Source organism: Cupressus sempervirens, chromosome 10, assembly GCF_028749045.1.
Source record: "Cupressus sempervirens isolate cs-2001-9-10 chromosome 10, ASM2874904v1, whole genome shotgun sequence".
In the NCBI taxonomy this organism is placed as follows: Eukaryota; Viridiplantae; Streptophyta; class Pinopsida; order Cupressales; family Cupressaceae; genus Cupressus; species Cupressus sempervirens.
The window spans coordinates 595,834,939-596,123,296 of record NC_143127.1 but is presented as its reverse complement, the minus strand read 5'-3'; positions in this window follow the sequence as shown (position 1 = coordinate 596,123,296).

Here is a 288,358-nt window from a genome sequence, read left to right as displayed (position 1 = left end):
TGCATGAGGTCAATGATAGGAATCCATAGTGTAATTCCTCTCTTGAAAAGAAAATATTTTTAAGGATCCACTCCAAGGTTCAGTATTTCTCTTGCGACGTACCAAAATTCACTCAGTAGAAGATAAATGTGAGTGTTCACGAGGAGGCCTTTGCTAGTTCTAAAAACTCTTTTACCTTGGAATTGAAGTAAAATCTGTTCGCTGTCTCAAAATGTCACACTAAAAGAACAATATTTTTGTATTTTGCATTTTTTGTTTTAATGAATGCAACTCTAACAATGTAGCTACTATGAGGTCCTATTCTAATAGGGGGTTAGCAAATCAAATAACAAAACTGAAAGAAAATAACATGAAATCAAATGACTTGAAATTGAAATTTCTAAACGGACATAAGCTATAGAACACAACACACTGCAAGTTAAACCTTCAAAGAAATCAGTAGGAAACCACTAAAAATAGGAGCAGCACTTCCTAGAATCCACTGATGCAATCGTCAGTGAGAATCTTTAACAAATCAAATGATGTTTCACTCTTCATCAAATTGCAAGGCCACGAAAAGTGCACTCATGCGAGACAAAAAACTATGTAGACACAATCGAGTGATCCCTTTTTAAGCTCGTTACATCAATGAAATTCATATATCTGTAGCAAACACCACAACTAAAAGATTGCACAACCAGAAACAACACAATAAACCTTTGGCTCAATCACAATCTCATGAATAAAATCCACAAAACAATGACACATTCAGGCAAGAATAAATACACTCTGAATGCTAGCACCAAAAGCATAACTTTATTGCATAATAACGGTGGCCCTTTTTACATTTTACAATGGGGTATTTATAAGAAATCATCTCCTCAATTATTTTTGAGAGTGAGTGATATCTTGATACAATAAAATACTTTTAAAACATTTAAACAAACTAAATATATACAAACTGATAATCTAACTAGTGGTTAGAGGGACTCCATCCATATTTTATTCATTAATTGGATGCATGAGCCCTTTACATGTGAAAAAAAATGAAAGAATGAGAGAGAAAGTAGGAGGAAGCCATCAGTCGAAGTAGAAGTGCATGGAGACACCAAAAATAGAAGCTAACCCTTCACTTGATGTGTGTCAGAGTTAACTTGCCATCAAAATGTGCTCCCAGTGCATGGAAAGTGCTATTTTTGGAATTGGCAGTCAACTGTCAGCACACCTTTGAATTGCAGACCTGCGGAGCTATGGACCTACGGACCTCGACTGGGTAAAAAATCTCAAAATTTTACTAAGTGTCAAAATTGAAATTCTAGCATTTGGGTTTTGCTCATCTTTATCCTAAAGATATGTTTGGATGTTTACCCTTGAATTCCTCTATAATCTCAGTAATCTTAGCAACATCGGGAAGATCCAAAGCCTCATACTTGTCTTTGACCTTCTATCTATAGTTGTCCACCTCAATTCAAGTTTCTACAAAATTTTTGAGTTTGGTGTCCAACTCTAACAATGCTTCCTCTATCCTAAAGGCTTGTCTGATGTCTTCATCACTGGATGCTTCCTCTAAAATATTTCTAAAATTTTCCACAACTACCTCAATTGGTAAAAGCTTCTCTCATTCTTCATCTTCAAAAATATCCAAGCATGCATCACTGTACAACTTTTCTACTTCCAAAATTTGCTCTCGGGCTTGGTCCTTGAGCCTATGTATCTGATCATGCAATGTTTCCATCACTTTATTACCATATGCAATCTTTTCTATCTAATCATCTATCATGTATAACTCTTCTCCAGTATATACATCAATCAGAATGCGGTACCTTTGCCCCTTTATGGCTTGTAGAGTTTGTAAATCCTTGCTCTAGAGTCCATACCCATACCTCATCCATAATATTAAAGTCCTACCTCAAAATTTCCATGATCTTATTAACATTCTCTTGTGTAGCATGAAATAACTTCAAACTTCTTATGATTATAGTAACACCCCTATCCTCAAGGCTGTCTCGCCAATCCTGACAAGCTCTAAAAAATGGAATAAGTTATACACCTTCTCCTTCTCTAAGAATGGTATTCAAAGTCTCCTCAGGGCATTTAGAATCAAGAGGACCAATAACTTTAGCTAAATATCCTTTTAAGATCTCAACTTTCCTTTGAAGTGTTCTAATTTCAATCTCATCCTGTTCCATATGGCTGAGAACCTCCTTGATTCCCATAGTCATCATCTGTCGGGAAGTATCCTGTGTAGGCTTTCCTAACATGATATCCTTCACTTCATAGTCCTGAAGGCTAAAAAATTCTTCATCTGTACCTTTCAAAGGGTGATCCACTTGTGCCAATAAGTCTTGGTTTCAAGTAGTAGTAGTAAATGCAAATGGTGTTGCATCATGTAGTGGAGAGTCAGGCTTGTTCAAAATCTCTGCAATGTCACAAATATCATCCTCTGAAGAAAGGAATTGATGTTTAGGATTTCTCATTATCTCTTTCTAAAACCATCTTGGAATATGTCTTTCTATAACCTTGGCTTTGGATGATGGAGGGATGTGTTCAACTACCTCCTTCCCTCTATCACTCTTTCTTGGAGTCTCCTATTGTGAGGGTTCTTCTTCTGTAGTCTCAATTTCTGTAGATCTCGTAGTTTGATCCTCAACTTCCTGAGAAGGTTGTTTTATGCATTCTACTACTTGTGCCTCTTTTGATGGCTCATCAATAACCCTTGGTTTTGGTTCTCCCTATAATAACAATTCCTTCTAAACATGTTCTTCTAAACTCGGAGGTGGAGGTGTCACTGAAACCTTATCTACCATCATAACTTGAGGTGAAGATGGGGGAGTTGGATGAGGACCTTGTGACTTGGGTGGCATCTGTGTCCAATCTTGCTATTGAAGTTCACCTGTAGGAGTATCTCTAATCTTATCTCCAACCAATTTTGTACCCACTGGTATGAAATCAAAATTTGGGATGGAGAGAACATCATCACCTAGCTCCCTTTTCTCATTCACCCATTGTTGTACTTTGTCTTCCGAAGAAGAGAGTTCTACCATTTCAGCTTGGGTGGGTGGTGGGGTATTTGTGATACTCTTCCTCCTTTCCAATTCTGTGGCTTTGGCCAGTCGAGTTCTCCTTTGTAGAGGCACCTACTCCTCCTCCTCATCTGACTCTATTTCCCCTTCATCTAATTCTTCCTCGGGAATGGTTTCAGGAACAAATGGATTAGGCACTAGTCTTTTATGAACTCTTTGCCTCTTGTTCATTCTAACCTTGATCCTCTTTTTCTTCTATGGAACCATAGGAGAAATGGGCTCTTCATGCACCGAATGAATGGATGTCTCTAGAATTTCTTCCTCTTCTTGTTGACTTGACAAAACAGGAGGCAACGGAAAATCAACCTAAATATGATAAATTCTAGAGTCTTGGGGCTCCTGGTGAGTAGATTCCTGTCATTGTGAATGGGCCTATTCTTCAACATGCTCTACCTGAATCATCTGAGGAGAGGCTCTCTTCCTCTTTTCCTTCTTTTTCTCTAAAGGATGGTAGTATCCCACTGGACGATTAAGCTGGTAGACTGTTTTTGACCTGATAAGAGATTGGAGCGCAAAGATAGGAACTGTGACTTTCTTCCTCTTTACCCTTTTTGGGTGAGCATGTGCATGGAATATCACTATATCCATAATTGGATCAAGTGGAAAGGGTTTCTTGATCCAACTCTTTGTTATTCTGATGACATGTCTCACTTGATGATTAATATCATCTCCTTCCTCTCTATCAATTTCTGCATTCAAGATGGGCCTCTCACCAATTTTATCTGTATTGAATAAGGGATCCAGTAGCTCCTATGAGTCCTGTAGCCTTATCTCATTCAGGATGGTCAAATGGAGAGCCTTCTTTGCTAAATACAAAGTCATTCTACAATAGTTTCTAATATGAACATCATAGTCATTTATGGCATTCATCCAATGATCTTCAATGGCGTCCTTGTGGTAGAACTCTTTTGCTGCCAGGTTTTCCACTTTACCAACATTGTCAAAGAATGGTTAGGGAGACTTATATTCTTCAAGAGGATAATTCTCCCATTCCCACTTGAAAGTCGGGATATCTTACTTTCTCTTTACCTAGTATGCTCCTATTACAAAAGGCCAATCCCAACAAGGCCTTCGTTGTTTTTTGATCCTCTCATAAGCTGACTCAATTTGCCAAGAAATTTCCATTAGAACCAACTTGTCAGTTGGGTACCTTGGGAGTTTCTTTGGATTGATGGATGCACCACCAACCTGAATGTATGTGAATGTTTGGAATTGGATGAAATATGTATCGAGAACTATGATTTGCGTCTTGGCTTCATCGAACAACCTCTTCCCATAATCCCCTTTGATGAATTGAATGATGGTAAAGATGAAGGCATCATTCATAATTTTGTACTCCTTGCCCTACAGTGAGAGCTTCTTCTTAACTAGATGAGGATCAACTATATACGGTCATGCATTAGGATTCTGCATACTACCCTTCTTGTACAACCTGGGATAGTCGGTGGCCCTTGCCACAAGTAGATATACCACATAAGAAGTCATGTAGAACTTCTTCTTGTCCTTTACTGTCCGTAACCGGTCACACAAGTTCTCACTAAGTGTGGTGGCCCAATCCAATGGCATATTTGCATGTCTGATGGTCTCAATGAAGTTGACCATGAATGGAGCGAGATGACCTGCTGCAGCCAATCCCATAACTCTGCTCAAGAGAATGATTGAATATCCAATGTCATCCTTCATGTATCCTCGATTCATGTCCATTTTTCTGATTGTCTTCCCCCGAGGTGGTTTCTCAATGAAGTATGAGGAATATATGATGTCGATGGCCTCCTGGTAATGATCCTTATGCCACCTCTCAGCTGCTTCATATGAAAGCCTGATGAATTGATCGATTCTAGGTAGATGAAAAACCCTCTCGATATTATCAGGTCATAGATCCAAGACCACTTCCCTAGTGATGCTCTTTACCACCCTTTCATCAGGATCAAAATGTCGAGATAGGGTCATAATAAATTTAGCTGACTGCACGGTCCTAGGATGTGATGCTGCATTTACTAATCCATAATGGATTAAGGCAGATCTCAAGGATGATCTCTCAGTTGGATTGTTACAAACTCTCAAGAACTCTCCCAAGTCTGTGTGTCCATGTTCTGGATCTTTAATCTTAGAGTATTCATCATACAACCATGATTTCAGGGTTACACCTTGGAACTTGTACACAACTGGTTTTGCTGTTGATCTAGATGTGGATGCCATTTATATTACCTCTCCCTCCTTGCTTCTTGATCAAAAAATGAATAAGGAAGAAGGGAAGGGAGGGTTTTTATAACCCTCTCACCCTTTTGCAAGCACACTGCGCTAGATGATATATATATATATATATATATATATATATATATATATATATATATATATATATATATATATATATATATATATATATATATGTATGTATTTTTTAATACTCTAAAATTCTAACTTCTAACCAAATTTTCTTCTCTCGACTCCCAAACTATGAGTCTAGGAGTCAAAAAAAGTAGGGGGACCCCATTCCTAGTAAGGAATGGGGCATGTGTTGTGGAGAGCACAACAAGATCCCAATTAAGCCAAGTTACATTTGAACTAGATATTATCAAGATTGAACATGTGGAATTAGAAAAGTACAATATCATTGTGAAAGGAGAATTGAAACAAGCTAAACAAAAACTAGAGAAACTTTATTCTAGTAGTGAGAAGATAGAAAAAAAAAATATTTCACCAAAGTCCTTCTTCTAACAAGACAAGAATTGGATATCTTATTGGAGAGAAATCAGCCAAGAAAAATTAGAAGAGAACCTGATCCAGTTAGTGAATCCCCTAAGGAATCTAATTTGAGTGAGGTAGAATCAAGTACTTCTACTAAAGTATCAAAGGAAGTTGAATTAATTGATTTGTCAGTGAAACATGATGAACCTAAGAAAATAGAGCAAGTTGATAAATGTAAGCAAGAAGAACCACCCAAGGAAGTAAGATGCAAGTTCAGAGGTAGATGCTTCATATGCAATGAAGTTGGATGTATGAAAAGAGATTGCACAAGTAAGTCTTTTAAACCCATGACTAATATCTATTGTTATAATTGTCATGGTTATGGATATAAAGCAGTAGAATGTAAGAAACCTAAATTTGATTGTAATAATGCAAATAGTAGAATGTTTAGGAATGCTAACCCTATAGGTGATGGAAGAGGGAGATCATAGAGGAAATCCAATGATGGAGAGAAATTTAATGTAGAAAAGAACCAGTTTGTGTGTTACAAGTGTAACAATCCTAGATACATTGCAAGGAATTGTAGAGAACCTAAGAATTAGAATGGGACAAATTAGAGAAGAAATGCACCTATTTTTCAGTTATGTAATAACTTTAGACATAACGAGATATTTCAAAATGGATAAAAGGAACTTTAACATTAACCCTAATTACAGAAGGAACAATAACATAAATGATAGAATGAATGATAATGGTAGTGACAACAGTCAAAAGGAAGCAATTAAGGAACATGTTGATGAATTCAAAGAATCATTTGTAATAGCTAAGTATCCAGAAAACTCTTATATAGTTTTGGAGGAACAATATTTCAGTGCATCTGATGTGAAATTAAAGTTACAAATTGTTTGTGACTCGTCCTACTTGAATTAAGCTATTTTAGAAGAGGCAGTGCTTTAGTTGGTTAGAACTAATGTTAGAGAGAGAGTTGGAGGTTGCATGGTTAAAAAAGGTAAATGACATAGAGAGAAATATATGGTCAAGTGCACAAGTCTAGATGTGATCTCAGTGAGCAAGAATTTAGAAAACAAGCTTATTAGTAAACAGAGACAATATTTTAATTTATGGTAGATACACAATTAATGCGTAGTCTGATTTGAAATGATTTAAGGATCACAAACAAGATTGTGTGTACCATTTGTTTATGTGAAGTATCTTGAGTGAATTGAAGAGTGATTTGACAATGAATTGAAGTACAAAGAGAAGTTTGTGAAGTGCAAAGTTGCAGAAGCCCTAAGATGTCATTTTAACATATTTTACAGAGCTAAAGATAAGTTTTTTAGTGAATACAATAGAATTGAAATGACTAGCCAGACCATCTATGATGTAAGTAATAGACCATGGTACATGTTCAAGAAACATCCATTTATTTCACTTTTGGATTCCCGTTGGGCATATTTTTGCAAGTTCTGGAGAATGTGCTTCATGTTGAGGATATTAGAAGCTATATCCACTTGTAAGATTGAGAGCATAGGAGATGAATATATTCACAAAGATTTGGGAACCATGTGTAACAATTATTTATCCCTGAATTCTGAGTATGCGTACTTGAGCAAGTTGAGTTTAGTAAAATATATGTTTTATCTAGAGTTTGATAATCATGATTGGACCCAAATTATTTTGAGTAGGGTACACAATGATTTGTTATGGCTAGATGATGTACAAATAATTATTGAAAATGACCTAATTTATAAGGTCACAAGTTTGAGCAATGAGGGATGCAATCCCATAAATGAGAAGAATGTAAGAAAAATGGTTGAGACAAACATAAATTGTAGGTTTGATGGAAGAAACATGAAGGTAGACTCCATTCAAGACAAATGAGTAAATTTATTAAGCAATATATTAGGGTACAAGTTCAACCATGGATCAAGGGTTAGCTCAGTATCAACTGGATTTTTACATGCATCTTATGTGATGGTAGTTCAAGGGAGAAAATTTAATCTATGTGAGATTATCAGATTGCAATTATTGGATAACATTGCCAAAGTGAAGAAATCAAAGATCACAATTTTAAGATTTGAGTCCCTAATGACTCATTTAGTTTTCTATGCTACAAGGAAGTTTCTCAGAGCAAAAAGTTGGGAGAGAAATGAGTGTGCAATGAAGATGGTGATTCAATGCTGTAGATCTAAGTTGAAGAATGTTAGAGATGATGACATTGACAAAATGATGAAAAGCTTCTAGTTAGAAATGAAATAGATGTATAGAATACTTCCCTCAATGGTAGAAAAGTACAAGGAAGATATATGCTTCATGGTGGAAATAGCTGGTACCAAGGGTTAAGGTTATAGAACCCATGGGAAATGAGATGAGCGCAAAGCTCATGGAAGGGTATGCGCAAATCATACTCCAACTAGAGAAGGACACATACTTCCTTAGATAGGGAACCTATGAGGAGAAAATGACAATAGTTTACTATGAACTTCATAGCAAGGAAAGCAAGAAGAAAGTGGAAAAGGTGATAGATTCCATCCTAAAGGAATCGAGCATGAACAGATAGAAATTTAATGAAGTTAAAGTTATCACACTGGAAATGAAAGTATGTAGACAATTTGAAGTGATAACAATAACTCCTATTGTTATTACAAGACCTTCAAAAGGTGTGACAATAGCACAACCATGTGTGTAGGCCCCCATTGCACCATATACAATAGTTGTATAAGTGCAACCTTTGAGAACAAGAAGTGATCAACTTAAGAGGCAACCGAAGGTTGAAGCACCTACAACGTAGAGGAAATATGTGAGATTAGTAAAGGTTAATCAAGAACTTACATCATCTACCAAGGAAAAGGTCAAGTAGACCACCAATGAAATAGGTAAGAAAATGAAAATGATGCAACTAAGTGAATTTGAAATTTTTGAGGATGAAGCTAGAGATAGATGAGTAGTGCGAGATGCGCAAGAAAGAAAAACAACATTTGGAAAGAGAACATGGAAACCAAAAGTAGAGAGCCTAAACATGCAAATAATTAATGATGACAATTTTGTACAATTAAACAAGTATTATAATCTATATAGAAATATGGATAGAAGGCAACTAGAAAATTCCATTGTAAGAAATATGATTTTGAGAAATAAGAAGTTTGAGAATATTAAGAGTAAGATACCTAAAGACCTATATAATGGGATAATAAATAGGAAGAAGAGCCTATTAGAAGAAGATCTAAATTTGAGGATCACAATGATAAATAAATTGTGTGAAGTTAACTCTAAGGAGGACTCAAACAAAGTTTTGAAGGGTATTGAGCCCTTTCTTGGGAACAAAAGAAGATAAATTCTTCTAATGACAGACAATTATGAGGACACCGAGAAGGAGACAGAGGATGAAAATGTACAATTCATGACTTCCATGCCTAAGGTAAGTGTGTAGTCAAAGCCCAATAGCCTAGTGTATGTGGAAGCACACACACCATCTAGTGATGAGGGAGAAGAAGAAGAGAAAAAAAATGCATCCTCACCACCACATATTGTTATGGGTACTAAATCCATGCAAGTGGACAATATGCACATAATTGTAGATGAAAAGGAGAATCCTTTTGCAGGATATGGAGCAAATATTGTTGGCAATATCAGCAATATAACAACATACTCTAGCTTTGATGAAGATGAGGTATAAGAAAAGAAAAGAAAATCTGAGGAGAAGAAGATAGAGGAAGAGAAGAAAAAGGAAGAGGAGGAGAAGAAAAGGAAGGAAGAAGAAGACATAAAAAATGAAGAAGAAGAGGAGAAAAGGAAAGAAGCAAAAATATTGGAAGAAGAAAGTTGAGGAAGAGAAGAAGGTAGAACTGAAAGTAGTTACACCTATTCCTACAGTAACTCCAATTGTAGCAGCAACAACAATATTAGTGCCATCTGATGGTGATGATGATCAAAAGGGATTAAGGAGCTCATTGAGAAAGTTATTTGAAAAGATTAAATTAATAAATTCTTTGGAGAAGACACTCACTAAAGTCTTCGATAGAATGTAGAAGACAATCAACAAAACTGTAGCTAATCTAGACTTACTAGTAAAGGCCAAGGAGTTGGTGAAGATCTTTGATGAAGATTTCACAACTCTAGCAAAAGTAGTTTCAGTGAAAGCACATGCAAAGCATGATGCATCACTATTTGATACAATATGCACTAATGTGAGAAATGACCTGAAAGCACTTGATGGAAGCATCAAGGAACTCATAAAATACATTGATGAAGGGAAGGAATTGTATGAATAGTGCACACTATCATACAAATACCTGATTGACTTTGAGAGTCAAATTATGGGTAAGATGAGTGAAATTTAATCACTCACTATAAAATTACAACTCCCAGAGACCAATATTGAAGATTGTGGAACATAAGTGGAGAAGATCCATAGTGTGATCAGAGGCTTGGAATCTGACAAATACAAGGCAGCAAAGAGATTCTATAGTCTTAGATAAATTTTGTCACCTAAGATAAGTACTTTGTATAGGCAGCTGGAGAAATGTCTTGTAGCAAAGACTTCCCATAATAAGTTTTCAAATACTAACTTGAGTGCAGTTGAAGTGACATCTTATGCACTATGCACACTAATCAATATTTTTGATTCTGTAAAGGAAAAATGGAAGAAAGAAGTGAATAGGCTAAAACTTCTTTATGTAGATTATTTCTCAATGTATCATCTTAAAATGGAAGCACTTCCATGTTAAGAATGTTTAGCCCTCTGAATAAGTGGTTTGGGGTCATGTCAAGTGCCTTGAATGGGTTTTTTCATGGATCTGGCTATTTTCCCTCTATTATACTTCTCTCTCTCTATTTCTAGCCTATTTTTGACAAATTGCTCTATGAAATTAAGGACTTTGGCCTTTGGGTCAAGGAAAACCTTTTGGGTCAAGGTTGACTGCGGCCCTGACCTAGGTCAAGGATGATCTTGACCCTGACCTAGGGCAAGTCAACCTCCTCCCTAATGTCAGGTCCCATTTTCAATTTCTAGGAGTTTCAAGATCTTGGGCTTCGAAAAGTTTCTTTTACCGCTTCTGAGTGGGTTGTTTTGGGTTTTAAAATGGTAGAATCTAAATTAAATTTAATCTAGTTCCATTTCTAGGGGTTAAGGTTAACTGGGATTTAATGATCCTATTTTAGCCTTCTTTAGGAGTTTGTGCCCTAGATCTCTATATAAGGAAGTCATCTTCCCTCATTTTGACATCTATTGATCCATCCACCTATTATGAAGTTTACACACACAAAATATATTGAATGAGCATCCACCTACATGAAGTAAAGATCTACTATCCACCAAGCATTCAAGCATTCAAGTGTTCAAGCATCCAATTCATCAAGGAGGTCCATTGTTAGCCATTGAAGGATTCAATCTCTATAGAACCCTCTTGTTGAAGATTTCTCTATCCATATTCATCCAAGCCTTCTTGTATGAAAAGATACATTCAAGATTGGTGTTGAAGATATAATGACATTGATTAGAGACATCCTACATACATTTCTACATTCATTTGGAGCATCCATACTTTTGGATTCAAGGATTCGAATCCTCCACGAGGATTTCCACATAAGCAAGGTGAATTGTTCCATATAATTTGTTTATGCATATTACAATTTCAATTATATTTCAAGGTTAATTCCAAATTGGGGTTTGACTAAGGCAAATCCCCCATCCAAAAAATAAACCATTTTTCTTGCAGATATAGGTGTGGAATAATGAATTGGAGAGTAGATTTGGATACCCTTCTCATTGAACTTGTGAGCTTCACAAATAGAAATTTTGTGAGAGTAGTGCAGGTCAAGGTCAATTTTTCAAGGTACAATTGTGCCCTAGGGTAAGATTGTGCCCTGCCAATAGGGTCAAGGTCAACCTCCCTTCAAAAAGACAAAATAATTTTGGGTTTTCTCCATCTCAACATTTCTAGTCTAGAACAAGTTGCAAAATTCCCCAAAATTGTACACAAACATCAGAAATAAGAATTTTCTAGATTTAAGGTATTTTTCTTTTATCTATTTAGGATTTAAGTATATACTCCCTTCAAGAAAGAAGACCAATTGAACCTCTTTTCACCATTTTTCTTCATCACTTGATCCATTTTTGCATTGAAAAATTTCTTGTGCTTAATCAATTTGGATCATTCCTTTTGGAAATTACGGTTGAGAAGAGGTTTCCATTTTCTTCCTATTCATTTTGGTGAACCCGACATGCTTACCCCTTATATTTTGTGGAATTAGATTCCCTATTGTTCTTTGTGGTGTTATATTTCCTTTCATTTCATTAGGTCTTTTCTTGCATTAAGATTAGATTTAGTTTATACTCTTGCACTTTAAATTCAAAAATACAAAAAAAATGCAAAAATATTTTTGTTTTATGGTTTTCTAGTTTATTTATTTTTCCTTGCATTGGTTTATGAGCTTTATTACTTCTAGTTCTACTTCTAATCTTAAGGTTAGACACAGTCATATACTTATGGGTACCTTTGAGCTTGAGTCTTCTTCTCCTTTCCTTAGGGTTCTAGATGAAACTTTGATTCTTCCTAATTCTAATCCTCTTATGGAGTAAAACTCTTCTCACTCATCTCATGATGAGGATGATGCTTTAAGAGTTCTTCCTGAACAAGTCCAAAAACTTTCAAATGAACTTGATAAAATAGGTAATTGGCTTCTTCAAGAAAATCATAATAAAGATTCTATTCAAGCTATAGAGGCTCTTAAGAAAGTTCTTCATGATAGTGACTAATGTGTTAATCTCTTGTGTGGTATTACTCACCTTGTGCATTCCAATGTTAAACCTTTAGCTCAAGAAGCTCAAGGTTTAGGGTTGACTCCTCTTGTCACTAGTGTAGAACCTTCTTTTGTTCCTTTCCCTAGTGTTCCTACCTATACTCCTTCTTTGGTGACTAAGATGGTTCCCTCTATTCCTATGAGTGTTCCTCCTATGTCCTTTCCTTCTTCAAAACCTTCTTATCATAATGTTCCTTTTACTTATTCTAATCCTATGCCAACTGTAGTTCGTAGTGTTCCTCCAGTTGTTTCTTTAATTCTTTTAGCTTCATACACTTTACCTAGTGTTTCTAATGTTGCTAGTTCTCCTATTTCTTCTCATGATTCAACAATTACTAGTTTGGCTCAAACTGTGTCATCTTTACAAAAACAACTTATATCCTTTACTCAAAAAAAGTTTAGTATCCATTTTTGTGACATGGGAAGTCCTTTGTCTTAGGATATTATTCATACTCCCATTCCTCAACAAGCCGATATGCCTCATCTTAAGAATTATAATTGTAAGGGAGACCCTGTTCACCATGTTAAAATATTTCAAATCCTTTGTAGTGATTATGCTCATGATCATAGGATTTTAGCAAAGTTGTTTGCTCAAACATTTAATGACAAAGCCTTACAATGGTTTTGGTCTTTGACTCCTTATTCTATTCATTCATTTCTTCAACTTGCTAATGCTTTTATTCAACAATTTCAAAACAAAATTGGCCTATAAGTGTCTTTTATTGATTTGATGCATTGTAAACAAAATTCTAAGGAAAAATTGACTGAATTTATTGGTAGATTTAAGCATTTTCATCCTCAAATTTCCTATCCTATTCCTAATATTGATATTCAATGTATGTTTATTTCAAATTTGCAAAAGGATATTAGAGATAAGATTCTACTTACTGAATTTACTTCTTCTCAACAAATTTGTGCAACGCTTCATCATTATCAATTACAAGTGAGTCAATTTGAGAGGACCACTTCAATGGCTCTTGTTCCTGTTGATAAAAGTGATGCTGCTCGTAATCTAAATAAAATCCAAAAATTCAACAACCATGTCAAGATAAATAAACAAGCAGATGCAGTTATTGATCAAGTTGTTGTTGCATTTCATAATGCCACTTCTGCATCCACTTCTTTTTGATCAAATTGTATGTTTACTCCTCTCTCTGAATATTTACATTCTATTATGAATAGGTTGTTAACTACTAATATGATTACTTTACCTCCTAGTTTTCCTATTTTACCTACTACAATGGCAGCTAAATCTTTTGATTTGAAAGCTTTTTGTCAATATCATCATCAGAATGGTCATGATACTGAGAAATGTTATTCTTTAAAACATAAGGTTTAGGACTTAATTGATTCTAATGCTTTATCTATTGATAATTTTGACACTAGTGGGAATAAATTTATTTCTCCTCCTAATCAAAATTTGCAAATTTATACGAATCCTTTACCTACATAGGATACTAATACTATTGTTCAACCATCTTCTATGGATATTGTGTATGATTCGAAGATGGACAATCTTAATCATGTTGTTAATCAAGTAGAGCATGTGGTTCCATCTATATCTTGACCTCAATCTCAACCTCTGCTTCAATCTCAAGTTTTAGCTCCCCCTCAGTTGAAACCTAATCCTATATTGAAGCATCAACCTAAACTTGAAACTTAAGCCTAAATTGAAGCATCAACCTAAACCTCGACAACAACCTAAGGAAAACTGACCTTGGGAACTTTTGGTTACCTTTGATGATTCTGAGATTATTAAAGCTTCTGATGGTCCCCTTTATACTTATGCTAAGGTTGTTGAGATTCCTACTCATGGTTGTCTTGTTGATTCTACCTCCTTTGTCAATGTTATTATAAAAGAAAATATTTTTATGAAAATTTTGTTACATGATTTTTTTGATAAATCATATGTATGGATTCAAACCTATAATGATTTTCTTTATCCATCATTTGGTTCTATTGACTTACCGGTTGAACTTTGTGCAAATATTGTGAACACCACCTTTGTTGTTGTTCCTACTTCTGATCAACTTCAAGTTAAGCTTGGTTTACCATGGTTAAATGCCATGCATGTTGTTGCTTCACCTATTCATAAATGTCTTAAATTTTTTATGATGATGAAGTAAAGAAAATTAGTCATAGCTTATACCATACTTCTAGGCCTAAGGATGCTACTACCATTGACTTCTTTTTGCCTTCATTACCTAATTCATGTCCTACTTGACCTGATCATCTTTTCTATTCATATCAAGTCTATAAGTAGTACAAGATTCTTGAGTTAAGCTTATCTCATATGGATCTTAACTGTGGTCTTTTTCCTACACCTTCTATACCTTTTTTATCTATGGCTTCTACATATATTAATCAAGCTCCTCTTGTTTCTTTTTAGTCTCCTATTAATCCTATGAACCCTCCTATAAAACTTGTAAAGGATTCAATAAACATTCCTCCTACTTCTCAACACATTTCAAGTAAGGAAAAATGTAACCAATCTGCTAACAAAAACCGTAAGAAACATCATACTCAAGCTAAATCTCATAATTCTATTATTCAAAAATCTTTATCTTCTCTTACAACTATGCATGATGTGTTAGAATAAGTTTTTACTAATAATGATGTTAAGTTACTTGATTAATGATTCTATTCGGATCTTAGATCCTATTTTGATTAATCTAGATGATGAGGATACTCTTGATGATACTAATGATGTTAATGATGAGTATGAAACTATTGACATTGAAGTTGATTTACCTAATATGCTTTCCTTACAATTAATACTTACACCTCGTGTTGAACATTATGATTCTCAAGAGGATCCTTGTTTGGAACTAGCTCTTATTCCTAGTATGTTAGACATAGTCCCTTTCATGAGTTACCCACCTTCTCTAAATGATATAAAGCGAGATAGGGAAAGTAGATGACATGATTGATTGGCTTGTCTTTCATGGTAGTCTTATTTGTGTGTTTTTCTATTGTACTATGTTTCTCCCATGATGTGTTTAAATATTGTTAGATTCTTTTATATGATCTTTGTTGCTTCATTGGTGCAAGGTGATAAAAGAATCAAACCTATTGTATTATTCCTCTATATGTATCTTCATTCTTCCATATGTTGTTTCATGTTATGTTTTACTTGTGCTATTGTTCCTACAAGTTTCCTTACATAATCTTCTTGGATCTATGGCTTAGTAGCACTAATTCTTTTTGATCTCTTGGTCATGGTTCGAAAAGATTCTTCTTTGTATTTCTTATGTGATCTTTCCTCCTTTGTGATTGTAGTTCTACTTTCTTTAGGGAATGATGTAAATTCATTTGCAATACTATTATATATATTATCTTACAATCGTACTGACCCCACAATAGGTAGATCCCTTCTATTTTCTTTGTAAGTTTATGCGGCATTTCCCTTGATTTGTCTTTGTATGGGGCATCTCATAGTGGAAATGTAATTAGTGGAGTTGTTTATGTTTCCATCAAAGTCATTTCTCTTGTTAAAGTGTTAGAAATGAATTTAATATGGGGGCATATGCTCTACTCACTTATTGAACATAAAATTTTCAATACTCATATTTTATTTTTCAAGATAAATTCTCTTCCTTTTTAGATTAGTGACTAATCCTTAAAGCATGGATTTATATTTTGGGATCTCTTCATCCCTCCAGTTTCAAATATTTTTGATCCCTTAAGGTTGAAGGTGTCCTTAAGATTGGTTCTCTTTTTCTTTTTGGTTTTACTCTTATAGAATAGAATATTCTTGAGGGTGAATCCTTGATGGGTTGACTGGTGAGTAGCCACATTCACTAGGTAGTTCAATTCCATCTTTCCAATTGCATAGTTTCCTTGTATGGTTCACAATGGGACATAAGTTATCATTAGGCAAGATAATCACACTATTTTCCCCTTTCTCTCTTTTCTAGAGATGTCTCTCTTATTGTGATCTTGGAGTTGATGAAGACTTGAGTCTTTGGGAGCTTATGGATTTCTTTTTCTCTTTGATTTTAATAAGATTATCTTTTCATTATGATCTAATTTACCAAGAGTTTGCATCAAGTCCATACTCTTGCTAAAGTGCGAGCATAATGTATCATCTTAAAATGGAAGCACTTCCATGTTAAGAGTGTTTAGCCCTTTGAGCAAGTTGTCTAGGGTCATGTCAAGCACCTTGAATGAGTTTTTTCATGGATTTGGTTATTTTCCCATTGTTATACTTCTCTCTCTATTTCTAGCCTATTTTTGACAAACTACTCTGCAAAACTAAGGATTTTGGTCTCTGGGTCAAGAATGATCTTTTGGCTCAAGGTCAACCTCGACCCTAACCTAGGTTAGGGATGACCTCTACCTTAACCTAGGGTAGGGTCGACCTCATCCCTGACCCCAAGTCTCATTTTCAATTTCTAGGAGTTTCAGGATCTCGGGCTTCAGAAAGTTTCTTTTCCTGCTTGTATGTTGGCTATTTCAGGTTTTAGAATGGTAGACTCTTAAATTACATTTAATCTAGGTCTATTCCAAGGGGTTAAGGTTAAATGGGATTTAATGCTCCTGTGTTAGTCTTCTCTAGGAGTTTGTGCCCTAGATCTCTATATAAGGAAGCCTTCTTGCCTCATTTTGACATCTATTGATCCATCCACCTATTATGAAGTTTACACACACAAGAGATATTGAAAAAGAATCCACCTACATGAAGTGGAGATCTAATATCCACCAAGCATTCAAGCATTCAAGTGTTCAAGCATCCAATTTAGCAAGGAGGTCCATTGTTAGCCATTGAAGGATTCAATCTCTATGGAACCCTCTTGTTGAAAATTTCTCTATCCATATTCATCCAATCCTTCTTGTATGCAAAGATACATTCAAGATTAGTTTTGAAGATCTAATGATTTTGATTTGAGGTATTATACATACATTTCTACATTCATTTGGAGCACCCGCACTTGTGGATTCAAGGATTCAAATCCTCCACAAGGATTTCTACATAAGCAAGGTGAATTGTTCCATTTACATTGTTTATGCATATTAAAATTTCAATTATATTTCAAGGTTAATTCCAAACTAGAGTTTGACTAAGGAAAACCACCATCCAACAAAAACACTATTTTTCTTGTAGGTACAAGTCTAGAACAATGAATTGCAGAGTAGATTTGGATACCCTTTTCGTTCAACTTGCGATATTCGCAAAGAAAAATTTCATTAGAGTAGTATAGGTCAAGATTGACTCTTCAAGGTATAATTGTGCCTTAGGATAAGATTGTGCCTCGCCAACAGGGTCAAGGTTGACCTCCCTTCAAAAAGACAAGAGATTTCTAGGTTTTCTCCATCTTGACATTTCCAGTCCAGAACAGGTTGCAAAATTCTCCAAAACTATACATAGACATGATAAATCAACATTTTCCAGATTCAAGGTTAGTATTTTTCTTTTATCTATTTTAGGATTTAAGCACATACTCCCCTCAAAATAGAAAGAAGAATAATTGAACTTCTTTTCACCCTTTTTCTTCATCACTTGATCTATTTCTACATTGAACACTTTCTTGAGCTTAATCAATTTTGATAATTCCTTTTGGAAATTAGGGTTGAGAAGAGGTTTCCATTTTCTTTCTATTCACTCCAAAATGACAAGTTGATCATCAATAGACTGCTTAGTTTTGGATACAGTTTTTGACACCTTTGCCATTGATGTCAAAGGAGTAATATGTAGAAGGAAAATTGTATCTATTGTATATGTAAGGGGGAGTAGACTTATGTATCTATGTATCAATGTAAAGGAGTGATAAGGAATGTAATGATCCATCAAAACATGAATAAAATTGTTATGTTTTGAAGGAAACTTTTGTGTAGTTACTTCTATTTGTTTTTTTCATGTATGACATCATTTTGAGACTTAGTAAATTTTTCCAAATGTTTCCATCAATGCCAAAGGGGGAGATTGTTGGAAATATAGTCAAATAGATGTTTTGATAGCTGCCATTTATGGAAACATGTATTCAACATTTCATTTATGTATTTAGAGATAGACAATTGTCTAAGTGTTAGCTTGCAACAACATAAAGAGCATATGTGATGTGTAAGTATGACTCATTGAGAGTTAGCTTATGTGTAGTTAAGGAAAGTTCTATGATAGTACCATGATGACATATACTAGTGCGCATGTGTGTACAAACAATATGACACAAGTTATGATTAAAATACTAGTATGGGTATTAAACAAGGTAGGACAAATAATAGTAGAGAATTGGATTATACAACTTGAGGAATTATTTTGGTGACAAACTAATTACTAAGTCATGATAAGCCAACTATGTGGATATTATTCCATAAGTTATTTTAAGTTATGCCAAGCGTGTAAAAGCATGAAGGTTGACTAAGCAGTGAATTATGAATATGAGAGGTATAAGTAAAGATCTTATCTTGCAAAGATAAGTGTGCCACATGTATGATCTATGCAATATTTTTGATTGATGTAAATTCAATGATATGATATGTGAACTACATCTGATGTATGAATAGAGCAAGTATGAACTACAATAGATAGAAATTATTGCATGTATTTCTATTATTGTGAAGAACTAAATTGTATTATTGCATGTGAGGGTAGTGGTCTCTTCTTACATATGTTATATTTGATCCATCAACTCATAACAAGGTTGAAGAAACTCCTAACATGGTGGAGGCTTCTAACAAGGCCTAGTCCTCTAATAAGGACTCAAGACACTATATGTACTTCATAGACTCCTAACAAGACCAATATCCTTAACAAGATCCTATTGTTTAGTGAATTATCTAGTGGGTATCATCCCCACCAGGTTTTTCCCTTGGCCATGGTTTCCCTAGTTGAGAAATAATGGTGTTATGAGTTCTCTATATGTATGGTTATATTTAGTATTAAGCATTGTTGGTTTACTTTCATATGCAAGTTATAAAGTTCTTAACAATATTCAATTGTGGGCAAAATCTTGTAGAATACTGATTCACCCCTCCCCCTCTCAGTATTATCTATTTCTAACATAACTAATTCTTGAATTTTTTATGAATTAATTTCTCTTCCATCTTTATCTTTTTCCCCAATGAACTTTTTCATTTTAAAATTTTTTTCTCCACCTCTTTTAATATTTCCTTCCTTTCTCTTGGACTTAATAACTTTATAAATATTTAAAGTTTATAATGTTATCACTTTATAAATTATGAATGTTTATAATAAGATTGGAGAGGTGGAATTTAAATGATGTCACATGTAACTAAAAATACTCCAGGTGTCAATCTAAATGGGAGAATTCTTCTTCCTTGAAAGATCTCTATCTCAATTTCCTTCATGTGATGGTCTTTTAATGGATCATTTTCTAGGAAGCACCAATTAGATATACAAAATGTATAGAGCATTTAAAGTTAGAATACAAGTCAATGCATGGGGAGGGGCTTCATTTGTGATAATTTATCTACCAATAGACTTTATGCCAACTGAAATTAGTGTTTTTCCTAATATAAATTGGGTCTCCATGCGGGTGCCATAAAGTTTTATTCCACAATTGGAACAAGCTGAGTTTTGGATATGTTGTTCCAATCCCATATTTCTATATTTTGAATGGAGTGATTGACAAAATAATGACTCAATCAAAATATAGTTTCTACTAAGTGTGGGTCTATATGATTGTTATAAAATTAAAATTGACAAAATGAAGTTTCTAACCAGTTTCACATCCTCTGTAACCATACATGTGGGCCTCTTTAATGTATCACATCTTGTTATTGTCTTGACATCACAATAATTATATGAGTTGTGTTGATCTCTTTATTTCTTTCATATATTAGTGTCAAACACTTAGTCATATAGAAGGCAAAGTTGGTTGGTCATCACTGCGACTGAGTCACTCTATAGGAGTCGAGAAAGTCTATGGTCTCTGAGTATCTCTATGGATGTCAAGTTATCTAGTGTACATTGAATTCCAAGTAAAGAAGAGTGAATATGTGTTGAGTCATATAAAAGGAGTCCCACTAATAGATTCTAAGCATCATCAAGTAGAATAAGTTATGACCAAGAATTAGAAATGATGTGTGCTGAGTAATATTGTTTGAGAAAGAATGTTTGGAATTGCACAAAATATGAGGTAAACCATTTTTGGAAGACATGTAAATGACATTTAATAAGCTTAGAGTTTGTTACAGAGTTTTTCACACATTTTAGCATGGATCACTGATCACTATGAAGGAAAGTTAGCCAATTAGATTAAAAGGCAAAGAGGGAAGCATCTAGATTGTTGATTATGTTCTGGAAGACTCTATAGATATATATTTAAGGGAATATCCAAACCCTATTTTACATAATGTGAAGTGTGGTGAATGAATATGCAAAGATATTGTGTTTTTGGTGTAGCAAGCAAAGTTTTTGAAGAAAAATAGTGTAGCAACTAAGAGGAGTAGTGGAGACAAGATAAGAGATATATCAGATAAGAGATTATATCAAAGAGTGCAAAGAGAAGATCTATAATCAACATTGTGAGTGCAAATCAAAGGATTAGGTACTGATAGATTCTAGTAATTGAATCAAGGTAAATCTCTTAACAAAGTGATCCTAACAAGCCTAGTTAAATCTCCTAATAGAGTGCCCACTTTGTTGTAAGTTTTAAATCATTTAATAAAGGTAGACCTAATAGTCTTGTAAGCTCCTATAGAGAAGACCCATCACAAGGTAGACTATCAAAAGTAATCACATTTGTAGCCCTAACAAGAAAACTTTACTATTGCAATAGTGAAGATTTGTGGGTGTCATCCCCACCCCAGTTTTACCTTCAATTTGGAGGGCTTCTAGGTAACCAAAATGTTTTGTGTTATGCATTTACATTTAATCTTATGGATGTGATGCATAATTAGATTTATTTCAACATTTCAAGTTCAAGGTGATATTGGTTCATGATTTAGCTCTAAGATGGATTAATGGTGAATGTAGTTAAGTTGTTATTTGTTTTGAAAGATAAAAGTTTAAGTGATCTTGACTCACCCCCACCCCCGCCTCTTAGTATCTCACTTTCCCAATAAACTTCCAATAATTGGTATCATATCTTTGTCCTCTTAGAAGATGTTTAACCACTTGAGAGTTGAGATCTTGGAGATGGAGGCTTATAAATTGTGAAAGATCATTGAAAATAATATGGTTGACATTCAAATCATATTGCAGTAGCTTGAAGTAGCAAGAGGGGAATTGAAAAAGTCCTTAAAGAAAAGAAAAGAGATGGCTATTTAGAAAAATGACACACTTTGTCAAGAAGTGGACACTAAAGGAATGTTTGAAAATGGAACACCTATTAGAGAAGAATAGAATTATAAATGAAGAAGTTAGAGGATTGAAGAGAGAACATGAAATCCAATCAGTAAGGCTATGTGAAGTGACTAAACAGGAAAAGAAAGATAAAGAAGACAAAGTCATGGTAGAAGAAGACAAGAGACAAATGACTACTAAACTTGATAAAGGAACATCTAATGTGCACAATATCACAAAAAATCATTTGGACATGATGAATCAATTGCTACTTACAAATTAGTAACTAAATAGAAAGGACATAGAGATTGCAAATATGAAATCACAAAGTTATCAACTGGGAAATAAGTTAAGATCTGAGAAGGAACTAATGGAGAGGATGAATAAAACTAGTGAAGCCATAGGATACTTTGAAGAACTGATGAGATCACCAAGAAAACCTAGTGATACCTCTAGACTAGGATATACCAAGCATCCTTAATTCACTAAGAAGGAGAATCATCTAAGAGTGGAGAATAAAGAAAATCAAAAGGAAAACCTACATGCTATCATTGTGGCAAACTAGGACACAAAAAAAACATTTGCAAGAGCAATATTGATAGGGAAAATCCTAAGCCCAAATTTAAAGGATATTGTTTTAATTGCAAGAAACAAGGACACCAAGCACATTAATGGAGGAAAAAGGTTAGAAATATACCTATTGTACCTAGATTCTAAGGACATTGCTACAATTGCCAAAAGTATGGTCATAGAGCACAAGAATGCAGATCTAAGGAAAAGTTTGATTGGACATCTAAGAAGCAAGGGCATGGACCTAAGAAAGGTAATACTCATAATTGGGATTATAACACATGGTATAGTTGTTATTAAATTGGAGAATATGGCCAAATTCCAAAAAATTACTTTACGACACATTTCAAAGATAATTACGAGACATGGTTGAATGGAAACCTAGTTTGTTCTATTTGTCAATGGATTGGACATGTGAGTAAGAATTGTAGGACTCAAGCACGAACACCAAGAAATGAACACATCAAAGGAAAAGGCAAAGTTGATGAGATGAATCAAACTTGGAAGACGAAGGTAGAAGGTAGAAGCAATAGAACAAGTGAAGTCAAGATCACCCAATCCAATGGAGAAGGTGATCACACTACCCAAAACTAATCAAGAAAGGTATGTAAGGAAATATATATTTGAATGCCATATCATACATCATTTTCTAACATAAAATATGCATAAGTTCATATTTTCATAAGATAAGATGCATTAGGACATATTTGTGGAAAGAAACAAGAAAAAGAAATCAAATACACTATTGGTGCCAAACATCAGTAATATTATCTATATTGATCAAGCATTGCAATATGGGTTGAGTGCCTATAATGACCAAGATGATGTGTTGGCCAAGTTAAAGGAAGATAGTATTGACCGAGTCTTTGTAGTTAAGACTGAGGGTGAAGTAACAACCAAGTTGATGTGACAACTGGATTCCACCTAAATAGGTGCACATCATTTATGAGTGCCCTAGTTAGAATGAATGAAGGTATATAGTAGAAATTTGAACACATTTTTCACAACTTGCAAAGCTACAAAGCAATGTTAGATCTTAAGATCATATAGGTAAAAAGGAAAGCTTCTAATGCTACAAGATCAGTTTCTAACTATGTTTGTAAGGTTGTAAAGAAAATAATGCAAAGACACAATTTTATGATATCTTTGAGACTATAACATCATAGAAGTTTAAAAGGTAACTACTAAATAAATGAGACCTAGCATCAGACCATGATCATAGGATTGTGAGATGGCTCTAGCAAGGATAAGATACTATGACAAGGTTTGTAAGCCATTTCATGAGATCATAAGGGGCTTAAGGGCAAGTTCCAAAGGAACGATATATACTGTGTTGTTGTATTATTATGGAAGTATTTCTAGGCTTACAATGGTAGGATAAGAGGTTTAGTTTTGAATGATCTTGAGATCATAGAGCTAGTTTTTTGCTCCTAAGATGATACGAAGAACCCTTTTCTTCAGGGTGTCATAAGATCTCAAAGCCCTTATCTGACACAAAAGGGAACCTTTTTGTTTTCTTCTGAGCTAGAATAATGAGAAGAGACCCTGACCAATAAAAATTGAGTAAAGTACAAAGATTTCCTAGCTGGACAACTATATGGATGCTCTATCTAAGGTGACAAACAACACTGAATTTAAGATTCAAGCATGCAAAATATCAATGCATAGAATGGGTTGATGAGGGTACACTCAAAACAAAACATTCCATGATCTAGTACTTAGTTACCATTTGTAGAGATTAGAGTTTTTAGAGAAATTATAGAGCTTCCATGTCAACAGATTGCTATCTTTAGAACTAGTTGTAGAAGCTTGCCATTATTTACATTCTATCTTGCAAGATGTCTGACAAGGGGGTAGAAGATATACCAGCATCAAAAATGGAAATCACAAAAACTTCAACCTCAAAAGGAGGAAAAACAAGACAAAAGAAAGTAAGTATGTTTTGTGGAAGAGTCAATAAAGTTATTCCCATGATCCTCTAATATCGTTTCTATAGATGACCATTTGTTCATGGACCTGTATGCCCTATGTAGATACGCTACAAGTCTAGGAGTCTCTGGCTATAAGCTTTTTAGATATTTCTACAACAATAAAGAGAAGAAGATCCCTATTTACAATCCATGTAAAAAGAACCTGGAAAAGTTAATAACTCCAAAGGTTTTTGTGGACATTGATTTGGTAAAGCCCTTTGAAGAGATGGGACTATTCAATGTACACCAGACAAGGCTTCTTTCATTGAAGCATTCAGATTGGATGGTGCCATGAGTGAACTAGTGGAATTGATTGAATTATAAAGAAAAAATTGAAAGGAATACTAAGGCATATACTGGGAAGTCAATGCTACAACATATTCCCATGGACTAGAAGCAAGTCAGAGACTATCCAAAGAAAGTGGACAAGAAGATGCCACTAGACAAATTTAAGAATTATTTTGTGAAAATAGTATATGGTGTCCACAAGGTGGTTTGCAAGGACAGAACTGATGTGGTATACGAATTAGAGTTTATTATTGCTAGAGATGTGCAAGAATCTTACCAAGGAGTAGAATATGATTATGTTGAATTCATTCTAGCAAAGATGAAGGAAAATATTGGACTCACCCATAGTTGAGAAATGAAGAATTTTAGTTTCCTACATTACTCACTATTGATGCACCTAATCCTATATAAGAATGTGGAATATATAAGTCCAAGTTTCATTGATCATACAACTATTGCTAATGGAGAGCTTCCAATCCAATTGTGAACATGGGTATGGGATACTTCTTACCATTATTCCAATTTTGTCTCATTTTTTGATAACTTTAGTACTATCATAATAAAAATGCTAAACCTAGGTTACTTTAGGGAACCTGAGATCTTGAAGGGTCTTTTGAGACCAACCCTCCTCCCATAAAGAAAAATATTAGACCACAATTGGGGGGATATCTTCCTATTTCTGGCTTTTTCTTTGATGAGGGTTTATGGTTTTCCCCAACCCCCATATATTTTGCCAAAATTTGTTCCTCCTAGACTATCCATTATTGAATTTATGTGGCAATTGTTTATGGTTAATAGGAAGTATCAAGGGCCTAAGGTACATAGAGGTACATTCCTATGTAGATGTTTCAAGGTGGGGGATTTTTCAATTGGAGAAGAGGCCCTAGATCAAATTCATTCTTTCCTCCACCACTACAATATGTCAATGGGTCCATATAGAATGTATAACCTTGATAATTGGATGAGGATCACCATAAAAGAAATTATAAACTATGTATTTCTTGCTACCAAAGAATTACCCCATGAAGATGTTATTCTTGATACTATTGTAGAGGGGGAGATAATTGAAAAGCTAGCCAAGCTTGATGATGTTTTGAGGGTAGAAAGGTAAATGAAGATAGTAGATCCAAATTTCAAGGGATTTTATATGGATATCCCCTATTCTCATAGGATAAGGAAGATGGTCACTAACCATGCTAAAATTATGGCCCAAATTCTAGAGGGACCCATTGGATAAGAAGAGAGGGTATGCCCTGATAGCCCTAAACCTAATGTGACTCTAGAAATAGAGGAAGAAGAGCCTATTGAGACATCATGGGTCACCAAGGGGAATAAGAGGAAAAAGGTTGTCCATATGCCTATAGATTTTAAACAAAGGACACTGCAAATCCTACTTGGTAAGAGTTAATACTTTTCTAACTTGAGACGAAGCTATATCTAAGACAGGCTCACTACAACTAAGAACACACTGACTCATTTAGAGTTGACATTAGCAAGGTTGGATGATATGATCATTTGAGCCTACCAGTTTATTGAGGATGACCAATTCATCAAATCAAAAGAGTTCAAGAGCTTCTTATACAAGGTAAAACAAAGTGAGTTGGTGCTAAATATGAAACCAGGAGAATCAAATAAATAGAAGCTAGAACTAGTTGAGAAATTTCATGCATATGATCATGAGAGTGAATTCATTACTTTGGAGGAGGCACACAACCTTGTATAGAGGAGTGGGATGCTATTGGTGCCCGTGTGGGATTTGGAGCAAGCATTTATGCTTGATCATATTAGAAGATAGGAAAATGCCATCTCATATGAGGCATATGGTGCTGGTGGACTATAGAGAGGAACTAGATTTAACATTGACACTAAATCTCTAGTAGTATGGAGCATGGCTCCTTCATCAAACAAACCTAAGTTGATGAATGTGCAGTTCACATAACAAGGTAACATGGTTGTGTGGACTTTGCAAAGTACTTTAGATATAAAAATTTCAAAGGCCTTGAAGCATTTCTCATTCATGAATGAGACTAAGGTAGAGGAGAATGAGACAAGATTAACCAAGTCTATACATTATTACATTGATGACAGGAATCTCTATGAGGGTGAGCTCAGGAGGAGCCATGTTTACAAATAAAGGATTGAAGAGCTTGAGGCTAAGGTCCATGGTTTTAAACATGAAGTTGTATCTCTTAGAGAGAAATTGTCAAATGTAGAGCAAGTGGCTACTATAGAATAGAATAGAGAACATGACAGTCAAGAGCAACCATCCAAGGTCATAGTAGAGACACAAATATAGATAGATGAGATGGAGGCATAGGATACAAAAAACCTAGAAGAATGAGTGTGGATGCTCCACCAATAGAACAAGGTTATAAGGCAAGGACAACTATACTTAGAGGTATGATTAGCCATATGGTTAAAACTCTAAAGAGTATATCACAATAGGCTCATACATTATACATTTCTTTACAAGATGCTGAGAAATTTTGTGATGAAGCACTTTCATGGTTGTTACCCATATTCAATCTTTGGGGGCCACATATTCAGTTCTTAAAGAGGCTTATTATTTTAATGGCTAAAACGCTAGATTTTCTTGACAAGTTTATTACAGTGAAGGAGGGCATAGAAATGGTAAAAGAATTAATTGGTTTCTTCACTAGTAAGTTATAGATAATACAAGGAAAGATGAAAGTACTATTTTAGGGAATTGAGCCCTACATACCACAAATTTTGGATAATAACAACAGGTTCAGAGAATGACATGAATGGTCTGATGCATTCATTGTAGTTTTGACTCAAGAGATCACATTGACAATTTTTGAAGACAACAATGATGCCCCTTTCAATAATTTTTTTGACTCCCTATTTAGAGATGAAATAGATTTGAATAAATTCTTAGTGGAGTCTAAAGAAATAACAAATGCCAAGTGGACTAAAGCCACAAAGGACCTAGAAGAGGTTAAAACCATAGAGTGGCCCACCAAGTGAGAATTCTATGTTTTGGAAGTGGTGGGAGAAATAATGGCTCTACTAGCAACGGGTAGCTAAAAAATTACTTGATTAAAGACAACAAGAGATTAAGGATAAGATTAGATACAATGAGTAGTTCATCAGAAGGATAAATCTCTCATAAATATTCCTATCAAATTTTGAGACTTTTGATGAAACAAAAGGCCAAAGAAGAAAAAGAGGATTAAAGTTGAAATTGTTTTAGTAAAGTGCCACCTGCTGACTTTTCAACTACCTTCACAATTTGGATCAAGCAAAGAAGAATGTTTTGTATATATCTTGCTTTTTTCTCTTCCACTAAGGTGTTGACATGTGTCCTCCTCCCATCTATAGCTTGTTGCAATCCTTTATAAAGATTTCCAAGATGTGGAGTAGAGGTCAGAAGTCTATATATCTTTTTAGTTTTATGTTCAAGCTTGAAAATTTAAAGGAAAAATGAATATGAATGACCAAATTTCCAAGTTTTGAGATATACTATGATTCTATATCAAGTGTAGTATGTATTTTCAAAGGAAATTAATACAAAAGGAAAATTTTCATATCTTTGTATTTGGGTTTTGTCTCCTTCCTTGCATATCTATGATTTTGAGATTGAAGTGAGCAATGTTCTTTTAGTTTAATACAATTTAGATAAATTGTATATATTTTATTGATTTCTTTTAGTTCAAATAATTAATTACTTTTAGTAAGTGGCAGGGTTTTGTGTACGTAAGGGGGATATGATAAGAATGAGATTTTGAGTTCACTGTTGACAAATTTGATTGCAAGTCAGTTAAATAGGTCTAAGATTGTTGTTTTTGACTCCATAAAAAAATGGATAAGGCACTGATCAATTCATTTCAGTTACAAGTTGATGATTTATATAGTTGCAAAATGTATACATCAATCAAAATCTATGTAATGAAGAACTAAAATTGCTGGTCAACCCTTATTTGTAATAACTTTTCTCTTGATTATAAGTAGCTATTGTGATCAAGAAGTTTACTACAAATCTAAGAAGAAATTGTGACCAATATCTGCTAAAAGGGATAGGATTGAAGGAAAATGTATTAATAAGTAAGTATCTTAAGAGAGGATACAAATAATCAAATCACCTTCATATCCTTAAGGGTCACCCACCTTGTCCTTGTAGAGCTTAAAGAGTAGGGAGTACCCTGTACTCTGTTGAAGTTGGTCCACAAATAAGACTGATCAAACTAAATATAGGATTTGGCTAATCCTTAGGTTTATTTGTATCTTATGCATCCTAGTATTGGGTTTAAATCACCTAGTAGTCCAAAAAACAACCAACATGGTACTAGACCAATCCTAGAAGATTGTAATGAAAGATGATGAGTATGATCTTGTTGAGCTCCAATGGTTACAACTAGCAGAGAATCTTCTATCAATCATGAGAGAAAATAATTCTATGTGTAAGTTAAAATCCTTGATAATGTGTATTTTTTTTATGTCCAAAATTCCTTTCCTACTATTGGTAATGTTGTTTGGGAGAATGAGAAACTTGTTACTAGACAAATAAGTGAATATATTGCAAATTTGGTAGACAGTTTTGAAAATGTCTTGGATGGATATTTTGATAAGTTCAAGAAGAAGATGAGAAGAAGAATGAGGATTCCTACATCCTTAGTAGAGAAGTATTTCAATGATGTGTATTTTCTAGTGGACACTATTAATACATATGTTCAAGTGATTAAGCCGAGGGTAGCTCGGCTTGAGCTATTTTCTTATAAAATTGATATTGATGATGTGAGTATAGAAATCACGACATTTCTTGTAGAGGAGATTGATACAAAGGTTGATCCCTTTACAAAATATGACAAAGGAAAGGAAAGGATAATAATAAATGTCAGGATTTCTTCATCTGATGGAAAGAGGAAGAAGATGATAAAATATCTAGAAGAGAAACTAGGTACAAAAGCTAAAGGTGAAGAAACACCTAATGATAACCCAAGGTCTTGGAGAGGATGGAGATAGTGATGATGATGATGTAGAGGAAGAGGGAGAGAGTGCAGAGAAGAAGGGTAAAGACCTAGCACTTATTTCACCACTGGAGAAGAAAGATAGGAAAGTCACAATTATTGATCCCAAGGTGAAGAAATTTGTGAAGAAAGTTATATCTAAACCCCTCTCTCCTCCTACACCAATTAGATTGAGAACCAGAGCTGCTATAGTAGCAAGTGTTAAGTCACCTTTGAGAAAAGGAGTTGAAAAAACTACAAAACCAAGTGAAGGTTCAAGTGGCACAAGTGGTACACAAATAAAATTATCAGTCACTAAGGGTCAACCTCAATAGAGGAGAAGAAAATTCATTGCACAAAAAGATGATGATGAGGAAGATGTAGAAAATATAGAATTAGACGAACAAAGTCACTACCAAGTAGTAGTGCACAAAAAGCCCAAATTAGTTGATGAAGTATGTGACAACATTAGGAATTATGTATGCTTATCTAGTTTTACTATTATAAAGTTTGGGAGACTCAGTGCAATAGATACGACCAAGGTAGATGAAGCCAAGTTAGATAGGATGGATAAGTTTAAACTACACTTATAGAGATATGTAATACCACTCCTAATGAGTTGTATAACAAGATTGATGCCAAATGGAAACATGCAATTAATATTGAAAGGAAAATTAGGGAAGGAGAACTTGCAAACATAATGCTTGAGTTAAAAAATATGAAGATTATAACTTTTTTGGAGAAGTATAGGAATAGATCTATTCCAAAGTATATTACATTTTAGGTTTCACAACATAAGATTGAGGATGTTGTAAAATAGAATGGATTAATATGGAAGATTATTTTTGGATTAACTATTGAAAAGGAAACTAACAAGGATGATAAAGGTGCTATTGGAGAAGATGAACTGGTCATTGAACAAGATGTGTATAATGACCTAGACACACTTAAAGAAACTATCAAATAGAAGGTCAAAGAGACTAAGAAAGACACCATCACAATAGAACATGTTCATACATATGAAGTAGACATAGGTGTGTTGAGCTCTCAAGAGCAGGGTAATGTATCACTTATTCATTTAACCACACCTAACACTCTAGTCTTGAAACAAATAAAGGACTATCCTAAGATAGGTAAGGCACTAGTTCAATTTGTTGACTATACTACATAGGTCAAACAACCATCTTAGGCACAATCATTGAACATAGGTACCAAGGAGACAAAGAAGGTAAAAGAATCCACCAAGGTACAAGAAGAAAAGAAAGACAAAGACAAAGAGTCTAAGGTAGATCATTCTACTACAAGTTAGCAAGGACCACAAGTCTCAAGACCTCTATCAAAGGGAAAATAAGGAGATTGAGACAAAAGAGAAGGAGAAGGAAGTGAATAAAGATGCTACATTACAAGTAGAGTCAAGTGTGGGACCTCATAGTCAACCCCTGACTATTTCAGATTCTACATCTACACAAGGTGCAAGTTCCTCAAATACAAATCTTGTCAAGCACTATTGTTGCTCCATGTGGCATCGATATACAAGATAGACTAAGTGGTGAAACCCCTTCACACACTCAAACCTTAGTTGTTCAAGAAGAAACACACCCAAGAAGAGTAAAGGGAAGAAGAAAAATTTGAGCTCTCTAGGTAAATCTATTACCTTCGATGAAGTAATTGAACTACCTAATTAGGATATGAAGAATCTTTCTTTTGAGTGAATTGTTATATTGCAAGATATGTTGGCTAGAAAGAAAAAGCAGGCAGAAATGAGGAGAGAGAAACAACAGAGGAAAGTGTTGCATTATATAAATGATATTTGTTTTATGCATTTGACATTCATCATATTGATGAACAAGCTCCTATTATTTCTTAGCTAGTGAAAATTGTTGAAAAGGTAAACAGTAAGGATATATAGACCTTGAAAAAATAATGGCATAGTCAAAAATAAGTTTGAGAAGAAAGTACTTGAGAAGGTCTCTACTGTAATTGCATCGAGGGAAGTTGAATTTTCAGCACTTGTATAGAATCTAGAAGACCTTGTGAAGAAAATCCAAGATCTGTATAATACTCCTTGTAATGTACCCAGATTCACAAGTGAATTTTAGGCTAATAATCAGAAGATTGAGGGAAACTTAAAATCTTCAAGTAACACTACTTCTTAATCTGTTGGATTCAGTTTAATGCATTACAACATATTATTGTTTGTGCAAGAGAGGTTAGCCGAGATACATACATTAGATAGACAAATAAGGGGCAAACTTGTTTCCATGTAGTCTATGTTAATACCTCATTAGGAGGTAATACAATGTCAGTTAGCTTCAACAAAGGATATAGTGCAATAAGATCATATTATTTATATTGCTAACAACCTCATTGACTTGGTTGCAAAGATGTAGATCAAGATTCAAATTTTAGAATTAGTTAGAACCACATGGGATTGTGCCCTTGCCATGATCATCCAAATTCACAAGCCATTTATTGACAAGTATGGTTTGATTCCATCCTCCCAACACAAAAGCACACATGAGTAAAAAAAAAAGGGGAAAGAAGAAGAATTGAAAGAAGAAAGACAAAAAATGATGAACATGAAGGAATTTGGATGTGCAATAGCAGACAAATGAAAAATGAAAGGTATGATAAATTTAGCATCAAGAAATTTTAAGTCATGTAATAAATGTAATTGTTGGCCAAAAATGCCCTCCCACTAAAAGATTAAATTCAAATATTTAAACCCACCCAATAGTCATAAGATTAAAAGATCCAAAATTTGAACAATGCATAGGTGCACATTATAACCTTACATCATCTTTTACCCTAAGTTTAGATCCATTTCATGTTATATTTTAATTCCTAGAGCTACGATAAGACAATACGGTCTTGATCTTATGATAACCCTTGTATCGAAGGATCATCAGGTGAATCATGTAGTGGTGAGATGCTATGAGGTTCCTATTGGTCAAGTGGTCAGATTATCATAACATCTCAAATGGTCAAAGGATCATAAGCCAAGGAAAAGTCTTACCTAATGTTATGACAATCAAAATGGTGAGATCATAGGCACAAGGATGTCTTCTGAGGATATGAAGTAAAGGATTGGTGTAGCATCAGGTTGTCATGACATTAGAGGTTCTGTAAGATCATAAGTTGAAGAAATATGTGTTTTGATGCCATGAAAGTTTAGTGATCATAGGATCACAGGGTTGACTTCTCAGGTTGTCGATGCTATGAAGGGGAAGGTTAGTCATATGATTTTAGAGTTGTAAGATTGTAAGGTAAGAAGGGGTGGAGGCCAATTTTAGATGCTCAAACATGGTGTTCTAATCTTACAATATTCCTCTTTCATAGTGTCGCAAGTGAAAATTAGGAGACTACCAAAGTCACGAAAAAAGGATAGTTAAGCATGATCATAAGTTCATAAGGGTTATTGCTATAGCTACTGATGTTACAATAGATTGCAATCATAGGATCGTGAAGGTCAAATAAACCAAACCTATAATATTGAAGGGACATTGACGGTACCACAACCTTACGCCAAGAATGTTATCATGCCATCATTCTACCATAAGATCATAGGTTTTGTTGCTATCAAAGGATTGTAAGGAGAATGAAGGATGGGCTTGATGCTATGAGGTATAGGTGATCGTAAGATCATAGAGGTCAGGGTTATGAACAATAGGTGACATGAAGGGTTTTGACCAAAGTTGATGATCATAGGATCATGAGTTCTAGTATTGACTAAAATATAAGGAGCTTCATTTGCCAAGCTAGAAAGAAAGGATTCCTTGACCAATTAGGTAGTGGGAAAGGTAACAAGTGATAGTTGACTATGGTTGACTTGTATTTTTATCTGACTTGGCATGCTGGTGATAAGGAATAGGAAGCTCTCTGATGGAAAATCTGATCTTTTGATCTCCTACAACCTTTTTTCATCATTCCCTAGGCCTAATAAGTATGAGGAACACTTCATCGCCACCTATTGATCTATCTACTTAGTTAGAAGATTAATGGCCTTTGTTCCTATCCTCTCAAAGATTTTTTTGGCAAACAAGTGATCTTCCTTCATTTGGATTTATGCTATGATCAAATCTTTTTAGGTTTTGTAGTAAATATTCTTTGCAAATTTGAATGCAGTTGTTGAGTTTTATCTTAGAGTGGAAGCTATTTGAGTTATGCTTACACTATAAAAGAAAATTCTGTAATCTTTCTTAAGATTGCATCTTCTCTGTTTCTTTGGTATTGTTGTAGCATACTCTTGTAAATCCCCTTTTGCCTTTGAATTATATGACAATCTATCTTATCTCTTTTAGCCATTGGTGTATTATGTAAGCTTTATTTTTCTCTCTTCGATGTACTATGGATATCTCTAACCTACATGTCTATATCTCTTTTGGCCTATGAATGATATAAAATGAATCTCTTCTTCCTTGTCTCACTCATTTGGTTGTTTGATCCACACATGGCTATTGGATTAGAACAAGTCTAAATCTGTATATCTTTGGATTGTTATGATAGTTTTACGATGCATATATTGGTAGAGATTGGTCTAAACACTCTATTTTGGTGCATCACCTCCTTAGAATAGATTAGGTAGTTGATTTTATGCATTCCTCCTCCCTTTTTCTCTCCAAGTGTAGTCTTGATGCATCCTAATAGCAAAAGAAACCAGCCTTCTCCAAAAACTCAACCTCATTGTTCAGGTCCCACAACTTGGAGGTTGTTTCCATGTTTTACAAGGTAGTCCTTCGGTAATAACTTTGGACTAGGATGCAAAATTTTGTGACAACAGTTTTTGGCATGCCTAGTGGGACTCTCATATTAAACATTCTAAGTTCACTGGCATCAAAGAAAGATTTCATGTTCATGTTGAGGAGATAGGACTACTTTTAGTATTAAAGCCTTCCAGAGGCTCATTTGTTCAAGTACTTGGTGACTCCAAGCTTCAAACATATTTGGTTTCCAGACCAAAGTTGTTGTGTTTCATGCCCAAAACACACATAAAGGAATCTTCTAGAGGTAATTTCTAGTATTCAGAGCTCTCATTTCCAAATCCTAGATGAAAGAAGGGAAGATTGTCTTTATCACCAGTTAGGAGCACAAAGGAAGTCAATACACCCACAAGATCGTGCTTATAGATCTCAACCTAGGATACCATCTGCTTATATCAATAGGTCACTTGTTTATATGGCTAGAGCACATGCTTTTTCCACCTTCAATGGTGGAAGTCCTCTCCTTTTGGCTCAAACACATGATATTCTAGTGGTAGCCCTCCAAAGTATACCTAAGTTTATTGGTGAAACCTCCATTTCCCCTATAGAGCATATTTAAGAGGTGTATAATGTCTACAATATTCATGGCATCACAAAAGACAATGTAGCAGTTAGGCTTCTAGTCTCATTCTTAAAAGGAAAAATGCTACAACGGTATAGAGGATTAGCCCATAACTCTATAACTGATTGGAATGGGTTAGGAGTGGCTCTATGCAAGAATTTTGAGGACAAAAGTGATCACCTATCACTCTTAGAGCAACTAACAACTATCAAGAGGGTACCCCATGAATGTATGGCCGATTTTAATTATAGGTTTCAAAAGACATGAGATAGAATACCTACTATAGTAAAACCCTCCCATGGTAATGCATTCTTGTATTACCTCAGAGCCTTCAACAGTGATACTGCTACCACTTTGTAGGCTATGGGAGGGGATACTTTACCAAACACATATCAGGTAGCTATAAGGGTAGAAAATATCTTGATATAGGGAGGGAAGTTAGCTCCAAGGACCTCAATGCCTTTCTTTCCTGACATGCCCAATCATCAATTTGTGATAGCCGCTATCCCTACTTCCTCTGCAAGTTAGCCCCTTGTTGTTCTCCCAATAGCCTCCACATCCTCTAATGGAGTTGATAGGATTGAGGCCATGATGTAGACACTGATGTAGAATATGGATAAGAAGTCATAGGATCAAGAAAAAAAGATGGAGGACAATAATGTAGTGATGCAAAAGATGGGTAATGAGTTGGTGACTATGAAGAGGCAACAAGCTCAAAATAATAGCCCCCCCTAACTTCAATATCAAGCTCCCATTCATAATAGATCCCCACACTAGAGTCATACCCCTTACAATCAGAATAGACCAATCGACACTTCCCATACTAAAAATACCAACCTAAATGGGGGTTACAATTATAATAGACCTATCGATAACACCCCCATGCTATGAATACCGATCTAAAAAGGGCTTTAGTCCCTTAGAACAATCTTGCTCAAGATCAAGATTTTTTCCCTTCTTGTAACTACTCGTATGGATATTGTATGTGTTAGAAGGTAGAATCTTACTTGGCATTAACTATACTAGAGAAAGCAGTTGACCAACAACACAATGCTAATCAACCTATTGGTGTTTCTCTATAAGGTAGTTGCTCTTTCATGAACCATCAAGTTGAAGAGCCTTGTAATGTAAATCAAGATTCTTGTGCTTAAAATAATAGGAGAAAAAGAAGAGCCACAGAAGATGCTACCCCTCATCCTCCTAATTAGGCCTCAACATCAAGTGTAATACCTCATGTACAAGTAGTTAACCAGTAACACAATGCTACTCAACCTGTTAATGCTTCTCAATAGCAAAGGAAAAATGATAGCATGAGAGATGTGGATATTCCTCAAGCCATTCCATCTCAACCTTCTACACATGTAGTCACCAAGGTTTCAAGAAACCTACAATTTGGTCAAAATTTTGAAGAGAAAAATAGCAATGAACCTAGGTCAAAATTTTGACCAACATTGGTTGAAAATTGGGTCCAAATTTACTAGTGATCATTTAGTATGGTAGATAAATGAAGAAGACCAATGTGAAAATTTCTATGTGGGATGTTGTTGCTACCATACTATCACAGAAGAGGCTACTGTAGCAAGATTTGGAAAGCATTGAACTTAGAGATCAACTACCTAGAGAAGAAAGTGCAACAAGCCAGTTGCAACCAAGAAAAGAAGGAGAAACAAGTAAGAAAACTAGACCTCCTCCTTTCTATGTCTCTTTAATCATAGGAGATAAACTAGTCCACAATTGCATGATAGATTCAAGGGCTAGTAATTCAATGATGCCTAAGTGTGTTATTGATATCCTAGGAATGAAATATGAGCCCATTATTTAGGATGTATTGCAGCTAGATGGTAGTACTATCAAGACTATAGGAATCCTTAGGAATGTTGAAATGGCCGTACATGCATTCCTTGGTTGTTCTATAATTTAGGATATATCAGTTGCTAAGGTCAAACCAAGCTTTTCTATCTATCTTTCTAAAGACTTTACGGCCCAAATAGGTGGCTATATCTCCTCGAATTGGTCATATATGTTTTTTAGAACAAGATATGGAACTAAAGCTTCGGTCAGAGTTGAGCCTCTAGCCCTCCATCATACTGAGCCCTATACCCCTAGTCCCATCAATATGAATTGCATCATTTATGAAGAAGACAAGGGAGACATAGAAGATGAGTCCACTACTTCCCTAACAGAGATACCTGACTTCCTCTTAGATGAATGGGCTAGTGCATATTAGTTAGGTCCTATATCAAAAGTAATTGGAATAGGCCTTGACACATATTGTATATAAAAAAGGATGCTCTTGTTTTTGATCTAATGAAAATCAAAGAAGATACTAGTGGACAATGGAGCATGTACTTTGATGGGTCAAGGAATAAGAATGGATCAAGGGTTGGTGTGATGTTGGTCTCCCCTGCACTAGAAAGGTATTACTTCTCATTTAGGCTTCAATTTAGTTGCATAAACAATATAGCAAAGTATGAAGTCTTGATTCAAGGTCTCTTACTTGCTCAAAAAAGTGGGATTTAGGCCCTAAGTGTGTATGGAGAGAGTGAGTTGATTTTCCATTAGGTAAGTAATTAGAATGCCATTAAAAATAGTTTGCTCAAGTCTTATAAACATAGAGTGTGGGATTTTCTTGAAAGTTTCAATGTCTTTAATATTCAAAGCATTATTAGGAAGGGAAATAGACATGCTGATAGACTTGCAATATTTGGTTCATCTTATGATGTGCCAAGTAGTGTCGAAGATGAAAAGAGGTAGTAGATTAGGATGGTGGTTAGGCCTACTATTCCTGATAACAATGTCAATTGGTAGGTGTTTGAGTCTGATGCACAAATTGTAAGTTTCTTACCTAATGAAGAAAAGTTCTCAGAGAGAAATCAGTCAAAACCACATGATTAGTTTGGAGATCAAATTATCAATCTCACTTCCAACAAGTTGCCTAAAGGTCTGATCACCTTAGAGAGTGCTTTCACTCCTGATGATCAACCAAGAAATAAAGGAATGAAATTTACTATAAGAAAGGATGATTATATTCCTATCATTGTTGCTAATGGGAGAACTATTAAAATGGGAAAGGTATGTTCTAAAATTGAGCAAGAGATTTTTTTTCATCTATGTCAATAATTTGATGATATATTTGCTTGGACATATGATGATTTAAAGGGTTTTGACCCAAGTTTTTTTTAACATACCATATATTTAGTTGATGATGTTAAACTAGTTAGGCAAAAATAGAGACCAATTATTCTCAAGATTGAGCCATTAATGAGAAAAGAGCTATCCAAATTGATTAAGGTCAATATCATTTTCCCTATCAAGCATTCATCATGGGTAGCTAACCTCATCCCTATTAGGAAGAAGAGTGGAGAAATTAGACTATATGTAGACTTTAGGGATCTTAACCAAGCCTCCCTTAAGGATCATCACCCTCTCCCTTCCATGGAACATATATTGTCTAAAGTTAGTGGTTTAGAGAGATTATCTTTCTTGGATGGATTCTCTAGTTACAATCAGGTGCTGGTCAAAGAGTCTGATTAATATAAAACTACATTCACCACCAAGTGGGGCACTTATGCCTATAGTAAAATGCCTTTTGGACTAATAAATGCAGGTGTCACATTTCAAAAAGCAATGGAGATGGCCTTCAAGAACATGATTGAAAGGTTTTTTTTGGTCTACCTTGATGATATCACCGTGTATTCAAAAAATGTAGCAAATTATTTTGGCCATCTTAGATAAGTGTTTATCAGATGTAGGGAGTATGGAGTGTCACTACATCCAAGCAAATGCCTCTTTGTCACTAACCAAGGAAAATTGTTGGGATACATTGTGTCAAAAAATGGTCTAAACATTGATCTAGAGAGGACAAAAGCAATACCTACTCTCTCTCTTCCTAGTCGCAAGAAGGGGCTACAAAGTTTCCTTGGCAGGATTGGTTTTTTAGGAAGATTTATTCCTAATCTTGCTACCATGGTGAAACCTCTTACAACTATACTTGAAAAGAATACAGTCTTTGCATGGACCAAGGAAGGGAAAGCAAGTTTTGAAGTAATCAAAGTAGCCATAGCCTTAGTCCCCACTCTCATTAATCCAAATTTCAAGAAAGACTTCATTGTTTACACCTTGGGAGGTGAGTCAAGAATTTCTTTTTTGACTCAATTGAATGATAAAAATGAGGAACAACCCATTACCTTTTTTAGTGAAGGGCTTAAGGAGTATGAAGAAAAGTATAGCTATGTGGAAAATTAGGCCCTTGCATTCATAAGATCTTTGAAGAAATTTAGACATCTTTTGTTCAATAATAATATTTATTTGCTACTACCTCACACAAGCATCAAGGACTTCCTTTTTAGAAAAGACATCAATGAGAAAAGAGCTGGTTGGATCACTAAAGTGATGAAGTATGATGTGGACATCTAGATCACCAAGTTGGTAAGAGGGAAAGGATTGTGCAAGAAGATGATCTCATCCCAAGAATCAAAAGAGGAGGTTGCCTTAGTATCAATAGAACAAAAAGAAGTACAAGATAATAATCCTAGAAATTAGATAGATGACATGAATATTTTCTTATTAGGTGATGGATACCCTCAAGGTTTCAATAGAGCAAAAAGAAAGTAGTTCAAATTGTAGTCAATCCTCTATGTGATAGTCAATGGTATTCTCTTTAGAAGGGATTTAAACTGGGCATTGTTTAGATGTATTGATGCAAATTAGGCTGAAAGGATGATTAAGGAGCTTCATGATGGTCTTGATGGTGGCCACTTTTCAGCAAGAACCTATGCCATAGAAATAATGAGAGCTAGTTACTATTGGCCATCCTTGTTCTATGATTGCCACAGACATGTAAGGAAGTGTGAAAAGTGTGCTTTCTTTTCAGGTAAGCAAAGAATTGTAGCCCTTCCACTTCATAGGTTAGATTTCATAGGTCTGATTAATCCACCTTCTAGCTTTGGTCATAGGTGGATCTTGGCTACACTAGATTACTTTACATGGTGGACAAATGTAGTAGCCTTGAAAGATTCCATAGAGACTTTAGTAGTGGAATTCCTTAATGAGATTGTTACTAGGTTTGGTGCTCCTTCCACCATAATATTAGATAATGCCAAGTCATTTATAGGAGCTCAGATATGTGCATGTGTAGTAGATCATGGTATTTACTTAAGCACATCTTCTAATTACTACCCCCAAGGTAATGGTTTGGCTAAGTCCTCCAACAAAAAGTTGATCAGAATCATCAAGAGGACTATTGAAGATAATCAAAGGTGTCGGTAGCAAAAATTGAGAACAACTCTATGGGCTGATAGAATAAAGCCTAAGAGGGCTATTGAAAATTCTCCATTCATGTTAGTGTATGGAAGGGAAGATAGACTTCCTATTTCATTGAAATTTTCGTCCCTAGAACTAGCTAATCAGTTGGAATTAATTAAAAATGGTGCTATGTCTCTAAGAATAGAAAATTTGATGGAGCTAGAGGAGAAAAGAGATTAGGCCATGTAGACCTTGGAGACACGTCAACAATAGATGAAGAGGAGCTTTGATAAGAAGGCTAAGGTTAGAAATTTCAAAGAAGGTGATCTTGTTCTCAATTAGGACATAGATAAAGCAAAGGCAGGGAGACACTCAAAATTTGATGGCTTGTGGAGTTGCCTCTATGTGATTATCAATTGTAAATAAACCAATACTTTCCAATTAAGCAAGCCTGACGAAAAAATTATGCATATTCCAGTAAATGGAATATATCTTAAACCTTGTTTCTTAGAAAGATGTTGTTTCATGTATATAGTTACAATAGTTTTCTTTTAGCTCCTTCCTATTTTCTAAGAAGTATAGGGTGCACATTATGTTGTACCTCTAAAATGATAGTTTTGAGGAGTTTTGCAGAGTTTCAGAGGTGGAATGGAGTTATTTTGTAGATCATAATACAATAAAGGTGATGAGATAGATAAGTTTTCATGGTTATAGAGACTCCATAGATCAATAGATTTTTTAATGGTCATTGGTCATATGCCAAGTAGGCTTGCATTTCCCTTGAGTCGCAAAAAATGTTGGCCAAAAGTGCCCTCCTACCAAAAGATTGAATTCACATATTTAAACCCACCCAATGGTCACAAGATTCAAAGATCTAACATTTAAATAATGCACAAGTGCACATTATAACCTTAGGTTATCTTTTACCCTAAGTTCTAAGCCATTTAATGTTATATTTTAAGTCCTAGAGCTGCAACAAGATAATATGGTCCCCATCTTATGATAAACCTTGTATTGGAGGATCATCAGGTGAATTAAGTAGTGGTGAGATATTATGAGGCTCCTATTGGTCTAGTGGTTAGATTTTCATAATATCAAAAATGTTCAAAGGATTGTAAGCCAAGGAAAATTTTTGCCTAATGTTATGATAGTCAACAATTATGAGATCATAGGGGCAAAAAGGATGTCTTCGATGATACGAAGTAAACAATTGGCATAGCATTAGGTTGTCATTAGATTGGAGGTTTCATAAGATTGTGAGTCGAAGGAATTGTTAATCTCAAATTGGTTTTGACAAGTGAGTGTCTATAAACTTAAGTCATTTACTTAGTTCATGCCAAATAAGTAACATATGCTGAGTACAACATATAAGTTAGAGCATGCTGAATAAACAATGAGTGCCATGTCAATTAAGTGCGAAGTAGATAGTATGTGTCTAGTGATTCAGGAGCCAAGCAAGCAGTGCATGCTAAGTCATTCAAATGCCAAGTGACAACATTGAACTCATAGTATGTGCCAAGCACAAGGAACTTCAGATGTTGAGTAACATAGTTTTGTCATAGTTTTTTGTATTGGCACAAACTACTATGTAAACCATTTTTAGGGCTGACTTAAGGATTGAATTATGATATTTTGTTGACAAGGATGAATCTTAATTGGGAATCCCTATGTATTTACATGCACTTAATTAGGTAAAGGGAAGGTTTAAGTGGAAGTATGGATGAATCATAGCCATTGATTCATACCTAACCCTAAATCACCTACGTCTTCTTAAGGAGGAAAAACCCTAAATTTCTTATGAGAAGAGAGGGAATGAATGAATGATCAAGGAGAGTTTTGAATGTGCAAACTAGGACATTCATGGTGACCAAGGCATTATGATTTGAATTGAATTGTATAATTAGTTAAAGGATAATAGAGGAAGGAAATGGTGAACAACAAAGAGACATCTAATCAAGAAGGATCAAGTACACAACAAAATAGAGGCGATCTATCATCAAGCATCAGAGTGCTAATCACAGGATCATTGCTAAGACATTCTAATAGGTGAATCAGTTAAATCTATTAAAAAAGTAGTCCTAATAGGTTGTATTGAAATCCTCTAACAAGGTACTTACTTACTTATGAGTTATTAGGCATGTTGGTGTTTTAAAAAGTACTAAAACTACTAAGCGACAAAAATGCTTAATACCAGAATGACAGTACATACACAATCTAAAGACTAGCCTATTCTTATTAACAATTGCGTATGTAAGGTATTTGGACCCAACTTCAACAAAACCATAGATGGTTTTCTACTCTTTTGGCTCTGCAAAACCAGGGTGGGTATACCCAGGGATGGTTCAAAACTGAAACAACTATATGAGGATTATTCTTAGTTCCATTCTGATTCTCATTTCAAAATCCTCAAAAACATATACATAATTCATACTATCTTGATAAACACATCCCATAAACAGATATGGCCAAGAATTCTTCTATAGATTTGCAGATGTTTTCAAGAACAATGGCTAACTGAAGCTAAAACATTCCTTGCAGACAAGTGATGGCCAACTTTGAAGATCTACAGGAAATAAAAGTAAAATGTGATTTGATGATGCATTTGAATAGCCATTTATAATATATTTCTCCTTAAGCTGAAATAACTTGATCAGTGCCTAATCCATTGGGGTTCAGAGTCTACAACAGATTCTTAGATCTAATTTGTTGCTTTACAACAAATTCTATCAGCAATTCTTATCAGAATCTATCATTCAAAATCCTTTTCAATACTTAAGAAATCTCATCACATTCATCAAAGCCTTTATTTAATCCATTGAATTAACAACAATGATAAATGGATATACAACTTAACTAGATTGCATTCAATTGCACAAGTTTTTACTCATACAACACCAAGGTAGCTAAGTATTTAAAAGGAGACACAATTCAGAAAGAACTGATATGGGGACAGTTCATAATTTGTATTCATTTCCTTTGAAAATGGTATATCCTTTACAGTAGACTCAGAATGGCCTTCAGAAAGAAACACAACTCATTCTATATTCATGTATTCTCAGAGAATTTGACCAAAAAATACATTACAAACTTTCTTGCAAAATTTGGACCAAAAACTAGACTAAGCACAATACTTAGAAGAAATAGAATTCGGACCCTTCTTTGGCCTTGGGATCTCACTTAAATAGTGTGAGATGCAACAAGCTTCAGGCTAAAGACAAATGATAGGTGTCCTTTTAAAAGGAACTCACATACACTTTTGTCAAAAAGATAAGAACAAAATAACAGAAAGGCTTATTACATCAAACAAATCTTTGGTGGGTTCCTTTCTGTTATGCTTCTCAGTTGTTGAAGCAAGAGAATATGATCTAATCTTACAATCATTCTTCATCCTCGGAGTACATAGCCATGAGGTCTAAAAGTGATGTATCATCTTCAGTTACCAGCAAACTCACTTTAACTTGGGGATCTTCCATATCTTCATTGCTAACTACAAGGGTAACTGTTACTTTTGCATCTTTCTCCTCATCGTCTCCTGACTTCTGTTCCAAAAACTAATTTTTCCATTTATTAAAAGCATCATCATTTGGCCAATCAAAACTTAGAGCTTCTCTTTGTATCTTTATTAAAGAATTTGCACTTTCTTCTAAATCATCAAATTCTTTTCTCATAGCAGTATAAAATAACTGTATTCTTACTAGCTCTTCATTTGTCTTTGCCCCAGAACCAGTGGCTAGTCTCACTCATGATGTTTATTATTCTTTCATTAAATAACTCGTCCAATTCCCTTTTCCACTTTTGCTTTTCCTTTATTGTATCAACAGATTCTAAAGCACAAGGAAATAAAGTGAATTTTTCAGCCATATACTGGGAAAAACAGAGTGTTAATCTTCTTTGTAAAGAATCTCTTTCATCATCAAAATTCTCTAATTTATTTAATAAATCAAAAATCTTCTCAACTTGATGATAAGGCATTTGGACTGCAGATATACATATGATTGTAATATCATTATTTCTCTCCCTCCATTTCTGTGCAAGAAGAGTCAACGTATCCCTATCTCTGTTCAACTCATCCATGAGGGTTACAATTCTTGTCAATTGATCATAAAAAGCTGACCAAATGTTGTATTTTATCCCTCAAATATACCACACCCTGCTTCAATTTTTCTTCCTGTTGATTTCTAAATTCTATCTGCAACTCATGTAATTTGGTTTTTTCTGCTTCAAAGTCCTCTGCAGTATAGAATTGGGGCCTTTCAGGGGTGTCAGGTATTTCAATGATAGGGGTTGATCCAACAAATGACTATGGAGGGTATGCAATTCTAAGTGTACTGGATTCTCCCACCTTTCTTTTCCCCAGTATCTTCTCCAATTGAGATACCTTGTTTTCTAGATCAATTGTCTTTTTTACTTCTTGATTGTAGGCATCCACCACCATTTCATACTTACTCTGCAGATTAGTCATTTCCTTTTCTTCTCTTTCTGTAGTGGCCAAGGAAAATTTAGAATAATCCACATTCATGTGGGCTACCTGTACATGTGAAGTATCTACGACCCTCCTCACAATGATGCTCCCTGTTAGTCCTGAATCATCAGGCTGTAATGGAATAGTCCTGGATCCTCTTCTTAGTGACCACATAACAAGGGCAGCTTGATCATTACTGAATGTTGTTCCCAAGAATTCCTCTTTATCTGGATCCTGTAATCCTAAATTATTTGACACAGAATTAAAAATTAATGCACTAGTAATATCCCAATTGGGCAATAATAAAATATTTGCATCTTTCACCATCTGTCTACCCTGTTCAAGGGTTATATTTTGGAACTCTTGTATCATTTGTTCCTTTATTTGATTTTGAATGGAGGCTTCATCCATTTTTGGATGCTCTGTTTTCATATTCCTACATCTTTGTTCAAAAATGTGCATGTTTGCCCTCCATGCAAACTGATGGAAAGCCCTAGATTTTACAAAATTGTTATCAGACAAAAATTTCTAACTGGCTTGTTCCAAAATAGGGTCTAATTCCCTTCCTCTGAAATCTACTATAGTTAATTCAAAACTTGGCACAGGAGGCTCCTGGGGGTTCCCTTCATCAATTTCTACTTGAGTAACAAAGACTCCTCCTTGTGACCCCATTTGTTCAATTTTCTCATTGGTGAGCTGCTCTTCCTCAATTCTAATTGGAGTCTGGGAAGGTGAGTAATCTTCATCATGGGATTCCTCTTCCCTTATTATTTTTCTTCTCTTGGGAGAAGGTTCAGGGGGCCTTTCTTCAAGGACAGTACTAGTAGATTCAATTATCTACTTTTCTTTATTTACAATGGGCATCTGATCCTGAATAACAGTATATCCTATCCTCTTTCGCACAACCAGTGGACCTGCCCCTATGTTAGGGGTGAAACCCAATTTCTTCATAACTTCTCTGGCTTTATCTGGAAAAGAATCAATAAAATGTTGTTTCTTCTCATTCATTACCTCCATTATTATCAAGAATGTACTCATGAGCTTATTTATTCTATCTACATTAGTTGCAGCATTACTAAGAGGACTGTAATCTTTATCAAAACAATTAATAAACTCCAAATTTTTTGAATAGACTCTCCATTTCTCTTTCTTTGTTTCTTGCTCCTGGAGAGAATATTCATTCCTTATTATATCTTCAGGGAAATAGAATTAATGCTGACTTGGACGAAGCTTGATCCTATGTCTAAGAGCAGAATTAAAGAAACCTTCTGTGTCACAAAAATAAGCATGAGATACTGCCATCTTATACTGATCCAAAATTTTTTAGAGGAAGACCCACCCTTATTTAGTTATTATAAACTGGTGGGCTATAGTGCAAGTAGGAAAAATTGATCCTGTTCCCCTTTTGTGCAAAAAGGTCTCCTCTACTCCTCCCAATTGCCATAAAAATTCAGCTACTCCTACCTTTAAAGGCACCTGATAGGGTAGTACATGGGGTGTCCCTTTGAATCCATAAATCCTAATGACAGTTGAGACTGGATATGGGATGATATCTCCCCAATTGTGTGAAACTTTTAGAGAATGGGGTCTATCCATAGGCCTAACAAGGTGCATTAGTGCCTTAGGAATTCTGGGATTGTCACTTAATATGAGACATCTTAGTTTAGAAGCAAAGTGCTTATCAAATCTAACAAAACTAGCATTTTATGCTTCCCAAGTCATGTCTGCACTCCATAATTGAATTGGTAGTGCTTCCCCCTCCTGTTCCCTATTTAAAACCATTTCTTTACCGAAATATGTAACCCCTTTGAAAAGAAACATATGCATCAATAGGGAGTACTGACCCCAAACCTTTTCCACCTTTTCCTTTGCAATTCCCACTAATCCATTGTGAATCTCATTAGCCAGGTACGATTCAAAATCAAAAATTATTTCTACACCAAAAGATGAGATTTGGGTGATCATATACATGAAGCTTACAGGAATAAAATCTTCTTCACCCTCTCCGAAGTCTCTGCACAAGGTCCTGTATATCTCTACTACCCTGGCATTGAAGCATGATTTCTTAAAAGGTTCTTTAGAAGATGATGTTATTGCTGGTAGGTTTCCAATTCTGCCTATGTGGGCCTTCAGTGCACCTTGTCTAACTACATCCCTTTTGGACATATATTCTTTTTCTAACTCTATCAAATCAATGGGCACATGATACCTAGTGAGAGGTCCCAGACTGAAAACTTCCCTAATTTCTTTTGGACTAATGGTAATTAAAACCTCACCATCCATTCTTCTCACTACCTTAGTGGCCTGATCATAACTTTTTGCTACAGCTTCAAGGAGGTCATAATCCATAAACACAGTAGGAACAACTAGTTTTCCTAAATCAAAGTTCCATATATTGGCATGAGGGGCATATAATTTTCTCTCTGCAAACCACTTTTTGAACAAACTCAAACCAGTTTGAGAAGTTTGAGCATCTTGGACCCAATTGCCCTTATCATACAATCCATCAGCTATCCTTAGCCTAGGGTTCAGAGAGGTTAACCTTTTAACTTGCACTGTCTCTACTGTAGACTCAGGGAGCAACTCAAGAAAATCATCATGCACATTTCTATCCAAATAGTTTGTTTGACCTAAAAATTCCTTCTTCGGAGGCATCTTGGACTATTTTTTTATTTACAGAACTGAAAAAACCTACGAAGATTATGGTAGTACTACTTACTTGAATTTTGTCTCTATTTTCCTCTGTATTTCTGCAAACTTTTCGCAAACAGACAACTTCACAATTTCTACCAGACTTCGGCACACTTTCCTTTAGTAATTTGCTTCTGCACAAGAATGGCTCCAAATCTTTGCTCGCGTAAGATGAAACTGATGAAATCTCTCCGTATTATACTCTATTTTTTCTCATAGACAATGCTTTCATATCTAATTAATACAGAGAGTGGCACTACATTCTATGTTTAAAACTGCACCGTCGATTTTCAAAGATCCTATGATCATGTGATACGGAGAGAACAACTAGGAGTTGTATTTGACATGTCGGTCAATTCACCCAATGAGAACTTACCACGTATATAATTCTTTCCTTGATGGTGCTTATATTCGGACCCACTGACAACTGAGGAAACATGTCAGCATGTTGCTACTTCGTTATGCATAAAGAACAAGAACCTTTCCATAGCGAAGCAACGACAACCGTTGATCTAATCCCAAATTAGTCAGATGATACGTTACTGGGCCTGCTCAGAAAGAAGGTGGTGGGCCCTATTCGCTATGTCGCTATGACTATCTCCCTTGCAACTCTTCATAGTGAGATGACGACGGCCGTTGATCATATGTTTAATCAAGGGTGAGGAAACTACACGTATTCTTCTGATTCATACTCGCTATGTTGCACAGCTTAAAGAGCATGACTCTATTCAAAATGAGGTAGCAAGGACGGTTGATTCAGTTCCAATATGACGCTCAGGATTTCTATGTACATTTGATCAGAAAAGCATTGATGGAATACAAATTTCTGCATAGTTGGTGCCTTTCAAGACTTTACTGTAGTCTTAAATATCATCCCACGTCACCAAAGATCCCATCGACTCTACAATTTCATGGGGCCTTGCTAGTTCGCTAATGGTGAAGTGTCTGATTTTTCCGATAGCAAGATAGCGAAACTCTGGCACTTTAATGAATTTCGGCATCGTGAAATGCAAGGGGCATCAGATAATTATTTATTTTATTTAAACTGCTTATGACAATGGCATTTATTACTTGTCACGCCACCTGGTGTAGTCACAGTACCGAAAAAATGCAATGTCACTGGCTCTTGATTTCACGGGACCTCGCTATTTTGCTAACGGCGAAGTGGATAAATTTTTTGACAGCGAGATAGTGAAGCGTCAAAAAAATAATCATTCCGGCTCTGATTTCAGACATTCTGCTAGGTCCCCTTTCCTGTTTTGATGGTAATCTCAATGTGTACCTGCATAATAAATCAGTCAGAAAACAAAGCTCCAACTATCGTATCTTCATTTCGCGATCCTGTTTAGTAGATTATTCAGCACTTCGCTACCTCGCCATACATAAAAAGTGTCCATGTTTGCATAGCGAGGTAACGACATCGGTAGATCTACTTAGATCAGATGGCTAGGGAAATATGAGAGGAAAGGTATCTCAGGGGTGAAAAAGATTAAAGGCGACAAAATATTCGCCTTATTTGAAAATTCAAATTCTCGCGCCCGACAATTTATGAATAGGGAGAACATAGGGTTTTCATAAGTTTAAAAAAAAAAAAAAAAAAGCTAGCCAATGGATGGATTATCTAGAAACCCTATGTTTCATTATAGAAATAAAAATCTGACTTTTCTACAATTGAACAAAAGACTTCTGTTACACAAAAAGTTAGACCAACATGGCACACTTCTAATAGGGTGTTGAAATCCTTTAACAGGGTGAGAGCTAACAATCTTTGTAAGCCTTTCACAAGGTAGACCTTTTTACAGGGTAGATCATGTTTCATGATCAAAAATTGTAACCTTCATTAGATACAATTTATTATTGTAGTAGTGAAGATTTGTGGGTGTTATCCCCACCCCAAATTTACCTTCTCATTAGAGGGTTTCTAGGTAATCATATCTTGTGTCATGTATGTGTGAATGCTTACTTGTTTACATACTTTAGATGTATATGCTTTATATAGTATTTCAATTTACTTATTGAATATATGAGATGGATGTGTGGTGAATATTATTATGGGTTAAAGTTTAGAGTACTGATTCACCCCCCTTGAGATTTTATGTTTCTTATTGTAATTCCAAAAATTGGTATCAAAGCCTTGTTCTTTAGAAGTGAAGCCTAACAAATTTGGGGAAAGATCTTGGAAATGGAAGTCTACAAGTTGGGAAAAGTTATTGAGAACTAGGATATTGAAATACAACTTATTCTACATTAGTCGAATGAAGCAAGAGACGATCTAAAGAAATCATTGAGAAGAAGGAAGGAAATTGCTATTGAGAAGAATGACACACAATACCAAGAGATGGATACTGCTAAGCTATTTGCAAATGGAAACTCCAATGAATTTGATGCAGTAGTTGCAAATCTAATAGAAAAGAATAGAATCCTAGCTGAAGAGATTAGAAATCTTAAAATAGAGCAAGAATGACAAGCCATATTACTATGTGAGGTGACCAAACAAAAAAAGAAAGCTATGGAAGAAAAAGTCATGCTTGAATATGAAAAAAGAGTTTTGATGAGTAGACTGGAGGAGAAATCATCAAAAATAAATAGGATTTCTCACATGCAATTGGAAACAATGAATCAAGTCATGATTGCTACTCATGAAATAAATAGTAAAGACATTGAGATAACAACACTGAAGTTGTAGAATGAACAGTTTAGCAATGATCTAAAAAGGGAAAAGGAGTTTGCTAAAAATTTCAATAAACCAAATAAAACTATCAAGTACTTTGAACAACTAATGAGATCTTTTAGATCTAACAATGATACATCTGGACTGGGATACAAAAGTACTCAAGAAGGGGAATCATCCAAAAGTGTTGTAGAAAGAAGTAACAAAGGTAAGAACTCAAAACCTAATTATCATAATTATGGTAAGAAAGGACATACTACTAATGTGTGAAGGAGCAAGACTAAAAATTAGAATATTAAGTAGAAGAGCATGGGTCACTTCCATAAGTGCAATAAACAAGGTCATCAAGAACATGAATGTAGAACCAAGACCATGCACACTCAAAGATTTGAAGGATATTGTTGTAATTGTCAGAAGTATGGACATAGAGCTTTTGAGTGTAGATCCAAACCCAAGTGGTCATCAAACAAGTAAACAAAGGTAAAGAACAATGGAAACTCTTATAATTAGGATTATAATACAAGGTATAGTTGTCACTACTATCACGAGTATGGACATGTTCTTGAGAACTGTATTAGAATACACTTCATAAGTGACTAAAAAAGGTGGCTAATTGTGATGTAGGAGCATCCTGGGTTGCCTTGTTATCCTGCTCATTCTGTTCACCTAGTAGTCCTGCATGTGCCTAGAAATTTTTTCATGTGTCAAGTTACCCAGTGTATGCCGTGTGTTTCTTCATGTGCCGAGTTACTCAGTGCATGCCAATTGTTTCTTCATATGTCGAGTTACTCAGTGCATGCCAAGTGTTTCTTCATGTGCCAAGTTACTCAGTGTATGCCAAGTGTTTCTTCATGTGCCGAGTTACCCAGTGTATGCCAAGTATTTCTTCATGTACTGAGTTACTCAGTGCATGCTAAGTGTTTCTTTATGTGCCGAGTTACCCAATGTATGCTGAGTGCCTCTTCATGTGCTGAGTTACTCAGTATATGCCAAGTGTTTCTTCATGTGCCGAGTTACCCAGTGTATGCCGAGTATTTCTTCATGTGCTGAGTTACTTAGTGCATGCTGATTGTTTCTTCATGTGCAGAGTTACCTAGTGTATGCTGAGTGCCAGTTTTGGAAAGCTTTCTTTTTCTGAGTAATCTATGTTTGGTTCCTATTTGGGCTGACTTTGCTCACATTTAATTTTGGTATAGGTAGTTATATTTGTTGAGAGCCAACTTGTGGCTTCTCTATGTTATAGAATGTTTTGTAAGCCATTTTGGAAAGTATATATATAGAGTATTTAGGCTTAGATTTAGGCAAGTTTTTGGGAGAAGAAGTTTTTGGAAGAAGATTAGAGAGCAGAACTAAAAGTGTGAATTTGCAGTTGGATTTTTGAATGTGAATGTATTTGTAATTGGTCGTTACCCAAAAGGCCTTATAGTTGGGCATGTATGAAGATATCTTGATGAAACAATAAAAGTAATTCAGTCTTCTTCCTCCTTTGGTTTCTTTCCACTTGTGTTTGCTTCCATTGTGTTAACTCTTGCAGAGTGGTTTGGATAGCTGGGTGAGCCTTTGGCCCTAGTTATTCACCCTTTTGCCTGCATCAGTTGGTATCAGAGCTTGAGGTTCATCCTTGTGGAGATTGGATCATGTAGAACTCTAATTTGGATTTGGTCATAGGGTGGCAGATCTATAGATTTGACCTATAACTTGCAGAGGGTTACGATCTTATAGGAACCTGATTTGTAAAGATGGTTTATGGTAGAAGAAATAATGTTGATAATGCTATATTGGATCAATTGAGACAAATTGAAGCTAGATTAGATGCTGTGGAGATAGCCCAGAGGAGAGGAGCACATCTTGATGATGTAAGTGATGATGAAGTAGCAACACCAAACCATAATCCAAAACCTAAAGAAGATCAAGATGAAGAAAGAATGTTGAGAGTATTGGCTAGAGTGAATTCAAAGCCTATTGTAGAAGTTGTTCCTTATGATGAAAAATTGGACACCAATGCTATGTTGGATTGGATCTTTGATATGGAGAAATTATTTGAGTATGAAAACACTCCTAATAATAGAAAGTTGAAGATTTCAATCACTAGGCTGAAAGGTCATGCATCACTATGGTGGGAGCACTTGCAAACTAATAGACAAAGGAGAGGAAAGGAGAAGATTAGAACTTGGCCAAAGATGGTGAACAAGGTAAAGAAAAAATTAATTCCTACTAATTACCAAGTTAGCTTGTTGAGAAAGATGCAAAATTTGAAGCAAAAAGAAATGACTGTAAAATAATATACTGAGGAATTCTATAGACTAGATATCAGATCTAGACATGTGGATGATGATGTTGAGAAAATTGCAAGGTACATTAATGGATTGAGATCTGAAATACAAGATGAAATAATTTTTGTGAAGTTGGAGAGTGTAGAAGAAGCATATCAATATGCCTTGAAAGCTAAGGAGATCTTGACAAAGAAGCATGAACAAAGACAGAGAGGTAGAGGTGGTAGATTCCAGAAAGGCAGAGGTAGATCTTATGGAGAAAGTGGCAGATCTGACAGTTTTATGCAGGATAAAGGAAAATCTGAATGAAAGAATGATGACAAAGGAAGGACTAAATGGAAAAGTGGTAATTCTTACTGAGGAAGAGGTAATTCTTATTCTAGAGGTGGATTTCATGGTAATTGTTTTAGATGTGGCAAAGAAGGGCATAGATCCTTTGAATGTAGATCTTCTAAAGGTGAGCAAAATAATAGAAATGCTATGATTCAAGAAGATATTGAGATTTCACCAAGTGGACCTGAGGCTAGAAAAAATTTGATGGTGAGAAGAACCTTATGTAATAAGGGAGGTGATGAGGAACCTGTTTTAAGGAGAAGTCTTTTCAAGACAAGATGTGAGAAGACTTTGAAACAAAAGGTTGCTGAATTACCTATATTGGCTTTACCTAATTTCAAAAAAGTATTTCAAGTTGAATGTGATGCAAGTGGTAATGCAATAGGAGTTGTATTAAGTCAAGAAGGTAAGCTTGTTGCTTTCTTTAGTGAAAATTTGAATGATGCTAAAAGGAAATATTATGTGTATAATCAAGAATTTTATGCCATTGTTCAAGCATTGAAGAAATGGAGACATTATTTGATGCCTAAGGAGTTTGTGTTGTATACTGATCATAAAGCTTTACAATACTTGGGAAGTCAACATAAATTGAATCAAAGACATATGAAGTGGGTTGAGTACTTGCAGAGTTTTACATTCATGATCAAGTATAAGAGTGGAGTTACTAACAAGGTTGTTGATGCATTGAGTAGAAGATGTTCTTTGTTGACTAAAATGAAGGTTGAAGTTCTTGGTTTTGATGAAATGAAAGAATTGTATGATGCTGATCCTAATTTTTTTGATGTGTGGAGAGAGTGCAGAGCACCAAATCTGATAGATCACATAAGTAAGTATGATGAGTATTTCATTCAAGAAGGTATGTTATTCAAATGCATCCAGTTATGTATTCCTAGAAGTCCTATGAGGTTGAATTTGATTAAAGAAAAGCATAGTGGTGGATTAGCTAGACATTTTAGAATTGATAAGGCATTGAGTTTGCTAAAAGATAAGTATTATTGGCCAAAAATGTATAAGGATGTTCAAAAATTTGTAAAGAGTTGTGGAGTTTGTCAAGTTGCAAAAGGAGTGAGTCAAAATACTGGTTTGTATACACCTATTACTATTCCTGAAAAACCTTGGACTGACATTAGTATGGATTTTGTTCTTGGATTGCCTAAAACAGTGAAAGGGTATGATTCCATATTTGTTGTAGTGGAAAATTTTTCTAAGATGGCTCATTTTATACCATGTAAGAAGACATCAGATGTTGAGCATGTTGTTCAACTTTTCTTTAAAGAGATTGTGAGATTGATGGATTACCAAGAAACATTATTTCAGATAGAGATAGTAAGTTTGTTGGTTATTTTTGGAAGACTTTATGGAAAAAGATGGGTACTAAGATAAAGTTCAGTTCTACATTCCATCCACAAACAGATGGACAAACATAGGTTGTGAATAGAAGCTTGGGAAATTTGCTAAGATGTTTAGTTGGGAATAAGCTAAGTAATTGGGAGATGGTATTGGCACAATCTAAATTTGCATATAATAATTATGTGAATATGAGTATAGGGAAGACACCTTTTGAGATTGTTACTGAAATGCATCCTAGAGGTATATTAGATTTGACAGATGTTGATGGTGAAGAAAATAAAAGCATTGCAAGAGAAGAATTTGCTGATTTTATGGAGTCCTTGCATAAGGAAGTGAAGTTGAGGTTGGAATAAAGCAATCAGAAGTATAAGGAGAATGCTAATTAGTCTAGAAGACACCATGATTTTCAAGTTGATGATGAGATGATGGTTCATCTAAAGAAAGGAAGATTCCTACTTGGAACATACAGCAAGTTGAAGATGAAGAAATTTGGACCTTGTAAGATCTTGAAGAAGTTTGATAGTGGTAATGCTTATGAAGTTGAGTTACCTGATGACATGGATGTATCTCCTATATTTAATATCGCTGATTTGTATAAGTACCAGGAGTCAAGGGATGAAGTTGTTATACCAGATGATTATCCTAAGAAATAGATTGAGGAAGTTGAATAGATATTCGATCAGAGAGTTGGCAAGAGTACAAGATGAAAATATTACTATGAATATTTGGTGAAGTGGAAGAACAGACCTATTGAAGATGCTTCATGGATTTCTCAATTTGAGTTGGATTCAGCTCAGGTTGGGACATCTCAATGATTCAGGAGAATTATTTCTTTCAACCCCGGTTATCTGATGCAGGAGCATCCTGGGTTGCCTTGTTATCCTACTCATTTTGTTCACCTAGTAGTCCTTCATGTGCCTAGCAATTTCTTCATGTGCCGAGTTACCCAGTGTATGTCGAGTGTTTCTTCATGTGCTGAGTTACTCAGTGCATGCTGAGTGTTTCTTTATGTGCTGAGTTACTCAGTGCATGCCAAGTGTTTCTTCATGTGCTGAGTTACTCAATGTATGTCGAGTGTTTCTTCATGTGCCAAGTTACCCAGTGTATGCCGAGTATTTCTTCATGTGTCAAGTTACTCAATGCATGCCGAGTGTTTCTTTATGTGTTGAGTTACCCAGTGTATGCCAAGTGCCAGTTTTGGAAGTTACCCAGTGTATGCCGAGTGTTTCTTCTTGTGTTGAGTTACTCAGTGTATGCTGAGTGTTTTTTCATGTGCCAAGTTACCCAGTGTATGCCGAGTATTTCTTCATGTGCCGAGTTACTAAATGCATGCTGAGTGTTTCTTCATGTGCTAAGTTACCCAATGTATGTCGAGTGCCAATTTTTGAAAGCTTTTTTTTTGCTGAGTAATTTGTGTTTGGTTCCTATTTGCACCAACTTTTCTCACATTTAATTTTGGTATAGGTAGTTATATTTTCTAGAGCCGACTTGTGGCTTCTCTATGTTCTAGAATGTTTTATAAGCCATTTTGGCAAGTATATATATAGAGTATTTAGGCTTAGATTTAGGCAAGTTTTTGGGAGAAGAAGTTTTTGGAAGAAGATTAGAGAACAAAACTGAAAGTATGAATTTTTAGTTGGATCTTTGAATGTGAATGTATTTGTAATTGGCCGTTACCCAAAAGGTCTTATAGCTAGGCATGTATGAAGATATCTTGATGAATCAATAAAAGTAATTCACTCTTCTTCCTCCTTACGTTGTTGTCTACTTGTGTTTGCTTCCATTGTGTTAACTCTTGCAGGGTGGTTTGGATAGCTGGGTGAGCCTTTGGCCCTAGTTATTCACCCTTTTGCCTATGTCAAATTGAAACCACATGTTTTAGCTATTTTAAGACTAGGCACATCAGTCGATATTGTCCAACAAGGTCAATTAAGGCACCAAGTTGTGAGTTCAAAAAAGGAAAAGGCAAGGCATATATTGAAAATTTTAGAGATGAGATGAATAAGACATGGAGGAGAAAGGAGGATTGCAGCACATCAAGTGTAGATGGGATCACTTCAACCAATGGGTCAGGTGATCACACTTCATCAAACTAAGAAATCAAGAGGCATATAGGATTGATATTTAAAAGATATACCATACATCAATTCCAAGGATTTAGTTCTGAAAATATTACATATGCATGAATGAAGATGCAAAGTGTTATTATAAATCAAAGAAAAAATTTGTGAAGGAGTCGAGGAACAAGAAGTTGAGGAAACACCTATTCCTACTAAGAAGAAGAAAAGAAAAGAAAAGAAACAAGCAATGAAAAAACCAAAGAAGGTTGCAAAAATTATTTAGCCGAAACCAAAAACACCTACCATAAGGGCTAGTACAAGAGTCACTACACAAAAGGCTAAAGACATAGCCAAGTCTAAAGAATAGGAAGGTGGAGCAAAGAAAAGACCAAGAAGAAAGTATGTTTCTTAGGCTGAATCTGATGAGGAGGAGATTGAATCTGATGACAATAGCCAATTCCATATGGTGAGTCAAATTCCCTCCTCAGACCTAGATAATTTATGTGAGAACATTAGAAACAATGTTGATTTTTTAGGTTTCTCTCACATTGAATTCGATAAGCTTGGAAAGATTGAGAAGAATCAAGTAGAGGTAATATATGCCATGATGGCTACTTTTAAGAAAGCTCCTCTAGAAATTACCAACTCCATACATAAGAGTTTATATGAAAGAGTTGAGCAAAAATGGCATTATTGTTTGAAAATAGAAAGACAAATTAGGGTGACATCCCTTGCTCAAGTTATGTCAAAACTTAGTAAGGATGAAATGTCTAAAGCTATAAAGAAATATGTTGTGAGATTTTTACCTAAGCATAGGGCATTTAGCATATTATAGAATAGCATAGAGGATGTTGTCGATAAGTCCAAACAAATGTGGAATATTACATATGGACTAGCCATAGCCAAAGATATTGAGAAAAAACCTATTGAGGAGGAGATGATGAAGAAGATGATAAAGATCAAGGCATAGTTGAGGGAGGCACTGATATGAATATTGATGATTAGGTAATAGCTAAGGAAGAGCAAGAACTAGAACAGAGTGTATAAGATACACAAATTCCAAGTGTCATCCCTCCATAGGTGACAAGTATAACACTGAAACTATTAAAGTAAAGAATGTTTCTGATCTTACTAATTTGAATATCAATCCCCTAATAGAGGAATATTTGAAAAGGATACTTGTCCAATTTACACTGTATGCCACATTATGTGACAACCCTATATTGGTAAGTGCAGATGAAATTTAGAAGTCAAAGACTATGATTGTAGGGGAGGAAGTGAAAACACAAGAACTACCTACAATCACTCCTCAAGTCACAAGTGTACAACCTTCACAACCTTTAGTCATATATCAAAGGAAGGAGACATCAAGTTTCACTATTAGTGCACTCATGGAAGGTACTCTAGTCTTAGAAAATGTACAAGAACCTAAAAAAGACAAGGCTAACATAGTTGGAGAAGACAAGGTGGACATACTAGTCAATGATGGGACACAAAGACAAATAGGTTAGGTAGATGCACTTACACCTCCAACACAAGCTTAAGGTGCAACTAAAGTAAAAGAGGTAGAAAAGGACAAGTTTGAAGAGACAAACTTGATGGCCAAGCCAAAGGAGCTAGTGGCAATTCAAGCACTAGTGACATAACCAGAATCTAGAACTCCTTCCAGTCAAACTCTTTAAAGGCCGAGTATAGATGCAACATCATTGCAATTCTCAGTGTTGAGTCCTAGCTCATCTAAGGAAGAAGAGGTAATAACTTATGGAGATGTTATCCTAGATGAAGAAATTGTATTTTCCAAGTTTGATTATGCAACAATAACAATTGAGCAGATGGGTATTCTACAAGAGGCCCTAGCAAGGAAGAAGCATCAAGAACTACTCAGGAGGGAGCATAGGTAGAAGCAAGCTTTGATTGAGATCAAAGAAATTTTCTTAAATACATTCAATCTACCTACTCTAGATGAAACAAAGCTAATTATTGAACAATTGACCAATATAGTGGAAAGAGTAAGTGATACAGACCTAGATACTAATGTCAAACTATTAGAATGGTCTGAGAAGAAGTTTCAAAACAAAGTGAATGAGAAGATATCTAGTGATATTGCAATAACATAAGTTGCATTAGCAACTAAGATAGATAGTGTAAAGAAGGTAGGTACTAGAGAACATTTTCTCTCTATACACCAAATTATCTAATCCCACACTCTTGACATAGGAGATAAGGAATCACATTTTGAGTTTGGAGAATCTAATGTAGTCATCTAGTGTAAAATTTCTCATGACTCCAACTCAAAATGAGAAACAATTTAGGACCCTATTGTAAACCCAAAGTTAGTTAGAAACATTACAAGCAGATGAAGCCAACATAAGGGCTAAACTAATTAGCATTCAGTCTATATTGACTCCTCACATGGATATTTTACACAAGGAGCTAGGCTATGTAGAAACACTTATGAAGAAAGACCCCAATCTTTCTACATTATATGGCTTAGTACACTTTTCTGCCAAGTTGGCCATCCAAATTAAGTCTTTGGAGGTAGCTTGTGATAATTGGGATGTAGCTCTTAAAATTATACTTGAGGTCCATAAGTCATTTTTGGAAAAATGCACTATTAGTGTATAACCCATTGACATCAGTGTTAAAAAGGGGCAGTAAGAGCTAAGGGGGAGCAAGACTGAGGGAGTGAAAGCAAGCAAGCAAAGAAAGAGTATCAATTGATCCAAATCTACTCAGTAGGAGAAAGATTTTGATACATAGTATAGTTTATAGAATATAAAAAACAACTTGGGGGAGTTATGGGATTTTGAGGTATAAGATAAGCCATGTTGCAAAATTTTGATATTTTGAAATTTTGTATAGAAGCTGAATAGTCATTTATGTTATGCTCATTAGAATAAGAGTATTAATGTATGACCAAGTTTTTTTGACACTCATGTCAAAGGGGGAGATTGTTAATCTCAGATTGATTTTGACAAGTGAGTGTTTATACACTTAAGTCATTTACTTAGTTCATGCTGAACAAGTAACATATGCCAAGCACAACATATAAGTTAGAGCATGCCAAGTAAATAGTGAGTGCTAAGTCACTGAAGTGTTGAGTAGACAATATTTGCCAAGTGATTCAAGAGCCAAGAAAGCAATGCATGCTGAGTCATTCAGATGTTGAGTAACAACATTGAAGTCACAGTATGTGCTGAGTACTAGGGACTTTTGATGCTAAGTAACACAGTTTTGTCATAGTTGTTTGTATCAGCACAAACTACTATGTAAACCATTTTTTTGGGCCAACTTAAGGATTGAATTATGATATTTTGTTGATAAGGATGAATCTTAATTAGGAATCCCTATGTATTTACATGCACCCAATCAGGTAAAGGGAGGGTTTATGCAGCAATATGAATGAATCACAATAGTTGATTCTTACCTAACCCTAAGTCACCTAAGTCTTCTTAAGGAGGAAAACCCCTAAATTTCTTATGAGAAGAGAGGGAATGAATTAATGATCAAGGCAAGTTTTGTATGCACAAACTAAGACATTCATGGTGACCAAGGCATTATGATTTGAATTGAATTGCAAAATTAGTTAAAGGAGAACAAAGGAAGGAAACAATGAACAACAAAGAGACATATGATCAAGAAGTATCAAGTACACAATAGAATAGAAGTGATCTGTCATCAAGAATCATAGTGCTAATCATAAGATCATTGCTAAGACATTCTAACAGGTGAATTTTTTAAATCCCTTAACAGAGTAGTCCTAACAGGATGTATTGAAATCCTCTAACAAGGTTCTTACTTAATCGTGAGTTGAAGTCCTTTAATCAAACATACTTCTAGCAGGGTGTTGAAATCCTTTAATAGGGTCAAACCTAATAGTCTTTGTAATCCTTTAATAGGGCAGACCTTTTAGAGGGTAGGTCATGTCTCATGATCAAACATTGCAACCTTTATTTGATACAATTCACCACTATAGTAATGAAGATTTGTGGGTGTCATCCCCACCCTAGTTTTACCTTCTCATTGGAGGGTTTTTGGGTAATCATATCTTGTGTCATATATGTGTGAATGCTTACTTATTTACATACTTTAAATGTAATTGCTTTACACGATATTTCACTTTACTTATTGAATATGTGATGTGTGGTGAATATTATTATGGGTTAAAGTTTAAAGCACTGATTCACACCCACCCCCCCCCCCCACCCCCCACCCCCCCCAAGAGTTTACCTTTCCTATTATTCTAATGCTATGAAAGGTCAATGATCATAGGATCACGAGGTTGACTTCCTCGGTTGTCAATTCTAGGAAGGGGAAGTTTAGTTGTATGATCTTAGAGTTATAAGATCGCAAGGTAAGAAGTGGTGGAGGCCAATTTAGGACAGTCAAACAAGGTGTTATGATCTTATGATATTCCTTTATCATAGGGTCACAAGTGAAAATGAGGAGACCAATGAAGTCACAAAAAAATGATAGTTAACATTGATCATAAGATTGTAAGGGTTATTGTTGTAGTTGCTAATGTTATGATAGACTGTGATCATAAGATCATGCAGGTCAAATCAACAACACTCATAACATCACAAGGGGAGATTGATGGTACCGTGACCTTATGCCAACAATGTTATCATGCCAACAATGTTATCATGCCATCATTCTATCGTAAGATCATAGGTTTTGTTGCTATCGAAGGATCATAAGGAGAACAAAGGATGGGCTCAATGCTATGAGGTATTGGTGATCATAAGATTGTAGAGATCAAGGTTATGAACAAGAGGTGACATGAAGAGTTTTAACCATAGTTGATGATTGTAGGATTGCGAGTTCTAGTGTTGACCAAAATATAAGGAGCTTCACCTACCAAGCTAGAAAGAGAGGAGACCTCAACTAATTAGGTAGCAGGAAAGGTATAGAGTAAAAGTTGAATATAGTTGACCTACATTTTTATCTGACTTGGTGTGCTAGTGACAAGGAATAGGTAGCTCTCTAATGGCGAATTTGATCTTTTGATCTCCTACAACCACTTTCATCATTCCTGAGGCCTAATAAGCATAAGGAACACTCCATCACCACCCGTTGATCTATCTACTCAGTCAAAAGCTTAATGGCTACTATTCTTGTCCTCTAAAAGATTTTTTTGGTGAATAAGAGATCTTCATGTGTCTAGATTTGTGCTATGATTAGATCTTTTCCAGTTTTACAGTAATTATTATCTACAAATTTAATGCAGTTGTTGAGTTTTGTCTTAGAGTGGAAGCTATTTGAGTTATGGTTACACTACGCATATTTTGTAATCTTTCTTAGGGTCGCATCTTCTCTATTTCTTTGGTATTTCTCTGACATACTACTATAAATCCCCTTTTGCTTCTAAATTATATGACACTCTGTCTTATCTCTTTTAGCCATTGATGTACTATGAAAGCTTTATTTTCCTCTCTTTGATGTACTATGGATATCTGTAACCTACATGTCTATATCTCTTTTGGCCTATGAATGATATAAAGTGCATCTCTTATTCCTTGTGTCACTCATTTAGTTTTTTTCTCTGTATGTGGCTATTGGATTAAAAAAAGTTTGAACCTATATATCTTTAGATTGTTATGATAGTTGTACTGTGTATATGTGGGAAAAGATTGGTCTAAACACTCTATTTTGGTGCATCCTAATAACAAAGGAAGCCAACCTTCTTCGAAGACTTTACCTCATTGTTCAAGTCCCACAACTTGGAGGTTGTTTCCATGTTTTACAAGATTGTCCTTAGGTAAAAACTCTAGGGTGAATTTTTTTGTGAAAATAGTAATCTATAGGTGAGTATTATGTAAAAGTTTTGTAGTCCTATACGGATCGAGTCATAGCCATAGGGGAAGTACTATCATTTTTGTATTATATTGTAATGAGGTAATCATGAAAATATTTTTTTCTACTAATCTCAAAGGGGAAGATTGTTGATCTCTTTGGTTTTATTGTCTATTAGTGTCAAACACTTAGTCATATAGAAGGTAGAGTTGGTCAGTCATCATTATAACTGAGTCACTCTATAAGAGCCAAGTAAGTCTATGGTCATCTAGATCCCTATGTAATCCAAATTATCCAATGTACAATGAATGTTGAGTAAAGAAGAGTAAATATGAGCTGCTTCATACAGAATGAGTCAAGCTAGTAGAGGTCGAACATTAGCAGGAAGAATAAGTTACGAACAAGCATTATAAACCATGTGCAGACACAGTAACATAGGTTGAGAAAGAATGTTTGGAGTGGTAAAAAATATGGGGTAAATCATTTTTGGCCAACATGTAAATGAAATTTAATGATTGTAGAGTTTGTTACATGTTTTGGCATGGATTATTGATCTCCATAGAGGAAAGTTAGCCAAACAAATTAAGAGGGAAAAAGGGAAGCATCTAGATCATTTATTATGTTCTAGAAGACTCTATAGATGCCTATTTTGTGTAGGATTACCTACTATAGACTCATCAAATAAGGCACCTAAGAATCCTAAATTGTCTACTAAGGTTAGTTTGGCACATTAATCCAGTTGTATAGATGTAAGGCATGTATTAGTGATTCTAGAAGTTGGAGAATTGAATCTACTTCAGTTTGCAATAAGTCTCATGCTTTGATCTTTTATAGGTTGAGAGATATTGAATTTTCTTTCTTGCTTCCTAGAATTCAGCCTAGAAATCAGCATTTGCTTAGGGTTGGGTTGTTTTGGCACATTCCACCATGGGAAATTGATATCCATTGGTGGAATACAAGGAATACCAATATAATTTAATATTTTTCAATTTTTTTCTACCAAATGTAGAGGTTTGGATTTGCCACCATACCCTAGGTGTGCATCTCAATGTGTACACCATATAGCATTTAGGAAACTCTTTCCTATATTTTGATTGGGGATTCACTAGAGGTTGAAACCTTGGATATTTGGTTATTTTACTACCCACACATGTCTCCATAATTGGATTGAATTTTTCCATTGTAGAAAGTGTACTTGTAGTGTAAATGAAGCCCTAATTAGGCCCACCAAACGGGTCTAATGTTACAACAACAACAACCTCTATTCACTTCCATCCTTTGGTGCTCTGTCATGTTTCATAAAACCCAAAAGGATATTAGAATATCTAGTCAATTTACCATCTCTTTTGAGAAAATTCAAACTTATGTCCATTTTTCATTCTAGGAAGGGTTCTAAGCCAAAACCTTGGTTTCCAAAGCAACTTGATGTTATAAGTTGTCTTTGATGGAAAGAATCATCAATTCATTTTGAATAAGACCCAAATAGGTTAGAATGGTGATTATGGGCCACCCCTAGTCTTTGTATCCACTTGTTGAGGTTTGATCCCTCTTTTTGTTGATGAAATCCTATAGTGCTTTTGGTGTTTTGGTGCTTAGAACTTTGGTAAGCCTAGTGATTAGGTTACCTTGTCTTTAGGGGTTGTGATAAACTACCTTTAAGCCCTTTTCCATACCTATGATAGGTATTTGGCACTAGGAACCTCACCTTGGGTATTGAGGGATTTGGAAACTTTCATCGTTTCTTGTTGTTTAAGGCTTCCACTACCCACGACTACATCAAGTGGTATTAGAGCCATGTCTAATCTTGAGAGTGAGGGGATCCCTAGAAGGGTCACAAATAATGAGTTAGAAAAGATGGTGAGCGAAAAAAAAGGCTACAAGTAAGGCCTTACCTTAGAGGCTTCAAGAACTTGAGAAGAAGCTTAATAACAAAGACAAACAAAATGGGTCTGAAGATAAAGAAGGGAGTGATGAAGAGGAGGATGGCTCTGGAAAACTCATCCCTATAGACCAAAGGCCTCCCATTGATGCCTTGAAATCCATGGAAAGGAGAACCATGGAGGAGAAGATAGATTTGCCAATTTTCAATGGCAAGATGAATGCATATATAACCTTGGATTGGATAGAGGCTTTGACCACATTCTTTGAATGTGAGGACATCCCTGAAAAACAAAGGGTAAAGATGGAAAGATCCAAGTTGAAGGGGGCAGCTCTAGCTTGGTGGAACTTCATCCAAATAGAGAGGGTGAAGAATGGAAAGAGCATGATCATTTCATGGAATAGGACGATAGCTTTGATCAAAGAAACATATGTACCTAAGGATTATGGAATACAACTCCATAGGAGAAAGAAATGTTTGAAACAAAAGGACATGGATGTAGGCTCATACACTAAGGAGTTCCTAACACTATGTGTAAAGACCAATATGGTAGAAGATGAGGAAGAGAAATTGGCAAGATATATTAATGGCTTGAAGGTTCCAATTCAAGAGGAGCTAAGCCTACATTTCCCTACCATATTCAATAAGTGCTATCAAATGGAACTCAAGGTTAGAGGAAAAATGGAAGAGAAAGAAAGACTTTGGTAAGGGAAAGAGAAATGACAGTGGGAAGAATTTTAGAGGCAAGGGAAACTCTTGGAACAATGGACAAAGTAGTGGCAGAAATAACAAGACCTCTGACCAAGGAGACAAAGAAAATAGTGACTTTAATTCAAGGGGAAACTATAGAGGAAGAAGACTTTTTAATGGAGGAATGACAAATGTAGGAAGAGGTAATGGACCATTGAAATGTTTCAATTGTAATCAAATGGGACACAATGTAGGAAGATGCCCTGAGAAGAGGAATAACAACAACCAAGGTGAGAGGAGAGCAACATTTGTCCAATAAGATAAACCAAAAGACAATGTTGATGCTAGAGAATTGGAACTAGAGGAAGGATCATGCTTGATGATGAGGCAAGTCTTCCTTCAAGTACCACAAACCCAAGAATCTCCACAAAGGAAGAATCTCTTTAGGAAAAAGATCAAATTTCATGGAAAGGTATGAAATGTTCTTATAGATTTTGGTTCAACTAAAAATATTACATCTTGTGGTGTAGAAGTTAAATCTTCTTAAGAAGCCACACCCTTACCCCTATCATATTTCACGGTTAACCAAAGCCAAACAAACTCTAGTCATAGAACAAGCCTGGGTGGAGTTTTTTATCTTTGATTTTAAGGACAAAGTCCTTTGTGATGTGGTTGAAATGGATGCCTCACACATTCTTTTAGGTAGGCCTTGGAAATTTGATGTTGATGCCATACACCATTGTAGGAAGAACACCTACCCCATCACTAAAGATAGGAAGACCTTCACTATGAAGCCCCTGACTAATAACAAATCTAAAAGAAGCCTATTGTGATTATCGTAGGAGAAAAAGAGATGCTAAAAAGCTTGAAAGAATCTAATATGGAGTAATTTATCTTAATCTCAAAGCCCAAATATAACATTAGGTCTGATCAAAAGGAGCCCATACCAAATGAAGTTGTTAAATTGCTACAAAAATACAAATATGTCACTGCTAGTGACCTACCCACTAGCCTCCCTCTTATTAGGGATATTAGTCATCAAATAGACCTTATCCCTACCTAATAAGGAACCATATAAAATGACACCATTGCATCATGCAAAGATTGCAAAATAGGTCATTGAATTGTGGGAAAGAGGGCTCATCCAAAAGAGTTTCAGTCCTTGTGTTGTACCTTCAATTTTGGCCCCTAAAAAGGATGAAAAATGGAGGTTATGTATTGATAGTAGGGGTCTAAAAAAAATCACAATAAGGTATAGGTTCCCCATGCCAAGGATTGATGACCTATTGGATCAACTAGGAGGTACTTGCTACTTCACCAAGATAGACTTAAAGTCTGGTTACCATCAAATTAGAATAAAGCCAAGAGATGAATGGAAAATAGCATTCAAAACAACTAAAGGTTTTTTTGAATGGTTAGTAATGCCTTTTGGTTTAAGCAATGCACCTAGCACTTTTATAAGGCTTATGAATGAGATATTCATAGATTTTATTGGAAAATTTGTTGTAATTTACCTTGATGACATGCTAATATACAATCATAGCAAGGAAGAATATCTTAATCATGTGGAATAGGTACTAAGAAGACTCCATCAACACAAGTTGGTAATCAACTTGGAAAAATGTATGCTTATGAAGAAGGAACTTGTGTTCCTAGGTTTTGTAATTTCACAAGGTACCCTCAAGATGGATCTTGAGAAAGTAGATGCAAACATTAATTGGCCTCCACCAAAGAATCAAGGTGATATAAGAAGCTTTTATAAGATTTCAACTTTCTATAGGAAGTCTATTAAAAATTTAGGTCCTATGTGTGCACCAATGTTGAAACAATAAAAGGTGGGGAGAAAACCAAGTTTGCATAGACAAAGGAAGCAAATGATGCATTCCAATACTTGAAGAACATAGTCTCTCAATATCCTATCTTGGTTCTCCCTAATTTTACCAAAGTCTTCATTGTGGAGATATATGCAAGCAATTTGGCTATTGGTGCTATCCTAAGCTAAGAAAGAAAACCAATTGCTTTCTTTTTAGAGACATTGAATGAGGCTAAAAGAAAGTACTCTACATATGACCTAGAGCTTTATGCCATGGTCCAAGCCCTTAAGAAATGGAGGCACTATTTGATTCCAAAAGAATTTGTTGTCTACATAAAAAAATCATGCATAAAGCTTCCTAAATTCACAAGAAAAACTTTTAGTTAGGCATCTTAAATGGGTAGAACAATTGCAAGCCTTTATCTTCAATATTAAGCATAAAAAGGGTGTAGCAAACAAGGTTGTTGATGCTCTAAGTAGGAGGATTGGTATTGTTGAAGAAGTTCAGCTAAAAAGTGTTAGAATTGAGTCTCTCTAACACTTGTATCCAGATGACCCTAATTTTACAGAGATATATCATATTTACACAAAGGTGGAAGGTAGATATCATATTGATTATTCTAAATATCTAATTTAGAATGGGCTTCTATTTAAGGGAGCACAACTATGCATACCAAAGTGCTCAATAAGAGAAAATATAATTAGAGAAAAACATTTTGGTGGCCTAGGAGGTCACTTTGGCATTGAAAACCCAAAAAACATGGTGAAGAGAAGTTATTTTTGGCCCAAGATGAACATTGAAGTTAAGGAATTCATTAAATGTTGTACCATTTGCCAATAAGCTAAAGGGACGAGAACAAATCAAGGGCTCTACCAACCCTTACCAATCCCTTCATGACCTTGGGAATCAATATAAATGGATTTTGTCATGGGACTACCCAAAACTAAGTAAGGTTGTGATAATGTATTTGTCATAGTGGACAGATTCAACAAGATGGCCCACTTTGTGCCATGCAATAGCACAAATGATGCATCTCATATAGCCAATATCTTCTTTAAAGAAGTAGTTAGAATTCATGTCTTGCATCAAACAATTGTATCAGATAAAGATGTAAAATTTCAAGGGCACTTTTGGAGGACACTCTTCAAGAAGTTGGGTGCAAATCTCACCTATAGTTCTCCCTATCACCCACAGATAGATGGGAAAACTGAGGTAGTGAATAGGTCCTTAGGCAATCTCCTAAGATGCCTAACCAAGAAATACTCACAAAGTTGAGATATAATTCTATCTTAAGTAGAGTTTTCCTTCAATGACTCTATTAATAGGTCAATAGGCATGATCTAATTTCTAGGATCTAGGACTATTATGGAGAATGTTAACCAATTACATAAAGTTAATTTTAAAGCTTTAATAAAGCAAATTAATGTAATTGCAATTAAGAAAAACACAGAATGAAATGATAAAAAGAGAGATAGGGAGACAACACATTTGATTTTGAAGTTCGTCTGGTTAGGACTACATCTCCAGGTCCAACTCCAATAGGGGGACTGATCCGATTAACTCTAATAAATCAATACAAGTGATTTGTGATAATTCCCTTCAAGCACATGTAGCAAAATTCCTCTATGTGCAGGAAAAATCACTAAGTCTCCAGATACAAAAATTCTCTCTCATCCTTTGCATAATTTCTCCCTAATTTTCCATGCCTTCAAAAGGCCCCTAACCCCTCTTTTTATACAAAACAATGTCTAATAATAGGGCAAAATATATTTAGACCCTTACAACAGTCCCTCCTTGGAATGAGACTCATTTCTATTTTATAAATTTGTCCTTATTTACTAATTGCCCTTATTTAGGTAAAGGGGAATCAGATTTGTTTTAAGGTTAAATAAAAACCACGCATAACATTAGCAAAGCCACTCACGTGGCGTGATGGTAGCAAACTCTTTTATGATAATGGAGGTCGGTGGTTCCAACCCTCACACCGACCTCTTGTCTTTAACTCAAATTACCACCACCAAAACGTTAAGTAAAACATTCCTTAAATAGTTTGAAAAGGCCATCGGTGGTATAATGGCCACCAGCCAAATTTTAGGGGTCAGTGGTTGCGGGTTCCAGTCCTAGCACCTTCAACAATATCAATTATTATTTTTGTTTTTTTTTTTTTTAACTTCATCATTTCAAACTTCAATTGGACATATCTTTCGCATACGAGCTTCATTTTTGACGAAATGAATGCCGCTAGAAAGCTCTCGACGAGATCTTCAATTTGAAAACCATTGTTGACCACTTTTGAGATGATTATTTTTTTCACCTTTCGACAAGCTTTATACCTAGTTTGACCAAACTTTGACTGGCTATAACTTTTGCATACGATCTCCTTTTTTGCCCATTCTAGTTGCGTTGGGTGTAGAATTTTGAGGACTTAAAACTTATGCCATTTATTGGAGTTTTGGAGATACTTAAATTTTTGGTGAAAAATCCCCTGGATCAAGCCTCCCCACTGAGAAGCTTTTGGACCATCGAAAGTTTGGATTACTCAAAAAGAAGGTGAGGGTATTTCTCCCTCACTTTACCAATCTCCATCCATCTTGCCTTGCTTGGATGCATCCCCTTCAATCCTACTCAAAGGTATTCAACTGGTCCTCTTCGTGAAGTTCTGACATTCTTGTCTAGGATGACATCTTCTGGCAATTCTGTCATGTACTCTGGTGAAAGATCATCAACTGATGGAACCTGAACACTAATGTCCTCATCCAAGATCATTGGAGGCTCATACAACTTTAGATTCTCAACATTGACAACTGAGTAAATTTGCATGTATGGAGGAAGATTAAGGCAGAAGGCATTAGTACCAATCTTTTCCAAGATTTCAAAAGGACCATACCTAATAGGCTTGAGCTTCCTTCCTTCACCTTGCATTCTTTCCTTACTAATATGTAACCAAACTCTATCACCAACTTGGAACTGATGATCAATGCGATGCTTATCATGGGGAGCCTTGTATTTTGCTTGGCTCTGCTCCAATTGTGCTTCTACTACCTGATGGATTGCTTGGACCTTTTGGGTGAACTTCAAAGCCCTTTCTGCATCATGGCATCCATTGATGATGTCGTTCTTTCCAAAAGAAAAATCCATTGGTGTTTTTGGCAAATATCCAAAGCAAGTCTCAAAAGGAGACCTCTTTGTAGAAGAGTGTGCTACATGGTTGTAAGCGTTTTGCACATAGTGAAGACTTTCATCCCACAAATTAGGATGCTTGCTGCAGTAACCTCTAAGCAGATGCACAACTATCCTATTCACTACCTCTGTCTATCTGTCGATCTGTGGATGGAAGGTTGTACTCTTCTTTAGCTTGGTATCCATGAGTCCCCACAAAGATAACCAAAATTCCCCTAAGAATCAAGAATCTCAATCTGATACAATAGAAGTGGGTAACCCAAAATGAACCCCTATGTTTTGAAAGTACAAATGAGCAGTCTGTTCAGCAGTGACTTTCTTTTTAGAAGGCATTAAAATACACATTTTGTTGAACTGATCAACTACTACATACAAATAATGATGACCTTTCCTAGACATAGGTAAACCCCCCACAAAGTCAATAGACACACTTTCCCATAGACGGGATGGTATAGGTAAGGATGTGTACAAACCCAATTTTCTTTTACTCGATTTCCTGGTTGCACACATTACACATCCTTTTATATACTTGGTGACATTTTCTTGCATACGATGCCAGTAACAATATTTCTACAATTGAGCTAATGTCTTGCTTACCCCGAAATATCCTGCAATTAAAGAGGGGTGTGTTTCACAGATTACATGTGCTTGTTCATCTTTAGGAATGCATAGTTTTCCCAAGTGGTACAACAAATTATCCTGCACATAGTAATCTTTCTCTTCCACATGTTTACCCTGGATTAAAGCTGCATAGATATCCTTAAAGTCCTCATCATTAGCATATTGTTCCTAAAAACTTTCATGAACCATAGAACTATTTTGAAGAATTATCAAAGCATTCTTAACAGGAGGCCTAGAGAGCATATCTACTACTTTGTTATGGCAACCCTTTTTATACTTAATTACCAAACGAAACTATTGTAGAAAACCCATCCACCTAAAGTGCCTACTTTGTTGCAACTTAGATTGTGAGTGCAAATATTGTAGCAGCTAGTGATCAGTGCGGATTATAGTCTCCTTTCCCATTAAGTAGTGCTTCCATTTTTTAACACTCTGAACTAAAGCATAAAGTTCCTTGTCATAAGTAGGATAGTTACTTAATGATCCTAAAAAAGTTTTAGAGTGGTAGCAGACTGGTTTACCTCCTTGCATGAGTATAGCTCCCATGGCAAACCCGCTTGCATATGTCTCAATCTCAAATGGTTGATGTAAATTTGGTAAAGCCAGAACTGGTGCGGTGCTCAACTTTTCCTTCAAAGTGTCAAAAGCCTTCTGTTGTGGACCTCCCCACTAAAAAGTTTCCTTGGTATTGGTTAATGCATGCAACAACAATGCAATATAAGAGAAGTTTGCAATGAAATTTCTCTAGTACTAGACTGCACCTAAAAAGTTCCTAACTTCTGTAATTGTACTTGGCTTAGGCCATTTTACAATACATTTGACCTTCACAGGGTCTACTTTCAATTGATCATTTCCTACGACATAGCCTCAGTACACTAAGGATGTCTTTGCAAATTAACATTTTGACATCTTTACATAGAGTTTTTCTTTTCTCAATACATCAAGTACTTTTTAACATGAATTACATGATCATCCCAAGACTTACTGAATACAAGAATATCATCTAAATAGACAATGACAAAATCATCAATAAAAGGATGAAAGACATCATTCATGACTCTCATGAATGTAGCTGGTGCATTACAAAGCCTGAATGGCATAACCAACCACTCATAAAGTCCCTATTTTGTCTTAAAAGTAGTTTTCCAAATATCATTTTCTGCTATTCTTATCTGATGATATTCGCTACATAAGTCTAGCTTAGTGAAATAAATTGCACGTTTCAACTGATCAAGTAAATCATCAATTCTAGGAAGAGGGTACCTATTCTTTACCGTTATCTTGTTCAAAGCCCTATAGTCGATGCACATTCTCCAAGTCCCATCTTTCTTTGGAACCAACACAATAGGAGAACCACATGGAGAAGTACTAGGATGGATAACTCCTTTCTCCACAAGCTCTTGAACTTGCTTCTTGAATTCTTCATTCTGCAAGACTGATAAATGATACATGCCGATATTAGGAAGTGGTGCTTCTGGCTGCAACTAAATTTCATGTTGTATCTCTCTTTTAGGAGGCAATCCCTTCAATTCCTGAAACAAGTCATCGTAGGTGGAAACAACTTTGACCATTTTATCTTTATGTTTTGGATCACATCCCTTGAATGCCTTAGATGTTTCATCTTCTTTGGCTTTTATAATCATCAACATAAAATTCTTACTAGAGTTAACTAACCTTTTCATCTGACCAGCATTAACTAATGCCAGATTAGTCTTAACCTTATGTGCCCGTACAATGTATTCAATTTTATCTTTAAACAAATGATACTTATTTTCCCCCCTATAGAAGATAGCCTATCGATCATATCAATAGGGACTCCCAAGTACAAGACCACAAATATATAGCGGGACTACATTAGCTTCTACCTCATCTACAAAGTTTGCAGTGATAGAAAATCTTAACTTACATTGCTTGGTTACCTATAATTGTGCATCATTGCAAACCCATCCAAGAGGATATGGCTTTGGATGAGGTGTTTTAGTCAAAGTAATCTTCTTAACAATTTCCTCAGATATCAAGTTAACTTGAGAACCCATATCAAATAATGTATCAACCTTATTTTACTTGATGACAACTCGAATGTGAAATAATTCATTCCTTTTCTTATCATTCTTAGGAGAAGAATCTTCACTTGTACTTGCACTTATGCTAGAAGAACTGGTAGGTGATGAAAGAGAAATACCTTTTCCTTTACCTAGGATCTCGGTAGCAATGATCTTTGTTTCATCTCTAGAGTCAGATCCAAGATCTTGTTGAGCTACAGTAGCAGTCTTTTGTTTGCCTTTGTTTCCACCAAATCACTTTGGCCTCTTTTCAGGATGTAGCTTCCAACACTTAGAATCATCATGCCCTTCTTTCTTGCAATGTGAGCATGTGGGTTTCTCACCCTCTTTCTTTATTATAGCTTTCTTTTTACACTTCCGTTTGCCTTTGGACTTTTCCTTAGACTTAGATGACTTTTTATCAGACTTATCAATGAAGGTACCCTTACGTTTTGACTCTAAATGGGTTTCTTGGACACATACTTCATCCAAATTATAAGGATTCAGGATGAGAATAGAGTGCCTTAGGTAAGAATGAAGACCACCTATATACTTGAGTAAAGTCTCCTAGGTATACAATGGAAAATTTAATGATATAGCCCTTTTACGAAACTCATGGGTGTATTCTTAGACAGTTTGACCTTTCCCTTGTCTAAAATTTTGTGAGCTCATCATTAACTGCTACATATGGCCTAGGGGATAGAATTGCTTCTTTAAAGCACTAACAAATTTTGACCAAGACATATTTAACTTACCATGTCATGAAGTTTCATGCTGGGTCCTACTCTCCCACCAAGTTAGAGCTACACTGCCTAACCGAAGAGTGGCTAACTAAATTCTATCAACATCATTTACAAGGTTTTGGACTCTACAGTAGACTTCTACTCACTGAATCTAGTCATCTAATTTCTTAGCATTTAACTCTCCACAATATTTTGGCAAGTCAAAATTTACATCCAACTTAATTTGAGTCTTATGTCTACCTTTAAAAATATTAGAAGACTCAGAATGTGTAGAAGAGGGAGAAGAGGGAGGAGATGGAGAAGAAGGAGAAGAAGGAGGAGATGGAGGCTCATGATCAAGATCATGATCAGCGCTTTTCCTTTTCCCTTTGTCATCACGAGCTGCACGCCTTCACATCTTCTCTTCTCTTTCTTGTAACAAAACTTCTACCATTTTTTGCAAACTCTAGAGAGTCTTTTGGACATTTTGATCTTTTGAACCTTGTCCACCACCTTTATCTTCCATCTGGAATGGTGGATTAGTTCTTCATTTTTCAATCTTAGGACTATATTCTTCAAGATCACCTTCGCCTTGATTCAAGTTGGATCTTGTTAACATTCAAATCTGCAATACTAGTCCAACAAAGCTCTGATACCAAATTTGATCTGATTTCTAGGATCTAGGACTATTACAGAGAATGTTAACCAATTACATAAAGTTAATTTTGAAGCTTTAATAAAGAAAATTAACATAATTGCAATTAAGAAAAAAACAGAATGAAATTACAGAAAGAGAGATAGGGAGACAACACATTTGATTTCAGAGTTCATCTGGTTAGGACTACGTCTCTAGGTCCAGCTCCAATAGCGGGACCGATCCGATTAACTCCAATAAATCAATACAAGTGATTTTTGATAATTCCCTTCAAGCACATGCAGCAAAATTCCTCTATGTGTAGGAAAAATCACTAAGTCTTTAGATACAAAAATTCTCTCTCATCCTTTGCATAATTTCTCCCTAATTTTCCATGGCTTCAAAAGGCCCATAACCCCTCTTTTTATACAAACAATGTCTAATAATAGGGAAAAATATATTTAGACCCTTACAACAGTCCCTCCTCAGAATGAGACTCATTTCTATTTTATAAATTTGTCCTTATTTACTAATTGCCCTTATTTAGGTAAAGGGGAATTGGATTTGTTTTAAGGTTAAATAAAAACCACGCATAACATTAGCAAAGCCACTCACGTGACGTGATGGTAGTAGGCTCTTTTATGACAATGGAGGTCAATAGTTCCAACCCTCACACCAACCTTTTGTCTTTAACTCAAATTACCACTGCCAAAATGATAAGTAAAACATTCCTTAAATAGTTTGAAAAGGCCACCGGTGGTATAACGACCACCAGCTAGATTTTAGGGGCCGATGGTTGCGGGTTCCAATCCTAGCACCATCAACAATATTAATTATTATATTTAATTAATTAATTATTTTTTTAACTTCATCATTTCGAACTTCAATTAGACATATCTTTTGCATACGAGCTTCATTTTTGACGAAACGAATGCTGCTGGAAAGCTCTTGACGAAATCTTCAATTTGAAACCCATTATTGACCACTTTTGAGATGATTATTTTTTCACCTTTTGATGACCTTTGTACCTTGTTTGACCAAACTTTGACTGGCTATAAATTTTGCGTGCAATCTCCTTTTCCGCCCATTCGAGTTGCGTTGGGTGCAAAATTTTCAGGACTTAAAACTTATGCCATTTATTGGAGTTTTGGAGATACTTCAATTTTTGGTGAAAATATCCCTTGGATTAAGGCAAAACTCCATTATATGGTCTACACCCCAAGGGACCACTGGATTTGATGGAACTTCCCTCTAATTTTAAATTCAATGCTTAATACCAACAATTGGTAGAACTAATAACTAAGGTACAACAACAAGTGAGGGAAACATTGCAAAAATCTAGTTTGAAATACAAAGAAAATGTTGACAAAAGAAGAAGAGAGGTCCACTTCAAAATGGGAGATAGAGTTTGGGTTTTTCTAGGGAAGGAGAAACTACCTAAGGGAAGGTATTCCAAACTATAGATGAAGAAAGTAGGCCCCTACTACATACTCAACAAGATAGGTGAAAATTCCTATGAAATATCCCTTCCTCCAACTTTGCAAATCTCCCCCATATTTAATTTTGCAGACCTCACACCTTATAAGGCTGCTGTAGGTTCATCAAATCAACAAGATAAAGAGATCAATGATGAAGATTATGTCACCAATCTTCCACCAAGAAAACTAGTGGAGTTAGAATAAATCTTGGATACAAAGCTACTAAAGAAAACTAGAACTAAGAGTTACATGTAGTACTTAGTTAAATGGAAGGGACCCCCCAAACCAAGCTACTTGGCTAATAGAAGACCAAACCAAGCAACATGGCAGTTCAGTGGATTTTCTATCCTCAAGTAGGGACTTGAGCTCTAAAACTCAAGGGGAGTATGGTGTAGGAGAACCTACTCTAGACTCATTATATAAGAAACTTAAGAATCCTAAATAGTCTACTAAGGTCAGTTTGGCACATTGATCCAGTTGTAAGGCCTAGTTCTAGGATTAGGCATAATTATGAGCCTTGGGGTAACTAAGGTCAAAAATGGCCAATAAGCCTAAAAATAATAGGATTCTAGGTTTTCAATTTTTTTTTAATATTTTGATCCATGTTGGATCACTTGCATATGGTTTGGACCAAATTTGGTCACTAGTTTTGCATTTTTTGCAAATTTTGCAAAAGTTAGCAACTTTTGAGCAACTTTCCTAAAAAGTTGTCAAAAAATTCTAAACTATTCTCCCAATGGCTAGATATTTTTTACTATCCATGTAACCATTGGGAATTCCCTAAAAATCCTCATAGGCCGATGGTTGGAAGATATATTGTAATTTGGCAATTCAAATCAATAAAATTAGGATTTTTCTCTACAAAAACTATGTTCCAGGCCATTATATAGAGTTGTATAGATGTAAGGGCATGTGTGAGTGATTTTGGAAGTTGGAGAATTGAATATAATTTATTTTTCAGTAGGTCTCATACTTTGATCTTTTATATGTTGAGAGATATTGAATTTTCCTTCTCTCTACCTAGAATTCAACCTAGAAATCAGCATTTGCCTAGGGCTTGGTTGTTTTGGCACATTCCACCATGGGAAACTTATGCCTCTCAGTGGAATACAAGGCACACCAATTTAATTTAGGATTCTTCAATTTTTTTTCTACCAAATGCAAAGGGTTGGATTTGCCACCATACCCTAGGTGTGCATCTCAATGTGTACACCATACAACATTTAGGACAATCCTTCCTAGATTTTGATTGGGGATTCAATAGAGGTTGAAAAATTAGAGTCTTGGTTATTTTACATGCCCAAACATGTATCCATATTTGGATTGAATTTTTCCATTGTAGAAAGTGCACTTGTAGTGTAAATGGAGCCCTAATTAGGCCTACCAAATTGGTCTAATGTTGTAACAACATTAATCTTTGTTTGCTTCCATCTTTTGGTGCTCTGGCACATTTCATAAAATCCAAAAGGGTATCAAAATATCTAGTCAAGTTATCATATTTTTTGAGAACATTCAAATTTATGTCCATTTTTCATTCTAGGAAGGGCTACAAGCCAAATCCTTGGTTTTCAAAGCAACTTGATGTTATAAGTTGTCTTTAATGGAAAGAACCATTGATACATTGTGATTAAGACCTAAATAGGCTAGAATAGTGATTGTGGGCTACCCTTGGTCTTTGTATCAACTTTTTTGGGTTTTATCCCTCTTTTTGTTAAGGGAATCCTATAGTGCTTTTGGTATTTTGGTGCTTAGAACTTTGGTAATCCTAGTGATTAGGTTACCTTGTCTTGAGGGGTTGTGATAACCTACCTTTAAGGCCTTTTCCATATCTATGATAGGTATTTGGCACTAGGACCCTTCACCTTGGGTGTTGAAGGATTTGGAAACTTTCATCATTTCTTGCTATTTAAGGCTTCTACTGTCCATTGCTGCATCACTATTTAAGGGAAGATCCAAACTCTATTCCATATGATGCAAAGGGATTGTGTTTTGGGTGTTGTAAGAAATTTTTTTGAAGAAACAAAGTGTAGCAACCAAGAGGGCTGGTGAAGAGTAGAGAAGAGATATATCAAATAGGAGATTAGTTTAGAGAGTGGAAATAAAAGATTTGTAATTAACATTGTGAGTAAAAATTGAAGGATATTGTATTGATACATTCTAGAAAGTGAAATAGGATAAATCTATTAATAGAGTGGTCATAACAGGCCTAAGTAAATCTCCTAATAGAGTGTTTACTTCATTATAGTTTTTTAAATCCTTTAATAAAGGTAGACCTAATAGTATTTTAAGATCCCAATAGAGCAAACCCCTCACAGGGTAGATCATTAGAAGTGATCACATTTTCCCTAATAGGAAAATTTTGTTACCGAAGTAGTTAAGATTTATGGGTGTCATCCCCACCCCAGTTTTATCTTCACCTTGGAGGGTCTTTTGGTAACCAAAATATTTTGTGTTATGTTTTTACATTTATTCTTATGGATGTGATGCATTATTAGATTTATTTCAATATTTCAAGTTCTAGGTTAATATAGTTCATGATTTAGATATGAGATGGATTAGTGGTGAATGTAGTTCCCCCCTTAGTAACTCACTTCCCCAATAAACTTCCAACAAATTGGACAGAACAAAAGTAGTCACCATTCTCATTATATTTATATGACATGTCTACCCTTAAGAATGTTTCAATTGTTGCCATGGTTAGGTCAGCATCATGTCAAACACTTTACATGCATGTCTGCACTCTTCTCATAACTATAATGATCTCTCTGAAGTGTTGTCCATTGTTGTCAACATTGGAGTGTATTTTCATTATACAAGAAAACCTTCTCCACTAGAATGCTTTGCATTGCAATAGTAAAGGAACCTTGACCAACAACAAGATCAACAATGTGCTGAATATTTTCCTTTGAATCACCCCACTATTTTTCTATTTAATCTACTAGTTTTTTTCTATAATCTTTGTGGTTTGATTTGATTACTTTTAAAATAGCATGAATCTTCCCATTATCATGACTTAGCTCATGTTTTGGGTTTGTCAATTCTTATAGCAAGATGAATGGATGGAAATGAAACTTGGAGACACACCTATTAAAATAATTGATTAATTGTGTATTGTCTTTGATGTTACACAAAATATCATATCATTACCAGTCAATGTATGCCGAGCTCACTCAGGCATTGAAGAAAATTTTCTATGTCTACCGAAAATTCTAGAGTTTGCCTAGTTTAGAAGACAATATCTACTGAGTTTACTCGGGTGCCAAAGGAAAGTTTGTGGAAGTTGAGTGTTAACCGAGCTCACTCGGCTAATGAAGGAAATCTTGGATGGAATCAGTGTTAATAGGGCTCACTCAATTACCAAAGGAACATTGCAAGTATGTAGTGTTGACTGAGCTCACTTGGTTAACATAGAAAAATCATCTCTGAGTTAGTGTCTACTAAGTAGGGTTGGCTAACAAAGAATTTTCTTGTTTTGGCATATTAAGTTCAATTGAATTATCTGATGGTTCTAGTTGAGTGAGGAGATGAATATTATTTACTCTAAGTTATATTCTATCCAACTTGACAATATGAAAGATATAAATATAAGTTCAAGTTGAGATTTAGAAAGTGTGAATGCATGGAAGATAATTGAAGATTTGATGATGCTAAGAGGAAGCAAATTAGAAGGATAAGTAGAATATCCTTGTAGAGCTGAAAATATTTATTCGATCAAGAAGGATCAAGTATACAAGCTAGAATTAAGATCTATAATTAGCAATTTAGTTGCATACAAAATCAGGTCATCTCATTGTTACTCTCTAACCATTGTAGCAGTGATTTAAATCTCTTAATAGAGTTGGCTTAAAAACTATTTGTAAATACTCTAACAAGGTGACATTTATATTAAATTGTTCAAAGACCTCTAACAAGGCCACTCCTAACAGGGTGATTAAATCCTCTAATAGGGTAACACTTAATAGTGTGTTTTGTAACCTTTAATAGGATTGGCTCCTAATAGGGCTCACTTAAGAAGAGTGAAAATCAGTAACTAGTTGCAATTGGTGGTTTTTCTCAAATTGGGTTTCCACGTTAAATCTTTGTGTCAAATGTGTTCATGCTATTTCTCTTATGTGCTTGCAACTAAGTTAAAGTAATAGTAATCATAGATAAAATCTTAAGATTTTCATGTTAAGTATTTTCTGAGCATTTACTAAGTTACAACATTTTTCTATGTTTTTTTCGAACATCAACAGAGTTCAATTTTTAGAGTTTTATTTTGTACTAACATCTAAGGGATCTAGGATTTATTTTAGTGGTAACTGATTCACCCCTCCCCTCTTAGTTACTCCTCTTACATTTCCAACAACTAGTATTGGAGCTTTTGGTTCTTATAGAGAAGGTTTTAAGGACCTAAGCTAAAGATCAAGATGTCATACAAAAGAGAGATTTCTAGGTTGAACCAAGACAACTTTGTAGCATGGAAAGGACTTATGAGGTTACATCTGGAAACTATCAATGGTTCAGGTTGTAAGTATCTTGATACTAAATACAAGACTCTCACTAGAACATTATCAATTTGAAGATATTGCTGAAATTAAAAATCATAACATTATGATGATTGACATTGCATTTGCTCTTAATTATGCTGAATTTGATGAAGTCAAAATCTGTAATACAACTCATGAAATGTGGACCAAACTAAAAGACATCTATGGAGGAGATGACAATGTAAGAAGAACCAAAGCCAAAAGTCTTAGAGGACAATTTGATTAGATGAAGATGGGAGAAGATGAAAACATTGCACAATATGTTCAAAGAATCAAAGCAAGTGTGAGTGCAATCAAAGCATCTAGAGGAGACATTGATGACAAAATAGTTGTAAGCAAGGTACTTAGAACCCTTCTTCCTATCCATGCAATTACAGTGTCTTCTATTCAAGAGATGAGATGTGATCCAAATAGAAATATAACTTTGGATGCTTTAGTTGGAAGATTGACAAATTTTGAGTTGGATAACTATGAAAACTATGTTCCTTTTCCCAAAGGTATTGAGTCTACATTTGAAGCCAAACTCGCACTCAAGAAAAAGAGTAAGAAATCAAAAGCCAATCAATCAAGTAGTGAAGAAGAAGAAAAAAGTACTGATAGTGATCTTGAAGTTGTTGAAGCCTTGCTTGCAAGGAAATATTCCAAAGGCAGAGGAAAGTACAAAGGTAAGATTCCTCTAATATGCTTTTCTTGTGAAGAAGTTGGCTACATTACTGCAAGGTGCCCAAATAGAGAAAACAAGGATGAAAAGAAAAGTAATAAATACAAAGGCAAGAAGGAATTAAAAAAATACAAGGACTACAAGGACAAAGGTAAAAAATCTTATACTATGGCTAAAGATTTTGATAATAGTGAAGATGAAATGGTATATATTGCTGTAAAAGATGAATTTATTGATGAAGGAGACAAGATGACACTTATCTCTCATGTTAACAAAAATGATACATTAATTATTGATAGTGGCTGCTCACATAATATGACTAGAGACAAAACAAAGTTTGAGCACATGGAACATTATGATGGTGCTAGTGTGAGATTTGGAAACAACAAACCTTGTTGCATAAAAGGAAAAGGATGTATCTCATTAACCAATGAACTTAGATGTGACAATGCTTATTGGGTTGAAGGACTAAAGTACAATCTACTGAGTGTGGAACATTTGAATAAAATTGGATTCAAGGTAGAATTAATGAATGGGAAGGCCAAACTACTCGATGGAAAAGGAAATTTGGTTGGATCTAGAAAACAAACAAAAGGTAACCTATTCTATCTTGATCTCAGTGAAAGTTCATGTTTATTACTTAAGTAGAAGAAAGCTAGTTATGGAACAAAAGATTATATCATGTAAACTTTGATAACTAGTTAAGATAAGAAAACACAAAAGAGTAAGAGGTATTCCTAGCTTGAGGAAACTTGATATGGGTCTATGCAGAAATTGTCAAATTGGTAAAATGATAAAGGCTAGTTTCAAAAGAAAGAACTATCATTCTAAAGAAGTCTTAGAGCTTGTGCATATAGACTTATGTGGAACTATTGGAATAAACAGTTACAGTGGAGATAAGTTTTTCATTCTTTTTGTTAATGACTATTCTAGAATGATGACTGTAATGTATCTAAAAGAAAAATTTGAAGCTTTTCAACAATTCAAGTGGTATATGGCAAGAGTACAAAAAGAAACTAGAAAGGAGTTGAAAGTTTTAAGATCAGACATAGGTGGTGAATTCATCTCCAATGAATTCAATGAATTTTACATTGAAAAAGGAATTAAAAGACAAGTATTAGCCCTTGGTACACCTCTTGAGAATGGCATAGCTGAAAGAAGGAACAAATCTGTTATGGATTGTGCAAGATCACTAATGATGGAAAAGAATGTTGCAATCAAATACTGGAAGGAAGCAATTGACACTACACTACATACCTTGAAAAAACTATAGCCGAAGAAAGAGTCAAAAGAAAAATCCTTATGAACAATGGTATGGATACAAACCTAATGTATGTTGAAAGTATTTGGCAGAAAATGTTATATATTGAAAGAATCTAGGAAAGGAAAATTTGATGTCAAAGGTGATGAAGGTATATTCCTAGGATACTTTTGTAGAAGTAAAACATACAAGTGTTTGAATTTGTCTACTCAAAAAATCATAGAAAGTGCACATGTGAGAATTGCTAAGTTTTCAGAAAAGATTAAAGAAGAAAGCAACAAAGAGCTCAAGGATTACAAAAGATTTGTTTACTATGAACCTAATACCCTACCAAATCTATTTGGTAGAAAGGAGGCTTCACCTCTCGAGTCCCCAAAATATCCAACAACTACCAAGTTGTAGACAGTGCAACCTGAGTTATAGTCTAAAGGACTCAAGCCTCAATCAGAGCCTATCAGGCTACTACAAGAGAAAATCGATTCTAATGAACCCAAGTCACAGATAGTGGGACTCAAGATTAATACTAAAGTTAATGATAAAATTGATGAAATACTCCAAATCCAAAGAACCTATGTTAGCAAGATATGTCAGAAGGCATCATGCACCTGATCAGATTATTGGAGACAAATAAGATGGAACAATGACAAGAAACAAATTGAAAGGTACATGTTTATTTGCTAAATTTGAACCTAGAAATGTTAAAGATGCATTAGATAATGAAAGTTTTATTGAAGCAATGAATTAATAAATAGAATAGATAGAGAAGAACAAACTTGGACTTTTGTTCCTAGACCCAAGGATAAAAATGTAATTGGCATAAAGTGGGTATTCTGAAATAATCTAAATGAAGATGGAGAAGTTTGCAAAAATAAAGCAAGGTTAGTATGTAAAGGTTGTTCTCAAGAAGAAGGTGTTGATTATGGTGAAACTTTTTCTCCTGTTGCAAGATTAGAAGGTGTTAGAACCTTATTAGCATATGTAGCTCACAGAGGATTTAAAGTTTATCAAATGGATGTAAAATTTGCATTCTAGAATAGAATTCTTGATGAGGAAGTCTACATTGAACAACCTGAAGGTTTTGTAGATCCTAGCAAAAGAGACATGGTCTGCAAATTACACAAGGCATTATATGGTCTCAAGCAAGCTCCTAGATCTTGGTATGAAATACTTCATAACAACTTGATACTGATTGCTTTTCAAAGAACAAATGATAATAGTAGTATGTGTATCAAAGAAGGACTAGACAAAAAGATTGTGTTGGCAGAAATATTCATTGATGATACTTTATTCATAGGAAATGATGTCTTATGCAAGGCATTTTTAGAAGAAATGAGTAAATAATTTGTGATGTCCATGTTTTGAGAGATTAAATTCTTTGTTGGATTGTAGATCCAGTAGAAGAAAGATGGCATCCACATTACTCAATCTAAATATATCACGGAGATACAAAAAAAATTTGGAATGGAAGATTCAAGACCAGTTGGAACCCCTATGTGTACTGGACATAAAATTTCCAAAAATGATGATTCCAAAGAGGTAGCTCAAACCATATATAGATCAATGGTTGGAAAATTATAGCATGTAGTGCATACAAGGCCATATATTGCATTAGTGGTCGGTATGGTGGCAAGATTCTCAGAAAATCCCAAAGAAAATCACATGATGGAAATCAAAAGAATCGTCAAATATCTAAAAGGTACTAAAAAATATGGTTTATGGTACAAAATAGGAGGCAATTTGGATTTAAAAGTATTCAAAAATGCTGATTTTGTAGGAAGTATTGATGACAACAAAAGCACAAGTGGTGGAACATTCTTTCTTGATAAAAGACTAGTGTCTTGGACAAGCAAGAAATAGAATTGTATCTCTTAGTCCACAATAGAGGCATAATATGTGGCAGTAGTGGTCAATTGTTCTAATATTGTTTGGTTCAAACAACTATTGGTAGGTATGAAGATAGAGATCAAGGATCCAGTGGCTATATACTGTGATGACACCAATGCAATCAATATATCAAAGAGTCTAGTGATGGATACCAAAACAAAACACATTGCTATAAAATATCATTTCTTGATAGAATTGGTACAAGATAAAGAAGTAAGATTGGAATATGTGAATACAAAAGAACAAATTACATACATGTTCACCAAGCCATTACCTAAGGATGCATTTTTATATCTAAGAGGTAAGCTAGGGGTCATTCCCCTATCTGAAGCTCACTAAATGAAGTTTAGTGATGCATCAACTAGAGCATTTTCAAGATCAATTAGTTAGTGAAATATTGACAAGGGAATATTGCAAATGAATCAGTACTTGAGGTACATTGATATTTATTGAATATTTTCTTTGGAATGAGATGTCAAAGAGGGAGAAGTATGCTATCATATCTCATAGAAATTTTGTAAAAAAAGAGAGAAAGAGATGTCAAAAAGGGAGAATGAACTTGGTTTGATATCAAAGATAGAGTTTTACTATCAAAAGAAGTTGTAGCAAACATAAGTTTTTTGATAGCGGGAGAGACTAAAGGCAGAAAGAGTTCACACTGATCAAGGGAGCTCTCATGGATGAGAATTAGAATGAATCTAAGGATAATTCCTTACTTTATTCTTGCTCTTAAAATTTCATTGCACTATGACATGTTGTGTTGCCATCAATCCCAAAGAGGGAGATTGTTGAAACAATTGATTAATTGTGTATTTTCTTTGATGTTACACAAAATGTCATATCATTACTAGTAAGTATACACTGAGCTCACTTAGGCATTGAAGATGGTTTTCTATGTCTACCAAGCATTCTAGAGTTTGCCTAATTTAGAAGATAATATCTATCTACCAAGTTCCCTTAGGCACCAAAATAAGTTTGCAGAAGTTGAGTGTTAATCAAGCTCATTTAGTTAATGAAGGAAATGTTGGATGGAACCAGTGTTAACTAAGATCACTTAGTTACCAAAGGAACTTTGTGAGTATGCAGTGTTGACCAAGTTGACTTGGTTAACATAGGAAAATAATCTTTGAGTTAGTGTCTACCAAGTAGGGTTGGCTAACGAAGGATTTTCTTATTTTGGCATATTAAGTACAATTGAATTATCTGATCATTCTAGCCAACTAAGGAGATGAATTTTATTTATTCTAAGTTATATTCTAGTTGACTTGACAATATGAAAGATATAAATACAAGGTTAAGTTGAGATTTAGAAAGTGTTCATGCATGGAAGATAATTGATGATTTGATGATGCTAAGAGGAAGTGAATTAGAAGGATAAGAAGAATATCCTTTTGGAGTTGAAAAGATATATTTGATCAAGAAGGATCAAGTATACAAACCAAAATTGAGATCTATAATCAACAATTTAGTTGCATCTAGAATCAGGTCATTTCATTGTTACTCTCTAACCATTGTAATAGTGATCTAGATCTCTTAATAGAGTTGGCTTAACAACAATTTGTAAATCCTCTAACAAGGTGGCATTTCTATTGAGTTGTCCAAAGACCTCTAACAAGGCCACTCCTAATAGGCACTAGTGCATTTTACCCTAAATTTTGACAAAAAATTTCAACTAAGTCTTTTAAATTGGTTGGTTGGTCGATTTATAAAGAAAATTTTTTGTTTTTTTTAATAACATGCCTATGTTGGTTGCAATTATGACCAATTATTTTGGTCACAATTGCGACGCACACCGCAACATAAAACAAAAAGAAAAAGGGCAAAAATATCATATTTCATTTGGTGTCGAGGGTTCTAGAGTATTCGCGAAGTCAAAATATATGCGGGTTAAAAGTTCTGGCGATTGAAAGCTCTACTCTTGAGTGAGTTAATGGTATGTCTAGAGATTTGATATGGTTTCGCCTGCATCAATCCAAGGGCACTTCAACTCCTTCAATTCCTTCTACTCTATTGAGTGATAAAACCTTGCTCCCACTAGTTTCTTGGTAATGTGTAAAAACTTTGATGAGGACATATAAATCCTTTCCATTGTTCTTTAATATTCTTAAATTTAGAATAATATTATATAGCATCAAATTCACAATGTTTAGTACATATGTTTTTGCATTCCAACATTTCGCTTGCATGAGGGCATAGATTTTCAAGGGGTGTTTCCGAAGAGAGGACTTGACATTGTGTAGGGATGTAATAGGTAAAATTTTAGTGGATTATGTGTTTGTGTTTGATTTGAATGGAGATGGCATTGTTAAGAATATTTTGATTCTAGTGGGGAGGCAAGGTATATGGCACAAGACCTTGGGAATTTTATCCAAGTATCCATCCAGAGGTCTTCAGGATGCAGTAGAAGAGGCTGCGATAGGGTTTAGGGTTCAGGGATAGCCAAGAGAAAAATAAAAACTAAGATGGCTTAATAGCTCAAGACCATAAGAAACTAATTTTTATTGAAGATTCTAGGCACCTTAAGATTGGTTCATAGTGGAAGAGCTTGAAAAATTGTTCTCACTTCATGAGTTTAAGTAACTCAGATGGGTTTCTAATGGAAAATCTTAGACAACTGTTCTTTATTAAATATTTTACCCACCTCACATGTGTTTATAATGAAGAGCTTAAAAAAACTATTCTTTATCCAAGATTTTAAGCACCTTTACTCAAAAAGAACATGCTATTTGATTCCTTTCAATGCCTTTTCACTTGTATAGACAAAGAACACATATCCTTCAAGCTTTGTTTTCTACTTTGATAATAGAGCCATATCAAATCGCTGATAAAGGTGATTATCGAATGCTACAATGTCTTCATTGTTTATTTAAAGCATCTATTTTATCCAAGCTTGTCTTAGGTTACATGATGTATATTTAAAGTAACTTGCCTTTAGTTTCATTCTTGCATAGTGAGGCCATTTTTTATGCTAGAGTTTATATTATAAATAGCTTTGTTTTAGTATTCGATATTTGATTATAGATTATAATATTCTATATTGAACTCTTATTCTTGTATTAGAAGAAGTATTACATCAGTATGACAAGATGGAAGGTAGATGCCTAACTGATTACTTATTTCGAAGATAAACTTGAATGTGTTTATCTTACATTATTAAGGTCTTTCTTTAGAGTAGAATCATTCCTTACACTTGACTCAACCAAAAGTATAGTTTTTTTCTTCTCCCTTTTCCTTTGCTCATGCACAAATTCTTTATGTTTTTCTTTCTCAACACAAAGTAGCTTTTTGCAGATTCTTTTTCAAGACAAAATTCAGTAAAAATTCTTTTAGTTAAAAGGAATCGTTAAGGATAATTATTTATCTTTTAATTCTTTTCCCTGATTTTGAATGTTTATGAACAAGTTCACTTTAGGTTTAATCTCAACCAAATTATACCTATAAACCTCCATTTCACAAAACTCTCACTCAATTGATTGTTACTTCAAATATACTATTTGTATCATCAACTAAGATGTTAATTTTCCTTCATACTCTATACTTTGATTAAAGCAATAAGTGCTATTGTCAAGTTCAGAAGGCATAATCACCTGTAAAAAATTAATATGGTGTGCTAGTATTGGCTGTAGACAACAATTGGAGCAAGGTCTCCATAAAATTCCTTGATTCACCCACCAATGTGTCGACCGTGATTGGTAGGGTGAGTCCATTTTATGATATATTTGCATTAACCAAAGTTTCCCATGTTTACATTTTGATCTATTTAAACCATCTACAATGATGTTTTATTTCCATCTAAATGGGCCCTTAGTTTCATAGAATAATCAGATCAATGAAGAGACTGAACAATTAAGAGACTTTGGGTATCGATCTATTTACATTTGCCCCTTGGAATTCAGTCTAAACTATTCAAAAATTAATAAGATTCTCTGAATTGATGAAAGTATTTATTCTTATGATCAATGTCATATAGATGCTTATGTTGGAGACTTGATTCTATAAATTGATGAAAGTATTTCTTCTTATGATCAATGTCATATAGATGGTTATGTTAGAAACTTGGTGCTTAATAGCATGATTTTATCTTGAGTTTGACATTACATTACCACTTGAGCACATAGTCTTTGGGATTGTCTTATCACATTGATGGTACATGAACCTTGGTTATTGTTGCAAAAAAGGAACCAATACTCTATATCATAAGTCTTTGGAAGCACTTGATAGCTCTTGGCAAACATATAAATTTCAATCAACTATAGAAATAGTCTACACATGCTTAGAAGATAAATAGTTCATTAATTAGTGTGTAGTTTATAGGTAATCAACATAGATATATGGATAGAAAAAGGCAACGAATGAGAGAAATAAGAATGTTAAATGATTACTAAAGATCATAATGATGCAATAAAAAAAATGCAATGGCCTTTCACAATTTATACACTTAGTGTATTTATATATCTTTATATACAAGTATAGACCAAAACCTGATGCTCTCATGGGACTAGGCTATGGAAAGTAGGGGTTTCCCCTATAGTAACAAAAAGCAAGCTCTCTCTCTCTCTCTCTCTCTCTCTCTCTCTCTCTCTCTCTCTCTCTCTCTCTCTCTCTCTCTCTCACACACACACACACACACACACACACACACACACACACACAAAATTAGTTAGTTAGTTTCCAGCATCACGATGGATATATCTAGTTTCTTTCATCAAACAGTGGATGTTTAATATAGCCATTGACAATATACAGGTATGAATTAGTATAATAAAAGTGATGAATAAATATTGGAGAATATTATGATGAATAAAACAATTACAGTCACCTCTCATCAAACAATTTTCCTTGTCTAAGTGTACAAGCATGCACACTACACACACATGATGACACAATTTTGTGAGAGATGACTGTAGTTTGTTTTATGCATCATCGTGATCTTTAATGTTCAATCAAATTTTTATTGCATTCACAAATGTATTAATGCTTTTTTATTGTTGATAACTAAATTCTTATAACCAACCATTGTTTGGTAAACTGCTACATTTTTTAAAACATATTTAGGCAATAGGCATAGACTTTCTTGATAGAAGACTTTGCACATTACAGCGTTCTCATGTATTGATGAAAATTTCTTTCCTTAGACACATGTTGTAGGTTACATTGGTTATTAGTTTTATGTATTATACATATTTATGCATAATTGTTGGTAGTTTATATTACATATTTCATAATAAGTTATCAATTGTTGATAGTCTACAGATCTTATAAACCACTCATTGTTTGAGCCATTTCTCTTGCTGAAGCATTCTAAAGAAATAACAACAGGCTTTCTTGAGGCAAGACTTTGCATATTATAAAATTTTCTTTTGATCTTATAAATTTGAGCCTAAGGATTGATGACTTTTCTCTTCTAAGGTACATCAGACAAGTTTAATCAACTATTCTATTTATATGCACTTTTAAGGTGGTTTTGTAAACTTCAGCAACATAACAAGCATCTATAAAAGAAAAGTGAGGTTTTCAAGTCACTGATAAGAGAGATTCATGACATTGACTGCAATATCAAGAAGTATTGATGGCATCATTCTTAGAGTGACAACTAACACTAAAATAGAAAAGTGTATTTGAACCCTAATTGAATCTGAACACAAAAAATTTCAACAAAAATTATAAGAAGCCTAGGGCTACAATAGGGTTTGGTATCATCTCTTGAAGTTTTTATTGCTAATTGTGAAGGGTTTTATATTGTTGAATATTATTTCTATATTGTATCAATCAAATATAGAACTTTAAATCAATCTCAAAGTAATATTCTCATCACTATTTCTGATGTTCATCAATTTTGTGTATGTGATGATCCACTTTTTTATCCAAATGATGGCTTGATTTAATGGCTAGTCTGAAGTTTTTTATCACTATTTCTGATATTTAATCTCATTTCTTATGTGATGGTCTTGTTAAGATCATCCTCTCTGATGGAGGCTATATGCACATGCAATCTTTATTTCTTACCAATGGTGGATTACTTCCACCTTCCTTTGTTGATGTAAGGCTCTTGGAGTCCTCAGTATGCTACTAAAATAAGGTTTGATAACTAAGTCCAAATATTCATGTTACTTTGGGTTTCAATTTAAATGTTTCAAAAATTTCCAAGAATTAATGAAAGTTTCTAAATCCAATTTGTCTATGGTCATTTGACCATGTTCTATTTTATGTTAATATTAGGATTAAATGGAATTTATAGAAGCAAAAAGTACCATCTGACTTTGTGTTTCTTTGTTTGTTTTGAAGTGTAACTTAAATTTCTTGGAAGTGTTCCACAACATAGATCTCCTTCAACAAAATTATCTAGGCTGGGCAATTGGTAACTTCTTTTCTTTCTATGGAAAATTGTAATTGACAAAATTTAAGACCTTTATAAATACCATAATGAAGCTTTTAATGATATGATTGCTCATTAGATAAGTGGATTATTGAAACAAAAAGACCAAAATATTGTGTGTTTTCATTTGGGTGGCTTTGAAGATTAAATGTTATTTTAAAAGTAATAACCTTATTTCTTGACAAGAGTATGTATATAACCATTAAAAATATTTGGAACTATATTTTGGATTAGAACTAAAATTAACATTCACATCTTCTTCTATTTCAAAATTTCAAATCTATAATATATGATTTTGATATCCTTCACAATCAATGAATACCATAAATTTGTCTTCAACTCAATCTGGACTATTACTATACTTTCGTTCTACTTCTTTTTACATCAACTTATCATGGACATTATAATCAAATATTGATGGTATTCTTTTTATATAAATTGGATAAATGGCACTGGTGGAACTTAAATAATCAACAACTCTTTTATTTTCAAAATAGAGTTCAAGCTTCATTGCATCAAAGTCTACTTAAATAATAGGAGCTAAGAAACTGAAGATAGTACCTATGCCTTTTGAAGTCAATTTGCACTATAAAATTTGACATATAATACCAAATTGAGCATATTGATATTTTAACTAGTCACTATAATTCTTTGTATCAAAATGTGTCACAGAGATAGTAAGCATTCTATTTCTTTTAGAAAGTGAAATTCTCTTACCATATGCAACAAGACATCACCTTTGAATTGATTTCTCTAATAAATGGTCTTTAGAACCTTCTTGTTAAATTCAACCAAATCTAAGTTAAGTTTTTTGGGTATTCTACTATCTTCATTACTTTTGAAGAACAAATATTAGTTTTGTTCAAAGTTAAGTGAGCTTTATTTGTCTCCAAGTTTGTAAAATTATCATCCATGCCAAGTATGTGAAAAATACTTTGTTTGTGCTAGATGCTTCCCTATAATGTTTGGATTTTTAGGTTCTCTAAGCCATATCAAAGTGGTTGTTTGATGTTACAAGTGATTTTAGATCTCATATATTACTTAAAGCTCTGACTGTTGCATACACTCCTTTGGTTCTAACTGTTCCAACATAGTGACCTTCAAAATGACTTAAAAAACATGAGCTTACAAAGCAACTACACTCTATTTGTATCCTTATCACTCCAAATCATCAAAAGAGTCATGATCAATCTCATCTATGAAGCGTATTAAAAGCTAAAGATTTGGAGTGACTCTATCATTTCATTTTTTTCCACATCTTGTTCAAACCATATAATGCAATCTCATCTATGAAGTGTATTAAAATCTAAGGATTTGGAGTGACTCATATACAATTCATTTTTTGTCATTCATTATATGGTTTGAACAAGTGTGGAAAAAAATCAAATTTTTAATATGAATTTTCTATTCACCAATCTATGTTAAACTAATCAGCAAAGATTTGGTCCTCTGAGTTGCAGCAATTTTGAGAAAAAAAAACCTAACTTTTAATCAACATATCTTAAATGAATTTTCACATTGAGGTGATCTGAGTTTGATCAATTATTCTTGATACAAGTTGGTGTTGAGTTTCCTTTTTATTATTTTGCAGATCTGTTGCTATTTATTTAATGTGCAATTGTGGAGAACTTTGTAGATTATCAACTTTTGTGTTTCTAAGGTTTTCTTACAAGTAAGAAACATTACTTGATTAAAAAGTTCACAATGTCTTTTAGACTCTTGTGGGGCAGATGTTAGACATCCACACCCTGGAGAAGATTCTAGTCCATCAATAGTGGAAATAGGTTTTCAATATAGATAATTGTTTGTTGTTGTTCTGGTTCACACAATTCATATGAGAAATGCTTATCTTAATATTTGGAAATTTGGTGCAAATGTCAGGTGGTTGCATCCCAAGATTGGCCTGAAGTCACAAAGAATTAACTTGGGGAAAAATTTTACAACTTCACACACCATGGATTAGGGATGTGTTTTGAATTACTAAATGATGATGAGGAGAAAACTCTCTAGAGCATAATTTCTGCCTTGATCATTAGGAAATTTGAATGATTATTTCACTTTGATTCTTTGCAGGGAGGTACTGATTTCTTTTCATAGAGAAACAAGACAAAAGCCTCTACAAATCATATTTTATAGGTAATTTATTTCATTTTGATTGGTTTTTGTGGTGAGATTTAGTTTTTCATTTCTTATGTCTCCTTACTGACAGCTTTGGTATTTATTCAGAGATGGTGTAAGTGAAGGACAGTTTTACCAAGTTCTACTTTATGAATTGGATGCTATTCACAAGGTTAGTTTCCTAATACTCAATATAGTACTTGCTATTCAATTGAGATAGACATGGCTCATTAGTTAGTTTGTATTCTCTTTAGATTTTGTTAAAGAAGATAGCTAAATGCTATATAAACTAAAAGTTCTGTGGTGTCAACAGGCTTGTGCATCTCTTGAGCCAAATTACCAGCCCCTATGACATTTGTTGTTGTTCAAAAGTAGCACCATACTAGACTATTTGCAAACAACCATGCAGATAGGCATTCTATAGATAGACATGGGAACATCTTGCCAAGTCTTCAGTACATAATAAAGCAACTAAATTTCATAGATTTTTTTTTTGATAGTTGATATGTTTAAATATTGCCCATCAAAAATTACTTAGTACATCTCATCTTTTTTCTACACAGGATCTTGCAGTTCTGAAGAGTCTGATAGCGAAAAATCTAAAGAAGATATTGTAGCAAAGGTATATTTGGTGTTCATTTTAAAGTGAAAATGTGACTAGAAATTTTGTATATTGTCATATTTCACATGCAGAAAGGTCAAATTGTAAATAGAGGTGAAGCTATATGGATTTAAGTTTCTTCTTCATTATTTATAATGCTCTCGATTCCTCCTTTGTAGCTGTAAAATACTTGTTTATTTTCACCTTTCTAGATACCCTTTACTAGGTTCTTCAAGATTCCAAAATATCTTGGGTTGACCCCACTCCAGCATGTCCTAACTCCTACTTGGTTCATAGACCTAACTCCTTTCTATATGTGTCTTCGTCTTACTACTCCATCGGTAGGTTGCAAACAAATCATCCTTCTTCCACCAATGAGTCATTCCATTCAAGAAAGACCATGTCTAACAATATTAACGCACAAAAAAATAGGGAGACAATTGCTAGACTATGGTCTAACCTAAAAAGAAAAGGTGATGGAAAATGTTATTTTCCTTGCAGAATGTGTAAGGGCTTAAAGACTCAAAGATATCTAATCACAACAGCTTAGCAACATTGTAGGCAACATGGTCACATTGAAGGGGGAAATGAATATCACCGATTGGTATGTATTTTAATAGTTTATAAATTACATAAGGCATGATTTGATGATGACATCATGGTCATGGTTAATATAAGGTCATCATTTTCATATAGGTCAACGTCCCTAAGTGTCATGTTATGGACCATGACAATTTGAAGAATGCGGATTTCCAAACGAGGGAACATGGAGGTGTGAATATTGAAGTAGAAGGTAATGATACCATGGAAGAAGACTAGGATGATGAATATCATGATGATCAAAATGATCACGATGATCAAGATGATGATGATGATGATGTTGACATAGAGCTTGATGTACCTTTACTTGAGAAGGCACACTAGTCCTCTATGAAGGCTCCAAAACAACTCTTCTTGCTGCTATATTGTTGTTGGTGAACTTGAAGGTTATGAATGGTTTATCCAACGTAGCAATGACATACATGTTAAGATATGCCATCTTCTTTCATTATTTTACTCGTAGTTCCCTTACAATTAACATTGGGTTCGTGTAGCAATTAATATTCTTTAAATTAACAAATTATATTTTTGGTCGTAGGTTGATAGGTGAGTGTTTGTTACCACCATCAAACATTCTACCTCACTTGTACCGAGAATTATCTACCATCATGAAATATATTGGAATGGAGTATCAAACAATACATGTATGTCTAAATGATCATATTATATATCATAAACAACATGAATTTTCAACACAATGCCCTACTTGTCATATCAATAGATATCAATCAAATCGATTAACAAAAAAGGTTCCTTGCAAGGTTCTTCAGCATATTCCCATTATTCTACATTTGCAATGATTATTTAGGTGCAATAGGTTGGCACAATTTATGGATTACCATGCATGCAATAGAAGTCAAGATGACATTATGCGAATGCCTACATATGGTTTGAAATTTAAGAAAATAGAGGAAAAATGGCCACACTTTAAAGAAGGACCTCGTAATCTCAAGCTCTCATTGGCAACATATGGTGTCAATCCTTTTGGAGAGATGAGATCATTTTGGATGCAAAGGAGAAAGGGGAACCTCCAAAAGAAAGTACACCAGCAAATCCAAAAAGGTATGCAATAGTATTAACTACTAGTACATTAATGAGCAAATTTAGGGTTCAACTTTAGTATCAAAAATTTCAACTAGCTCAATTTAATCTATCTATTGATGAAAGATATGTAATTCATATGCTGACACAATTGCTTTCACCCTATTATGAATGCTCTCTAAAATTTGGGCATCTAATAAATTGTGGTGGTTGATTGCACATAGAATGCCCGTATACAACTGTATATATCTCAATCTGGGTATAAATCCTACATAAGATATAAATAGTGCACTTATAACTTCAAATATAGCTATATTATGTCTTGAAAATATAGTAATGCTCAACTGGATGTACCATAGTTGTATGTGTTAGCAGTATAGGTGATAAATGATATTCAGTTAGTGTAATGACAAGTACAATTTTTTTGAAAAACTTTGCAAGAATTTTACTAATGGTCACTCTCCTAAAAGTAATAAGCATCACGTTCAATGCCAGAAACACAAGTTAATGACAACTTAGCACTCTCCTGACAGTATGGTGTAGTTGAGTTATAGGATGCTAAACTGGTATTGTACCTATAGGTGTCTAAGATGTATTTTGTTTGGCTACACTGGTGCCTAATATCTACTAAGATGCATACTATCTGATTGATGGTCTACCAATCATATAGTTATGTGCAACAAAGATAAATAATGGGTGAGAGTTAATATCGAATTCGTGAAGTTTCCACAGTCCTTATGATTTCAAGATTTTTTTCCCTTTGTATTAGACCATCTAGATTTTTTGTTGCTGTAGGACTAGAAAAATGTGTTAAATGCATAACTCACTATGAGAAAATCACAAAACTCAATGATCATGTGTTAGCACCCACTAGTCTACCATGAAAGCCAAACTAAACAAAAGAAAGCAAACATAATCAAAAACTCCCTTTTTCGTTTGTAGCTCCCATGTCCTTCTTTCTTCTCCAAATGATTGTAGCTCCAAAGTTTCTTATAGTGCACACAAAATTGAAGCAAAAGCCTATGATAGTGATAATGCCATGAGAATACTTGAAGTGTGATTTTATGTGAGAGAGAGAATGCAAAATGCAAATTAGAGACTCAAGACTTCAGCATTCTAGGATTCAAGAGACTTCAGGACCAAAAATGAGAGGAAGAGTGTCCAATTTATAATTGACACGGAGGATGAGAGCATTGGATTTTTCACCCATAGATATGCGATGTGGCAAGAGATTCCTTTGAGAATCCATGACACATATGACAAAATATGCCAATTGTGAGATTCTATGACACATGCAAGTCAAACTTGGCTAAATGTGGAAGAGAATCTATGACGCATCATAAGATTCCTCAACCCACTTAAAGCCAAGAATCTATGACAAATAAGCCAAATAGGGACATGCATAAGAGGTAATAATAATTCCTATGACGCATATGATAGAATATTCCAAAAGTAAGATTCTATGACACACGAGAGTCAAATTTGGAAGAGAATCTATGATGCGTCATAAGATTCCTCAACCCACTTAAAGCCAAGAATCTATGACGAATAAGCCAAATAGGGACATGCGTAAGAGATAAGAATATTTGATTATGACAAATCTTAGCCAAGTGTCAAAGGAGAATCCACGAGGTGTCACATCCAAGTGTCATGATGATGAAATATTTTATGGAATATTTGAATTAAAAATCCTTTTATTCCACAAAATAAGAATTAGTAGAAAATGGAATTAATGATGGAAAATAGAACTTAGGAAATTGTAAATTTCCATGGTTTGCAGATAATGAATCAATTAATTAATAAAATTAATTAATTGAGGATGATAATCAGGAAGAATAATTAGTGAGAATAGGATTAAATTATGGGTTATTTAATCCTATAGAGAAAATTAGTAGATAATTGGCCAAATTGATTAAATGAATGTGACTGTATCCTTTGACGAAAATGTGACAATGATGGATATGGAATAAGATGATGAAAAGGTAGACCAAAGCCATGGTCAAATTGATTGATTGAAGTTGATAACATGCCAAGGACACATGACATGAATTGGTTGATATGTAACATTTAACCGACATTGTAAATGCTACAAGATCAAAATTGATTGATAAGGTTTGATCATAATAACATCGATGGACGCTGTCAATATTATTAAAATGGTTGATGATGCCATGATATGATATTGAAAGCCTCAACAATGTCAAAGATTGAATGACATGAATGATATTTTGACCTAGCACTGAAAGCCATGACAATACTAAGGTCAGATTGATAAGATTGATAAGTTGATAGGTTTCCAAGGCACTGAAAGCCACAACAATGCCTAGAAGCAGATAAATGATGATTGATTTGGGATGTTTGATACATTTCGGGTTGATTAGGACCAATTTCAATTTGTTTTGATATGATTTTGAGTTGATATGAAATTGATGTGAAAGGGGATACAAATGAAAAAATATGGTCAATCTGGCCAAAAGATCGAAGTTAGTAGAATGAGAAAATGGGACGAATTAGTATGAAGAAGTGATGAATTCATAGATGCGAACCATTTTTGAGCATCTACAGTTGCCTACATTTTGGATCAAATTCTATGATTCATCATTATGACAGATGGCAAGAGAAGAACTAACATTGTTTGTAATCCATATGGTGGCAAAAATGCTATTAGAAAATAACTGAATATGATTTTGGCATGAATGTTTTGGTTCACTTTTTTTGATCTAATATATTTATTATCAAGATGAGAAATGATATGTAGATGGTAGTTGTTAAATTTCTATTTATATGTTTGTTTAGTTTAGTATATGTTCTCATAAATCATACTGTAAAAACCCTTTGATGAATATTCCTTAATTCAATCAAAATATGTTTTACTCCCCAACCTCTTAGCCCTTCCTAGAAAAATGTACCACATACAAACATGTACATGTGGCACTAGCATCTCGCAAAAAATCTGCAATTGGGTTGAATGCTGAAACATTCCACTTTCAAGTGTTTTGGCATTGTAACACCTCTTTCAACCCTCCCAAGCATCACAGATGAATCCAAACCTACTATATTGATTGTAAAACCTCTATTTTTCTACTATTCAATCATTGATTGAGACTCTTTGAAGCTCCTTCACAATTGCTATAGCATTTATCTGCATTGTTTCTCCTCTCCCATATGTAGCAGCATATTAGAGTTCTTATTGCCACATTGAGATTATTGTTGAAGTTTTGAGATCGCCCTTTCTTTCTTGCAGCATTTCTGTGAAGGAAACTCTATCCTTGGACACTTGGTCTTCCTCTTCTAAAGGATTAGTAATTTGCACATTTGAAGCTTTCTTAGGTGATAATACCTTGCCTTTTATTTGGTATCTCCATCTATCTTCATTGTCCATGGATGTGGGAACACCAAAATGGTGATTTGACTACGGCAAGATCCTATTCAATAATCACAATACAAACAGAAACCTCCAAGACTTCCTAAATTGAACCATAATCTTATAATTAATTGAAATCCAACGATTGTGTTTCTGAGTGTATTGTAGGATTTGAGCTCTCAAAGATACTTATCCTTTGTAGTGGTTCACTTCCCACAATTTACAAGTCATGCAATTGCAAGAGATTGGATCAATTTTTTAAATTTGTTTACTATAGATTGTTCCAAAAATTATCCCCTATACATCATGAACTCCATGGATAAATAGCATGATTACACATGTCAATTAAAGGTATGATGCTATAATTTCTTCCCTTTTTTCATATTTTTGGTGGAACATGCTACTTTATCCTAACACCTTTATACCAATATATAATAATCCACTAATTAGTACTAATCTTTAGATCTATATCATCTAACATATTTCAAACTTTTCATAGGTTGCAAGACACGTCAAAGGCAACAAAGGCGAGGCTGGAAAAGGTTGGGCAACACAAACTTGGCTTTAGGGGATATTCGAAAATAAAGCACACGTTGTAAGTAACAATTAATCAATTGCAAAGAAAAATTATTTATAAAATGAAAATAATTTTGTTAATTAATAAAAAAAATGCAGGGCACTGATTTTAATCTGGAGGCCATGGAAGAACACAAAAAAATTGCCTTCAAGCAAGGCTATGCAGTAGTGGTTGAACGCCTATGGCAAGCTTCCATTGCCCCAACCGAATAGTCTCCTACATCATGTGCACAGGTAAATATGCCAAAAAATATATTATAAATTGAATACTTGAGCAACAATTTATTTGATAATAATATGCATGACATTGCAATGTAGCCTGTTAATCATGATACAGATCATACACAACATTATGAAGCCCTTGATGTGCATCGTAATATCGATGGAGGTGCTCATTTGTTATTTAAAACTAATTATGTAATTATTAATACAATTTAACATCTTTAATTGAACTTGGTGTAACCTTTTTGTGTTGAGGATATAGAATCATGTTGTGCTGAACGAGTGCTGGAGGATGTTCAGACTGATCAGCAGGTAGATCATGTTGCACATTCAAGTAAAGAAAATCTATGTTTTTTTCTTTTAAATTAATTTTTTGATTTATAGTTCTTTTACTTAAATAAAAAAATTTAATTCAGTAATATAAAATGGTGTGAATTTAACACATGAAGTGTTTGTTATTGCAGCGGACCCCCCTTTGGTGTAGCAGCTTCATGATGTTCCTGAATGGATGAGGAGGAGACATGTGTTAGAACCAGTAGAGGAGGGGGATGACGAGGACATTGATATTCCTCTTAGAAATTTTATGAAAAAGAGAAATGACAAGAAAGCAAAAAAGATATGATTATTCATGAATGACTTACTCTTGAATATTGTGTTAATGAATATTGTGTTTATGAATTTTATGTGTTAATGAATGTTATCATGTGATTATAATGATTGAATGTTATATTTCAAAAATGGATGAATTGAATGCTATTAAATGTTAATGGGGAATTTAGAGTGATGTTATGAGGGGGGGGGAGGGGCCAAATGAGCCTCCAACTTCACATGGTTGGCCCTGTTAAGTAAAGAATGTTTAACTATTCTCAAAACCAAGTGAAGCTCAAACCTTAAAGATAAGCTTATAGTTGATAGTGACAACCAATTAGCAAGTCGAAATGAAGTTCTTCGTTATAGGTACCTTTTTAGTTCTTAAAGCACGATGTCATGTTTTAATATTGTATAGTTTTTTTTCTTAAGTTAAAGTATTCTTTTACTATAAAAACATAATTTATGACCATTTTAGTAACTATTCTAACATCTCTTTATGACAAATCCCATTTTGGAAAAGATGGCAATAAGTGGTGCTGTCTGTTCCTTGGGAGATTGGATTGCACAGGTCTATATCTCAACATCATTTACATGTGGTAGAAATGCATACTTACAACCATTTTATTCTACATTTAAAAACATTGATGATAATATTGCATGTTTTAATTTATATTTTTGTCTATAGTCATTATAAACGTTGCAACCTTTGTCAACTTTTATAGGCTATGAAGAACATAGTTGAATACTACAATAATTTTGTGTTTAGGCAATGATAGCAATTCTTCTAAGCCAAAAGATGAGACGACTATGTTTCATCTTAAGATGGTAGTGGAGTTATTCATGTATGATTCCTTTCTTTAATGGTGATTTGGATGTTTGACTAGTTCTAAATATGTTGCTATAGTGCCTATTCAACCTTGTCTGTGTATACTAATTTTTTGTAGTGTAAAGTATATAATGAACATCTTTTTGCAGCTCAAATATTCATATAGGTTGGGAAATACTCTATTCACATGCATATTCCATAGCAGACTACCTTTGCTTATTTTTGGTAACCTTGGTTTCTTAGGCTTTTTGCTCTGGTCATGATCCTTCAAACTATTTGGTTATAAAAATATCTTGTGCCAAGATAAGTATTGCAAATCTGAAGGTAGTTTGACAATAACTCATAGCCATTTTTTTGAATAGGATTAGTTGATTTTGATTTTGATTTGAACTAAATAAATAACCATCTCTAGCATTTTTGGTCTGAAGCATGCTAACAGTTTTTTCTTTTCTATCCTATATTTTTAGTTTAGAAATTCTTGTTGGTCCTGATGATGAGCTTCCTAATAAGCTACGTAACTTGGAACCACATTTGATAGAGCATGTTAGCAATGAGATAATGGACCAAGATCCCAATGTTTAGCAAGATGATATTGGTAAATTTAATATGGCTAAATGAATTGATGATAATATTATTCAGATTTATTTCTACGTACCCATTAACATTAATATTTATTTTTCCAAAATTATACTAAAGCTGGGCTAGAGCATGCCAAAAAGTGTGTGACAGAAATGGTCATATCGCCTCTATTGTGACCTGACATCTTTCAAGGTTGTCGCTCTCCAGGCAAAGGGCTCCTCTTATTTGGCCCCTCCTATAAGTTAGTCTAATTTATTCTCTATTCTTTATATGTTGGAAATTCATTTTTGTTTACAATAAAGTACATTTAATTTGCTCTTAGGGTACTGGGAAAACAATGATTAGATAAGCTATGGCAGGAGAAGCCAAAGTTACTTTCTTTTATATTTATGCCAGTTCATTAACGAGTAAGTGGCTAAGTTCCTAATAAAATCATGCTTTCAAGTTCTTTTATTGTTTTTATTCTTGAATGTAGAAAGCCTTATATAATTGTTTTTCCAAGGAGGCATGTAGTGCCTACCCCTAGTTCGCATTTTTCTATCATTGTCGAACTCTTTTAGGGCTAGTTTTATGTTGATGGTTAGCAACATTATTTTGAGACTATTAGATATTGTGCTATGGATTTAGTTGATATGTGATGAGGTCACTTAGACTTTATATTTCATGTATGCATGATGATTATTTTCAGTGTTTGTAGTTATTAATGATGATTAGTAAGATGATTTATTATCATATATGTTTTCTTATGGATACTTACCCCATACTTGCATGTGTATGGTATGCATGTAGTTAAGGAAAGGAGTCGTAGTCACCTACTAGTCGGGATCTACACGATGCACCACTTCCTGCCATTGCCTATTTAGCTTAGCATATATATATATATATATATATATATATATATATATATATTGTATGTACATGCATGGTTTTTATGTAGGTTGCAAGTACCGGGTATCGACTTCCTTGAATTGCCAGGATGAGCGTACCCTATCACATTATCTCAATGGTAAGAGAGGGGAGATAAATTCTCAAGTCCAAATCCCAACCCTTTAAGCCATTTGTCCTAATTGAAAATTAAGACAAGTATCTGAGTTGAGTGCCCTCTAAATGCATTGGATGACGTAATTCGTGATATTAACCCTTGGTTTGATTTTGTATGTATTTTGGCTATGATGGGTTTTCGCATTTTACCTTGTGAGTCTTTGGAGTATTTTCTATTAATTAAGCCTAATTAAAAGATTTAATTAATGGTTTAATTTAATGGAAAATTAATATGGTATTTTAATATTTATTTTATTTAATTAATTAGGAAATTAATTAAATAAAATAATTAAATTTGAAGATAAAAGTTATAATTTTAAAGTTGGAATGAGATAATATTTATTTAAGTTAATAAATATTTTATCAATTAAGTCTCGAAAATAAATTTAAAAGTGGAAAAGATGTTAAAATTATTAAAAGATTCTAGATTTCATGTGATTAAAATATAAATATATTAAGATAAAATAAGTGGAGTTATTAAAGTTAGTGCATGAGATTTAAAATTTAATAAAATAATAAATAAATGAATAAAGTAAATATTACATTAATTAATGTGCATTATTTTAATATTTTCTCACATAGGAGTTTGCAAATTCTCGAGAGTTGTCATGTAGACAACACAAGAGTTTGCACTCTAAGAATGTACAAGTTGTCTACACTTAGGAGTTAGCATATTATTTGAGCACATGGTGTCTACAACCTTATGACTCAGCTAGAAGGTTGGAGAAGACTCATACTTAGTTGTCATGCTTATCTTCTAGTTCTTTCTAGACACATTCTAGATGCATCTTAGAGGCCTTTAAATAGAGGTTGTCCTAGTGTGTTTGGACAAGCTTCAAAGCTTACATGCATTCGAGAAGCTCATATGCTTCTACATTGCTTCTACATGCTCATATGTTTTTACATGCTCCTATGCTTCTTCAAGCACTTCTAGTCACATGGGAATTTCAGTTGGCTTGGATCTTGGAGGAATTATGAATGCTGGAAAAGGAAGGGATTTTTCTATGGACTTCTGAGGCATAGAAAATTAGCATCAGTGTCCAAGTGCACTCGTGATTTTTGCATATTCTATTTACACTCTTTCTCTTCCTATCTTCATCGTGTCTGTTATGTGTGTTTGAATATACTCCATGAATGAATCTTCAATTTTGAATTAGAATCTAGATATATATGTTAATTTTTATTTGAATGCGAAGAAAACAATAGAAAAAAATGTACCCATTTATATTTTCAATCTGCATACTTTGTACACACACACACACACACATATACATATATATTTATTGAGGTCGAATGTACTAAAAAATACAATGAAGGAAATATTTACAAATCTGAATCGCGCGTTGAAAGAAATGTTTAAGGAAAAATGTTTATAAAATTAAATTAAATTAACATTGGGGAGGGGCGAGATTACCCACCCCGTACCCCCATGATTTATAGCCTTGCGGCTTGCGGTCATCAGTACCGCTATCGCAGGCCCTACGACAGGATACAGGACCGCACGACCCTCCTTACTATGCATACGACGGGGTTTAAATTCATGTGCAGTATGATATGGGATTTACTAGTTATGTTTTGTTTTATAAATGTTTATGTGTATGAAATCATTTTCAAATTTATCAATTTTCATACTTTATGTTATTAAATATATATTATATATTATAAATTATTATATTTATTAATTATTATATAAATATAATAATTTATAATTATTAATTGATTGTTATGAAGTTTTAAAATAAATAAATAAATAAATATATATATATATATATTGATTTTAACAATTGTTATTTGTTAGATATAAATATCAATCTAATAATAATTTGTCAATTATTGTTAATCGAAAAGAGATATTGAATTATTAATTTGAATATTAAGGGATTAGAAAAAGGTTGACTTTCAATATTACTTTTATTTAATGTATATTAAATACTATTTAATATATATTAAATAACTAAGAGATGGTAATTTTATATTACGTTAATAATAGTTGTTTAATAAGGATTATTTTAAATTAAGAGACTTTAATGATAATGGATTAAGATTTAATTATCAAGGAGTCATTGTTATAGTATAACATTGTTATAACATTGCTACGATTTAAGTTATTATGTTATGTAGTAAATTGTTAATATACCTTAATTGTACTAAGAGTTAGTTAAATATTAACCAATGAAGTTTTTGTAAGGTTTCTCTAAGATCGATTATTTATAGTTGTGATGAGTTTATTATTTATTAATGTTTGTTGGGTCTAGCAAATTATTAATAAATAATAGTATAATGATCTAAATGATTATCGATAATACGGATTAATTAAGGAAACATTAGTATTCATAAAAGAATGACAAATGTGGTCATTATAGATTTATTAATAAGATTCTCAATATAGCTTGTTATTACATATTAACAAGTTATTATTATTGAACTATGAATATGAATATTTGTGTATTGGATTATGGTTGACTTTTAACGTACAAATTATGGTTAGTTATTAATCAACTGATATTTATTGGGTTGTTGGTATGGTTATGTAATTATTAATTAAATTAATTAATTAGAGTTAATTAAATTTAATTAATAACTAAGTTATGTAATAAAGTTTTAATTGATATGCTAATATTGATTCCTCTAGCGAAGTTGTGAAGTATTTACATCAAAGTTGACAAGTCGTACTCTCATGACTTGAATAATGACCTTAGATATTTTAATGGCGAGACTTAGTAATATTTAATTGAGAACTATTAGAATGTTAAAAAGATCATGGATTGTGTACCTATGTTAATTGATCATTTTAATAAAGTTATAATCTTCTTATTCGAAGATTGATAATTGGCTCTCTTATAATTTAACGAATAATGATCCTCTGATTATGTTGAAAAGTTGAAGCAACATTAAAGAAGAGTTAATCAATTAGAATATGGATCTTAGTTAAATAAAGAGAACAATTTAATTAAAGGTCAATGATGATCAGTTTAATGAGTAAAGTATTTACCCTTAAGTTATTCTTAGAATATTATTTTTAATTAATGGAAGGATAATGCTATCGGGGAACAAACGGGTTGACTTGTAGGTCAAATGATAAATCCTATACACTTGAAGTATATTGGTAAATAGAAACTGAAACTCCACAGATTATTTAGCTATGTGATTTTAGTAAACCAAAACATGTCTGCATTGTTTTTTCTCTATGCTTCTTGTTTTGAGTTTTTGGGTTGACTAGTGTTGACCAGTCTTAGGTTGTTACCAGAGGCTTGGAGGTTATGAGATGTGATGGCATGTTGATCTTATTTGGTCTCGATCTTTCTAAACCCAACCATGGTTATGTGATGGTATGCTCTATGAGATGTTTGTATTTACTGATTGTTATTGCTCATGAGTGGAGCTGAGATGTATTTGTATGAGACACTTGAACTAATCATTTTTGAGTCATCGATCAGATATCCTTGGATTATTTTCCAGTCATCATGATGAGACTGAAGCGTTGATTTATTTCTTGATGATGTCATGTTGTGACATGTTTGACTCGACCATTTTGGAGTCTTCGATCAGTATGTTCTTGAGATATATTTTGGTTATTGAGAACCAATGGATACTTTTGATTATCAGTGATACCTTCAGTTGCCAATAGAGAACTATTGTGGTCATGATTATTTATGGATGCTTTTTAGTTGCTCATGGAGATTTGATGTTTTTTATCATGGAGATTCGATGCTTTTATTATGGATATTTGATGATTCTTATTGTGGATTATCTTTTGGTATTTCTTTCTAGTCGCTCATATAGGACTGGGGTGATTTTATGATTCCATGAGCCTATAGTAGGTTATCTACTTGTAGTGTTGGCAAGTGGCTTGCAATGGGGGCCAGGGCCTTAAGTGGCTACCAAGGTAACTCATTGTAAGTTTTGTTAATAAGTGATAACATTTACACTAAATGAGGATTAAATGAACCTAAAAAGATAATTGTTTTGTTCTCACCCATGCCTCGAGTGCTTGTACATACTAGGATGGGAGTGGAAAGAAAGCTTGGTTGCGACCTTGCATTCCATAGTATGCCTTGTTAGTATGAGAGGATACTAGTGGCCACATGAGGATTAGTAGGGACCCGTGGAGTTTAGCTAACTGCCAGGGTAACTTCTAAATGATATATGTGATGACACTTTTCCACTTGCATAGTAGTTTCTTACATGTCTTTGTGTACCTCTGGGAATTATATGTCAGTTTTGTGATTGGAATCTTTGAGTTAGTATACTTTTAGGATTCTTGGACTTAGAGAGTATCTTTGCTATGTGATTTTTGATAGCCTATTTGGGACTTGAGATTATCTTCTTAGCACGGTGGGAGTGGACCACTTAGGTTCCACGTGGTCGGGTGGTAGTGCTTTATCACTCTTATCATTTGAGATCCGTCTGAGACACCATGGCTAGAGCATTCTTTGTTGGTATCTATCATCATTCTATCTTCATGGATTATGATGGTGGACATGTATCCTTACATTGATGATTTGCATATGTTAGATGATGCTTTACTTTGCATGTTAGATTACTTTCTGCATATGATGTAGTATGATTTAGGAGTGACATTCCTACTATGTTAATACCGATGATCTCTTCGGTGATTGGGAATGTTACGCATGGAGGGATGGCTAGGATCCACAATGGTCTAATGATGCTATTTATGGTTGGGAAGAACTGTGCATTTAGATTAGATGTATTTTATGATCATGGCTATCTTTTATGATGGATGTTTATATCTTTTGTGATGATGTATCATGTATGATATGTGGTTTCATTTAATTTAATTGCATCATGGATTAATATTGGATGATGATGTACTTTATTTACACAGATGTTTATTCTTTTAAGCCTTTTTATACCCTGTGACATGTACAGTGGATGATTGATCAATCTAAAATGTAATTACTAAAAGGACACTTGTATATGGTTTAAGAATGTTGGATGTATCATTGTTATTTCATAAGGATGTGATGTTAGATGAATAGTTAATTTAGATGTGATTCAATGTTAAGGGATCTTTGAAGAATGTAACCTGTTATGTATGTTATGTTTAATTTTATTCGAATTGTTTCTATTGCTTCCATTACTATGTATAAGTTGTGAATGGTTTATTTTTCATGTATTAAAAAAAAAATTTGTTTGGCAAACTTAGTGAAATTTTAGATTAATTCTTTGGATCCCTTAGCAAGGCATTACAAGGCACTTGTGCTTAACAAAAGTCTTACATATTAAAGATAACATCAAAAAATATAACAAATGGTTTCTGTTTGTGAGAAATTAGACACATATAAGGATTGCATGTGTAGGTGCAATTTCTAAAGCATATAACATGGTAGGAGTTAATGACCAACAAATTTCAATAACAAAAAAAACATTTTCCTATGATTGATTGCTAGAATTAAATATTGATTTAAGGGATGAGCGCAAATTGAAAGAGGGTATTGGGCATATGTTATCATTTAATTTTTTGTTTTGGGTGACAATACAATACTGTTAGATTAGGGTAGTGGGCATTTGTTATCATCATATTAGAACATGGTAAATGGTGTGAAATTACACTTTCCTTAGTCATGGTTGCATACCTACTGCACTCTTTCATTTGAAAAATGAATAGAAATACCATATCTAGTAGCTTCTCTATGTTGTATTCATTTACTGGTAATGATTCAATTTCATGCCATTTGATGGTAGCTTCTAGAGTTTCATTTAGTTGTAAGGTGTGTCTTATCTTTTCAAGTTTGTACACTCCATTTGGTAGTTTGGTATTAATTGATGATGTCTAGGAACTTCTACCTTCACTGTAGTCTTCATCATCATCCAACTTTTTGTTTGGTATTTTCCATGTTATCCTCTATTTCCATGGTCTTCAACATGGTTGTGTATTTTATCTATCTAGTTCAAAGACTCTATGCACCTAAGGTGAAGCCATTTAGAACCAACATTTGGAGAGATCGTGTTTCCCCTCGTAAAACTAGAAAATGTCACGATTTTAAGGTCAAGAAGTAAGAACTCATAACATTTTGAGTAGCAAAATATGCTTAAAGATACCTATTTAGTTGATTCTTTGGTGAAGTTTCTTATTTCAATTCAATTGATTTTGGTTGTCAACCAAATTCCTAACTCCAATATATATTGTATTTCAGTGCGACATTTTCAAAGGGATCTAAGTAAAATGACAAATGAGTATTATTTATATTTGAGAATTTGCGTTGTGCCTTACTATGATATTACTTAAAACTTATATCATTCAGATATATAATGGTTTCACAATTTATTATTGTTTTATATATGCTTGTTGTATCTATTGGCACATTATATCAACATTACTTATTGTTATAATTATTGTAATATCCAACAATAACTTCATGAAAGAAGGATTTAGCATACTAATTTTTCTATAAGCTAGCATTTGTTAGAGAAAATAAACATATGGTCATATACATGGATATACTATTTTCATAACTTAGGCAAGAACCTACAACACAAGGATAAAATTGCGAGCCTCTTATGATTTTGGTTTCAAATCTACTAGAATTTAATAAATAATAATAATAGTAATTAATCTTAGCTTCGACATCTTATCAATCAAAAAATAAACATCAGAATTTACTGATATCTTGTACTTACTATTTACATCTTTCACTACCATAACTAGCTCAACCATTTTTAGTTATCAGACTCTTTTATCTAGTTAACTCGTGAGTAATCTATCTTGCAAATGATTCTAAAAACCAAAACATGCATTTCTCAACTTTAGTTACCAAATTTGTGCTCTCATTTCTCTACAAATAGATCAAGATGTCTAGAAAGTTAATGATGCTCACATTGATAGTGAGGGATTATGCTTCTATGCTTTTCATTAATCTGCAAGCTTTCTTATAATACAAGAAACCATAAAATGGTTTTTTTTTTTTTTTAAATTTTTATTTTTATTTTTTTTGTGTTATCAATGCATGTTCTTCATCATTGGGTCAAGTAATCTATCCACATATTTCCCCTATGCGGTACTGTGATTACCACATGTAATTGTTATTTGCTAGAAATTGTCCCAAAAAATATTGTATAGAAAAATGGATCAAGAAGATTTCATGTCTTTCTGATGGCAACTTTGGTTATTATGTGTAAAATTGGCCTCATTCTTTTAACAATTATTTTCATGTTATCTGTAGAAATTTTATTATTATTTAAGTTTCTTGTTCTTGCAAGATGAACTACAAGATGTAGTGTTATTGGTGTTTGCAAATAAGTAGGATATTCCCAATGCAATGAATGCTGCAGAGATCATGATAAACTTGGGTTGCATTCTCTTAGGTAGCGAAACTTGTGAGTATTACATTCTTTATAATTTTCAGTATTAAAAATTATAGATACTAATCTTCTATTATGTTGCCCTATTTCTACTTTGCATATAGTTTATCATCACTCTAGTAAATGAGAAAAAAATTGGAATATAAGTGTTGCTTGTGAAAAAGCTTGTATCATGTCCTAAGGTATATACAAAGCATCTATGATAGTTTGTTAGAAATAAATCCTTTTATTTTAGTTATTATGGCTTTTGTTTTATTTTGTAGGTTTGAAAGATTACAGTGGAAAAGGGTTCAAGAATTTTGTATTACAAAAATGTCTTATTTCTTTATTGATACAGATAGATTAAGGAGGTAAAAATTTAGTTTTGATGCATACTCATATGTAGGATGCAAACTTATTTTGATGTGACATTATGTGTGTTCTCTTTCACATTTTACTATCAATTTTCTATCCAATTTAATGACCCAAAACTACTGAGAAAAATTGTGAAGGTCACAATTGCTATTAAAATCTTGTACTACCTTTTTATGTTTATCGCTTACCTATTTGCAACTCCACAATCGATATTGATATTCTCTTTCCCTCACCGTGCAACTGAACTACCTTAGTTTTATTGATGCAATTGAACTACAAATGCTTTTTGTGTTCTTGACAAATCGTAAGCTTTCAACTTTTGTGAAGCCATTACGGATGCAAATGAACAACTGGTGAGGTGTCAATTTTAAGGCAATTTTTTGTTTCTATAACATATAGTTCAATTGGTCGAAATATTTCATCTAGATTGTTAATTGATAGATTGTTAACTTTTCATGTCATTTTCTAGTTTGGTTGGGTAGTTCTCCTTGCATTTGTAGCAGTCTTTAGCCTAATGATAGTTTGGTATTACATCTAAGGTGATAACATAGTTGACTTCAAACTTTGCATTAAAGAAAACATCAAGGGATAATATTTGAATTGTGGATATTTGTAAATTATTTTGGCTTTAGACATAGTTATAGTTATAGTTATATATGCGCTCTTATGATGATGTGATTGGGACTGTAAGTTTTTTTGTCATGTTTATCTATTTGAAAAATAGATGAAATTATTGGCTTTCATTCATGATAAATAATTCTTTCCTAATTTTATTCTTCCCTATAGGAACCAAAATTTAGATGCGCTGTGCCAATTATTGCAAAGGCTTTGCTCTCATAGGAACCTTCTAAACTACACAAAATTTGAGTTGTAAAGCATAATTGCTCGGTGGAGACTCAAGATATCATGCACATTTCTTCCTCCTTCCCATTGTTTTGTATGAAATAAATCATGTGACGAATGGAACAATGGTGTGGAGGTAGAAATGTGCACGATACACTGACTCTCATGCACTGAGCAATTATGCTTTAGAATCAAGTTTTGTGCAGTTTAGAAAGCTCCTATGAGAGCAACATTTTTGCAATAATTGGCATAGCTTGTCAAAATTTCTACATATCTTGGTCTCAATTTCAATGCAAATGCGTAGAAAGGTAAGGTGTTTTGGTCACAATTTTTACACCAAACTAGTCACCTTTGATGTCGCTTGTATGGCACCGACGTAGAAAAGTAAGGGGTTTTGGTTGCAATTTAGACGCCAAATTGGTGAAGGTTTACATCAAAATTTTGACCAGTGGCACCCACAAATGAGGAAATAACAGTTCAGGTTGGACTAGGGAAATCAAAAAAAATTCGTGTCGATAAGTCCACCTTTATGAAGTTGAAATTTCGACACAAAATGTATGCGGTAAAAAATTGACCAAAAAAGATTGACAACAAGCTTGGTTGCCTTATCAACCTACTCTTGTCAAAAATTTGACCTTTTTGCATCAAAATTTAGGCCTAAATTTACTAGTGAGGTTGGTTTAATCTTCTACTAGAGTCACACCTTATAGTGTGTTATGTAACCTTTAACAAGGTTGGCTCCCAACAGGGTTCACTTTAGAAGAGTAAAAATTAGTAACTAGTTGCAATTGGTGGTTTTTCCCAAATTGGGTTTCCACGTTAAATCTTGGTGTCAAATGTGTTCATGTTATTTCTCTTATGTGCTTGCAACTAAATTAAAGTAATAGTAATCACATATAACATCTTAAGGTTTTCATGTTAAGTATTTGCCAAAAATTTATCAAGTTACAACATTTTTCTGTGTGTTTGCTGAGCATTAACTGAGTTTAGTTTTTAGAGTTTATTTTGTACTAACATCTAAGGGATTTGGTATTTATTTTAGTGGTAACTGATTCAGCCCTCCCCTCTCAGTTACTCCTATTATATTTCCAACAACACCAAGTTTATCAGTCACTTTAGATAATCCACCATCTAAGATCTTCTATCAATGCTTAGTTCCTTAATCACTTTGAATCTAAATTTCAAAATCTTGAATTTGATTAGAGCTTTGAATTATGAACTATTGAATTTTGATTCTAGACCTATACTTTGAACTTGTAATCTCAATTCAATGAACTCAAATTTTGAACTTGAACCAAAATGGTGGTCCTTAAAATGATGGCTAGTATTGAACTTTAAATCACTAAATTTTAGTACTAAACCTAGAGTTTCATACTTGATCCCTTAAGTGTGAACTTTGAACCTGCACTTTTGAACCAATGAACTTGAAGTTCAAACTTGAACCTTGAACTTGAATTATGTGTAAGGAAACTCAGGTGTGGAAACAACTTCCTACAATGATCCCTATTCAATTCTTACAATCTCAGATTCCTATTCAATCGTTACAATCTCAAATTCAATATTATGTAAACAATAATATTGTAGTCAATCATGAATACAAAAAATAGATAGATAAAGAAAAAACATAAACACAAATATATGCCGGTGGGGAAAAACCTTTTGATAAAACAACCCCACCCCTTCAAAACCTACACAATGTATTATCTTCAACACAGAAGGTTACAACACACTTGCAATGTAAGTTCTTTTAGGACACAAAAGACTAATCTAGTAGCAACATACTATACCAACAATACACTTTCTCTCTCTCCTATCTGCAACCCTAAAAGTGCTTATATCATGTGCTTTCCCTTTTAGTGAAACTTCCAAGGAATGACCATATTAGGGTTTTACCATTCTCTAGAAGAATAGGAACCTAAATTGGAGACTCAAGTGTATAGTACTCAATGATCAATTGCCACATGTCTTCACATCTTCACCCATCATCAAATCTTCTAGAGATAGCTCTTACGTGTCATATGAATATATCATAACTATTTCAACAATGATCTCCTTACGAACAATTCAAAATGTTGACACATACAATGGGGGTGACACATCAACATGTACACTCACACTTAATTACATTATTTGCAAAAAATACATTTAGAAAACAAATAATAAGAATAGGAATTATCCAAGGTTGAGACACCTTATTCCTAATATTATAAAATTTGAAATTCAAGGTTCAATTTCAATAACCTGTTGCTACATTATCCTTTTACAAAGCACCATTTTACAAAAATATCATTAACTAAAAACCACTACACATTATTGGAAATATTTCCCTTGGCCTCTGTTTTAGAATTTTAAAACTCAAGTGCTAAAAGAATTTTGACACACTCACAAAATGCATGAGCACTTAAATATGTTGTGAATACCAAGTGCACATATCTTATCATGATCTAGGATTTTCTCTTTTAAGAGTTTGAATTATTTTTATTCCAAAGATAAGTTATTTAAAACATAAATAATCCTATTATTTCTTAACCATAATTATTGTTGTTATATATCACTCATACCAAAGGTCCAATAATTCAACAAGTATTATAAAACACCCCACCAATGAACTCAGGAGAACAAACTTTAAACTATAAAAGAACATAACAATATTTAAAAAAAATATTATATCGATAACAACTTAAACATATGATTGTGGTTAGACATCATGACAAGTGAATTAAAGTTAATTTTCATTAACTAAACACATAAGCACTAAACATCAAAGCACTAGAATATCTTCTCACAATTTTGTCCAATGTACACTATTTTGTGAGACCCACAAGAAATTTAATATCATTCCTTTATCATTTTCTCATCTTTTTTTTTGAAAAATCTATATATCACCAAATAAATAATCAATTCACTCATTTAATTTTTTAAAATCTTTAAAACTTCAATTATTTATAAGCTTATGCAAATTAGGGAGGAAATCAGACTCAAAACGTAGAAGTTCTATATCCATGTGAGAAGATTTGAATGTTAAGGACATTTGGAGAATTTTGAGACCTTTGTCCATCAGTGTTATTAACTTTACACAATCCATTAGAAATTTAAACTAGTAGCTTCTGGTTTAGATTGTGCACAATTTTTTAATATCAATGTTTTAAATCACACTCTATGATCCATCATCAAGATGCAAGTGGGAAAGAGATGCATAACAAAAAAAGAGAGTTGCATACAAGGCTAGTCTCAAGATATACAAGAAGGAAAGGAGGAGCATGCAGATTGAGAAATAAATAATTGAGAACAAGTGTAAAAACAAATAAAATAAAAGAGCAAATAGAAAGAAGAGGAAGACAAAAATAATAAAAATAAAAATAAATAAAGACAGGGAAACCACGATAAAAATCAAAAAAATAAATAATAAAGAAAATTATAAAAGAAATAATAATAATAAAAAGTAAAAATAAACAAAATAATAAATAATAAAAACAAAAAACAAAAATATGACCAAGAAAATATGTGATAAAAATATATATTACATAAATTATATGTATATATGTATATAGACACACATACGCTATATACATACATACATACATACATACATACATACATACATATATATATACATATACATATATATATATATATATATATATATACATATATGTATATGTATATATGTATATATGTATATGTATATATATATATATACACACATATATAATATATAGATATATGTATATATATTATATATGTATGTATATGTATATCTATATATACATATATGTATATATATATACATATATATAATACATATATACATATACATACATATATACATATATGTATATATATATATATACATATATACATATATGTATCTATATATGTATATATGTATATATATATACATATACATACATATATATACATATATATACATATATGTATATACATATATACATATATATACATATACATATATACATATATATATATATATATATATATATATATATACATATATGTATATATATGTATGTATATATATATAATGTATGTATGTATGTATGTATGTATAGATGTGTGTGTGTGTGTGTGTGTGTGTGTGTGTAAAATCAATATTCATCATCTTTTAGCATGTGAAGAAATTGAATGGAGATCTAATAAAGTGACATAAAAGGTGCTTGGCTGCTAACAACAAGGTAAATGTGCTCAAGTTGATTGGTGAGTAAAGTTTTGGCAAGATTTGTGGTTCTCCTAATCTTGTCATAAAATATGATTGATCTTAAGTTAACATAGGATGATGAGATGTAGTCGTGTATATAAGGCTGATGGATAACTAAGGTGTTAGGACCCAATGGATGTACATATGGCATATACAGATTAATGAAGGATTTTGAAAAAAGATTTAGTACTTCAGTTATTGAATACATTGAATTAAAATCTTGAGTAACCAAAGTGCTTATCTTTTATCACATAGGAAAAATCAATGAAGATCTTTTGATCAACACTAAAAGGTAAACAACGTTTAAAATAGTCTATGGTTTGAGCATGTTATTAGTTGGTGATAAAGATGATCAATATTGCATGACCTTTTTTTACTATGAGATCACGAGATCTTGTCATAGATCCCATTAGGTTGATGGATGAAGAAAGGTGGGGCCAAGGTGTTGATTTACTTCTCAAAATGATGTATTTTTGTTTTTGTTCCCAACCGGTATTGGGGAGTGTGAATTAGTGCCAAATCTAAAATTAGTTAGCTCCTTAACTGCTCTAAACAATCTAAATAATAACTACTTAACTACTCAAGCAATGGTAAATGTAGTGAGATAAAAATATAATAAGTCAAATATAAAGGCATTCATCAAATAACACAGATATTTATATGTGGAAACCCTCAATTAGAGGATGCAAACCATAGTGGGGATAATATACCCACTTTCTCATATAATGCATGTAAAGGGTTTCTTGGTTAAGAGTTACAACTATTTCTTCTAGAAACAATTGTTGTTAAGAATGTCTATAACCTAATAATGTTATACAAGGCTATAAAAACTACCTTGTTAGAGGATTTACAAATCTCCTTCTAAGAGACAAATTGGTAGAGGATTTACAAAATTTTACAAATGAAGCTTGCCCTATTAAGAGCCATAACTAGAAGCATTAGTAAGGAAGTAATCTAATGTATGTGATCTAAAGATAGAACTGTGTTGTCCTATATATTTCCACTATGTATCCTCAAAGATGCATTGATATCCTCAGTTACTTTGTGAGCTCTTCAGTCTCACTTTAACCCTTAATTAATTGGAATAACTTGCCACTATATCACTCCTCTCTACAACTAACTCTCTTTCTAGCTTGTATGGAAAATAACTCTTTATTATTACCCTTCCAGTAATCACCCTTTCTCAACAACTATGTTAGAAATAATCTCTGTATGCTCTTTTATACATGCTTCTCTCTCTTTTCTCCACACCCCACTTCACATTTTCAAAGTATAATATGAGTGCTTATATGAACTTTGTGATGTTAGGGCATTATTACCCATGAAAAATATCCCGCTCAATTTTGAATTTACTTGAATGCCATGTCTAACCCATTCATTGAAAACCCATGACCCCTACTCCTAGGGTCTAGACTGGTAGCCCTACCAGTCCATCTATGAGCCTATGCAAAGCCTTTGTCCTTGCCTTCTTCTACTATCACATCCAATTTTACTAATCTTTTATCTTATTACAACTATAGTGACTCTCTTCATTGATGATTTGGATCAACTATCCTTCACAATTATCTGCTAGTGATGTTATGTAATATATGTGCATAAAGATTTAATCTTCTACCAGTGACCATGTTACCTTATAACGTCTCCTTCCTTCAATCGATTTCTAATCAATGACAACACCCTTTTACACTCTTCATGCCAACGAGACTTGTGGGATCAACAATGTCCCCCTTTGGCATTGATGGAATTTTTTTTCTTATGCTATCATTTGTTCAACATTCATCCATCTGTACTGGTAGAAGACATTTCTTTAGTGTATAGACTTAGTAATTCTTTGCTAGATCTCCCTCTACGACATACTTCCTAGTTCTTGACTTAGATGACATGTTTGTTCTATTGACCCTATGGTAAGACATATTGTCAATTAGTAACAAATCACTTAAGCTATCCAGGAAGGTCGGTTAATACTACAACAAAACTTTCTATTTGGGATTAGATTTTAGTGTAGCCCATATAGATAAAGGTATACCATGTTAACCGAGCTCACAATATAAATTGAGATATTCTTTATTTTTTAGTGCAAACAAGTTTCATGTGTGAACCAAGTTCATAGAATTGATCAAGCTATTTATGCTATCTGAGCTGGCTATATCACCCAAGCTCCACAGTGTTACCTGAGCATCAAATGCTAATGAAGGTTCAACATCACTTGAGCTCTCTATATTTCCTAAGTGACAAAAAAAGATCAGATACACTATATTTCTTAAGAATCAGTACTTAAGATGACCTAAATGTATATTTGGTTTTATGAAGATATATATTATGGGAGTTGACTTGATATAAAGTTATTGCTTGGAGGATATATAAGAAAAGAAAAATTCATTTTTCCAAGTAGAATAAGAATAATTATGTAAGAGAAGAAGATATATATTTTATATTGGAGACAAGAAGTAAATATGGAGTAGAATATATAATTAGGCTACAAGGTAGTATAAAGATCAAATAAGAGACTCATCCATCACAGTCAAGTGATTAGATTATTAAAAGGATCTTATTTAGAAAATCAAGTTGCATTATAGAGATCATCTTCCTAATTCATCCTAATAGGTCCATCAATTAAACCCTTTAACTAGGTGGACCTAAGAGTCTTATGCTAAGTCTCTTAATAGAGAAGATACTTCATTGTATTGTAAAATCCTTTTGCAAGGTGGACCTAGAATTCCTTTATACTCCTAATAGAGTAGATCACCAAAAGTGATCAATTGTAAGCCTTAATAGGCTAACTTTATTAATTCAGTAGTAAAGCTTGTGGGTGTCATCCCCACCCCAATTTTACCTTCTACTTGGAGGGTTTCTAGATTACCATATCTTGAGTCAAAGAGTTATGGTGTTAATTTCTTTATTACTTCATATTGATGCATGAAGTAGATTAGATAATACAATGTAGTAATATAAGTAGAAGAAGTTTTATTGGTTTCTAATTAACCCCCCCTCTCAGTCAGTTTCTTATCATTCCATTTCCAAAAATTGGTATTAGAGCAAGGTTCTCCTATTAGAGTCTTAACAACTAGAGAGTAAAGATATAAGGAGATGGAATTGTATAAATTGGAGAAATCTATTGAGAATGAATAATTATATCTACACATGGCTATAGAGAAAGTCAAGAAACTTAACAAGCAACTCACTCACTCTCTAAAAAGAAGAAAGGAATTGGCTATACAAATGAATGAAACACTCTATAGGGAAGAAACTATAGAAAACCTATACAAAGAAAGAAGCTCAAACAAAGCATATGCCACTATGGCAGATCTACTGGTGAGAAATGCTACTTTACAAGAAGTGAGAAAACTAAAAAGAGAACAAAAAAGTCACTAAGTCAGGTTATGTGAAGTCTTGGAGAAAAAAGAAGAAGATATAATTGATAAATAAATGATAGATGGAGATAGAAGACTACTTGGTACAAGGCTAGAGGAAAAGATCAATGAAGTTTAACCATTATCTCTAAATTAAGAAGAGATGATTGATCAACTAGATGATAAAAACTTAGGAATCACCAATCTAAGTGCAAGAAACGAGAGACTCCAAAATGAGATAAGAGATGAAAAGGAAATAAATAAGAGAAGATTAAGATCAAAATAAAGTGTGAATCAATTGTATGAGAAAACTTTAAATAGACCCAAAGACACTACTAGCTTAGGCTACACCAATCAAGGAGAGTCATCTAAACAAGGAGCACATAAGAACAAAAGGCCTGCATGCAACACTTGTGGAAAACTAGGTCATACTTTAAATTTTTATTGAAAAATACCATACAACCTAAGTTCAAAGGTTAGTGCTACAATTGTAACAAGTATGGTCACAAGGAAAATGAATGTAGAACCAAACCGAAATTTGAAGGGAATTGTTTTACATATCACAAACAAGGTCACAGATATTTGAAGTGTAGATCAAATCCAAACACTCAACATAATGGAACTAGACAAAGCACATTTATTGGTTTGGACTACAATACATGGGGAAGATGTCATTATTGTAGAGAATATGGAAATATTGGTATACATTTCATAGAAACTCACATCTAAAATAAATAAATAGCAATGTAAGATGTTATGTACACAAGAAGATAGGTCACTTGACAAGAAATTGCATGAATAGAGATACAACAAATAATGATGAAAAAACAAAGGTAAGTAAAAATTTGAAGAAATAAGAAATGGGTAAGGAAAACATAGGAAATCCTAAGGTAAGAAGCCATCATCATCCAATATAATGAGTTGAATGAAGTGTCCACATCCAACTAGGAATTCATGGAGATGACTAGAACTAGGAAATCAAGAACATCTCACGTAACTTATAGATGCATAAGAAGAAATCAATTCAAATCAACATAAAAATATGCACAAGGAAATATAATAGAGTTATGTATTGAACTAAGTTAGTTGTTGTCACCAAGTAAAGTTAGAACCTATTTCTAACCAAGATATGGAAGGATCACCTTATGCTGAGTTTGAATGACTTAACTGAGCTATCTCACCTACTACTATATGATACATTTAAGAAGCCCTAAATTTTGAAAATGTTTGATAAAATTTGAAATCAAGGGTTTTATTGTTACTTTGAATTTAGTTTTCAAAGTTATTTCAAGCACCAAATAAATCTTCAAGAAAATTAGTGTTGGAAAGAAAAGTTGAAGTGAAATCCTTAATTGTTGAGTATTCCATCATTCATAGAGAAATCATGAAATCCAGCTCCAACATGAATGTGAAGAAGAGTTCATAAATGTTAGTAAAGGATGTGGCTTCCAAGGCACCAAATTTCAAACTACATCCAAAAATTTCCAAACAAAAAGATCCAATAGGAGCACATTTGGCCATAGCACCTAAGGTACTATTGATTAATGATATTAGGTCATTCTACCACTACACTATTCAAGAATTAGGAACATTTGAGATGAATGAAGAACACAATACCCCGTATGACAATAGAGTAATCAAATAAAAACATCAACATTTGAAGATCAAGGGTTTAACTCATGTTGTATACATGCTTAGGGATTCCAAGATCAAGTGGATCAAGTTCATTCTAAGCATAGTGCACAACTATAGATGCTAAAAAATGGTTCACATCTACTATTTTTTCATTTTTTCATACTTATCCATACCATTTTCTCATTTCACTAATTTTGATCTTTTGACCAAGTTTATTATCATTCGTGCATATTTCAACAATATCCTTCATCATTCATATCACCTTTCAAATCAATTGCAGATCATTTTGGAATCAGTTCTTATTTTATCCAAACTTTACAAAATTGATTGTAAATCATTTCAACATCACTAGAATCCTTTTTGATCAACCTAAAATCATCCCAAATCAATCCAAAACTATCCCAAATCAATCCTAATCAATCTGAAATGTGTCAAATGTCTCAAATACATCATCATCTATCCAACCCTAGGCATTATCATGTTCCTCAATGCCTTGGAAACCTATGAAACCTATCAAATTTAACTTTAGCATTGTCATGTCCCTTAGTGATAGGTCAAACTATCATTCTAATCATCCAATCGTTGACATTTTTGAGTCCCTTAGTGTTAGATCGTGACCCTATCCAATCAATCCAATAACATCGACAATGTTCACTAATGTTATTATATCAATAAATTTCAATCCTGTGGCATTTATAATGTACATTAAATGTCACATGTTCTTGATCCATATCATGTGTCCTTGGCATGTTATCAATCCTAATTATTCAACCAATATTATCATGGATTTGATCTACCCATTGTCATCCTAGTTGATCTGCATAATCATCACATCTCATCAAATGAATAATCCTACATTTATTTCATCAAATTGGCCAATCATTTACTAATTTGTCCTATAGGATTCGATAACCCATAATCTATTCCTATGTCATTTCAATCGTATCTTATTTCACCTTGTTAATTATTCTTACTAACCAACATTCTTAATTAATTAATATTTATTAATTAATTGATTCACCTTTTTAAACTATGAGAATTATCAAATTTCCAAAGTCCTATTTTTCACTTCTAATTTCCATTTAACTAACTTCTATTTATGTGGAATTATGAATTTTTAATTGAAATATTCCATGTAGCCTTAGCACATGGACATCATACATCATAGATTCTCCCTTTACACTTGGCCAATATGTGTCAAAATTTATTCCTTATGCATGACTATAACAAGCCACCTTCACTATAGATTCTTGTCCATAAGTGGCTTTCAAGTGTCATATGCACATCATAGATTCTCCTCCACTTTTAACCATGTTGACTTTCACAAATCATAGATTCCTCTATTTAGAATCTTGTGTCATATTTGTCATAGAAATTCTAAGGAATATCATGCTAAGTAGCACATTTGAATTGACAAGTGTCCATCCTCTCATTCATGTGTCACCTCTTGCACTTTGGCTATAAATTGAGTCATCTTTCTCTCATTTTCAATCCTTATAGTTTGTACTCTCACATCACTCCCAAACCTCACTTCTAGTACTCTTAATATAATCATCCCATCATAGTCTTTTTCTTTCAATTGTGTGCACTATAGGTAATTGGAGCTACATCAAAATGGAGAAGAAAGAAGGACATGAGAAGTACAATTAAAGAGGGGGTTTTTCTTATTTTTAATTCCTTTATTTTGATTGGTTTCCATGGTAGATTAGAAATGTTTAGTGTACATTGATTGGGTTTTGATGGTTTCTCATAGTATGCTAGGTTCAAACCCATTTTCTAGTCCTACAATTAGTGAATCTAGCATACTATAATTGTAGGACTAGAAAATCGGTTAGAACCTAGTATACTATGAGAAATAAAAAATTCTAAATCAACGTACACTAAACCCTTATAATCTACCATGAAAACCAATCAAAATAATGGAAGTAAACATAATAAAAACCCCCTCTTTATTTTTAGTTCATATGTCCTTTCTTCTCCATTTTGATGTAGCTCCAATTGCCTATAGTGCACATAATTGAAATCAAAATACTATGATGGGGATGATGCTATTGAGAGTACTAGAAGTGTGGTTTGGGCGTGATGTGAGAATAGAGACTCTAAGAATGCTCTAAGGATAAAAAATGAGAGCAAGATGGCTTAATTTATAGCCAAAATCCAAGAGATCGAACATGAATGAGAGGATGAACAGTTGTCAATTTGAATGTGCAACTTGGCATGATATTCCTTAGAATATATATGGAAAATATGAAACAAGATGCCAAATGTAGGATTCTATGACACACAAAAGTCAACATGACTAAATGGGGAGAAGAATCTATGATGTGCATATGACATCTCAAAGCCACTTGTAGGCAAGAATCTATGATGAATGTGGGTTATTATAGTCATTCATAAGGAATAAAATATGTCAAGTATTACATATATTAGCCAAGTGTAAAGGGAGAATCTATGACCTATGATGTCCATGTGTCAAGACTAGGTGGAATATTTGAATTAAAAATTAATAATTCCACACAAATAGAGATTAGAAGTCCAAAATAGAATTTAGGAAATTGAGAATTCTAATAGTTTTCAAAGATAAATATATTAATTAATAAATATCAATTAATTGAGAATGTTATTTTACAAGAATAATTAGTAAACATAGGATGAAAATGATTGAAATGACATAGGATTAGATTATTGGTTATTTAATCCTATTGGATAGATTAGTAAATGATTGGCCAATTTAATGAAATAAATGTAGGAATATCCATTTGATGAGACATGATGATTATGCAAATCGACTAGGATGACAATGGGTAGATCAAAGGCATGATCAAATTTATTGATTGATTAGGATTGATAACATGCCAATGACACATGACATGGATTAAGAACATGTGTCATTTAATAGATATTGTAAATTCCACATGATTGAGATTGATTGATATAGTAACATCAATGAACAATGTCAATGTTATTGGATTGATTAGATACAGTCACGATATCACACTGAGGGACTTGACAATGTCAATTATTGGATGATAAGAATGATAGTTTGACCTAGTGCTGAGGGATAAGACAGTGCTTAAGTCATATTTGATAAGTTGTGAAGGCACTAAGGGATATGATGATGCCTAGGGTTGGACATATGATGATGAATTTGAGATATTTGACATGTTTTGAGTTGAATAGGGTTTATTTGGGATAATTTTGGATTAATTTGGTATGATTTTGATTGATCAAAAAGGATTTTAGTGATGTTGAAAATATTTTGGGTTGATTAGATATGATTTTGATGATGTTGAAATGATTTGGAGTTGATTTTGTAAAGTTTGGATAAATAGGAACCGATTCTAAAATGATCTACAATTTATTTGAAAAGGGATACAAATGATGAAGGATATTGTTGAATCTAAATTTTTCCCCTCTTTGATATAATGGGATTTAGAGTATTGTGTCAAAGACTATTGATAAAAAATCCATAAAAGTGTGCCCTACTAGGGCTAGTACATATGGGTGCCTCCTTAAGAAATAGACCAAAAAATGCATATGATAGGTAAATTTGTCAATAATATGAAGAAAAAACCATAAGAAATGATAGATCACAAATCAAAGCTCAAATGTGAAAGTTATGGGGGTCAGGGTTTAACAAGCATCATGACCAACATAGAGAATGTTGCTTGCATGCCCATCTAGGCAACAATAGGACTATAAAAGCGATTGGAGAGGGGTTTTGAGGTCATTTTCACCCTCTCATTTGGAAGAAAAGAGTTTTGTAGCAAGAAGGATAGCTAGGATATCTAGGAAGAAACATAATGGAGAATGAGTGTGTACCTAATGATGATAGGTAGACATAGGACCACCAGTGAGTTCATCAAGGCCCCTTTATGTCTTTATGTGTTTCATGCATTTCAGGATTGGTTAGGGGTCAAATAGGGCCCAATCAAGGTCTTGGGGGTAGATTAGGGCATCCAACTTCCCCAAGTGTGTTCAAAATGCACCCAAGTGTGCACTAAGTGCACTTGACATGCCCAAGTGTGCACTAAGTGTAGTAGGGGCTCCAACTATGCTCCATGATCCTTTAAGGGCCCAAAAATAGTGAAAATGAACCCAAAATGACCCAAAACTTTGCATGCATGCCCAAAAACCTAGGGTATGGTCAGATTTTAAGTTAAAATAGTGAAAAAATGGTCAGATGTGGTCAACTTGATTAAAAATAGGCTAGAGTTAGGTAAAACTTGAGAAAGTTGACAAGGAGTGATGTAGAGGGTTAGAAATAATGCAAATAAACTCAGAATGACCCAAAATTTGGTATACATGTTCAAAACCCTAGAGAGAGCTCAAAATATATGTAAACCTAGGAAAGCATGGTAAAAAATAGTCAAACTTAGTCAAACCTAAGTCAAATTTGGGAGCAAGTTGACAGATAGGTAGGTAGAGGGTCAAAAATAATGCAAATGAACTTGAAATGACCCAAAATCTGGTGTACATGTTCAATGCACTAGAAAGAGTTCAAAAAATAGGTAAACCTAGTAAAAAATGGTCATAAATAGTCAACATTAGTCAAATTGAGGTCAAACTTGGGTCAAACTTAGGTTAGACTAATTAGAAAGCCATAGAAGGTTGACATACATCATGTGATTATGTAGGAGGACTTGCCCCTATTATGGACAAGGGAAGACCAACCTTAGAGCTTGGTTCTATGTCACTAGATGGCCGTTGATGAGTGAGAGATGTTGGCAGGGCTTGAGTTTACCACATTATATTCATGCCTGAGGTGAGAGATAACAAGGGGTTACTAATAGTGGTGACTGATAGATGGTATTTAGAGACTAGTTCTTTTCATCTACCCATGGGAGAGGTCACTGTGACATTAGGGATTTGGTAGTATATGAACCTACAATAGGGTGTGCCATACTTCATTAGATTTTTGTTGTGGAGACATAGAGATAGGGATTAGGGATTATGAGGTAGGATGGGAGGTACTAGTGGCATAGCATGAGTGTCTAATTACGGTGATATATTGGGTTGTGGGTGGGTTACTGATAACAAATAAGAGAGGGCATGGATTCTCTATTGGATGATGAAGAGTTTTGGAGAGGATGGTTATGGATGGGACCATGTTTGCATGGGGGGCCTACATGCTTAGGATGTTGTACTATTATCTTTCCTAGGTTGCATATAGTGGTGCATTAACTTTTAGCATTGGAGGTATATTGCTACATATTTGGGTTTACAAGCATATTGTCATATTTAGGCCACTTTTGGATAGGGATTTAGTTAAGGATATGCCCTACCCATACAACTATAGAGGAAAACTAGCATGAGGACCACTAGGATACACCCGATTGTTTAGAAATTAGTCGAACACTATGACAATTTATCTAGAGACCGTATAGAGATTGAATGGGGTCGGATGATGATGAGATCCACCTTCCATATTATAGACATAAGTGCTATTTTATTGGTCATACAATGATTGGACACCTAGTGATAGAGATGTACTTGCTAGAGCAAGTATGTTGGCAGTTTGGTGAGAGACAGGATGTGCCTACATGTCTTGCTCTATTTTCTCAATATAGAGTAGAGATTAGAGAGTGGGAGGCATCAGTATAGACATGGGAAGTCTATGCATAGTTAGAGGAGCTACAACCTAGGTTATGGGGCATAGTAGTAGATGTGATAGATGCGGACATGAAAACAAACATATCATAGATAGTTTTCTCAACATCAATTGAGGCCATTGACAGATCCAACAATTCCAATACTACGGGCAAGACCATAGTTAGAGTAGGGTAGAGATGATGATGATGAGGAGAATGAGGAGGTTGATGGTGAGGAGGAGGTAGATGATGAGGTATAGGATGATGAGGATGGGGATAATGATGAGGAGGATGGGGAGGATGATGAGGAGAGAGGTGGGGACAGGGGGAGGGGTGCTGATGAGGAGGGGGATGATGAGGAGGAGGATGGGGAGGATGATGATGAGGGAGAGAATGAAAATGAGGGTAGAGATAGTGCAAGTGAGAATGGTGATGGGGGAGAGGATGATAAGGGGGATGGAGGGGAGTCATATGGAGAGGAGGACAAAGGTGTGGATGCTACGATGATGTACATAGAGGAGGATCTGGTAGATGGTACAGAGGGTATGCTAGTACTAGTATAGATAGGGCCTAACTAGTTAGAGTTAGAGATTATGGAGATGGTTGGCGGGCTCCAGAGTCATTTAGAGGAGCACCAAGAAGTGACTGAACAAGTTATGATAGAGAGAGTTGTGGCAGTAGTAGCATGGTAGTGGGTTACGCCAGAGAGGGATGTAATAGTATAGAGGGTAGAGAGAGTAGTCCAAGAGTCTCATAACTTCTCTAGTAGCATCAGGGATGCATCCTTTCGAGATATGGATGGGATGATGGTTGTGGAACATGCAAAGACACAATATTTGAGGGATCATTACAAGATGGCATTGCCACCAGAGCAAAGGGTAGAGAGCTACTGGGTGCAAAGATTACATTCTTAACAAACACAAAGGATACATAATAGTGGAGATGTAAATGGACTGATGAGGAGACCATAGACAGGTGAGGGGTCATCATTGAGGCCAAACATGGGTCGTGAGGCTAGGAATAGTAGAGGCAGACTTAGACATGCTTATGTGTAGAGGGGATTCCTTTGTTTTTGTTATGCTCTTTCATGATTCACGTGTATAGGCAATTAGTATTGATGTAAACAATGATCATGTACTCTGATACTTTTGTGAGATATTCATGAGATGTACCTTTATTGTGACGACTATATGAGATGGATTATGCACATGTTTTAAATGCTTAATATGGATGCATTTATGCTTTTATATGTCAACTTTATATGATGACATCATGCATTGGTTTATCACATGTTATGCTTTGGAAATGATATCTTTATTTTTTGCCACATATTTTTCTCATGAAATGAATGAACATGAAATATAGATGATAGGGAATGAATGCAAATGAAATGTAAAATGATGTCAATACCATGTTTATATATGTATTGCTTTGGGTTTTTTAGACTTTTGACATATGTAGTAATGTAGGATGGTGATACTTTTGGTGTATTAGAGTACATGACTATAGTGGTGGTAGATGAGATGGACATTAGAAGATAGAGGAGATGAGATGAGGACCAGTTGTTATGAGGTGAGGAATTTTGATTTCATAAAGTGCAGTATATGTCAAAGGAGATTTATTTTGATATGACAAATGGGATGCAACAGATCATGGCATAAAGGGATAGAGTGCAAATACAAACCTTTTGCTTAAACAAGCACGATGCAGAAAAAAAATGACCTTGTCTTTCTTAAGGCATATATGCATACCCTAGACTCTCAAAGGTACATTCAATAGACAAAACAAAAGACAACTATGAACCATCCCAACCACTCTCATAGATCATTTTATATCATCGAGAGACATAGGAACATTATTGAAGAAAAAACAAAGCAAAAACAAATATCTCACTAAATAGCATGAGTCAACAAGTATTCTTGTCTTTTTTTACTTGTTTTTTTAGTGTTTTAAATCTTAAGAGAGTGTTTGTTAGATTGATTATGTGGTAGGTTTGTTTGTTGATTCGGTTGTTACTGACAAGTTGGATTGATTGTTGGTTCACATTGCTTAAATAGTAGGTTAAGGTGTGATTGTCATTGAAGCCTAGTGCTTTGAGTTTCAGCTAGAAAAAGTACAAGTATTTAAGCAAAAGGGGTGATTATCCACAATGATTATTTACAATATTTATTGTAAATTTTTGGAGGGTTTTGTGATTGTTAGGGTTTTTGAGGATATTTGATTTTTTTTTGTTGCTCATTTCTTTGAGATATTTTATGACTTTAGGGATTTTTCCAAGACATTATGTGATTTTTATCAAAATTTTTAGGATATTTTATGATTTTTGTGGATTTGTTCAGGATGTTTTATAATTTTTCTAGATTTGTTTAGGAGATTTTATGATCTTTAGTGATTTTTTTAGGGTATTTTATGATTTTTATGAATTTCTTCATGATGTTTTAAGATTTTAACAGATTTTTTCAAGACATTTTATGATTTTTATGGATTTGTACAAGATGTTTTATGATTTTTAGGCCTTTTTTTAGGGTCATATTTGGATTTTTAGGATTTTTTTTAGGATCATTTTCTAAATTTTTAGGATTTTTTTAGGATCGTATCTAATTTTTTAGGATTTTTTTCAAGATCATAAAGGATTCACAAGTGTTAGCTCAAATATGATATGAAATAAGTCTAATGGATAACGTCTTCTTAGGGACACGTTGGTCTCAAATTAGTTTTGACAATTGAGTGTCAACACACTTAATCAATTCTTAAGTTGATGCCAAGTATAATACAGAAGTAGAGCTATAGTATGTGCCAAGATAAATAATTCAATAGGTGCTAAGCAAAGTTCAAGTGCTAAGTGCTAAGTGATGCCAAGTCACTATAGATGTTGAGCAGAGTATAGATGCTAAGTGAAACATAATCACTATAGGCACCAAGTGAGATAGAATTCTTATATGTGCCAAGCATCGACAATGAGTAAGTGCCAAGTAACATAGAATCAACATATGAGTTTGTATCTTCACAAACTTAGATGTAAGTCATTTTGAGCTGACTTAGGATGAATCTCAAAGGATCTTGAAGATAAGATTGAATATTTTGCATTACCTATGCAATCAACATGCAACCCATAATAAAAATGGAGAAGGCATGCAACCAATAAGAAAAGTGAAAGAATTGAGTGGGAAATGAAGAGTGAATATTGATCATAGATTCATACCTAACCCTAAGTCTTCGAATCCTTTAAAAGAAGGATGAAACCCCATTGTATGTGCACATGTGAGAAGTGCATGGGTGAATTATAGTGAAGTGTAGAGGGGTGTAAAGACTTAGAAAGAATAGAATAACATTGAAGAATTTAGTTGATCAAGATCAAGCAAGGATCAAAACAAACAAAGCAGAACAAGGATCTAGAATTAGCAATTGAATATTACAGGTCATTAGGTTAAGACTTTCTAATACTCTCTAGCCATTTTATTAGGAATGAAAACTCTATGATGATAGGTTGGTTTAATAGCCATGTTGTAAGCCTTTAAACAAGGTGCTAAATCCATTAATAGGGTAACATTCCAAGTGAATGTTTGTAAATCCTTTAACCAGGTCACTTTTAAAATGGTGTAAAGTTTTTAATCGGTTAGGCCTTTCATAGGGTAGACCAGTGGAAGTGGTTAAACTTTGTAACCTTAAATAGTTACATATTGTTGCAGTGATACTTTGTGGGTGTCATCCCCACTTTAGTTTTACCTTCTCATTTTGGAGGGTTTCTGGGTTACCAAATTCTTGTGTTATCTATTTTCATGCATGTCTTTAATTTTATGTTTATTAGATGAATTAGATACATGTAAATGTTTTAAACTAAAAAGGTTATGAAAAGGTTAAATTTAAGTTACTTCTAATTCACCCCCCTCTTAGAAGTAAATCTTCCCACTTGTAAATTCCAACAGGACATGCCCTTAGTTCAATCTCAAACTCGCCCACAAGATACAAACTATGTACAAAGGCCAATATAGAGTTATTGACCTTATGGTTAGAATATTTTTTAGTCAATTCCAATACACCTAATCATATGGTTGGTTACATTATTATCGAGCACCATAGAGTTATCCTTGCAGATAGTGTCAACCAAGCCAACATGAAGTGTTAACTGAACAAGATCAAAAGATAGTATCAACTAAGCTAGCCATGTTAACCTAGCAAAAGGAATAGTAGTGTTAATCAAGTTTTAATTCTAGCTGAGTTGTTGCAGTGTCAACCAATCTCTACAATATTTGTCAAGTCATTAGTGTTAACCAAGTTCACACCTACTCCTAAGTGATCAATGTGGACCAAGAACTAGTGTCAGTCAAGTGTTAGAGTTTTCTAAGTTTACTATATTACTGAGTGTCAGAATATAACTCAAGTGGACTTTTGAACTTGAGTGTCAGCACTAAGACAACTTAATAAAAATTATTTAATATGATATTGTAGTTGTTTTCAAAAGGTAATTATTTGGATTGGTATATATGAGAGATATATTGTCATATCCAAATGAGAAATGTACATAAAGAACATGCAAGTTTAAAGGCTACAAGTAGTATAAGGAAAAGAAGAGTCTCATCCATCACATTAAGGTGATCTTTCTACATTGAAGGAATCTCATTCAAAAAACTGAGTTGCACAATAGAGATTAGCTATTGGTTCATCCTAACATGTGCATGAGTCAAATCCTTTAACAAGGTGGACTTAATAGTCTTATGCAGAATCTTCTAATTGAGTAAATACTTTACTGTATTGTATAAATCATTTCACAAGTTAAACCTAATAGTTATTATAGTTCCTAATAAGGTAGATCAGTAGAAGTGATCATTTGCAAGCCTTAACAAGCCAACTTTATACCGCAATTCTAAAGCTTGTGGGTATCATCTCCACTCTAATTTTAATTTCTATTTGGAAAGTTTCTGGGTTATCAAATATTGTGTCAAGTGTTATGAATGTTTTATTGCTTTTAGTCTTTAATGCATGTAATTAGATCAAATTAGTTTATGAAGGATTAATTAGTGCATTGAAGTTAAATTATTATTGGTTCCTTATTCACCCCCTCTCTTAGTCACCTAGCCTTCTCTATATTTCCAAAAATTGGTATCAAAGCTATTGGTTCTAGTATTAGATGTTTAATAGCTTGAGGAAATATTAGAAGTTTAATAGCTTGAGGAAAGATTAGAGGCAATGGAAGTTTATAAAATAGAGAAAGCCATTGAAAATGAAAATTTAGACCTATAGATGGTCATGGATCAATCCAAGAAACTGAAGGAGAAACTCTCTGAATCCCTACAAAGAAGGAAAGAATTAGCAGCACAAATAAATGACAAGCTCTCTAGAGAAGAGAGAATTGAAGAAATTGTTAATCTCAGATTGGTTTTGAAAAATGAGCAACAATATACTTAAGTCAATTACTTTGTTCATGCCAAACAAGTAATATATTTCAAGCATAAGTTGTCAGATAGTATATTTCGAGCATCAAATATTTAGTCATGCTGACTAAATAGTGAGTGTCAAGCCACTCAAGTGCTGAGTCACTTAGATGTCAAGCATATAGTATGTGCTGAGTGATTCAAGTGTCGAGTAGATAACGCATACTAAGTCATTTAGAATTCAAGTGCCAGCATTGAAGTTGTAGTTGATGTCGAGCATCAGGGACTTCAAGTGCTGAGTTATATAGTTTTGACATAGTTGTTTGTAATGGCACGAACTTCTATGTAAACTATTTTTGGGCCAACTTAATGATTGATTTACAATCTTTATTGATAAGGATGAATCTTAATTGTGAATCCCTATGCATCACATGCATCCAATCAAAAAAAGGGAAGGTTTAAGTGGAAATATGGGTGAATCACTACTATTGATTCATACCCAACCCTAAGTCACCTAGGTCTTCTGAAGAAAGACAAACCCTAAACTTTCAATATAATGCTAAGGAGAATTGAAGTGAGTTTTGCATGTAGAAAATAGAGGATTCATGGTGATTAAGGTGTTATGAATTGAGTTACATTACAAAATCAATTAAAGGAGAATAGAGGAAAGATATTAGAGGACATCAGAGATACATCTAATTAGAAAGGATCAATTACAAATAATTCTAGAGGTGATCTAAAATCAAGCAATAAAGTGCTAACCGTAGGATCATTGCTGAGACATTCTAATAGGCGAATCAATTAAATCTCTTAACATAGTAGTCTTAAGAGGCTGTTGTAAATCCTTTAACATGGTGCTTACTTCATTGTCAGTTAAATTCTTTTTACTAGGCACACTTTTAGTAGGGCATTTAAATCCTTTAATAGGGTAAGATCTAACAATCTTGTAAGCCTCTAACAAGGTAGGTCATATTTTATGGTCAAACATTGTAACCTTAACTAGTTAACTTTATTACTGTAGTAGTGAAGATTTGTGGGTGTCATCCCCACCCTAGTTTTACCTTCTCCTTGGAGGGTTTTAGGGTAACGAAATGTCTTGTGTCATATATGTCTTGACTATTTTACTTTCATGCTATGGATGTATATGCTTAATTTTTTATTTTAGTTTATATGCATAGATTGTGAGATGGATGTGTGGTGAATAGTTTTAGAGGTTGAAAGTTTTAAGTGCCAATTCACCCCCCCTCTTAGAGTTTACTTCCCTATTATATTTGCAACAATTGGTATCAAATTTCTAGGTCTCTGAAAGTCAGGCTTTATAGCTTTGAGGAAAGATCTTGGAGATGGAAGTCTACATATTGGGAAAGACTATTGAGAATCAAAAGATTGAAATACAACTTTCCTTACATCAGCTGAATAAAGCAAGAAATGATTTGAAGATATTACTAAAGAGAAGGAAGTAAATTTCTATTGAAGAGAATGACACACAATACCAAGAGATTAACCTACTAAATTGTTTGTTGATGGAAATGCAAATAAATTTGATGCAACAATTGTAGATTTGATTAAAAAGAATGGAACCCTAACTGAAGAAGTCAAAAATCTAAAGAGAGAACAAGAAGTCTAATCAATATTTCTATGTGAGGTAACCAAGAAAAAAAGAAAAACTAAAGAGGACAAAGATGAGAAAAAGATTTTGACCAATAGACTAGAAGAGAAACCATCAGAGATAACTAGGATTGCTAACATGAAATTGGAAACTTTGGGTCAATTGATGATTACAAATCATGAATTGAATACAAGGGATATTAAGATCACAATACTAAAGTTGTAGAATGAACAATTGAGAAATGATCTAAAAAGAGAAAATGAGTTTGCTAATAGTTTCAACAAACCTAGTGAAGCCATCAAGTACTTTGAACAATTGATGAGATCCTAGAGATCCAACAATGATACTTTTGGATTGGGATAAACTAGTATGAAGAAGGAGAATCATCTAAAAGTGGTGAAGAAAGAAGTTAAAAAGGTAAGAACTCTGAATCTACCTATCATAATTGTGGTAAGGTAGCTCATACTACTAATGTTTGCAAGAGAAAGACTACAAATCATAATCCTAAGAAAAATTTCATGGGTCATTGCCATAAATGAAATAAAAAAGGACATCAAGCACAAGAATGTAGAACCAAGACCTCAAGCACACAAATATTTGAAGGATAATGTTATAACTATCAAAAGTATGGACATGGAAAATATGAGTGTAGATCCAAGCCTAAATGGCCATCAAACAAGTAGACAAAAGTAAAGCACAATGGCGACTCTTATAATTGGGATTATAATACAAGGTATAATTGTCACTATTGTCAAGAATATGAACATGTTTCTGAAAATTGCATTAGAACACATTTTAGAAGTGACTACAGTAGATGGTTGAGTCAAACCACATGTTTGAGCTATTTGAAAACTAGTCACATAAGAAAAAATTGTCCAACAAGGTCAAAGGCACCAAGCAATGAGTTCAACAAAGGCAAAGGAAAGGAAAATGTTGAAAATTTCAAAGATGAGATAAACAAGACATGGAAAAGAAAGGAAGATTGCAGCACATTAAGTTCAGAAGGGATCACTTCATCTAATGGGTCAAGTGATCACACCTCCTCCAATTAAGTAATCAAGTGGTATGTGGGACTGATATCTAAAAGATTTACTATACATTAGTTTGAAGGATTTAGCTATTAAAAGATTACTTATGCATGAATAAAGATGAAAAGTGTTGTTAAGAATCTAGAAGAAATCTTTAAGTTTTGCTAGTTTTCATGTTACTATCGAGCATGAAAATTTTCATTATGGTTGTCAAGTGAAATGTTAGTTCATACTGAGCTACCAAAGTTATTAGTGTTGATTGAGGTTGTAGTAGTTGTTGAGTGAAATGGGAATTTCATGGAAGCCAAGTGAGTTGAAATCTTTATTGAAGTCAAGCTTACAATTGTGTAAGCACTAAGCATTAAATGCAAGGTTTTGAGGTCTATATGATCGATTTCTACACATTTGACATCATTTAAATTTGAAGAAGTGAATGAAGAGAAAAAGGAAAAATTTAAAGAGAACATACCAATGTTTGCAAGATGAATTCAATAGTCACTCAACACCATCACAATAAATTCATAAAGCTATTTATTGTGTGTCGAGCTGCGCAATTTAAATTTTCACAAACCCTAAAGATAAGGGTTTGCTTAGGGTAAAGCATTTTATGAAAATTCTTAGAGAAATGCTAGGTGCATGGCACAGATAATAAATTTCAAAATAAGGGTTTCACTAGGGGATGAAAAAATATTGTAATTAATCCAAATTACTCAATGGTTTAGAAAATTTTAACAAAAAAAATTGGATAAAAAGGCCTATTGAAGATGAGGGCTAACACCTATTAAGATTACAACAACATATTATGGCTACCTTGTTAGAGGATGTCAAAGAATTATTACAAGTGTGCCCTATTAGCGGCTTACAAAAGATGCTATGGTTAAAAAGAAAGAAACAGTATTAGATCTAAGTATTAGGAACACTTTTACTAGTAGATCTTCTATTGTGGCTTCTTGAAGATTCTCTAATCTTCCATTACTATTTTGGCTTGGGTGACCTTTCTATTCTCTCTACCCTTCTCCCTCCTGTACAATTCTCACTTCTCTTCTAGTGTACACCATTCACAACTAACCTTGTTTGTTTTTGGTTTATATAATTGTAGCAACAACAACATCCTTGGATCTCCCTCTGGATTGCAATATTCTTCTCTACTTTTTCCACCCAAAAACAACTTATAATGAGTGATAAGTGATCCTTAATCACATTCTCTGATTACAAATGTAAACCCTAAAGTTATCTCACTCAAACTATAATTTGAATTTTTAAATGAATGGTGAGCATAGTCATAAGACACTCATGAATAAATATCTATATATGCCTATTCTTATAGGCCATCTTATCCATTTTCAAGTCTAAAACTAGACCTAGGACCTTGCATTCTTTAGCTGCATATTATTGCTTTTCTCTATTTGTTGCCTTGATGCATTCAGATCTCCTCTTGTATCATCACATCAATGGTGAATGATCTACAACCATTCTTCTTCCATACCTTTCTTTACTCTTCTATCATGACCAGTATGATAGTTTACTAGTAGTTGTACTTGTAATTCTTTTTAACTTCTTATTAACTAGTTTCCAAGCAATGACAACACATTCTACTAGCTCAATGCTTGAGTTCTTTGCTCACAACTTTCTTGGCTAATGTAACTTGGTCCAACAATCTCTCCCTTTTCCATTGATAGAAAAATATTTTAGATATAACTCTCATAGACTCATAGGTTGAGACTTAACTAGTCTTCATGTTTTCCTATTCTTGTTGCCTTAGACTTTTTCAAGTCTACTACCCCTATCAGATTCTTTCCTTTTTGTTTTTCTTCTTTTTTCTTCCCCTTTTTTATTCTTGTATATCTTCCCTTGTTCCTATCACATATACATATATACTCCCCCTTTTTTTCATCAATGACAATGAGTAGGTCCAAGGCACTAGTGGATGTTGTGTTTTGCTTTAATGCTTCCCCTATGATGGTGATCTCTATCTTCCATATTTTCTACAACTTCTCAAAAATACCCTTGTACTTTTTGTAAGTTGAGTTTAGAAGAGCCTCCCATGACTCCTTCAAGTACCTAAGTACAAGAACTACACTCCTAAGTTTTACTAATTACTAGTAGATTATTTCATTTATCTTTTTTTGTGCCTTGGTTATCTAGTCATCCACTTCCTTTAGATTGTACCAATGATGCCAATTGATGGAGTTAAGAAGCATTAAATTTCTATCAGTCAGATGAATCTCTATTCTTTTTCTACTCATAATTGATGTACCAGGTGCATGATATCCTATATTTTTTAGAGGTGCTTTGCTACTGATCCAAAGAGTGGATCATATCCCTAAGGAGCTTTGTCATGTTCTTGCTAATATTTTATCATTTTCTTGTCAAGATCACCCATTAAGGTGTGTGATGTGCCCATTTTATGAATTTCTTGGGCTATTTCCTTCAAAGTTTCTGACATGCCATCTTTGAGTGTCGTTAGTTCTTCTTTCTTTTCTATGATAAGTTTCATTTCCTCTTCAAGACATCTTATAGAAACATGTTATTCCACTATCATTAGAAGCTTGCCTTCCTTGTTGTGGATAGTCCTATGACATCCTTGATTTGGATGATCAAATTATCATCCTCATTGTAGGATGCTTCTTCAATATTTCCTTTCAAAATATCACTAGGATCTACTAATGTGGTGGCTCATTCATATATTTTTCTATTCTACTTCATTTGTTTGTGTCTCTTGGTGAGTTAAGTGTATTTTTTATCTCTTTTGATTCCATCCCATTAGTTTTTTTACTCATCTCATTGACTCCTTCTTTGATTTCTTGCATTTTGGTAGCTTTAGCTACATGTGTGAGCATCACCTTGATCCAATGATTGTTAAGTATTCCATTTATTCTCATGAGAGATGGATTTATGTTGAATCACTACTCATGAATTGTGGGTCAATGAGTTTGACTCAAAAACTACATCGTTGAATCATGATAACAATATCATAATTTAACTTGTGAAAATTATCTCTTACTTGTCGATAATAACTCTTGATCCTTTGGAAAAAAAAATAATGATGTTGAAAATGATCCTTGGTGTGAAACATGCAAACTACCTCATATGTCATAACAATGTTTGGTAGAAAGAAGCATATTAGAAGAAGAAATTCACCCAAGATATGATTAGTAAATGATGAATGCATTATCATTTGAACTACTCATCTAAAGAGGAATACATTTTTGACCTTCACATAAAAAGAGTAAATAAATAGTAAATTCAACAAGATTTTTCTAATAGGGATGTAAATCCTATAATAAGGAAAAAAATTAAAGAGGAAATAAGGGTCTGTATAGCTGCAATAGTGGAACAAGCGAGGAGATATTATAGATTAAGAATAAAAAATATAAACCTAGATATAACCAAGAAAACTGAAATATCCACTTTACATAAGAAAGATAAAGATAGAATGATTCCATAGGATAAACAATAGGCCACTAAAAAATTTGATACCAAATTACCATGACAGATCTTTTGCAATTTTGGTGTCTCAACCTATCTATGTTGCAATTTTAGTGGTAAGTTGTCAGATTGTGACGATGACAGGTTGCGACACCAAAATTGTGACAAACCTGCCATGGTTATTTGGTATCAAATGTAGTAGTGGGATGACCTCTATATAACTCATTCTTTGGTTAGTGAGAAATTGTTAAGTAATAACTCATTCATTTCTAATGCTTTATCACAATTAAAGGTTTCACTACAATTTTAAAAAAAATTTGAAATTCCAAATGGAAAAGAAGTTTTGAATATTTTGTCTGAAACTAACAAAGAGGGGTATACCAATGTTGGTGAGACACCAATTGTTCATCTTGGGAGAAATATTGACAAAAATGCTTCACATATAGACCCTTTCTACCTAATTCCATTGATTAACAATAAATTAGTAAGAAATTACATGGTGGATTCAAGAGCAGATATGAACATAATGCCTTCTAAATTTATGAAGTCTAGTTGGGATTGAAAGTAGACATTCCTTACGTAAAGTTTTATCCGATGGATAATAGACTGGTACCTATAGAGGGTGTGATATAAAATGTTGATTTTAGATTCCCATCTTGCCCTAATATCTTCTATAAAATAGATATTACCATGGTTGAAGTTACTGCCTATTATGGCATTTTACTTTCAAGATAATGGTTAGATTTAGTCAAAGAACATATATAGTTGGACCTTTCCTATGAAAATATTCCTATAAATGGCCAAAACATTAGAATTGATAAAGAGCCAAGGTTTGAATACCTTGTTGAAAACTTCCACCCTAATAATAGAACCAATTTCTTCCAGACAAATATTGATAACTTCCAAGTAAGTAAACCTATCAAAGTTGTAGAAGTTGTGAATATGGTTCTTATGTAGGTAGAGTATAATGATATATGGTAGATGAATTTTGATGAAACATGCAATAAAGAAGGAAATGGATCTGGGGTAATCCTTACATCACCATCAGGTAAAATATTTAGGTATTCCTTTTTATTAACATTTGAATGCACAAACAATATTGTTGAATATGAGGCCCTAATTATAGGATTAAATCTAGCCAAATTTTATAAAATAAAGTTACTTGTAGTGTTTGGTGACTTAGAATTAATAATATATCAGATTAGTGATAAATTCATGACAAAAAACTCAAGGTTAAAAAGTTACCGAAAGTATTTGTGGGATTTACTAGAGTTTTTTGATGCATTTTTAATTGTTAGATTGATAGAAGAGATAATTTTTTGGCTGATATAATGGCTAATTTAGCCATTTAAAAAATTGATATCCTATTGCAAGAAGTGGTTCATGTTGAAATGAAAAATAGAGTGTATGTCCCTTATAATGTGCATAAGTGGCAAGTCTTGAAACATGACAAAGATCTAATATAAATTTTGACATGTGAAGGAGACCATCAAGATATTGGTCTTGTTGAAAGTCAAGATGGAAAGTAGACTTATTTTGGAGAATAAATTATGCATCTTAAGTCTAATAAGATACGAAGAGGATTAGTAGCTCTAGAGAAGATCTTTGATAATCATGAAAAACTCAAGAATCATACACCTGTTGTTGTGTAGGAGAAGATTGAGAAAATTAATCTTGGGAATATGCATTCTCCTATATATGTTTTTATTGAAAATAATTTATCAAACAAAATAGGATCATAATTAGTTTCTTTATTGAGAAAATATAAGCATGTATTTGTGTGGTAATATGATAGCTTAAAATCATATAGACAAGACTTGTTCCAAAATGACATAGTTTAGAAAGCATATATCAAGCCTTTTAGACAAAATAAAAGACCAATAAACCTCATGTTAGCTCCCAAAATTAAAGATGAACTGATTAAAATGAGAGATGTTGGTATGATAAAACCCATTATATATTCCTCATTAGTTTCTAATTTGGCATCTATTAGAAAGAAGAATTGAGATATAAGATTGTGTGTTGATTTTAGAAATTTAAATATATCATCATCAAAGGATAATTATGATTTTACAAATATGGAGATTTTATTGCAAAAGGTTATATGAAATTAACTCATCTATGATGGATGGTTTTTCTAGTTATAACCAAGTGAAAGTCAAAGAGACAGAGCAATATAAAAAAAACATTTATAGCTCCATGAGGAACATATGTCTATGCTAGAACATTATTTGGGTTAACAAATGTAAAATATTTTTTTTTTAAAGTGATGGATGTTTCATTTAAAGGACTTCTTGATCATATCCTTGTGGTCTACTAGGATGACCTTACAACTTATTCAAAGAAAGTTGTAGACCACTATATCCATTTGGAGAAAATCTTTAAGAAATCCCTTGAATATGGGATATTGCTTAACCCAAAAAAGGGTTAGTTTGGGGTTAGAGAAGGAAAATTATTAGGACACATTGTGTCTAAAGAAGGTGTAAGAATAGACCTTGAAAGATGTTGGAAACTTATAATTGGAACAATTGTTTTTTATCATTGATGTCAAATCAATGGATGAGACATATTGCTATCTAATCTATGTCATATCTATTTGATTGATGAAGAGGATTTGAGAGTTACTCATAACTATAGCACCTAGAGGAAAGCTTGAAGTTATGAAAATGAAGTTACAATGGAAATTTTATTAGATAGACTCTAATAAAGAAAAATTATTGTTTACGTAAAAGAAGCTAAGCCTAGCTAAGCAAAAGAGTAAAATATTAAGGAGTGTCGAGTAATGCAAGTGTCAATCGAGCCACAGTTAGTGCCAAGAAAATCTAGTGTTGATTGATCATTAGCATCAACCATGAAAGGTATTTGATGCTAAGATAGAAATCTTAAACAATGATCAAGTATTTTAGTATTGACCAAATGTCAGAATTCGATGATTGTCAAGTGATAGTAAAACATCAAATTAAAAGAAATCATAAGATGAAGCCAACTCAATTGAAGATGAGATTGATGAGCTGGATCATTAAAGGTAATGATTAGGTAAATATCTAAAAGAATGCTTCTAGAGAAGTTTCTAGAGGATGATCAAGAAGATGTATATATACATCAAACCAAGTTGAATCTGATCATAAACCCTAAGATCTACATGTTGGAAATATAAGGTAGGATAGGTTACTAAGAGGGGAGAGGTGAATCAGGAACTAATAAAAATTTATCTTACTTAACCAATTAATTCTTTATATATTATTATGATCTAATTGCATGCAAGCAATAATGAAAGAAATAAAACATTCATAACACTTTGGCACAAGATATGGTGATGCTGAAACCTTCCAATTAGAAAGTAAAATTAAGGTGGTGATGATACCCACAAGATTTAGTACTTCACTATAAAGTTAACCTATTAAGGCTTACAATTGACCACTTTTTGTGTTCTGCCTTGTGAGGAGAAATAAGGACCGTGAGGTCCACCTTGTTAAAGGATTTACAAACATATAATAAAGTATGCATTTGGTTAAGAGATTTTGCAAAAGACTATTAAGTTTACCCTGTTAAAGGATTTGATTGATGCATTTGTTAGGATGAATCAATGGTTGATCTCTAATCTAACTTTCATTTTCTGAATGAGATTCCTTATATTACAATGATCACCTAGCTATGATAGATAAATATCTGTTGTTCCTTATACTACTTGTAGCCTTCCTTAATTCCCACCTATCCACTTCTCAATGATACACTTGGATATGATACATATGCGTTACATATGTATCAATCCTATTCATTACCTTTTGGATTCAACTACAATACTAAATTCATCATAATTTATAAAGTTGGCCCAACTACTGTAACTTGAGTTGTGAAGACAAACTCAGTGATGTTTTGATACATTGAAAACACTATCAATGCTTAGAAAACTTTGGCACTTAGTTGAAGTTGAGGCTTAGTCCATACTAATCACTCTTCAAGTTGCTCAAACTTGGTTAACACTGTGTGACTCAGTAAACACTAATTAACTTGGTAGCTGCTAAATCACTTTGTTGACACTACATGACTTGAGCAACACTAGATTCATTGAGTTAACACTACAAGCTTGATACACACTATAGAGCTTCATTAGCACTATAGAGCTCATTTAACACTGGAGTCTCCATCACTTCCACTAGATATCTTGGTAGACACTACTATGCTTGGGGTATACTAAAAACTATCTTTGATGCTCGGTAGTAACTGTATAGCTTGTCATGAACTACAAACCGTCTGTTTAGTTTGGTAGCAATTGAGACACCTTTTGACTAAGTGTTGATTCATTGATAGAAAAATTGACCTTAATGTCAACAATTTTCCCCTTTGGAATTAGTGACAAAAATACTTATCAAAGAAAAAATATCTAAATACTCAAAATTACAAGTCAAAACTTTCTTTATCACCATATTGTATCTTCAACTTGATTTTGACTTCCAGCTACTGTAGCTCGATAAAATTCTAATTTTTCAAAGTTGCTTTTGTAAAGATATTTTATGCTTATCTATACATGTATCTACATAATACTATACTACTCCCCCATACATAAATATCTCCTATACACATATATCTAGAGTATATAATTCTCCCTCTTAATTAGAATATCCCTACAAATAATCTTAATATATTTTCTTCTCTCTTTTTGCATATTAAAAATATTTACTTCTCCCCTTTTTGACATAAATTCTAAAGGTGCATAATATCTACAAGTTAATACCAAAATATGACAAGAAATTAGAATGTACCTTCAAAATTAGTACCATAGTCTTGTCCAAATTCTCTTGTAATACCTTACTTGCATGTAAGGAAATATGAACTTCTACTGATAATTCCATCATGTGGTCAGCTATGGAGAATTTATTATCATGGATGAGAGTCTTTTCATGTGCAATGTATTTTTGTAGTGCATCCATTTTTGGAAGAATCGTAGCCTAAATTTTTGCAAGTGTGGCTATGATTCTAGCTTCTTCTCTTAATAATTATTCATGTAGATTTGTCAAATAGCTGATCTTTGTGAAATGTGTAGAACTATAACTTGGATCAAGTGACAACTGGTGTGCACTTGCCTTCATATCCTCATCTATCTTGGATAATTTATCCTTGATCTCCTTTGTGAAGATAGATGTGTCACTTAGTTTGACAGACAATGAAACAACATTACTGACAGATATTTCTAGTGAAGTAAGTATGTTAGATAGTTCTACTTGATCTATTGCAATCTTCAGTGAAACTTGCTCCAACACTTTGTTTTCAAACTTCGTTTTAACTCTTTGCAGCAATTTTTCTTGTCCATTCAAATATTCATTATATTTGTAGACAATTTTAGCTAATTGATCAAGAATATTTTTTTCTATCAACGTATATACTCATAGAATCAACAAATATGCTCTTTATGTCCTCAAGGATTTGATCTTTCTTCTTTTTCTCTTCTCTAAGCTTCTATTGCTTAGCCTTTTTCTTCAATAGTTCACCTAGGGTATCTATTTAATTAGGAGTGAGGAAAGAGATATCTAATTTTGAATAACAATGTCCTCATCCATATCCATTACTTCCTCTTCTTCTTTACCCTTAACCTTTATAATAGTAGAAATAATTTCTTTAACCTTATTAAGAACTACAATGCTTCGATGAGACTGATTCTCAACTGTAATTGCACTAGCTATGGATACACTTAGAATAGAAACAAATGTTGAAACATATGGAATAAAAATAAATGTAGAAATAACATTGACAATAGGAATACCTTGTTGTTGCTCAATCAAGCCTAATGATGGAGGAACTTGTTGCTTGACAGATGAAATACTAGACACTTCAGTCAATGAAATACTTAGCAGTATAGATCCAGAGATTGGTTGGGTTCTTGGTGTAGTAGTGGTAACAACTAAAAACTTGGTAGAAGCCTTCTCTAAGCCTAATTTTACTAAGGCTTTGCTCAAAGATTGAGTAAATGAAGTCATGACCAATACTGCAATCTTCTCTATATTAGTTGCCTCAATGCTCTGTATTTCTAGAAGACTTTCCTTAGTGACTTTCTATCCTTCCTCCCCATCAAGATCAACATCATCTATTTCATCATCCTTTATTTCTACTTCTTCTTCAACATCCTTATCATAAACATGCACTACAAAGTCACTGGGTTTGTGAAACCCATAGATATTCTTCCATGTGGTAGAAGTAGATTGTACAATAGATTCAATATCCTTAAGCAATATCAAAAATGTATAGAATTTGAGAGTGAGCTTCTTCTCATTTTAATTCAATGGTTCATTCACCTCCTTTTCACTGAGACTCAACATAAGTTATCTCAAAGTTTTTTCGAAAATGTCTTTAGCAGTCTTCATTGCACTTTCCCATCTAGGTTTAATTGCATCCAAAAGTTCATCTAAATTTTTTTGTGAAAGTTCATAAGGTGAGTATTTCGATTTGCCCAATTTTGTCACAAGTGTATCTTCTATCTTCTTTTTCTCTTCTTTACTTCTAGTCTCATACTTAAGAGACTTAAAACATGTCATGCCAGATCCTTTTTCCATCTTCTTCAATTTTTCTTGAAGTGTAGATGTAGACCTTTTGAAGATAATTTGTTCTACTTCATCTTCACCTAACTTTAACTTCTTCTTGGACTTGGCTTCTCTTCTTGTAAATTTTGTAGGGGAGGACTTAGCAGGTTTGGTTATAATAACCCTCCCCTTCTTCTTGGGAGGCTCTTCCTTCCTAGACTGTATTTCCTCTACTTCATCCTCTTCATCTTCTACATCATTTCACTTTCCCTCATTAATCATAAGAGGAGAACTTGATGATTTTGCATTCTTCATTATCTTTTCTATCCTCTTTCTTCCTCTGCTTACTACTTGGGGTAGCTTGATCTCAAGCTCAATTCTTTCCTTGGCTTCATCATAGGTTCCAAAATAGGTGCTTTTAGGATCAACAGGCTCATTTATTAGAGCTTCAATGATATTCTTAGTGTCATCAATGTTAACGTCATAATCTAGAGGCTTAACCCATGCCACTCTAGGTCTAACTACTTGAATGTATACTTTCTCATTATCAACCATGAAACAGATATCTTGCTCATAATCTTGTACAAGCTTCCTGTGTATGTACTCATTGATTTGGAATAAAATTAGAACATCCTTTCTCCATACAACAAAGCCTTTGGAAAGGAATTTTTTTTGAACAAAGTAAAATAGACAAGTCAAAAGAGAACCGAACTTACACAGGTTATTCTTTGACACTCTGATGCTCTCCATATTCTTGTTGAATTTTTTTGGTAGCAACTCAAAAAAGTCAAAAGACAAGTTGTTATTCACCACCTTGTATGCCAGATCAAAAACCTCACATGACACACTATTCAACCAGATAGAGCTATATATCTTGTGAGCAATCATATGGATTGCAAACTTCAATTCCATGTCTGTCACCCCACTAGGTTTCATGATTCTTTTGTCCCACTCAACAAGAGTCTACTTTGTTAGTTGTGCCCAACATAGGGTTTTAGTGGTCTTAGATTTATTCAACATTGGAAATCTAGTAATTATATGTATCATCTTATTTTTTATTAGGATAGGGTGATCTAACTACAATTGTCTATTATGAACTCAGCTTAGAATAAATCTTATCCACTTGACTTGAAAGTCCTTCGGCATATGAATAATATGTGTTAAGCCCTTCATTTCCAAATAATTATGTTCAAGTTTGAGAACACCATCCATAGATAACTCATTTAATTCTTCACTCATTTCTATGGTTCTAAGTTCTTGAATTAAAAAATGATAGAACAAACACATATCATGGAAAAGAAGTACCTTGGGCAGAATTTGTGATTACACACTAGTAAGGTTTAATGCCCTTGCAATTTTAAAACTTAGCTTGAATGTGGAAGCCTTGAAATCCATTCTACAAACTAGAATTTCCAATCCTTTCTTCACTTTTCCACTCAAAGATGCCATTTCTCGATAGGGTTTCAAAAATGAGAGAATCTTCAATAACAATTGCTCAAATCACTTAGAAATTTTGAATTCGCTTGTATCTCTATACTCTAAAAATTTGTGGTGAAATAATGCATTCAATTTCCTCCTTTTTAATATATTTTCTCTTTTCAATCACCATTTATGCTTCATATGTATACTTGCTCAGTGACGAGTTGTCCTCTACTCAGTTTGGTCTTTAATGCTCGGAAGGCACCTTCAACTCCGTAAGGTCTCCTAACTTGGTAGGAACTACCAACTCAAAGAACTTTAAAGCTTAGTAATATTAACAACATTAGGTCTAACCTTGGTACTTGTTAGAGTCACCAACTCAACATTTTCATAATCAAATGATATATAACCTGAGCTTTCTTGGTAAGGTCTTATGACCCAACCTTTCTCAATGATCCTTGTAAATCTTGAATGTTGATATGGATCTTTCTGCTTGCTAGCTAGAACTAATGTTAGATGACTTCTTCTAAATCATAGTTCTAGTAATATCTATAGATAACTAAGTTGAAATTATTGTGTCACCCAACTCATTGACTTGGGTATCAACCACTTCATGATTTTGGTTTGCATTCTTTGCAGATTTTGGTACCTGCTGGTGTTTTTCAACTATTGATTAATCAAAGGCTCAATACCAAAATAATAATGCTCAAAAATCTAAGGATTAGCTAAGTCCTATTAACAATTATGACTATATATTATGTGGAACCAACTTCAACAAAGCCAAGACTGGCTTTCTACTCTTTAGGCTCTACAAAACCAAGGTGAGTATACCTAAGGGATAATCCAGAATGGATGCTAATGTGTGAGAATTCTATTAGTTTCATTTTTATTTTCATCTCATACCTCTAGCATAGACATAGTTTATTCATTTGTTGTCTCTCTCAGATGATATATATCCCTTATAAGCAGATTTGGTCACAATTCTTCTTAGATTTGCAAGTATTTCTAGCCATAGAAGCTAACTTAAAGCTAAAATACTACATGCAAAAAAGTGTTGACCATCTTTGAAGCTCTTCAAAAGTAAAATAAAGATTAATTTGATTTTAGAGTTGATACTTATTCATGATCTACTTATCGACAAACTAGACTATTTAGATCAGTGCCTATTCCATTGGGATTCAGAGTCTAATGCAATTTATAGATCTGACTTGTTGCATTACAACAAGTATTGTTAGCAATTCATACTAGAACTCATTCTTACAAACATCCCTTCTACAATCATAGAAATTCCATCTACTTCATTAAAGCCTTTACATAATTTTTTGAATCAATAGCAATAATGAATTGACATACAACCTAAGTGAATTGCATTCAATTGGACAAGCTTTACTCATCCAATATTAGGATAACCAGATAGTAACAAAGGAGACAAAATTCAACAAGAACAGATATGGGGACAGTTCAAATTTGTATTAATTTTCTTTGAAAATTATATACAATTGCAATAAAACTCAAAATGACTCTAAAAAGACACAAAGATCATATTCTACCAATGTATTCTAAGAAAATTTATAGAGAAGATACATCATGAACTTTTTCTATCATAACTGGACTGAAAACATCCTAAGTATAAAACTAAAAAAATGCATTAGAAATCAGACCCTTCTTTAGCCCTAGAATCTCACTTATATAATTGTGAGATGCAACAAGCTTCAGGCTTAGAGAACTGACAGGTGTCCTTGTACAAAAGATATTTACAATTTGTTACCACAAAAAGACAAAATTGTGTGTAACAGAAAAACTTATACGTCATTATATTCTTTTGGTAGACCCTTTTCTATTACATCTCTTGGAACAATAAAACTCTATGATTTTATTCTCTAATTATTAAGAGTCCCCAGAATAAGTGGCTATCAGGCTTGAAAGTGATGTGTCCTCTTTAGTTACCTGCAAGTTTACTTTAACTAGGGGATTCTCCTTGTCTTCATCATCAACTATTAAAGTAACGGTTACACTTGCATCTTCTTATGCCTCGTCACCTTCTTCCATCTATTCTATGGACAAAAATTGTTCCTTCCATTCATTGCAAATAGTGTCATCAAGCCAGTCAAAATTTAAGATCTCCCTTTGTACAGTTATTAAAGAATTTCCAATTGCTTCTCTTTTCTGATGGCATTGTAAAATAACTACACTTTAACCAATTCCTCATTGGTCATTTCCCATAATAGATGCCTAGTTTCATTTATTACATTCTTCATTCTTTGACAAAATATTTCATCCAATTCCTCTTTCCACTCTTCCTTTTCTTTTACTTTATCAATAGTTTTTAGAGCAGTAGGATATGAATCAAACTTTTCAGCTATGTATTTGGAGAAACAAATTGTCACTCTTGTTTGAAATGAATCCTGTTTGTCATCAAAATTCTCTAACTTATCTAACAAATCAAAAATCTTCTCTATTTGGTGACATGACAACTGGATGATGGATACATACATGATAGTAATATCCTTATTTCTTTTAGTCCATTTCTATACAATGGGTTTCATTCTATTTTCATTTCCTTTTAATTCATCCTTGATTGCTACAATCCTTGCCAACTGATCAAAAAATGCTGGCCATTCAATTCTATTCATCAAATACATTACACCCTACCTTATTTTTCTTCATATTGATTATTCAACTCTACATGCAGTGCATATAATTTATTCTTTTCTTCTTCAAATTCCTCTACAATGTAGATTTAAGGCCTCTTTAGGTTGTCTGGTATCTCAATAATAGGGGTTGACTTAAATGGTTCAATAGGTGGCTGGGAGGGTATACAATTCTGGGTCTGCTAGACTCTCCCACCTTTCTTTTCCCAAGTTTCTTTTCCATTTGAGATACTTGGGTTTCCAATGATTGTATCTATTTACCCCTATCTTTATATGCTTTCAAAACTTCTTCAGAACTACCATTAAGCTACAAAAACTTATCCTCTTCTTGCCCTGACACCACATTGCCGAATTTTATCATTTCTAATGCCATTCAAAAAAAATTTTTGCTACCAACCACACCATCCCTAAATACTATAAGTGCACCAATATGCACTGCACTAGAGATTTCTTGCATTCTAGTTTTATCTCTCTTCTCAATTGACTAGATCAGTAGTGATTGGTAGTCACCACTAAATTTAACTCCCATGTGGGCCTGCAATATTTCTTCCTCTATTTTATATTATACATCTTTCTCCTTCCTAATTGAATAAAAAATCATAGCATTAGCTATGTCCCACTCTGGCAAAATTAAGACCACTAACTCTTTGACTAATTGCCTCTCAGCCTTAGGTGTGAACTAGGAAGAGTCACTCAAAAACTTGGCTTTTACCTCTTCTCGAATAACAGAGTCTAGTTTGCTAGGTTACTCTATTTTTATTTTCTCACATGTTTTCTCAAAATTTCCTATATTCTTCCTCCACAAAAATTGTGCAAAAGCTCTAGATTTAACAAAATTTTCATCATTAATAAATTTCTTAAAAGCTTGGACAATTATTGGATCTATCTCCTTACCTTGATAATCAACAATTGTAAGGTCTAAGGAGGGTGCAGGAGGCTCTTGAGGTTCTCTACTTTCCAGGTCTATAGTGGTAACAATGACATTCCCTTTTCCACCAATTTGTTTGAGTTGCTCCCTTAAGGATGCTTCATCATCTATCTAGATTGGGGTTTGGCTTGGAGAGTACTCTTCTACATGAGAAGAGGATCCTTGTTCCAACTTTTGCCTCTTTAGGGCACTAGCTACAAAAGGGCTCTCTGGCTTGGGTCTTCCCTGATGGGAAACCTATTGTACATGTTGCACCATCACATATCTCACCCTCTTTTGCAATGTATATTGACCAGGAGCTACTATGCTTCTACTGTTTATTCTTCTTTGCACCTCTGTAGCTTTGTCTAGATAAGTTTTTGCATACGTAGCCTTCTTCTCATTCATTGTTTGCATTATTACAGAAAAATTGCTCATTAATACATGTATTTTGGCTCCCCAATATTTTTTATCCTTTGATGGATCATAGGTAGGGTCAAAAACATTAATGAATTCCAAAGTCTTGCCAACTACTACTCATTTTTCTTTCCTTAATTCCTGCTTTTGTAAAGAGAAAATGTTTCTAATAATATCTTCAGGAAAATATACCTGTTGTACCATACAAGAAGCTTTTATTCTTTCTCTTAAAACATCATAAAATCCTTTTGGATCAATATATCTCACATGGGACTCTACCATGTTGCATCTATCCAAAAATAAACTAAGATGCCTCCATCCCTTTTTAACAAAAACAAAATCATGGGCCATAGTGACTACTAGGAAAAAGGTTCCTTTTTTAGTCATTTCTCTTTCTTTTATGGTCCCAATCTGCCATAATAATTTTTCTATCCCTATCTTCAGAGGCACATGGAAAGGTAGCACATGAGGTATTAATTTTCTTTGAAAATTGCATACAATTACAATAAAACTCAAAATGACTCTGAAAAGACACAAAGATCATATGCTATCAATGTATTCACAGAAAATTTATAGAGGAGATACATCATGAACTTTTTCTATCATAACTAGACCGAAAACATCCTAAGTATAAAACTAAAAAAATGCATTAGAAATCAGACCCTTCTCTAGCCCTAGAATCTCACTTATATAATTGTGATATGCAACAAGCTTTAGGTGTAGAGAACTGACAGGTTTCCTTGTACGAAAGATATTTATAATTTGCTGCCGCAAAAAGACAAAATTGTGTGTAACAAAAAACTTATACGTCATTATATTCTTTTGGTAGACCCTTTTCGGTTACATCTCTTGGAATAATGAAACTCTATGATTTGATTCTCTAATTATTTAGAGTCCTCGAAATAAGTGGCTATTAGGCTTGAAAGTGATGTGTCCTCTTTAGTTACCTACAAGTTTACTTTAACTTGGGGATTCTCCTTGTCTTCATCATCGACTGTTAAAGCAATAGGTAAACTTGCATCTTCTTCTGCCTTATCACCTTCTTCCATCTATTCTATAGACAAAAATTATTCCTTCCATTCATTGTAAACAATGTCATCAAGCAAGTCAAAATTTAAGATCTCCCTTTGTACAGTTATTAAAGAATTTCCAATTGCTTCTATTTCAGAAAAATCTTTTTAGATGGCACTATAAAATAAATACACTTAAACCAATTCCTCATTGGTCATTGCCCATAATAAATGCCCAGTTTCATTTATTACATTATTCATTCATTGACAAAATATTTCATCCAGATCCATTTTCCACTCTTCCTTTTCTTTTACTTTATCAATTGTTTTTAGAGCAGTAGGAAATAAATCAAACTTTTCAGCTATGTATTTGGAGAAACAAATTGTCACTCTTATTTGAAATGAATCCTGTTTGTCATCAAAATTCTCTAACTTATCTAACAAATAAAAAATCTTCTCTATTTGGTGACATGACAACTGGATGACAGACACATACATGATGGTAATATCATTATTTCTTTCAATCCATTTCTATACAATGGGTTTCATTCTATTTTCATTTCCTTTTAATTCATCTCTGATTGCTACAATCCTTGCCAAATAATCAAAAAAATTTGGCCATTCAATTCTATCTATCAAATACATTACACCCTACCTTATTTTTTATTCATATTGATTATTCAACTCTACATGCAGTGCATATAATTTATTCTTTTCTTCTTCAAATTGCTTTGCAGTGTAGAATTGAGGCCTCTCTAGGGTGTCTGGAATCTCAATAATATGGGTTGACTTAAATGGTTCAATAGGTGGCCGGGGGGGGGGGTATACAATTCTGGGTCTGCTAGACTCTCCCACCTTTCTTTTCCCAAGTTGCTTTTCCATTTGAGATACTTGGTTTTCCAATGATTGTATTTGTTTACCCCTATCTTCATATGCTTTCAAAACTTCTTCAAATCTAGCATTAAGTTGCAAAAACTTATCCTCTTCTTTCCCTAACACCACATTGCCAAATTTCATCATTTTTTATGCCATTCCAAAAATTTGTTTGCTAACAACCACACTAGCCCTAAATACTGTAAGTGCACCAGTATGCTCTGCACTAGAGATTTCCTGCATTCTTGTTTTATCTCTCTTCTCAATTGACTAGATCACTAGGGCTTGGTGGTCATCACTAAATTTAACTCCCCTATGGGCTTGCAATATTTCTTCCTCTATTTTATATTGTACATCTTTCTCCTTCCTAATTGAATCAAAAATCATAGCATTAGCTATGTCCCACTCTATAAAAATTAAGACCCTTGAATCTTTGACTAATTGCCTCCTAGCCTTAGGTGTGAATTGGGAAAAGTCACTCAAAAACTTGGCTTTTACCTCTTCCTAAATAACAGAGTCTAGTTTGTCAGGTTGCTCTGTGTTTATTTTCTCACATGTTTTCTCAAAATTTCCTATATTCTTCCTCCACAAAAATTGTGCAAAAGCTCTAGATTTAACAAAAATTTCATCATTAATAAATTTCTTAGAAGCCTGGGCAATTATTGGATCTATCTCCTTACCTTTATAATCAGCAATTGTAAGGTCCTAGGAGGGTGTAGGAGGCTCTTGAGGTTCTCTACTTTCTAGGTTTGTAGTGGTAACAATGACATTCCCTTCTCCACCAATCTATCTGAGTTGCTCCCTTAAGGATGCTTCATCATCTATCTAGATTGGGGTTTGTCTTGGAGAGTACTCTTCTACATGAGAAGAGGATCCTTGTTCCAAATTTTACCTCTTTGGGGCACTAGTTGCAGATATGCTCTCTGGTCTAGGTCTTCCTTGAGGGGGAACCTGTTGTACATGCTACACCATCACATATCCTACCCTCTTTTGTAATGTATATTGACTAGGAGCTAGTATGCTTCTACTATTTATTCTTCTTTGCACCTCTACAACTTTGTCTAGATAAGTTTTGGCATACATAGCCTTCTTCTCATTCATTATTTGTATTATTACAACAAAATTGTTCATTAATACATGCATTTTGGCTCCCTAGTATTTTTTATCCTTCAATGGATCATAGGCAGGGTCAAAAGCATTAATGAATTCCAAAGTCTTGCTAAATACTACACATTTTTCTTTGCTTAATTCCGGCTCCTATAAAGAGAAAATGTTTCTGATAATATCTTCAAGAAAATATACCTATTGTGCCATACGAGAATCTTTTATTCTTTCTCTTAAAACATCATAAAATCCTTTTGGATCAATATATCTCGCATGGGACTCTGCCATGTTGTATCTATCCAAAAATAAATTAAGATGCCTCCATCGCTTTTCAACAAAAAACAAAATCATGGGCCATAGTGACTACTGGGAAAAAGGTTCCCTTTTTAGTCATTTCTCCTTGTTCTATGGCCTCGATCTGCAATAATAATTCTATTATCCCTATCTTTAGAGGCACATGGAAAGGTAGCACATGAGGCTTCCCTAGAAAGCCATATACTCTAATCACTATAGAAACATTTTATGGGATTATATCCCCCTAGTTTTGACTAACCAAAAGCCCCTTTGCATGGTCCTTGGGTCTGACCAATTCTAGTAGTGATTGGGGAATTCTTGGGCTATCTCCTCTTAAAAGAAATCTAATCCTAGATGCAAAATATCTATCAAATCTCACAAAATTGGCATCTCTGGCCTCTAAAGTCATGTCCACACTCCACAACTAGACTGGATTCTTTTCTCCATCCCTTGTTACTTCCAACTCCATTCCCTTAGAGAAAAAGGTGACTCCCTTAAATGGACATATATACATTAGCAATGAATGCCAACAAAAGGGTTTGTTTACCTTTCTTTGTGATATTCCCACCAAACCATTATGAATTTCTTGTGAAAGAAAAGTGGCAAAATCAAGAATACTGCTCATTCCAAATTGTAATGTCTTAGCCATAATAAAATCAATTCGGTCTATTTCAGAATCTCTATACATGTAATTCCTCCATTATTCCCACCAAACCATTATGAATTTCTTGTGAAAGAAAAGTGGCAATATCAAGAATACTGCTCATTCCAAATTGTAATGTCTTAGCCATAATAAAATCAATTCGGTCTATTTCAGAATCTCTATACATATAATTCCTCCATAACTAGAATTGATAGAACTTTTGATATGTTTTACATAATTTTCAATGCAATTATATATTCTCTCATCTTCTCATAGATCTTTGCAATAATCCCTTTCTTCAAACCAAAGAGAATAATGGTTTTGAGTAAAACCAAGTGGATTTATTTTGTTTCCCATACATATGTTTTAAGTACTTTAAGTAGTAGTATATTTGCGGCATAAATGGATCATCTATTTGGATATTTTGTTTCTATTTAATGTTTCATCGTACTGTTATGTAATCTTGAGTTGAATTACAGAAATCCAATGATGTATCATAAAATAATGTAATACTTATATGACAAGTAGATTTCTGTATTGGATAACCATGACCCTGAGCTCTAGGTCAAAATCTTTTCAAAGTAGGACCTTCATTCACTTCAGCCGCAAGGACAGCTAAATAGCACTTATGTATACCCATAAATGAACACACATTTTTGGCTACAGAAACAAGTACTTTGAATATAGGTTCACATGCTCTATAATCCATGAATGTCAGTATCGCAAGTGCCTGTATATAGGTAGAATTGCGAAGTAAATGAGCTACTCTACGTGCTTTATTAGAAGACATACGTACATGTTTAGCTACAACTTGTATTCTTATAGTTGAATTTAAATCTAAATCCCTATTTTGAAATATCAATTTCATCTTCATCCTCCATAATGAATTAATGTTACAACAAGACTTTTTTATTTATCATTTCTCTCTTTCTTTTTTGTGTGTGTGTGTTTTTTTTTTTTTTTTTGTTGGTTTTTTTTTTTTTTTTTTTTTTTTTCGATTTTTAATCCTTTTTCGCATGTCACTGGAAAATGGAAGTAGGTGCAAATTCTCCTAATTTGTGGTTTATCATACCATTTGTTATAAAAATGGATAAATGTACCTTTCCATTATGAATAGCAATGGTATGACCAATCATTGCGGGTACAATGGCAGATCTACGGGACCAAGTTACTATTATCTTCTTCTCTTTAATCATGTTTAGATTATTGATTTTACTTAAAAAATCATTAGATACAAAAGTATTTTTTCTTAGTGAACGTGCCATGGTTAATTAATTACCTTTCTTTTTATTGATATAAAATAAAAATGGATTTACAACTATTCCTATTTACGTCGACGAAGAATTGAAACATCGCTATGTTTATTTCTCTTTCGAATTTTTCTTCCAAGTGCGCTATAGCCCCAAGGGGTCAAGGGTTTTTTTCTGCCAATTGGAGCTCTTCCTTCACCACCCCCATGAGGATGATTTGCAACATTTGTAACTATTCCTCTTACTTTAGGACATTTACCTAGCCAATGTTTTGACCCAGCTTTACTTAAAGTTCAATTTTTCCATTTAACGTTGCCTACTTGTCCAATTGTTGCTGAATAGTTCTCAGATATTAAACGAACCTCTCCAAATGGTAATCTTAATGTGGTCAATCGACCTTCTTTTGCGATCAATTCTACCACAGCACCCACTGCTCTAGCTAATTGTTCGCCTTTTCTGACTTATACTTTGACATTATGTATAGTCGTGCCTAAAGGTATATTGGTTGAAGTAGATCTTTAATTTGTAAAAATCCCTTCCCAAACTATATAAGCCTCTCTCAGGGCATACAACTTTCTGGATGTGAATAGAATATGATTATTATGAATCTATTTTATATAGAGGCATAAGATGAAGGGTATACTTTCAATTCCTTATGTCCTTATTCTGTACATCCTAGGTTTCTTTATTCCATCATCTAGCTTATGTTATTTTTTCATGTAGCATTCAGAATGAATGACTTTATTAAATTACATTAATGCTTTTGCATCTTCCAGATAACGGAGGAGGCATTTGAAATATCAATTTTTTTTGATAAAAAAACTATTTGTCACTGTTCAGCTTCGAATCTGCCTTTGACCATCAAATCAAATGTGAGTTACTTATTTTTTTTCTTCAGAACAAGGGTTCCTTTACCTTAGTTGTTTCTGCTTCAGACAATTAAGTCTTCTCCATATTATCATATCTCTGGAGTCAATAATTAATTTAGAAACTATTGAACTCAATCACCCGCTGTTCTTTATCCTCAATTTCCCTTTGGGATTGATCCCATCAAAGTATTTTAGTTGGATCAGTGATAGATTTTAAGGTTTTGCTATAAACCCAATTGGTTATTTCTGATTACGTACAATTAATAATTCAAACCGCACTCAAAGGTAGGGCATTTCCCATTGATATGGGGGCTCTTGCACCGGAAATAATAGTATCTCCAATCATAATCCCTCTCAGATGCAAAATATATGTCTTTTTACCATTTCTATAGTGCACAAGATAGATATATGCACTTCTATTAGGGTCACTCTCTATTGTTACAATTTTTCCCAGTATGTTTTTTTCACTCTGTCGAAAATCAATTTGATGATACAAACACTTGTGACCTCGTCCTCTATGACATATGGTAATAATTCCACTATTATTATGACCTTTCCCACAATGATGCCGGCCAGAAGTCAATTTCTTTTGTGGATGAGATTAGACTTTTTCATCAAAATCTGATAGAGATTTATCACGTGTGCCTGGAATCAAAGTCTTGTACAAATGGGTGTTCATGTTTGACAATTCCAATAAGTTTCATTTTGAAGGAAAAAGTGGAATAGAATTACCTGGTTTTAGTGTAATAATAATACGTTTATAATGCATTCTATGTTTCATTATTTGTTTTCTATTTCCTCTTTTTTCTTTCTTTTGCGGAGGTCAATAACTATTGACTCCTATTACTTTAACATTGAAGAAAAGTTCAATCCAATTTTTGATCTTTGTTTTATTTGATCCCAAATCGACATTTAAAATATATTGGTTTTTCTCAAATAGATTAACACTTTTCTCTGTAAGTACGGAATCTAGACATTGAACTTCATACATAAATATTTCTCCTTTGCTATCATTTACAAATAAAAATACAAATGCCTATATCCAACTTTATTATAGTTCAATAAATAGAATTAAACTATAGTTATATATGATACTCTAGTTTCATAGAAAATGATGTTTTTAAGATATTGTAACCGAACCGACTTCTATTGAAAAGAAAGAAAAAACAAAATCGATAAACATTATTCAAAATGGTAACATATATTTTTTTTCTCTCAAATTATTCTTCGTCTTTTTCCTTATAAATAAAATCATCCATCATTGTAGAATCCAATTCCTCTAATTGATTCCTTACTAGTTGTAAGTAAAGAATGTTTGTTATTAGCTTTTGCATAACAAAGCTTAGTGGTTTTAATTTATATGAGTTATTTTGGTACCTTATATCATCTTGATATAACTTTAACTGGGGCAGTTTATAGTCTTTAAGTAGATAGCATAATTCTACCTCTATTCTTATTAAGTTAAGTCATTAATATCCTCTATCAGAGAGGAAAGGTTATATTTCAATGATCTCCAGGTCATTATTAATATGAATAAATATTGTTCGATTTACATGTTTTTTTTTTTTTTAGAAATATACTTGATCTGGACCTCAAGGAAGGAAGGCTAAAATATTAGCCTTCCTTATATTCAATTCAACCCATCTCAACTTGAAATTCAATTCATTACTCACTCACCCAAGGGAACATTTTTCTATTCTATCTGATCTGGCTAAAACATTAGTTCTCATTATATTCTAATTCATCTCGTTATATTCTAATTCATCTCGTTATATTCTAATTCATCTCGTTATATTCTAATTCAACTCATCGCAACCTGAAATTCAATTCATTACTCATTTAAGGGAAATTTTTTTTGACAAGGTAAACTACTAGAAACACCATGAATCTACCCATTTTTAATTACCTCCTGCTCTGGCCCCGCATCCATTCACAATAATAGAATGCTATCGGTCTTCTAGAAGAGCAACAATTTATTGTTCTGCTGCGATTAGATAAGAATTGCCCCCCCCCCTCCCCCCCCCCCCCACCCTGTTCACATGCAGGGCCCTCCCAATTCAATTTGGGACTTCCAATACCTATTCATTCAAAGGTCGGGCATAAATCTATATCCCTCTAATTCTGAACCCAACCTTTAATATGCTCCTCCTCATCCATCCCAAAAATTATTCACAGGGTGAAATATAATGCCTGGGCCCTAGGATTGAAATGTTTCCTCATTAAAGGTTCTGGTGTATGGGTTGTAACCAAAGACAATGTACTAATCCTAGCAAAATATTGTTGCAGAGGCACTATCCTTAGGTATGTTCTCTATGCATCATACCTTGCCTAAAGGTCATCCATGTCAATTTTCTCATGCACAACATGGTTAGGGTTAAGATTGAAAACTTCACTAATCAATTCAAGAGAAACCTTAAAAAGATTGTCTCTAGCATAATTCTTCATAAACCTAGTAATATGATCATACTGCTTAGCTAAATCAACAAGTAGATCACTATCACAGAAAACCCCAGGTACTACCAATTTCCCAATCTCAAATTCCCAATCATTACTCAAAGGGGTGTCAGGTTTCTTTTAGCAAACCATTTTTTAAACAATTCCAGACCTCCCATAGAAACCTTCGCATCTCTGACCCAATTTTCTCTATCATAGAAACCCTCAGCTGCAACTAACCTAGTGTGCTTTGGAATAAGCTCTCTCCCCATAGTGATTTCATTTATTGACAGTGGGAGTTGTTCAAGGAAATCATCATCCACAACCCTCTTTAGTTAATAACTTTGTCCCAAGTATACCTTTTTTGAAGGCATTTTCTAAGATTTTAAACTTTCACAATCCCAAATTCTTGATTTTTAGAAGTTACAGAGTACTTACCCGCTAAATTACGCTTCTTTCTCTATAATTTTTGCTACAATTCACTGAGTCTCCTAATAGAATTTCTATGCCCTAGCTCCAAAATTTCTTCATACTCTGATAACTTTTTGCACTTTGGTGGTTCAATAATGGTGAAATTGTAAATTTTTTTCATGCATTGAAATCACATGAATGAGTTCTGAGTAGTATTAACTTCCATTAGCCGTTATTTTCATATTGCACTCAGATTTGAATCTTATTTGGTTATTCCAGTAGATTGGATGTTTCTAATTCAAAAAGAAGACTTGCTTTATTGCTTTAAAAATTTGGCCACGTATCAAATAGGTGCTTCCTTGCATTGTTTAAATTTCTTTTATTTTGAGATTGTAGGGAAGCACTGGCTGTTGATCTTCCTCCATATCAATGACCAAGAGAAATAACACATTTTTACGATGACAAGTGAAAAGTGTAATACAACTAGCTTAATAAATATTCCAACCTAACACAATCATCCCATTTTGATCACAACTAGTCCCACTCTACCACATGTCACATTAACGCTTCCCTACATTGTTTAAATTTCTTGCACCTTGAAATTGTAGGCAAATGCTAACCCTTGATCATAGTTGAACCAACAATCATAGATTATTGTACTTTGATGACACCCAGTCAGCTGCATTGACCAATAGGAACTCTCCATGTGCATCTTTGCCTTCTAAAAAAATTCCACAAAAATGGGTCCTATATTATCTTCTGAGTAAGTGGTCCCTAACATCACATTTTCCACACATTAGGCTAGTGCTTCCCCACATTGCTTAAATAGTGAGTATTTCCATGATGCAGGCAAGTGCCAACCATTGATCCCTATAAGATCAACAGCGACAAAGCTTAAACGCTTTTGATAATTTGAGATAGAGGCATTGAAACCATCATGGACACATGTCCACATGGTGCCTGCATGCTTTGTTTAAACTACTTGCAAGTTCTTAATGCCAGGAAGCGCCCTTCATTGATTTGACCAAGATTGATAGTGGGTCAAAATATTTGTCCTTTATGGTCTAATCATACAATTTGACCAATAAAATAATGCATTTTAACCATCATGCTCTAACAAGTTTGACTACCATATTATTTTTTAGAGTTTCCATGCCCATGACATCATCACTCCCAAGTTGGCATACATGTCACATTCGACCAATGAATGTGCTTGAATATTACAATTTTACAACATGGCATGACTCAACAATCGTTCCCAAAACCTAGTCCCATTGTGCCACATAGTGCAAGGGCATTTTCCTGCATTATTTATAGATTAAAAAATTTTTTATTATGGGCAAGCACTGGCTAGTCATCTTTAAAAGATCTAGGGTTGTGAAGATTTAATTCATCTTTAACGAACTACCCTTTTGACTCGTCTTAACTAACAATACACATCAACATTTCTTTACATCATGGCACAACTAAACACATACCTTGCATAGTTGGTCCCACCTTGCCATGCATTAGATTTGTGCTTCCTCACATTGTTTAACATTCATACAACTTCATAAAGTAGGTATGCGCTCACCACAAATCTCACATAGATCAATGATCACAAAATCTTGCACCCTGACAACGTCGAGTCAATTGAAATGACCAATAAGATACTTCCTTTTAATCCAGCTCATCTAAAAACTCCCATAGATGGCATGCCATCATTATCCTCTGAAAAGGTAGGCCCATGATGTCAAATTGTGCCACGTGTCTTGTTAGTACTTGGCCACATTGTTAAACTGCTTGCATTTTCTTAATGCAGGAAAGCGCTGGCCTTTGATCTTGACAAGATCAATGGTGCATCAAAACTGACCATAAAGTAATACCTTCATTTAAAAAACCAACCAATGGCATTGTAGGAATTTTAGAATGTGCATTAAAGGTACTGACAATTCTACAAAAATTTCTAGCTAACTCTGACAAACCATAAACTTTGTGGCACACTAAAGTTCCATCACGAGCAAGTGTTACCTGGTACAAAGGCACTTGCTTGTAATAGTTAAAAACCTTGCATTTCAATGTTGTAGGGAAGCACCCTTCGTCAATCTAACCAAGATCCATGGTGGGTCAAAAGGTACTGTAGTTAGTATTTTTAATAGAATATTCATCATAACTGCAACCAAAAACAAGGATATAAAAGGTTTAACAAAATTTATGAAGTCATCCTTGCATAAGTTAAACCTTAGGGTAAAATGTCCTCCCTAAAAATAGTTTAAAATAGTATTTTCAAAAGTTTTCAAAAGCTAGGGTAAAACAAGGTAAAGCACTAGAGTTTTTTGATGAATTTTACCAAGGTTCTTAACCTAATTTCAAAAAATTTCAAGGCACGTAGTTTGGGTTTTTCACTGCTAAATGCACAAAATAGAAATGGTGAAAAACCAAGCCAATAGTACCCATTACTACATCATTTATTTTCTGATATTGTTAGCTTTGACCTTCTTTTTGTCTTCAATTCTTCCTATGTTCATATAGTTCTTGGAAAGATGTCCAAGTTATGTATAAATAAAAAATCTTTTTGTAGTGTCTCTTTTCCTCATATGATGTTTCACACAGTTTTCTCCTATGTATCCAAATTCAGCACAGTAGTGACATCTACTGTATGTGTTGTAATCCCATCCAAATATTACTTTCACAATTTGTTCTACTGGGTTCCACTTGCTAGTTTTACACTCTAAAGATTTGTGTCCTTATTTCTTATAATTGTGACACTTTCCTTCAAACTAAGGTTTCTCTATCCATTCACTTGCTCTATGACCATACTTGTTACAATTGTAACACTTTCTATTGAATTTTTCTTTACCATTGTTCAAACATTTTTTTTACGTATGACCTAAAAAATCACAATGATTGCAAGTAGGCCTTTTATTCTTTTAAGCTCCTTGCTAAGATGATTCACCTTCTTCGATATATCCTAATCTAGCTTTGCCTTTGTTTCTATGCTGACTTTACATATTCAATTGATTCATGGTTTTATGAGATTTCATCATTCTTTCATTTTTTATCTTTTCAATGCTAAGATCATTCTAAAGTCTTTCATTCTCTCTCCTTAGATTGATAAGCTCTTGATTTGTATCATCGAGTTGATCAATAAAGTCTACTTGTTGAAGGGATGGTTGTTGAATTTCATTTTTCTTTTCTTCTATCACTTCTTTGGCTTTGTATTTTTCTTCCATGACTTCACATAATCTGACTACTTGGATTTGTTACTCTATTTTCAGCTTTTTGACTTATTCTTGAAGATTGGAATTGTTCACCAATAGGTCTTTGATTGTTGCATCAACTACATCTAAATTTATTTTTGGACATAAATCTTCAATACTTCTTTCAGCATAGAGATTTCCATCCATTTATACTACAAGATCTTTCCTTATTTTCAATGATTGAGAAGTTGTTCCTTTGCTTTCTTGAGTTGTCCAATGGCCAATTCCAGATCCAACTTTTCATTCTCAATAGCCTTATCTAGCCTATATACCTCCATTGCCTCTGATCTTATCTCAAGTTGTCAAATTTATTCTGTGAGAACTAGTAGCTCTAATACCAATTGTTGGAAATATAAGGTAGGCTAGTTTACTAAGAGGGGAGGGGTGAAATAGGAACCAATAAAACTTTATCTTACTTCACCAATTAATCCTTTATATATTATTTTGATATAATTTCATACATGAAATAATAAAAGCAATAAAATATTCACAACACTTTGACACAAGATATGTTGACCTAGAAACCTTCCAATTAGAATTAATTCTAGGGTGGGGATTATACCCACAAGCTTTAGTACTATAGTATAACTTTAACCTATTAAGGCTAACAATTGACCACTTTTGGTGATCTGCCTTGTTAGGACAAATAAGGACTATGAGGTCCACCTTGTTAAAGGATTTACAAACATAAAATGAAGTATGGACTCATTTAAGAGATTTTATAAAAGACTGTTAAGTCTACCCTATTAAAGGATTTGATTGATTTGCTGAATGAGATTCCTTGTATTGCAATGATCACCTGACTGTGATAAATAAATATCCATTGTCCCTTATCCTACTTGTAGCTTTTCATAATTTTCACTTATCCACTTCTCATTGATACACTTGGATATGATACAAATGAGTTACATATATATCAATCCAATTCATTACATTGTAGATTTGGCTACAATACCAAATTCATCACAATTCACAAAGTCAGCCCAATTTTTGTAACTTGGGTTCTAAAAATAAACTCAATGATGTTCTGATACATGAAAAAAATTGTTAATGCTCATAAAATACTATCACTCAGTTGAAGTTGAAGCTTGGTGCATACTAATCACTCTTCAAGTAGCTCAAACTTGATCAACATTGTGTGACTTAGTGAACATTGAGAAACTCACTAGTTACTAAATCACCTGGTTGACATTGCATGACTTGGTCAACACTAGATTTACTAAGTTAACACTACTATATCAGTAGACACTGTAGAGCTTGGTTAACACTATAGAGCTTGATTAACACTGGAGTCTCTATCACATCCATTAGATAGTTCAGTAGAAACTGCTACGCTTGAGCTATACTCTAAACTATCTCTAATGCTTGGTAGATACTGTGTAGCTTGGCATGAACTAAAAATTGTCTATTTAGCTTAGTAGCAATGAAGACACCTTTTTATTAAGTGTTGAGAGTGACTAATAGACAAATTGACCTTAATGTAAACACTATAGTGGATGTAGAAAATGGTAAAGCACAAATTGCTTATTTAAGGTGATAGAGAACCAAACATTTGGTGCCTAGTCCAACCCTAGCTAATATGTGTGTGAGTTTTTATGTGAAGAAATTCATATAGAGTAAGGTTGATCAAAAACACACAAGTGAGTGGATGCAAAGCTAAAAGATAAAAGCTTACAAATGTGATGCCTTTGTTGATAAGTGAATTTGAGAAGAAGGCTTAAGTGTTGATGAGAAGAGTGAATTGATTTCTTGAAGGGTGTCTAAGAAGATAAAGATCAAAGATAATAATGAAAGGGTTATTAGTGAACTAGCATAAGGATTGAATAGAGATCTAAACCAAAAAAAGTGAGTTGTAATCACATAGATCAAAACCTACTATTTTCTTTCTTGTCACTCTAAATAATTTCTATTGGAATCCTTTTAACAGAGGTTGACCTAATAGTCATTTGAAGACTTAATAGTCTATATAAATCCTTTAACTAGGTGACATTCTTAATGGAATGATCAAGGTCTTCTTGCAAGGCCACTCCTAATAGGGTGATTAAATCCTCTAACTAGATCACATTTAATAGTGTGTACTATAACTTTTAACAAGGTTGGCTCCTAACAGAGCTCACTTCGAAATAGTGAAAAAGAGTGACATGTTGTTGGTGTTTTTTCCAAATTGGGTTTCCATGTAAAATCCTAGTGTCTAATTTTGATGAATGTCTTATGAATATTTTATATTTGATGATGTTTTCACTATGCAATGCAAGTTAAAGTTTATGACAGTTTTACAATAACAATAGGATATGCAGGATAAGCATAATAGTGATGTGTTTAATGTTTGATTATTCAAGTGGTACATATAGATCTTAAGTAACTAATTCACACCTCCTCTCATTTATTCTAAAAATTTATAAAAATTGTTATCAGAGCTTAGTTCTTACAAAGAAAATTGTGAAGGTACTTAAAAATAAAGACCATGACAAATAAGAGAGATGTAGCCAAGCTGAATAAGGAGAACTTTCCTACATGGAAGACCCTGATGAAGATGCACATATCCAATATCAATGATGTTTCTATAAATTTTCTAAGCAATTAATATGTATAGGTAACAACTACTCCTCTAACTCCTAACGAAGTGAGATAGAAGTTAGATCATAATCAAGCAATGTTGGAGATTGTGTTAGTCCTAAGCTATGTCAAGCTTGATGTCCTACAATATTGTAATACTACAAAAAAGATGTGGGACATATCGAAGACCATATATGGAGTACATGAAAATGTAGTAAGAGCCAAAGAAGAAAGCCTGAGAGGTAAATTTGATGATATGAGAATGATGGAAGGCGATAACATAGTACAATATTGCACAAGAGTTAAAGAGGTTGTTAATGCTATTTGACTAGAAAATGGAACAACTGAAGATGAAATAGTGATATGCAAGGTATTGAGGACTCTACTCCCTAGCTATGTCATTAGAGTCTCTATAATTTAAGATCTAAGATGTACACTAGGTAACAATTTGAACTTAGAAGGTGTAGTTGGTAGACTTATTACTTTTGAGATGTCTAATTTTGATAACTATACACCTGCAACCATTGAATATACTTTCAAGTACAACTTATTCTTAGTAAGAAGAAAGGAAAACATGTGAAGAGTGAAAGTGATAGTTCTGATGATGATATTGATGAAATTGAAGCCCTCATTTCAAAAGGGTTTGTAAGAGGAAGAGGTAAATATAAAGGTAAACTACCTATCATTTGTTTTTCATCCAACAAAGTTGGTCATATTATTGCTCGATGTCCTCATAGAGAAGACAAGGATAAAAAGAAGGAGAGAAAGTAAAAAGGAAGAAGAGATGAGAAAGATTATATAAGGATGAAAAAGGTAATAAATCTTGTTATACTATTGAAGAAAAGACCGATAATGAATCTTGGAGTAATGATGATGAAGTTGCCTATGTTACTTTGAAATGAGAGTCTAACGAAGATGAGAAAACTATATTAATTTTTTATGTGAACAAAAGTGATAGATGGATAATTGGTAGTGGATTTTCCAATCATGTGACTAGTGACAAAGCCAAATTTGAAGATATTGGTCCATACAATGGTGGATGTGTTAAATTTGGTAATGATATCCCATGTGTTATAAAAAGTAAAGGCACTATTAAATTGACTAACAAGATAACATGTGAAAATGTTTACTTGGTTGAAGGACTTAACTACAATTTGTTGAGTGTTTCACAGTTGAATAAATTAGGTTATAGACTTGAATTTCACAATAAAAGGCCCAGATACATGATGATGATGGTAAGATAATTGGAACTAGTGAGCAGACAAGAGGTAACTTATTCTATCTAAACCTATCAAGAGAAGCATGTATGTTTTCACAATAAGAGGATATTTTTTATGGAACAAAAGATTATTTCATGTAAATTTTGATAATTTGGTGAATATCAGTAAGATGAAGAAAGTGAGAGGATTCCTAAACTGAAGAAACCTGACAATGTTATGCGTAAATAGTGTCAATTAGGAAAGATGAGCAAGCCCAATTTTAAGAGTAAGACATACACTTCAAGGTTAAGATCAATGAACCCACTATCCAAATGATATATGTATTATTCCTTGTAGAATAATAGATTTGAAATGTACTTCCTTCCTCTTCCTTTGTATTATCAACCAAAATTCTTTTTCTTTTGACGTTGTAACTAGATAACAAATTTTACATCCAATAATCCCTTGCACCACTCACTCGCATTCAATAAGCACTCTGCTCCTTTTTAAACTTTGCACTAAATATAGTGACCACAACACATTAAAAACAAGATTACAAGGAAAAAGGTCATAGGGTTTCCACCATTTGAACTTTTGTATGGGAAAGATGCTAGGCTTCCTGTAAATAATTTATTACTAGTTTATAGGTTCATAAAAAAAAGAACAATTAGAGGACATAGACTTTATGGATGAAATGATTAACTCATTAGCAGAATTAGATGAGATCTAAAGAAAAAAACTGGAGCATAATATTGAAAGGAAGAAACGGTTTAAGTATCTTCATGTTAAAACATAAATGGATAGAACATTTAATAGTGGGGATAGGAAGCTAAAATGGAATGTTAAGCATCAAGACAAGGGAAGCATGGAAAATTTTATGCTCTATGGTAAGGACCTTTTATAATACCTAAAAAGGTAGGGGAGTGTTCATTCTTTTTACAAGATACTAATGGGAACATGCAAGAGTTTCCTATTCATAGCCAAAAACCTTTTCTCTTTTAATATGACATGTTATTTCTTGTATATTATGATAATAGGGTTGATTTTATTTATTTTCCTTATTTCTTGTTGGTTCTCCTAGAGATAGTTAGATTCTTGTCATATTTTGATGAAATATGTGTTCATAGAAAGAGCCAATAATGGAGCTTCAAAAAATTATTCTTTAAAAATCCATTTCCCATTTTTGGAGCTTTAGATTAGGAAGAGTTCCAATTTAGGTGCATTTTTGTTGTTTTAGATAAGAATAATTTGCAAGATAGTGATGATCCAAAATTCAAAGTATTGGCAAGGTTGTAAAATAGAGGTCCCCATTTTGGAATTTTGGAAATGAAGTAATCTTGCTTGTTTGATTTCATGATTTTACAAAGCATCAAATGTCAACTTTATGATTTTGTGGCTCATGATTTTCTAATAGCTCGATCTCATGTTTTCTCAAGTAGTGAAGCACTATTATCTAAATTTTGTAACTCCAAAGGAGGAAGAAAATTTTAGAGCTATAAATAGAAAAGCAATGTTAAGAGGAAATACAAAATTATTTATTTAGCATCATGAGAGGATAAGAATGTGAGATAGCTAAGTATATGTTATTTATCTTAAATTAGGACTGAATTAGATGTGACAATTTCTTTATATTGGTGCATGTGGATACTATTGTAAACATAAGAGGAGTATCTAAGAGGGGAGGGGTGAATCATTTACCACTAGAATAAATACTAGATCCCTTAGATGTAAATACATAATATAAACTTCACTAAAAATATTGATGCTCAACAAACACACAGGCACTCAGCTTACACAAACAAATGTTGTAACTTAGTAAGTACAAATCTTAAGATATTAATTGTGATTAACCTTACTTAACTTGGTACTTGAGCTAAAATGGTGAGTGGGACTAGGAGCAGATGGGGGAAAGGTCGGGGTAGTGTGCCTTTTCAAAATTTGAATCCTATCCTAGGCGGGATTCCACAGGGAGGAGGAAATCGGAAACCAAGAATGAAGGAGTGGTTTGCAAAGTGTCAGGGGAAAGTAGAGAATGGAGATGTGACAGAGAATGGGGATGGGGACCCACATGACAAGAGCAGAGGTCTGGACAAATATATTCTACCATCCAAGGTGGATCAATCTAGGGTTCTTCCAGCAAAATGGTCATCTCTTTTTGGTGTTAACTCCTCTAGTAATTCCTCCTTCTCTTCGGTTAAGATTCTTTCTAGCTTGGAAAAGGGGTCTTTTGAGATTGCTATTATGGATGAGCTGGTAGACCATAGTATTGCCTCAATGGCTTCCACTCTAGTGGGAAAGTTTATTGGGAAAAGGTCAAACATAGACATATTGAGATCTTTCACTTAGAAGAAATGGCATCTTAAAGGACAGGTCAACATTACAGCTATGGAAAAAGGCTTATTGTCTTTTGATTTTACTTGTAATGAGGACTTGTCTAACATCTTGTGTAAAGGACCTTAGAGTATAGGCTAGTCTACCCTCATGGTTCAAAAATGGTCATCAAAACTAGATTTGAATGAATCATTCTTTGTGCAATCACTAGTTTGGGTTAGACTTCTAGAGCTACCCTTGGAATTTTGGATTGAGGATGTGTTTGTCGGAGTAGCAAACTACTTTGGGGAACTTTTTTCAATAGACCCAATAACAACTACTAGAAGTAGAGTAACATATGCAAGGATATGTATCGGTGTCAGGGAAGGGGATGACATGCTAGAAGTTGTGAGCTTTCACTCTAAGCTAGGAACACATACTCAACAGTTGGTTTATGAGAGTATCACTTTTTCTTGCTTTCACTATTTGAAATTTGGAGACAAGGCACATCAATGTCCTAAGGTTAAAGCTAAAAAGAAAAATTTTCCATCTTCTTCTTAAGAAAAGGAGAAAAAGATCCTGAAAAGGAAGGAAATTAAGGGTGGCCGAAGGCTGAGATGTTGAATGATCCTATTAAAGGAGGGAATAAGTCATCCAACACAATTTGTAGAGAATACATGGTTGCCCTATTTGGACCAAAGATTAATGTGCTAGCAAAACTAGTACCAAAGATTAATTTGATTACAAAACCAGCTATGACAGTGGAAGAAATAGAAAATATGGTGGAAGTCGCTACTGATGGAAGGAAAGAGACAAACCTTAGAGACTCAAATGATGATGAGATAATTTTTTCATCTGTTAGAGAGGAGGAAGATCTAACAAGGAATCCTGGATTTTCAGAAGTCAAGGAGGCTAATCCTAGATTTTCAAAAGCCAAGCAGGTAAATGGAGAAATTTTGGTTCTTGCTCAAGTAATGAGGAAGGAGGCCAGGACAAAGATGGATTATCAATCCTAGGAAATTATGGTGTTAGATACTCAAACGCAGGAAGTGGGGGAACAAGCCTTTATTATTGAAGAGGAGTTAGTGAGGGAAATACAAGAGGATGTCTTGGATCTCCCCTCATCTCCTAGGAAGGCCCCATATGTTTCTTGCAACCTAGAAAAAGGGATTAGAGAGGGAAAACTCCTTATCTCCTAAGCCTAAAAAGAAAAGTAGTCAGGTGGCCTCCCCAATTTTGCTAGCTGAGACTAGGAGTTGCAGTAAACTAGACTTGGGAGTAAGGTCAAGATCTAGAGGAAGGAGACATGCTAGTCAAGTTAGAGAAGATGAGACTAGAAGAAGTTTGGTAGATGGAAGCCAAAGAACTCTTTTGGAGTGTGCCCCTAGTTTTAAATGAAGATAATATCTTGGAACATAAGGGGCCTTAATGGAGCCCATAAGAAGGAAATTAATTCTACTTTTTGGTCCTCATTCCTAAAATTCTTAGGGTTGAATCTTTAGATAAATTTAGACCTATTAGTCTATGTAACTCTTTCTACAAGATTATCTCAAAGGTGCTAACCTCTAGAATGCTTAAAATGAATGCTTAAAATCCTTTGATCATATCTCAACAATAGACAATATTTGTCCTTGGAAGATAGATTTTGGATTCAATCATGATGGTGCATGAAATTATCCATTCTATGGAGGCTGGAAAGAGAGATTGAATTCTTCTCAAACTAGATCTTTCAAAAGCTTATGATCAGGTTGACTAGATTTTCCTTGGTTCAGTGCTCCAAGGTTTTGGCTTTGATCAAAATGTTTGTAAGCTTATATCTTAGCTTATTTCTACTTCTCTTGCTATTTTGGTAAATGGTGCTCCTTTTGATTTTTCCAAACCTACGAGAGGGCTTAGATAGGGGGATCCCCTCTCACCTATTTTGTTCATTATTTTGGTAGAATGTATTGGAAGGTTAATCGAGAAGAACAAACAAGAAGGAAGCCTAAAAGGGATTAAATTTTCCTCTAGGTGTGATCCTTTTTCTCATCAGCAATTTGTGGATGACACTATAATGGGAGGGGAAGCTTTAGGTAAGGAGACTAGGGTTATGAAGGAGATTCTAGATTTATACACTAGAGGATCTGGATAGCTTATTAATTGGGAAAAAAGCTTAGTTTACTTCATTAATACTCTAGGGGACAAGCAGAGGAAAATTATGAGGATCCTTGGATGTAAAGTGGGAAAACTTCCTTCCACCTATCTTAGACTCCCTTTAGGTGCCAAGCCTCTTGATTCCTTCTAGAATGGGATCATTGATAGGTTCAGTAAGAAGCTTGTAGGGTGAAAAGGGGCTTCTCTTACTCAAGCTGCTATTCCATTTTTGTAAAATCCACTCTTCAAAATCTCCCAATGTATGCCTTGAGCCTTCTTAGGATTGTGGTAAAATTTGTAGAGAAAATGGAAAAGATTTAGAGGGATTTTTTGTGGTTGGGTCTTTAAGGGTGGAAAAGATATCCCCTTATGGCATGGAATAATGTCTATCTTTTGAAGTGCTATGGTGGATTGGGTATTAGGAAATTAAAGCATCTCAATATGGCTCTCCTAGAAAAATAGATCTGGCACATCTTTAATAGTACTAGGGAATGGAGAGATATCTTTGTTAATAAGTACATCAAAAGACCTTCTATCCAGTTCTTGTTAAACAATGAGGACATCCCAAATGGGTCTATTATTTGGAATGGTATTCTTAAGGAAAAAGAGTTGGCCAAGGATAAGGTTATTTGGAAAGTGGTCAATGAGGAGTATATTCTCTTTTGGACTAATAATTGGTTGTTTCAAGGACCCCTTATTAATAATCCTATATTTGAAATATGGGCTAATGATTGTACTAGGCAATTTGGTTTGAAAGTTAGTGATTATAGAATAGACCAGGGATGGAGAGACCTATCTTTCATCTCTAAGGATCTCAAGCCAATCATGACAATGTTGAATTCTATGGTTATTAATAATAAGAGGGATGAAGTTATTTGGGGTGACAATCCTAATGGTTGTTACTTGGTAGCTTTGGGCTATAACTCTCTTTGGAGCCTAAAAGACAAACCCCCTTGGGCAAAAGCTTGGTTACCTGATCTTACCCCAAAGATCAATATTTTTTACTAGTTGGCCTTGCAAGACAAAATTCTTACTTAAGATAATTTAATAAAAAGAGGTCATATTATGCCTAATAGGTGTATCCTTTGTAAAAGCTAGATGGAATTGGTCAATCATATGTTTATCCATTGTCCTTTCTCAAGGGAGGTTTGGGATAACATAACTAAGAATTTTGGGGTAAGCTGGTGCAAATATAGAAATCTTCTAGATTTCTTTTGTCATTGGATAAGTATGTTCAAAGGTTCAAACTGATTGGATTTAAGCACCTAGACTTTGCCTCATTTTCGTTGGGGAGTCTGGAAGGAAAGAAATAATAGAATTTTTGGAGAAAGAGAGGAACCTACTTGTGTTTTAGGGGAGAAGATTTATAGAAACATAAAGGAGAATTACCAGGTTAGGAAGGGGGGAGGTATTGAAAATGGTGGTAATAAGAAGGAGAAAGATAAGGATAGGAGAATAAAGAGATAGGAAGTGAAATGGTTGCTCCCTCCTGGGGGATGGCATAAAGAAAATTTTGATGGTGCATCAAAAGGTAACCCTAGACCTTTGGGTTGTGGAAGAATCATAAGAAATAATTATGGTGGAGGGGTGGTATATTTTTCTCATCTTTTGGGTTTCCAAACTAACCATTTTATAGAAGCTAGTGCTGCTTGCCATTCAGTTAAACTAGTCTTTGACACGGGGATTAAAAAATTATGGTTGGAGGGGTATTCTAATAACATTATAAGATGTATTAAAGGAATCACTCAACCTTCATGGTCTATTTCTAATTTCATAGAAGAGACCCAAACTATACTTGAAAATTTTGAATGTGTCCATGTCGCCCATGTTCATAGGGAGGCTAACTTCATGGTAGATTGGTTTGCCAATGAAGCCATTAGGCAAGACTAGATGATGACCTAGAATTCAAGTGGGAATATTCTTGAAGAAGCAAAGAGTCTTATCAAACTCAAAAAAATCTAGGGAGGTATAGTGGAGATCTTAATTTAATAATGATTATTAATGGTAGGTTGGGTGTGAGTTTTTGCAATTATGGAATTTACAATAAACACGGTCAGATGAGGTTATCAATGTCATATCGACACATTTTGTGGGTCGGTTTTTTCATCTGGCATTTTTTCTGGGGTGTAGAAAATTATATTGGCACTTTTCAAAGAAGTGAATACCAGAGCATTCAAAGGTTTGAGAAGGGTTTGCAGAGGTCAACATTTGTGAGAATTTTAGGGGTGGAGAGCACAGAAATGGTGGGGAAACAAAGTAGGAAGGAGCCTATGTTGAAGAGGAAAAATGGAAATAAAGGGAAAAAGTATGGGAGAAATTGGAGAAGGGAGGTATAGAAAATTACATCACTAAACTCCATGGCTTTGACCTAGATCTTACTAACAACATGGTTAAGTCTTGGAAGGATAGGCGGGTTAAAACGAATGGAGTTCCATTTTAGATTATATAGGAAGTCATTGCTCTTGTGTTTGAAATTTTGGTAGAGGGTTTCAAATTTTATAGAGGCAAGAAGTTGTTGGTGAATGCATTCAAGGAGTTTGAAAAGAGATAAGAGGAGAGGAATGATCTGGTAAAATGTGAAACATATTATGAAATGGATTCTATCAAAAAACTTTGGAGGTATGTTTTATGAGTTGTTATAGAGTACATTTTGTTGGATACTAGATTTGATCATGTGAGAACTCATCACTTTTTTTTTCTCAACCATTTTTGCTATGGTGTTAAGATTTTTTTCCCCTTTTATTTATTTACTTCTATGAGCAAGGCTATTTCTGGATTCAAGAAAAAACCCTCTATGAATCTTTCCCTGCACGAAGGATTGTTGATATTAATTTATGAGCATTTTAAATATCAGACCTTAAGTAAAAATCCTCTACATGGAGTGGATGCCTCTGAGGACTCAAGAAACTCTAGTTTTTCCTTTGATACAGATGATATCCAAAGTATAAGATTAGAGGGGGAGGAAAAAATTTCCTCTGGAAAGAAGGCCAAAGAGTTGGATAAGAAATTGCCCTCATCTATTACCCCAAGTAGGAAGAGCCCTAGAGGACATGGGCCTAAAATAATAGGCTAGGGTGATGAAGATTACAATGAGGAAGGGGAGGAAATAAAATTTGAGGAAGAGGAAGAGGAGGAGATGGAAATTAAGAGGGAAGGACCAATTGCTAAAAAAAAAAGAGGTTAAGGAGATGGAAACTGAGGGGGTTTTGTGTTCAAGGCCAAAAAACTCTGTTATTCCTCTTTCCCCTATTCATCCCTAGAAGTAGGAAAAGGAGAATATTGATGGAGAGGGTGGAGAAGTGGTTATGAAGGATAGAGGAAAGGCACAGAGAAACTTTAATGTAAGAATAGCCAAGATGGGAATTATTAGAGAGACAATGAATCCCCAAATCCTGGAAGAAAAGCAGGGCCAACTCAAGTTCGAAGACCACATTGATCTCGCTATGGTGGCAATAATGGATAATGCTAGGGAAATAGGTATGAAGTTGTTGAATAACTCTTGAAATAGTATGATAAACAATTTTAGGTTAATCAAATGGCTTTACCACAAATTGGAAGAGTTATGGGAAAAATTCAACCAACTAGATAAATATAGGAAGGAGCCAAGTCTAGGAAATTAGAAGCATCAAGAGGATCAACTCAGTTTGGTTGAGAAGAGAATCCTAAATCTAGAAAAATATAATCATAATCTAGCAAATTAGATGATTTCCATCCTCAATTCTATCAATAATAACAGTTTGTCCCTTACTCGAATGTTAAAAGCTTGAGGTCTGTTGGATGAGAGTGAGGACAAGGATAGAGAAAGAGCTAGGAGGGAAGAGGACATGATGACAAAAATAAATTTTAGTAGCCTAAATTAGAAAGTTTAGAAGACTCAGGAGCAAATGGCTGAGGAGACTCACAAAGTCTATGAAATTGCTCAGATGATGCAGGAGCTCGAGCAAAAGACAGAAGAGTAATCATGGTTTATTTTTTGTTATATTTTGCTAATTAGTTTAGTGCTTTTTTTTGTCTAGTTAGCTTTTTCTTGTTCTATATTTTTAGCTATGTGTTGAACTGGCCTTTTCATTGGCCTTTGTTTTTGGCTGGGCTTTCATGCTTATTATTAGCTTTGTGACTTGTCTATGTTTAGTTGGATTTTAACTACTTATTATCAACCTTGATTTTGTTTTAACTATTGGATTTTAGGGTCCCTATAAAGCCTATTTATTTTATCAAAAACCTTACTTAACTTAGTTGCATACACATAAGAGAAATAGAATGAATACAAGTGACACCAAGATTTAATGTGAAAACCAAATTTGAGAAAAACCACCAATTATAACTAGTTATTGATTTTCACTCTTCTAAAGTGAGAACTATTAGGAGCCAACCTTGTTAAAAGTTACATAAAAAATTGTTAGGTATGACCCTGTTAAAGGATTTAATCATCATATTAGGAGTGGCCTTTTTAGAGGTCTTTAGATACTTCAATCTAGAAATGCCACCTTGTCAAAGGATTTACAAATAGTTGTTAAGCCAACTCTATTAAGACATTTAGATCACTGCTACAATGGTTAGAGAGTAACAATGAGATGACCTAATTTTTGATGCAGCTAATTTGTTAATTACATATCTCAATTCTGGCTTGTATACTTGGTCATTTCTGATTGAATGTATCTTTGCAAATCAAGAAGGATATTTTGCTTATCCTTCTAATTTTCTTCCTCTAAGCATTTTCAAATCTTCTATTCACTTACAAACAATCCTCAACTTGACCTTATATCATACACATTGTCAAGTCAGGTTGAATAAAACTTAAAATAATTAACATTCATATTCTTTATTGGGTAAAACCAACAAACAAATCTCTTGAACTCAATATACTAAAAACAAGAAAATTCTTTATTAGCTGACCCTTCTCGGTAGACACTAAGTTTGAAATGATTTTCCTATGTTAACGAGGTGAACTCGGTTAAAATTGTATCTTCATAAAGTCATAAAGTTCCCTTGGTAACCAAGTGAGCTTGGTTAACACTAGTTTGATCTAACTTTTCTTTCATTGACTGACTAAGCTCCATTAAGACTCATCTTCTTCGAACTTCCCTTTGATGCTCGAGTGAACTTGGTAGTCACTAACTTCTAAAGTTAGCAAACTTTAGAATGCTTGGCTAACACAAGAAACTGTCTTCAATGCTCGAGTAAGCTTGGCATACACTGACTGGCAAAGATATGAAATTTTGTGTAATATCAGAGATAATACATAATTAACCAATTGTTTTCAAAAATCTCCCTCTTTGGCATTGATGGCAACACAACATATCATAATACAATGAAATTTTAGAGCAAAAAAATAGTGAGCAAAATATCCTTAGTTTCATTTTGATGCTCATTCATGAGAACTCCCTCTATCAATGTGAATTTCCTTTGCCTTTAGTTCATCCCTCTATTGACAAACTATGATTTCAACATGCTATTCTATTAGAATATTTTGCCTCTTTGATATCAAACCAAATTCTTCCTCTTTGACATCTTCAAGAAAAATTTTTGTGATATGACACACATAAACTTTTCCCTCTTTGACATCTTATGCCAAATAAAATATTCAATGAATATTAATGTACCTTATGTGTTGATTGATATGTAATCTACCTTGTTTCAATATTGCATCAACTAATTGATCTTCAACATGCTCTGGTCAATGTATCACTAAACTTCATTCAGCAAGCTTTAGATAGGGGAATGGCCCCTAACTTACTTCTTAGATACAAAAATACATCCTTAGGTAATGGCTTAGTGAATATGTCTACAATTTGTTCTTTAGTATTTACATATTCCAATCTTACACTAATTCTCTCATAAAATGATATTTTATAGCAATGTTCTTGGTCTTGATATGCATCATAGGATTCTTTGATATATTAATTGTACTAGTTTTATCATAGAAGATAATCATTGGATCCTTGATCTCTACATTCATACCTGCCAAATAGTTATTTGAAAAAAAATAAGCATTGGAGTAATTAACTGCTGTTGCCACATACTTTGCCTCTGTTATAGACTGAGAAATACAATTTTTCTTCTTACTTGTCCAAGACACTAGTCTTTTACTAAGAAAGAAATCTCCACCACTAGTGCTCTTCCTATCATCAACACTTCTTGCCCAATCAACATCTATGAATGCTTTCAGATCCAAATTGCCTCCTTTTTTGTACCATAATCCATATTCTTCAATACCTTTCAAATATCTCATGATTTTATTGATTGCCATCATATTATTTTCTTTAGGACTTTTTGAAAATCTTGCCACCATACCAACTGCTAATGCAATATCAAGCCTTGTATGCACTATATATTGCAGTTTTCCAATCATTGATATGTATGTGGTCTAATCTCTCCTTGTAATCACAATTTTTGGAAAGCTTATGTCTAGTAGATATAGGTTTTCCAACTGGTCTTGACTCTTCCATTCCAAACTTCTTTAGTATCTCCTTAATATATTTGGATTGAATAGTGTAGATACCATTTTTCTTATGTTGAATCTATAATCCAAAAAAGAATGCTATCTCTCCAAACATGGACATCTCAAATTATTTACTCACCTCTTCTGAAAAGTCTTTGCATAAGTCATTATTTTCAGTAAATAATGTGTGATCCACAAATATATATGCAAACAAAATCTTCTTGTTTGTTCCTTCTTTGATATATAAGTATTTGTTATTATTTATTCTTTGAAAACCAATCTTTATCAAGTAGTTATGAAGTCTTTCATACCAAGCTCTGGGAGCTTGCTTGAGACCATACAACGCTTTGTGCAATTTATAGATCATATCCTTTTTTCTAGCATCCACAAAACCTTCAAGTTGTTCTATGTAAACTTCCTCTTCAAGAATTCCATTCAAGAATTCAGATTTCACATCCATTTGATAAACTTTAAATCCTTTATGAGCATAAGTAAGTAAAGTTCTAACACCTTCTAATCTTGCAACATGAGAAAAAGCTTCACCATAATCAATACCTTCTTCTTGAGAACAACCTCTGCATACTAACCTTGCTTTGTTTCTGGAAACTTCTCCATCTTTATTCAGATTATTTCTGAAAACCCACTTTGTGCCAATTTCATTTTTATCCTTGGGTCTTGGAACAAGAGTTCAAGTCTTATTTCTCTCTATTTTTTCTATCACTTGATTCATAGCTTCAATTCAACTTTCATTATGCAAAGCATCTTTCACTAATCTAAAATCAAATTCAGTAAGAAAACATGTACCTTTCAATTTGTTTCTTATCATTGTACCATCTTATTTGTCTCCAATGATTTGATCAGGTGCATGGTTCCTTCTAACATATCTTGCTAACATAGGTACTTTGGATTTAGAACTTGTTCCACTAGCATCTCTATAATCTTCTATATCAAGGTCAGGTCCCACTGTCTATGACTCAAGTCCATTAGACTCGATTGGCTTTGGCAACAACTTGGTAGCTTCTAACTATGACTTAGGTCCTTCAAACTATGACTTGGGTTGTACTGGTTATAACTCAATAGCCTTTAGAGATTTTGGGGACTCATGAGGTGAAGTCTTCTAACTTCCAATTTGATTTGGCATTGTATCAAGTTCATAATGGACAAACTTTCTATAATCCTCATGCTCTTTGCTGCTCTCTTCTTCACTCTTTTCTATAAACTCATCAATTCTTACATGTGCATGTTTTATGATCTTATGAATTGATAAGTTAAAACACGTATATGCTTTACTTTTTTAAGAGTATCATGGGAATATGCCTTCATCACCCTTGACATCAAATTTACCTTTCCTAGGCTCTTCTAGAATATAACATTTACTACCAAATACTTTCAAGTAACTTACATTAGGTTTGTAGCCATACCATAGTTCATAAGGAATTTGATTTGATTCTTTCTTTAGTTGTACTCTATTCAAGGTATACACTATAGTACTGATTGCTTTCTTCTAGTATTTCATTGCAACACTCTTTTCTATCATCAAATTTCTTTCACAATCCATGATGGATGTGTTCCTTCATTCAACTATACCATTCTATTATGGTGTACTAGGGGTTGATACTTATCTCTTAATTCCTATTTCAATGTAGAATTTATTGAACTCATTGGAAATGAATTCACCAGCTCATTTTGAGCTCACACTTCATCTTCCTTCTAGTTTCTTTCTCTACTCTTGCCAGATACCACTTAAAGTTTTGAAATACTTCAAACTTATCTTTTAGATACATTACAATCATCATTCTAGAATAATCATCAAAAAAAAAAAAAAAATACTTATCTCCATAGTAGATCTCAATTCCAATAGGTCCACATAAGTATGTATGAACTAGCTACAAGACTTCTTCTGAATGATACTCCTTTCTTTTGAAACTTGTCTTTCCCATCTTACCAATTTGATAATTTTTGCATAGGCCCATATCATATTTCCTCCAAATAGAATACCTCTCACTCTTTTGTTCTTGCTTATCTTGAGTAGATTATCAAAGTTCACATGACATAGCCTTTAATACCATAACCATCTTTCTTCTACTTGAGCAATGAAACATGAACTTTCACTAAGATCTAGGTAGAATATGCTACCTTTAGTTTGTTTGCCAGACCCAACCAGATGTCCTTTTCCATCCAACAGCTTGGCCTTCCCATTCTTGAATTCTACCTTGAATCCAATATTATTCAACTATGCAAAAGTTAGTAGATTATGCTTTAGTCCTTCAACCCAATAAGCATTATCACATCTAAGTTCATTGGTTAGTGAGATACAACCTTTTCGCTTTATGCAACATGGTTCATTATTTCCATATCTCACACTTCCACCATCATAATGTTCCATATGTTCAAACTTTGTTTTCTCACTAGTCATATGATGTGAGCTACCACTGTCAATAATCAATGGATCATTTTTTCTAACATGAGAGATAAGTGCCATTTTATCTCCTTCATCATTAGATTCATCTTTTTCAAAAATATAAACCATTTCATCATCTTCACTACTATCTAAATCTTTAGTCATAAAACAAGATTCTTTCCTTTGTCCATGTAGTCCTTGAAGCTATTGAAATCCTTCTTTCCTTTGTTCTTGTACTTCTTCTTTTCATCTTTGTCTTCTCTATTTAGACATCTTGTAACACTATGTCCAACTTCTTCACAAGAGAAATAGATTAAAGGGATTTTACCTTTTTACTTTCCTTTACCTTTGGGATACCTTCTTGTAAGAAATGCTTCAATGGCTTTAAGATCATTGTCAAAACTACCTTGCTCTTCATTTTTAGATTATTTGATTTTAGACTTTTTATCTTTCTTCTTGAATGATACCTTGGATTCAAATGCAGACTATAGATTGCTAGAACTAGGAGTATAATTATCATAGTTATCTAATTATCATAGTTATCTAGTTCAAATGCAGTCAATCCTCCAACTAGAACATCTAAATTTATCTTTTAATTTGGATCACATCTCATCTCTTTTGATTGCATAGATAGGAAGAAGGTTTTGAGTACCTTTCTTACCACTGCCACATTTTCAATTGTTTCTCCATAGGCTTTGATAACATTGGCATTGGCTTTGATTCTCTCAACATATTTTGCAATTTTTTCATGCTCACTCATTTTCATCAGATGAAACTGACCTCTCAAGCTTTCTTCCTTAGCTCTTTTTACATTATCATCAACTCCATAGATATCCTTCAATTTGGTCCACATGTAATGAGTACTAGCACATCCTTTGACCTCATCAAACTAAACATAGTTAAGAGTTAATGCAATTTCAATCATCATGATGTTATGATTTTTTGAGTGCAAGGGCAATCTTGCATCACCCAAAAATATTTTATTTTTAGTCTTTTCTATTTTAATAAGGACTAGTAGATAGGGTGGTTACTATTTATGGGAACTTGGTATTTTTAGTAAGTTTGGCATATGAGCTTAGAATGTTCTTTCATTTTAGAGATATAATCCTACCATGAAAATTTTATTGCTCCAACTTAAGTATCAGAGAAGTTATTATAGATTTTTGGTGGAACAATTTGTAGAAAAATCTTCAGGCTCACCATTGGAGGCCTTAGAGTGCCCAGATGAGGTCTGAAAACTCGAAAGAAGAGAGCACTAGCATAGTTTTGAGCATGTAGATCATGAGATGGAATTTTTGAAAAGTGGTTATAATAGCCAAGTGGAGCAATGATTTGTGATTTATGGCCTTCCAAAGTTGGGCTACCTGAAACTTCTAAAATAATTGTCAAAGATGTATTTTACTAACTCTATATATTTTTTTAGGATCTATCAGCCCTAGGTATTAAGTTTGAGCATCTAGAAGCTTCTTGGGTAGCATAAGACTACCTATTTAAGAAAGACATGAACATTGTTTAGGACTGCTCTAGGTCATAGTTTGTAGCACTATCTTGCAAATTATTGTAATGAAGGCACCCATTTGGGTTAGCATATTGTAATTGAGAATTCTGTAATTCTGTAATTGTGGCAATAGTAAGAAGTCCATATTTTGTTCTCGCATTTTCTATTGTTTCTTTATTTCTGTTATGAGTTTATGGTATTAAGGGGAGTCCCCTACATTAAGTGGTACCAGAGCTAGAGTTCTTGAGTGTGTGTACAAATTGCTGACTATGAGGCAATTCACACTAGGACCATTGTTTGGGTTGAGCATGTAGACAGATCACCAATTGTGAGGTAGTTTGTACTAGGGTTTCAGTGAAAGTACAAAAATGCCTCCACAAAGAGAGTGTGGTAGAAGGGTTGTAGGTGTTACACTTAAAGGTTTCTAAGCCTTCCAAAGGCAAATGCAAGGATTAGAAGAACAAATGTGAAGAGGAATAAATATTCCCATAAGAGATGAAAGTGAGGATGGGGATGAAGTAAAAGAAAATTCCAAAGCAAAGGCAACTCTAAACTTAGAGGAAGAGAAGTTTTTTAGGGCCATCTCCAAGATTGGAAAAAGACCTAAGTTTGAAGTTTTCACATTTTTGAGAAATCTCAACCCAAAGGAACTGATCAATTGGATCAATGAACTAGAGGAGTACTTTGAGTATGAAGATATTGATGATCCTGATAGGGTCAAGTTTGAGAAGGAAAAATTGAAGGGACATGCAAAGATCTAGTGGCAGGAAGTTTAGTTAGTGCAAAATAGAAAGGAGAAGGACAAAATCACCAGATGGGATCAGATGAAAGATAAAATAAAGTGATAATTCATTCCCATGGATTATAAGCTTGATCTATTGAAGAAGATACAAGGGTTGAAGGAAGTAGAAAAATCTATTCAAGAGTATAATAAAGAGTTCTACTGAGTTCTTATTAGAACTGGCCATGCAAAAGTTGATAAGGAGAAAGTTTCCTATTATCTTAATGGGTTAAGGCTCTGTATTTAGGATGAGCTAAGTCTATTTTGAATGAGAAATATTGAGGAGGCATACTAGTTTTCTCTAAGAGTTGAGGAGAAATTAAGCAAGAAGTTTGATAATAGGAATAGTGGAAGAGGTTGTAGTGGAAGATCTAGTGGACGATCTTATGGCTGTCATAATGATTATCAAAAGAACAAGTATGAGGTTCAAAGTAGCAGTCAGAACTAGAAGGGAAATAGTTTCAATCATTTCCATGATTAGAACAATAGAGACTAGAGAGGAAGGGGTAGAGGACAAGGATCTAGAAGAGGAGGCTTACGTGGGAAATGTTTTCACTATGGAGAAAAAGGGCATAGAGCATTTGAATATACCTAGTTCAAAGGAAGGATAGATTGAAGAATAGAAGGCTAGGCCAGAGTTGCACATGTTGATGAAGATGCTAGATCCTCACATTCTAAAGATGCTAAAAGAGGAGAAGTCCTAGTCAACCAAAGAGTCTTGTTGAGTGGTGAGAATGAACTTGAGAAAAGAAGGATCTTGTTTCACACAAGGTGTAGAGGTGAAGATAAGTATTGTGATGTGATCATTGATGGTGGAAGTACTGATAATTTGGTGTTAGAAACGATGGTCACCAAGTTGAAGTTGAAGAGATAGAAACATCCATGTCCATACCATATTTCTTGGGTTCAAGATGACCACAAAGTTATGTTCAATGAGTAGAGTTCAATGAAGTTGAAGATTGAAAGCTACCAAGATGAGGTACTATGTGATATTATACCTATGGACATATGTCATATGTTGTTGGGTAGGTCATGACAGTTTGATAGGCATGTTCTGCATGATGGGTGAGCAAATACCTATAGTCTAACTAAGGATGGAGTGAAACATAAGTTGAAGGCATTGAAGGATAAAAAAGAAAAGGTATGTAGTGCTACCAAAATATGTTTTCTTGATGGAAATGAGTTTCTTAAATGTGTGAAACAAGAGCATATGTGTTCTATTATAATTCCTAAAGATAGTAAAGAAGAAGTAGAAGAGGTACCTGTAGAAGTTGCAGATATGTTGGAAGAGTTTTTTGATATTGTATCAAATAATATACCTAATAGATTGACCCAATGAGGAAGATTAATCACTAGATGGATTTGGTTCCAAGAGCTAGTTTTCTAAACAAGGCAGTGCACAGAATGACACTAGTAGAATGTGAAGAGTTGAATAGGCAAGTTCATGAGTTGTTGTAGAAGAGGCTAATTTGAGAGAGTTTGAGTCCATGTGTTGTACCAATAGTATTATCACCAAAGAAGAATGGATAATTGAGGATGTGCATGAATTCTTGTGCTATCAACAAGATCAAAATAAAGTATAGATTTCCATTGCCAAGGATGGATGATATTATTGACTATTTGAGTGGAGCCTAGTATTTAAGAAAGATAGATCTAAAGAGTGGGTACCATCATATTCGTATCAGAGAAGGTGATGAGTGGAAGATTTCTTTCAAGACAAAAGAAGGACTATATGAGTGGTTAGTCATGCCTTTTGAGCTAATCAATGCACCGAGCACTTTCATGAGGCTCATGAATGAGGTACTAAAGAAGGTTTTTGGTAAGTTTGTCATTGTTTACCTAGATGATATATTGATTTTTAGTAAGACATTAGAGGAGCATTTGATTCATATTTTCAAGGTGTTTGATAAGTTGAGGGAAACAAATTTGTTGATAAACCTGAAGAAGGGTAGTTTTGTAAAGAAAGAGTTGGTGTATCTGGGATTTGTAGTCTTGGGAGAAGGTCTAAAAATGGACCCAAAGAAGGTGAAGGCTATCCTTGAATAGACTACTCCAAGGAGTGTGACAAAGGTAAGATATTTTATGTTTTGGCTACATTTTACTAAAAGTTCATAAGAATTTTTAGCAATATTTGTGGACCCTTGACTGAAACAGTGAGAGGGGATAGGAAAGAGTTTAAGTGGACTATATAGTCCATTGTATCTAGATGATCCTAATTTTGGTGAAGTGTGGAAGACTTGTACAGAACCTATTACACTTGACAAGACAAAGTGGTTGGATTTCATGATCTAGGATAATATGTTGTTCAAAGGAAGCTAGTTATGCATTCCCAAAAAGTTCAATGAAAGAGAATCTCATCAAAGAGAAGCATAGTGGAGGATTGGCTGGATATTTTGGCAAAGATAAAACTATAGCCTTGGTTGCTAAAAATTATTACTGGCCATAGTTATAGCAAGATGTGATGAAGTTTTTACAGAGTTGCAGAGTATGTCAAATGGAAAAAGGAGTGAAGCAACATATGTGGTTGTATCAACCATTACCTATACCAGAGAAGCCATGGGAGGATGTTAGCATGGATTTTTTTCTTGGATTACTAAGGACACAACATGGGTATGATTCTATTTTTGTGGTGGTTGACATGTTTTCAAAGATGGAACATTTTATTCTTTACAAGAAGACTAGTGATGTTGTTCATGTAGTAGAGTTGTTTTTTAGAGAAGTGATGAGAGTACATGGTCTGCCAAAGAGTATAATTTTTTTCAAGCTACCAAATTTGTTGGGTATTTCTGGTATACATTGTGGAAGAAGTTGAAGATAGATTTGAATTTTAGTTCATCACATCATCCATAGACTAATGGACAGATAGAAGCAATGAATCGTAGTTTGGAAAACTTGTTGAGATGCTTAGTTGGAGATAAACTAAAAGGATGGGATATGATTTTATCGTAGATGGAATTTGCATATAATAATTCATTCAATAGGAGTACTGTTAAATCACCATTCTAGATTATCCATGGGAGTAGTCCCAGAAATGTTTTTGAATTGAGGAAGTTGGATAAAGGAGAGATAAGTAAAGCTGAAGCAGAAGATTTTGATGAACATTTGAAGAAAATCCATGAAGAGACGAGGAAGCACATCATAAAGATGAATACATAGTATAAGGCTAAGATAGATGTGAAAAGGAGATATAAGGAATTTCAAGTTAGAGATGAAGTCATGGTTCATTTGAGAAAGGAGAATTTTCTAGTGGGTAAATATAATAAGTTGAAGATGATGAAGTTTGGACCGTGCAAGATAGTGAAAAGGCATGATTCTGAAAATGTGTATGAAGTGGAGTTGCCTACTAAATTGAATATTTCACCAATATTTGCTATTTTAGATTTGACAGAGTATTATGATGGAGGTGATGGAGATGAAGTTGTAGAAGCATAGTGGAGTATTTCAGTAGCTAGTTCGGATATACAGGAGATTGAGGAGATATTAGATAGTTGTATTTGCAAAAGTACCAGAAATAGAACTTATGAGGAATATCTGGTCAAATGGAAAGGGAGACCAGTTGAGGATTCATCATGGCTAGTAAAGGAGGAGGTTAACTATTTTGGTTTTCTTCTAAACACCTGAGACATCATGGGGTCACTTCTCAAATTACCCCAGGTGTCTAATGTAGGAGTATCCTGGGTGCAAGGGAAATCTTGCATCACCCAAAAATATTTTATTTTCAATCTTTTCTATTTTAATAAGGACTAATAGATAGGGTGGTTAATACTTATGGGAACTTGCTATTTTTAGTAACTTTTTCATATGAGCTTGGAATGTTCTCATTTTCTATAGGAAGGTTCATTTTAGAGAAATAAGCCCACCATAAAAATTTCATTGCTCTAGCTTAAGTATCAGAGAAGTTATTGCAGATTTTCGGTGAAATAATTTGTAGAAAAATATTCAGGCTCATCGTTGGAGGCCTTAGAGTGCCCTGATGAAGTCTAAAAACTTGATAGAAGGGTGGTAGCACAATATTGAGCCTATAGATTAGGAGCTGGCCTTTCTGAAAAGTGGTTATAATAGCCAATCAGAGCAATGGTTTGTGAGTTATGGCCCTCTAAAGTTTGGCTACCCGAAATGTCTAAAATAATTGTTAAAGATGTATTTGGCTGACTCCATATATTTTGTTGGGGTCTGTCGGGCCTAGGTATTAAGTTTGAGCATATAGAACCTTCCCATGCAACATAAGACTGCCTATTTAAGAAAGACTCAAATATTGTCTAGGATAGCTCTAGGTGATAATTTACGACATTGTTTTGCAGATTACTATAATGAAGGTGCCCATTTGGGTTAGCATATTGTAATTAAGAATTTTGTGATTCTACAATTATTGTGATAATAAGAAGTCCATGTTTTGTTCTTGCATTTGGTGTTGTTTCTTTGTTTGTGTTATGAGTTTATGTTATTAAGGGGAGTCCCCTACATTACTTTTCAACAATCTCCTCCACAATCAATGTTTTAGTAGGAGCCAAGTATACGAATTTTCCAAGTATTTCAAACCTAAATCACTGATGGTTGCCTAGTGCAACTTCATAAGTTCTTTATATGCTTGGAAGTTATCTTTGTTTAGCTTGGGAATCTCTCTTGTCAGACATCTTATTCTTTAGCTTAGGTCCTTGAAATCTTCTTTGGAAGCACCAAGAAGCTCTAATACTAATTGTTGGAAATATAAGAGGAGTAACTAAGAGGGTATGGGTGAATTAGTTACCACTAAATAAATCTCAAATCCTTTATATGTCAATATAGAATATAAACTTCACTGAAAATACTAATGCTCGACAAACACACAGGCACTCAATTTACACTAGAAAATGTTGTAACTTGCTATTTAAAAATCTTAATATATTAACTGTGATTAACCTTACTTAACTTAGTTGCATACACGTAAAATAAATAACATGAAAATAAGTGACACCAAGATTTAATGTGGAAACCCAATTTGAGAAAACCATCAATTACAACTAGTTACTAATTTTCACTCTTCTGAAGTGAGTTGTACTAAGAGCCAACCCTATTAAAAGTTATACAACACACTGTTAGGTCTAACCCTATTAGAAGATTTAATCAACCTATTAGGAGTGGTCTTGTTAGAGGTCTTTAAACACTTTAATCTAGAAATGGCACCTTGTTAGAAGATTTACAAATATTTGTAAGCCAACTTTGTTAAGAGATTTAGATCACTTTTATAATGGTTAGAAAGTAACAATGAGATGACCTAATTTCTTATGCAACTGAATAGTTGATTACAAATCACAATTTTGGCTTGTATACTTCATCCTTTCTAATTGAATGTATCTTTGTTGCTACACAAAAATATTCTTCTTATCCTTCTAATTATCTTCCTCTAAGCATCTTCAAATATTCTATTCACTTTTACACATTGAATCCTCAACTTGACCTTATACTTATATCATACACATTGTTAAGCTGGCTTGAATACAACTTAGAATAATTAATATTCATCTTCGTAGTCAGCTAGAACCAAAAAATATATCTATTGAACTCAATATACCAAAACAAGAAAATCCTTCGTTAGTCAACCCTACTCAGTAGACACTAACTTCAAAATAATTTTACCTTGTTAATCAAGTGAACTCGGTTAACACTACATCTTTGTTGATCTCATATTGGTTTTGACATGCTAGTGTCTATACAATTAATTCATTTACAAGTTAGAACTTAGTGCATGCTGCGCATAACATGTCAGATAGTGCATGCCAAGTGAGTTACTCAGTAAGTGCCAAGTAAACAGTTAGAGTCAAGTCACTCAAGTGTCAAATAATCAATATATGTCAAGTCATTAAAATGTCAAGTGACAACATTGAAGTTACAATTTATGCCAAACATCAGGGACTTCAAGTGCCAAGTAATACATGTTTTACATAGTTGTTTTTAATGGCACAAACTAATAATTGTTTTGCAATACTAGATGATAATAATGAATCTTAATTGAGAATCCCTATGCAGTACATGAAACCAATTAGTTAAAGGGATGAATTGAGCATCTAGATGTATGAATTAAAATCATTGATTCATACCTAACCCTAAGTTCCCTAGGTCTTCTTAAAAAGGACAAACCCTAAAATTTGTATAAGTGTGGAAGAAGTGAAGAGAGAAGTATGCATGTGCAAACAAAGCATACATGTTGGCTTAGGAGTTGTGATTGAGATATACATCACAGAATAAGTTAGAGAAGAATAGAGGAAAGGAGTTAGAGAATATAAGTGATACATATGATCAATAAGGATCAAGTAGACATCATAAAATAGGTTATTTATTATCTAGAAGCAGAGTGCTAACCACAGGGTCATTGTTGAGATATTCTAACAAGTGAAATAGTTAAATATCTTAACTAAGTAGTCTTAACAAACTATTGTAAATCCTTTAACAATGTGCTTACTTGATTGTATGTTTAATTCCTTTAACCAGGCACACTTCTAAGAGGGTTTTGAAATCCTTTAATAGGGTAAGATCTAACAATCTTGTAAGCCTTTAATAAGGAAAAGCTTTCACGGGGTAGATCATGTCTCATGATCAAATATTGCAGCCTTCATTTGATACAATTTACCACTATAGTAGTGAAGATTTTTGGGTGTCATCCTTGCCCTAGTTTTACCTTCTCATTGGAGGGTTTTTGGGTAATCATATCTTGTGTTATATGTATTGAATTTTATTTGCTTTCATGTTATGGATGAATATGTTTAGCTAGCTATTTAGGTTTACATGAAAATTATGATATCGATGTGTGGTGAATGATTTTATGGTCGAAGTTTTTAAGTATTGATTCACCCCCTCTCTTAGAGTTTACTTTCCCTATTGTATTTCCAACAATCTTCACAAAGTTCCTTTGGTAACCAAGTCATCTTGGTTAAGATTGGTTCTATCCAACTTTTCTTTCATTGACTAAGTGAGCTTAGTTAATACTCATCCTCTTCAAACTTCCCTTTGATGCCTAAGTGAACTTGATAGTCACTAACTTCTAAACTTAGCAAGCTTTGAAATGCTTGGCTAACATAGGAAGCTATCTTCAATGCCTGAGTGAGCTCAACATAGACTGTATAGTAAAGATATGACATTTTGTGTAACATCAAAGACAATAAACAATTAACCAATTGTTTTTAGTAGATGGTCAAATTTTAATAGATCTCATGACCATTGTTAAAAGGAATTTATGAGGTCATTCATTGACAACATTCTTATAGTGCATTTTTTGTGTTTTTTGTGTGCAAGTTTTGATGTAGTGCAAGTTGGGAGAATCCCCAAAGGAGATGTCCTAGCCACCAACAAATAAGCACACATCACAAGAATAAATAATAACATAGATAATTAGATCCAAAATAATTCTAATTCTCATAATATAATCATAAGATTTACATCCAACATGCTCTATTGTAAGGCCTTATGGGTTATGACCAAATACATGAGCAATTATAATAGTAATTCTACAAGATCCCTCATGATTCGATCCCAACTCTAGCTATTCTAGATCCACACTCTGGTAGAAACCTCCAAGGAAGATCTAATCTTGTACTCACAAGCCTAGCAAGTAATTCCCTTGTTTCCCAATTCTCAGCTACTAGCCCTTCTCAAAATTCTCTCATCTACCACATCCTCTTCTCCAAGATGGATGAATAATCACAATCCTAGTATAAACTGCCTCACATTCAACACTCTATCCACAAAATCAGGAAAAAACTCACTCTTCAGTTACTCCCTAGACTAACTCCTCCTCCTCTAAATGAATAATGACTAAAGACTTCACAATACCCCCTACGTATACCCAACTAAGCTACTAGTAAGCTACAAATTAAATATCCCTTACATTAACTACCCTAAGAGCCACAAGTCAACCTCCAACATAAATTAGATACCAAATGCCTTTAAAGGCTTACAATACATATTAAATACATCAAAAATAGTTACCCAAGACCCAAATAGGACCACTCAACTCCACCAAAACCCCTTAATCATGCAGGATGACCAACTACCTTAGGATGCTCTTGCATCATTTCAAGGATACTTTGCTATGGGATTGCCAATTCAAGCTTACAATATAGAGGATCAACAAATCAAGCTTACATTTGCAATATCATGTATGCATCTTTATGGGAATTATGAACTACTTATTCAAGCTTTTCCAGTGAAACCCATGAGTTGGAGCTCAGGAAGGATATGGCTAAAGTTTGTACCATTCTTGAAAAGTTCCAAGATCTTCAAGGCAACATGATTTTTGATGAAATTCTCAACATGATGAGAGAATTATAGTTTTATTAGAAATTCTCTAAGCTTTACTATTGTAAATTTTTTATGAATGGTTGCAATTAGTTATTGGTTAGTTTCTTTTGTAAAGGTCTAAAGCTTTTTGCACCCTTCCATTTTCTATAAGAAAGGGTACCATGACATTAAGATATAGGAATTAGTAGAAACAATTTGGACATAAAAAATAAAGTACAAATAAATTGTATATACATCATAGAATAGATAGTGGAACCAGTCACAACCCAATTGTACTTATTTTTTTAATTAATAAAAATACATTTCTTATGCTCAAAAAATTAGGAATTGATAATTAATATTTTAATTTGTGAATTGTCCTTTAGTATTCATATTGTTGTTGATAGATTGAAATTAGGAAGATCCCTAACAATGTGAAACTCATATGCATGTGTACATTTTGAGTAATTGATCTTCATCCTTTGTGTTGTGGTTTCACAATACATGCCCCATTTTTTCTAGAAATGCTGACTTCCTAGTATATTTTTTAGCTTTCTAGATCCCTAGTCTAGGGTTTGAGTCTTTTTAAGGTTCTACTCAGTATTTGTGTCTAGTTTGGCTCTCTACTTGAAAACACATTTTTTGGAAACTAGAGAGATTTTGAGGAGAAAATTGTTTTTTCTTCTATGCAAAAGGGTGCACTAATTCACTTAGCACACCTACCACACCATTTCAAGTGCACTAGTGCACTAAATTCACCATTGGGGGAGCACTTCCCTTTGGAAGTGTGCTCCTATGCATACGTGCAAGTGTGCACCTCCAAAGGTGCACTCCATTCCGGGCCTATAAAGCATGGGACCCCACCCCCCTTCCTCACTTCATTTTCTTCCTGCATCCAAATCAAAGTGCACCTCTACACCATGAGAGGTGTGCTTCAATATTTAGAACCTACACACAGAACACATAAAATACTCAGTTAGAAGGTGCACACCTTGCACACCTATCCAAGGTGCACACCTTTTCTCATAAAAAAATTAAATAAAACTTTAAAAACCTAAGCAAACATCACCTTAGTGAAAGGTGTGCATGTTTGCACCTATCCAAGATGCACCCATGTGCACCTTTCAAAGACAACATTCTACTATGCATAATAAGGGTACGCACATAGCACACCCCACAAGGTGTGCTATGTGTACACCCTTTGTAATGTAAACCACTTTGCACATAGTTAAGGTGCACACGTAGTGCACCCCACAAGGATTTCTTGTGAGAAAGGCACACCTATCACACCCTCAAGGTGTGTAAGGTGTGCCAAATTTATTTGTTAGAAGTGTAAAATAGGGTTTTTTAGCTGTTTGTGGTATTTTCAAGTTATGGGTTTGATTTTTTGTAACTAGGGTTTTTTTAGAATTTTGTTTTCAACCTTCTAGACTAATGCATTCCTATTTTGGGTACATAAAATGGCTTTCTCCTCATCCTCCCTCATTGCAAAGATGGCTCCAAAATTAGTGAACTTCAAATTTCAAGGTGTTCCACCAAAATCACACTTCTAGGATGCTCATTCAGAGATCAAAGACACTGAGCTAGGCCATATTGATTGGAACACATTCTTGGTTCTATGTAATAAAAAAAAATGAGAGTCCCCCAATGGTGTCTGCACTCATCAGATCAGGGTTAGTAAATTTAGCTTCACACCCAATTTTACTACAATCTTTTGACTTGGTTATGGCATTAGCAAAAAATTATGTTTTAGAGGAAAGAGTTGTAAAAAGCATAATTGGAGAGATAATTCTATATTTGAGGCCTAAGAATATAGAGAAAATTTTCCATCTTCTAATGGTAGATGAGTACATTAGGTTGACATACCATCAAGTATAAAGGAGGTATAGAGAGTATGAACAAGAAGCCACATAAATTATTCAATTCTCATATCTCATTCATAGGACTCCTCTTGGGAGAAAAGTAGGGAAAGTTGATATGAAAAGAGGTTATATGAAAGATACTATTGGACATTCCATAGTGCTCCTAAGAATAATCATGGGGTTACTAGTAGTAGGACACTTAAACATATGGATGGCACACTTCATTGAAACCATCAGAATGACAAAGATGCCAATTGACTGGGCCTCAACTCTTAGTGAGAATTTAGATGAACAACTGGTGGTGGTAAAAAATGACCTAAGCTTTGATATGACATCTTATTTGTTGTATCTTTTAGTAGCAAGAATTATAGATTACCTAGGGCTATTTAAAACTCCCCTTATCCATGTTTTGATAAAATTGGCAAAGTTCAGTACTTTACAGGAAAATAGTTTAAACACAAAGATGCCATAAAGGATCATTGGATGAATGTAGTAGATGAATACAAGATTTTAATAAGGGATTATTATAGGATGACTCTTTATTTGGTAGGTAGTGCCTTGAAAATGAAGGTCCCATTAAAGGTTGTGCAACAAGACATTGAAGAAGTCTTAAATCCCTTATATAATCGAGATAATATATATGATCGGCCTATCATGAATGAAGAGATTGATAGAGAAGAAAATATAAATATCAATCATAGGGAGAGGCATATCATCCAGTTAACTAAGGAATGGATTAAGAGACCATTCAAGCTAGATCTAATTCCACAAAAAGTATTTTTCCAAGCTACAACTTGCCCAATGAAAGGTAGAGGAGCAAAAGTGACAGTGCCAAAATTCATAGCTCAATCTCTAATAAGGCTAGAAATGGTGCACTAGCTTGATAGAGAAGTGGGATACTTCAAGGCATAGAAGGGTAAAAATAAAAGGAAAAGAGATTCCCCTTAGCAAGATGAGCCTAAAGAGGAGGCAACTCAAGCACCTGAGAACTAAGGGGCAGAGAATGTAGAAGTCATCTAGACTCTGGATAATCCATTGGTGCCACTACCAAAACAAGGGCAAGAAGTTGAAGTTGAAGCATATGAAGTGTCTCTGCCTGCCCAAGAAAAGAAAGATGAAAAATCCAATTAAAAGGACAAGGAGACAAAAGATGATAAGAAAGGTTATTCCTTTTCCATTAGTCCTAGAAGTTATTCTAGAGGAATATGAATAAGATGTTGAAGATGAAGAGGATAACCTTCCCTTGAGTCAAAGAACACATCTTGCTAGGGATACTAAGGTAGAATGGAGAAGGAGCTCCACTATAACACCACCATCCATTCCTACACAACCTATTCATGTTACAATTTTGGAGGATGAGTTCTAACAATGGATTGGTGAGTAAGAGGATCATGGGGCTGATGTCTTTAAGATGTCAGATTTTGATTTCATGCTTGTAGGCACTAAAATTGAAGGAGATCAAATAAGGGATACACCAAAAAGTAAACCTCCACAAGAGGATTGGATTCAATTGTGGCCTCAACCACAAGGACCTTTAATTGCTCCACCATCACCAATTCAAGATTTTTCTTTCTTGGATAAAAGTTCAATTATTTCTTTCCCTTCGAATAATGAAGAACAGGTACAAGTTGAATAGGTAGAAGAGCCATAAGAAAGACCCACTGATGAAGTATTAGAGAAGGGAAAAATAGATGAGGAACCTTAATATACTTCCCAAGATATAGATATAGATCTCAACAGACACAAAGATTCCTGATATAGATCTCTCACAAAAGGAGAAGACTCTAGAGAGAAGTGATAAAGGAAAGGGCCTAGCAGTACAAGCTCCCTCTTCATCTAAGAATAAGTATATGATGGTAGATAATCCAAGATGGTTGAGAAAAGAGGTGATGGTTAGAAACAAAAGGTAGCTATATTGCACTAAGGAAGAGGGAATGAGAGAATTAATTGAAACTATCAAGAAACTTGAGCCACCAGCAAGTGATGCATGAACATTGGCCTTCATTATGAGTTATCAAAATTAGGACTTATTCACCCATGTTGTTATCCCTCCTCTACATGCATATATTGAGGATTTGACCCCATAAGCTTATCAAATCAAAGAGGTCTTGCTTGGAAAACCCACTGTGGATACTACCAAATTGATGGTCACTATGGGAATCAAAGAAGTGTTTAGGCACATAGAATAGGATGAGTCTAAATATTTAAACCTTTAGATGAAAAATGAACTCCTAAGAGGTTATTTTCATGATGTAGTTGGTCCATTGTATCCTAAAAATCCTGAGGAGACTTTACGTGTGATGCTCGATAGGAGGGATAAAGAGAATGTACAATTAGATCCATTTTTGAAGGCTTGTCAACAATGGCGGGAAAGTTTTGAAGAAAAAGGTGTGTAGATCATACAAGGAAATATTAAACTACAACACCACATGTAGAATAATGAAAACAAGTTGGTTGCTATATTGAACCAAGATTTTGGGTTGATGGATGAGATAAATACCTAGGGTAAAGACCTGCAAGCATTACAATCAATAAAATATTAGAGGTATCAAATGTTGATGGATTTATATACGATAGATGAGTTAGATAAGATAGATGATTGGATTGAGAATATTGTAGATGGTAATAAATTAATAGAAACATTACATATAGATATTCATTAAGCTCAAGGATCAAGCCCAAGAGAAGATTTTGGAAGTAGAGAGACATTACAACAATGTTTGCCTTAACATTTTTGAAGATGATTCAAGGGATAGGCTTATGACTATACAACAAGTTGTTGAAAATTTTTAGAAGACTTTTGAAGAAGCTTCCACTGATGAGGATATTAGACAAGCATTTAAGACTGAAGAGGCATTGTTAGAATTGGATGTGAAATTGGGAGATTTTGCAGAGATTCACATAGAGGTGGACAACTATCAAAAAAAAGTAAAGGATAAATATGATGCTTTAGATTTTTTGGATGCAACCCAAGTAATGGAGATTATAGAGAAATTCAAGAAAAAATACCCAAACATAGCTCTAGTATGAAGGGGAATAAAACCTAGAAGTTACAATTTTAGTTTTGACACTTGGTAAAATTTTGCATTTTTTGAACCCTATCTTCTAAGGCGCACTTCTCCCAAGGTGCACAAGGTGAGCTTCTCCAAAGGTGCGTGAGAAGTTTTTGAAGAATTAAAAGGTGCACTAGAATTTTTTGAAGAAGTCAGAGGTGTACCAATAGTTAACTACCAGTTCTAAATTTACAACTTTCCATGCATCAAAAATGCATTCTAATTGCAATTTAACTCCTACAAAGATCCAAAGAAGGTGGAGCTTCTATTTTTGGCATCTCCACTCCTACATCATCTAATGACTTTCTTCTTCTTATTTTCTCATGCCTTCCTTTTTTTAAGACATGTAAAGGTTCATGCACCATTAAATGATATAAACAAGGGTAGAGTCCTACTTAGCACCCATTAGAGAGTTAGTTTGTACATAAATATATTTCTTTTATTAGTGTAGAAGCATATATTTGTATGAAGGAATCTCTCACTCTCAACACAAATTGAAGAGTAGATTTCCTATAAATTGAGGAATTAAATATGTATTCTAGGCTATTATTTCGATGCAATAATATATGCTATTGGTGCTCTCATTCAAAGTGTAGTTATTCTTGCCTGAGTGTGTTATATTTTGTGAATGTATTTCATGGAGTCTAATGAAGCCAATAGTTTTATTGTGTTATTCTAATAGATTGATCTTTTAATTCTAGTATTTTCCACTTGTTTACAAATTCCACTAACATACTTAGTTGGAGAAGAGATCACCCTATTGTTCCTGCATAGCTTTTTGTTTTGCATGAGCACACTTTTTGTGTCCCTGTGATCTAATGAAAAGTGAAACATATTACAATTACTAAATTCCCATTGATGATTTCACAAGTGGAATTATGGAAGCACTACTCCTATTTTCATTGGTTACCTACCTATCTTTTCAAAGACTTAACTCATAGACATGTTGTTTACATGGCTTATGTCCATTTAGGAATTTAATTTTCAAGTCATTTTCTTAAACTTCTTGGTACCTTATCTTCCTTATTTTCTTTTACAAACACTTGGCTAATTTAGGAATTCATATAGTTGCATACTTAAAATTGCATTCATTATAAACAAAAAAATACAAAAAATATATTTCTTTTTGTGTGGTTACTTATTTTGAGATAGTAAGCAGATTCAAGATCTTATCCAAAATTGGTCAAAACCAACAAAGGCCTCCTTATAATCACTCACATTTATCTTCTACTAAGTGAATTCTAGTAGGTCACAAGATCAATCAAAACCTTGGAGTTGATCCCAAATTAGCTTTTCAAGAGAGGAGTTTGAAAGGATTCCTATCATTAAGCATCGTGCAAAATGACAGCTCAACAAAAGTAGCTCTAGGAGTACCCCAACCATTCAGAATAGAAGAAAACAACTTGCAATTTCAAAATTTTTTGTTTTTCACAAGTTCAAAAAAATTTATGAACTGTCATTGTTCCAAGGTGTGCAAGGTGCACAAGGTTCTAAGGTGCACCATATTTTTGAGAAAGTGTGCTTTTGCAGCTGTGGGCTTTTCTCCAAAATTAATGTAAACCTGAAGATCCTGATCCATCATCTCCATTTCAAAAAACTTTAAGATCTTCACCTAGTACACACAATTTCCTTGAACTTAGCCACTTTCTCAACCCTCATAGTGACAAAGGATTCCCTTGAATTCTACCACTTCCATTCAACATTTCATCATCTTCTTCAGTTTCGTCTCCACAAAAACCACCCATTATTCCACCACATTTTTCAAATGTTGTAGATTGACCAATCAACTTGACAGGACTACTCAATGACCTTCCTAAGAATCCTGAGAATTTTTTCTCAAGGTTCATCTATGGAGAGACAAGAATAGCTGAAGATCACATCAAGGTACTCAAGGAAATTTGCAACAAAAAATAGATCGCTAATGAGAATGTGGTTCTTCACTTATTCCCCTACTCATTGGGAGAAGATGTTTTTAATTGGTATGTCAATTTACCACCAAGATGTGTCAGAGATTGGGATACTTTCAAAAAAAAAAATTGGAAGAATTCAAAAATTTCATCAACCCGATTGTAATACATCATCAACTCATATCAATTAAAAGGGACCTAGCTAAGATGGTTTCATGCTTCAATCATTGCTTTCATATGGCCTACCGCAAGCTAGAAACACCATACACTATACTAGTTGAAGCCACTATTCAGATTTTTCTTAATTGTATGGACCATCTCATGGCCATTTTTCTAAGAAGGCTTCCTATGACATATATCAACACATTGGAAAAAGTCTTCTCAAAAGTGATTACATTCACAAAATAGGCCAATCCTAATGGAGGAGGATTGATTCCCCCAACACAAGCTATTACTACAATATCAACATATCTTGTTGGAGCACTACCAATTCCTAGCTAGTTCATACCAATAAATTCAACCCCATTACATTAAGCACCTACTCTACAAGTATCAACTTTAACATACCCAAGATATGAACCTCCAAAAGTTTCCTTCTCCAAGCAAAAGATAGCAGCATCTGTTGAAATAGAAAATAATGTTGCATCTTAGCTTGCCCAAATGAAGAAGACCATGTCTCAAATCACTAATGATTTGACCTAGTTGAGGTTGTCACAAGGACAAAATAAAAACTTTTAGAGGAAAAATCATGGTCTCTACAACAACAACAACTATGGTCAGATCTACAATAGGAATTTCAATAGAAACAAAAATGTAGGAAACAATTTTAATCCTCCTGACCACAACAACAGGTTCCAAAGACAGAATCATCAATGGAATACCTATTTGAATAATGGAAGTATTTCTGTAGATAACAATAACAACAAGGTCTAGTATATGGATATCAATCAGTATGACAATAATCAGAGTGAACCAAATGATGATGGCACATATTACAATGGAAATCAGTGAGTAAATCAAAATCGTATGGGAAATAATAATGGGTCTCCCATGGAATTCAATACTATGATGCTAAAATCCTATGATTCTTCACAGAACACAGGAATGGAACAACCAACCAATGAAGAATTATCTTTTCCATTCAGTCAAGAACCAAATATTCAACCTGAAGAAATGTTTTCCTTCTAGAATGATAATAAAAATACTTGCAACTTGTGAAGTCAAAAGGAACATATGATTGATAGTATTCCTCCTATATTACAACTAACTCATCCAGACTTGAGAGAAACTAACAATCCAGTACCTATTAGGCCCCTATATGGAGGACAAAAAAATTAGAATCAAGGAAATGTGCCTACAATCTTGAAAAATCTCGCTTGATCTACTAAAAAGTATAGTGTGGTAGAAGATTTGAAATGAGCAAAGACCAACATGTCCATGTTCAACATGCTACAAAACTATCCTCATTAATGACAAGCACTGTTGAAAACTCTTGATCATAAAAAGTTACCCCATAGTATGAATAATGTTCCTCAAAAGATATTATCTCAATAGGTCAATGCTTTGGAGGCAATGCCAACTATGTTTAAAGACAAGGATGAGGTGCCCCCATTTTTTCTTGGCATCAGTATATGGGAAGAATCTTCACAATTGCCTAATTATTTCAAGAGCTTCTTTTAATTTTATGCCATTTTTGATAGCACAAAGGGTGGGAGTCATTCCTCAGCCCTCTAATCGAATAGTGATAAAATTGGATAGAATGAAAGAAAAGGGCATTAGTGTGTTTAAAGATGTTTGGATGCAATTGTCAGTTGGTCCCTAGATTCAAGACATCATTGATATATATGTGGTTGAGATTCCTAAAACATATGGATTGCTATTAAGAAAAGAGTAGACAAAATGTTTGAGATGATGGTTTTCAATGGATTTTACTCAATTGTGGTTACCTTGGAAAGGATTGAATAATTAGATAAATATTGATGTAGAGTTAAAATAAAAAATGATGATTATAGAATACAATACACCGAATGAGATGGCATTCATACAATCTAATAGAGGCTCTTACAAAGTGATTTATTTTGATACAACTTCAACTAAAATATCAGATGATCAAGATGGAAGATCCATGATTTCAATCCCAAAGCAAGAGATCATAACATAGCCCATAGACAACATGGTGGCCAACTTACAATATTTAGGAGAAGAAGTTGACCCCAATATTTTGCTTCTCCTAGGATTTTGCAAATTTCATAAAGCTAGTCATTTAGAGTTTGAATGTTTACATTTCCAAGAAGTAGTTGCTAAAGTATTAACATAGATAAAGGAAATAAAGAGTGGTAAAATTCCAAAAGAAATATCAATAGAAAATCAAAGTTCTATAAACTTATTTGAATCTATGGGAAACGTTGGAGAGGAAATTAATGAACTTAATGCATCATATAGTGATACCTCTTCACATGGTGGAGGTTTGTCTTCTTCTCCACTAGGAATGATCAAAGTCCAAAGAAGAAGACAATACAAAAAGGGCCAAGGTTGGACTTCAGTAGTCATTCATCCTAAAACCAGAGTGGATGAAATTATAGAATTAATTGAGGAAATTTAGGACAAACAAGACAAACATACACTTCCCATATCAAGGAGTAATAATGGAAAATCATTAAGTCCACCCCATGAGAGATTATAGTGGCCCCCCAAGAAACAATCTGTTCAAGTCCAAGTAAAGGAAAAGCTAAGGACCAACAAGTATAAATCTAGGAAGCCCAAAGAAGATCTTATCCAGACACTCTAGCTCGATAGTTCCAAATGTAAATTGGGAGTGGGCACATGTATTGAGTCAATAAAATTAAAAGGTAAGTCTTTCTACTCAAAATTGATTATATTTTAGATGTACTAATAATATTGCAAAGTATAAAGCACTGATCCAAGGACTTCTTTTTGTATTGAAGAAAGGAATCACAACTCTCATAATCGAGGGAAATTCCTAGTTGGTTATAAGACAAGTTAAATTAGTATACTCTTGCAATGATAGGAGGTTTCTTGCTTGCAAGAAAAGAGTATGAGATCTAATGGATAACTTTGAAGCTTTAAACATAAATTCCATTGTGAGCAGGAAAAACATGGTAGCAGATGCCCTTGCCACTTTAGCTAGTGCATTACAACCAATCGAGAGAACAAAATTGAAAATATTTTTAGTAGAATTGGTTATTGCCCCATCTATCCCAATAAATATTATGAACTTTAATTTTTATCAAGATGATCAACATATACTAAAATTTATCATGTGCAATGGCCACTTTAAAGGGCAAGAGATTGATGACACTCCAAATGACAAACCTAAGGATAATGAACTTGAAGATGAAGATGGGATTCTCAATTTGAAAACCAACACTATTCCTAAGGGAATGGTTGAGTTGGAGCACATTTTTTTATCATGATGAGTCAACACTTAACAAGAGATTGGTCAAAGAAAAGGGGATCAAAGAATGTGATTCGTGTAATTTAGGTACCAATGAAGATCCTAAAATGATAAGAGTTGGCAAGGTGTGCAACGCTCAAGAAATGGAGGATGTGCTTAAATTGGTCATAGAATACAAGGATATTATTGCCTAGAGCTATGAAGAGCTCAAAATGTATGATCCTGAAATCATTACACATGATATTCCATTAAAACTAGATGATAAGCCTTTTCAACAAAGGAAAAGACCTGTTAATTCTATTATTGAACCATTGATAATGAAAGAAGTTAAGAAGTTGCTTGATGCCAAGATCATCTTTCCCATATGTCATTCCACCTGGGTGGCTAACTTTGTTCCTGTGTGGAAAAAGACTACAAAGATTCATCTTTGTGTAGATTTTTGTAACTTGAACCTTGCATCTCAAAAGGACAACTACCCTTTACCTTCAATGGATGAAGTAGTACAAATTTTTAATGGATCCAAGATGATGTCTTTCTTAGATGGATATTCAAGATATAACTAGGTAATGGTTGAGGAAGAAGATAGGTTAAAGATTGCTATCATGACTCAATGGGGGACTTTTTCTTATAAAAGGATGCCATTTGGGCTGATTAATGTAGGGGCTACATTTCAATGAGCCATGGATGAAGCTTTTAAATGATTAATGAAAAAGTGTATAGTCATCTAAATGGATGATTTAATGGTCTTTTCAAAGGATCAGAGAACTCACATTACTAATTTAAGATAGGTATTCAATATATGTCATAAATACAATATATCACTCAATCCAAAGAAGTGTTTATTTGGTGTTACTAAAGGAAAGCTCATTCGCCACATCATCTCTAAAGCTAGAATCTCCACTGATCTTGATGAAATTGAAGCCATTCTAAATTTGTCACCTCCTCATAGTTGAAAGGAAATTAAATCTTTCTTCAAAAAGATAAATTTTGTACCAAAGTTCATAAATGGATTTGCAAAGATAGTACGCCTACTTAATGATTTACCGAAAAAGGGAGAAAAAATAGAATGGGTTCCATAAATTAAGAAATCATTTGAAGATATCAAGGTGGTAATATCCATGGCCCTAGTACTAGTGAGTTTGGATTATGGACTACCTTTCAAAATATACTCTTTTGCTTTAGAATATTCATGTGATAGGATTCTTATGCAGAAGAAGGATAAATAAGATGAAAGACCCCTTGCTTTTATGAGTTTCCCTTTAAAAAAATTTGAGTTAAATTATTTGAACCTAAATAAACAATCCTTTTCTTTGATTAAAGCAGTAAAGAAATTCTACCATTATATACTAAGGAGAAAGGTATATGCGATTGTGCATGATCTTGTGGTTAAGACATTACTAATGCAAAACAAACTACGTGAAAGGAAAGGAAAATAGATGGAAATCCTTCAAGAATTTGATTTAGAGATTCAACCCATGAAGTTGGTAAGAGGGCAAGGATTATCAAGAATGATAACTGATAACTAGATTAGGGATGAGAAGAAATTCAGATTTGAGGATGAAATAGATGTGGAAGATCAAAAGAAGATTGTAGTATCTTAAGTTGATATTGACCAAGGAATAATAAAAAATGTCTGGTACCAGGATATTGTTTACTATCTTATACAAAATTAGTGCCCCAATTGGATGAATAATTCATAGTGTGGCAGACTCAAAATGAAGTGTGAATCTTACATGTTGCAAGATGAAAAATTATACAAAAGTAACTATGAAGGGATTTATCTAAAGTGCCTAGGATGAGAAGAAGTAAAAGAGGTTTCAAAAAAATTTCATGATAAATATGGTACAAGACATGGTTCAGAAAAGGCTATGGCCTATATGATTTTAGGATCAAGTTATTTTTGGCCCATGATCTTCAAGGATACTTTTGAACATGTTGTACTTGCCACATTTGTTAGACTAGTGCTAACAGAGAAAGACATCCTACAATGCCATTACAACCAATGTTCAAGGTATGCCCCTTTGCAAAGTAGGAGATGGATTTCATTATTTTAGTAATCCCACCATTATTAACTAGACATACCTTTTTTCTCACAGCTACTAATTATTGCATGGGCTAGGCAGAAGTTGAGACTTTCAAAAATTGCACAGCAAAGTTGGTTGCAAACTTCTTGGAAGAACACATTGTTACCAGATCTAGGATGCCATTCTTTTTGGTGTGTGATAATAGATGAACCTTTGCATCAATATTCCTTAATCAATGGGCATTGGAAAATCAAGTTATAATAAAGTTTTCTCTAAATTATTATCCACAAGGAAATGGTATGGCCAAATCTACAAATAAGAACTTAATCACGATAATAAAATGTTTCTTGAAGGAAAATCCTAAACATTGGCATACTCAACTAAAATATGTGCTATGGATAGATCAAGTCTGGGTCAAGAATTCTTTGGGAAAATCTCCATATCTTCTCATCTATGGACAAGAGTTATTATTCCCACTTAACCTCAGGATTCCTATTTTGAAATTCATGAGTTGGTACACTAAAGATGCTGGCAAGGTTCAAATCAGACCAATGAATCTCTTGGAGATGGACATGAAATGAATAGCTACTTTGGAGCATATGGTGAAACATTAGGCTATCATTAAGAGGTGGTTTGACAAGCAGGCCACAATAAAATATTTTAGAATACTTGACCTTGTTCTTTTGTGGGACAAGCCAAAAGAAAATCCAAACAGCCACACTAAGTTTCAACGCTTGTGGATTAGTCCTTATTAGATCACAAAAATTCTAGGAGAAAATACTTTTAGGCTAATTTCCTTACAAGGGGAATTGGTTCCATTGCCACTCAATGGGTAGTTCCTGAAACATTACTTTGAGGCCTAAAAGCACAAATATATATATATATATATATAATTTCTACAAGTGTGTTTACTTTTAGTTGTGTGTTTACTTTCAAAGTTGCATTAGTCCAGGGGTTAGGTGTACTCAAGATTTTATCTTGACATATCTCATTTAGACTATTTTTGTTTTGACTTTTGGGAAGATGTATTTCTTTGTCAAAATGTTTAAATAATTTTCTTTCTTATACCAACTAAGGAATGGATGTTACTTGTAGTAATAGAGGACTTTCAGTATTGAATTCAAAATTACAGATCAATAGTTTTTCAACACTTTGCAAATTTAAAGATCAATTATCTTAGGTGTTTTTGAACCAAGGTTGATGGCAGCAAGGGATAGCCCAAACTCTACCAGTTCTAACAAAAGGGTCTTCTCAAAGGAATTTCTAAGATCATTATTTCGCATGAGAGTTTCCATAAAGTTCTTGAAAGAGGAATGCAAGGGATGTTAACTAAAGATTGAATCTAAGAAATGACACCAATGTCTTGGCCACACAATCTAACTGTGGTCATGGTATAGAAAGAAAATAAAAAGAAAAATGGTGTTAAGAATGAAGGACTCTACAAAGTTTGAGAAAGGTAATCTGACTATAGGGATACACACTCCAAATAGGCTATCTAGTATCAAAACAATTGCTTCATTAAAGAATCAAATGGTGACATGCGAGCTTCATGAAGAAAATATTCAGAAGATTACCCATGAATTCAAATGAAAAGTGATAACCTATTAAGAGCCCTTAGGACTTATTCTCTCGTCTAGTCATATAGGTGATTAATAAACAACTTTTGTGAGGATTCCTAATGAATTGACTAGTGAGGTAATAGATTATTTCCAAATTGTTCAAAATTTTTGATAGATTACATTCTGAGATGACAAAGAAAATGGATACACTAAATACACACTAAACTTAGAGATTCAAGATTCTAAGGTTTTGACTATGAAGTGACTCAAAATATGCTTGGAGTATTCAAGATTTAGTTGGTATTTGACACATATTAGAGGAATGTTTTCTGATAAAGAAATGCCTTTGTCATTTCTTCCCTTTTTTCGGGGCTATTTATTGTGGTTTCATGATGCATGCCCCATTTCTCCTAGAAATGGGGACCCCCTTGTATGTTTTCTATCTTTTCAGAACCCTAGTCCAGGGTCTAAGTCTTTTTTAAGGTTCTACCTAGTATGTATGACTAGTTTGGCTCTCTACCTGAAAACCTATTTGTTGGAAATTGGAGATTTTGAGGAGAAAGAATGATTTTTTAATGCAAAATTGTGCACTAGTGCACTTAGCAGACCTAGCACACCCTTCAAGGTATGCTAGTGCACTAAGTTCACCATTGCAAGATCACTTCCCTTTGGAAGTGTACACCTATGTAGGTGCACACCTCTAAAGGTGTGCTCCATCCTGGGCCTATAAAGCCTGGGACCCCACCGCCCTTCCTCACTTCATTTTCTTCCTACATTTAGATTCAAGCACACCTCCACACCTTGAGAGGTGCACTTTAATCTTTAGAACTTACACACACAACACATAAAATACTCAGTTAGAAGGTACACACCTTGCACACCTTTTCTAAGGAAAAAATTAAATAAAACTTAAAGAACTTAAGAAAACATCACCTTAGTGAAAGGTACGCATGTGCAAACCTATCCAAGGTGCACACATTTGCACCTTTCAAAGACAACATTTTCCTATGCATAATAAGGGTGCGCATATAGCGCACCCCACAAGGTGCACTATGTGCACACCCTTTGTAATGGAGACCACTTTGCACATAGTTAAGGGTGTGCACTTAGTGCACCCCACAAGGTGCACTATGTGTGTACCCTTAATTTTAAAGGTTTGCTTGGGAGAACGGTGCACCTAGAACACCGTCAAGGTGTGCAAGGTGCACCAAATTTTTCTGTTAGAAAGTAAGATAGCATTTTTTAGTTGTTTACTATGTTTTCAAGTTTTGGGTTTGATTATTTTGTAACTAGGGTTTGTTTAGGTTTTTTTTTTCAACCTTCTAGACTAATAGATTTTTATTTTGGGCAAATAAAATGGCTTCCTCCTCATCCTCCCTCACTACAAAGATGGCTTCAAAATTGGTGGTCTTCAAATTTCAATGTGTTCCATCAAATTTATGCTTCGAAGATGCTCATTCAGAATTTTGAGACATTGAGCTAATCCATATTGACTGGAATGCATTCTTAGTCCTATGCAACAAACCAAATTAGATGCCCCCAATGGTGCCTGCACTCATCAGATTTTGGTTAGTAAACACAACCTCATACCTAATTTCAATACAATCTTCTGAGCTAGTTATAGCATTAGTAGAAAATTATGTTTTGAAGGAAAGAGTTGTAAAAAGCATAACTCAAGAGATCATTATAGATCTGAGGCCTAAGAATATAGAGAAAGTTGACCATCTTTTGAGGGTAGATGAGTACATTAGGTTGACATATCATCAAGTAGAAAAGTGGTATAGAGAGCATGAATAAGAAGCCATAGAAATTATTCAATCCTTGTATCTCATTGATAGGACTCCTCTTGGGAAAAAAGTAGGGAAAGTTGATCTGACAAGAGCTTATATGAAAGATGATATCAAAAATTCCATAGTGCTCCTGAGCAAAAACATGGGATTACTAGTAGTAGGACACTTAAACATGTGGATGGTACACTTCATTGAAACCATCAAAATGAAAAAGATGCCAGTTGATTGGGCCTCAATTCTCAGTGAGAATTTGGATGAATAGTTGGTGGCAATCAAAAATGACCTAAGATTCTATATGACATCTTATTTGGTGTATCTGTTAGCAGCAAGAACTACAGATTACCCAGGGTTATTTAAAGGGACAATTTGCAAGATGCTAATGCATGGCCTAATGTGGTATACCCCCAGCTAGCGAGGAAAAATATTTTAGATCACAACAAAGAATATAGGATAGTAAATGATGCTTTTATTTTTGTAGTCATTTGGTTCATTGAGGGAGACTATGAAGAAAAGGATGTCAGAAGAGTCAACAACAAAGATTACAAAATTAGGCACCTACTACATCATATTTAAGACATTCACCTATTTAAGAGTAGTGGATACCATTGTGAATCCAAAGAAGCTCCCTAACTATCCTTGTGATAGACTCATATTGCTAGATATTGCATGAAAACTCTTGTCTATATATGACATAGTAAGGAAGTAGCATAAGAAGACCTAGGTAGGGCCCATCACTATAGGCCTATTTGGTGTCAAAAAAAAGTAGGATATTAAAACTTTTGAGCTAGAATGGGATCAGTATCCCTTGGAGGATTATAACTCCACTTGTACATGTTTTGATAACATTGGTAGAGTTTAGCACTTGGTAGGAAAATGGTTCAAACATGAAGATGCCATAGAGGATCATCGGATGAACACAATAGATAACTACAAGATCCAAATAAGGGATTATTGTAGGTGTATCACCTAGTTTTAGTAGTGAAAATTGAAAAATAACTATTAAATGAAAGTTTTAACCATACTAAACAAGGTAACACTTAAGATAGGACCAAAGAAAACAATATGGAGGAAAGTAGACCAAGAATGGTAAACTCCTCAAATGCTTCTCATGATGATGAAGCTATGTTCCTGATGAGAGGGGATGTATTCTCACATTGTGCTCAAGCTTCCAATCGATGGGGGTTTTTACCAAGTGTGTGCATGGGTGAGGGTTTCAATAAAGGATTCATGGAGGTATTTCAGCATTATAATGGTATTTTGGTAGTTTCTAAGCTCTCAAAATAGCATTATAACCTAGCATAAAAAGGTGGATGATTTAGTGAAGGAAGGAGGTTCAATTTATAGGCCAAGGGTTGAAGGAATGGAGGGTCAAGATGTCAAGATGATGAGATGGTGAAGGAGGGTAAGGATGCACCCAAAAGTGAGCACATGGATTGTGTTTGTTTAGCACCAATGGGGAGGTGACACTTGTCAAAGGGTGATTGGATCAAGGGAAGGTAAGGTAGATGGTCAACAAAGGAGACTCAAGAGATAAGGGCTCCATAAATACTTTGTAAGAGTCATTAAGGGAGGTGTAAGAGATATTTTGAGGATGTGAGAGGTGTGGTTGAGTTTGTTGACTTTGGCTTGGGTTAGCAAGTTTTAACCCTTACTTAAAGTTTTCACATGTTTAGGAGGGGGAATAGGATTAGCTTAGAAAGGAGGGTTAGAGGGTAAGTGATTTAGCTTTGATTGGATGGATTAGTTAGGAGGCTAAGTGAGGTTAGTATTGGTGAATGGGTTGGATTAGGGGTTAGGATAGGGTTTAGGAAAGGTTTTTAGGATTTTAGATATTTTATTAAATTTTTTATTTAATAAAATGGGAGTATGGAATTAAATTGAATAGATTTGATGATTTATCCAACTTAATAGAGGAATTGGGATTTAATTGATAAATTGATTTTGGGTGATCATTTGATTTTATCAATTGGACTATAGTTAATTAAATTAATTAATTAACTAGAGGATGACGATTAATTAATTAAATAGTAAATATTTAATCAATAATATTCTAGGAGATGACTATATATGATTACTTATTGATATAATTAGATTTAGGTGTCTACATTTTGCCCCTCTTTGACATAGTGTTGAAACAACACTATTTCAAAGAAGTTCAAACATAAATGACACAAAGACAACTTTTTCAAGCAACATTTTTACCCCAATCTTGGGTAGAAGAGGAGAGAATGGATTGCATGATGCCCCCTCAAGAAGATGGTAGGCAAAGAAAAAGCATCACAATGGCTTCTTGAAAAATGATAATAAGCAGGGAAGGGCTCGGAAGACATGGAAGAGGAAAAAAATGAAAGGGTAAGGAAAAACTAGAGTGTTGGATGACCTATAGGGGTAGCAAGGGCACCGAGGGGGGGGGGGGGGGGGGCTGTAAGGAGTGAGAAGGGGGCTAGAATGAGGCATTTGCATTTAGATTGAGGAGGATATATTGCTGGTAGGAGCTCTACATTGGAGATTACGATGGCGGGTATTGGGCAACCAGATCACCGAGCGAACATAGTGCAACGAGTACGAGTATCAGGGACACTGGATCGATCGGTAGGGTCTAAAATCTCTCCATGATTTTTTGTTATACATTTTTTATTTCATTCCCACAAAAGAAAAAATCCAATCTCGTAGACATGGGTCCGTTAGGAACACAAGCAAGATCAATGGGATTGTGATCTAGGGGTGGGAGGTCGTGTGAGATCTAGTGTAAACTGATAGAATCGCTTCCTCGCTAAAAGGAATGTGATTCAGTTGGTTGGGATGCATTCCTGCTAGTAGAGGGGTCAAAGCTAGGATGAGGTTGGGTTGATCGGGGTGAAAAAGGAAAAAATGTGATCCCACGGGATCAGTAGTTCGCGAGTTCACTAGTTTTAGTGAGTGTGGGAATGTGCAAGCAGGAAGGAAAGGTAGACAGGTAGAACAGGGGAAAGTCAATGGTGCGATCCTGCAAGAATATAGACCAATGGGAATGTGTGGTGCAAGAGTCACAGGAACATGGGAGTGGGGTGAAAAATAAGCAAAAAAAAAGTTGGGGGGAAAGGGAGGCATTAAGGATTATAATTTGAAACAAAATACTGACATCTAAGCTAGTTTGTGGTTTGTAGTGGTCCTTGGAGGCTTTAGTATCATAGGAGCGGTGAGTAGTGGTGTTGCACATAGGTGAGATGCTAATGCCCACAGATTGGGCGAGGATCGAGGTGATCAAACTGGGATACCTAACAAAATTGCACCATACCCACACGTACATTGAAATGGTCACAGCTCTGTGCAAGCGATGACATAGCGAGACAATGACCTTCCATCTGCCTACTGAGGAGATGATAGTGACATTAGAGGATGTGTACCAAATTTTTAGACTATCGATATGAGGGATTCCTATGATGGTGATGAGAGAGATGACAACGAAGGCAACTATGTAAGGACTGATGGGACCTAGAGTTGAGTTTAGGATCTGGCGAGGATAATTTTTCCTAGACAAGCATCTAGATCGTGTGATGCTGGAGAGGCAGATTTACTACTATGTGTTGGGGCTCATTTTGGGGTACATTACCCCAAACACAAGTGGGATAGGAGTTACTTTAGCATTTATCCTAGTGGTTATGTAGATAGTAGATGCAGGACTCCTAGCTGCATGGGGGTCTTTGATGCTGGCCGAGTTGTACAGGGACCTGCATCAGATAGTATGCCAGGGAGGTGGGCAATAGGGGAGGAGCATTAGGTTCATGACATTGCTATAAGTGTGAGCTTGGGAGCATATTGTTGTACTTAGGCCACTAGGGAACAAATAGAGACAGACAGAGGAGTCAGTGGCATATAGCTGGGTCAAGATGCTAACATACCATCACACAGATTCAATGGACTACTAGAGAGTTAGCATTGATGAGATAGTAATAGTGGTGTGGAGGCCCTACATCAGCCTAGGACCGTGGGTGGAGGATGGAGAGCAGCTGCTATATATAATATTGCCATGCTTTGTGTTTGGTCGGTGGGCCTACATAGCAGAGCAATATAGGCGAGACAAGGTGCTATGATAGTTTGGATGGTGGTAGATAGCTCAAGGGGAGCTAAACTGGTATCAGCGTGTGACACGTGAGCCAGTATCAATGTACGAGTCAACCCTTTGGAGAGATGGTTTGCTGAGGGCATGGCTAGAGCTAGAGCTACAATAATGGGATTGGTTTGGTAGGGTGGTAGATGCGGGCTCCACGCAGGAGTACTGAGATACCTTTCTGTGGCCAAGACCAGTGGGCCAAGCACAAGTGACTAGGACAGCAATGGTGGTGAGGAACTAGCCCAGGCAACCCGACAAGGGTGCTATGTAGCTAGAGGGTTGCAACAATAGGCAACGACCATTGCAAAAGAGGAAGGGCCAGCTTGATAGAGGTGGAGGGTAGGGAGATAGGAAAGAGGAGCTTAGGCAGAGAGAGGAGGATAGGAGAGAGTGAAGGAGAGGGGGGCAGAGGAGAGAGCAGAGGAGAGGGAGGTAGAGCTAACAAGAGGTGGAGAGGAGAGAGTGGAGGAGAGGAGGCCGCAGAGGGAGAGGGAGCAGAGGCCACAAAAGCCAGCAAGGGGTGATGGAAGAGGGCCGGTAGCATGGGGAGAGCGTGGTGGATGGGCAGCTCAGTATGCTTCATTATAGAAAACACACGATATGACCAGCCAACTACTCCATGATACACAGCAGGAGCAGGATCAGCTCCATATAGAGTGAGATTAGCTATGGTAGGAGAAGGATGTAGCACAAGGGTAGGCTAATAAGGTAGGTATAGAGGTGAGGAGGCTATAGATAGAGGTGGAGCAGATGGAGGGTAGGTTGGATGTGGTGAGCCTAGAGAGGCAGGTGGTATAGGCAAGGTTAGACACCTTACAACAGGAGTGAGATAGGCTAGTGGTGGATTTGGCGACCCTATAGGCATAGGTAGCAGTGGGAGGAGGGATAGATGACCTGAGGAGACTACAAGTTGAGGTGGAGGAGCTGAGGGAGAGGGCCAGATTCTATCGGGGTTGATATCACACAATAGTCCTAGCAGACTAGATAGAGCACTATAAATAGCTGACACGGTCGGGGACAGTTGGGACCCATATAGGTATGTAGAGAGGGTAGAGAGTGGATGGAGCAATGGAGGGGAGATTATGGGTGGGTCTTAGCACACTGGGTAGAGTCATAGGACAGGACAAAACCAGAGGTGGGGGATAGGAGTGAGGGGGAGGAGAGATGAGGTAGAGAGTTCAAGGACAGGAGGGGGATTGATGAGGCCACCACCTCCACCACCAGTAGCACCAGGGGTAGGAGGGAATGTAGAGGAGCCGGAGGAGTCAGATCAATGACTAGTGATAGGCTGGATTTTGTTTGCATGATGAGCATGTTGCCCAGATCGACAAGTTTTGAGATATATGGATATTTTGTGCGGGCATAGACCCATTTGTATGATATGGACATGGTATATTGGGACTTTGATGGACTATTTTTTTTTATTCTTTCATTTATTTATTGTGGAAGGGATTATATATATAGAGCTGATCATTCTTTGGGGTGGGATATGTGTTATGGACTTCTAATGACATGAGCATTGTTGATGATGGATGTTTAGACTGATATGTGTGATATGCAGGATGTGATTATTGATGATGTTTGCTGACATTTTGTGATGCAAGATGTGGTATATGACAAGAGATATGATGTTACTAATAGTTTATTATGTAGGATGTGATTTACTATGATGAGAGATATGATTTTGCTGACAGTTTATGATGCAGGATGTGATAGATGATGAGAGATATGATTTTCTTGACAGTTTATGATGCAAGATGTAATAGATGATGAGATATATGATGTGATGTGATTTTATCTATGATATCTTAGATGTGATGTGAGACATTTTGATGTGACCCATGATGATGTGATTTTTGTTATGATATGGTTTGACATGCTATTTGTATGATGATGTGAACATTAAATACTATTCAAATGAACACAAACAAAAGATAAGTGATAAATATAAAATGAATCACCAACTAACATCTAAACAAGAAATTTATGATGTTTAAAATGAACATAATGTAAAGGATAAACATGAGAGTTATGATATGTGAACACAAATTAAATCAAAATGAAAGATGAATAACATTTTTTGTGAAATGAACCACAAAAAAATGATGAATTACAGGTCTAAAATGAATCACAAACTAAAGAATGAACTATCATGGAGAACAAACTAATGATGAACTATCTTACTAAGATGAAAATGAGAAACTCATGATATGCTTAAAAATGGAAACTAACTAATGATGAACTATCATACTAAGATGAAAATGAAAAATTTATGATATGCTTAAAAATGGAAACTAGCTAAAAGATATATCTAAGACTTATGATAAGCATGTGAGGATATAAGAGAGATTTGAGGTATGATAAAAGGATACAAGCTATGATAAGACAACATGTTGGATTCAAGGAGAAATAGGAAAAATAATGATGGTAGGATTAGGATAGTAATCTATGATAGGAGATACCGACTCTAAGGAGAAAGATGTTGGAGCATGAGTGACCAACAAACTCATAGTCAAGAGGATAGTAGAGTTGCAAACTAGGATAGTGACTTATGATAGGGATCACATCATTATGAAAATTAACAAGAGTTGATGGTCGATGATTTGAATCAAATCATTTTGAGGGTGGAAAAAGTGAGAGTTCAAGGGAGAGAGGTGATGAAAAGGAGGAGGATACAAGGGGTTATGAAAAGAAATGTGAAGTGTAGAGGAAGCTTGAGCATGGGGTACTTCGTGAGGAAGTACCACTATGTAGTGTGAGCACTTTATTTGATATAGGATTTTAGGGATCTACCAAGGTTACAAAGAACGTCAAGGCCTCCTTCCCAAAATTCCATAGGACTAACTCAAACAGGCACGCAAGGATTGCCTCAGCATCGCACATGAGTCTCAGAGAGATCAGCGTAGGAATGATGCTGGGTGATCCAAAAGCAAACGATATTACCCAAGTGCACCATGTTTTATCACGAAACAAAAACATGTTTGAAATATGCAAGGATAATATCTGACTGACTCTCAAGCAAAAAAAAAGACTATGATCAAAACCATGCCCCTAAGTTGCCCCAGTCAAAACACATTGTGATATGAAATGATCATGGAAATCTTGAGGAGGAAACAATGAAAGATGCATGGAAGTGATCAAACAAAATGTACAAATAAACCAAAGATTTTGCAAAGTGAAAAAGTATCCCTTTGCTAAAGTGATCAGCTGATGAGCTACTAACAAGCTAGGGACACAAGACATTGCAACAAGGCTTGGATAGTATGTACAAATATGACTATACAATGACAAGGGAATCCTAGACCAAAATACATGGTAGTAAGTATGTACATGATGGGGGAAAGCTCAGGATGAGAAGATAGTGTTTCTATGATACAAGGATTTAGTGTACAGGTGGGGTTTATGTAAAGCACAATTTATGTACAAGGGTTAGGATACTATTGTATTTAGATGAGTAGGGTACATATGATACAAGGATCAGTATAGGGGTATGAGACACAAAGTTGTATGGCCTATATATGCTACATATGGTAAAGTACAAGGATGAAAAAGCACTTGATAAGATACATGCGATAGAGTATACATTGCGTATGATACATGGGATGCTATAATACAAGAGTGAGGTGAGATGTTGCAAACTGCAATATGCTGGAGGATGATGCTATGAAGCATGGTAAAAGGAAAAACTACGAGGAACGCCTTGAAAAGACAAGGAGATGAGTGATGCAATATGGAGTGGCAATATGAGGGAGGGGTGCATGTCAATGATAGATAATGAAAAATTTGTAGTACAACTGACACATATTTGCTAGGTTTTCACCAAACACCTATCCAAGGTGCTTGAATTGCCAAATTTTCACAATTGGACACTTATTTTTCTTTGCATATTTTTTATCTGCAAATTTTTCCCTTAGGGGTCGAATTTCTTGAGGTGAATAATGTTGGTAGGGTCATTTAGGACTTCACCTTCAAGCGTAGATAACTAATAGGATCCCAAGCCAAAAGATGCCATGACAACATAGGGACCAAGCCATGTGGGCTCAAACTTGCCTTTATTTTCTCTGTCAGCCTGAACCTTCATATTTTCTTTAAGGACCATGTTGCCTTCCTAAAAACTGCACAAATGGACTTTTTTGTTGAAATTGCACTAGAGGCGACTTTGATAGACCACGAGGTGGTTGTAGGAATGTTTCCTTTTTTCATCAAGTAGATCAAGCTGAGTAAGTCAAGCCACTCTATACTCTTCATCAGATATTTGACCTCATAGAGAGATGCGGAGAGATGAGAGTTCAACTTCAATAGGTAGGACTACTTTAGCACCATAGACAAGGGAGTATGGAGTTGTGCCAATGGTTGTATGGAAGGAAGTGTAGTATGCCCATAGGGTGGGATTGATTTGCAAATGCCAATCATGGCTGGAGTCATTGACAACTTTCTTGAGGATTCTAAGTAGGGTTTTATTAGTTGCCTCTGCCTGACCATTACCTTGTGGAAAATACAGGCTAGAAAAGTGGTGATGTATGTGAAGGGAAGTGCACAATTCCTCCATATTTAAGTTTTCAAAATTTCCCCCATGGTCTATGAAAATGGTGGTTGGGATGCCAAAGAGACATATGATATGATATAGGATAAATTTGGACATCTGAACTCCCATGGTAGTAACAAGGGGAACTGCTTCAACCCACTTAGTGAAACAGTTAGTGGTGGTGATTATCTATTTGTGCCCTTCTAAAGAAAGTGGTGCAATAAGGCCAATGAGATCAAACCCCCAACAGACAAAAGGCCATGATGGTGTAATAGGTTGCAAGTCCTATGCTAGAGCTCGGATCAAATTAACATGTTGTTGACAAGGTAAACATCATTTCACAAATTCACATGCATCATGTTCTAGAGTAGGCCAATATTATCTAGCCCAAAGGATCTTCTTTACTAGCACCATCCCGCTTGTGTGAGCACCACAAAGTCCAATGTGTACCTCTTTGAGAGCCATCATAACCTCATTTTGATCTAAACATTGAGAGAGAGTATCATGATAACCATAATGATATAGGGTTTGCGGGATGATAGTGTAATTGGAAGCTCTGTGAATAAGGTTTTCACATTGGGTTCATGTGAGGTGAGGAGATATGATACCATTTAGTAGGTAAGCATGAATTTCATGGTACCATGGAGATTGGGGACCAAAAAAGATACAGACCCATGTTGATTCATCATTCTCATATGCAAGTTCGTGTAGCTGCTCAACCAAGAATTCATATTGTGTAGCTTTGTGCAACATTTTGAAGAGAGAACTAATAGTAGCCATGGCATCAGTTGCCTTATTCTGGAGTCTAGGTACTTGTATGAACTGGATCTGAGTAAAATGCTCCTTTAATTGATCAACCAGATCTTTGTATGGTAGTAGCTTGTTATCCTTGGTTTGATATTCATTCAATGCTTTTTTGATGATAAGCTGAGAATCACGATAGACCTGAAGCTCTATGATATTCCATTCAATGGCAATTTTGAGTCCTACAACAAGGGCCTCATACTCTACAATTTTATTGGTACACCAAAATTGTAGCTTGAAAGATTTAAGAATATAATCACCTTGAGGTGTAACTAAGAGTATGCCCACGCAGGAGCCATGAGATGTATAGGAGCCATCAAAATATAGCTTCCAAAGTGATTGTTCTTCTATCAAATAGAGATATTCATCTGGAAATTCCATGATGAGTGGGTGATTTGCAACTAAGGGTGAATCAACCAAGTGATCTACAATAGCCTGGCCTTTGATGGCCTTTCTGTCAACATATTGAATGTCAAACTCACTAAGAAGCATAACCCATTTTGCTAGGCATCCACTGAGTACTGTGCAAGAGAGCATATATTTCAATGGATCAATCTTTGATATTAGTTGTACAGTATGACTCAACATATAATGAAGTAGCTTTGAGTGGAAAACACCACTACTAAGCATGTCTTCTCCATTGGTGTGTAGTTGAGCTCATAGCCCACTAATGTTTGGCTGATGTAATAAATAGCTCTTTCCTTTCCTGTATCATCAAGTTGTGCTAGAAGAGCACCTAATGTTGTGGGAGTAGCTATGATGTACAATATGAGTGGGTGCCCTGCAATTGGAGGAACCAAAATAGGTGGATTAGCCAAGTATTTCTTGATGAGCTCAAAGTTGCACTAGCAAGCTAGGTCCCATCTGAAATTTTGATCTTTCTTAAGCAGGTGAGTGAAGGGTTGACACTTATTAGCAAGCTAAGAAATGAACCGCCAGACTGATTAGGGTTTTCCTTGCAAAGAACGAAGGTGCTTGAGTGTCTTAGGAGCATCCATATCCATGATGGATTTGACCTTTTTAGGGTCAATCTCAATACCACGTTGCAACATAATGAAGCCTAGGAGCTTTCCTAAAGTAACATCGAAGACACACTTCTTTGGATTCAGCATTAGAGAATATTCTACCAGTTGATTGAACACTTCCTTGAGGTGAGATAAGTTATCAAAAACATTGAGAGACTTGACTAGAATATCATCCACATAATCCTCAAGTATCTTATGGATTAGGTCATGGAAGATGACCATTATCACGCGTTGATAGGTTGACCCAGTGTTCTTCAACCTAAATGGCATCATGGCATAGTAGAATGTGCCCCAAGGTGTAGTGAATGCCATTTTATGCTGATCTTCTTCTACAATATGAATCTGATTATACCTGGAGAAACCATCCATTAGTGACAAGAGTTCATGAACTGCGGTGAGATCCACAATCATGTTGATATTTGGTAATGGAAAGTCATCTTTTAGACAAGCTTTATTAGGATCACCAGAGGACTTGGTAATAGGATTCGTGTTAGAAATCCATTTAGAATAATCTATTGGTCAAATGATTTTTGGCCTCTAACAACTTTTCTAGCTCTTCTTTGACTAAGAAAGCCACCTCGAGGTGCATTTTTTGAAGTTTCTACTTGACGATCTTGGCCCCTAGATCCACTGCCAAATGGTGTATGACTAGTTTGGGGTCCAACCTCAGCATGCCCTGATATGACCATGCAAAGTGGCCCACAATTTCATAGAGAACCTCAATAAGAAGATCTACTTGTTCAGGTGGTAGAGAGGCTGCAATGTATGTGATATGTGGTATCTCTGTCAAGGTGATATTTACAGGCCAAGTTTCTTCTGTCAAAATTGAAGATATAGGAGGTCAATGCTCTTGTGGGGGGAGGATGAAATCTCCATCTTTAGGTTCCTCTAAAAGGTTTTCACCATTGGATACGTCTTTTATTTTTGTTTCATTTTTTGAGTCACCCAATGGCGCTTCAGAGGATTTTTCACCATGGGATGTTTTTTTTTTATCTTTTTACTTTTTTGTTTCTTTTTGAATTTCATTTTTGCAACTAGATATTTCCTCCTTCTTGAAGTAACCTACAGGATCTAGCTTGTAGACATATGCTGATGGTGGTGGCAGTCATTTATGTGGCATTTCTACCCCCATGAATTTAAGGAGTACATGCTCGGTAGAGAACTTGTCAACATGAATGACACTTGGTTGGTCCAATCTATGAGTTTGGGGTGAGTGAGGGGAAGGTCTATGAGATTCAAGGATAGTTGGCAGAGCACAGAGGCTCCAAGGATTATTTCATCTAGGAAAATATCATCGTAAGCTTTCTTTTCAACTTCCTCAGGGATGTCTTTGACCTCAACGAGAGTGTTTTGGATGTTTGTAAAGGTGTGGCCTTCTGTTGTGGTGCCCCCGATTGTGGGGAGTCCATAGCCCAAGCACTTAGTTTTTTGTCCTTAGTGTGCATCTATAGGTTGTCTTATACCTTATTCCTACTAGCCTAAACCACCTCCTTGATAATCCCATTACTCTGTGGCCAAGCGATGTGACCAAGGATATTTCTGCTTAAAATGATCAAGAAGTGCTTCACTTTTAGGAGGTGGCTCTTTTTATGGCCAAATGTTAATGTCTGGTGTAGTTTCTACTCCATCAAGGATACCTTTGGTGAAAAATAAGGTAGGGCCTAGCTGGTGGAGTCGAGAGGTGGTTTTTGGTATAGGCCCTCGATGTGTCAAACATCCTTGAGTATGTGGATCAAGTGGTAGAGCACTGACAGCAAAAGCATCTGTGAGACTGGACTCGCTACAACCTTGGTAGTTGATCTTAACTATGGAAAGAGTGGAGGCTAAAATGGTGTCTAGATCATGGTAGATGCCAGAGGAGCTAGCCGTAGTGGTGCCAATTTTGATCCCAGGATAGTGATTGGTGTATGAAGCTTCAACCGCATTGCACTAATGATATGTGGATGGAATGGCCTTGATGGTGTGAATCCATGGGCAACCAAGGAGGATGTTATATGGAAGGTTAAGATCAACTACGTGATAGAATGTTTCTTGAGTGGCTAGGTCAACTTTGATAGGGAGCAAGATGGTTCCTTTAGTAGTATGCTCCAAATTGTAATATGCCTTGATATTGATCACCTCATTGATGATATTTGCTTCAGTATATCTTGCCTATTTGATGAACTTTAGAGTACATAGGTTTAGAGCCGATCCATTATCTATCATGACATGTTTAACTGCAAAGTCAGAAACCATGATAGCTATGCAAAGGGGGAGGATGTGATCGAGTTCAACTGCTAGGATATTAGTGGTTTTGTAGGATAAGGCACATGAGACTAAAAGATGGGCAACCAAGTTGTGAAACTGAGTGGCATTTATGTCGGAGGGGATGCATGACTCACGTAGAATACTATCAAGGATCTCTTGATAAAGTGCACTTGTCCATAAGATATCTAGGATGGAGATCTAGGCTAGCATGTTTCCAAGGTGCTCCAAGATGTTATAATATGGTCCTAGTGAAGGTGATTTTGATGGAGATGCTCAAGATGGAGGTGGTCATGCTAATTGTGGTCTGATTTGTGTAGATACAGGTGGACTAGCTATATTGAGTTGCATTCAGCAGGTAGAAACTGCACACTGGGTTTATGGGCCCTTGATATTTATGATGTTGATAGATGGCTCAACTTGTGATATGCAACCAATTAAGCTACCATAGTCTAAGTATGTTGAGATATAGTTCTAAGACGTATCTCAGTTGTCACCTTGTTTACTCAGAGCATTGTTAGGTTTTTTGTTAGGAGGGTTTGTAGGTGCCTTTCCCAGGTTCATGTTATGAGGAGGGAAAGCATTTTGATACATCATTAATCTTGCATTAGGTGAGCTTTGTGCCCCTACTATGATCTCCTTCCAATCAATGAGGTCTTGTACGTAATCCTTAAGCTACATGCATTTAAGGGTAGTGTGTCCTTTGACATGATGGAATTTGCAATATTTGTTAGCTTTGTACCAAGATGCTCTAGATTGATTGGGCTCCAAGGGTTGCATTTGTGTATACCAAACAAAGTTATCTTTGGCCATTTTTTTGAAGATTACATCAAGAGGTTCCTCCAATGGTGTGTATACATGCAGTTTCCTCTAAACATGGGGTTTACTACCTATTGACAATGTGATAGCATTAGTTTGAATATGATGCACAAGTATTTGCTAATGATTTTGCACGGGTGCCTGGTGATACACAAGGGGTTTCTCCTAATAAGGTTGTTGCTGAAAAAATGTGGTAGGAACATTGGTAGCTGCCCCAATGATCTGAACTTGCCGGGTGTTGATGGCACCATCGGTCACTGTGTTTTTGCTTTTGTTCCATTATCAGGTTTTGTCATTGCTCAGACCTTGGTCCTAGGCATTTTCTTTGTACAATCTAATGACACCATCCTCAATGAGGCCTTGCTCAAGGCCCATCCCTTTTTCTTTGATGTCCTTGTATGTTTGCAAATAGTTCATAACCATATGAGGAGCGAGGCTTGGGTGTGTATTGTTTATGAACATCTTGGCAAGATGACGCTTAGGGATGGTATAAGAAATCCTCATTGTGAGGATTTACCAACATTGTAAGTATTTCACAAGACTTTCTCCTCCTTTTTGTTTAGTGTGGACTAAGTCTACTATAGATAGTTTAGTTTCAATGAGATGGGTATACTGAGTGACAAAGCCTTCATAAATTTTTGCAAAAGTTTTGATAGTGTCGTGAGGGATATGACAAAACCATTCCAAGGCTGGTCCTACTAGGCTCTTGGGAAAGAGCCACATGAGGAACACATCATTATAAGCTACCTCCTAAAAATGCATATAGAATTCCTTAACATGTGTGACTAGATCACTTTTCCCCCTAAATTTTTCAAACTTGGGGATCTCAAAATGTTTAGGAAATGGTGTCATCACGATAGTCCTATCAAAAGGGTATGGGCAATCATTCTCCAACTTGAAAGTTTTGGTGTTTGTTCCATCTTTGAGGGCTTTGAGAGAATTATTCATCTCTTCCCATTTAGATTTTATAGGTGGGGGAGTGAGTGCCCCCAATCCAGGTGCCACCAGTGTAGGATACATGCCAAGATTTGAAGGTTGATGTGGAAAACCTTTATTGCCATATGGCATTTGTGGAAAAATAGGTTGCACAGTTGGTGGGATGGATGCTATGGGTTTTTGGAATGTGGTTTGTGCATACTATTGCATCTACTAAGAAGTTGTTTGGTGTGGAAGGTAGCTGTGAGGTTGTTGCCCTATGAGATAGTTTTATGAAGATGCTTGAGCATACTGCTGGCATGAAGAATGTGGCTAAAATGGCAGTAATGTGGATAATTTCTATGCCATGCTTTGGGAATACATACCATGCCCAATATATGTGGGTTGTGCACCTACTTCAGAGTATTATTGATTATGAATAGGTGCAAGGTAATTTATCTACGGTCGAGTATTCATCAAAGGGAACTGCAAGGACAGGGTGGTTTGGCTATTGCCTAAAGGTGGCATGGAGAAATAATTAGTGAGAGGTGGGAGTGAATAACTATGTGAAGTAGTGGATGATAGTGCATGAGGTATGGACATGACTACAATTCTATGAGGAAGCCTAGTGATAGATGCTTGTGTCATAGTAGTATTCCAAGGTCCCAAAGGAAATGCAGCTGAAAAGCTTTGGCTAGCTACAAAGGGATTGATAGTGATGTTTGGTGGGATGGAAGATGAGGTATTGGACCCTAATGGTGGTATTTGAGTAGCAAATGGACTAGATGTGATATGGGGTGGAAGAAAAAAGGTAGTGTTGCTGGATGCAAATGGAAGATTTGGTTGAGCGAAAAAATGAGTGGTGGAAATAGATGCAGATGGTATACTTGAGGTTGGTTGAGATGTAGTATGCACTAAGGGTTGAGTGAGAGTGGGATGGGTGTTTTGCAGAATGGGAATGGGCACCTAGGTTGAGAGTATATTTGGGTCTATTGGTTCTACCTAAGGTGGTTGCCATCCAAACAAAGGGTGGTTAGGATCTGTTATGTTGACAGGGGGTGGACACCCAAACTCAAAGGCACCAATGTTGTCCCTTAAGAAATTTTCCATGATGGTTTCCTTTTTTCGATCTATGATGGCATTTACAATAGTGACATGACATGGTTGGTTCATGAATGCCTCAATCTTTTGGGATTTGTGGTGGTGGATCTGATGATATCGTGGAAACTACAGGGTACAATTGAGCTCAGGATGTGTTACTACTATGACTAGGATCCATGTCCTTCTTTTTTCGTGTGTTCCTAACAAAATGTGTGGTGGGTGGCATGAAAGGGTGATTTTTCTAAAGATGGCAATGCAGCAAGGGATAATTCTAGGGGAGTCTAAATGATATGGTTCTAAATGCAAGAGACTTGGGTTTTTCTAAAAATATGAACGTGGAAATGTGATGGTAATGCGAAATGTGTGACCCTAACCTTTGGCTCAAGGTGATGTGGAACACTAATAACAATCTATTTCTAGAAAAATGTTGTGTTTCAAGGATACTTAAGATGATGAGAGATATGATGCAAAATGTTTCTAAGTGAGTGAGGGAATAACACTAAGATTTTAACAATGCAAGTGGAGGATTCTTCTTTAACAACCTAAGATGAGAGGAGATGGTCTTACTTTAAATGTTGGCATGGGATAGTGTGATTCCTAGATGAGAGACCAAACATATAAGTGTGCAAGTGTGTGTGAAAAAAGGAAGGACCTAATCAGAATTAGTAATAGTAGAGTTGTTGATAAGGCTCATATTAACACCATGTCAAAAGGTTAGGTTTTGAATTTTGTAGTCCCATTAGGTTTGTAATGCTACCTCTACTCTGTCTTTCTCAATTTGATCTAATTTGGTAGTCCTCATGTTGGGGGTGTGCTTCTTATGCTCTAATTCTATTTCCTTATAAGCTGGTATCTGAGGAAGCTTAACCTTCTTAAACTTAGGTTTGAGATGGCCTGACATGAGATACTTCCAAGGGATTTGATCACAACTGTGGGGTTTTGGAGGTAGTGACTATGCTAAGTATACCTTTTGGACCTTGGGTTGGAACATAAATCAATTGAGAAATAGCAAGCTATGGATTTCAAAGATTAATTTGGCTAACTATCTTCTAGGTAAGGACAATATGTGACATTTTTGGTCAAGTAGGTTGATAGCAATAGGTATTTTGAAAAGAGCAATTTTTGGATTTTTAGAGCAAAAGGTTTTTTTGGTAACTAGACTTTGTGAGATATGTTTGGGGATTTATAGGTAACAAGTATGGGTAAAAGGAAGACCAAGATAAAAGATGTTGTTGCGAGTGGGCTTGCTAACAACTAATTTTCTATATGGGAAGGTGAGGTCTTTCAAAGATAAAATGTGATCTTTTTGGTCAAGTAGGGTAAATGGAAAAGTATTTTTGAAAAAGAGCAAGACTTTGGACAAAAAAAGGATTTTGTGACTAGGAGTTGCTTAGTGATTTGTGGTGTGTTTTGAAAGAATAAGTATAACTTTTGAGACAAATGGATAGATTGGACCAATGAGACAAACAACTATTTCGAATGGACTTGCTAACAACTTTTGTTCGAGTTGACAAAGGTAAAACTTCTCTTTTCTTATATGATGGTGAATGAGCAAACAATTTCTCAAAGGACAAAGCAACTTTGAGAAATACAAACAGTTGATCTCTTTAGCAAAAGGATTTTGACAATAACTACGGAATCATGTATGTTCAACAAATTTTTTGCACAAGTCTTGATCACAAAATAAAACAATTCAAACACACTTTATCCCTAAGGTCAAATTTTTTTATTGCAATATGCTATTCAATGGCCCAAAATTTGATGTCTCCTAATTCTAGTGCAATATTTCCCTCTAATCGAAGAGGTGAGTCGATACAAGAGTCGATTGACAAAGGATGCAAATCAGAGAATCTTCAAGGCATGACAAATAGAAGTTTCGCTTCTGCAGGAACAACGATCCTTGGAGACAAAAACCAAGTGGCCTTATGCCTCTACTAGGGGAGAAAAATGGTGAGTAATCTTGGGGGATATTGTTTCCCCTACACCATGAATGAACATACCATGGAAAAAAGTGAGATACTTTTGACTAAGAGGTTTGTAAATGGGTTTGTGGAGTCTCATTTAACAGTTGTTACTGGCTGTGATCCACTTAAGAGTCTATTCCAGACATGCTAAAATCATGGAAAAGTTTTCCCACCTCAGGCTACCCCCAGAAACATGTCACCCAAACTTAAGAGATAGAGCGAGAAAGTTTACCTTTCCCCTCATTTATATACTGGCAAGACTTTTTACCAATTTGAGCTTCTCATCAAAGGGGAAGTGCTTCCCAAAGGTGGATGAACTCACTAGAAGCACTTCTAGGTTGTTGCAGATGATCTTGCTAACAACTTTTGGTACATGCGTCACATATTTAAAAGGTATTACTTTGCATGAAAAGAGAGAAATCTAAAATGCACGAAAATGCACAATCTCAAAACATGTAAGATATGGGGTTCATTACTATTTGGACACTTTAGTGCTCTACTCTATGATTTTTGAAAACATGTGTTTAACATACAAGATTCGTTCCAACTTCACAATGTCATCAACTAAAGTAAATTGAGTCAACAAAAGGGAAATCGTGCACCAAAACTTCAGAGAGGAGGGAATACGATCATTTTAACTTTTAGGGCATTCAAGATTTGATGAAGTTTATTTTAAGCTCCAAATTTGAAGTGTTTGCACATAATGTTCTTTAACACCTTAAAATGAAGTGTTCATCACAATGGTTAATTGTAATCTTTAAACATTCATTCCATGAAAAATGAAAAGAAAAATTTGTTTAATTTTAAGCCATTTAAAAGATGATTATGATGATAAAACCTGTAGAAAAGATGTTAGCATAGAAACCTACATGAAAAATTGTTAGAATTTTGAGCAAACCAGCTAATAGTGCGAACCCACAGGTTAAAGCAGAAATCCTATAGGTGCGAGAATGTGGAAAAGGTCGGCAAGAATGTGGGACAAAAATGGGTGAAAACTATGAAAATTTAGGCCACGGGTTAAAAAAATAGTGTGATCCTGTGGGTATACTTCTAAGCATTCTCGCAAGAATTTAGTTCAATAGGTTTGAGAGGTCAACTGTAGGAATCAGTTTGTAAGTTTGACCAGGCAACAGGTGTGTTCTGATAGGAAAATGTAGTGATCTCATAGGATTTTATAGCATTCCCACAAAAGAAAAGGCCGATGAGGATGTAGAGAGGTTCTGCTACACATGGCAGCTACTGGTTGGGGTGAACTATGAACTTGCAGTCACGAGTTTTCATTCCTGCCTATGAATAGATGTGTTCCCACTATTGTGGGATTGCATTCCCAGGCTCATGGGATCCTAGAATGCTAGTTTTTCTAGTTTTCAAAAATAAAAAAATTCTTAGATGATCAAGAGCATAATTTTCAAAGGATGACCTGTGTACTTGCAACCAGATCAGCAAACTTATCACAAAAACACACAAGCAAACAAGGTTACTTTGGTTAGTTAATAGAAAAAACCCAAAAATCAATTAGATTGATCAAAATGTGGGGTCCCACCGGGCATGCCAAAATGTATCACCTAGTTTTAGTAGTGCAAATTGAAAACTAATTATTAAATGAAAGTTTTAGCCATACTAAACAAGCAAACACTTAAGATAGGACCAAAGAAAACCATATGGAGGAAAGTAGACCAAGAATGGTAAACTCCTCAAATGCTTCTCATGATGATGAAGCTATGTCCCTGATGAGAGGGGATGTATGCTCACATTGTGCTCAAGCTTCCAATGGATGGGGGTTTTTACCAAGTGTGTGCATGGGTAAGGGTTTCAACAAGGGAGTCGTGGAGGTATTTTAGCATTATAATGGTATTTTGGTAGTTTCCAAACTCTCAAAATAGCATTATAACTTTGCATGAAAAGGTGGATGATTTAGTGAAGGAAGGAGGTTCAATTTATAGGCCAAGGGTTGAATGAATGGAGGGTCAAGATGTCAAGATGATTAGATGGTGAGGGAGGGTCAAGATGCACTCAAAAGGGAGCACATGGATTGTGTTTGTTTAGCACCAATGAGGAGGTGACACTTTTCGGAGGGTGATTGGATGAAGGGAAGGTAAGGTGGATGGTTAACAAAGGAGGCTCAAAAGATAAGGGCTCCATAAATGCTTTGTAAGAGTCATTAAGGGAGGTGTAAGAGATATTTTGAGGATGTGAGAGGTGTGGTTGAGTTTGTTGACTTTGGCTTGGGTTAGCAAGTTTTAACCCTTACTTAAAGTTGTCACATGTTTAGGAGGGGGATTGGGATTATCTTAGAAAGGGGGGTTAGGGGGTAAGTGATTTAGCTTTGATGGGATGGGTTAGTTAGGAGGCTAAGTGAGGTTAGTATGGGTGAATGGGTTGGATTAGGGGTTAGGATAGGGTTTAGGAAAGGTTTTTAGGATTTTAGATATTTTATTAAATGTTTTATTTAATAAAATGGGAGTATGGAATTAAATTGAATAGATTTGATGATTTATCCAATTTAATAGAGGAATTAAGATTTAATTAATAAATTGATTTTGGGCGATCATTTGATTTTATCAATTGGACTATAGTTAATTAAATTAATTAATTAGCTAGGGGATGATGATTAATTAATTAAATAGTAAATATTTAATCAATAATGTCCTAGGAGATGACTAAATATGATTACTTATTGATGTAATCAGATTTAGGTGTCTATAGTAGGATGACTCTTTATTTTGAAGGTAGTGCCTTGATAATGAAGATCCCATTAAAGGTTGTGCAAAAAGACACTAAAGAAGTCTTATATCACTTGTATAATCGAGATAAGATATATGATCGACATATCATGAATGTAGAGATCGATAGAGAAGAAAATATATATATCAATCATAGGGTGAGGCTTATCATCCACTTAACCAAGAAATGGATTAAGAGACTATTCAAGCTAGATCTGATTCCACAAACAATAGTTTTCCAAGCTACAACCCACCCAGTGAAAGGTAGAGGAGTGAAAGTGACATTTCCAACATTCATAGCTCAATCTCCAATAAGGCTGGAAATGGTGCATTAGCTTGAAAGAGAAATGGGATACTTTAGAGCACTGTAGGGTAAAAATCAAATATCTCAAACTGATAAACTAGAATTCACAAAGTAACAATGGTCCACACACTTCAAGCATAAAGTTTCCAAGATAAATTCAAGATGATGTGTGTGTGTGTGTGTGTGTGAGTGTGTGTGTGTGTGTGTGTGTGTGTGTGTGTGTGTGTGTGTGTGTGTGTGTGTGTGTGTGTGTGTGTGTGTGTGTGTGTGTTTGTGTGTGTTTGTGTGTGTGTGTGTGTGTGTGTGTGTGTGTGTGTGTGTGTGTGTGTGTGTGTGTGTGTGAAACCTTTTGCATGCAGATAGTCATTCAAAAGCAAAAACATCCATATAATATCATTCAATTTCCATATAAAAGTATCTACTTTAGCAGAGTTTCTAGCTATCTACTATCTAACTATCTATTGCTAACCCCTAAACTAGTTCAATTCGCTAGCATTTATAATTTTTTTATACAAATCTGAAAGGCCTCCATCAAAACCTAGCCATTTCAGTTAAAACAAGAAACAATTACAAAACAAGAAAGTAGTTTTAAAATGAGTGCCAAAAAGTAACTGAAAGCAATGGTTCAGTTCAAGCGTCATCACCAATTTTCTCCTCCTTGCCAATGGTCTGATGTACTAGCTTCCAGGTTTGGAAGGTATTCATAAATTCCTGCATCACCTGGGAGTGCAAATTCTTTGAGCTTAGCAATCGAGCTCTACACACATCCTTTTGCCATTTGAATTCCTTTATCTTTAAACTCTGATGTGGCATCAAGTTCTTATTGAGACACAACATCGATTTAATATTTTCCAACGCAATGAAATCATTGGCACTTAGCAATTCACTATCCCTGATTTGTTCCACGGCTTTACTGAAGCTCTTCATTAATGTCTCAAAATCCATGTTCCTGTCATTGAACTATAGGATCCCTGTTGGATTAACTACCTTCATATCCTTGAAGAGTTCTTCCTGCATTTCAGTAATTATATTTTCTATGCCCTGTACTTCTTTAATTGTTTCTTTGTAAATTGACTCCTTCAAGCCCATGTTGTTCTTCATAATGAACAACATACAAGGATCCACATTTTTCATTAGGTTTTCATTCGAGAACTTGATGACCTCGAACCTCTCAACTTTAGTCACTTGAAAAACAACTACTTGACATCGACTGAGCTCTATTTCCCAAACTAGAACTAAGGTTTTTTTTTGTCCCAACAATGATTCTCCCTCGGCATAAACATTAACAAATTTTGAAATAAATCTATTACCTTCTTTCACAATAGCATACACCCAGTCCTTCATGGCATTAGCTAGTAGCCTACCCCTTTGCATTTGCTTCATTAATTGTTGACTTCCTGCAAAATTAGGATCAAAGGGTTATGGAGCTTGAACAATTGGCGATGCGCCAAGGTTCATCAGTGAATCAATAAATGCAGCCATTGTAGTTACCATGCCCTTTAGCTCCTTTTTCTCTCTACTATTCTTTTTAGACTATGTCAACATATGATTAGTAGAGAATTTAAAGAAATGGTTACCAATACTTCTATTAATAATTCCCATTTCAATAGAGGTAACCTTGAAGCCCTCGTCATCAATATCCCTTGATTCCCTTTTATACTTGTAGGTAGTTATCTCAGTAGTGATCTTTCTAATTATCGGGTCCTTGGTGAGGTGAGTGTCTGTTTTTAGCTTCTTTATGTTTGAGCCTCTAACAACATATTTAGTAACGATGTCTTTCACTGGTGTAGATACTGGTTGCAAATTTATTTTCTTACTAATTGTGTTAGATAGCCAAGAAGGAATAGCAGGGCTCATGGCTATTTCTTGGGCATCTCTAGTAGGAGTCAGGAATCTGGGCTCATCTACCTTAGGAGCTTCAATGAATTGAACATCACCATCTACACCATCTAGGGAATTAAGGCTATCATTCAAATCCTACCCCTAAGTCGAAATTCTCTCTTTTTGAACTTTATGTTGCTTTAGGGCTTTAGACTTAGGCTAGGATCTAGTCTTTTGAGCTGTAGTTTACAAATGAAGGGGCGTCTGCTTTTTTTTATCCTGAGCCAATGTATTACCTACAATAAGAGAAAGTGGAGTGTTAGATGAAGATGGTTCAGAAAAAGAAATCTCCCCTGAAGAGTGTTTATTGATAATTCCCTTGCCCTTTTTCTTTAACCAGTCATCTATGAAGGTAAGTATAAATCTAGCACCCAGGTTGATATCATCTTCTTCATCTTTATTCCAATCTACAGCCAAAGACTTTCATTCACTAAATTCATCCTAGCCAGGTTCAATTATATCTGAGCCATCCTCAACCACTCCTTCTATTTTTAACTTCAGCCTGAGGGAATCAATTTGCTGCAAAGTCAGCCTTGAATGATCTTTCCTTAGAACTTCTCCTTCATTCCTACAATCTTTCCATATATCTTCCATCTGTGGGGTTGCTAGGGGGTGAACTTCAAGACTGAGAATTTGGATTGCATATCCTTTATTGTCAAAGTTCCTTCTGCTATTGTAAGAGTTGAAATTGAACCCAAGAAAATTACTTCCAATAATAGAAGCATTGGACATGCTACCACAAATCAACAAACCTAGCTTGATAGGGAAAGTTTTTTCCCAATCCTCTTGCAGCAAATTATCTTTTATAATAGAGAAAAATTGCATACATACCTTGGCCAATACAAAATAGTCTAAAGCATATCATGGAAACTTTGTAGGTTCTTCTTCAAATCTTCCCATCCTCAAGTGAACCTAGGGAACTATATGAAGTGACTTACATATTGTTGAATTAACCTTTGGGTTTTAGGAGGCAACTGAGGCATAGGCACTTCCTTCAGAGACATATAAACCCTTTCCATTAGCAGGTCATGAACTTTCATGAAATCTTCCAAGACTATCTTTTTTTTGCAGAGGGCAATATTGAAAAAATTTCATTTCTTCACTCCATACTCCATGAGGAAGAGGGGTAAGATCACAAGTATAGGAAATGCAATAAGTTAAATAGGAAGCCATATAAAAATCCTCTCAGAATTCCTTAACATGTTTGAGTTGAGACCTCATTAAATTGGTAATAATATTTGCCCAATCCATCCATTGTTCACCCTTCAAAATGATTTCTATATACCTATACATCCATTCTTCAAAAAGGAGTACATCAGCTGAACCTTTTACCCTATACAATAACACCACTAGATCATGAATATGGAGCTTTAAGTTATCTTTAGTGATGACCTTGGGTAGCCTAGAACCTCCACCATACATAATTTTGGTCCATTCTGTAGCCATGGTATTGCAAAATTTATTCAGGGTCTCTTGGTAGTTGACCTAGGCTTGAACAAGGGAGAATGTAGCAAAGGTATTTTTTGGCAAATGAAATATAGAGGCAATAGTGTCTCTTGAAATTGTGAGTATCACGATGCCATTTTTACTTACAATACTCTTGCTTTTGACATCATAGTTGTTAATATCGACTTGTAGAAGTTCAAGACTCACAAAGGTTGGGGGAAAAGCAACAGCCTCAATTAACCCACTGGTTAGGACTTCCATACACCCATTCACCTCATTAGCATATTCAAAAAAAATTTCCTATAAATTCTCCAACTTCACCCGTTGCAAATTAGTATCACAAATGACTAGCTTTCTACATTCTAAACTTGTGACATTACCAAAGAAATGCAATACAAACCTCATTCTTCATCAAACAACAAGGTTTTGAAAATACAAAGATTGCAGAACAAAACAAGAATTGCTAAGCTCTCACCTATATTCTACTGAAAAATCAATAATTTTCTCTATCTCCCTTAATAGCTTCTTCTCCACACTTTCAGTTCTTTGCATGATAATCAGAACAAGAAAATTGAGCAAGTTTTAAAAAGAAAGTACTTATGTGCAAAAGTTCAAGCTCATTATATGGTATTAATGACACATCACTCCCTATTAACACTCGCACGTCCGAAAGCCTTGTTGTATAAACTCTTTGTTTAATAATTTCCTTTTCAGATGCATTGATAATGATTAGTTTTAATGTCACATCTGATTCCTTTTTTAGCTGAAGATTTACCACTTTCCCCATAATGATGACTTTCCACATTGGGAATAGGAATGTCCTTTTACTCATTGTTCTCTAACATGACCATCAATTGCCTTGTGGGATGATGGTGAGTCGTACACTAGACTTTAATATTGCCAACATACCTTCACCATTGAACAACTTTGAACTACTTTGAACCGAGGTTCGAAGTGGTTCAAAGTGATTCAAAAAGAGATCTCTACCAAGTTGACACATATCACCTACTAGAAAAATTGTTAGTAGAAACCTTTGATTGAACTACTTTGAACTACTTTTAACCGATGTTAAAAGTGGTTCAAAGTGGTTCAAGGGAAGAGATATTGACTAAGGACCAAAAGGGACTTCAAAAAATCACTTCAAGAGATAGTGAATACGAAGAGCAACAAGGGAAAGACTTCAACAAAGAGATAGGAAAAAATGAAGGAAAGACCTTTGAAAAATGGTGACTCAAACACTCTTAATAGGGGCTCTGACTGGGGACTATGTATGCAAAGTACACAGAGTACTCAAAAAATGAGAAGCATAGAAAAACCTAAACTAACAAAAAGGGTAACGACAGGAAAGGAAAACAAATAAAACAAAAACAAAACAAAGACTATGTACATAACAGAGGACTTTAAAACTTAGAACTTGATTAACTTCAAGTTCTGCCCATTATAAGTAAAGGGCAGAACCATTCCATCTGGGTACTTCAAATGAAAAGTATTGGGGCCAACAACCTCTAAAATAAAAAATGAACCTTTCTAGAGAGACTCAAATTTTCCATGTGCACCCTTGGGTTCTCTCCTTTTATCCCATAGAAGCACTTCATCATTTTTTAGGAAACCACATGGCTTTGCTTTCCTATCAAAGATCTTCTTTACCTTCATCTGATGCTCGGTAATATGATCAACTAGATTGTTCCTTTATTCTTCCAACTTGTGTAAGTACATTATTCCTTTCTCTAGTGAATCCTTAAAGAACTTATCCTCAACAACAATTTGTAGTTTAGCAGTAGATAGTTCTAGAGGTAGTGATACTTGAGCTCCAATCCCATACACCAATTCAAATGGAGCCATACCAATAGCTCTTTTTGGGATAATCCTATCAGCCCATAATGCTTCATAAAGGTTCTTATGCCAGTTTTGGGGATTGTCATATACCAATTTCTTGGTTATAGCTATCAAGTTCTTATTGCTGGACTCTACCTAGCTATTCCCTTATGGGAAATAGTTTGAAGAATGGACCAATGATATACCATGTTCATAGCAGAATAATGAGATCTCTTCAAATGAAAAGTAGGTTTCATTGTCTGAAACTATCTTTTGAGGAACCCCAAATCTGACAAGAATATATTCCATCAAGAAATCACATACTACCTAGGAGTTAGCCTTTTTAGTTGGAATAGTCTCCACCCATTTACTAAAATAATCTGTTGTTGTTAATATGTATGCATGTCTAGCACCTGATGGAGGATTTAAAGGTCCAACAAAATTGATGCCCCATTGCCGAAAGGGCTCATCATCAACAACTAGCCTAAGAGGTAGTGGTACTAATTGAGGGTGACCAATAAAAACTTGGCATTTCTCATAGTTCTTTACAAATTTGTAAGCATCCTTAAACATACCAAGCTAATAGAAACAATTCCTAAGGATTTTGAAAGCAGTTATTGTGGATGAGAAGTGCCCTCCACAAGCCTCCAAATGATATGCCTTTAACAATTTTTCTTACTGCTCCACATCCACACACCTTAGAAAGGTTCCATCATCCTTTAACCTAAGGTTTCACCTTTTCTTATAGCTCATATTCAGGGGAAATTCACCATATGCTAGAAAATATGCAATATTTGAGAACCAAGGGTCCGTAATGCCAATAAACAAAACAGTAGGTTTTTCTCTAGTTTCATCATGAGATATATCCTTGCTTTCAGCCATTAATTTACATAAACCATGCCCCCTCACCAAAGAAGTAGGCCTAATAGTCAAGTCATATTCTTGGACTTTGGTTACCCATACGGCCCTTTTATTCATTCCTACTTCTTACTGAGTTAATATACTCTTAACTGCTATTTCTGGCACATACACAATTGAATGAGAATGCAAGATATAATACCTAAATTTTTTCAATGCCTTTACCAAAAAAAATGTGTGTTTTTCTACTTAAGTATAGTTCAACTCATGCTTCTTTAATGGAACACTCATAAAGGGGATTGGAGCCTCATTACCCTCATTATCCTGTTGACTTAAAATGTTAGACAAGGAATATTCAAAAGAATAACAATAAATAATGAAGTCCTTTTCAAAATTTGGGCTTACCGGCATTGGGGCATTTGCAATAGCTATTTTAATATCCTCAAAAGCATTCTTACCTTCATCTTGCCATCTAAAATGATGCTTCTCACTCATCATATTCAACATGTATTTCACCTTCTCAAAAAATTTAGGAACAAAACTTCATAAGAAATTGATTTGATTGAAGAAAGACTTCAAATCACCTCTATTAGTGGGTAGAGCTAGCCTCTGTATAGATTTGATTATCTATGGATCAATTTTTATACTATCTTTAGAGATGATATGCCCTAGCAACTTACCTTCTTCCATAAAGAAAACAAACTTCTTAGGATTCAAGGATATACCATGTTGTTTGCATCTGTTTAGCACCTTTTCTAAGTCCCTTAAATGATGTTTTCTTCTCCTAGAGTGTACGTTCAAATCATCAAGATATATCACAATTATCTCTTCTCTCAAATCCTTGAAGGATGAGTTGATCACTCTTTGAAAGGTCACTCCTAAATGGCATCTGACTATAAGCAAAGGTACCCCAAAGAGTAATAAAGGCTATTTTATGCTAATCTTCTGGTGCAACATTGGTTTGGTTGTACCCCAAATAGCTGTCAAGTATGGACATGACCTCTGATCCTACAACCGTCTACAAAACATGATCCATAGTAGGGAGTGCATAGTTTTCTTTGAGGCTCACTTGGTTTAGATTTCTGAAGTCCATGCAAATCCTTATCTCACCATTTTTCTTTCTCACAGGGACAATGTTCACTATCCATGTTGAATGATAAATTGGGTATATTATGTAAGCCTTTAACATTTTCTCCACTTCTCTAAAAATGGCTTCAGATACTTTGGGATTATAATTCCTAAGCTTTTGCCTAAAAGTGGTCGCCCCTAGTTTCAAAGGTATATGATGGAAGAACTCCCCATTTCTAAAAAAATTTAAATCTTCATACCCCCAGGCAAAAACATCCTAATACTAAGCAAGGAGCTTAGTCAACCTACCTTTCTCCTTCCTGAAATAGGTCTTACCAATGGAAATCCATCTGGGATCTTCCTCAGTTCCAATATTGATTTTATCATGTTCTCCAACATTTTTATCAAATTCAATGTTCCTTTTAAGGGCACTGTCATCCTTCCTTCCAAATAGGTGTTCTAGAGAGATCAATCCCTTAAGAATCTAATTACCTTTGAGTTGAATGACTTCCTTGGATTTAGTTAATTCTTCTCCAATTAATTTACCCTCATGATTAGATCCTTCAAAGAAGATATTAGCAAAATTTCTAGCACATTCAAGGAACTCTCTCAATTGCATATCATCATCAAAAACCTACTAATGATTAACATTGTCTAGAACTCTAGGCCTATAGATCATCTCAATCCTATAAGTATCACTTTTAAATTTTGGATGTGGTAACAATAGTGATGTTGAAACAGCTAAAGAATCAGCTTTAGTATTTTGGGAATGAGTTATAAATTCAATAAAAAAAGCTTCAAAGGACTCAATTTCATCCCAAACCAAATTTCTATAATGCTTCAGTCTATCATTTTTAACATAAAACTAATTTCTTACCTATTTCACAATAAATTTAGCATCACCCTTCACTTTTAACTTCTTCACTCCTTTTATTTTGGTTTCCTGTGGGCCTAGAAGCACCACCTCATATTCCATAGTGTTAATTGTATTATGGAAGTCCAATTTGAAAGATAAAGGGAAAACATCCCCAGTGGGTGAAATAAGAACAATTCTTGCACCTAATCCTAAATTTGAATAGCTTCCATTGAATTCTAGAGTCCACAGGTCTTCTTTAGAACTTACTATCTCTTTCTTGTTGCATGATTCTTTAGATAGAATAACATAATTTCTAAACTAACATTCCTCATACAATATCTGTCCTTTGGGGTTATCTAAGGGTACTACTATATACTTATTCTTTGGTTCAAGCTCTAGCTTTACTTTCTTCTTTCCTACTAGGATATAGGCTTATGATCAATCCATTTTAATTTCCCCACCCATATCCTTACAAAAGGTTTTGCTAAGTAGCATTCCATAGTTGGATAGTATATCAGCTACAAGAATAGTAGGTTTCACTCTTTTTTCTAGGCAAGCATAAAGAACAACCTGTACATCCTTCACTTGATTGACTAGAGGCATTTTTTTTCCATCCATAGAATAAAAACACCCAAAAGTTTTAGTAAGCTCTAGACCAAGGGCATTTGCAATAGCTTGAGGCATGATGTTGTCTAATGCTCCTAAATCAATGATGCAATTACTGAGTTTTTGACCATTCAATAACAATGATATGTAGAATGGATTAGGTTTCTTGTCCTTTATTTCTTTTTTGACAGAATTAGCATTTTCTTCACCATAAGGAACATCTTTTCTGCATCTTTCAAAAACAAAAATGGGTTTATTTCAAGCCTTTGAACTCTCAGTAGCATCACTCACAAATTTTCCATTATTAGTGGAACCTCCTTTCACATATTGAATCAATTTATCTAACTCCCTAGGATTAAGATTTAAATACTCAACTAGAGAAATAGATATGGAAGAGGTTTTTCAAAATTCGACAATATCATAAGCTAAAGTGCTAGCCACTATTTTTTTCTTGGACAAGATTCTTTGTTCTATAGTTTTTGTTGAATCGGTATGTACATGCTCCTTACCTTTGGAATTTGACACATTTGGGCTAGCTCCTGGGTAGGATTTATGATTTCTCTATCCTCTAGTCATCATCATGCAAGCAAGATCTTGAAGAGTTGTGAACATAGTACCTCATCTTTCTGAATTAGATTCATACTCAAGAAAATAAGCACCCAAATTTTCATTTTCTACATTTTGATTTTTAGGTGCTTTCTCTGCTACAAGAGCATTCTTTACTAACTAAACATAATTGAGCCAATCGAGACATTCTCATTCATCATGGTTTGAAGTCATATGAAAAGAACACATTGTTTCCTTAGGAGCTTCTTCAATTTGTAATCTCATTTGAGGAGCGGTCAATAGAGGAGTTTTACCAAAATTTTGAGTTTAATGCCATCTATGAACATCCTAATAAGGAGTTTGGTAAGGGCCATGAATTTTTTTTTGTTGTCTCTTCATCATCGCTACATCATTCATCAATTTTTGTAGAATAGGATTAGTAGAATTAGAGGACGAAATTGTTTCTAGGGTTTGAACTTCTCATTTCCACTTGCCAGCATTGATAAATGCATCCTCTAACTAAATGGCCAATCTTTGGGTGGCAGCCAAATTAGCACATGCATCCTTTATGAGATGGAAGCTTATGTCAAGATGAACAACATTTATAAAGAATCAGTTTTGGTTCTCTGCATTAGGTCTAGATGTAGCAGGGATTCTCTGAATCAATCTATTGAACTTGGCAACAAACTCCCTCATAGGTTCATGCAACACTTTCTTCATCTAACTAAGTTGGAAAAATAGAGAACTTTCATTTTCAAGAACCTTGAATCTATCTTTGAAAGCATTTTTCATATCATCCCAACTAGTGATGGAATGATGAGGTAGATGGTTAAACCAATTTGTGGCAACATCAATTAGGATCTACACAAACAATCTTACAGCAACTTCTTGAGAGGGTACACTTATAACAGCACAAGAAAAATGAAAGGCACTTAGGTGATCATCTATTGAAATCTCACCATCTCCACTAAACTTGGGTAAAATTTTAGTGGCTCCTTTGGGTAATGGTACAGGATTTATGCCCAAATTTAATGGCCCTATGTTTTGTCCCCATGGTTGATTTACGGTCATTTTTGATAGTACAACTTGCAAAGGTTGGACAGTTATAAAAGTGAGGATAGGAATATTCAGTGGAAGCAAAGATTGTACTAAAGGTGAAAGAGGAGATTGTTTCGGTGGTGAACTGGGTCTACTTTGGGATTTGATAATCTTCTTCTTAGGATCGTTAAAATTTGAATAGAGCTTTAGATTCTTTAATGGCTCAAAATTCTCATCAAGAATCCCCTTTTCTCTTTCCCATCTTGTGTATCTATGGGTAGCCAACTCTAATTCTCAATTCTAAGTTCAAGGTCTTGTAGGTGCTTGAGCAAGTCTATCCACAACTACCTCCTCTTGAACTTCTGGTACCCCTCTCAACAACTTGGATCTTTCTTCTTCTCTTTCTAAAATAATTAATACTTGTTGATATTGATGGTTACTTTGGTGTAATGCCCAAGTAGTTGAAACCAAGTCTCGGATTATGTCTTCTTGAGTATCTTCAAATTGGAGATTAGGTTGTAGTATAGGGAAGACCTTGTGGTGTGGAAGAACCATTTTTATACATTTTTTTTCAAGATTTAGGTTCTTTTTCAAAGGGACTCCCTCGAGTAGAGTCACCAAAAATATGTTGGTGAATAGATTGTCCTTTCAACAATTTCAATAAATTTTCTCCATGCCCAAAGTTCAAAAATTACAAAATGCCCACAATAGTCGAGAAAATCTCATATTATTTGACTTTCTCTATGAATTTTTAAATGTACAGCTCCCTTGTTAGATTTGCAATGAATTCAAATTATCTTTGCACTTCTACTTGAAAGTGCCTAAGGATCTCTCAACTACTCCTAGGTAGTGAGGTAAAGAATTAACTCCAAAACTCAAAGTAACATATACTAAATATATAGATATGCAATCTATTTTAGAAAATTGAATAACACCATGAATTTATATCAACCATTTAAACACCTTAATTGAAGCAAACTTACTATAAGAACAACAATTAAATATCTCAAACCAATAAACTAGAGTTCACAAAGTAATAGTGGTCCATACACTTCGAACACAAAGTTTCCAAGCTGAATTCAAGATGATATATATATATAGACACACACACACACACACACACACACACACACACACACACACACACACACATGTGTGTGTGTGTGTGTGTGTGTGTGTGTGTGTGTGTTAAACCTTCTATATGCACATAGTCATTCAAAAGAAAAAACACCCATATAATATCCTTCAATTGTTGTATAAAAGTATCTACTTTAGTAGAGTTTCTAGCTATCTACTTTCTAACTATCTATTGCTAACCCCTAAACAAGCTCAATGCCCCAACATTTATAGTTTTTCCATACAAATCCAAAAGGCCTCCATCAAAACCTAGCCATTTCAGTTAAAACAAGAAATAGTTACAAAATAAGAAAGTAGTTTAAAAATCAGCACCAAAAAGTAACTGAAAGCAACAGTTAAGTTCAAGCATCATCTTCAATTTTCTCCTCCTCACCAACTGTCTGACATACTAGCAATCATGTGGGAGTGCAGATTCTTCATGCTTAGTAATGAAGCTCTACACATGTCCTTCTACCATTTGAATTCCTTTATCTTTAAACTCTGACATGGAATCAAGTTCTTATTGAGACACAACATCAATTCAATATCTGCCAATGCAGTAAAATCATTGGCACTTGGCGATTCACTATCCTTGATTTGTTCCACGACTTCATTGAAGCTCTTTGTTAGTGTCTCGACATCCATGTTCTTGTCATCAAACTATAGGATCCCTGTTGGATTAACTAACTTCATATCCTTGAGTAGTTATTCATGCATTTCAACAATTCTATTTTCTATGTCCTGCATTTCTTTAATTGTTTCTTTGTAAACCAACTCCTTCCAGCCCATGTTTTTCTTCGTAATGAACAACATGCAGGGATCCATGTTTTTCATTGGGTTTTCATTCAGGAACTTGATGACCCCAAAACTCTCAACTTCAACCACTTGAAAAACAACTGCTTGACATCGACATAGCTCTATTTCCCAAACTGGAACTAAGGTTTGTATCTCTCCCAACAATGATTCTCCCTCAGCATAAACATTAACAAATTCTGAAATAAACTTGTTACCTTCTTTCACAATAGCACCCACCTAGTCTTTCATGGCATCAGCTAGCAGCCTACCCCTTTTCATTTGCTTCATTAATTGTTGACTTCCCATAGATTTAAGATCAAAGGATTGTGGAGCTTGAACAATTGGCAATGTGCCAAAGTTCATCAGTGAATCAATATATGCAACCATTGTAGTTACCATGCCCTTTAACTCCTTTTTCTCTTTACTATCCTTTTAAGACTCTGTCAACATATGATCAATAGAGAATTTAAAGAAATGGTTACTAGTACTTCTGTTAATAGTTCCCAATTCAACAGAGGTAACCTTGAAGCCCTCGTCATCAATATCCCCTAATTCCCTTTTTTTCTTGTAGGTAGCTATCTCAATAGTGATCTTTCTAGTTACTGGGTCCTTGGTGAGGTGACTGTCTATTTTCAGCTTCTTTACCTTCGAACCTCTAGCTTCATATTTAGTGATGATGTCTTTCACTAGTGTAGATACTGGTTACAAATTTCTTTTCTTTCTGATTGCATTAGGTAGCCAAGAAGGAATACCAGGGCTCACAACCATTGTCTGGGCATCTCTAGTAGGAGTCAGGAATCTAGGCTAATCTACCTTAGGAGCTTCAATGAATTGAACATTACCATCCGCACCATCTGAGGAATTAAGGTTTTCATTTAAATCTTTCCCCTAAGTTGACACTCTCTCTTTTTAAACTTTGTGTTGCTTTAGGTCTTTAGACTTAGACTAGGATCTAGTCTTTGGAGCCATAGTTTGCAAATGAAGGGGCATATTCTTCTATTTATCCTGAGCCAATGTATTAGCTATAATAGGAGAAAGTGGGGCATCAGATGAAGATGGTTCAGAAAAAGAAATCTCCCCTAAAGAGGGTTCATTGATAATTCCCTTGCACTTTTCCTTTAACTAGTCATCTATGAAGGTAAGTATAAATCTAGTGCTCAGGTTGATATCATCTTCTTCATCTTTATTCCAGTCTATAGCCAGAGACTTCAGTTCACTAAATTCATCCTAGCCAAGTTCAATTATATCTGAGCCATCCTCAACCACTCCTTATATTTTGAACTTAAGCCTAAAGGAATCAATTTGCTACAAAGTCAACCTTGAATGATCTTTCCTTAGAACTTCTCCTTCATTCCCACAATCTTTCCATATATCTTCTAGCTATGGGGTTGTTGGAGGGTGAACTTCAAGATCGAGAATTTGGACTACATATCCTTTACTGTCAAAGTTCCTTCTACTATGATAAGAGCTAAAATTGAACCCAAGCAAATTACTTCCAATAATAGAAGCATTGGTCATGCTACCACAAATCAAAAAATCCGTCTTGATAGGGAAAGTTGTTTCCCAATCCTCTTGCAATAAATTATCTTTTATAATAGAGAAAAGTTGTCTATATACCTCGGCCAATACAAAATAGTCTAAAGCATATCATGGCAACTTTGTAGGTTCTTCTTCAAATCCACCTATCCTCAAATAAGTGAACCTAGGGAACTGTATGAAGTGACTTCCATATTTATGAATTAACCTTTGGGCTTCAGGAGACAATTGAGGCATAGGAACTTCCTTTAGAGACATATAAACCTTTTCCATTAGTAGGTCATGAACTTTCCTGAAATCTTCCAAGACTCTATCTTTTTGTAACAAAGGGCAATACTAAAAAACTATCATTTCTTCACTCCATACTCCATGAGGAAGAGGGGTAAGATCACAAGTACAAGCAATGCAATAAGTTAAATAGGAAGCCATATAGAAATCCTCTCATAATTCTTTAGTACGTCTGAGTTGAGACCTCATTGAACTGGCAATAATCTCTGCCAAATTCATCCATTGTTCACCCTTCAAAATGATTTCTATATACCTATGCATCCATTCTTCAAAAAGGAGTACATCAGCTAAACCTTTTACCCTATGCAATAACACCACTAGATCATGAATATGGGGCTTTAGGTGATCTTTAGTGATGACATTGGGTAGCCTGGAACCTCTACCATAAATGGTTTTGGTCCATTTCCTAGCCATGGTATTGCGAAATTGATTTGGGGTCTCTTGGTACTTGTCTTGGGCTTGAATAGGGGAGAATGCAACAAAGGTATTTTCTAGCAAATGCAATACAAAGGCAATAGTGTCTCTTGAAATTGTGAGTATTGCATTGCCATTTTTACTTACAATACTCTTGCTTTTGACATCATAGTGGTCAATACAGACTTGTAGAAGTTCAAGACTCACAAAGGTTGGGGGAAAAGCAACAGCCTCAATTAACCCACTGGTTAGGACTTCCATACACCCATTCACCTCATTATCATATTCAAAAAAAATTTCCTATAAATTCTCCAAATTCACCCCTTGCAAATTCGTATCACAAATGACTGACTTTCTACATTCTAAACTTGTGATATTACTGAAGAAATGTAATACGGACCTCATTCTTAATCAAACAACAAGGCTTCAAAAATATAGAGATTATAGAACAAAACAAGACTTGCTAAGCTCTCACCTATATTCTACTAAAAAATCAACAATTTTCTCTATCTCTCTTAACAGCTTCTTCTCCACACTTTTAGTTCTTTGCATGATAATCAAAAAAAGAAAGCCGAGCAAGTTTTAAAAAGAAAGTACTTACGTGTGGAAGTACAAGCTCATAATACAACATTAATGACACATCACTCCCTATTAACACTCACATGTTCGAAAGCCTTGTTGTATAAACTCTCCATTTAATAATTTCCTTTTTGGATACATTGGTAATGATTTTTTTAATGTGACATTCGATTCCTTTTTTGGATGAAGATTTCCCTCTTTACCCATAATGATGACTTTCCACATTGGGAATAGGAATGTCCTTTTACTCATTGTTCTCTAACATGACCATCAATTGCCTTGTGGGATGATGGTGCATCATACACTAGACTTTAATATTGCCAAAACATCTTTTCCATTGAACAACTTTGAACTACTTCAAACTAAGGTCTCAATTTGAAGTGGTTCAAAGTATTTCAAAAAGAGATCTCCACCAAGTTGACACATATCACCTGCTAGAAAAACTGTTAGTATGAACCTTTGGTTGAACTACTTTGAACTACTTTGAACCGAGGTTAAAAGTGGTTCAAAGTGGTTCAAGGGAAGAGATATTGACTAGGGACCAAAAGGGACTTCAAACAATCACTTTGAGAGATACTGAATGCATGGAGCAACAAGGGAAAGACTTCAACAAAGAGATAGGAAAAGATGAAGGAAAGACCTTTAAAAATGGTGACTCAAATACTCCTAACACAAGTCAATATTTATCTTTCTTGGATAAAGGTTTAGTTACTCCTCTCCCTTTGGATAATTAAGAATAGGTGCAAGCTGAATTGATAGAAGAGCCACAACAAAGACCCACCAATGAAGTATCAGAGGAGGGGAAAATAGATGGGGAATTTTAATAGACTTTCCAAGATATAGAGGTGAGGACTATGGACTCAATAGACATAGAGATTCCTGATATAGATCTCTCACAAAAGGGGAAGACTCTAGAGAGAAGTGATAAAGGAAAGGGCCTAGTGGTACAAGCTCCCTCTTCATCTAAGAATAAGTCTTCTATGGAAGATGCTCCAAGATCGTTAAGAAAAGATGTGATGGTTAGACACAAAAGGTAGTTGTATGGTATTGAGGAAGAGGGAATGAGAGAATGAATTGAAGCTCTCGAGAAATTTGAGCTACCTACTAATGATGCATGAACACTAGCATTTGTTATGAGTAATCAAAAGCAGGACTTGTTTGCCCATGTTGCTATCCCTCCTCTACATATAGATATTGAGGATTTGACCCCAAAATATTATCAAATCAAAGAGGTCTTTCTTGGAAAACCCACTGTGGATACTACCAAATTGATGGTCACTACAAGAATCAAAGAAGTGTTTAAGCACTTTAAATGAGACAAATCTAAATAGTTAAACCTTCAAAAGAAAAATTAACTCCTAAGAGCTTATTTGCATAAAGTATTTGGTCCATTGATCCTAAAAATTATGAGGAGACTTTAGGTGCAATGCTTTGATAGGAGGGCTAGAGAGAATCTACAATTAGATCCATTTTTTAAGGCTTTTCAGCAATTGTGGGAATATTTTAAAGAAAAATGTGTGCATATCACACAAGGAAATCTTAAACTGCTACACCACATGTAGAATAATATAGACAAGTTGGTTTCTATATTTAACTAGGATTTTGGGTTGATGGATGAGATACATACCTAGGGTAAAGACCCGCAAGTGTTACAATCAATAAAGGGTCAGAGGTATCAAATGTTGATGGATGTATATACAACAGATGAGTTAGATAAGATAGATTATTGGATTGAGAAGATTTCAAATTGTAATAAAGTAATGGAAACATTACATTTAGATATTCATAAGCTCAAGGATCAAGCCCAAGAGTAGATTTTGGAAGTAGAGAGACATTGCAGTGATGCTTGCCTTGACATTTTTGAAGATGACTCAAGTTATAGACTCATGAATATGAAAGAAGTTGTTGAAAATATTTGAAATATTTTTGAAGAAGCTTCCACCGATGAGTATTTTAGACAAGTATTTAAGATCGAAGAGGCATTGGTAGAATTGGATGTGAAATTGGGAGATTTTGTAGAGACTCATAGATGTAGGCAACTATCGACAAAAAGTAAAGGATAAATATGATGCTTTAGATTTTCTAGATACAACCCAAGTAATGAAGATTATAGATAAATTCAAGAAAAAATATCTAGACATAGCTCTAGTATGAAGGGGAACAAAACCCAGAAGTTAGAATTTCAGTTTTAGCACTTAGTAAAATTTTGCATTTTTTGAATCCTATCTTCTAAGTTGCACTTCTCCCAAGGTATGCAAGGTGCACTTCTCCAAAGGTTTGCTTAATTTTTTTGAAAAATTCAAAGTTTTTCTTCTCCAAAGGTGCACCAAATTTTTTTGAAGAAGTCAGAGGTATGCCAACAATTAATTGACAGTTCTAAATTTAGAGCTTTCCATGCATTAGAAACGCATTCTAATGATAGTTTAACTCCTACAAACATCCAAAGAAGGTGGAGCTTCTATTTTTGGAATCTCCAAAGGCTCATACATCATCTAAAAACTTTCTTCTTATTATTTTCTAATGCTTTCTTTTTTTTAAGACATGTAAAGTCTCATGCACCCATTAAATGATATAAACAAGGGTGGAGTCCTACTAAGCACTAGTTAGAGAGTTAGTTTGTACATAAGTATATTTGTACATAAATATATTTGTTTTATTAGTTTAGAAGCATATATTTGCATGAAGGAATCTCTCATTCTCAACACAAATTGAAGATAAGATTTCCTATAAATTGAGGAATTAAATATGTATTGCAAGCTATTATTTTGATGCTATAATATATGCTATTGGTGCTCTTATTTAGAGTGTAGTTATTCTTTCCTGAGTGTGTTTTATTTTGTGAATGTATGCTCATGGATACAATGATTTTATTATGTTATTATGATTGAAAGATCTTTTAATTTTGTTTGTTTCCATGTGTTTATGAATTTGGCTAACATACTTCTTTGGAGAAGAGATCACCCTATTGTTCCTGCATAGCTTTTTGTCTCACATGAACGCACTTTTTGTGACCTTGCGATCTGATGAAAAGTGAAACATCTTATGGTTATTTATTTCTCATTGATGATATCATCAATAAAATTAAGGAAGCGTTGCTCCTATTTTCATTGGTTATCTATCGATATTTTCAAAGACTTAACTAGCAGATGTGTTGTTTTCATGGCTTCTATCCATTAGGAATTTACTTTTCAAGTCATTTTCTTAAACTTCTTGTTACCTTATCTTTGTTATTTTCTTTTAAAAATACTTGGTTAATTTAGGAATTCCTATAGTTGAATAGTTAAAATTGCATTCATTATAAACAGAAAAATACAAAAAATATATTTCTTTTTGTGTAGTTACTTGTTTTGAGATAGCAAGAAGATTCAACATTTTATCTGAAATTGGTCAGGACCAAAAAAGGCCTCCTAATGAACACTCAAATTTATCTTCTATTGAGTGGATTTTAGTAGGTCACAAGATCACCCAAAACCTGCAGATTGATCCTAGATTAGCTTTTCAAGAGAAAAGTTCGAAAGGATTCCTGCCATTAAGCATCATGCAAACTAATAGCTCAACACTTTGCATCTGAATTCAATTAACTATGGCTTCATGACTACAAGTTCTCTATCTAGTAATTAATGATAGCATGCCTATCTCCAAATAGTTTTTAATTTAAAGTAAATATTGTAATTAACTCTATTCTCCCAATGAAAAAGGACTGAACTTTTATTCCTTCTAAGGAAAAGTATAGTTTTGTGGAAGGAGGTGTTCTTTGTCTTACCCATCTACATACATACCATGCTTCGCCCCATTATTTATATATATTCAAAACACTCAAATTTTATTTCTCCTTGAGAAGATACTTTCCAACTCAAGAGAATCAGTTGTAAGGTCTACTTTATTAATCTTTAAAGCTTGCATTAAGGAACATTGATATAGGTACAACCACCTAGGTTTTGTAGAGCCTAAAGTGTAGAGATTGAATAAGTTGTAATTCGATCTTCTTTTTTGACCAAGACAGTATTGATATTCCCATCATCAAGTAGGAAAAGCTCATATTTTGAGAACCAACATATCTAGTTAAAAAACCATAAATCAAGCTTATATAATTCAAAAACTTATAATAAAAATATGTAGTATGTAAAAGAGATCAAAGATAAGAACACATGGAAGATATCATAATTCAATATTTCTTTCCTCTAGTTACTAACAACACTCTAACAAAAAAAAATATATCCCCAAAAAGTAGTGGCTAAATATCATACAAAAATTCATATCTATTTTCACAAAAAGGAACTCATTTAAGTCTTTAAATAAATATAGGAATCAAATGAAAAAATATAATAAATCATGAGAAAATATAAATAGACCTATATTTTATCAAATATATAGTGCAATAATACCTTAATTCCTATGAAGATTGGCAAGATTGTTGGAAGATTGGTTTGATGATGATATGTTACATTCATGACTAAGTTTGTCATTGATGTCAACATAGCATATTTTATGTCTTATGTGGTATCTGACAGAAGAACAACGGAAAGATTAAGTTGGTATGGATAGCTAGTTGAGCATGATAACCACTCAAGCTTATGGGAAATACTTTGGAGTACCTATTATATGAAGTTAACATCGGAAGCAAAAATAATAAGTCTAGAAGAAGTTATTTAAGTGGTGTTGATGTATGTTCTGAGATAGAGTTTACAGAGGCATGTTCTGGTAAACTTGTTATATCTCTTAGCAGAGTTGATATCTTGAGGATCAAGGTTGATGACATGAAGAAGACATTTTAAGGATGACATGGCTAAGCTCACTCATCATAATATTGCCTATATGGAAAGTTATTCAAGTTGCAAGGTGGAAGATTAAGGTTATCGCTAAGTGTAACGTGTTCTTAATGTGGTCCTATAATAATTAATTGAGAAGGACTAACAACCAACTCAGGAATTATTTTATGGACTTAATATAAAGGAAGGACATTTTCCTTTATCATGATATGGATTAATGTGAATTGTGAATGTGAAGTTGAGCAAAGCAGTGCAAAAGTGAAGGAAACTTTATTGCTAAGGTTTTGTTGAGTGATCCAAGGTTTGGTATTTAGATTTGAGGTTTGTGACCTAGTCTACAAGTTCTGGTAGTGATTGGTCTGGTTGATAGGATAGAGGAAAGTATAAAGGAAAGAAGAAGATACCAGTAAATTACTTGTTTGAGTAGTATGCTCTTCTTGTAGTTGAAATTGCATGTTTGTACAGTGGGCTCTTCTTGCATACATTATACCACAACTCCTAATAAGGTTGGCATAACTCTGAACAAGGTTGGAATCTCCTAACAAGAATTCAAAGTCTCCTAACAGGGTCTCACTATATTAAATGTTGCAATAGACTCCTAACAGGCTACATCCTCTAACAAGGAATATTTATATTAGTACATCATCTTGTGGGCATCATTCCCACTAGGGTTTCCCTAGTCAACATATTTGGTGTAATTATCTATGTGCATCTTTGTATGGTTTTTGTTTACTTTGGTTGAATGGTTAAGTTTGTTTAAAGAAGATAAATGTTTTAATTGATGGATAACTGATTCACCCCCCCCAAGTTATCTTGGTGGAATATTGTTTTTAACAATTGGTATCAGAGCATCAGGTCCTTGAAAAAAAAGATTAACTACTTCGGGAGATCCATGGTGAACATGTTCAGGAAAGATAGTCCAAAGTTTGATGGAACGAACTATGATAGTTGGAAGGAAAAGATGAAGACACATTTTTTGTGTATGGGTCCAAGATATTGGATCTTGAAAAAATTAGTGAAAAAAATCATTGAAGAAAAGGATTTGAAAAGTTTCTCTAAAGCAGAAAGAGATCCTTTCATGTGTGACATGAGAGCTAGAGAAGCACTATTGACTGCACTTCTTGAGTACAATTAGGTAAAATCACTTGCTACTTCACATTTTGCTTGGAAAGCTTTGGAAAATAGTTTTGAAGGTGATGCACATTCTAAGAAGTTGAGGCTACAAAGTTGGATTTGTGCATTTCGTGATGCTAAGATGATGGAAGATGAATTTGTAAGAAAATATATAGGCAGGATACTAGAAATTACTGATGGTATTAAAGCTCAAGGAGGAAACAAAGAAGATGATGAAGTTATATGGAAGATATTGAACACTCTAACACCACTATTCAAGCCAATAGTTCAGATGATACTATTGTTGATATCATGTACCAAAGATTTAACTACGGAGACATTGCTTGGAAGACTTGAAGTAGTTGAGAATGAACTTAGATATTTTGGAAAATTGACTAGAATAGAGATAGCTTTTAGTACCTTGAATATTTGACCTAACCTATGAAGGAGCACAAGTGCTAGAGGAGATTTTTCTAGTAGTAGTAAATATGAGGAACATAGGAAACTTGATGAAGTAGTAGCCCTTCTAGTAAGAAGAGAAAAGGGAGATAATAAAATCTTTCAGTGTTGGACTTGTGATGAATATGATTATTATGCATCTAAGTATCCTAAAAGGGAGAAAAAGTATAAGGGAAGTCATAAGCCTAGAAAAGATAGAGAATGTCTATATGCAAATGAGGATAATGATTCTGATGAACAAGCATTGAGTGCTAGTGATGATGAAATTGGAATTGTGGCAATTAAAGAAGAAATTCAAGAGAAGGTAGCTTTGGTATCATAGGTCAAGAAGAAATCTAATTGGATAATTGATAGTGGTTGTTCTCATTATATGATAGTGATATGAACAAGTTTTTTGACTTCAAATGTCAAGATGGAGGAATTGTCAAAGTTGTAAATAATGTAGGATGCCAAGTAAAAGGTATTGGATTTATAACCTTGATGGTAAAACTAATACTAAAGATGTATACTTTGTTTATGGTTTCAAGAACAATCTTTTGAGTGTTGGACAAGTAGTAGATAAAGATTATCAGTTGTAGTTCATAGAAAAGACATGCATGATCAATATAAATATGGAAAGGTAATTGGAATAGGAACCAGATCTAGAGGTAATGTATTTCAATTCAATCCTACTAAAATGACATGTTTGGTTGCAAAGGTAGATGACATTTTTTTATGGCATAAGAGATTCTATCATATAAACTTTAATAGTATTGTGGGGACTAGTAAAATGTTTTTTGTAGAGATTTGTTGAAGATTGTAAAGCCTACTGACACAATTTACAAGGAGTGTGTTTTGGCAAAGCATAACAAAACTTCTTTTCCAAGCAAGAAGTTTATAACTATAGTGAAATTGAAGATTGTACACGTAGATCTCAATGATCCTACAAATACTAGAGGATTCTATGGTGAAAGGTATTTTATGATTCTAGTTGATGATTTTTATAGAATGATGCGGGTTACATTTCTTAAAGAAAAAACTAAGGCATTTGAAAAGTTTATGATATTCAAGAATAGAGTTGAGAATGAATCTAGTGTAAAGATTAAATGTTTAAGATTAGACAGAGGAGGAGAATTTACTTCAAATAAGTTTAACATATTTTGTGAGGAAAATAGAATTAAGAGACAACTATCAGCTCCAAGAACCCTTGAACAGAATGGCATTACAGAGAGAAGGAACAAGTCTATTAGAGAAGTTGTATGAGCTATGTTAGCAAAGAATGATGTATCCAAGACATTTTGGAGAGAAGCTATGAATACAATAGTCTACACTATGAATAGAGTACAAGTCAGGAAGGACACAAACAAGACACCTTATGAACTATGGTTTGGTCACTCACCTACAGTTAAGTATTTTAGAATATTTGGAAGTAAGTGTTACATAAAGAGAGATGATGACATTGGTAAGTTTGATGCTAGAAGTGATGAATGTATGTTTCTTGGTTATTCATTGAAAAGAAAGGCTTATAGATGCTATAATTAGATAACTAAGACTATTATGGAAAGTGCTAATGTGAGAATTGATGAGAAGTTCAGAGTATAAGAGAGAATAGTTTATTACAATTCAAATGATGATGATGTTGTTACTAAGCCAAGGAATGATGAGGTATTTCTCTAGAAGGCAGGAACAAAGCTCAGAACCTTTAGTAAAGCCTAGAGTTGAGATAAAAACTCCTACTTCAAGAAAGAACATGATAAAGAATCACCCATCCAAATAGATCATCAAAAGCAAAGAAAAAGGTGTGATGAGAAGAAGTGGAGTGAATGAAGAACTGTGCTTGATATCTCAAGTAGAGTGAAAGAATATAGATGAAGCATGTAAAGATGATTATTAGAAACAGGATATGAAAGAGGAATTGGATTAGATAGAAAATAATGAGACATGAGAATTGGTCCCCAAACTAGTAGACAAGAATGTGATAGGAACTAAGTGGGTATTCAGGAACAAAATGAATGAGCAAGGTGAAGTTGTAAGAAACAAAGAAAGATTGGTATGTAAAGGTTACTTATAGCAAGAAGGATTAGATTATAAGGAGACTTATTCTCCAATGGCTAGAGTAGAAGCTATAAGATTATTCTTAGCCTATGCAGCAAAAAATAAATTCAAAGTATATCAGATGGATGTCAACTCATCATTTTTGAATGGATAACTTGAAGAAGAGGTATAAATTGAGTAGCTTAAAGGATTTCCTTTGACATATGACAAGGACATAGTTTTTATACTAAGGAAAGTATTGTATGGATTGAAGTAAGCACCTAAAAATTGGTATGCGAGGTTGGACAAGCATTTGACAAAGCTTGGATATAGAAAAGGTATGACAGATAGTAATCTATATTGGAAAGAAACTAATGATGGTTTGATGATTTTGGTAATTTTTTTGTTGACATTATATTTGGAGAAAATGATGAAGAAAGAATTTGAAATGAGTATGATAGGAGAGATGAAATATTTCCTAGGATTGTAGATAGTACAAAATAAAGAAGGAATCTTTATTTCTCAGACTAAGTACTTGAAGGCTTTACTAAAAAGGTTTGGTTTGGAAACATGTAAACCTATTGGAACACCTATGGTAACTAGACACAAGTTATCTACTAAGGATGAGACACCTACTATTGAGTAGAAAAAGTATAGATCTATGATTGGAGGTTGGTAATATCTAACTCACACAAGGCTAGATATAGCAAATGTAGTTGGAATTGTTGCAAGATTCTAGGTTGATTCCAAAGGAACACATTATGCAAAAATGGAAAGGATATTTAGATATCTGAGAGGAAATTCAAAATTTGGATTATGGTATTATAGATCTAATAATTTTACTCTAAGTGCTTATATTGATGCAGATTGGGTAGGCAATATGGATGATAGAAAGAGCACTAATATAGGAGCTTTCTTTCTTGAAGGAAGAATGATTTCTTGGTTAAGCAAGAAGCAGGATTATACATCTCAAAGTACAATAGAAGAAAAGTATGTTGCAATAACAAATAATTGTGATCAAGTAATTTGGATGAAGCAGATGCTAAAGGATATGAGGATAGAAATCAGTAAACCTATTGTTATATATTGTGAAAACACAAGCATGGTAAATATGTGTAAGAATCTAGTATTGCATTTGAGGATGAAGCACATTTCTATTAAGTATCATATGTTGAGAGAAAAAGTTGTACAAAAGGAAATTAGATTGAAGTATGTGAGCACTAAAGAGCAGATTGTAGATATATTCACTAAGCCTCTTCCCAAAGAGGGTTTTGAGTATTTGTGAGGTATGCTTGGGATCATGGTCCTTCTTACATCAGAGTAAGAAGATGCAAGAGTGCATCAGTCTAGGGTAACAAAACACCATTGTTTGTTTGGACTGGATGCTAATGCTTCCTATATGGGGGAGTATCTATGATCAACAAAGTCACCTAGGACTCTTGTTAAAATGTCTTTTGAAACTCGAGCTAAATTAGTATCAGTTGTTGTAAAGTTTGATGCAATGATGTTGGTTGTAGAAACCTTTGACATTGATGTCAATGGGGGAGAGTTTGGCATGAAAAACATCATACTTTAGAGGAGAAGTTTGGCATTCTACTATGGGGGATAATTATTGTAGGAATGTATTATACTAGAGGAAAAGTTTGATAGTATGATGAGGAAGATGTTTGGCATGAGCATGGTGTTACAAACTAGAGTTGTTGTTGCACCAAAAGATCAACCTATCAATGCCCAATACAACCACTAGACTTATAAAACACAAGAAGTGGTTAAGCCATGTCATGAATCCCAAAGGGGTACATCAGTGGTTAGTCTAACAATCCCCCCTAGCATTACCCAAGGATATTCAAACCTATGACCAAGCTATAATACCACTTGTTACAAATTAGAGTTTCCATTGCACCAAAAGATTGACCTGTCAATGCTTGATACAACCACGAGACTTAAATAACATAGGAGGTGGTTAAGCCATATCAAAAATCCTAAAGGGGAACATTGGTGATTAGTCCAACACATAGTACTTGTAATAATAATTTGGTATAGATCACATTGATGTATATCAATGGGGGATTATGATTGATGAAGAGGATTTTAAGACTTTCTTTCTTTTGTTGGTATTCTTGGAATTAGATGTTTTTCATCTATGTTGCTATCAATGCCAAAGGGGGAGATTTTTGGAAGATGGGAAACATTGTTAGAAGGTTGGTTTGATGATGATATGTTACATTCATGATTGAGTTTTTCAGTGATGTCAACATAGCATGTTTGATGTCTTTTGTGGTATCTAATAGAAGAATAGTGGAAAGATTAAGTTAGTATGGATGACTAGTTGAGCATGATAACCACCCAAGGTTATGGGAGATACTTTGGAGTATTTGATATATGCAGTTAATGTCAAAAGAAGAAAGGATAAGTCTAGAAGAAATTATGTAAGTTTTGGTGATGTTAGTTTTGAGATAGAGTTTACAGAGGCATGTTATTGTAAACTTGTTATATCTCTTAACAGAGTTGATATCTTGAGGATTGAGGTTGAGGACATGAAGAAGACATGTTGAAGATTATGTGGCTAAGGTTACTTGTTATAATATTTCATGTACAAAAAGCTATTCAAGTTGCAAGGTAGAAGATTAAGGTTATCGCTAAGTATAATGTGTTCTTAATGTGGTACTATAATAATTAATTGAGGACTAACAATTGGCTCAGGAATTTTTTTATGGACTCAATATAAAGGAAGGAAATTTTCCTTTCTCATGATATGGATTAATGCAAATTGTGAATGTTTGAAAAGAAACAGAGAGTGTGGAATGTGAAGTTGAGCAGAGCAGTGTAGAAGTGAAGGAAACTTCATTGCCGAGGTTTTTCTAAGTGATCCAAGTTTTATATCATGGTCTACAAGGTCTGATAGTGATTAGTTTGGTTGATAGGTTAGAGGAAAGTATAGAGGAAAGAAGAAGATACTGGTAAATTACTTGTTTGAGCAATGAGCTCTTCTTGTAGTTGAAATTGTATGTTTGGGCAATGGGCTCTTCTTGCATACATTATACCACAACTTCTAACAGGGTTGGCACAAATCCTAACAAGGTTGGAATCTCATAACAATGATTTAAAGTCTCCTAACAGGGGCTCATTGTACTAAATGTTGTAATAGACTCCTAACAAGGTCCATCCTCTAACAAGAAATAGTTATATTGGTAGATCATCTTGTGGGCATCATTCCCATCGGGGTTTTCCCTCTGATCAAAGGTTTCCCTAGTCAACATATCTGGTGTAATTATCTATGTGCATCTTTGTCTAGTTGTTGTTTACTTTGGTTGAATGGTTAAGTTTGTTTAAAGAAGATAAATTTTTTAATTGTTTGATAACTAATTCACCCACTCCTCCCCCCCCCCTCGAAAGTTATCTTGGTGGACTATTGTTTCTAACAAGCAGGAGCAATGAGACAAAGAGATATAAATAAATAATATACTTTAAAAAAGGAAAGAAAATTACAAATCTTTAAAGAATTATACTCATAAACCCTCACTAATATATCATTAATTTTTCTCTATAAAATATTCAATATCTCATCTTCCTTTCATCCAACCTCCCCCTTGATATTTTAATTTTGCACCACATATATATGTTCTTGAATAACTTTCATACCCCTTTAGATGAAAATACACCACCCTTTTAAATAAAAGTCATTCCAAAATCTAAAATTGCCTTTGTTTTCATAATTAACTACCATTTTACAAGTTTTTAAGGCATATTAGGGGTAAATTAATGCTATTTTAGGGGTTTATAATAAATAAATGGTCCAAAAATCTTGTAAATACCCTCTCTAGTTCTTTATAACCCATTTTTATGCCCATGATTGAATTTATATTATGGTCTCATATTCTTCCATATGGGTAACAGACATTACCTTTTACCCTGGAATGCACGTTATTGCTCCTCTTATAAATACTTTTTTTTTTTAGTTTACTCCTTTTTTAAAAAAATTATATTCATTTAAATTTCCCTTTATATATCTAAGTCTCTAAAAAAATCACTCACATATAACTTATAACATATACAAATACTTAAATAAATTAATTATGCAACAATGCATACTTATATAGGTATATATATATGTGCGCCTTATACAAATATACCAAATAAATATCATAATCAACTTACACCAGCTTATATATAGTTTTATACATATAATATGTTGAGAGTCATCCTTATTGAGGAACCTATTTTATTTAAATCCTAACCTACACAAAAAAAAACCATATAGTATTTTAATTTTAAATTATTTTCACTTTGAAGAATTTTGAATGATAATAGTTTTAGAATTAGAGTTAAGGTTAGAATTAGGATTAGAATCAAGGTGAGGGTTAGATTTAGGGTTAGCATTAGGCCTATAGTTAAAGTTTGGATTAGCATTAGGGTGAGGGTTGTAATTAGTGTTAGAGTTAGAGCTAAAGTTACAGTTAGAGTTAGGGTTAGTATTAGGTTTAGGGTTAGGATTAGGGATATAATTTGAGTTTGAGTTAGAGTTAGAGTTAGAGTTAGAGTTAGAGTTAGAGCTAGTGTTAGAGTTAGAGTTAGGGTTAGGATTAGGATTAGGGTTAGGGTTAGGGCTAGGGTTAGGCTTAGGCTTAGAGTTAAAGTTAGAGTTAGGGTTAGAGTTAGGGTTAGGGTTAGTGTTAGGGTTAGGGTTAAGATTAGAATTAGGGTTAGAGTTAGGTTTATATATAGGGTTAGGATTAGGGGTGGAATTAGGGTTAGAGTTAGGGTCAGTATTAGGGTTAGGGTTTGGATTACAATTAGAGTTAGAGTTAGAGTTAGGGTTAGGGTTAGATTTAGAGTTAGTGTTAGGGCTAGGATTAGAATTAGAGATAGAGTTTGAGTTTGAGTTAGAGATAGAATTAGGTTGAGAATTAGGGTTAGGGTTATGGTTAGGAATAGAGTTAGGTTTATAATTAGTATTAGGGTTAGGGTTAGAATTACAGTTAGAGTTAGAGTTGGAGTTAGAGTTAGAGTTAGAGTTAGAGTTAGATTTGGAGTTAGAGTTAGTGTTAAATTAGGAATAGAGTTAGGGTTAGAGTTAGTGAAAAAGCTAGCTCTCATACTTATATTTGATTTAGTATAATTATTTGAAAAATATGTTATAAAATGAAAGAAAATTTAAATTCAAATGAATGTTTAATATCTTTGATTTTACTGGTAGATTGTAATTTGTACCTATCATTTCAAAAATGAAAATATGTAATATTTAAGTGATCTTATATACAGTTAATAAAATTAGAAACTCTTATATTTGATTTAGTTGCAAAATCTATCTCTCATACTTAAATTTGATTTAGTATAAATGTTTGAAAAATATGTTATAAAATGAAAGAAAATTGAATCATTTACTACATTTTATTATTATATTATATTATCATATATAGTGAAAGAAAATTCAAACAAAAATAAATGTATAATATCTCTAATTTTAGTGGTAGATTGTACCTATCATTTGGGAAATGAAAATAACAACCTTCTATTACATAATATTAAGTTATCTTATATATAGTTAATAAAATTAGAAACTCTTATATTTGATTAAGTTGAAAAATCTATCTCTCATACTTAATATATTTGATAATGTATCAACTGAAGTCTAATATGCATGAGGCGCGCCTTCAATATTCTCACAAAAGAAGACCAATTTGGAATTCTTTTTATGTTTCCCATATTTACATTATACCACTATCACATCTCTTTTGAGATGGATTCATTGCCAATGCATGTTGCTACTACATTTGTCTACTATAAAGGTTAACAAGTCAAAAAAGAAAACCTATGTCACTGCATTATAGCCATTTTTCCTTCAAAATAGTAAGATGAATTTTCTATATACACTTTTCTGTATTCACCTACATTTCCATAAGAAAGATGTTTGCTTCGCCAAAGCTATTGATGTAGGGTCATCTAATGATGGTTGCTCAGGCCTAGCTCTTTTGTTGAAATTACCTTTTTAGGTGCTATCCTTTCCCTAGCTCTTGGTTGTGTAGATTGATCTACCTCTACCTTTACTACCGATGGTGGGTTTCACCAAGGACTAAACTTACTACATCAATTTGAACTACTTGTACTTCCCCCTCATAAGATATGTGTGCCTGCATGTAGAATTATTATTGCTACCATTGTATTCTATCAATTTGTTTTTATTTTTCTAAAACTACCATCTAGTGAAACTTCAGATTTTGTCAAATTGATAAGTTCAATGGTTCCCTTATGTAGGTATATTTCTAAAAGAATTAACAATTGATAAAATTTCTCTTCCCAATCTGTTTGAGATGAGGGAATCATAATGAAATGAAAGCAAGTGTGAGGAAGAACTACACAATGAAATGAACATGTTATCAATTAATAGCAGTCATAGAACATAAAAAAACCCAGTCCCTATAAAGGCACAGAACAACTTTGTAATCACAAAGTTAATTATAGTTGTATAAAAGAAACAATAGTAAAAAAATGAGATGCAGAAGTCTCTAAAGAAATAGTGAGAGAAATACATAAACACAAACATATTTAAACATAAAAAATGGAAAGAAATCAACATATATAAACATACATACTTTTTTAGGATATTGGTCAATCCTATTGCACAATCCGATGTTCAATAGAAAACAAAATCAGCTTTTTCCATATATAATGTCGATGCCTAATGGTTCCACTTCAAAAAATTGAAAATACATGTCTTACCTGTATCTTATGCAGATATAATTTACGTCTTGTACATTATATTTGCCTCTTGTTAGTATGCTTCAAAGTCTGAAACGTGTAATGCCTAAAAATTCTATTCGATTGAAAGCTTTCATGATCATGAAATGAATGGCAACTTACATTTTATTTTATTTTTTAATTGAGTTATAACTGCAATACAATCTTTTTTGTTTACACAAAAGATTCTATCAGCATATTTCCATGCTAGGAATGGTTTCTTCCATTGTATATGCCTTTCAACATAATTAAAATACAATTATCCAATTCATGAATAAATAATTCTAAACATTAGAATCCACCAATCAAACCATCAAAAGAATTAATAAAAATATAAACCCTGGGCTAGGTGATTGTCTTCCTATTAAATTTCCAAGGATATAAGGATGCCTCTATGGATCATGGTTCCATCTCCTTTTTAACAATAATTTATTAAACAATTTTGAGGCACACACAAATTTGTGTAGCCAAGTGGAGTTGATGTCTAGTACCTTGCACACACTTGTATCACCAACCAGCAAGATACTATATATATATATACAAACATACACAGAGACAAGCAAATAAGGAGGAGAGCAACATCATGTAGATCTCCCAAAGAAGTGACTATGATTGTCTCCTCTCATCCTAAAGATGTGCCAAGAAAAGTAAACACACATGTACGCACATGTGTGCACGTGTACACACACACACACACACACACACACACACACAATAGGTTAGATGGGTTACCATAAAACCAAATAATCAAAATATTATAAATAATTGAACCATAATAATGAATTTAGACTAGAATAAAAAGAATTATAAAAATCATCCATTTACCTAATCTCCTAAAGACATTATATAGAGCTTGCAAAGAAATATCTAGCATCATAAGAAAGAATTGATGTATATGATAAGTATAGAAATGTTTTAAACATATAATAACATAAGTACCTAGTTGATTATCAATTTTAGAGTAGATAGGTAACATTATTTTGCATGAAGAATGTTAGATATTATCTTATAGTTTCACTTATGTATGAATTTATTAAATTTGTTAATTAAGTAGTACCAAAAGTAGCCTTATCTCCCAACCTAGTCCAAGTGTACTTATATTATATTCAAGACCCTATTAATGTTGAGATAACAAGGGTATTACATCCTCCACACCTAAAATTCATCTTACTCCTAGAAGTCATCATGATCTTGTTATCAAGTTTCATGATAATATAACTTAGGAAAATGTAGTCCTTTATTAGGAGTCAATGTTTCTTATAAGGGTTCTCAAATACATGTTCATAACCATATTTATTTCTATGAGTTAGTTGTCTAATTTACCTAATTAGATTCTACGATTTTTTTTCCTTCACTAAACCTAATGGAAGATCCTTCCTTTTTAGTAATATCTAAAATTATATTTTGTGCATTATAATAATTTCTCTAGATACTTTTATTTTTCCTAATCTTCGTCATCCAAAAATATTAAGTGAAAATTCACACATATATGTTCATAAGTGGTTTGTATGATAAATAGCCTTAATCTTATTTTCTTATGATACTTTATTTATGATTTCCTTAAGTGAACGCCAAGACCTTAGTTTCTTTTCAAAAGTAAATGTGACAATTCATGACTATGGTTTTTTTTTATGTTATTCATGTACTTTTTCAAATAATTTTATACAGAACAAAGTTTATCTAGTTAATGGTTCTCTTTACCATTCAAGGAGGAAATCACAAATAGTTTCAAAGAGATTTTTCTTACACATGTTTCTTGTGTTTAAGGAGTTCCTTCTTTTTATATTTGTTCAATGCTTTAAATACCTTGGTGGGATACATCTTGCTAATCTATGTTCATTGTTACGTATCTATTTATTTTCTAGTATCAAAATATTACCCTGATTAGAATTGTTTCTCGTCATTCCTATCTCATAGTAGCTTTGGACTATCTTTCAACATTCTATAAAGTTTAAAACATAAGATTAACTTATAATTTTAATGATATCAAGTAAATCTTCAATTTTTTTCTCATAACTATTTTTTTATTTGTATACAAGACTTTGGATGTTATTAAGAACCATTTATTCTACTAGTTCTATTAACAAGGATACTATATTAGATTTAATCAACTATTCAACCTTTCTAAATATAGGAGCAATTATTTCTATATAATAAGAAGAGATGGACTGAAACCTATTTCTTTAGTATCTTCTTATTCTACATTACTCAAATTTTTTTTATACTTTAAAAAAATTTAGGAAAGAAAAAAAATGGATATCTATTCTAATGGTTCATCCATTTAGTAGACTCAAAATGGATACAATCTATCTACCACTTCTTTTATCTAAAATTTAAATTTATTCCTAGAAGCATCTTTTTGTTAGAAGTAGGCATACAATACATGAATACCTTAAGATATCTTCTATAATCCTTTCTTCTTAACAACCATTAACCTTTCAATATATGGTTCTTTGAGAGTTATATTCTCATCATCTCTTTAACTTTATGTAATGATAAGGGATGGTTATTTATTAAGTGATATCACCATGTTTTCTTAATTAAGTATACTAGGCATCCATGTTTCATAATCATTACCCAAGAAGATATAGTATCCTATGAGTTCCAACCCAATATATTCTATGTTCCAAAATGATTTTAGGAAAGTGTTTAGACTTTTAACTATTTTAGTAATATTTGAATAATTCTAGATATTTTTTAACTATGTTTTCTTGTCATATGGTTATAAACATTAATATTTTAAAATATAAGTTCATCCTAAATATTGAAAGGTATCAGGACATGTACTAGTGAAGTGTAAATTTTCTATAGTTCCTTGAAAAATCTCCTCTTCTTGTCACCACTAGGATGAAATATTTATCCCAAAAAAATTATGTCACACCTATCTCCTAGTTTTGAATTATTTCTTGGAGTTAGGTCCTTATAATTATGATTATTTTAGTCACTCACTTTGAGAACTTTCTTTTTGAAAATTAAAGATCTTTACTCCCTTTATAGTGTTTTGTGTTTTTCCTATCTCTTTCTTTTCCTAAGCATAATAGACCCTGGAGCTCCCAGTGTAGAAACCCAGAACTCTGATACCAAATGCAATGTCCTACTGGAGAACCTAATAGGATAAGGAAAATTTATACAATGTTTGGTGAATAATTTTTTTTTTTGAATTTCTTTCACTTAATATATCATATATGTAATGGTCCTAACAGTTTCACTAATATCATCCTTGAACAACATTACTTAATTTTCTTTCTAATATTTTATCCTTACAACTTAAGTTACACCTATTGGAAATATAATGGGAAAGTAAGATAGTGATGGGGGGTGAAACATGATCTATTTTAAACTTTAACACTTCAAAGATTAACCATAACTGACAACTTCACCATTAATCATTATCTCAACATCATGATCCAAGATGATCCTAGGGTAGTTGGCAATCTTGCATGTTGGAGTGGTTTGACCTTGAGGTTGGAGAGATGGATCACTGAAGGAGCTAGACATATACTATATTTCTTGGTTTATGCTATATTTCTTGGTTTATGCTATGTTACTTGGTAGGGATAACTTTAAGAAACCCCCTTTAGAAAAAAGTATAAAATTTTTGCGAATCAAACATTAACTAAAGGGAAAAAGTTTAATTTCTATTGACAAATTTTTATTTTTAAGTAGAGAATTTTTTTAATTTTATTGGAAATTGTTTTTCAATCATATGAAAATTCTATAAAATCCTAGAAAATCTTTCATTATTGATGAAAATTATGGAAAAAAGTACACATACCTAGAAATAATGATTTTATTATTATTACTATTATTATTATATGGAGCCTAATTAATTATCAAACTTTAAGGTTAACCTAGCCTACTTTTATCATTATAGTTTCCTCCAAATTATTGAATGATGGTTTGAAGGAAGCATGCCTATTATTTTTAATCATTGGATGATCCTAACTCAATGACCTAAATCCTATTTCAAGCCAAGCTTTTAAGAGGATACCAAGTTTTAAATAAAGTTCCCAAAGTAAAGACATGTGTCCCCAATCAAATATATTTTGCAACAAAGTGACAAAGGATAAAAATTTTCATGAAAAGTCTTAACAATAAAGACACATGTCAAATCTATATACTTAATATGTAGTGTAACTTATATTTTTACCAAATATTGGCGAATATGACCATCAATAAAGACAATATTTTAAAATTTTAGGCAAAAAGATTAAATTTACTACATAGAAAAATTTAATTCTATTGACGAAATCATCACTACAATATAAATACTTCTGTATTATTATTGGTGATTAGCCTAAGTATGTGACCCAATTTTGGTAAGTGTAGGCGACATGGACACCCCAAAAGTGCAAAAAAATTAGCCAAATATGGGGTCCCCAATGAGTGAGATTAGCCAATTAGAAAATTTTACCCACTAAAGTTATCCTTATTACTTGGTATATCTATTTTCTCAGCAATGCTTGGTAATTTTGTTAACACTCAAAAATATGGCACATTCTATAGAGTTCTTGTGGATTGGATCGGCCATCTTGGTGCATTTATTGCATATGGAGTGTGATCGTGGCATGGACTGATTGTAGTGATATGTGTGGATCTATTTGGATCTTGAATCTGTATCCTATGTGCATTTAATATTTTTTGTAAGCCAACTTAAGGAATTTTGTATCTAATGTTTTCTAGAGGATTCTATTTGTAATAGGCTAACTTGTGGCTAGAGAGTTTATTTAATGTAGGGGTTTATTTAATTTTTAACTTCGTAGGCCAACATGTGGATTAGTGGGGTATAAGTAGGGGACCTTATGGACTCTTTAATCATTATCATTTAAGCATGGAGAAGAGGAGGTAGTTGAGAGGAGAAAATTTGAGTATAGCTAGTAACTAAGTGTGGGTTGGGAAACAAGAAGGTTGCTTGGTCACTTGCAAGTATGAGTTTAAATTCTTCTTGGATTTCTCTACTAGATTATGAATCTAAAATAGCTAGGCTTTTGGATCTTGTGAGGTCTTGAAAAAAATTTATTGTAATTTCTTTTTATTTGGCCATAACTGAGAAGGCCTTACAACCAGGCATGTTGGATGTAAATCATATATTTCTATTATAAGAATTTACATTGTTATGAATTTAAATCTTTATGTTATTATAAATATCTATTGTGTGATTATCTATTAGGGGCTAGAACATCTCCTTTGGGGATTCTCCTTCCTTGCATAACAACAAGTTGATGCAGGAGCATCCTAGGGTGGTTGGCTACCCCACATGATTAAGGGATTTTGGTGGGGTTGAGTAGACCTATTTGGCTCTTGGGTAATTAATTTTAATGTATTTAATAAGTATTGTAAGCCTTTAAAGCCATTTGGTATTTAATTTATGTTGGAGGCTATCTTGTGGCTCTTCAAGTAGTTAATGTAAAGAATATTTAATTTGTAACTTATTGGGCCAACTTGTGGCTTAGTTGGGTATAAGTAGGGTTTGTGGTGAAGTATTTAGTCATTATTCATCCATGTTGGAGAAGAAGTGGTAGAGAAGTGAATTTTGAGAAGGGCTAGTAGTTAAGGCTTGGGAAATAAGGAGATTTTTTGGTGGGCTTGCGAGTACCAGTTGGATCTTCTTTGGAGGTTTCTACCAGAGTGTGGATCTAGACTAGTTAGAGTTTAGATTGGATCTTGACGGATCTTGTAGAACTATTACTTTTTTTGTATTTGGCCGTAATTGGGAAGGCCTTACAACCTGACACATTACATGTAATCAATTATATCTATGAATAAATTATTGTGACTTGGCTTCAAATCTTGCATTGTGGTTTATATTCCATTTTGTGGTTATTTGTTGGGGGCTAAGACATCTCCTTTGGAGATTCTCCTACCTTGAACTACATCAAGTGGTATTAGAGTGAAGGTTGTTCCTGTGTGTGTAGACTAAGCAACAAAGTTGAGGTAGTTTGCTTCAGGCTCTTGTGAAGTGGATTTATTAGGGTTTGCAAAAATCTTGGAAGATGTCTGTGAGAAGATTAGACCCTAGGGAAATTGATGATCTTAGTGATGTTGTAGAAGAAAGGATTTTAGAGAAGGTTAAAGTAGATTTAAGATTTGAAATAGAGGAGGTTAAAACTAGTTTTAGATCTAAGATGGCATTGATGAAGAGTGATATGATTACTGAGATCATAAGTGCTATAGGTGGTGTACCTCAGCATATGAGTACTAAAGATGGTTATGAGGAAGCAGCTAAAGACTTTGAAGTTGTTGGATCGAGTGGTGAGGCCAAAATTGATCATGTAGAGAGGCCCATGGGAAATAGGGTTGGTCATTTTGCTAGACCTTGATCTTAGTTGAAATTGAAGCATAAGATGGAGGTTTCTAATTTCTCATGTACTTTGAATCTTGAAGACCTAATTGATTGAATTAGTGAATTGGAAGGCTACTTTGAGCTTGAGGATATTGAGGATCCACTCAGAGTAAGGTTGGCACAAACTAAGCTAAAGAGACATGTTGCTCTTTGGTGGAAAGAACTGCAAAAAAATAGAGAAAAAGAAGGTGAAATGAAGATCACTAGATGGAGATTGATGGTGACTAAGTTGAAGGCTAAGTTCGTTCCTACTTTCACACCTCTTGCTACTACAAGGGAACCTTTTGGAGCCTTCTAATTTTTATCATTAAAAGTAACTACACAACCCTCATCACTGAGTTGACCTACTAAAAGTAAATTCCTACTCAGCCTTTGGACATGTCTTACCTCATGTAGTAGCCAGTGATTCCCATTTTGTAACTTAATCTTAACTTTTCTCTTTCCAACAATCTAACAGGGTTCATTATCCCCCAAATGAAAAAGCTCAAAATCCCCTTAGACATAATTAATGAAATAACTTCTATGAAGTGTAGCATGAAATGAAGCACAAGAATCTAAAACCCATGAATCATCAACACTTTCTAAAGATAGAAAAAAATCATACTCTTCGGATTTGTTACTTACCACATTTGCCTCCTTGTCTCCATCTTTATTTTCTCCTTCATTTTCCTTTTGAGTCCAACAATCTTTCTTTTTATGCACTAGTTTCCCATAGTACTAGTAGTCATTTGGTCCTCTTGATTGAGACCTCTTCCCTTTTAACTTTCCTCATGATTTCCCACAATTTCTAGAATTACTTCCTCTCTCAGTCATTCTGCCTTTGCTTTGTGCATTCAAAGCACTTCTTGATGTAGATTCACTTAAGGATTCTCTATAAGTTTCCTCACTCAAAATAACACTAATTGCATTGTCATATTTAAAAGTATTAGATCCAAAAATATTTTCTCCCTCTTTGTATTCTATTTTACTAATGGATTTTGGTGAACCTAAATGTTATGATGAAGCTACGTAGGTGGATACTAAAATTTAGTGGGAGTCTACAATGAAAGACATAATGGACTCTTTGCTAAAACTAAGACTTGGGATTTATGCAAATTGCTTATAGGTAAAAGGGCTTTATAGAATAAGTGGGTTTATAAGTTGAAATAAGAGGATGGAGGTAAGAAAATATTTAAAGCCAAGTTAGTTGTAAAAGGATTTGCACAGAAAAAAGGCATTGATTTTAATGAGATATTCTCTCCTATTGTTAAAATGACTTCTATTTGCACTGTTTTAAGTATTGTAGCTATTGAAGATTTTTATTTGGAGCAGCTTGATGTTAAAACAACTTTCCTTCATGGTGATTTGGATGAAGAGATATATATGGCTCAGCCATAGGGTTTTGAGGTCAAAGGTAAGGAGAATTTAGTGTGCAGGTTGAAGAAAAGTTTATATGGCTTGAAGCAAGCACCTTGGAAATGGTAGCTGAAATTTGACAATTTTATGCATGAGCATGGATATAGTAGGTGTTATTTAGATCATTGTGTTTATTTTAAGAGGTTGGATGATGACAACTATATTATTTTATGTTTATATATTGATGATATGCTTGTAGCTAGGTCATTTGGTCTGAAATTCCAGTTAGCACATGCATTTGCTATGAAGGATTTGGGAGTAGAAAAACAAATCCTTGGTATGAAGATTGCAAAGATAGGAAGAACAAGAAATTGATGCTATCTCAGGCTAATAATGTTGAGAAGGTGTTGCAATTTTTCTCTATGGAGGATGCTAAAGTTGTCAACACACCTTTACCTAGTCATTTGAAGTTGACTAAGGAGATGTGTCCAAAGACAGAAGAAGAGGAGGATAAGTTGTCTAAGGTACCCTATGCTTCATCTATAGGAAGCTTGATGTATGCTATGGTATGTACAAGGCCAAATATTGCACATGTAGTGGGAGTTGTTAGCAAGTATATGAATCATCTAGGAATTGAGCATTGGAATGCAGTAAAATGGATTCTCAAATATTTGAGAGGAACATCCAGTAAGTGTTTACATTTTGGGGGCTCTACTACTAAGTTATAGGGATATATTGACTCATATTTGGAAGCTAGGGATATTGGTAATAGGTGAACTACTATAGATTATGTATTTACTATTGGTGGAGCAGCCATGAGCTTGGTTTCTAGGTTATAAAAGGTAAACAATTTATCCACTATAGAGGTAAAGTATGTTGATGTTATAGAGGTAGCCAAGGAGATGATATGGCTTCAGTTCTTCTTGGAAGAATTGAGACACCCTTAGAGGGATAATTATTTGTTTGTAGATAGCCAAAATGTCATTCATCTTGCAAAGAATTTATATTTTCATGCAAAGACAAAACACATACAGTTGTGGTACCATTTCATTTGATCAGTTTTGGATGATGGACAGTTAAAGTTGGACAAAATACATACATATGACAATCTAGTAGACATGTTTACAAAGGTAGTGACAAGGGAGAAGCTAAACTCCTCTTCAGGTTCAGTTGGTCTTCTAGACTGAATAAGAAAAAAAGAACAACAAAGTCTAGGGTGGTTTGATCCATTCGGAGCCCCATGTGGTAGCGGTATTACTACAAGATCAGTCTCCAAGTGGGAGATCATTTTCTAGTGTAGAGTCTAACAGTCCCCAAGTGGGAGATTGTTATTTTATGGTGACTGACTAGGGAAGTACTATACATACTTCATAAATTCTTTGAATTTAACCCTAAAGTGGAAAAATATGTGTATAAAAGGTCTTAGGTTTAGGGATTGTTTCCTAAGGTGTGATGCAAAAATTGCTTCTTTTGGCAGTATTGAGCTATAAGTGATTATGGATTGTAATCAAGTTGTAATCATTGTATTGTAATAATATTGGACTTGTTGTTTGGTGGATGTAGCCTAGGGTTTGGGTGAACCACGTTAAATCTTTGTGTCTTGTGTTCTTTTCTATGTAATCTATTATTTTCTGATATTGTTTATATTTACATGCAATTGTTATTTCTTTATGAGGTTTAATCCTAACACTCGATACATTAATGGTTTGAGATTCTATATTTAGGATGAGTTTGGTATGTTGAATATTTTCTCAATTGAGGATGCTTATTAGTATGATTTGAAAGTAGAAGAAAAGATAAAGAGGAAGAATCAAGGTAGTTCTCGAAGGAAGGAGAAGTAGGACTACTTAGAAAAGGTTAAACTGAATGCAAAAGATGAACCAAAACTTGTTGATCATATGAGAAGGGTAGGTAGAGGTGAGTTTAAGGGTACTTTTTTGAGATGTCATGAAGAAAGAAATAGATCATATGAGTGTCCGCAAAAGGTTGGTGACAGAAGAGATTCTATTGTAAATGAGGTTGAAGACAATGAACCTAATCAAGGAGAGAATTTTCTAGCTTAACGAGTCTGGTTGGTCTGAGGATACTAGAATCTTTTCGAAGGAATAATTTTTTTAAGACTTGTTGTAAGTCTGGTGGTAAAGTCTACAATGTGATTGTGGATGGTGGTAGTACTAATAACCTTGTTGTTGAGGAGATGGTTAAAAAACTTGGTTTAAAGAGAGTAAGACATCCTTATCCTTATGAGATTGGGTGGTTGTGAGGTGAGCATGCTTTGGAAGTGAGGGAGAAGTGCCTTGTTGATTCCCAAATTGGGTAGTATAAGGATCAAGTGTTGTGTGATATTGTGGACATTAATAGTTGGCATGTGTTGCTTGGTAGACCTTGGAAATATGATTGCAAGGTTGTGCATGATTGTGTCAAGAATGTGTTTACAATTGAAAAAGGTGGTAGGAATCATTCCTTGATTATTATGAAGAGGTTAGTAAAAGGAACCTGAGTATTGGTAACCAAGTTGAGTTGGCAAATTCTAAAAGGGTTAGCGATTAGTGTGGACAAAAAACCTGTGCAACACCAAGGTGGAGGTGAAGAAGCAGAAGAAAAGAAAGGGAAAGAGTGTACAAGTTGAAGACTTAGAGGACATGTATGTAAAGAACCAGTTTGGGATTTGTGTGTTGAATCCTAGGAGATGTTCTTCCAACTATTGAGAACATCTTTTCACACCTAGGGAGTCTAATGCCGAAGCATCTAGGGGTAGTTGGCTATCTTGCATGGTTAAGGGATTTTGGTGGAGTTGAGTGGACCTGTTTGGGTCTTGGGTAATTAATTTTGATGCATTTAATAAGTATTGTAAGCCTTTAAATGCATTTGGTATTTAATTTCTATTGAAGGCCAACTTATGGCTCTTCAAGTAGTTAAGGTAAGGGATATTTAACTTGTAGCTTACTGGGCCAACTTGTGGCTTAGTTGGGTATAAGTAGGGGTTGTGGTGAAGTCTTTAGTGATTATTGATCCATCTTACAAAAGAGGAGGTGGTAGAGGAAAAAATTTTGAGAAGGTCGAGTAGTTGAGGCTTGGGAAATAAGGAGATTGTTTGGTGGGCTTGCGAGTACTAGTTGGACCTTCCTTGGAGGTTTCTACCAAAATGTGGATCTAGATTTTCTAGGGTTTGGATTATATCTTGAGGGATCTTGTAGAACTATTAATTGTTTTGTATTTGGTCATAATCAAGAAGGCCTTACAACCTGACACATTGCATGTAATCAATTATATCTATGAATAAATTATTGTAACTTGGCTTCAAATCTTGCATTATGTTTTATATTCTATTATGTGGTTATTTTCTGGGGGCTAGGACATCTCCTTTGGGAATCCTCCTACCTTACACTACATCACAAGTGGTATCAGAGTTGATTCATCTTGTGGTTGATCTAGTGGAGCTAATTGATCTTGTAGATTTGTTTATTTGGGTTTGCAAAGATCTTGGAAGATGTCTTGAAGAAGATTGGACCCTAGGGCGACTCATGATCTCTATAATATTATGGAAGGTTAGATCATATTTAAAATCTAAGATCTATTTAATTAAGAATGAGATCATGATAGCTATTTCTAGTGTACCTAGGAATGTAGGTACTAAAGATTATTATGAAGAAATTGTTGAAAATTTTGAGGTTGTTGGATCTAGTGGTGGAGAAATAATTGATCACATGGAAAAAAGAGCTCATAAATTGGGTAGATATGGATCTCAGCTGAATTTGAAGCATAATATGGAGGTTTCTAATTTTTTAGGTACTTTGAATCCTAAAAATCTAATTGATTGAATTGGTGAGTTGGAAAACTACTTTGAGTTAGAGAATATCAAAGATCCACTTAGAGTTAGGTTGGCATAGACTAAGTTGAAAGGACATGCTTCTTTATGGTGGAAAGAATTGAAAAGAGATAAAGAAGAGGAAAGTGAAATGAAGATCACTACACTACAACATTTGGGGTCAAATTGCGATGACAAATTATGATGGCAGTGTGATGTGTTTGTGATTTTTATGTCTTTTTTACAAGGCCTTTGACACCCTCATTATATTGATGTTGGAATTGTAATTTTGATGACTGCATGATTATAAACAAAAAAATGAAAACATGACATTAATCTTTCCATATTTGATCGATTGTGGAGAGTTGCACATGAAAGAGTATGGAGAGCTTCAAATGAGGGTTGAGAGTAGTTGCCTAATTCTGCCCTTGCTCTACATTTTGTTGTTGTACCATGCCCTTGCTCTGTGATTTATTGTTTTTCCATGCCCTTTCTCTTCATTCCCCCTACACAAAATATTGAGGAGTCTATAATTGTTAGGTGTCTTTTCATTCTCCCTACACAAAACATTAACAACTTGCAAGACCATTCAATTCTAGAGTGAATCTTTTGGGTTCAATTGGAGATGTAATTTACATACAGTATACAACAGAATAGTATGTTAGAGCATAATGATATTTTAGTTGAGCTTCCTTTTATGCAAATCACATATACATTCTAATTGAACCATAGGTTGAGAAAATAATATACTTAATGTATGTCATTCTGAGATTTATTTTATTTTTTCTAGCTTAGTGAATTGTGGCTAGATTCAGTGCACCTTAAAAATGTTAGTTTCTTTCAGGCCAACCAGAGACATAATACCAAGTATTAGCTAGGATATTCTTTTATGTTTTATTTATCTTAGAAATTAGCATAACAATGCCTTGCCTTGCTTGAATATTCAACCCCAATATTTTGTTGCATTGAATTAATTGTAGTATCAACCCCAAGCAACACAAGAGTAATTATGCAAAGCCAACTCCAAATATTAGAAAAGGGACAACAATTTGTTAAATCAATTTTAGGAATAATCCCTATTTGAAAAAAAAATCTTGAAGCTTGCATAGGCAAACCATAATTGAGCACCTTAAATAAGTTCACTTTTGTTTAGTTGGTAATATTTTTTGTTTCCACTAATTTTTTATTCTACACAACATATAGAAGGCTAAAGTCATGCTTGTTTTCTTTTGGTCTATGTTGATATATGTAAATTTAGGATTTGTGTGTGTGTTAATGTATGTTGATTAAATAGATGCAAGATGTTGAGGTATAATTTGTTTTTCTATTTAGAACATACATCTAAGAATGAGAGAGATGATACATATGTGACAACTGATGAAGCACATCAGCTAGCTCATTTTTGTAGATTATTGCTTAAGTCTTCTTAAAGTTGATAGAAATTATTAGATTTTTTCTAGTAGGGAAAGGGGCCTAATTCTTGTTACAAAAAAAGAATACAAGAACAACAAACAAAAAAATAGCAATAGGTCTTTAACCAACCAGCAGAAACTCAATTGACTGATCAGAAACTAGAGTCTAGAAACTGATGTAGGAGCATCCTGGCTATAAGAGAAATCTTGCATCACCCAAACATATTTTGATTTCAATCTTTTCTATTTTAATAAGGACTAGTAGACAGGGTGGTTACTATTTATAAGAACTTGCTATTTTTAGTAAGTTTATCATATGAGCTCAAAATGTTTTCATTTTCTACATGAGCATTCATTTTAGAGTTGTAAGCCTACGATAAAAATCTCATTGCTCTAGCTTAAGTAACAGAGAAGTTATTGTAGATTTTTGATTGAAAATTTTGCAGAAAAATCTTCAGGCTCACCGTTGGAGGCCTTAGAGTACTTGAATGAGGTTCAAAAACTTGATGGAAGGGTGCTTTCACCATTTCAAGCCTGTAGATCAGGAGCTAGCATTTCTAAAAAGTGGTTATAATAGCCAATCAAAGCAACTGTTCATGAGTTATGGCCTTTCAAAGTTGGGTTGCCTGAAATATCTAAAATAATTGTCAAATATGTGTTTGGCCGACTCTATATGTATTTTTAGGGTCTGTCGGCCCTAGGTATTAAGTTTCAATGTTTAAAACTCTCTTGGGAGGTATAAAATTGCCTATTTAAGAAAGGTTCGAACATTGTCTAAGACAACTCTGGGTGGTAGTTTGCAACTTTGTCTTGCAAATTACTATAATGAAGGTGCCCATGTGAGTTAGCATATTGTACTTGTGAATTTTGAAATTTCAAATTTGTGGCACAAATAATAATTCCATATTTTGTTCTTGCATTTATTGTTGTTTCTTTATTTTTCTTATGAGTTTATGGTATTAAGGAGAGCACCCTTCATCAAGTGGTATTAGAGCTAGAGTTCTTGAGTGTGTGGATAGATCACCAACTATGAGGTAGTTCACACTAAGACTATGGTTTGAGCTGAACATGTAGATAGATCACCAATTGTGAGGCAATTTGCACTAGGGTTTTAAGGGAAGCGCAAAAATGCCTCCATAAAGAGAGCATGGTGGAAGAGTTGTAGGTGTTACACCTAAGGGTTTTTAAGCCCTCCAAAGACAAATGAAAGCATTGGAAGAACAAATATATAGAGGAATAAATCTTCCCGTAAGATATGAAAGCAAGGATGAGGACCAAGTAGAAGAAAATGTCAGAGGAAAGGTAGTTCTAAACCCAAAGGAAGAGAGGCTTTTTAGGGCCATCTCCAACATTAGAAAAATACCTAAGTTTGAAGTTCCCACATTTTTGGGAAATATTAATCTGGAGGAGCTGATCAATTGGATCAATGAACTAGAGGAGTACTTTGAGTATGAATATGTTGAGGATCTTGATAGGTTCAAGTTTGCAAAGGCAAAACTAAAGGGACGTGTGAAGATCTGGTGGCAAGAGGTTCAGTTGGAGAAAAATAGAAAGGGAAAGGAAAAAATCACTAGATGGGATCAAATGATAGCTAAAATAAAGTGACAATTTATTCCTATGGATTATGAGCTTGATTTTTTGAAGAAGATGCAAGGGATGGAGCAAGCGAAAAAATCTATTCAAGAGTATACTAAAGAGTTCTACCAAGTTCTCATTAGAATTGGCCATGCAGAAGATGATAAGGAGAAAGTTACTTGTTAACTTAATGGGTTAAGGCCAATCATTTAGGATGAGTTAATTCTAGTTTGAATGAGCAATATTGAGGAGGCATACTAGTTTTCCCTAAGAGTCAAGGAGAAACTAAGAAATAAGTTTGACAACAAGAATAGTGGAAGAGGAAGTAGTGGGAGATTTGGTGGATTATCTTATGTAGGTTGTAATAATGATTAGAAGAATAAGGATAAGGCTAGAAGTAGCAATCAAAACCAAAGGGGAAACAATTCCAATCATTTCCATAATCAAAACAATAGAGATCATAGAGGAAGAGGGAGAGGACAAGGATCTCAAAGAGGAGGGTTCCATGGGAAATGTTTTCACTACAGAGAAGAAGATTATAGAGCATTTGAATATACCCAACACCAAGGAAGGACATATCAAAGAATAGTAGGCTAGGCCAGAGTTGCACATGTTGATGAAGATACTAGATCATCACATTCTTAAGATGTTGAAAGAGGATAACTCCTAGTTAATAGAAGAGTCTTGTTGAGTGGTGAGAATGAACTTGATCAAAGAAGGAGCTTATTTTGCACAAGGTGTAAATGTGAAGACAAGTGTTGTGACGTGATCATTGATGGTGGAAGTACTGACAATCTAGTGTTAGAAATAATAGTCACCAAGTTGAAGCTAAAGAGACAGAAACACTCATGTCCATACCATATTGTTTGGGTGCAAGATGACTACAAGGTCATGGTCAATAAGAAGTGCTCTGTGACGTTCAAGATTAGAAGCTACTAGGATGAAGTACCATGTGATATCATACCTATGGACATATGGAAAATGTTGTTGGGTAGGCCATGGTAGTTTGAAAAACATGTTGTACATGATGGGCAAGAAAATACCTACACTCTGACCAAGGATGGAGTGAAACATAAGTTGAAGCCATTGAAGGATAAAGAAGAAAAAGTATGTAGTGCTACCAGAATATGGTATGTTGATGGAAAAGAGTTTCTCAAAGGTATGAAGCATGAGCATGTGTGTTTTGCTAAAATTCCATGTAGAAATTGTAGTTATGTTGGTACTTGATGGATTGCCCCCAATGAGGAAGATTAGTCACTAGATGGATTTGGTTCTAGGAGCTAGTTTGTCAAAGAAGGCAGTGTACACAATGATGCTAGTAGAAATTGAAGAGTTGAACAGGAAAGTTCATGAGTTATTGTAGAAGGGGTTGATTCAAGAGAGTCTAAGTCCATGTGTTGTACCAGTAGTATTAGCATCAAAGAAGAATGGAGGATGCAGGATGTGCACAGATTATCGCACTATCAACAAGATCATAATCAAGTAAAAATTTCCATTACCAAGGATGGATGATATTATGAACTATTTGAGTGGAGATGAGTATTTCACAAAGATAGATCTAAAGAGTGGATACCATTAGATTTGCATCAGGGAAGGTGATGAGTGGAAGACTTCTTTCAACACCAAAGAAGGACTATACAAGTGGTTAGTTATGCCTTTTGGGCTAACCAGTGCATTCAGCACTTTCATACGGCTCATGAATGAGGTACTAAACAAGTTTTTAGGTAAGTTTGGCATACTTTACCTAGATGATATATTGATCTTTAGTAAGACATTGGAGGAGCATTTGATCCATATTGACAAGGTTTTTGATAAGTTGAGGGAAGAAAAGTTGATGATAAACCTCAAGAAGTGTAGTTTTGTAAAGAAGGAGTTGGTGTACTTGGGATTTGTAGTCTCAACAAAAGGTCTAAAAATGAACCTAGAGCAAGTGAAGGCTATTCTTGAATGACCTACTCTGAGGAGTGCAATAGAGGTAAGATCTTTTCATGGACTGGCTAGTTTTTACAGAAAGTTCTTAAGAGGTTTTAGCAGTATTTGTGGACCCTTGACTGAAACAATGAGAGGGGGTAGAAAAGAGTTTAAGTGGACTATAGGAGAAGATAAGAGTTTTAATATATTGAAATAGAAGGTTACTCAATAGCCTATTTTAGCACTTCCCAATTTTAACAAGGTGTTTCAAGCAGACTGTGATGCTAGTGGTACTGCAATAGGAGTTGTTGTGAGCCAAGAAGGTAGATCTGTTGCTTATTTTAGTGAGAAGTTGAATGATGCAAAAAGAAAATATTATGTTTATGCTCAAGAATTTTATGCTATAGTTCAAGAATTGAAGAAGTGGAGATAGTAACTTCTTCCAAAGGAGTTTGTTTTGTATATTGATCATCAAGATTTGAAATATTAGAATAGTCAAGGAAAATTGAACGGAAGGTGTATGAATTGGGTTGATTTTTTGCAGAGTTATACATTTGTTTTGAAAGATAGGAGTGGTAAGTCTAACATAGTTGCAGATGCTCTTAGTAGAAGACAAATTTTTCTTATAGAAATGTAGATAGAAGTGGTTGGGTTTAATGAATTTAGTAATTTGTATCTAGATTATCCTAATTTTAGTGAAGCATGGAAGGCTTATACAAAATCTATTACACTTGATAGGACAAAGTGGGGTGATTTCATGATCTAGGATAGTATGTTGTTTAAAGAAAGCCAATTGTGCATTCCCAGAAGTTTAATGAGAGAGAATCTCATCAAGGAGAAGCATAGTGGAGGGTTGGCTAAACATTTTGGTAGAGATAAAACCATAGCTTTGGTTGATGAGAATTATTACTGGCCATGATTGCAACAAGATGTGAAGAAGTTTGTATAGAGTTTTAGAGTATGTCAGATGGCAAAGGGAGTGAAGCAAAATATAGGGTTGTATCAGCCATTACCTGTATCAGAGAAGTCATGGGAGGATGTTAGCATAGATTTTGTTCTTGGATTACTAAGGACTCAGCATGGGCATGATTCTATTTTTGTTATGGTTGGAAGGTTTTCAAAGATGACACATTTTATTCCTTGCAAGAATACTAGCGATGGTGTTCATGTGGCAAAGTTATTTTTTAGAGAAGTGGCTAGACTACATGGTTTGCCAAAGAGTATAGTTTTAGATCGAGATCCCAAATTTGTTGGGTGTTTTTGGTATACATTGTGGAAGAAGTTGAAGATAGATTTGAAGTTTAGTTCATCACATCATCCATAGACTGATGGATAGACAGAAGCTGTGAATTGCAGTTTGAGAAACTTGATGAGATGCTTGGTTGGGGATAAACCAAAAGGATGGGTTATGATTTTACCATAGGTAGAATTTTCATATAATAATTATGTCAACAGGAGTATTGGTAAATCACCATTCCAAATTGTATATGGGAGTAGTCCCATAAATGCTTCTAAATTGTGGCAGTTGGATAAAGGCAAGGTAAGTACTATTGAAGCAGAAGATTTTGTTGAACATTTGAAGAACATCCATGAGGAGGTGAAGAAGCACATCATAAAGATGAATACATAGTATAAATCTAAGGTAGATGTGAAAAGGAGGTATAAGGAATTTTAGATTAGAGATGAAGTCATGGTTCATTTGAGAAAAAAGTGTTTTCTATTGGGTACATATAATAAGCTAAAGATGAAGAAGTTTGGACCATGCAAGATAGTGAAAAGGCATGATTTTGGAAATTCTTATGAAGTGGAGTTGCCTATTGAATTGAATATTTCACCAATATTTAATATTTTAGATTTGATAGAGTATTATTAAGGAGGTGATGGAGATGAAGTTGCAGAAGTGTAGTGGAGTATTCCAGCAACTAGTTTGGCTACAAAGGAGATTGAGGAGATACTAGATAGTCATATTGGAAAAAGTACTAGGAACAGAACTTATGAGGAATATCTGGTCAAATGGAAAGGAAGGCCAGTTGAAGATTCATCATGGCTAAGAAAGGAGGAGGTCAACCATCCTAGTTTTCCTCTAAATACCTAAGACATGACAGGGTCACTTCTCAAATTACACTAGGTGTCTAATGTAGGAGCATCCTGGGTGTAAAAACAATCTTGCATCACCCAAAAATATTTTCATTTTAGTCTTTCCTATTTTAATAAGGACTAGTAGACATGATGGTTACTATTTATGAGAACATGCTATTTTTAGTAAGTTTTTCATATGAGCTTGAAATGTTCTCATTTTCTACATGAAGGTTCATTTTAGAGTGTTAAGCCTGTAATAAAAATGCCATTGCTCCAACTTAAGTATCAAAGAAGTTATTATGGATTTTTCAGTGGAAACATTTGTAGAAAAATCTTCAAGCTCACTGTTGGAGGCCTTAGAGTGCCTGGATGAGGTTTGAAAACTCAATGAAAGGGTGCTTGCGCCATTTTGAGCTTGTAGATCAAGAGCTGAAATTTTTAAAAAGTGGTTATAATAGCTAATCAGAACAATGGTTCGTGAGTTATGGCCTTTCAAAGTTGGGCTACCCAAAATATCTAAAATTATTGTCAAAGATGTATTTGGCTGACTCTATATGTATTGTTAAGGTTTTTTGGGCCTAGGTATTAAGTTTCAATGTCTAGAACCTTCTCAAGTGGCATAAAATTGCCTATTTAATAAAGGCCCGGACATTGTCTAGGACAACTCTGGGTGGTAGTTCGTAGCTTGTTCTTATAGATTACTGTAATGAAGGCACCCATGTGGGTTAGCATATTGTACCTATGAATTCTGTAAATCCACATTTGCGATGCAAAGAAGAAGTCCATATTTTGTTCTCAAATTTTTTGTTGTTTCGTTGTTTTTGTTATGATTTTATGGTATCAAGAGGAGCACCCTTCATCAAAAACACAACTAACTAGGACTAGAAAATAGAACATAAGAATTTATTTAAATAGGCTTGCAGGTCCATCAAAAAAGAACCAAGTCTAGAGGAGCACAACATAGCATAATCAAACCCTATAAGAGTCATTAGTAGATGAGTTACAACAAGGCTAGCATAAAACAACTAACAATGAAAAAAAATTTCAATTTAAACATGTTTATTAGGGATAGTGATAATGCCCTAATTACTTGTTAGCTAACCCATTGCCTCTTACTAGGTAGCTATAATTGTGTTCCTCGAACCATCACCTTTTTACTCTTTACACTTTCAAGTTCACTATAATTGCTTCTTAATTTTTGAGTGCCCAATAGTTGTAACCATAATTTTCATTTCTCTCAATTAGAAAGGAGTCTATGCATGAGTAGGTTTTCTTTTATATGAATGGTTAAAGCTTTAAAAAATTAAAAATAATAGAAGCATTCATTCTAATTTATAAATAGAACTGCAAGTTACTTACCTATGCATCCTTTTAGAATGTTTTCAAGCTTTTTGAATACTTAATATTTAGATTTCTAATGCTTTCTAGTGAGAGACAAGATGAAATAGATGTATACTCAAACCTATGCCACTCAAGGCACAAAAGGCTTCTTGATAACTCTGCCCATTCTTTGCTAGTTTCACCCTAGAGAGGTTTGAATCCAACCCTGTAATCTCCTGTGTCCACTATGCCTCAAAATGACATTCCTTTCTAAGTGGACTAAAGAAACAACCATTTAATTATGATAAAACAATAAGAATTACAAAGAAACAAGGTTTTTGTGCAATGATTAATGATAGGACAGATTCAATCTCACCTCACACAAGGATCGCAATGGTGAGTGTGTCTTTTCAATTTATCTTCCCAAATCCTTGAGATGATCATTTATCCATAAACGCTCTCCCTAACCTAGCTCAACAAGGCACTTGTTGCAAAGTGTTTCCCAGCTGCATTGACCACTCCACTTGGATCCATCACACACATTAATTTTCATACTTCTTCTTTCACCAATAAAGAAGAATGAAATTTCCAAGAATATTTCTTGCTCATCTTGATCAAGGGAATCATAACAAGTAAGAAAGTGTATATCTATAATAACATAGAATTTGTGTTTACATCATCTCTAACAACTTTAATAGAAAAAAGGTGTGACCAGCTACATCTTCTTGTATATCAATTTACTAAGCTTCATCAAACACTACCTCTTTGAAACATATAAAATAAGATATGTTAATTGAGAAAAAGATAATTATCTATAAAAAATATTGTTATGTGAGCTAGTATATGATCTGCTTCATTAAAGACAAGTATATTGATGTATCTTGTGCTCAAAATTTTTACCATTATCCACTTTTTATGTATACCAGATGTACCAATTATAACATGCTTAGCAAAAGGTTTATGCCTTTTGACATAATTTATAGTAATAGTAGGCACAAAATATGCTAGAGTTACAGATGTATGTTTTCCCATTTTAAAAAGGACTCTTGGTTTTGAATAAAAAAAAATTTAAATGAGGATTGCATGAAAAAAAGGTCATTTACAAAATGATATTTCAAATTATTGCAAAATAAAATCTAGACAAAAACAATAACAACTTGTATTGCCAACTCTCTTGTTTGGCATACAAAAAGTGGTTGTAGTGCATTAATCTTTGGATTGACTCTGCTCAACATATCCAGAACAAAAAAAGTAGTCTTTCTAGACCCATTGTGAGCCTGAGTAATTAAATTTTGATGAGGCAATCTAATAATCATTGAAAATTTTATTTCTTGGATTTTTCTTAGCTTCTCAAATCCCATCTCTGAACAAAGACCCCTCATTATCTCAGATGAAAGGTTCAAGTCCTCAAATGTTTTTGTTGAATTATAAGGAGTGTCCCCAGTAGTAACATGCATTAACATTTCATCTATCAAAAATCATTTATACTTTTAGATAAAATTTGTCAAGATGCATGCATTGGAAAGTACTCAATGATCATCTTCTCAATGAATAGAAGATAACCTCTTCTATTTTGATAAAGGAAGCTTAATAGATAATAGTATGTATTACTATTTATTAGTGATATGAAGGCTTCATACGTAACCCTTCAAATAAGCAAGTCTTCCCATCTATTCTATCACATATTCTTCATTGTTTTGATAAAGCTTTTGAATGGATCAAAAATTTGGTAATCCGAATTTTGAAAACAAGCTTGAACCTTGGCCAAGATGTAATCACTTATAAATATAGAATGAAAAATAATATATTCATAGTAACTTGTCATGATGACAGCCTAGGCCTATAAGAATTTGAATTATAAAAAGTGTTGATTTCAAATTGATTATAATTTTTATTTTCTCCTAATCATGGAGTAGCCAATCAAAATAATGATAGCAAGAGCAAGAGATGGTCACCCCACCACTTCCTAGACTACAATCTATTGAATTCAATTGAAACCTTTTAAGATGATACTTAGGAAATGGAAAAGAAAATATTTCTTTTTCTTGAGCCAAGTTTGGAAATGTAAACTCATAATTCCATAGAAGATAGAGAAATCAATATAGTCTTGATGGTGTTGTGATTAAACATTTCTTGTCTTAGTATGGAAACTCATTCAAGAATCTTTTGGTCCTTTCTTACAAAGAAGAGACTCCAATAATTACTACCAAAAAATAAAATTTATTAAGATGTTGTAATTTTGAGTTGGGAAAATGAACCATGTTTTTAATGATGTATTTACAATATTCAAATAAATCCTTTCCCTTACTATATTTTATTGTTTTATGTTGTACTTGGTTTTTTGTTTAAGATATTTCCCTTACTATATGTTAAAACTGAATAAAGATTGGTGTGTTTATACCCTCTCTATGATTTCTTATTTACAAAATTAATGCCTTTGTAAACAAGAAATTTATGCTTAGTGGATGTGGAATGCATCTTACAAATCTCTGATGACATCCTTATTAGTAAGGAAATGATTGTATTTAAAATCAAAAATATATTTTATTGATATATTTTAATTTTAGAATATTGTGACAGGATATACATTATGCAAATATTTTCAATCTTAAAATGTTAATATATATTTTTTAAATTATAAAACTTATTGAAAGTTCAAGTAAAATATTAATTTTGTTGAACAATTGTAAACTCTTAGAAAGTGCATTGTTGTTTTCTATTAGCATTGACGAACTTCCCTTGAATAAAATCAAAATGAAGTGCCCTAAATAAAACACAAATTTTATGACATTTCCTTCATTGCACCAATATCTTCTCTTTTATGTCCCTAAGCTAGATAATAATGTGTATTGGTTCTTATCAACAACTAAGATAATTAGTTCTTTGCCACTAACGAAACTTATAAATGGGAGAAAGATAGTCCAAATAAGTAATAAATATGAAAAGGGTGTTATGTTGATGTGGTAGATGGAGATATAAATGGAGCATATTTATAGGTATGATATGGCTCAATCATTGGGTGAGAAATGTGATGAATACAAATGAAATGCAAAGGTGGGGTGTTGAAAAGGGATAATTGTGAATTTGAGAGAGGTGAGGTGAAATGCATTTTCCCAAAATTGTTTTGAGTTTTCCAACCACTTATGAGTTTAATGAAACACCATATTTAGGTCTACCACTTATGAGTTTTGAGTAGGTTCTAAAAGACTAACTTGTTCAATAATCCTACCATCTTTAGAACCATATGTGAAAATATAAAAATTAAGTACTATCTATCCAATATTTTTGCAGATATATACATTAATTAGACCAATTTTTTTTTCAAAACCATATGTGCAGATATAAACATTAAGCACAATATGTCTAATATTTTTACAGATATACACATTAATTACACCAAATTTTTCTTTCAAGACCATATGTGCAGATATAAATATTAAGTATAATATATCCAATTTTTTGCAAATATACACATTAAGTACACCAAATTTTTTATTTCAAAACCATATGTGCAAATATAAACATTAAGAACACCAATTCAATAAGGGTACAAGAATAAGTTATTCCCATGAAGAATGATCATGTCAGATAATACAAGGGAATTTGATCAAAATAGGGAGACAATCGCTAGATTATTGTCTAACATTCAAAGAGAAAGTGATGAAAAATGTTTTTGCCTTCTAAGAGTTGTGATAGCTTAAAGACAAGAAGAACCAAAATCAAAATAACTAAGAGATATTGTAGGGAGAATGGTCACATTGAAGGGGGATTTGATTATCATCCATTGGTAAGTTTTTTGTTATATTGTTTTCATAATTAATATACATATGAACCATAGAATGAGGGTTTGATTATCACATTGAAGGGGGGTTTGATTATCATCATTTTTATATAGGTCGATCTCCCCAGGGTAGTATGTGATATGGACCACTACATCTTGGAGGAAGATGGAGGTGTGAATATGGAGGAACATGAAAGTATGAGTATTAAAGGAGATCATGATCCCATGGAAGATGACAATCATATGCCAGAAAACACCTTTGAAGATGATGGTACAAATGCATTGATCCATGAAACATTTGGTACTAGTATTACTACTATTGCTAATGATGATGATGATTATGATGAGGATGATATTGAGGGCATCCATGATGTACCTATACTTGAGAAGGAAATCATGGCCCTTTACGAAGGATCCCAATAAACTCTTCTCTCTATTGTATTTTTGTTGGTGAATTTGAAGGTTATGAATAATTTATCCAACATTACAATGTAAAGTATGCTAAGGTTTTTCATATACATCATTATAGTCTATAAAAGGTGAAACATGAACAATTAAGATTTTTTATACTAATGACTTATAATTTTTGTTGTAGATTGATAGGTGACTTTTTGTTACCACCATCAAATGTTCTACCTTGCTATTACCAATAATTATGTGTCACTATGAAACATATTGGAATGGAGTATCAAGCAATATATGCTTGTCCTAAAGATCATGTTATTTATCATAAAGAACACAAAATGGAACAGAATTCCCTAAATTCCATATAAGAAAATATTGAGATGATCAAGTGACAAAAAAAGGTGCTTTGTAAGGTTCTTCATTACATTCTCATTATTCCACATCTTAAACAATTATTTAGCTAAAGTAGCTTGGCACAAATTATGGATTACCATGCACATAATAAAAGTCAAGATGAAATTATTTGAATGCTTATGGATGGTTCAACATTTATGAACATAGAAGAAAAGTGGCCACACTTTAAAGAAGAACATCAAAATCTCAAGATTTCTATGGCAATTGATGGTGTCAATCCATTTGGAGAGCCAAGATCTATTTATTCAGCATGGCCTATTTTTTTATGAACAATAACCTTCCTCTATTGATGTCAATAAAGAGGAAGCACATTATGTTGGAAATGATTAGTCTAGGTATTTCATTATTTTATTTCTATATACATGTAATTATAAGTCTTGGAGTGAAATGACCACAATAATTATTTGATGTTTTTCATTTAACTAGGTAAGTTGATGAAGGGTGCTCTCCTTAATACCACAAACCCATAACAAAAACAAAGAAACAACAACAAATGTAAGAAAAAAATATGGAATTTTTATTATCACAACAAAATGTGGAATTGCAAAATTCATAGGTACAATATGGTAACCCACATGGGCACCTTCATTATAGTAATTTGCAAGACTAAGTTGTGAACTACCACCCCTTAGACAATGTTCAAGCCTTTCTTAAATAGGTAATTTTATGCTTCTTGAGAAGGTTCTAGGCATTTAAATTTAATACTTAGCGCTGATAGACCCTAATAGTACATATAGAGTCAGCCAAATACATTTTTTATAATTATTTTGAAAATTTTGGGTTACCCAACTTCGGAAGGCCATAACTCTTGAACCATTGCTCGATTGGCTATTAAAACAACTTTTCAAAAATGCTAGCCCCCAATCTATAGGCTCAAAATGGTGCAAGAACCCTTATGTCAAGTTTTTGGACCTCATCTAGGCACTCTAAGGCCTCCAATGGTGAGCCTAAATATTTTTTTGCAAATTTTTCCACCAAAAATCTGCAATAACTTCTCTGATACTTAAGCTTGAGTAATGAGATTTTTATGGTAGGCTTATAACTCTAAAATGAACCTTCATGTAGAAAATGAGAATATTTTGAGCTCATATTACCAACTTATTAAGAATAGCAAGCTCCCATAAATAGTAACCACCCTATCTATTAGTCCTTATTAAAATTCAAAAGACTAAAAAGAAAATATTTTTTGGTGATGCAAGATTGCTCTTACACCTAGGATGCTCCTACATCAGACACCCAAGGTAATTAAGAAGTGACTCCATCATGTCTAAGGTGTTCAGAGGAAAACCAAGATGGTTAACCTCCTCCCTTGCTAGCCATGATGAATTATCTACTACCCTCCCTTTCCATTTGACTAGGTATTCCTCATAAGTTTTGTTCCTTGTACTTTTGCTAATATGACTATCTAGTATCTCCTCAATCTCTTTTATAGCCAAAATAGCTACTAGAATACTCCATTGTGCTTTTGTAACTTCATCTCCATCACCTCCATAATACTCTCTCAAATTTAAAATATTAAATACTAGTGAAATATTCAATTCAATAGGCAACTCCACTTCATAAGCATTTCTAGAATCATGTCTTTTCAGTATCTTACATGGTCCAAACTTCTTCATTTTCACCTTATTATAGGTACCCACTAGAAAATGCTCCTTTCACAAAGGAACCATGACCTCATCTCCAATCTAAAATTCTTTATACCTCATTTTCATATCTGCCTTATCCTTATACTATGTATTCATCTTTATAATGTGCTTTCTCACCTCATCATGGATGTTCTTCAAATGTTCAACAAATTCTTCTTCTTTAGCACTGCTTATCTCTCCTTTATCCAATTGCCACAATTCAAAAGCATTTATGGGACTACTCCCATATACAATCTAGAATGGTGATTTACCAGTATTCCTTTTTGATAGAATTATTATATGCAAATTCTACCTATGGTAAAATCATATCCCATCCTTTTGGTTTGTCTCCAACCAAACATCTCAACAAGTTTTCCAAACTATGATTCACAACTTTTGCCTGTCCATCAATCTATGGATGATGTGATGAACTAAACTTCAAATCATCTTGATCTACTTTAGGTTTGCAAATATTTTCATCTTCATCCTCTTGCTCTTATTTTGTATCACATGTGTGATAGTCCATTGGATCTTCTTTCTTTTCTACATCCAAAGAATTGTCAACATCTCTTTTTTGGTGACACACTCTTCTCTTCGGCAACTCTACTTCTAATTTATTCACTTTCTTCTGCAAATCAAAGAATGCAACTCATAATGCCTCTTGATTTCTTGCAACCATGAGAGCTTCACTACAAGTGCTTACACTTGAAGAGCTTATACTTGATCCAGTACAAGGTAGGAGAATCACCAAAGGAGATGTCCTAGCCCCTAGCAAATAACCACATAGTGAAAACACAATAACAATGCAAGATCTAATACCAAATCATAACTCTTTATTCATAAAATAATTGATTACATGCAATGTGCCAGGCTATAAGGCCACCCTGATTTTGGCCAAATATAAAGCAAGTAATAGTTCTACAAGATCCCTTAAGATCCAATCCAAACCCTAGCTATTCTAAATCTACACTCTGGTAGAAATCTTGAAGGAAGATCTAAATTTGTGCTCGCAAGCCCACTAAGAAATCTCCTTGTTTCCAAACCACAGCCATTAGCTCTTCTCACAAACTTGAAACTCCACCATAATCCTATTGTAAACTACCTCACATTCAGCACTCTATCCATAGACTCAATAAAACTCACTCCTTTGCTTCCTTTTTCTCTTCAAGCTTTTACTAAGAAGAGATCACACCTTGAAGCTTGATTAGAAATGTTCATATGCCTTGCTTAAATAGGCACTTACCACCCAAGATATTACAAGCACAACCAATGTGGGATAAAAAGTAAATGCAAATACCTTACAAAAAAAAATTTAATTCCCACCCATATACAACTAAGCACTGCCATGTGGCCCAACAAATATTAAATGCATGATTTAAGGAAATGTCCACAAACTTCTAGAATTCTACCTACACACCTCGATAAATAGAATGTCAACCATTTTTATTTCTTTTTCTATTTACACCACCTATGTACCTTGAAAATAAAAATTCCTATTTTTCTCATTTTTACCTTTTATAAATTATTTTAAATTATTTTTCCTCTAATTTTTTTCATTTTCTTTATCCTTCATTGTTTTTTTTTTATTGACGCAAGATGCTCTTGCATCATAAGTACCAAGTGAAATATATGAATGTATATAATGTGCCTCTTATCAATGAGTTGCTAGTGTTATGGAATGGCTTCACTATGTATGATATCTTTAGACTAATTGGACAAAACTAATTTAAAGTTCATGCAATGCTTGTGTGGACAATTTATGATGCCCTGGGGTTGACACATTTCTATGGTATATTATGCTGAAATCTAGTTGTACATGATAATATGAATTCTAAAAATTAACATATTTAGTCCAATTGTATCATTATCTTGTAGGGATTCAAATGAAAGGAAAGAAGAGATTACATAAGTATGAAAGTATCAAAGTGCCAAAAAATATCTCTTCAATGGGAAAGAAGAGACTACATCAAAGCCATGAAGAATGATACCTTACCTATGGCAATTGGAATATAATAGAATTCGAGGTAGTATTTCTCCACCTAATGGTTTATGTTTGGAACTTATATATTTTTATTGTGATTTTTTGGCTAATTATGTAATTGATGATCATGAAAGTCATCAAGGCATCACCAACCACCTTCCAAAGGGACTCAAATGTTATCCTAGAGAACTTAGTAGGCGTCCCTACTATGAGCAACTACAAATTGTGTGTTTATTTGATACTATACATATTGGAAAGAATGTAACAGAGACACTATGGAAAATATTGGATGGAAGGCATAACAAAGGAAAACTTGCTAAAATTTGTAGTGACATTCATAATTTCAATCATGCAATGAAAATTATCATTGAATCAAATAGTAATGGAGACCAGATTAATATAAGTGCCCTTTCATCGTTATTCATAGAGTAAAAAAGTAATACCATAAAAGAAGTCAGATGAAAAATTTGATTTCCTATGGGATTTTCTACAAATATAAGCTATCTCATATCAAAGAAAAGTGAATTTAAGGTAGGGATAAAAATGCATGATTTGCATACCTTCATCAAGGTAAGTCACAGTCTTCTGTATTTATAATATATTTGTGAAACTGCATTCAATTTTCATTGTATTACATTAGAAAAGAATGAAATGATCACTTGAAATTTGTTGCAATATGTGCTACTCCTATTGCTCCTAGACAACTTTGACAATAATATTAAACAAGTGATATATGATCTTGGAAAACACATGAGGTAAATAATGATATTTGTTCAATATATCAAACAAGTAATATATTGTAAAATCTCATATTTATATGTTTTATGTCTTCAATCCCTTGTATGTGGTTGTCATCTAAAAAATCCATAAAGAAGATATAAAATATTGGAAGAAAATGATTTGTTGACTAATGTGTGAAATGAGAAACTGTTTACCTTCAAAAAATTTCAATGCACAAGAACACTACCTCATACACCAAGTTGAGGAGATTGAATTGTGTGGACCTATACAACCTAGGTCAATGTGGATGGTTGAGAGAAACTTGAAATTTTTGAAGGGTTTGGTTTGAAAAGTATCATGTCCCAAGGGTTCTATGCTTTAGGGATATATAGTATACTAGATGATGGTGTACGTTACTCGGTCTCTTCCTAATCTTACAACAAAGACCCATATGGATTACATTTGGGATCTTGACTCCATTAAAAATTTGAAGAGGTGTACTTGGTGGGGAATGATAGATTTAGGAAAGGGAAAGCTAATAAATTATGAGATGTTATTGTGGTTAATTAATTCTTAATCTTCAAAATAAATCTATTTTAAGTCATCTATTTACTTTTGTACAATTGTTAAAGAATGGTATGTAATACATTTGTTTATTGCAAACAATCAAGATTGGATGATGATATGGATTAAATGATGTCAACATTCTGAACATAGATTACAATGGGAATCTATGTCTTTATTGGTAATACAAGCTCATTGTAATGGAGATCCCAATGTTATACAAAAGAATATAGATTTAGCATATAGTTTAAGAGATCTCTAGGTACTTATAAGTTCGTTAATCAATCGTATGTTTATGAACTTGTGATGCAATAATTTATACATGTTTGACATTATTGTAGGTGAAAAACACAAGGATATATTATGCAATGGTTATAAATTTTACATCAAAATTTTTGATAACATGAAGAGAACTTGTGATTCTAGGATAAGTGCAGCCTTCCAGGTGACTAATATTTCATCTAGAAATGACTTACATCCTCAAGAATCTCAAAATAAATACTATGGGATCTTGGTTGATATACTTGACTGTGACTTTAATTCCTTCAAATTGTTTCTCTTTGTCATCAAATGCTATAGACTATGACTTAATCAAAATGATCTTGATAGAACTGATATTAAGAATGAGAATAGATTTCTAATGATTAATACAAAGTTGTTTGAGCTAGTTAGAGATAAGCTCTATGTTCTTCCAAGCCAATGTGAGTAGGTATTTTACTCAGAGGTTTCACATAAATGAGGTTGGTCATTTTTTGTAAGACATGATCCAAGAGGAAGGCTGATAAAGTATAATGTGATGAAAGGAAAAGATATCAAAGAAGAGGAAGAAGTGGATTACAATCGAGAGTTAGTCAATGATTCTCCTTATACAAATGATGCTACTACTAGTCATGATGATGATTCTTCTACTGATCACGATGATGATGATGAGGATGATCATCATCATCATCATCATGACAATGACGACTAGGATAATGGTGGTGACAATGTCAACGACGAAAATGATCCTAATGATGAGATGGATGAATAATAATATCAATGATAGTGGGTTTTATTATCAATAACAAGAGTGAAATGTACAATTATGTGATCAATGGCTATGCTATTCAATATTGAGCTCTTGATAGATCAATGATTAATTTGATTAACTTGTCATGTAACTTTTAATGTTTATAATTCATATATGATTCTAATATTCAATGTAATTTGGAGTATCACCCCAAATATACCTAAAATCATCTAAAATTAACCATAATAATCATGAAACATGTTGAGCATCCCAAATCGATCATCATCTTGTTGGTGTTTAAACTACTGAACAACGAAATGCTCAGTACCAAAGTGATAATACTCACATAACATAAGGATTAGCCACTTCCTATTAACAATTACATGTATAAACCACTTAGACCCAACTTCAAGAAAACCAAGGATGGTTTTCTACTCTTTAGGCTCTACAAAACCAAGGTGGGTATACCTAAGGGATGATTCAAATGCAAACTGTTGTATGAAGATTATCTTAGTTTCATTCTAATTCTTATCTTCTATCTTCAAACACACACAATTTCATCCAATTCTTTAATATTTTTAGGTTTATAAACATCCCTCATAAGCATTTCTGGTCATAATTCTCCTAGGGTTTACAAATATTTATGGAAATAGCAGCTACCTAAGACTCAGAAACTAAATGTAAATGAGTAGTGACTAGCATTTATGACTTTGAACAAAATGGAATAACAATGATTTTGATTTTACAATTGATTTGGTGTGTAATGGTAGAATTTACTCTCTTGCACTTCTAACTTATGTGACTAGTGCCTTATCCATTGGGCAAAAGATTGACTATTGGAGGGAGATCTAATTCAAATAACTTGTAAATGAATCTATCAATTATAATCACCCATTTCCATTCTTATGAACTATCCATTTCATAAACTTATAAAATCTACTAATCTACTGAAGCATTTACTTAATTTCTTGAATTAAAAGCACCAACAAAACTAGTCTACAACCCATCTAGACTGCACTCAATCAATTAAATCTTGTTCAAATGACTTCAAAGTAAACAAACTCATAAAATGGAGACAAAAATTGGTGACACGGATCTAATGCAAGTACCCCTGAAATGTCACTTTTCTGATTTTACATTATATTTCAAGCCTCAAATCAGATTTTTAAAACCAAACAACCAATATTACAAAGATCCACCAATTTCTCAAATAAACCCAAATCTGGTATGTCCGAAATAGTGCCAAAAAACTTCACAACTTCACAAATTATTAATAAATCTGAAGTGGTAATTTTTTACAAAAATTTGAGCAGCATAACAGCCTATAAAATGATATTTCCAGATCTGTATAACATGCACACAATAGCTCCCAAACGGAGGACAAAAACAATGCTCATCGGACTCCCGAAAATAGCACGAAATAGCCCAGAATCACCAAAAAAACTTAATAATCTATCACAGAGGTATAATCATATCCAAATACATATTTTCAGCTCTATTTTAACATTTAAAATTTTGACATACAGTAGCAACCCAAACTGATATGAAATACTCAACTGGAAACACCAAACTCTTACAAAATATACACCTGAAAACCCACAAGTCTACATTGTTCAGCATAAAGGCAAACTCTGCATGAGCATGCACATGGAATGGCTTCAAACTCCCATCCTTAGCCTTCCTAAAAACTTGCAAACTCCTATTCTTGGGTCTCCCTAGAAACCTGCAAACTCCCATTCTTGGGTCTCCTTCTCCACAGGTTTGGCAGCCTCTGACGAATAACAAAGAAATGAGCAAAAATCAAGTTCTGGAATGAGCCCAAAATGCCTCCAAACTCCTTAAAAGAGGGCATAACCCTAACTCACATCCAAGAGGGGTTAATAAAACATATTTTAATAATAATTTTCATTTATTAGTCCATTAGCTTCCAAAGATCATCTCCTTTTTCTGAAACTTCACCTTTTTGGGCTTGCCTGCCTTAGAAAAAGATTATTATTTTTAATTATTTGAAAATGGGACATGAGAAGTCCTCCCCTTCCAAATATTGCTTGTCCTCAAGCAATGGCTGAACAATAAACCAATCAATCCACCTAGATCCCAAATGTAGTCATGAACTATACTACTGCCAATTAACACAGGCTCCTGCAATATGACCAAGAGGAATCCATAATCAAACTGACAATTACAGCTCAACCAAACTCCAAGATCACCACTGCCACAGTCAGAAACCCATGAGACACAAACTCTTAGAACATCAAAACCCAAGTAAAGTGGACAAATCAAACTACCAACATAGTAAATATCTTCAACACATCCCACTAGCCTATACGGAATGTACAATCCAACTCTGTAACAATGGTGAACGCTCTCAAATGAAACTATACCAAGTATGGAGAATCCACACACTATACAACTCCTGCAGTCAACACAACTCTGCAAATCACCAGCCACTATCTCATAACCATAACTCCCATACACATTACAAGATAAAGAGTAAGAAATGGAACCCAAACCAAATTTTCCATGAACAAGTGATATAGCCCACTGTGACTGACTACCAGCTAAGCTAGGAGATGTCATAGCCAAAGGAGTAGAATCAGTAACAACAACTATTGAAGCATCGCTCCCAAACTCCTGCTCTAAGTCATGTATTATCAAGCTGTCAAGTGCAGAACCTATCACCATCTCATGCCCATCACAACTCTCATCTCAAGATGTCAAATTGTCCCATAACTGATGACAAGCACTAGGAACCAAAGTACATCTTTGTATCATCATCTCATCAACATGGTCATCAAAGGTAAATTGATGAGCGTACCTCACAGTGTAATGCCGATAGAATGCGCCAATCTCAGTCAGTGGCTCAGACTGTAATTCAGATGAAACTAACTACAATTGATCATTAACCATGTTGGAACTGACTACTACCTCTGAAGATATCACCAAGGGAGTAGTATTACTAGCAGGAACCATGCCAACTGCCGACTCACCAATATCACACATGATCTTTGATACATCTCTAGTCTTCGTGCCATCAGTACTAGAGGCCACCACCATGTAAGGCATACAACAATCTTCTACAACACCCAACTCAACTAATCCTGACTCTAGTGGGAATGAACCTGATATGCCAATGTTAGTATCAAGGATGGATGCATCCCCATCTCCACTATCTCTAACAATCTCGTCCATGGACATCCTCGGATCACCAAACACCATAGCTTGTGACTGTATAGAATCAGGTAAAGACTGTAGTCACTCTAACTCCATGGTCACCTTAGCCAAATGAAACTGTGACTCCTTGAAAGCCAACTGTGTACTCTCAAGAATCTCAGAAGTCACCTCAAGCTGCTCAGTAAGCTCACTCACCTCATCTTCCTTGGCTAACAATGCATCATATGCTGTACTACCCCACTCCATAAGATAATCTTTGTTGGCTACCAACTGCATATAATTCTATCTCAAAATCTGAATAGCCTCCCATAAAGAGTGGATCTCTGTCAAGGAAAGATAACTACCTTCCTGCTCATCACTAGTAGGAGAACCCCATCCATAAACTACTAACAACTGACGAGCAGCATCGAAATGCTAGCAAGTGATAGCAATGTCTTGGTCACTAACTCTCAATTGATTAGACACATGATGGCAGTAGCTTGACTGTCTCCTACAAACCTCCTCTGATGCACTATCTAAAGGAGTATCCTCAAAGTCACTAGTCTCTAGAGTATTACCATCCATATCCTGTGAATCAAATCTAAATCTCATATCAACATACAAAGTATCAAAAACATTAGCACTGCTGTCCAACTCCTCTGTACCCAAGGAAACTAAGTCTTCAAAACTGCCCACTGCATCCTCCTGGATGTCATCAATGCCAATATGATCCTAGGACTCATTTGTACACACTGCCAAATATGAAATATCATCAACACATTCTAGCAAGTATGGTCGACTGGATATATGAACAAAGCCCAACACCGATGTATAAAAACTAATACTAATATTGGATAAGCTCCTGGCACAAGAAAAGACAACACCGTGCAATCTGCTAATCAAATCCATGATAGCACCCAAACAATCACTGCTACCAAAAAGTGTTAAATATTTCCAGTCAACTAAATCCCAAATTCCAATATAAAAATCTTGAGTCCATATCCGTAAACTATAATCAGCTGGTAACTCAAGAAAAATCCTCACCTGAGTAATATGACCAATACCAACTAATTCCACATACCTGTCTGACATTATCCCTATATCTTGGATGTGAATGCAAGATAAACTTGCAACATTGTCAATGTCCACATATGATCTACCATTTGCAAAAAGCTGAGTATCAGGAGTGCAAGATGAAACTAAACTCAATTCCATGCCATGATTATCCCCATGTCTCTCCCAGTCTTGTAATGCCAATGGAGTATTCACCAAAGAAGCTCGAGTGTCCTCAAGCTCGTGAGAAAGCTTGTCAACTTCCTCCTCCTTCCTCCTCAAGGCATCTGAATAGTCTCTGACAAGGCTAAGAAGATGGTCACGAT